At 41.8% G+C, this 270,865-nt stretch overlaps 3 protein-coding genes, 1 non-coding gene and 1 pseudogene across 11 annotated transcripts; 4 read left to right on the top strand and 1 right to left on the bottom strand.

Moving 5' to 3' along the window:
* Positions 1-10,615: 10,615 nt before the first annotated feature.
* Positions 10,616-10,729, bottom strand: LOC124995153 (uncharacterized; annotated as a pseudogene).
* Positions 10,730-65,867: 55,138 nt separating this feature from the next.
* Positions 65,868-65,941, top strand: Trnaa-ugc (transfer RNA alanine (anticodon UGC)). Its single transcript has one exon. It is a non-coding gene; the product is annotated as a tRNA-Ala (tRNA).
* Positions 65,942-69,214: 3,273 nt separating this feature from the next.
* Pi4k2b (phosphatidylinositol 4-kinase type 2 beta) lies at positions 69,215-98,147 on the top strand. Of its 2 annotated transcripts, XM_047567289.1 has the most exons (10): positions 69,215-69,631; positions 76,017-76,171; positions 77,921-78,121; positions 78,756-78,887; positions 80,883-81,036; positions 82,135-82,202; positions 84,716-84,815; positions 88,982-89,115; positions 90,363-90,422; positions 95,834-98,147. In XM_047567289.1, exons 1-10 carry the CDS (start codon positions 69,343-69,345, stop codon positions 96,005-96,007), a joined length of 1,467 nt encoding a protein of 488 aa, XP_047423245.1. In that variant the 5' UTR covers positions 69,215-69,342; the 3' UTR covers positions 96,008-98,147. The 2 variants fall into 2 exon arrangements, with proteins under 2 accessions (XP_047423245.1, XP_047423246.1); XM_047567290.1 differs by lacking the exon at positions 90,363-90,422.
* Positions 98,148-114,896: 16,749 nt separating this feature from the next.
* Positions 114,897-173,881, top strand: Zcchc4 (zinc finger CCHC-type containing 4). 6 transcript variants are annotated; one of them, XR_007110451.1, is made up of 15 exons: positions 114,897-115,037; positions 115,772-115,890; positions 117,228-117,310; positions 133,736-134,011; positions 134,464-134,544; positions 144,306-144,378; positions 148,248-148,398; positions 149,427-149,527; positions 153,922-153,981; positions 156,179-156,300; positions 156,544-156,619; positions 158,145-158,196; positions 158,815-158,959; positions 162,871-163,104; positions 173,776-173,881. XR_007110451.1 is itself a non-coding variant. In XM_047565803.1 (14 exons), the coding sequence occupies exons 1-14, from the start codon at positions 114,911-114,913 to the stop codon at positions 163,004-163,006; spliced, it is 1,602 nt and encodes a 533-aa protein (XP_047421759.1). In that variant the 5' UTR covers positions 114,897-114,910; the 3' UTR covers positions 163,007-163,948. The 6 variants fall into 6 exon arrangements, 4 of the variants coding, with proteins under 4 accessions (XP_047421759.1, XP_047421760.1, XP_047421762.1 ...); XR_007110452.1 differs by lacking the exon at positions 173,776-173,881 and adding an exon at positions 163,955-167,172; XM_047565803.1 differs by lacking the exon at positions 173,776-173,881 and having other exon boundaries at positions 162,871-163,948.
* On the top strand, positions 170,747-201,048 carry Anapc4 (anaphase promoting complex subunit 4). Of its 2 annotated transcripts, XM_047565801.1 has the most exons (28): positions 170,747-171,049; positions 173,776-173,881; positions 175,939-176,071; positions 177,813-177,887; positions 178,025-178,051; positions 178,145-178,189; positions 178,680-178,764; positions 179,646-179,750; positions 181,184-181,267; positions 182,734-182,820; positions 183,569-183,633; positions 184,333-184,375; positions 184,486-184,562; positions 185,922-186,022; positions 186,105-186,156; positions 188,811-188,866; positions 190,863-190,909; positions 192,607-192,663; positions 192,965-193,021; positions 194,199-194,292; positions 196,196-196,293; positions 197,113-197,174; positions 197,256-197,294; positions 197,395-197,496; positions 198,290-198,364; positions 199,352-199,525; positions 200,212-200,335; positions 200,724-201,048. In XM_047565801.1, exons 1-28 carry the CDS (start codon positions 170,921-170,923, stop codon positions 200,949-200,951), a joined length of 2,427 nt encoding a protein of 808 aa, XP_047421757.1. In that variant the 5' UTR covers positions 170,747-170,920; the 3' UTR covers positions 200,952-201,048. The 2 variants fall into 2 exon arrangements, with proteins under 2 accessions (XP_047421757.1, XP_047421758.1); XM_047565802.1 differs by lacking the exon at positions 198,290-198,364.
* The last annotated feature ends 69,817 nt before the right edge of the window (positions 201,049-270,865 follow it).

Here is a 270,865-nt window from a genome sequence, read left to right as displayed (position 1 = left end):
GGAATTCTGACCAGCCGTTCTCTCATCAGAGTATCACCGTGCTGATAAAACAACGTAAATGTCCAAAAGATGTCCCCAAAAAATGGATGATGGAGACAACTGAACAGTCCCCAAGTGTTGAGGATCTGGATCCCTAACCTTCTCTAAATTGGTCAACCTCTTGCAAGTAAGAAAGTGACCAAAAAAATGAACTGAGAGACTGAATATACAAGACCAGAAATTAGGGAAATAGAAAATGACTTAGTCCCAGGGCTGGGGATACAACTCAATTGGTAGAGTGCTTGCCTAGCAAGAACAAGGCCCTGGGTTCAATCCTCAGCACTGCAAAAAAGAAAAGAAAATGACTTAGCCCCTTATGAGTTGCTATAACAATATATCACAAAATGGCTTAAAACAAGAGCAATTTACTGCTCACAGTTCTGGATGCTGAGAAGTTCAAGATCAAGGTCCTGGCACATCCAGGTTTGCTGAGGATCTGCTCTGTGGTTCATAGATGGGTGACCTCCTCTTGCTGTGTCTTCATGTGGTGGAAGGGGTGATGGAGCTCTCTGGAGGCCTCCTCTCCAGGGCACCAAGCCCTTGTGAAAGCTCTGCTCTCAGGACCTCCCCAAGGCCTCACCCCCAATACCCGCACCCTAAGGGGCAAGATTTCAACTGATTTCCAGGGGCAGAGGGACACAAACATTCAGTTTACAGAAGAAAACAGAGAATGAGCCAAACCAAAAGTGAATTCTGAAAAGATTAAGGTAGCAAAGAGAGCCCAGACCCAGAGGCCAGGGAAACTGCAAGAGGAAAATGTAGTGCTGGGTCGGTACAAGAGCAGGTGTACAAAGAGGAAAGGGGCCAGATTTTCAATATGGACTTTGAGGTGGGACACTGAGCACTCCAGAGGAACCCTCATCCTCCATCAACCCCTGAAACACTTGGAAAAGAATCCTTGTGGGGTTGGATCTACTTGAAGATTGCCTCGAGACACTGCTGTAAGGATGGGTGTAGATTGAAAATCAGGCAGCTCAGAGGTACCTGGTCCCCACCGATTCACACTGCTAGAGACTAGCACTGAGCCAGGCACATTCTAAGGACTTTACCTGCAGTAGCTCATCCCCACCTCCGAGTAACTCAGTGGAACAGGTGCTATATCTTCACCCCATTTTACAGTTGAAGAAGCCAAGCCTGGAGAAGCTAGATGGACTTGCACCATTCGACAAGAGAAAAGAGTCAGGGCTCAAACCAGGCTGTCTGGCTCTGGAAACGGTGTCCTTAACCATCACAGGACTGGCAGGTAACTCTGCAGCCTTAGGGTTCTATCCACTGGAATGTGGTTGGAATAACAAGAATAGAACCAGAAGGGGAGAAAAGAGGGGTTGTCAAGAGTCGTAAAGCCCATTAGCCCCCCATGGGTGGAAAAGCGCCCTCTGCCATATTGGTGCCAGGATTCCGTGATGCTGAGTCCCAACATCCCAGGAAAAAAACAGGAAGCATCGGTGAACCTCTGCTTCCCCACCACTCACATGCCTCCCCATGCTTCTCCCCACCTCTTCCGTCACCTAGTCCAGGCTGGGCAGCTAGTGGCCACTCTCCTCCAATTTTCTCCTCTCCCCTTTGTCCCAGTCCAGTCCCCACGCAGTCATGACCGTTCCTCCCCTTGAACCGATTCCCATCACACTGAGCACACCATCTCAACCCCTTATCTTGCCCTGCCAGGTCCTGCAAGGTCTGGTCCCATGGACCCTGAGTGCACTCCTCCCTCTGGCCAGTGGGCCTCCTTGTCGATCCTGACACGCAGCTTGTTTTCCTTTTCTCACTCGGCACCTTCCACGCCCTGAACCTGCGGCCCCTCTGTTCTTCCCTTCCTCGGTTGACACAGCTGCCTCCTACTTTCCATTCGGCATAAATGTCACCTCCTCTGGAAAGTCTTCCCTATTTAAGTAGCAACCTGTGTGTTGAGGAATTGATTGCTTGTGTAATGTCTGGATTGGAAGCTTCTGGGAGATTAAAAAAAATAAAACCTGTTTATTCACCTACTCTTCTGAGCACTTAGCACAGTGCCTGGTAAGGATTCACAAATATTTTGGAAGGAATAAGCAAGAATGGGTCCCAATGATGGCTTATCATTTGGTGGTTGCTGAATGAACAGCGGTTTAGAGAGAGAGGAGCAAGCAGGGACCAGGCACGAATGAATGACAACTCATGTTACGTGGACATTTTTAAACTGAGGGATGTTTTCCAATGGCAGAGGCAGATAGACTAGTGAAGGCCACACTGCTTTACCATTCCATTCACGAGTGTTTTAAAATGTTTGGGGTAAGCTGGGCACAGTGGCGCACGCCTATAATCCCAGCAGCTGGGGAGGCTGAGGCAGGAGGATCCCCAATTCAAAGTCAGCCTCAGCAAATGAGAGGTGCTAAGCAACTCAGTGAGCCACTGTCTCCAAATAAAATACAAAATAAGTCTGGGGATGTGGCTTAGTGGTCAAGTGCCCTGGAGTTCAATCCCATCACCGAAAAAAAAAAAATTGTTTGGAGTCAGGACTGTGGCCATTCTCTTAAGAGGCCTGACAGGATCTGACTGTTGCAAACCTCATTAATGAGGCCTCTTAAACAATTTGAAGCAAAACAACCTCCACACCAAGGCCATGCTCCAAGGAACTCTTGGAAAAGGGCAGGGAGGGAATACAAGAATCCGCAGCTGGCTGCCGGGAGAAGCCTCCTGTGATTTGAGAAAGAGAAAAGAGTGGAGTGATTACATTTTGCTGAGACTAAGAAAATTCATAGAGCAGGGTTTTGCCTTCATCTTCCCTATTTCTGTTGTAGAGGGACAGAAACAAAGCAGAAGAGGATGCAGCAGAGGCCATTTCAGACCTTCCCTGGGATGAGTAAAGCAGTTCTCTCTCCAGAGGGAAGAGGGTAGCAGAGACAGCTTCCTCTGAGCACTCACGCTGCGGAGATGGTTCCTGTTCCCTATAAAAGCAGGAGCAAGAGAAAAGCCGCAGGAGAGCTGAACAGGCCTGGAGCCTGGGGCTCCCTGACACTTGAAACAGTGAGGTAGAGTGTCGGAGCCTGCGACCTCAGCATGGTGGCAGGTGGTGAGGCAGGGATGAAGAGCAGCGTGCAGTGGCCAAGGACATCTGGGGAGTGTGTCTCTGGAATCAGGCAGATGGCGTACAGAGCCTGCACCCCTCTCACAAAAATGTGTGCAAATCACCCAAGGCCTTTGGCTCGCTCTTCTGTGGAAGCGGGTGAAGGTAACGAGGGAAGAGGATGACCAAGGCCACAGTGTGCAGCTGGCTGTTGCCAGGACAGGGACTATGCTGCCTGATAATAGGTGTGTGGAGAGAGCAGACCCCTCCCTCGACCTTCCCTCCAGGGCCTGGAAACCAACAAACTCTGTCCTCTAGACTCACACCTAACCAGCATTCCAGAAGCAAATTAAGTTTGGCCAATTAGATTGCACAGTTTCCATACCTGCAAAGATGAACCAAAACCATTCAGAATAGAAATTGTGTCTATGTGAACATGTACAGGCTTTTTCTTGTCATTTTCCCCTACAGAGGACAATATAGCAGCTATTTACGTAGAATTGATGTTGTATTAAGTGTCAAAGCTACCTGGAGATGATTTAAAGTGTAAGAAGAGTGTGTGTGGGGTTTATGCAAATATGCCATTTTATATAAAGGAGTGGACACCAAGGAGTTTGGTGTCCACAAGAGCTCTGGATCCAATGCCCTTGGGGACAACTCTTTTCACCTGAGATTGGGAGGCAGCTCCAGGGGAGGCCAACTTCCCAAGTCCATTCAACCTTTTCTTGTCATTGGCAAACAAGGTAGTAGAAACAGGAGGCTTTGGGCCTTTTGGCTTCTGTTCTACAGCCTTCTGAGTGTCCAGAGGCAGTGTGAGCTGGCAGTGTGGCTTCCTGACAACACAGTCTCAGCAGAGGGCTCCTGAAACCAGCAGCCGTGGTGGTGACCTCCAGGTAAAACTCCCCAGGGAATTGTTTCTGTAGTGTCCTAGGTGTAATGGTTGATTTGATTGGTCAACTTGATTGGATTAAGAGATGCCCATGATTAATAGGCCTCTGGGTATGTCAGTGAGGGCGTGTCTAGGAATGACTGGCATGTGGGATATCCAACTGAAGTGGAGACCCTCCCTAAGCATGGGCAGCACTGCCCAATAGGATGGTGGCTTGGATGGAATAAAAGCTGGAAGAACAAGGAAGCAGATGCAGATGTGAACTCGACTCTTCTTGAATGGGTTCTTGATCGCTGCTTCCATCGTCTGAGGATATCTGACTCTCTCTTCTTCACTCTTCCAAAGCTGACTCTGCCAGTGATTCTCCAGGTAGTTTCCAGAAGCCTTGGTCTTGGACTAGGGTAGCACTGTTGGACCCTCTTGCTCTGGGGCTTCTGCCTCTTGGTTTGCAAAGCCACTGGTTCTTCTAGCTCTCCTGTCTGCAGATAGCCATTGTGGACAGTCCAGCTTCTGGTCCAGTTAGCCAATCTAATAAATCCCCTTTTTATAATCATACTCCCTATTGATTCTGTTCCTCTAGAGAACCTTGACTAATATACTAGGAGTCTTTTTAGACACTCATCTTAGAACCCACAACACAAGATCCTCCAGTGACTACTTTAAAGTCTCCATCCCTTGCATTGGAGTTCAAAGTTCAAGTATCTAGAGTACTTCTGTTTTCTGCACTCAATCCTGACTCTTCCACTAGGTGTTTGTACTGCTTCTCCTCACAGTCAGCTGTGGACCATATTTTTCGTAAGTGAAATATTTTCTTAAGGAAAAGAATTGGGGCTGGGGAGATAGCTCAGTTGGTAGAGTGCCTGCTTTGTAAGCACAAGGCCCTGGGTTCAATCCCCAGTACCCCCCCCCCAAAAAAAAGAAAAAGAATCATTCACTACACCTGCTTGTGTTATTATTTTTCCTATGTTAGTGACATCAAGAGAAAGACTGACCAACCACCCCATGTGTAGGTAACTAAGCCTAAGGCATTGCCCTCCCCTGGGACCAAGCTGCCCACGCTGCAACAGCAATGCTAGGAAGGGAAGAATCAGAGGCAACTGAGCAGATGCCACAATCCCAAACCAATAACGTGAAGCCCAGTCCTGGTGTTTTCATGGAATATGGAAAAAGGAAAGTTGAGGGAAAAGAACTTCTCCAGCAGCATCCAAGAGAGACGGAGCACTAATGACTCATCACGAGTCTCCTGCTGGCTTGGCAGAGTGAGCCTTTCATCCAGAGTGACTCATAGGGCTCACTGAGGACTGTGTTCCTTAAAAATAGCAACTCCCTGTGCCACAGGCTCAAATCCCTTTTGGAAGGGGCAGGAAGTAATCTCACCTTGAGATCTTCTCATCTTCACTCAGTTTCCCTATTGAAAGATGATCGTGACCATCTGACCACTCGTGCTGGTGTGGCTGTCCCTTCGCTATCTCCACAGACCTTAAATTGAGCATCCTAATGTCCCGTGACACTGGTTATAATGGTTCAATTCAACAAAGACTGTTGATCTCTAAGAGAACTGAGAACAACTTGTGACTCCATAGATCTAAGTCCAAAATCTGAGGCTGAGAAGAGAAACTCATTAACCTGGACATCTTCTACCCCCAGAGCCTGACACGTACAGTTCCAACCAGTGGGCGATCACACATGTCCTGGTCACTTCTTGACTATCTGCATGTGACTTTTTCCGAGAGCACTACTTTCCATTTGTTTAGGAGACAAATTGAAGAGGTCAGGATCCAAAGCTTAAGAGACAGGAGTTTAAATCCTGGCCCTGAGGCTTCCTAGCTCTATGATCTTGGGCAAGTAACTTTAGTTCTCTTGTGTTGTAGTTTCCTATTTTGTAAGAAGGAATCACTGAGCCCGCCTATGTTTGTGGAATTTAAAATATATTAAGTAACATGAAAGAATATAAATAAGTAAGAGCAATTGATATTTGCTGCGTGTTACAGGGATACAAAAATGAACAAAGCCCTTTAGAAATATTTGATAGAGCAGAGCATGCAAGCTGCACACAAGTAACTATAATTGTTTGAATGAAATGCGTTGCGTAACTAACAACCTCATCCAATTTAGAGACCAAGCTTAAGAAGGAGCCAATAATTCAAAGTGGACTGGAGCTGTATCCAAAGATAAGTAGAAAGAAGGTTCCAGTAAGAAAGAAGTGAAAGAGCAGTTCTGTGGGACAAAGACAAACCTTCTGGGATTGACCTTAAAGGTCAACTTGAACTTGAATAGTTCAACTTCAAAAGCAATCACAAATACTTCCCCTCTGTGTCCATACCCTCAGGCAATTCTGTTCCACCCTGGAGTTGATGCTGCCAGTTGCTTTGATCAAGGAGATAGGAGGTAGCAAATGTGATTTAGATGTGTGCAGCTTGCCTCCTTCAGTACTACATCAGTAACCAGCACAACCAAATGTGTAGGAAGGGGTTTGCACTTTGGGGCTCATCCTAAGGTATTTCTGCCACTGTAAGAACAAACCCGCTCTAGGCAGTTGGAGGATGAAAAACGTGTGACTCAGTCCTCTGCAATGTTTGAGTCAATGCCAGCACCACCTGAGGAACAGCAATCCAGTCCCTCGGAGCTGACCAGGTGCACATAAGCCCAGTCAAGATTGGTAATGTTGCCCAGCGGAACCCAGTCCAGGACTGTGACCAAAATAAGTGGTGGTTGTGTTAAGCCACTGTGTTTTAGAGTGGCTTGTGAAAGACTCAAAAGCTTGTTGATAATGGGGAGTCGTTGGAAGGTGGGGGCATGTGAGTCACATGAGCAACCTATCCAGATGGGTGTGTACTTAGGGAATTGTACACACATCAGAAATATTAGATTAATCAAAATGATTATAGCATACATTTGCTTCAGAATAAATAAGTTGATGAGCGATTATTGAGAGCAACAGAAAGTAATTCCCGAGCTCATACAGGCTTGCCACTCAAGATGTCTGTGGGCCAGAGTCCTCGGCCTCACTTGGAGCTTATCAAAAATATGGAAGTTGGGTCCTACTCCATTCAGATCTGAGGCTCCTGATAAGAATTCCAACATCAGGCGTTTCTTCCACTCTACTGTAGCTTAAGCAGCAATATCCCATCCCCCAAATACAAACACCATCCACGTGACCCCCTCACCTGACCTCATCCTCACATTTTGATCAGATTTCCTTACTTCTTTAGATGTTTCAATACCCCTTCCCTTCCACCTGTTCCCTACCAGAGCTTTAGTAAACAAACAAAAAGCCATCTTTATCCGGGGCAGTCAAGAGACAGAGCGATGTGGACTTCTCTGGTCATGGTGCTGCTGACAGTTTGCTCCAAAAGTCCAGGGGTTTAAGTAGTGATTTTCAGCCCAGTCATGCTCTGGTCTTCATTGATAAAGCCAGAATACGACTATTCTAGGAGCCACCACTCAAATCATAGATAAAGCTTCACATCGGCATTGTCCAGGAGTGTCTTCCTGCCACACTGCAAGTTTGTCATCAGGCGCCTTTATTTTAGTTTTACAAGTCCAGGCAAATAAGTACAGCTTATTATTACCACATAATACACAACTATAGCAATTCCTATCATTTCCTTGTCTCATTACAGAGGGAGGAAGGAAGACCTGGCCATGGGGAGGGATAGGAGCAGGTGGGAGCAGGGGAGCTGGTAGGAACCAGGAGAATTGCCGCCACACAAGAGGACCAGGATGGAGAAGGCTGTGGGTGATGGTGATGGGAGATCACAAAACATGGCCATCATAATTGTTCAGAAGTGTCTACAGAGCCAAATTCTTTAGAAATGTTCTGTAGTAATGTCTGATGAATGGTATGATCTTTGGTTAAAATGAAAAAATGCATATTGTAATTTATGACTTTTTAAAAATGGGATTAGAGTTGAGATTCATAATTAATGATAATTGCTATGGCTTGAAAGTTCCCATAAAAATTTATTGAAATTGAATCCTCACTGTGAGCTATTAAGAGGTGGAACCAAGTGGGACCTTCAAGAAGTGATTACGTGAATTCTGAGGTCATGAATGGATTAGGTCAAGAAAGGATTAATCCATTCAGGGATTAATGGGTTATCTCGAGAGTGGGTCTCTTATGAAACTAGTTTGTCTACCTCCTCCAGACTGTGCAGTGAATCTCCACCAGCAAAAAGATATTTGGCCCCAAGACTTTGAACCTCCAGCCTCCAGAACCATGATCCAAAACAGACCTTTCTCATTCAAAAAGTACCCAGTCTTGGGTATCCTGTTATACTAACAACAACAAAGAACATGTTCAAAAGTTTATGAACGAAAACAGTGAGCCACTCCCCACCCCGTCCCAAAACGCTTGCCAGACAGAAAATCTTTCTTGGACTCTTCTGTGAGTTAAAAAAATAAACTTCTATTCTATTTCAGCCATTACACAAATATTTCTCCTACGATACAGAACAGATATTGCTGAAAACCACACACTCAGCAAAATTATACATTAAAAAGAATGCATCTAGGAATGTTAGGATTATAGTCAAACCACTAAAAATTTATGCAACTTTGTAACTCGAGTGCTAACAAAAACAGTAATTGGCATCTTGAGAGACAACTTGGACAGTCCAGGCAGGAAGCTCAGCATGATTGGAGGCTGCCTCAAGGCTATTAAAAAACTATTAAAAATGATTTTGTGAAATTGAAGAGACAGAGTAGATTAGTCACTGCCTAGAGCCAGGAATGGGGATGGCGGGGGCTGGGTACAACTATGAAGGGTCCCTGTAGTAATGACCAGAGCTGCAGCTTAGTTATGTGGTTACACTAATGTGCACATGTAATAAAATTGCATGGAACTACATGCACACACACACAGTGCCTGCAAAATAGGCAAAATCTGAATTAGCCCTGTGGATTCCAATGACAAATGTCAATTTCCTGGTTTTGATTTTGTACTATAGTTGTGCCAGATGTTACCATTGAGGAAACTGGATTGCAGGGTATATGGGACCTCTCTATACATAATGTTTGTGTTGTTTTTTTCTTTTGCAATTTCCTGCACATCTATAATTATTTCAGAATCACAAGTTAAAAAAAGAATTGAATAGAAATTCTGTCTGTGGATGTAGAAATAATACAGATGTACATGGAGCTCTGGCCAGTGGGAGTGCATCTCAGCAGCCAGAGAAAGAAGTTACCCTGAGCATCCCTGGGAGTCCACCTGTCAAGGAAGGTGGCTCCAGGCAGTGCCCTCCCTTCTATATTCTTAATTGAAAGCAGAGAACGTCCTTGCTTATCAGCCAAGCTGAGGGCTTTTTCCCTTTTTGTTGAAGGTTATACAGAATTCTTCTCCCACTCTTTGAACTCCTCTTCTTTCAATGTATGTTAACATTTTGAATTTGATTTGTTTTCTTTATTCAGGATCTACCTCGTAATTTAGGAAAGTATCACTCAATTGCCAAGTGGGACATTTACCAAATATGATCTGTAATATATTTAAGGGCAAAGGAAGATTTGAATCACAGGACTGTGCCTCCCCTTTGTGGAGATGTTCAGGTATGTTGCTGGGAATGAGCTTCTGCAGATGGTTGATGACCCCTTGTGGAAATGAAGACACAAAATTCAACAAAGGCATAGATGGTGACTGCAGAAGCCCTCAATTCAGAGATCTTAACACCAGTGCACAGGAATCCTAAGGCACATTTGTTTGAAATGCAGATTACAGACTGGGGAAGTGGCTTCATGGTAGAGCATTTGCCAGCATGTGTGAAAACCTGGACTCAATCCCTGGCGCGCGGGACACACACACACACACACACACACACACACACACACACACACGCGCAAGCACATGCAGATTACCTAATCTATTCCCAGGTGCAGGGGGTGCAGATGCTGTCTCTCTGAGGACTGCTCCGTCAAAAGCACACACTCAAGTCCCAAACCAGGAGGAGCCTGGCCCACTTGCTTTTCGGTATTAGATGCCTTCCTGCTGAAACACTGCAATTTGCCCGAACAGCGAGCTGTGCAGGAGATGAGCTGAGCGATGCCTCAAAGACATGCTGAGCAAACTGAAAAGCAAGTTAAAGCACCGTGACATCGCTTCCAAAAGCTGGGGATTGACAGCCGCTGACGGTCGTGCTGGTCCTGTGTCACCTTTGAATACCAAGAACGTGGGTTATTTTGACTTATTTCAGCAGGGATAAAATGTGAGGGAGGAAAAATTCCCTTGACTAACTTCCTCCTCTGAAGCATCGATGTAGAATAAGAATGCCTTAGACTCATGTATCAGCTTCCCAATCACCAACTTATCACAAGAGAGAGTGTTTAGATCATCTGCCCTTAGGCAAATGCCACCCTGCTTGAAATTCTATGAATGTTGAAAAACGTACATTTGAAAACTGCATTTCAAGTTCTTTAGAGCTTAGAAACATTTCCTCCCTAGGATGTTAGGAGACGTCCAGTTGAACAAGTTAACACAGACAAAGGGAAAAATCTGGTTGGCAGAGGATAAAGACATCAAGGGAAGTCCTGTACCCCTGTTTCACAGTGTGGCCTTCGAATTTTTATTTTTATTTTTCTAATTGACACATCAAAATCATGCTTATGCAAAAGTTATTATATATTTAGATGCATGAAAACAGTGTTTAGTGTTCAAAGCAGAGTCAGCATTTCTGTCTTCTCAAATATATGATCCTTGGATAGAGGACATATTAGACATTAAACTTAAAGATATACTATACTTGATCTTAGCCGAAAGACTGAGAAGCTATTGAATTTGAATTTATAAAAAATCATGAGACCTGGGGTTTGACAGACACTGTTCTAAACACTCATTGGAGGAGGACATCTTCTTATACTCTTGGAAACACCAACGTCTGCCTGGTCCAGTTTTAGAATTTGAATTTGGAATTTTCTTGGCTTCTTAGGATCATAGTTCAGTGTTTTTGTATATTTGACATTGAGTATATTATTGAACATGGGAAAGATATTCCATAATGTCAAAAGAAGGAAGGATCTCTTCTAGAATATTCGAACCAAGGGAACCTGAAATGAAGGGGAAAGAGGGAAAGAAAGCGTGTCTCCAGGCTCCCTCCTTCTTAGTTTGAAATTCCAAGTACTTCATAATTTGTTCAGATCCAAAGAGCTAGCCAAATCAGAACAGGTGGTATGGAGCTTCTGTAGGCAGAGAAAACCTGGCAGAGAGTAAGAACCAACAGGTATTCCCAAAAAGTCTGGTGATTGTCAACAAATAAGGCTAAGGGCCAAGCAAGCAACTCTAAGTAAGCATTTGGATCAAACAGAATTTAGCCAGGTACAGTGGCGCGCGCTTGTAATCCCACCTGCTCCGGAGGCTGAGGCAGGAGGATCGCAAGTTCAAAGCCAACCTCTGCAACTTAGTGTAGACACTAAACAACTTAATGAGACCATGTCTCTAAATAAAATACAGAAAGGGGCTGGGGATGTGGCTCAGTGATTAAGTACCCCTGGGTTCAATCCCTGGTACCAAAAAAAAAAAAAAACAAAAAAAAAAAAAAAACAGAATTTAACTACTGTGCCACACTCTTTATTTACTCCATTTAAACTATACAGCAATCCTATGTGTGGAACTATTGTCTGTAAGGGACTGCATTCACGTCATTCATCACTGCATCCCTAGCTACCACCACCTAGTGATTGTCCTAATAACAGTATTTCAATAAATCAGGAATGAGCAAGTGAATCCTCACCTTCACAGGTAAAGAAACTGAGGCTCAGAATGGGAAAGGAGCTGTATCTGAAAAGCCATTTTCAGGTGTGTCAACAGGTACCACACGCTCTGGGTCTGTGTGGCTGCAGGTTTCTGCATTCAGTGTTCTCTCCCGGCTCTGCCAGCTGTGAATCTGAGTAACCAGTAGGTGGCATCCCCATTTAATATTAATATTAGTGCTCACAGCGCTGCAGCCCCTTCCAAACCGAGCAGGTAAGACTGTTCTCAAGCATTTTTAAATAGTAATTTATAATTAAGGTAAAATAATCATGTAACCTGGAATTCCACCCCAGTGGCTTTTTACAAATGTATTTAAAATGACTATTAACTGCAGGTAGAGGGGTGAATTGTGCCCTTCCGCCTTCCAAGCTGTCCACATACTAAGGCCCAGAACCTGCGAATGTGGTCTTATTTGGAAAAAACAGTCTTTGCAGGTATAATTAAGCTAAGCATCCAAAGATGAAGTCATTTGGGGTTAGCCAGGTAATTACCTAAATCCAAGTGTTTTTGAAAGAGCAGAAGAGAAGATCCTGTAATGACAGAGCCAGAGACTGGAATGATGTAGTCAAAGATGCCTGGAGCCCCAGAAGCTGGAAGAGGCAAGGAGGGTTATCCCCTAGAGCATCCGGGGGGAGTGCAGTTGCCAGTACTTGGATTGTGGGCTTCTGCTTCCAGAACTGTGAAAGAACAAAGTTTGTTTTTTTAGGGCTACCGAGGGTCACTTGTTACAGTAGCCCTGCTGTAACTTGTGGACTGTGGATAAACAGTCCACAAGTCCAAATAAGTAAAACTGAATTAAAAGCAAGCAAGATTGTTCAATAAAACCATGAAGTTTCAAACTCAAGTATTTAATCAAAATGTTCAATTTACTAAAACATAGCTCTTCCAGGCATAGATCATTTGAACATAAATGCTCATATCGTTTGAGAGAAGTATATTGGAGATGTCTATTTTGATTTCCCCAAAGATAATAAACCTTGTCTCTTTCCTAAGATCCTACCACTCCCATACATCATTCAGGAACAATGAGGTATTCAATTGTCCATGAAAATTTTTCCAAGTGCAGCATTATTAGAAGCAAAGCAGAGATTACATGGAGATAAATGCACGTTACAGTTGTCCCTGAATGAGCCTTCTTGTCTTGCTCATTATGACCTTGCACAGGCATTCATTCAAATACAGGCGGCAAATCCTGCATCTAGTGGGTGCCAGGCGCCCTAGTAGATGCTGAGCAAAGACAAATCAGATATAGTTCTTGCAGTTTGGTTGAGACTATCAAAGTCCATGAAGAGAGACATAGGAATCAGGTATGGTGCATGTGATAGGTGAACAAGTCCAGGGGTGGCGGAAGCCCAAATAAGAGGTGCCCCTCACTCCAGGTGAGGAGGAGGAGGAAATGAGGGGACCAATCTTGAAAGCATGATTAGCAGGTTAGGGACTTGGACACACTGTACAGAGGAACACAGAGGTCTGGGAACCAACCAAAGTGTTAGGAGTCCAGATTAGAGGATTTTATTGTGTAAAGACCGGAGAAGTAACTGGGGCCATGATGGTGGAGGACCTTGGTAAGGAAGGGGTCTGAATTTATCCTTAAAAAAAAAGCAGGGAGCTATTAAAGGAGTTCACATCAATTACTGAATGACAGGACATGTGGCTTTGGGGGAAGGTGAATCTATTGGTGTGTTATGCCAGATCAGAATGGGCAGGAAGGCTGGGCGTGGAGCTCAGTGGTAGAGTACTTAGGTAGCATGCTCAAGGCCCTGGGTTCAATCAGCGGGGCAGAATTAGTGAGCAAACCCAGGTAGGAGGCTGTTGCAGCCATCCACGCAGATAATTAGGGAAGGAGACCTCGGTAGCAAACATGAAGGACTGGAGAGATTCCAGAGAGGGGATGGGGGGCGAGTTCCTAGCACTGGGCGTGGGAGCAGGAGAAGGAATAGCAGTCACAAGAATCATTCTCACTAGTTTGTGAACTCCTGAAAGATTAAGTGTGGCCTTTTCATTCATCTCTGTGCCAGCCCAGCCACTTGAACAACATAAGTCCTCAATTTATTAGCAGTTCAATTGAATTTCCCAGGTTTCTATTAGAAACCGAGGCTCCAGGTACTTTCCATGGTGTTCACGGGATACCCTTCACTTTCAAGTACATAAAGCTGCTATGAGACATAATTTAGGGCTCTCAGAAGGGCCTCCTGTTTTTGTTCGTCTGTCCATTTAGCAGTTTCTTACTGGATTAATGGCCTGGTGCATGAATCACGATGACTATTCGCACAGGATTGAGTGCTGATGGGAGAGTTCAGCTCTCTCCCAGCTCCGAGGCTGCCTTGTGCCCCAGGCAAAGGTCAGCTATGGTTGAGGCCCCCTATCCCACCCACCTAGCCCCCAGGTCTCTCACAGGACTCTGTAGCATACATATTTATACTCATTCTTCACAAAGGCCACTGTTCATGTCTCTCTTGCTACAACCCCTAAAGAAATTCTTATGGTTCTATTGACTGAAACCTTTTTAAATCATTTTTTGACTGAGCGGCTTAGCACAGGAAGTACTGTGCTCATGGATACGACCAAAGAGCAGACTCACCTCCTGAAGCCAAAGCACCTTCAGTATGTTTTGACAGACAGACTCATACACCAAGGAGAGAAGAGAAGCAGGGAACCCAGGAGGACCATCTATCGAGAAGCAGCGGAGGAGGTAATAACACGGAGTCAGTCAACAGGGAGAGATGTCTGGGGCCTGGTGGGTAGAGAAAGGCTCACAGAGGAGATGGCTTGAATTAGGCCTAACAACAGTTTGCATGTAGTCGACATGTTGGAGGGAGTACTACTGGCCTTGTGGGTGGAATGATTCATTCTTTGTTTCATTCATGGCATGATGTTTAGCATCCTGGAAGCCTGCACACCAAGTGCCACGAGAGTCAAAGTGCCATTCCCAGCCCAGTCAACACACACACACACACACACACACACACACACACACATCGAATGCTCCCTGGATGACTGTACTTCCCTGGGTGAGAATCGCTGATGGACAGTAGAAGGAAAGTGAGAGGCGAGGCAGAAGGAGCAGCCTGAGTGTCAAGGGAAGCCCCTGAGCCTCATCCGGAGACTGCTGATGGACCATCGCCATGGAGACAGATGCACCAGGAAACAACACCCCCAACAGCTGAAACTGGGGTCTGACTCCAAGTGCTCCTCACAGCACACTCAGAGCACTCCAGAAGACCTTGATACCATTAAAGACAGGTGCCACTAAGAAGCTGAAAGCATCTAGTGGATGGGACACAGGCTTGGGTCTTGGGCCACAGCTGGAATACCAGAGTCACCATTTCCCTGGGCAAGTTACTCCTGTCTCTCAACCAACTCTGGCTTCAGAATGAAGACTATACTTCCTCCCAGAGATGGTAGAATGTATAGGAATGCCAGGTTCATGGTGCTACTCAAATGGTTGCTAAGAGCATCTGTATTAATGTTAATTGAGGGTCTTAGGCAGCAATGAAGTATAAGAAAAATGAACAGAGGACTATCTGTAGAGGGACCTACATAAATTTAGGATGATCTTGACTGAGCGCCATCGTTCAACACCTACTATGTGCTAAATGCTGCTGAATTACTTATCTCAACAGCTCTGAGACAGACTTCAATCACTTTGCAGATGGCCAATGAGACTCAGAGCACTTAAAAATTAGTAGATAAAAATGAACCACTCCAAACCCTACCTCACCTTACTCAGACACCAAAATATGATATGAATCATATACTCAAACATAAAAACTAGAACTATATTGCTTCTAGAAAATAAGAGCAATTACTTCAAAATCTTGGGTTAGGCAAAGATTTCTTCGAACAAACACAGAAGCACAAACTTGCAAAGAAAAAGTTGATGCACGAGGCTCCATCAAAATTTAAAACTTCTATTCATTGAATAATACTTTTAAGAAACTGATCCTTTTTAGACAGAATACAAAAAAATTAACTATAAAAGAAAAACCCTGATACATTAGATTTTATCAATATTCTGTACTTCTATGCTTTAAAAGACATAATTAAGAAAATTAAAAAGCAAACCACAATCTGGAGAAAAATTCCTAAGACATATATTTAATGCAGAACTTATATCCAGAATGTACTGACCTCCTGTATGTCAATAATAAAATCACCAAAATCTCAGCCAAAAAGGTGAGCAAAAAACTTGAGCAGACACTTCACCTACAGAGTTATTCTTTGTAAGGTGTTAAAAAAATGGAAACTAAAACCACAATAAGTATCATTTCACACCCATTAAAACGGCTAAAATTAAAAAGTTTGTTAACTCAGACATTGGTGAGAATGTAGAATAAACAGCATTTTCATATGTTGCTGGGTACATGTATAAGCCCAAGTATAAAATGCTAGTCTTGCTTTAGAAGACAGTTGTTAAGTTATACTTAAGTTCTGATCCAGAACTTAGCTCTGTAACTATGTACCCACCCAAGAGAAAAGAAAGTATGCATCTACAACAGCTCTGTACAGAAACATCAATTGCAGCTTCATTTATAACAGCAAAAAATCCCCCACAAAAATCTATATGTCTGTCAGTAGGAAGATGGATAAATAAACTGTGGAAAATCCATGGAATAGAAGACTACTCAGCAATTTTTAAAATGGCAAAAGAATGAATTAGCGATACAGGTATCAAAGCAGATGAATCTCATTTTACAATGTTGAGGTAAAGAAGCTAAAGTCCAAAGACTTCATGCTGAGTGATTCCATTTATAGAAGCTTAAAATTGAATCCATGGAAATGGAAATTAGAACACAGGTCTCCTGTGGGGCTAGGAATTAGCCCGGAAGGGAAGTTGGGGAGCTTCCTGGAGTGATGGGAACATTCTCTACTGTATTTGGGCGGGGGTAACATTTGTTAAAACCCTATGAGGAACACATGTAGAATCTTTGCATTTTGCTATATGCAAACTTTACTTCACTAAGGGTTATAAATTGGGATGAGTTTGGAAGACCTCCATGTTGTACTAATTTCTTCCATGGTCTTATCTACTAGCCATGAGGTGAATATACAGCAAAGAATGTTCTAAAAATGACTGGCTAATAATCCATTTGTCTTTTCCTGACCCTTTCAAGAATTGTGAAGCGTGTGTGTAAGTGAAAAATTAACTTCTAAATAATGTTTCCCAAGAAAGTAAATGATAAGATATATTCACGTTATATTTGTTAACTTTACCACAATTGTCAGGGCCTTAATGGTTTCCCTGATAATAGAAGTAAGTACAAATTTTTGGAGAAAGATCATTATCTATGTAAGAAAAATGTGGCTCAGTTTGGGTTCCAAGGCAGCTCAGACCCTTGAATCCAAGGGAGCAAGCACTCTGGGGTGCCCAATCTGAGTTGTGGCCCCAGTGAATGTGCCCCCCAGAAAACCACTCCGGATGTGGGAACTCACACCAGATTTTATTAGGCAGATGACCAGGGTGTCTGCTCTCAGGGCTGGGAGAGAGAGAGAGGAAAAATGGCGAGGGAGCTTCTCTTAAGTAGTGGAATTTCTCAGGCTGACAACAATGGGGCCAATTGCTGACAAGGAAGTTCAAGGGTCAACGATGGGACCAATGACTGCTGAGAATGTTCTCAGACTGACGAGTGGACCAATGGCTGGCTAGGATGTTCGCAGACTGATGATCTGGGTTGTAAAATGGTGTGTGTGGGGTGGGGGGCAGAATAATGATGGCAACAAAATAGTAGATCTGATGCCAATAATCTACTCATAAAGTTAGGGATTATTTTAAGAAGCCTGTGCCTAGAGTTAGCCATTCAACCTGTGTAGTTGCAGAAAGTGATTTATTTCTCACTCTATGACCTGTGACTTTTCCCTTAGATCAAAACAACATTCATGTCTTTGCTCCCCCACCCCATTTTTTTCCCTGTGTATATAGAAAAAGCCATAGGATAAACGTGAAGAAGAAAAATCTCCCAGGTGAGTGACATCATGATGTTTCGCTGTCTTCAGCTGCTTGAAATGGAAAAGCAATTCAGCCCAACAAACATTTTTTCCTTCTGGTCCATAGAATCAAAGCAAAGCTTTTTTAAATTTATTTATCTATTTTTTATTGTAAACAAATGGGGTACAACTTGTTTCTCTCTTTGTACATGAAGTTGAGGCGTATGTACCATTTGTTGTAATCATACATTTACAAAAGCAAAGCTTTTTGAAGTGAATCCTCTTGAAGGTCAGACATATGGAATGATTATGATTGTTATTCTACAATCAATTAAAAATTCAGCACTGGAGAAAATGACTCATTTTGTGGTGATAATATGGACACAAATTTTGATAAGATTGGTGTTCTTATCAAAATGAGATCTACTTGCAATTGAATATGGTGCACACGTAATTTTAATTACATTCAAACTGTCAAATAATGATTATTTTAGTGCTGGGTTGTAGCTGGTTAGTAGAGCACTTGCCTAGCAATGTGTAAGGAGCTAACTTCAATCTCTGGTGCTGAAAAATATTTTTTCAGTTACCAAAAACAATCTGTAATTGCCTAGACTTACAAATATGTTTACATGTGCACAGAACAAACGAATTGCAAAATCTTGTCACAAGGCTGACATTGAATGTACAACCGTATTTCCACACAGTGTTTTATTTTGTGCTGCCTGTCATCAATCTGATGTTTAAAAATGTTCAAGCTTCTGAATGTCTTTTCTGCAAACCAATATGAGTATTCCACACTGTGTTGAACTCTTGCAAATAAGTTCTCTAAATTTTGGTTGTAGGTTGTTTAAAATTAATTGGAAATGATGTCCTTTTTGCTGTTGTTCATTGTAATATTTATACTACTTTGAAGTGTCCAGGTAAATTTCAGTGATTGTATACAATCATTTAACCACCAACACAATCAAGAAAGCACAATTCCTCAAGCCAAAAAGTTTCCTCATCTCTGTATGTCTGCAATATTTTGAATTGGAATGTCCCCCCAAAACCCATGGGTTTAATGACTGGTCCCCCTACCACCACCCTATTGGAGGGTGGGGAACCTTTAAAAGATGATGTCTACCAAGATGCTCTATGTCACTGGAGGCATACCCTCAAAGGGCATGGTGGGACACCTGTCTTCCTCTTCTCTTTTTCTTTCCACCACATACTCCTTGCCATGATGGGTTGCCTTGCCAGAGGCCCAATACAAAAGGACCCGTCAATCACAGACTGAAACCTCATGAGCCAAAATACATGTTTCCTCTTTTTGAGTTGATTTATCTCATGTATTTGTTACAGGGATGGAAAGCTGATTAATATGATGTTCAATTGAATGTCCTTACCATCTACATATTACAGAATTTCATGTAAGTGGACTTACATAGTATGAAGTCTCTTGTGATTGATTTCTCTAAGCAAAATACTTTTGAGATGTAACCATGTCATTATCTTTATCAATGTTTCCTTTCTTTTTATTGCTGAGTGATTTTCCACAGTATGGATATACTGTAATCTCTTTATTCATTCAATAGTGATGACATTTGGGTTGTTTTCAGTTGGGGCTATTATAAATAGTGCGCCGTGAATATTCATGTACATGCTTTTGTTTGAACATATTTCCCTCAGGTAATCCGTGGAAGTATCTAACTCTATAAGGTAATGCCATACTATTTACCAGTTTCTGTACATTGTACATCCCCATCAGCAATAAATGAGAGCTCCAGTTGCACCAAATCCTTGCCAACACTTAGGATTGTCATTCTTCATGACTTTAGCCATTCTAGTGTGCAGTGATCTCTCACTGTAACTTTTAATTGATATTTTTCTGATGAATAACAAAGTTTTTCATGTGATCATGAAATTTTTCAATCAAGCATTTATCAAATTAAGTGCCACAATGCAGTTATTAAAAACATGATTTGCAAGCAGGGAAATTTGAAATTTATCCTTTCATAGGCACCAGAAGTAGTGAGGAAGTTAAACAATGATCCCTCAAATGATATACAATATTAATGTTGCAATTCTATAATTGCATTTTAGAATATCTCAACTTGCAGGATGACTCATTTGCTGAAGCACCTATTTTTAATTGGATAAATTTATGTTCTGTACTGGAATGAAATGAAATTGAGGAGGCCTATAATTATGTGGAATCATAAATAGAGACAACTTAGTTGATGAAGTTTTGCTTATGAAATACTTGCTGAAGAGAGGTATTCTGAATGAAGGCAAAAAAGACAGCATCTGGGAAAATATTTTGACGGAAATATTTGCCCATTTCAACATGCAAAGCTTAAAGTTGTGACTATCCTTGAGGTAGTTCCCTGGAGCTATCATCACAAAATGTCCTACTGAGTGACTTAAGCAGCAGAGATTTATTTCTCACAGTTCCAGAGGTTGGAAGTACAAGGTCAGGGTGTCGATAGGTTTGGTTTCCTCTGAGGCCTCTCTCCCTGGCTTGCAGATGGCCACTTTGTCCTGTGTCCTCACGAGGCCTTTCCTTATGTATCCAAACATCCCCCTAAGAGGCCACCAGTCAGTCTGGTTAGGGGGCATGAAAATGGCCTCATTTTAACACCTCTTTAAAGACCCTATCTCAAAGAACTGGGGGTAAGGGCTTCAAAATATGAATCAGGGGCTATAATTCAGTCCATCACAAGCCTCCACTGAACCCAGTGGACTCTGGCAGCCCTCTAGCTCCCACGTAACACAGGAGGAAACAAAGTCACCAACACCTAGCGTGATAAGGTGGGGTAGGCAGTGAGCACGCTTTGCCCTGCAGTCTGGAATCACCTTTGTGCTTTTCCATGCACCTACCAGGCCCAAAGTCCACCCCCTGACACGCTAACACCCACCTGATCCTCTCACACTGGCATGTTTGGAAAATAGGTTTTGTTTTCTGTTCATTAAAGTGATACATGGGCATTGTAGTTAAAACATCTAACACTAGTGAAATATATAAAAGAAAATAAGTATCATTTCCAAAAACACAACACTCAGTGATAGCTACTGTTACCATGCTGGATATACAGTCATCAAAATGTTTTTTCTATGCAAACTTTTAATATAAACAATAGAATCACAATATATACTATTTTCAGCCTTTTAAGTTGTGTAAGTTTAAGGTATACACATGATGTTTTGATATAAATATACATAGTGATATTATTGCTACATCAAGCAAATTAATATATCCATCTCCTAATATATTTGGCATTTCTCCTACTTAATATATTATGAGCATCTTTCAATAAATAAATCATCTTAATCTGTTTTGTGTTGCTATAATAAACTAGCCAAGGCTGGGTAATTTGTAAAGAAAAGAGGTTTATTTATCTCATAATCATGGAGGCCCAAGAGCTTAGCTGATATTTGCTTGGCTCTCATGAGGGCCTCATGGCAGAAGGCATCACATAACAGGGACACAGGTAGGAAGAGGAATTCAGGGGAGATGCCAGATTCACCTGTAACAACCCACTCTCCAGAACTAATCCAGACCTAAGAGACCTGAAAATATTCCCTTGAAATAGCACTATTCCATTCATGAAGTTGGAAACCCTATGACATATTTACCTTCCACAAGGACCCAACTCATATAGATTCCACCACCTCAACATTGACTCCTGGAGACTAAACTTCCAACACATGGACCCTCAGGGGACAAACCATATTCAAACCACAACATACACACGTCAGGGCATATTAAGATTCAGACTCGCACCTCCACACCAAGGATCAGGCCAGGATTTACTTAGATTCACTGCAGGGTGGTAGAAATTCACCTGAAATATATTCAGGACCAAAGTTACAAGGAGCACTCAATTCTGAAGAGTCCAGCCATTAGCCGTATTGTTTCCAACATTCTGCCTAAATGTGGGGAACTTAGATTGCCAAGTGGGGCTGAGCCCCAAGTCAGGGAAGGTCTCTCAGCGAGACGAGAGGGCACGGAGGGACTTCCGGGCCCCTGTGGTGTTTCTGCAGGCCCAGGGTAAGGCTGGGGCACCTCTTACTGACTTTTCTCCAAGGTGAAGTTGTGGGCCTTGGACACTCCCCATCACCAGTTCTCTCCTCGGGGACACTGGGGTGGGGGGGCATCTTTCCTTCCCCAGTTCTCTAACAGAGACACAGAAGCAGCTCAGCGGAGCCTCCAAGCCGGGACTGTCAAGAAAGAATTTGCAAAGGTTACACATCCTGCTGTGCTCTTTCAAATTCACGGTTCATCTTCTGGGAATTGTGCCCAGAAGTGAGTAGGAAAAAGAGATGTTTGTCCTAGACTGTTCATTCCATCCCCAAAGAAAGGACAAAATCAGAGGACAGAAGGGTCATGTGCCTATCACCATGGTACATCCTATTCCTTTAAAAAGAAAAACAGAAACAAAAACGAGAGCTAGGTATTCCTAATGGAAACTGTATCATAACATAGTCCTACTGATAGATATTTTAGGTCTTTTTAAATTTACAACACTTCAGAGAACATTCTTTCTATATATTTTTACACTTGCCTTAATATATTTCATTATAATATATTCCCAGGGGTGGAATTTATGGGTGAAAGGATATGTGCACTTAAAGCAATGGTAACTACTTCTAATCTGCTCTCCAGAAATGTCCCATCAATTCGTATCATTTCAATTATCCTTGGGTATACGCTGTTCCCAGGAGTAAAGTTAACAGGGCATCTGGTAAGCATATATTTAACTTCTAGATAAATTCCAGACCATTTTCCAGAGCGCCTGCGTCATTTGATATCCCATCCACAATGTATGAGGGTTCTAATTTCTTCACATGCAGATCAACACTTGTTATTATCTGTCTTTTGAGATATAACTGTGCAGGAGTGTGGTGTCTTATCTCACTGTGATTTATTTATTGGTGCTTTTTAGTATATCTGACAGTAGAATCCACTTGGATATCATTATTCAAGTTTGGAATATAGCTTATTCTAATGAGGACTCCATTCTTGGGAATGTACATGATGGCGAGATTCACTGTGGTTTACTCACATGTGTACATGGGAAAATTATGTCAGATTCATTCCACTCACTTTCCTTTTCCTATCCCCCTCCCTTCCCTTTGTCTAATCTACTGAACTTCTATTTCACCACTCCCCTCCCTTATTGTGGGTTAGCTTCCACATATCAGAGAAAACATTCAACCTTTGTTTTCTGGGGGGATTGGCTTATTTCATTTAGCGTGATAGTCTCCAGATCCATCCATTTAATGGTAAATATCATAAATTCATTCTCCTTGATGGCTGAATAATACTCCATTGTGTATATATACGAAACTTTATCCGTTCATCTGTTAAAGATCACCTAGGATGGCTTCATAATTAGCTATTATGAATTGTGCTGCTGTAAATGTTGACATGGCTGCGTCACTATAGTATGCTGATTTTGAGTCCTTTGGGTATAAACCGAGAAGGGGATTACCGGGTCAAATGATGGTCCCAGGGCCTGGGGAGATAGCTTAGTCGGTAGAGTGCTTGCCTTGTAAGCACAAGGCCCTGGGTTCGATCCCCAGCACCCAAAAAAAAAATGATGGTCCCATTCCAAGTTTCTGAGGAATCTCCATATTGCTTTTCAGAGTGGTTGCACCAATTTGCAGTCCCACCAGCAATGTATGAATGGAACTTTTCCCCACATCCTTGCCAACCTTTATTGTTACTTGTATTCTTGATAATTGCCAGGAGTGAGATGGAATCTCAGTGTAGGTTTAATTTGTATTTCTCGAATTGCTAGAGATGTTGAAGATTTTTTCATATATTTATTGACCGTTCATATTTCTTCTTTTAAGAAATGTCTGTTCAGTTCCTTTGCCCATTTATTGAATTGGTTATTCGTTTTTTGGTAAGTTTTTTGAGTTCTTTGTACATCCAGGAGATTAATGCCCTGAGGTGCAGGTGGCAAAGATTTTCTCCTGTTCTGTAGGCTGTCTTCATGCTCTTGATTGTTTCCTTTGCTGTGAAGAACTTTCTAGTTTGATGCTATACCATTTATTGGTTTTTTTTTTTTTTTTTTTTTTTTTTACTACCTGCACTTTAGGAGTCTTATTAAGAAAGTGAGTTTCTGAGCCAATATGTTAAAGTATTGGCCTACGTTTTCTTCAAGTAGGGGCAGGGTTTCTGATCTAATTTTCAGGTTTTGATTCACTTTGAGTTTTGTGCAGGGTGAGAGATAGGGGTTAAATTTCATTCTACTACATATGGATTTCCAGTTTTCCAAGCACCATTTTTGAAGAGGCTATCTTTTCTCCAATGTAAGCTTTTGATGCATTTCTCTAGTATGACACAACTATATTTATGTGGGTTTGTCTGTTTTCTATTCTGTTTCATTGGCCTTCATGCCTTTTTGGTGCCAATACCTTCTGTTTTTGTTACTACAGCTCTGTAGTATAATTTAAGTTCTGGTATTGTGGTATCCTGCATCACTTTGCTCACTAAGGATTGCTTTGGCTATTCTGGGTCTCTTATTTTTCCAAATGAATTTCATGACTGCTTCTTCTATTTCTATAAAGAACATCATTGGAATTTAATGGCAATTGCATTGAATCTGTATAGCAATTTTGGTACTATGGTCATTTTGACAATATTAATTTTGCCTTTTCTAGATCATGGAAGGTCTTTTCATCTTCTAAGGTTTTCCTCAGTTTTGTTCTTTAGTGTTCTATAGTTTTCATTGTAGAGATCCTTCACCTCTTTTGTTAGATTGATTCCCAAGTTTTTTTTTCCTTTTTTTTTTTAGGCTATTGTGAATGAGATGGTTTTCCTAATTTCTCTTTCATCTGATTCATCATTGGTATATAGAAACATAATTGATTTACAGGTGTTGGTTTTATATCCTGCTTTTATGCTGAATTCATTTATGAGTTCTAGAAGTTTTCTGGTGGAGTTCTTTGGGTCTTCTAAATATAGGATCATGTCATCCACAAACAGAGATAGTTTGGACTCTCTTTTCCTATTTGTATCCTTTTAATTTCTTTCTTTTTCCTAATTGCTCTGGCTAGAGTTTCAAGGACTGTGTGGAATAGACGTGGTGAAAGAGGACATCCCTGTCTTGTTCCTGTTTCAGAGGGAATGCTTTCAATTTTTCTCCATTTAGAATGAAGTTGGCCTTGGGTTTAGCATGTATGACTTTTACAATGTTGAGGTATGTTCTTTCTATACCTATTTTTCTAGTGCTTTGAACATGAATGGACATTGTATTTTATCAAATGCTTGTTCTACGTCTAATGAGATAAACGTGATTCCTGTCTTTAAGTCTACTGATGTGGTGAATTACATTTATTGATTTCCATGTGTTGGATCAAACATGCATCCCTGGAATGAACCCTACTTAATCATGGTGCACTGTCTTTTAAATATGTTTTCGTATGTGATTTCCCAGGATTTTATTAAGAATTTTCGCATCTATGTTCACCAAGGATATTGGTCTGAAGTTTTCGTTCCTTTATTTGTCTTTCTCTGGTTTTGGTATCAGGATGATACTAGCCTCGTAGAATGAGTTTGGATGGGTTCCCTCCTTTTCTATTTCATGAAATAATTTGAGAATTGGTATTAGTTCTCCTTTAAATGTCTGGTAGAATCTGTCTTGTCTTGGGCTTTTCTTTGTTCATAGGTTTTTGATGGTTTCTTCACCTACATTACTTGAAATTGATCTATTTAATTTGTTTTATATCCTCCTGATTCAATTCAGGTAGATCATATATCTCTAGAAATTTGTTGATGTCTTCAAGACTTTCTAGCTTATTGGAGTATAAATTTTCAAACTAGTTTCTGATTATTCTCTGTATTTTAGTAGTGCCTGTGGTGATATTTTCTTTTTCATCACAGATTTTTAATAGTTTGAGGTTTTTTTTTTTTCTCTTTCTTTTGGTTAGCATGGCTAAGGGTTTGTCAGTTTTGATTATTCTTTCAAAAAAACCAACTTTATGTTTTGTTGATTTTTTGAATTTTTTTTTGTTTCAGTGTCAGTTCTGATTTTAATTATTTCTCCCAGCCTCCTGGACTTCTATTACCCCAGGTAAAATACTCTTTGTTAGTTAGATGTTAGGGGCAGTTTTGGTTCGTCGATAACTCCCAGAAAAAAAACGCTCCACAGATACAGGTCCCACCCGAGGAACTCTTTATTTTATGTGGACAAATTGTGCCCGCTCGGGGGAAAGAGGAAAGGGAAAGAAGAAGATGGCGCAGGGTTTCTTATAGGAATTTCACGGGCTGGGAGGAACCAATCGCGGAGGAGAATTATTACAGACTGACTGATGGACCAGTGACATATTGGAACGTAATGTGGGAGGCAGGAAGGTTACGGCGACGTAAGCCGGAAATTTCTGTAATGGGAGAGGCAGGCTTAACGGCAGATTGACAGGTGGGTTGGGAGGCTGGGTTCCTGTCAGTTTGTGCAATAGCTATCTTGAATTTTGGCTGAGTTCCATTTTTGCTACTGCATATTACACTCTTTCTTAAATGTCATTTTACATATACCCTATTTTTTTTTTTTTTTTTTTTTTTTTTGGGTGCTGGGGATTGAACCCAGGGCCTTGTGCTTACAAGGCAAGCACTCTACCAACTGAGCTATCTCCCCAGCCCCCACATATACCCTATTGATGACAGGTCCTATAATAGAATAATAAATGATAGGGTTACCATTACAGACAAGTTTAATTTGGAGAACAGCAGCTTGATAAATTTTCTGCTTTAAAGGCTTATATACCTGGAAAATATGAACACATTTAATATACAAAAATAATGTTTTTAAGTATGTTACTCCATGGAATAACCTTATAAGTTAATCAGATGTCTCTAACAAACACATTTGAGTAATCCCATACATGTTGACTCCAATTCTCTCATCTTATTGTAGAAAACCAAGATATTAGACAAGTGGACCAATACTATTTGCTGTCTCTTTTCTGTTGAAGAAAATTCCTAGAAAAATTGATGTTAGACATTTTATAAACATTAATATTTTATTAGTTTGACCACTTGGAGACTTGTGAGTTAATTTTAATGACATTTTACTTTTATTAGTATACCCAATTTAAATTAAACCTCATTAAATCACGTGAATTAAAAAATATTTGGATCCATTTTTTAAAAATTTAATTTTTATGCGCGCTTATATTTAACACAAAAGCAAAGGCCTTGTAATATTTATCTCCATTGCAATGTAATGGATGTTCAAAAATAACTCGAGTTGGATAAAAAGAACTGATCAAAAATCATTAACCTAGGTCTGTAGGATCAAAATTGTGAGCTCAAAAGTACAGCATTTAAGAAAAATAAAGTCCTAGAAGAAAAATGATAATGGTTATTAATTAAAGCATGAGAAAATGAGAAGGAGAGAAAAGTTGAAAGGGAGAAAAGTATTCTGAGTTGTAGCCCAGGAGAAATTTAAAATGGACACTTTTTTTTCTTGGGTTTGAACCTGGTCTCCTACTGAGCTTTTCTTCATTTACACTTCAATGTAACCCTTAACTGAGATCTGAATCTGAAAGGGGCTAATATGTTCTAGCAGAGACTTGATGCTTAGGTCCTTTTAATTTCTTGAGTCTGCAGGGAGAGCTAAGATAAGAAAGAAAAGATTTGAAAATAAGGAATTAGCCAAGAGAACTGTTCAGGTTTTACTCCCTCCATGTCAGCCACCTCCAGTAAAGGAGCTAGAATGTGTGTACAAGACCGCATGGTTGGGGGACTTGGTGGGCTGAATGGAGGAGCGGAAGGAGAAACAGAATGAGGTGAACTTGGAAGGGAAAGAAGGGTTAAAAGGTGGGGGAGAAGCCAAGAGAGGTTTAGCAAGAAAGAAAGGAAAAACAAGAAGGGGAAAAGTTCCTTTCCATTCACCAGGTTGCCCATATATGTACTTAATTATAACTAGTATAATTAGGCATATAATTTTACCTAGTATAAAGCTAGAATTTAGGGTGTCATAAATAGACCATTCTGACTTACTATCTAAAGGACAATTTAGCTCTGATTCAGGGAATAGGTGAAGGGGTTTGAGATGATTTAATAAGCATCTCAGGAGCGAGTTTGCTGGGTTGGATGTTTTGAATTCCATGGTAATCTGAGACCCACCTGGGTAGTGGAATTGGCATCCCAGAATCCACAGTGCCAGGCAACGAGAGGTTAAAACAATGATTTGGTTGTCACCTGAAATCAATGTTTAACCGGGCAAAAAAAGCTGAGAGAGGGTTTGAAGACCTGGCCAGGATTTCGGGGGGGGGGGGGGTGGCCACAGGGCGGCGAGAGGGACGAGCAGCAGCAGAAGAGAGAGAGCTTCAAACCCTGAGAAAGAATCTCAGCACCATAAAATTCAGACATCCACCCAACAACTAAGACCAATTATGAGGACCAAGGAGGTATCCCCACACCTCGGCAGTTGAGCGGCAGGAGCCACGAGGGGTGAAGCCGCAGGGTGGCAAGGGGTGAAGCCGCAGGGCGAGCAGCAAAAGGCCGCGAGCCGGCAGAGGGAACTGTGGGGGCAGCCGCTTCATAAATAAGGAGGGGACTGAGGGGACTGCAGCAGGAGCTGCGGGTGACCGAGATGTGTTTAAATGGTCAGGGGCCTGCCTAAGGGGAACTCACCAATTTTGGAGTCCGGTGTTGTATGCAGAAAACTGGGCATCCAGGTAAATGGAAGGTGAGCCTGAATCTGCGGGCACAGGAGCAATCTGATGGGGTTCCGCTTGCTTAGTCAGCGGAAAAAAAAACCCATCCCGGGTCTCGGCACCAGATATTAGTTAGATGTTAGGGGCAGTTTTGGTTCGTCGATAACTCCCAGAAAAAAAACGCTCCGCAGATACAGGTCCCACACGAGGAACTCTTTATTTTATGCGGACAAATTGTGCCTGCTCGGGGGAAAGGGGAAAGGGAAAGAAGAAGATGGCGCAGGGTTTCTTGTCAGATATTGGAATTTCGCGGGCTGGGAGGAACCAATCGCGGAGGAGAATTATTACAGACTGACTAATGGACCAATGACATATTAGAACGTAATGTGGGAGGCAGGAAGATTACAGCAACGTAAGCCAGAAATTCCTGTAACGGGAGAGGCGGGCGTAACGGCAGATTGACAGGTGGTTTGGGAGACCTGATTTTCTCTGGATTTGCTAGGCACAGTCTAGGTCATGAGGCTGGTGTCTGTCAGGACTGTGTATTGAACCCAGCCCTGATCTCGGGGATCCCAGTTCTGGCTCCTGTTGGTGCTGCCTCAGTGCAGTCGCCTCAAGATGGCTCCTGCCTTAGCTCTCCATGGACAATTGGGTCACATAGGTCACCTTTTGTGCACCAGTTTATTGTGCCCACACCTCTGGATTGGCCCAGGGCAAGCTTCCACTTTGATTTCAGGATTTTCCACGCTGAGATTGTCTGCAGTATTTCTCAACTTTCTCTGTCCTTGTGTGCTAATGCTGCAGCTCCCACAAGCAACTTAGCTCTAATTTTGTCCCTTTCCCTTGTTTAATGTACTCAAAATTTCTAAGTCTCTAAGGCACTCTGACAGTCCAGTATTGAGTTTTAGTGAAATACCTTTCACCCACCTTTCATAGAAGCAGGGTTCCTGCTGCTAAAATCCCGAATCACCAACCAACAAGAAACACAGCTTCCCTCCATTTCACCATCTTCTCCTCCTCTCATTGTGACATAGATTCACCTTTCTCTGATGGCTAATGAGGTTGACTATCTTTTCACTTAATGGCCATTTATGTATCTTCTTTTAGGAGATTTCTATTCAAATGCTTTACCGACTTTTTAAATGAGTTGACTATTTTTTATTGTTGAGTTATAAAAGTTCTTTATATATTTTGGATACTAGTCCCTTACCAAATATATAACTTGAGAATATGTTCTTCCACTGGGCATGGTGGTGCACACTTGTAATCCCAGTGACTCAGGAGGTGGAGGCAGGATCAAGTTGAGGACAACCTCATCAACTTGGAGGTCCTGTCTCAAAAAAGAAAGGAAGAAAGAAAGAAAATATTTCCCCACATTTCATGGTTGTTTTTTGTTTTTGTTTTTGTTTTTACTTTTTCGATTGTCTCCTATAAAGTTTTAAAGTTTTAATTTTGATGAAGACCAATTAATCCATTGTTTCTTTAGTTGCTAAACTTTAGTATCGTATCTAAGAAATTATTGTCTGGTTCAAAGTCACAAAGATTTACCCTCACGTCTTCCACCATCTGTTTCCTTCTAAGCTTCTTATAGTTTTAGCCCTTCTACGTTGGTTCTTGGTCCATTTTGAGTTACTTTTCTGTGTGGTGTGAGGTAGGGCTCTGCTGCCTTTGTTTACACATGGGTATCTAGTGATTCCAGCACTATTTATCAAAAGACGAATCTTTCCCCCACTAAGTAGTTTTTGGCACCACTGTCAAAAAGTAATCAAGTCGTAAACTGGTTTATTTCTGAATTATCTTTTCTATTCTATTGATCTATATTCTATCATACCAATACCCCTCACCCTAATTACTGTAGTTTTAGGTTATTTTTTTAATTTAGAAAGGGTATATCTTCTAATTTTGTTATTTTGGGCATGCCTGGTCATATGAGACAGTTCTAAACATTAATTGTATTTTGTGTGTGTGCATGGTATTTAAGAGAACTTTGCTATTTGTGAAGTATTCTTTGGAGATATTTTTGAACTCCTAAGATTTAATGAACTATGAATAAGAATTTTTGCAATTAATAGATTATCTACATACACCTACCCTATATACATGTATGAAAAAATGTTTTTAAATACTATTAGAAAAAGAAAGATCTGGACATTAGTGAGGCCTTTGATGTAGATTGCCAAATTGCTTTCCAAGTCCTTTAGCAAGTCATTTCCAAGAGAATTTAGAAGTACTTATTCCTCATGTGAACACAAGTCTTTGGCATTACCAGATTTTTTTAAACTTCAAATCTGTAAGGCTACAAATGACCTCTTCTTTTGATTTCTATTTCTTTTATTATAGTAATATGGAAAAGTCCCAGGTTTATTGTGTGTCCTTTGACCATTTATTGGGTTCTAAGTCTGTTTGTTATGAATTTTATGTGTTGTTTATATAACGAAAGTATTAACCTATCATCTGCTTAACATTTTCCAGTCTGAATTTGCCTTTCACTGTTGGCTATGATTTTGACTTTAGAGGAGAAGGGGTTAGCTTTTTTTCCCCCCAAATACAGAAGACTTTTTTTTTTTAATATAAAGTCTTGCTATGTCGCCCAGATTGGTCTTAAACTCCAGGGTTCAAGCCATCCTCCTGTCTTAGTCTCTGGAGCGCTGGGACTACAAACAATTGAATTGTTAAGTTTTTTTCTTTTCTTCTTCTCTTTTGGTACTGGGAATTGAACCCAGGGGTGTTTTACTACCAAGATACATCCTCAGCCCTTTTTATTTTGAGAGAGGGTCTCTATAAGTTGCCCAGGCTGGCCTTGAACTTGTGATCCTCCTGCCTCATCCTGCCAAGGTACTGGAATTGTAGGTGTGCACCAAGACACCAGGCTGAATGTTTTGAATGTTTTATAAATAAAGCTCTCCATCTATTTCTTCTGATTGCTTTCATTTGCTCTAATCTTAGAAAACAATTCACTCAGCCAATGACTTATTTTCCGTCAGATTCAAGAATTAATAGAGATGTCTGACCTATTTTATCAACTTTTTAAAATACATTTAATTTTTTTTTTTAGTTGTTGATGGACATTTACTTTATTTATTTATATGCCGTGTTGAGAATTGAACCTAGTGCCTCACACATGCCAGGCAAGCGCTCTACCACTGAGCCAACAACCCCAGCCCCTCATCTTTTTTAAAATAAAGAAAAGATTATCCCTTTTTTCTGCATATATTTGACTGCTCTTTTCTTTTTAGGGCAGGGGATACCACGGATTGAACCCAGAAATTTTTAACCACTGAGCCACATACCCAGGCATTTTTATTTTTTATTTTGAGACAGGGTCTTGCTAAATTGCTGAGACTGACCTTTAACTTGTGTCCCCAAGCTGCTGGGATTACAGATATTTGCCACTGCACTGGGCTTAAAAAAAAAAAAAAAGAATCTATACATAATATGGCATTAATTTATAGTAGTTAATGTTTATTGGATGCCACTCTGTGCCAGGCCCCTGTGGTGCTGCATCAACTAGGATGGGATAGGCTGGCTGGTTAGACCCCATGTCTCAGTGGTTTCGATAAGGGAGGGTAGATTTCTCACCCAGGCTGTGCAGCTGGACTGGAAATCTGCTGCAGCAGCATCGCCATATTCTTCCCAAGATCCAGAATGTCAGCTGCCAACGTCTGGAGTGCAGTCCTCCAAGTGAGGGTCCAGGGGTGGCACTCAAGGACCAGAGCCCAACTGGGTAGCCAAGCTACAAAGTTTGAGGGCACAGTCTCCAAGACAGCCTCACTTCTGACACTAGTCAGTGGCCACAAGCTCAGCCTTCCCCCAACAGCCCTCAGTTCCCACAAGTCGTTTGAAAAACTCATGAAGCTCACTGAAAGCTGCTACACTCGCAATTCCAGCTCATGACAGCCAAAGAACACAGCTAAAGGAAGACAGGTGGAGAGCAGGATCCGAAAGGTTCCAAACACGAAGTCACACTGTGCTCAGAACCGCTTCTCCTGGCACCGACATGTGGCAAGGTCCACAGGGTACTGGTCACCCAGGTGTTGCAGCTGGGCTTCCCTGTCCAGATCGTTGCTGGAGCTTCATTACAGAGGCATGATTGATTAGGCTACCAGCCACACCTCGAACTCAGTATCCCGGTTGGCTGACATCACGCCACCCAAAGCCCCACCCTAAACCACATGATTTACTGGGTGTGGCTAGTCCCTGCCCTAACCAAGGATGTTCCTATCAGGTGTGATACAGAAGCTTCGGGCAAAGGCTAGTCATTTTTGGGAGCAAGGCAAACTTCTCTACTACACAGCATATGTCAGAACACACACAGGCTTCTAAAGTTTCTACTCAGAAGTGATAGATGTGGCTTTCTCTCACATTTCATTGACTGAAGCAAGTCACGAGGCCAAGTTTACCTTTAAAGGCGATGGGGAGGTACCTATCTGTTTAGATAGAAATGATTAGAAATCCAGTCTATGCATAAATATTTTATATGTATTAATTCATTTAATTCTCTAAAAAATCTTGTTGTTATCTCCATTTTTCCATAAGGACACTGAGTTACAGAGAGGATAGGTGAGACAGCCAAATACACACAGCTTGTAAGGGCAGAGCTGAGATGCCTGATCTTAAGCCCAGGAACCGGAGTTCTACAGTTCGTGCTTTGAAGACAACTAATGAACCTGGTGTAGTGGTGCACACCTGTAATCCCAGCAGCTCAGGAGGCTGAGATGGGAGGATCACAGGTTGAAGGCCAGTCTCAGCAACTTAGTGAGACCCTGTCTCAAAATAAAACAAAAAGGGTTGGGGATATGGCTCAGTGGTTAAGCACCACTGGGTTCAATCCCTGGTAGCAAAAAAAGTAAATAAAAAAATAAAGACAACTATGGGGGGGGCGGATCCTATGAATTCTTCAAATTTCTTCTTCCTAACAATATTTGTTACATGCTTCTGAGGGTCTAGGGACTGGGCCACAGCAAATGCAGTGGCAAATGAGAAGCAGGTACTTGCCTAGTGAAGCCAAGGTTTTTCCTCCTTTCTTCCTGGACTTGGGGATTCATGGGGGAAATAGGGCTGAATTAAGCAGAGCCAATCCCCCAACACAGCCAACACCAATACCACTCCACCACCCTCGACACCCCAACTGGAGCAGATCTCACCCACCACTTTGTTTTCCTATTTATTTATTTATTGACTATTTTCCCCATAGCTTTATTGAGGTCAAATTGAAGTACAATAAAATGTACATATTTGAAATATGCAATGTGATCGGCTTTAACACACATGAAACCAATAGAATCAATGTAAAAAGCATTTCCGTTACTTTTTTAAAAAATTTGAAATTGTGGAGATTGTGTTTCCTACATGATTTATTACATTAGAAATCAACCACCTTAAGATATATAGAACCCCACCCAAACATGTCAACTATTTCAAAATTAGATGGCACGTTTTTAAATATCAGAGGTCAAGGAAGAAAGAACAAGAAAAGTAAACAAAAAATATTTTGAACTAAGCGATAATAAAAGCTTAAAATATCAGCATCTCTGAGATGAAATAGTACTCAGATGAACATTTATAACTTAAAATATTCATACCAGAAAGAAGCTGGAGTAACAAATTTCCAATCACGTTGCAGGAAGGAAATAAGAAGAGTAGGAGCAGAAATATATGAAATAGAGAAGTAATACAGCTAAAATTTGATGAAAATAAAACAAGACTAATCAAGAAAAAAGCAAGAATACAAAAATTAAATCAATGGAAAGTAAGCTACCAAAATAACCCTACAGATGTTAAAAATATACTAAGGTAATATTACAATTGTATACCAACCATGTGATAGTTTACATAATGTGGTCTATAGTAGAGAAGGATCCATGTGCTGCTGAGAAGAAAGTGTATCCAGTCATTGATGGATGGAATATTCTATATGTCTGTTAAGTCTAAATTATCAGTTGTAGTTTTTACTTCTAAAGCTTCTTTATTTTGTTTTCGTTTGAAGTAATCTATCCAGTGGTAACAGAAGCATGTTAACATTACCCAGTATTATTGTGTTGTGGTATATTTGATTCTTGAAATTGATCAGGGTTTATTGATGTACATAGATGCTCCTTTGTTGGAACATAAATATTTACTATTATTATATTTTGTTGATGTATAATTCCCTAAAGCAGCATGAAATGGCCTTCTTCTGGTTGACATTGGTTTAAAGTCCACTTTATCTGGTATGAGGATAGAATTCCCTGCTAGTTTATTTGATCCATGTGAGTAATATGTGTTTTCCCATCCTTTCACCTTCCATCTGTGGACATTTTTGCCTATGAGATGAGTTTCTTGGGGACAGCATATTATTGGATCTTGATTTTTAATCCAATCTGCTAGTCTATGTCTTTTGACTGATGAGTTTAGACTGTTAACATTCAAGGTTATTATTGAGATATGATTTATATTCCCAGTTACTTGGTTTATTTCTGATTTTTAATTTGAATTATTTTCTCCTTTGATTTTTTCCTTTAGTGTAGTTCCTCTCTTTGCTAATTTTCACTTTTTTTTCCATGTCATCTTCTTGGAATATTTTGTTGAGAATGTTCCATAGTGCAGGCTTTCTAGTTGCAAATTCTTTTAACTTTTGTTTATCATGGAAGGTTTTTATTTCATATTCAATTTTGAAGCTTAATTTTGCTGGATATAGGATTCTTGTTTGGCATCCATTTTCTTTCAGAGCTTGGTATATGTTATTTCAGGACTTCCTAGTTTTGAGGGTCTGGGTTGAGAAATCAGCTGAGTTTCCCCCTATATGTAATCTAATATTTTTCTCTCACAGCCTTGAAAATCCTATCCTTATTCTGTATAATAGGCATTTTCATTATAGTGTGATTTGGTGTGGGTCTGTTGTAATTTTGTACATTTAGGGTCCTGTAAGCCTCTTGTATTTGATTTTCCATTTCATTCTTTAGGTTTTGGAAATTTTCTGATATTATTTCATTGAAAAGATTGGTATTCCTTTTATTTGTATCTCCACACCTTCATCTATTGCAGGGATCTTTCAGTCTCATCCCATGTGAATGAGAAAAGGGTTAACTGCTGGAGGATGATGTTGACGGTTTATCAATCAATTACCCATAAACTTATCTACTCAATACACACACAAGAGTCAATACTCTTTTTAAATGAGAGGAGGCGTGACGGGTCTGGCCATACCAGCTCTGGACTCTAACAACATGGAGTTGCCCAACTCTTTTATTTTTAGACAAACAGTTAAAGGGCCTGGAATGGGAGGAGCTTCTTCTGTGATGGACAGGATAGGCTAGAGTTAGGGAAGCCATTCTCTTAGGAGGAATATTCCAGAAGAAGACAGGGAACCACTCCCACACAGCGCCACATGTTTCCCGGCAGTTCCTAGAAGCCAGACATCTGTGTCCCATGGTTCAACCTAGTCTGGTTCTGCTAAATAAGGATGGCTTCCCACAATCTATCCTGATAAATCATAAATTTGGACTTTTCATGTCATCCCAAAGTTCTTGGAAGTTCTGTTCATGGTTTCTTAACATCTTCTCTCTGGTCAACTATATTTTGAAGATTATTTCTTGCCCGAGGATCTGTCTTCCAAGTGATCTAGTCTCTTGGTGATGCTTTCTATTGACTTTTTAATTTGGTTTTTTGATTCCTTCACTTTGAGCATTTCTGCATTTTTTTTCAGAAGCTGGGCCTCTTCATTAAAGTGATCTTTCACTTCCTGTGTTTTCTCTCTGATTTCATTCTTTATACCATCCTTTACTTCACAGATCAATTTAACTATAAACATTCTAAGCTCCTTCTTTGACATTTCTTCCACTGTGGTGTTGATGGATTCTGTTATAGGAGTATCTTGGTTTGTATTGGATGATTTGTTCCCTTGCTTTTTCATGTTGTTTGTGTGTCTACCCATGGATAGTATAGATCTGAGGCAGCAGAGTTTCTACCAGGGGACTTACAGTGTCCTTGAAGGTTTCCAGTACCTCATCGTTTAGGGGGAGACAAATAATAACAACAACCAATGCAAACAGTTTACAGCATTAAACCAAATAGTTCTTACTATGATGTCTACAGTGTTAATTATCACAATAAACAGAAATGATATGATCTGTTATTGCCTGCAATGAAAACAGCAAGTTTGCAAAAAGCATTTATCATTTTAAATAGTGGACAGGGAGAGAGCAGAAGTGAGTGATAAAGGATGTGAGGATTATGAGGGAGGAGGAGAGAAGAAGAAGTAAAAAATTAAAGAGTGAAAGAGAGGACAATAGAGATTGGCTGTTAGCAGAAGAAAGGAGACAAGGGAAATAGGAGGAAAAAATATATATATAAAGTTTTTAAAAATTTAATAAAAATGAAAAAATACAAAAAAAGCTAAAATATACTAATGAAACATCCTAGTTTACAAAAAACTCATCCATGAAAAATAACTGACTTCAAAAATGCTAGAAATGAGAAAAAACAAATATGAATATTTATGAATGTCATGTACCATTAAAATTACAATTAAACTGAGAAAAAGAATTTACAAAAAAAGATCTCGATGGAAAGTTTAAAATTTCTTTCCACTGGAGTCCAACAGATTCTCCCTTTCTCCTCTCAGCAGTTTAAGGTGTGGTCTTCCCGAGTGTGATGCCCCCATGAGAGAGGTAACCCTGAAGGTGGCATTCCTGGAGACGGGATTTGGGCTGAGGCGGGCTCCAGGCTCTTTGCTGAGTGCCAGTTGGTCTGGAGATTTTAAATCAGCCACCTCCGGTGCCCAGTATTTGTTGGTCCAAGCCTGAAGACTGTACCCCAGGAATTCATCCTGGGTTCTACTTGTGTGGTGAGGGACCCAATTCTTAGTCCCCTGTGTCACCTGCAGACCCCACGTGTCCTGATCTCGGGTTCAGTCTCCAACCACTCTCACCCCAGGCCTTCCGAGTTCCCAGCCAGATGCAGTTGGATTGAAGGAGGAGGGGTAGAGCCGGGTGGGTTTCCATGACCAGTTGTCCCCTGCGTAAACCTCTCTCCACGTTTGATTTTCTCCTGGTCACTTAAGCACAATCTATGTCGTGCAGCATGTGTTTACTGGGCCTGTATTTCGGGTCAAACTCGGATTTGCCAGGAATCGGCCCCCTCAGCTGCTGGCCCCTGCAAAGCAGTTGCAAAATGATTCCTTCCTTTGTCCTGTGCACGCTGCCTGGAGAGATGGTGACTTCCTTCCCTGGACACGGATATCGTGCAGTGTGTCCTTCAGGTTTACCCAGCAAGATCCTTGATCTCTAAATGCTCCATACCCAGATATGCCTCAGACCTCCCAAAAATGTGGGATCCTTTAATTCCCTTATTGTTGAGTGCAGTGACAGAGGATGGGAGAGCAGATACTGAGATCCAGGGTCTCTGATGCCCTCATGGCTGTGGCATGCCCGGTTCCTGGGAATGTTTCTGTGCAAGGGCACAGGATGCCTAGCTACTGTAGCAATGCCCTGCATGAGGAGGCTCTGTGCAAGAGCCCTGTGGTCTCTGACCTTGATCTCAGGCACACAGCTCCCGGAAAGAAGGGAATTCTAGACAACAACAATGTTTCACCAGCTCCGCTTCTTGGTTCCCACCTGCCTTACAGCAACTTTTAACAATGGACTTTCTTGAGAGCTACACAAAGCTCCTAACATTGCACTTTGCAACTGTGGATTGTAACTATGGAAAAGCTACATAGGATGTCCTAGTTTCTGTAACTTCCCTGAATACAAAGAATAATGGTTGCATAGTCTTTAACTGAAAATGAGACATATAAAAATAAAGATGGCTGGTGTAACTCTTCAGACCTGCATCTCCATCAGAGAGCAGGCTCCACCTGATCCCAGCCTAATCTTTGAGATCTGTGTCTGTCAATCTTTATTTTCCAATCCCCTCCGCCCCTCGCCGGACCCCAGAGTTTGCCTGCTGTTCGCGACATCTTATCCCTCCACTTTGTTCATGGAGGGACTACTCTGGCTGGAACTTTCAGCCCGGCCTCAGCTGTGGCTGTGCTGCTGGGGATTTCTTCCTTATTTTATTATCTCCAACCTCCTGTGTCCCCAGTCTGCTTTGAATGTCCAGTTATAAATTCCAGTAAAGTCCCCCTGCTTTTTTTTGTTCACCCACCTTGGTGAGAAGCTGCCTGTCTGCCTTCTTGGTTTCACTCCATGGAGCAGCCAGGAAAGCGACCTCCTCTATTCCGCCATCTTGAAATTCTCCTCACTCAACACTTCTTGAGGCACCAGAGGGGAAAAGAAAGAGGTGAGTGGGAAATGAAGATGGAGAGGAACGAAAAAAATGAAAGCTACACAAACAGCCATTAGGATAATTATTTGCCACTTCTCTTTCCTTCAAAATCATATGAAAAGGGTACAGTATAGGCTTTGCCTAATCTGATGCCTGTTTTAAATCATTATTCCACCTGTACTGCTGCTCTCTGGCTCAGCATCAACTCTGTCCTTACCATTCACCCTTCAGAGTGGACACTTTTTTCTGACACTATTGCAAAAGGAGTGTGTGTGGGCTTTTATTGTTGTTGCTTTATTTTGCTTTGTTTCATTTTGTTTGTTTGTCTGCTGGATTTGCTAGTAAGACAAAATTCTGGCAGGTACTATCACCACTAGGGATTGGCCTGTCTGCAAATGAAGCCCCAACAGAGGAAATCAGGCAGGATAAAGACATGCCTACCAAAAATGTAATATTTTGAACTCCTGGATCCAGCCATACCTGAAGTCAGTGTGTTCTAAACTTTTCAATTGTGTGAGTCAATTAATTCTCTTTTTATGGTTAAGAAGATGAGCTTCTGATATTGAATCAGAGGAGTCTTACACACCCACATATTCTTGCCCTTTGTAAATTTTCAATGCCAATGAATCCATCAAATACCCTACACAGGAAAGGAAAAAGATGTTTGTTTAAGAAATGAGACTCAATCTGAGGAAGGCAATTGAAGCTCAGGAGAGATGACACCAGTCTCCAGGCATCAACTCTTGAAATTGTCGCTTCTTTTGTTCACACTCAGAGCCTGCAATTTTTAGAAAAGCATGAACAGCCACGGAAAGAGAAATTGGCCACCAACAAGCATGGTGAGAAACCAGCATACTAAGTCTCTTCTCTCCCCACTGGAAAGATTTAGTACTAGAAAGCCGCCATGAAGTCTCATATTCCTGAAATTCATTACAGCCATAAAACGCACCACCATATTTTCACGAGCTATTAAAAACAAACAGTTAAAAATAAAGCCCACTCGGTACCCAATATCCTTCACATGTCCATATTTTTTTCATGTATTTGGGAAGCCACACAATCTGGCTGACTGCAGTACATCTCCCGGCAACTGATTTCCACATTCTCTTCTGCGTCTTGAAATAATAAATGATTTCTCTACCCACGCCCCTTGCAAAGTCTGTGGCCGTCTATCACCACACGGGATGCACCCTCTGTTTTGATTCTTTGCTTTGCTCACCTGGGCTCTCATGGAAACACTTCTTGAAATCTCCACCCATGCCGAGCGTCATGGGAGTAAAATAGCAGCAAGAAAGGGATCTAGCATTTACTCACACCTACTATGCATCCATTACATCACGTTGTTTTATTTCATTTAATTCTGACCTTAGTCTTCAAAGCAAGTGTTACTTCTTTAAATTGTCGTTTTTCCTTTAGCCTCAATGAGAGTACACTGTTTACCCAAGTTTAAACTGGTCTAAAAGAGCAATGGCAACTGCTGTTGGTTGCTTGTCTATAACCACGTCCTCCTTCTTTATTGGCTGAATACGCTTCTCATTAAGGAAGTTTGAAATGCTGGCTATTCTTTATCTCAGACCTCTTTACTGCTAAGGTCCGAGCATGTCACCCGACCTAGGCAACAGGACCAGAGAGAAAGCCTGCAGGAAGTTTTGTGAATTTTCTCCCAAATTAAAAAACAAAACAGAACATAGACACACACAAGAAGAACCCTTCCCCACTGCCCCTTCTTTTTGATTTTGGACGATGTCTTGTAGCGGTATAATACTTGGGGCTGCAGCAGCCATCTTGAGACCATGAGGGTGCAGATGCGAAGACAAAGGTCAGTGCTCCGAGGTACACTAAAGATGGTGAAGAGGAAGAGTGATCCTTAATGAAATCTTTGATTCATTCAATTAACTGACTCTGGAATCCTTCCAACTCAGGACTTAGAACAATGCCTGGAGCACTTCCCATTTATTGAATTAATAAATAAATGACAGTATAAATCTATTTTCTGTTGCTACATCAAAATATCTGAGGCTGGGTAACTTATAAAGGAAAGAGGTCTAGTTAACTCAAAGATTAGGAGACTGACAGGTCAACACTGGGCAGCAGATTTGGAGGCTTTAAGGCCAACAGTGGACAGCACAACTATTCACCCTTTGGCAAGGTCCCCCTTGGCTGCGACACAACAGGGCAGGAGCGCCTGCAAGAGGAAGAGATCACATGGGGATCCAGGGCCAGCTTGCTCTCTTTAGAACAATCCTGAGAGAGAAGAGCTTTAACCTCTCCAGAGATTAATCTCCCGCCAGGCCCCGCCTCCAGGGCACCCCCCCCCCCCCCCCCCCCCCCCCGCGGCTGGCACTTGGGGACCAGGCTTCCAAACCACGGTGGGGACTTGAGCTTTCCAAAACCTGACTTCCTCAAAGAGGAGGGAAATCCCTCCGAAGCCAACCAAGCCCCTGCCGGACCCAGCATGTCCCTCCTGGTCTACGCAGAGAAGTCAGTCTCGGTGTCCACTGGAGACGGGGAAGGGGCGCACAGCGACCGCGAGCTAGAGCGACTCATCAGCAGGAGGGGAGATGAATGGAATGGGACTCGATATAAACGGACCAACTATTAATACGACATCGTGTAAATAGCACAGACACAGTTGTTGAGCAAGGACCCCATAAATACAAGAATACACACTGTTTGATTTCTTTAAATAAAATTTAAAACAGGAAAAACAAAAACCAATCCATGTTTTTTTTTTAGCAGTACTGGGGATGGAACTCAGGGCCTTGTGATTGCGAGACAAGCACTCTACCAGCTGGGCTATCTCCCCAGCCCCTAGTCCATGTTGATAGAAGTCAGCAATTACCTCTGAGGAGGGACTGGCTACTGACCGGGAAGGAACACAGGGAATCTTCTGGGGTGATGGGGATGTTGTATGTCTCGATCGGAATTGCTTATATACATTGAAAAAAATTGAGCCAGACACATAAATTGTGTGCACTTTGCTGCACGTAAGACACACCACAAGTGTTTAAAAGGCCAAAAGAAGTTGCTGTTTCACAGGTACGGGGACACATCTTTGACCCAATGCTTTATTCAAGGACAGTATTACCTGAGTGCCTTACAAAATGATGCTGGTGAATAATGCTTTTAAGTAGGCATTGTTGGTTCTCTACAACAAATGGAAAGTATGACAGAGAGGGCAAGTGACCTTTCAAAGTCACATAGCCAATTAGCAACGCTGGAATCTGAACACAAGTTTATCTGACCCCCAAAACCCATGCTCCTTTCTCCATCACCATAAAATAGGTGGGCACCTGCATAGCCAAAGAATTATTGATGTGGCCCAGGAATGCTCTCCTGGAGTATGGATGTATTGACAGAAATTGCCTCAGTAGATCAGAAAGAGCTGTGTGTATAGAGTCATTGCAGAATTTATAATAGTAAAACAATTATTCAACATCATATAATTAAGCAAATTATAATAAGCAAAATTATAAATGTGATAGAATATTGTGCAGTCATTCAAAACTGTACTCAAGAAACATGATACAATGTGGGGAGGTTGTAAGCTAAATAGAAATTGCACATACTTCGAGAATACAACATGAAAATCAATACTTTTTAACTTGTGCACATAGAAAATAAAAATCTGAAAGGGTTTGAATGCAAAGACCATTAACAATGTCTGTTTCTGAATAATGAAATTTGGCAAAAGAGAGGAAAGGTAAGCGCAGGGGAGGAGAGAGGAAGAGAAGAGGGTCCTTCATTTTTTGCTTTATAAACTCTATTTGATTTGCTATGAATATATAATTTTATGACAAAAATTTTAATTAATTCATTAGGAATAATTGGAAGGAAATTTATAAAATATTAACAATGATTGCCTTTGGACAATAGGATCTGGGAGTCTTGTCTGGTTTTTTTGTTTGTTTGTTTTTTTAAGAGATGGGTCTTGCTATGTCACCCAGACTGGTCTCAAACTGCTAGACTCAGCTGGGCACGGTGGCACACGCCTGTAATCCCAGTGGCTTGAGAGGTTGAGGCAGGAGGATCACGAGTTCAAAGCCAGCCTCAGCAACTTAGCAAGGCCCTAAGCAACTTAGCAAAACTCTATCTCTAAATAAAATATAAAAAGGGCTGGGGATGTGGCTCAGTGGTTAAGCACCTCTAGGTTCAATACCCACTACCCCCGCAAAAAAAAAAAAAAATTCAAACTTCTGGTCTCAACCAGTCCTCCCATTTTAGCCTTCAGGGTGGCTAGTACAGGTGCCACAACTGGCCTGAGAGATTTTTAAGTCTTCTTCCAGCTTCTCTACACTTTCTAAGATTCCTATCATGAGCATATGTTTCTTTGTATCTGAATTTAAAAACTAAACTTATTTCAAGGAGATGATGCTTTTGAAAGCACTCTGTGACCTGTGAAGCACTCAATTATAAAAAGCAATTTTATGAGGACTATAAAACACACCAAATGCTGCGATGCCATTTTGAAGTGGCAGAGGGCAGATTCTGTGTCCACCTACCCAAGTGCTCAGTCTTACCTTCCAGAAAGTGGGAGGGAGGCCCGATGAACGCTGAAGGTTTCCTGGAAGGACTTCAGGAGTTGAGGCTGCTCCTCAGCCCCAACTGCACTTCAGAATCCCCGGGAGTTGTTTTATTGCTCCCCCACCAGAGGCTATGCGCCTAACTGCTTCACAGGAGGGGGTTGGGTGGGTGTTTTTAAGTGTTTTTAAATGCTAACGCTGGGTGGAGGGTGAGGCTGTGGGTTAGGTAATGCTGTGGATGGACTGTCTGCCAGCTGCAGGGAAGAGTTCTGAAACTTCTCTGGAAAAATTTAACTCTAACCAAGAAGCATATTGCACATTGCTTTCCTCAAACCAACCTAAGTTAAGAAATAAAAAAGTAAGAATTCTAATTGCAGTTTACAAAGTGTGCTCATGAGATGCTGGCTTTTGACGAGCGTCCTTATGTGTGCACAGGTGCATGGGTTACTGCAAATTGAACCCAGGGGTGCTCTACCACCAGCCGCTTATAAAATTTGATTTTGAGAGAGGGTCTTGCTAAGTTGCTGAGGCTGGCCTCGAGCTTGCCATCCTCCTGCCTCAGACTCCTGAGTCACTGGGATTACAGGCGTGCACCAGGCTTAATGATCTCATTTAATGCACATAAGCCATGAACAGGTGTAACAGCCTAGACCATTCTGGAAGCAAAAACCACGGCAGTCACACCTGCACAGCAGTGTTTGGGTGAACGAGGCCATGTGTCTGGTGGTGGTCACACGGGTCGTAATAGAGCTGAGAAACCCCTGTCACAGAGTGACAGCATGGTCAGCACATTGTGCATGACACACAGCTCGCTGGCATATGGCAGAACTATGGGCTGCCAGTCCCATAAGAGTATGGCACACTCGATTACATACGGTACTTGATACTTGTTAGTGATCATTAACATTAATGGCATGGTTGTTAACAATAATTAACAGTTATGTGCCTGGTTTAAGTATTCACTATCCTATACTTTTTATCATTATTTTAGAGTGTTGTACTCATTAACAAAGAAGTAAATCAGCAAGTCATGTCACTCGCAGTGGCCTCGTTCGCCTCGTGTCTCTTGTGTCTCACGACAGCGTTTTCTCCTGTGGTGGAATTCCCCTGGTGTGTGTTTGGTCCTCGTGGCCTATGAGCAACAGTCTGTGCCATACGTACACCTGGTGTCCTAGGTGTGCTGCAGGCTGCGCCATCCAGGTTAGTATAGAACGCTCAATGACATTTGAACAATGACAGAATCACCCAGTGAGGCATTTCTCAGAGCATGTCCCCAATCTTAAGTGACATTTTCTTCCAGAAGGAATTGAGAAGGAAGAATTCAGAGTTTCCCCAAATCGAATTACCGCAGACTTGAACCCAAATTCTCCTACCTCCAACCACAGCATGCCAGTGTCAGGCAGTGGGTCGCTAATCCCCTGGAGTGGCCAGTGAGGTCCGGACAACACTAGAGTCCAGAAGCGCTGCCTGCCTCTTTGCCCACTGAGACCCCAGAGACTCGGAGCAACGGGAACCTTCTCGGTGGAGGTGTGCACCCAACAGCTCTGCCAAGAAGAGGGCGTGGGCGCTCAAGTCAGAGTGAGCTCAATGGAACAACAAGTGTTTTCTACAAGTTGACACTATCCCTATTTTCCAGAGAACTCGGACTCGAACAGGAAAGTGAACACAGCTGAGATCACAGAACTTGTAAGAGACAGCTGGAAACAAAGGGAACTCAGAGCGGCCAACTCTATTCCTCTCCTCCAGACTTGACTACCAAGTGTAGCTTTTTAAAGACCAAGCCAGGCCTGGGGATATAGCTCAGTTGGTAAAGTGCTTGTCTCCTTATGCATATAAGCCCTGGGTTCAATCCCCAGCACTACCAAAAAAAAAAAAAACAAGTCTTAAGTTCAACACCCCGGAGATAATTTATGTGGTGACACTTCTCAAGATCCAACACATGGGCGTTATCATAGGAGGAGTATCGGACATGAGTTGGCAACAATGATTTGGTATTATTATAGTATTTTATCAAAAACAATTTATTTTGCCCAGATTTTCTTCCAAAATCCTTACTCTGATAGTGACAACCTTCTAAACTGATTTAAAGAAAAAAAGAAACGCAACTTTGCCTCCTAAAAATTTACATAATATAGTATGTGACAGATTACCATAGTCATATACTTAGATTCACAATTACTAGACACAAATAAAACATAGCTAGGGAAAAGATATGTGTGCTATAATCAGGAAAAAAAAAAAAGACTTCTATAATCAATGCCTTGCAAAATCATTAACCAAAGTCCTAAACTGGAAGCTCAAATAATTGAAAAATGGAAATCATCCATCTACGGATGACAGGGAGATTGTAGTTTTACAAAGAAGTTGAATGCACAGGCGGATGAAAGGATCGACACAACCATTTGGTAATTGGATAAATAACAGGGATAGACAAATAGAAGAAATAACAAAATTGGAAGCAGAAGATAGAGTTGTCTGCCTTATTGTCAGGAGGCACAACATGTTTATTCAGAACTGTGATGCTTAAATCATTACTTATGTAGACTAGAATGGACAGTGGTTAAAGGCATTACAAGTCATCTGTCCATTCATCCAACCATCCATCTGCCCATCTATCCATCCACTAGGAATTGCCCATTACATGATCACTTTTTTATGACTTACAAAAAAGGTAACTTGGTGTAAGTCAATATAAAATATTCAATTAATAAAGATGGAACAGGCTACCATGCTCAATGCACCATGTGAGGCTTGGAAAGTAAGGGTTAATAAAAAATATTCCCTGTTTCTGCAAACCCTCAATGGGGAAAACACACCAGCAACTATTTATAAGGAATTACGAATGTACACATGTTATGGGATTGTATTGACATAGATGCGTGGACGATGTAGAGCAATTGGTTAGCAGGGACATGGTTGGCTGGAATTGATGGAATTATTTTTCCTTTTGCTTGTGTCCATTTTAAAACTCTTAAATTTAATGAATTTCATTATTTTTATATTAAAGGTTTCTCGAAAATGTGCCATAATGGTTGCAGAAATATGTATAAGATAGAGAATTCACCCCCTAGTACTGGAGATAGAACACAGAGCCACTCTGCTTCTGAGGTACAACCTCAGCTCTTTTTGGATTTTTTCTTTGAGACAGGGTCTCATTAATTTGCCCAGGCTGGCCTCGCACTTGAGATCTTTCTGCCTCAGACTTCCAAATCTCTAGGATTATAGGTGTGGATAACTGCATTCAGCAACATGGAGAATTTAAAAGTTAGAATTGATGAAGCAATATAGGTCAAATAAGAAGCAAGAGACTAAATATGCCAGACTTCATAAAAAATAAACCCACAATCTCTAGCAACCAACCCATTAGCTGGAGCAAGCAGCCTAGGAAGACAAATAATAACCCTGATAGCAAAACATTCAAGTCTTGATTACTGATGGACCACTTCCCTAACCTTTGTCCCTACTTCCAACTCAGGACCAACTAGAAAGTCAATTATGTTCCCTCAGTCAATCACCCTGCTTCTGCAGGGTGGGCACCCTGCTTCTGCTTACCACCTGAGGCTTCTCCCGCCAGCAGCCTCCTGCTGGGGCTCAGCTGGAACTCCCCTTCCCCGCTGGGAGGCACCAACTCCTCCGCCTGCCTCAGTCTCCGACAGACACACATGATGGTGACGGCCCCCTCGCTGGGCAGCTCTGAGCAGATGGCTCTGCCTGTTCTCATTTGGCTGGTCTTTCTTTCTGTCCACAGAAGGGAAAGAGAAATGGAGTCAGGAATGAGCCTAACATAGAGCATGCCGATGACAGAGTCACACACGTTTTTGAGAACTGGGGATCACAGCAACTCTCAGTACCCCACTGTCCACAGGGACTAGCCAGGTTCTGACTGAGCCCCAGGAAGATCAAGTTCTTTTTACCTCTTCCCGTTTCTGTCTTCATAGCCTCTTCCAGAACACTTTGCTCTCAATCCCTTAACCCAAGATGCAAAATCTAGAACCACCATATATCTCTGATTTTGTTTGAACCATGAAGGCTCAGTCAGAATCGGGAAGGTGTGGGGGCCAGATTTCATTGCTAGAATCTGAACTCCATGAGGGAGGAGGGCGTGTTTGTTTGGTCCCTCTCCATGGTTCAGTGAATGATTGAAATAAACACACGGATGCTTCTAGCTGGTCCGCATCCCACGGTACCTGCAAGAAGATAACTCAGGTCATATTCAAAACCTGTCTTGCTCCCATGAAGTTTCTAAACTAAGACACAGAAAAAACCTGTGGTCCAGTACATCAAGTATGGTCCCACAGACTAGCCACCATGGAGGAGTCTCAGATCAGGTCATAAACTGTCCTGTGGTGCTCAGCACTTAGTGGGATACAGCTGCATTTCTAAACTCCCATCTTTCTCCCGTGCTCACTGGATAGTAAACATGAATTGCTATTAATAATAATTTTCCACTGCACATCCAGAACAATCCATCCAGAGAAAATTGGAACTTCTTCTTTACTGAGGTCCAGTCCCATCAATTTGATGCTCATTTTATAGAAAGGCCATTGAGCAAAATTAATGTACCCAAACAAATAGAGTTTGTCCTTGTAACTGATTCAGAGTATGACAGGAAACAAAAGGGTTGCCTTAATGGCCTCCTCTGGGAAATTTATTTTCAGAACATTGAGTTATTTTCTTCTACTCGACCAGATTAGATTAAAATCTTCTTTTTAAAAAGAAAGTAGAATAAAACTTCGTTGTCTGTTTTCATAGAAATCGCTTTTTAGCACTAGCTTCATTTAAATGTGCTTGTCATTGTTCAAGTCAAATCGTGCTGTGATCTCAGGTTATTTTACTTCTCACCATTTTCCACGTTTCCTGTTGTCTTAGCTCTCCCAGTGGGACTTACCCCCCAGAACTTTAAGGTGCAAAGGGAAATCGAGAGCCACCATATGCTAGAAAGGAGGGAGGCTGAGTCTTTTAAAAAATACTGCTCTATCTCGGTACATGATAATACTCTGGACTATGCTGTGTTCAAATATGTCCTTCAAAAGTTCATGTGTTGGAAACTTAATCCCTAAATTCACATCGGAATGTTATTTGGAGGTGGGGTCTTTGGAAAGTGATAAGGATTAAATGAAGTCAGGTGAATGGAGCCCCATGATGGTATTAGTGACTTTAAAGAAAAGAGAGAGAGAGACCTGAGCTGGCAGTCTTGCTCTGTCTGGCCACGTGACACCCTCCACCATGTTATAATGCAGCAAGAAGGCCCTCGCCAGATGCCAGCACCATGCTCTTAGACTTTCCAGTCTCCAGAACCATGAGCTAAATAAACCCCTATTCTTTATAAACTATCCAGTCTGTGACATTCTGTTACAGCAGCAGAAAACAGACTAAGACTACTATTCAAAAACTGGTCATTTTTTTTTTTTCTCCTGTACTGGACAGGTCAATGACATTACCTGCCTCACTCTCAGTAATTAAATAAATAAATAAAAATCCTCCCTCACAGTCTCTGGAGAAAACATGCCTTCCAGGTGCTCTCCCTGCCTCCCGCCCTCCCCCCATCATAGCCACTTGGCTATAAAAACAACCAGTTTCTGGCTGACCTGTGAAATACCAGGTGCGAAAAGCTCAACCCAAACAGGAAAGGCAGTGACGAAAGAAGCCAACGAGAGTACTGGGCAGCAGAGTCGCGGAAAATTGCAGCGAAGACCTGAGTGAGCCTCTTCTGCCGTTAAGCAGCAGGCGCAGGCTCAGGAAGGCAGGCCTGGAGGGCAGGGCATGCCAGGGCTCCAGCAGGAAGGACGAAGAGGTAGCAGAGAGCCGGGTGACACGATGACAGGGGACTGGCAACTTGGCACTGCTCACAGCTCAGTCCTGGGCAGGTTCCCCTCGACCCAGCTAGATGGCAGCTCCTGCCACCTGAGCTTCTTAGCATCCTTATCGTCCTGGGCCCACGTAAGAAAGAATGATGATAAGACCCTGTCACTGAAGGAAGCTGAGCGTCCGTCTTTTTTAACACAGAAGAGCTACCCATGCACACTCACTCTCACACACACACACACACACACACACACACACTTACACTTACACACACACACACACAAACACACACACACAAACACACACACATACACACACTCACACACACACACAAACACTTACACACACACATATACACACACACACACACTTAACACACACGCACACTTACACACACACACTTAACACACACACATATGCACACTTACACACACACATACACACGCACACACACACACATACGCACACTTACACACACACACTTACACACACATACATACACACATACATACACACACACACACACACACACCTTCACACACACTTAACACACACACACACACACACACACCTCTAAAAGCTGAACCTCGCCACATCTGGAGGCTTTTAGCCTTCCAGCACAAACAGGCACAGCCAAGTGGAGAGAAGCCCAAATTTACAGGAAGGAGATGGGAGCTGTGGTCCAGCTCCACTCTTGTTTGTGGTGACGTCGTGGATAAAGGGTTTGTCCTCTCTCAACTCACTACTTCAACCATAAGAATGGAGTTGGACCAGAGGCGTTCATTTGGTGTTTGCTGAGGCTCTGGTATGTGGCAAGTTCTGTCTGAGCACCACAGTGAACCGAGCACAGGTTTTTGGTTCACAGGTTCCTGTTGGCAACACAGACAGATAAATAGGTCATTACAAAACTGTGCGTTATGGTTAGATATTAGGTGACCCCCCAGAGCTCATGTGTGGGATGAGGCAAGAAAGTTTAGGGGTGAAATGACTGGGTTATGAGAGCCTTCACCCAATCCGTGCATTAATCCCCTGAGGGGATTAGCTGGGTGGTGACCCTAGGCAGGTAGGGTGTGGCTGGAGGAGGGGGGTCGCTGTGGGTGTGCCTTCGGGATATATATTTTGTCCCTGGAGAGTGGCATGGTCACTCTACTTCCTGACCGTTAAGTCCTGAGGTGCTTTCTTCCATCATGACCTTCTGCCTTGACCTTCTGCCTCACCTCAGGCCCAGAGCGATGGAGTAGGCTGTCTATGGACTGAGACTTCTGAAACTGAGGGTCCTAAATAAACTTTTCCTCCTTTAAAAGCATTTTCATCAGGTCCTTTGCTCACAGTGACAAAAAAGCTGAATAAAACACTGTATAATGTTGATCTATGTTAGAGGTAGAGATGCTTCTAGAACCTACGAGGGACATCTACTCTGGTAGGGAACGAGGCCCTCACAGAAGCCTTCCTGAGGACACTGAGGCCTGGCAAAGGAGGGCTGGTCACCACAGTGAGGGGATATGGTTCTGGCCAGATGAGAAATAAAGGGCGTTCCATGTGATGGTTTGCCACGTCTATTTCCTACCACTCCGACACCCGACACAGTTCTGTTGGAGTAGAGGATCCAACACTTGACATGGTTCTGTTGGAGTAGAGGACTCGACACTTCACACGGTCTGTTGGAGTAGAGGACCCGACACTTGACACGGCTCTGTTGGAGTAGAGGACCCAACACTTGACACGGCTCTGTTGGAGTAGAGGACCCAACACTTGACATGGTTCTGTTGGAGTAGAGGATCTGACACTTGACACAGTTCTGTTGGAGTAGAGGACTCAACACTTCACATGGTCTATTGGAGTAGAGGACTCAACACTTGACACGGCTCTGCTGGAGTAGAGGATCTGACACTTGACACGGCTCTGTTGGCGTAGAGGACCCAACACTTGACATGGTTCTGTTGGAGTAGAGGACCCGACACTTGACACAGCTCTGCTGGAGTAGAGGATCTGACACTTGACACAGTTCTGTTGGAGTAGAGAATCTGACACTTGACACGGTTCTGTTGGAGTAGAGGACTCAACACTTCACACGGTCTGTTGGAGTAGAGGACCCGACACTTGACACGGCTCTGTTGGAGTAGAGGACCCAACACTTGACATGGTTCTGTTGGAGTAGAGGATCTGACACTTGACACAGTTCTGTTGGAGTAGAGGACTCAACACTTCACATGGTCTATTGGAGTAGAGGACTCAACACTTGACACGGCTCTGTTGGCGTAGAGGACCCAACACTTGACATGGTTCTGTTGGAGTAGAGGACCTGACACTTGACACGGTTCTGTTGGAGTAGAGGACTCAACACTTGACACAGCTCTGCTGGAGTAGAGGACCCGACACTTGACACGGTTCTGTTGATCATCCTCCCATTTGGGGGCCAGAGGCGTGACTTGTCTCCATGTGTAGTTGCTTTTTAATATTAATAGTCAATATATCATTAGAAACTTATTGGAAAAACATTGTGAAGGTTTTACTGTATTGGTACACAAAATAGTACACGATAAAAATTTAGTAGTAATACATAGATAAAATATATGAAAATAAACAATTGTAGTTATGCTCGAGTTAAAAGGAGCCTGTGATTACTTTAGTAGAATAATTTCTAAATATAGATGAATAAAGAGGCATTCCTCTGAGCATGGATGCGGTGTTTAGCCTTTGTTGCTTTCCTGGTTTTAATAATTGATTGTAGAGATACTTTACATAATAAAAATATTTAGGTTAGTCATAAATACAATTTGTGTTTTTCCTATGTTTAGTCTAATTCTTTGACACTCAAAATAAGATTGTAGTCTGCCATTAAATGAAATAGAATAGACTAAATATTAACTATAAGTTGATTTCTTTGCCCTTTGTTAATAATAGTAAAAGTTTTCGCTGTTAAACACTGGAGTTCATGGTGGGGGTGATTTCTCAGAGAGTCTGGTGACGTGTTTGTTCTGGAGATTGAAGGTTGGGCAGGTGGTGGTGCACCCAATTTGTCTGGGGGACAGGGTTGTTTTGGTCTAGCTGGGAAATGGGGTTGTTTTGGTCTGGGTTATCGTGCAAGAAGGAGTGTGTACTTTGAGAAGAAGCATAGATTGTGCTTTTGAAGGTTTTTTGTTTTTTATTTTGAACTAACCATAAAATGATATAATCATTACTAAAGAAAAAACGTATAAAAAGGCTGGCAGAAAAATAAAGATAGAGATTCAGTCTCAGAACACTCGGTGTCTCTGTCTGCTGTTTCTCCACCACATCAACGCCTCCCATCCACCTAGGACCCCCGACTGCTGCTAGGAGTGGACACCAGCAATGGTTAATTTTCTTTATCGACTTGGTTAGGCTGCAGTGCTCCATTATCTAATTACATACTAAACCAGGTGTTGCTGTGGAGATATTTTGCAGATGTGGTTGCCATCTATAATCAGTTAACTATAAGTAAAGGCAATACCCTCAACAATGTGGGTGGGCCTCATCTAATCAGTTGAAAGCCTAAAAAAACAACAACTCTGGTTTTGGGGGAAGAAATCCTCCTTGCAACCACAGCATCAATGCCTACAAATTTTGAACTTGCCAGGCCCCACAATCATGTGAGTCAATTCCTTAAAATAAACTTTGTATATCTCATTGCTTCTACTTCTTTGTAGAACCTTAACTGATATGGTCTGGGTGCAGGCATAGAGTCAAGCCCTAGAATAAAGAGCAAGCCAGGACTGGCTTACAACTGGTCAGGAGGGCAGGGTCAGAGCCCACAGGGCCTCGTAAGCCCAGGTGAGTACAAGGAAGTTCAAACTTTGCCTCTGAAGGTTTAGAAGGTGAGTCTGCTGAAACAAATCAACAATGGCCAGGTTAACAAGAAAAAAGGCATGCAAATTTTTTAATGTGTCCTTGTGCTCAGAGAACCATGCAAGAAATGAAACGCAAATAAAAGAACCAGACGTTTAAGGTTTCAAAGCCCTCTTCATGGGGGGCGGGGCTGGCTTTTACAGGGAGAGTAAGTGATATTTGGGGAAAGTGATGGATTGGGCTATGGTGGTAGTGGTAGAAAGAAGGAAGGTGGGTGATTGAGCAGACATTTCAGTAGAGAATGAACAGGGAAGGGCGGAGGAATAGGCGGAGGCACAGATTAAATCACTAGGAAAGTTCTGTACACGTTGACAATGGCTTAATGTTTTCTTATCACTCAGGAATGATTGTGACTGTATTTTCCTGTTCTTTTGCATCTAATGCATCGCCCAACAATAACGACTCTGAGAGTGGAAGTTAAAAACAGTACTGGCATCTGAGGTTTTTACCTTTTATTATTACATGCAGAGTCCAAAAGTCAAATTCAATGAACTGAAACTACCGGGCAGCTACTCTTGAGTGCTTCCTCAGAGGCAAGAGTGACAATTTCCAATTGCCAGAGCTTCCTGGGATAAGTGAAAGTTTCCTTTATCTTGAAGCCAGCTGGATGAGAAAGCCCAGAAAAGCAGCCTCCGGAAGGGAGTGGCGCAAGATCGCCTTAGGATAGACGGGTCTGGACACGTGTCTAAGCTGGCACAGGATCGCTTTAGTGAGGACAGGTGGTTCCTCCTGTCCTCTCCCGAGCCTCCTTCCAGTGGGGCCCGTCGTACCCAGTGAGGAAGGGGACTCTACTGTTGAAGCTCGGGGCACACTCAGGACATCCTGAGTAGTGAATCGGACACATTCCGCATGTGGTGTTCCGTGGGCAGATTGTTTTGGCAGGTTTTCAACACAGACCTCTGTTGTCAGAAACTTGGAATCACGGACTTTTCACCCATGGAACAGCATGAGTCTGGCCACACACAGGAAGGGGCTGCACTTGTGTCTCCCTCTTCACTGCGACCATGTTTAGGTTTCTCAGTGGTTCCTTTTTTGTGATTAGTTGCAGGAAAGCTATACTATTAGACCCACTGAGGCTGTGAGCGGGGAACTGTCCAACTAAATTACTGTGATGGGTCTTATAATCGGTTGTATAACGTCACCCCCCCCAAAAAAAAATCATGTCCAAACTTCAGCCTGTGACCTTGGAAATAGGGTCTCTACAAATAGCATTAGTTAAGGTGAGCTCATACTGGATTAGGGAGGGCCCTAACTTCAGTGAAACTTGTCCTTATGAGAAGAGGAGATACAGAGAAGGCCACGTGACACTGGAGCTGAGACTGGAATGATGTGTGGAGCAGCCAAGAAACACCAAGGAGCCCCCAGAGGTGAGAGGAGGCAAGGAGGAATTCTCCTCAGAGCTTTCAGAGGGAGCCTGGTCCTGCCAACACCTCGCTTCTGAGCGAGTTCTAGACTCCAGGACTGTGAGAGAGTACGCCTCTGTTGTTTGAAGCCACCCAGTGTGTGGTCATTTGTTATGGCAGCCTCAGGAAACAAGTCCAGGACTGAGCCTCAGCCTCTTCAGGGCCTGACCTGCTGGCCCTGGTTCTCTCTCTGCCTGGGGCCTAGGGATTTGGCCTACTTTCCATTGCTTTCAGCACCTGCCAACACTTACCTCCTCTTCTCCAACACCAGCAGCCGTGGCACAAGGCTTGTCCAGCTCCCGGTGTTCCTGCTGACAAGCTCATGGCCTTTTCTTGGTTTAATTGCTTTTTTTTTTTTTTTTTTAAACTAATTATTACAGACGGCAACCATGGAAAGAAGAATCCTGGGGAAATTTCAAAGTGTATAAAACTTTTTAAACCTCAGTTTCTGCACTCTAGTTGCTGGGTTTATCTAGCGACTGGAATTGTATTGGCACTTTGATGTTTTAGTTTTCTTTCATTAAAATAGAAAACAATCTGGACACATTAGCCCACGCCTGTATCCCCAGCACTCAGGGGGCTAAGGCAGGAGAAACCCCTGAGCCCAGGAGTTCCAGACCAGCCTTGGCAACATAATAAGAACCTGCCTTAAAAAGGGAAGAGATGACACATAGCAATTGATCCAAGATGGTGGACTAAAGGGAGGCTGTGTTCCTTGTTGCTCCGTAACTTGGGTTTCAAGCAGAGGATATCTGTTTCTCGGTGAGGCAGTCTTTGCTGCTTAGCGATCCCCTGCTGTTTACCCCATTTGTCCACTGCGATCACCTGCAGTCTGTCAGCATATCGACTACTTTTTCAGTGCAGGTTGCTCACTGACTGGCGCCTATCATCTGCCACTTGCCTGCCTCTTGCCTGCCCATCTCCTGCCTTTCACCTACCATCATCTACCGCCCAGGTCCACCTGCCGATTATCCGCCGGTAGTCAGTGGACCAACCGCAGACCACCAGTGGATGGTCAGCCGCCTGCTGTTTCCTGGAAGTCCACTGTCATAGAACTTGCAGGTTTGGTTACACGTGGCTGCCGCCATTTTGAGACAACAACCAGGACCTGTAGGACCCCCAGCCAGACTGACGGAGCCCCATCTCCAGGACTCCTCAGCCCAACCGACCACACCCTGCCTCCAGGACTCCCAACCAACCACGCCCACGCCCCGAGTTGCAGCTCCCCATTTGCCAACACATTTGGAAGCCAGAGCAGTCATCTTGGATTATCCTGAAAGTGGAAGCTGCCATCTTTAGGTGGGGCAAATCCCATCCTGAGATGCCTGCTGGAGACTGGAAGCTCATTGTCAGGTACCTGTCATGCATCAGGCTACTGAAGACTGGGAGGTTCCATTACTATATGACTGTTACAGTGTAGATTTTTTTTCTCTTTTAGAAAAATTTTAATTTTTTATTTCTTTACTTTTCTTGCTCTATTTTCCTTTTGTTTATTTGAGTAGCCGGAACTATAAGTGTCACAGGAGGATCCCTTCCTATAATGGAGTCCACTTCAAGGTTTGGATATATCCCTTGCTGCTTGACCACTGGAAGCTTATTTTAAAACTGACTTTTTCTCCCCTTGACATTTTCTCTCTCTTCTCTTCCCTGCCAACAGCTGTTTTCAGCTGAATGGTCTGTCCTTGCACTCACTGCCCATAGAATAAGGGAACTCCAGACCTGGGAGCAGGAGAGACATCTCTCTCAAGGAGATGACTGGAGCATTAATTACATGAACTGATACACTTGGAAAACAGCCCTGGATCCCCCTTTTGAAAGTCGTGTCTTTCCTCTGGCAGTTAGAACAGCAACCTCTGTGATGTGAGTCCATCTCTCATTTGCCAGCAAATCAATAAACTTTCTTGTTCCTGTCTTTTTGAAACCTTGGATCAGTACCAGGACAAAGACCCAGCTTTTGCTGTCACCAGAAGGTACCACCAAGACTGGTCTAAATACATATATATTTTTAAATTATTGCCCCATCCTTGACTTGAACCCATTCCCATGCAAGACCAGGGTCCTCCCCGGAAAAGACCCTGAAGCATAGTAGATGAGCAAAACACATTAGCTAACTGTTACAAAAGTCCTCCTTTTCAGCATCTTGGTAGCCTTTCATATGGTGCAATAGGTTAGTTTAATAGAGGGCAGGTAGATTTTTTGTGCAGAGAGCAATCTGAAGGTGGAGAAAAGTCACAGATTTTTAAATATTGCCCAAAAGGGTCCCCATGGAAATTAAAATTATTAAAGGTATTTGAGGTGATGAGTTGTGTGTAACCTGTAACTTGGGTTCCGAGGACAAGAAACCTGTGTTCAAGTCACAATTCTACTGACTAGTTATGGGCACATTGACTAGTGATATTAGCTTCTCTGAATCTCAGGTTGCTCATCTGTGAAACAAAAACTATGAAACCTTTCAGGGTAGATGTAAAGATGGAGGTTATGGGTAGAGCATATGTCTGTTATATAGCAGATGCTCTGTAAATGCTTGGTGTGTGTTATTGCCCATCGTGTCTTCCCTTACCTCAAATCACCTTTCACATCAGAACACAATTGCTTTGTGTTTGAGGTCAGTCTTAAATCATGATGATGGATCAGAGGTCAAATCTATGGGGAAAATAAATCAAAGCAATTTCCCCCTGATCTGGGAGTACAGTGAATTATTGGTAGTCATTTTCCTTAGAAACTTCAGGTATGAATGAACTTACACTTTCACTTTCAAAATACTAGTTAAAATATTCCTCATTTTAAAAAAAATCATATTTACTGAGAGGAAAACAGCTATCCACCCACATCTGTTGGTGCTGACTTTAGTATCTGATGTCTTCATTAGAATAACTACTAATCTAGCCCACTCCTATCCTTACAAATAACTTGGTGTTCATTACAAGAACTGCCTGAGAGTTTCATCAAGCATCAGAAGACAGTTTGGATCTCAAAATTCTTTGAATCTATTTCTCAAAAATCTTTGCCCTGTTTTTTCCACAAATCCTAATTCAATCCTAATTAGGGACCCCTCACTGGGCCCTGCAATTCTGGTGAGTTACCCAGTCTGTTGATCAGGGAGATCAAGAGGACCCTAGAGAACAGAAAGCCAACCAGTGCACATTCTGCAAAGAGGAGGGTCATTAGAGACAGAAATGTCCTGATGCTTCCAAAAGAAACCACATATAGTCAACAAGACCCTGACCCATCCCGGCAGATGGCAACACTGGTAAAGGAAAGCTAAAGCTGGGGAGATAGCTCAGTTGGTAGAATGCCTGCCTTGTAAGCACGAGGCCCTGGGTTTGATCCCCAGCACTTCAAAAAAAAAAAAAAAAAAAAAAAAAAAACATTGGAAAGCTAAAGGAGCCAAGAGGCTTCACACATGTCCCCAAGAGTGATCTCTGCGAAATTTCAGCTGACTCTTAATAGTAGATAAGAACAAGATCAGTTTTCACTAACTTGATCTTAAACACCTGGCAGAAGATTATAACCTAAGCCCAGTCCTTCTTGGACATTTAAAAGAAAAAACAATTTTTTTAAAAAAATGAAACTTAAGATGTACACTTGTGTCAGTCCTACCAAAAGTAAGTAAAACTGGAGGATATAAAGGAAGGGTTCTTGTGTGGGAGTGCTTAATAACTAATGATTGCAAAGGACTCAAGAGTTGCAGGTTTGTCCTGAGTTAATTTGAGCCTTATCTCATAGACCTAAAAATCTTCCTAACCGCCTATATTGGTAAACTCAATCTATTTTTCACTGATATGATTATGAGTTACTGTCTTTATGGTTTTCAGAGACTGGCTGAAATACTAATTACTTTTGTGTAATTGTTTACAAAAAAGTAATGCTTTGCTCTCTTGTTTATTGTTGTCTTAGCATGATCCCTGCCTTGTGTAGGCCTTGTTCAGTGACCGACCATCTGCCACTGTGGGCCTCTAGACTGCTCTGATGCTGAATGCCCTCAACAGTCCATGCCCCACTTGTTAGAGAACAGGACTTTGGGATACTTCCCATAACTTCACCCTCTTTCAGCAGGAAGCACCTTAAAGATGTTGTTGCCCATTTTTCCATAGAAATGGAATATAGAAATTGACAGTGGAGAAATGTAACAGTGGTGAACTTTATGCTTTGAATACAGCCCTCATTGCTCTGCTACTGCAACTTAATTTTTAAAATGAACATGTTTCTTTCTCTTCCCCTCTCCTTGCTCCTCCCTAATCTGTCTTCCTCCCTAATTTCAGGGAAACAGGATTACCTTTCTTCCCCATTTTAGGCAGATTAATCTGTCCCTGAGTACACACCAACCACAGGAATGAACTAATCCAGACTCTGGGGATGGGACCAAATTATTTCAGAAATGATTATCTCCCAAATTAAGAAGTGCATTACAACTCCAACAGAGAACATGTGGAATGTAGCTTTTGAGTCACCTCTTTAAAAGCCCCCTGTTCCTGCTGATGGACAGAATCACAGCTTCTGGGTCAAGAGTCCCCTGTATTTCTCTTGTTCACAAAGCAATAAAAAAAAATAAGGTAACTTAAGGTGAAAGAATTAAGGTATAATTATTAATTTAATAAGCTCTATTTTTTTATTGTAAACAAATGGGATACATGTTGTTTCTCTGTACATGGAGTAAAGGCATACCATTTGTGTAATCATAAATTTACATAGGGTAATGTTGGTTGATTCATTCTGTTATTTTTTCTCTTCCCCCCCACCCCTCCCACCCCTCTTTTCCCTCTATACAGTCCTTCCTTCCTCCATTCTTGCCCCCCTCCCTAACCCTAACCCTAACCTTAACACTAACCCCTCCCACCCCCCATTATGTGTCCTCATCCGCTTATCAGCAAGATCATTCATCCTTTGGTTTTTTGAGATTGGCTTATCTCACTTAGCATGATATTCTCCAGTTTCATCCATTTGCCTGCAAATGCCATCATTTTATCATTCTTTATGGCTGAGTAATATTCCATTGTATATATATACCACAGTTTCTTTATCCATTTATCAATTGAAGGACATCTAGGTTGGTTCCACAGTCTGGCTATTGTGAATTGAGCAGCTATGAACATTGATGTGGCCGTATCTCTGTAGCATGATGATTTTAAGTCCTTTGGGTATAGGCCAAGGAGTGGGATAGCTGGGTCAAATGGTTCCATTCCAAGCTTTCTGAGGAATCTCCATTACTGCTTTCCAGAGTGGCTGCACTAATTTGCAGCCCCACCAGCAATGTATGAGTGTACCTTTTTCCCCACATCCTTGCCAACACCTATTGTTGCTTGTGTTCTTGGTAATCACTATTCTAATTGGGTGAGATGGAATCTTAGTTTTGATTTGCATTTCTCTTATTATAATAAGCTCTATTATTATTTTTGATGTCATATAAAAGTAATTTTGGTATATATTCCAGAAGTTTAGAAATTAACTCAAAACAAAGAAATAACTAAATGATATGTCTCATGATAGATCATAAAAATTAATTTTTAATTGTAAAGTATTATGCAAGCAATTTTTAGCATATATCTTGGAAGGAAATAAACCATTTGAGTGATTTTTTTGCCATTGCAAAATGGTTCCCATAGTCATCTATTTATTTGGACAAATTTTTTCAGTTTTTAAGTCTATAAAAACTAAAACTATAAATGGAATTGATGCTAAATACTCTCTCATCTAGATAAAGCAGTATTTCTCCATCAACTCATGAACTGAGAACATATAGCACAACTTATGTTACTAAAAGATACATTTGCAATAAAATATGTTATGAGAGATTTTTTCAGACTAACCCTCTAGATAAAAATTATAGCCTTTGGGGGGAAAATGTAAGAAAATGATTTGAAGACACTGGAAAGTAACCAAAAGCAGGCAGGCTGAAATTGAAAAGATGACTGTCTTCAAAGGATGAACATACAATGAGTGAGATTTATGTTCATACATTTTGCCTTGGGGCAGCTCCTAGTAGGCACTGTGTAAGGCAGCTGAAACTCAGTAAAAACATTACACCTCCATAGTTTAAGGAGTTAGAGGAGGAAATCTGGGACTCAATCTGCATATACATCCTGTTGAGATCCTTGCCTAACATCTGAACTATGTTGCATGGGGGAGACTTCAAGGAGCCCGGAAGAAAGCAATAGCTGGATTGTTGAAAATATCAGGTGGAATTTGACTCCTGTTAATACACCTGTCAATACATAATAAAATATGTGGTCATAACAAATTAACAGAAAATCTAGAACTGAGAAGGACAGAGGTTGGAATTTTAAAGCTCTTCACCATGTGGATTTACCACAGTCAAAGGATCAGTGAAACAGACCCTTAAAACAGATTAAGATAAAATATCAAATCTGAAGAAAAGGGATAAAAACTATTGAAAAATAAATAGATAGGTGGAGCCATACTGATCTTTGGGACAATATATAAGAGGATAACATACATGTAACAGGAATCTCAGAAGGAAAAGAAAGAGAAAATGGAACAGAAAAAAAATTCAAAGAAATAACCAAAATTCTCCCTCATTTTATAGAAAATATATATCTACAGATTAAATAAACTCAACAAAACCCAAGTAGGGCCCTCCCCAATTCTGAACCCAGAGACCACGCCCACCCCACCCCCCACCACTTTCGGACTTTGTCGCCTGCCCACACCCTACATGGACTCTGTGCCCACACTGTGGCTCTCCAGCGTGTTTGGAGACTGGTGCAGATATTTTGAACTATCCCTGAGGGAGGGCTGTCACCTTGGGTGGGGTGGCTCCCATCCTGGGACACATACAGGAGACGGGAGGCCCTTTGACAGATACCGTGCTTGCATCGAGATACTGAGGACTGGGAGGTTTGAGTGGTGGATGACTGTGAAACACAGATTTTTTTAAAAATTTTTATTTCTTTTTTTTCCTCACTCTATTTTCCTTTTATTTACCTATTTCCTCAGACTCTCTTTCTCCCTTTTCTCATGCAAAAGACCAACTTCCTTTGATCCCCCACTCACTCTTCCCTTGATCAGTTACCTCTATTTACTCACTTCTTATTCCATTAACAGTTACAGCCTACACCACTCCCCATCTTCCTCATTCAGACCTAGAAGTTGTAGAGCTCATTACAAGTCTATTGGCTATACTGTAGATAACAATCGAATTCTTCCTGTTTATCACAATACTGTTAACATCTTTATAGGGGCTATCTGGTATAGGGCTGCGTACTGTTTGTATTGGGTGCTGTTAAAATTGATCTTCCCCTCAAAGGAGAGGTACTGGAAACCTGCAGAGTCACAATAAGCCTACAGGGGGGAAGCTGCAATACCTCAGATCTTCACTGCTAGAGGGGAATATACAGAAACAATATGAAAAAACAGGGGAAGAAAGTGTCCCTAATGAACCAAGATGCTATTTTAATAGAATCCAATGACAGCATGGCAGTAGAAATGACAGAAAAGGAATTTAGGATCTACATAATTAAAATGATCTGTGAAGCAAAAGATGAGATAACAGAGCAAATGCAGGCAATTCATGATCACTGCAGTAAACAGTTAAAAGGGCAAATGCAGGAAGCAAAAGAGCACTTCAATAAAGAGATAGAAATTCTGAAAAAAAAAATACTTGGAATGAAACAATAAACCAAATTAAAAACTCAATAGAAAGCATCACCAACAGAATAGATCACATGGATGACTAAATCTGAGACAATGAAGACAAAACATTTAATTTTGAAAATAAAGTTGCCCAAACTGAGAAGATAGTAAGAAGTCATGAATGGAACCCCAAGAATTATGGGATATCATGAAAAGACCAAATTTAAGAATTATTAGGTTTGAGGAAGGCACAGAGATACAAACCAAAGGAATGAAAACCTATTCAATGAAATACTATCAGAAAATTTCCCAAACCTGAAGAATGAAATGGAAAATCAAGTACAAGAGGCTTACAGAACACCAAACACACAAAATTACAACAGATCCACACCAAGTCACATTATAATGAAAATACCTCAAATACAAAATAAAGATAGAATTTTGAAGGCTGCAAGAGAAAAGCATCAGATTACATATAAGGGGAAACCAATTCAGATATCAGCAGGTTTCTCAGCCCAGACCCTAAAAGCTAGATGGGCCTGGAACAATATATTTCAAACTCTGAAAGAACATGGATGCCAGCCAAGAATCTTATAACCAGCAAAACTAACCTTTAGATTTGATGATGAAATAAAATCTTTCCATGATAAACAAAAGTTAAAAGAATTTACAAATAGAAAGCTTGCACTACAGAACATTCTCAGCAAAATATTTCATGAGGAGGAAGTGAAAACCAACAACAATACAAGTCAGCAAAGGGAGGAACTACCCTAAAGAAAAAGTCAATCAAAGGAGAAACCAAGTCAAGTTTGAAACCAAAAATAAACCAAAATAACCAGGTATACAAATCATATCACAATACTAACCTTGAATGTTAATGGCCTAACCTCATTAACCAAAAGACACAGATTGACAGATTGGATTAAAAAGAAAGACCCAATAATATGCTACCTTCAAAGACTCATCTTATAGAAAAAGACATCCACAGACTAAAAGTGAAAGGATGGGGGAAAACAGCCCACACATGGACTCAGTCAAAAAGCAGGGGTCTCCATCTTCACATTAGATAAAGTGGACTTCAAACCTAAGTTAGTGAAAAAGGAATAAAGAAGGACATTTCATACTGCTTCAGGGAACCATAAACCAGCAAGACAAAATGATTTTAAATATTTATGCCCCAAACAATGGAGCATCTATGTACATCAAACAAACCCTTCTCAATTTTAAGAATAAAATAGACCAAAACACAATAATAGTGAGTGACTTTAACACACCGCTCTCACCACTGGATCTGCTCTCACCACCTCCAAACAAAAACTGAACAAAGAAACTATAGAATTAAATGATACAATCAATGATATAGACTTAACAGACATGTATAGACTATTTCATCCATCATCGAGCAAATAAACTTTCTTCTCAGCAGCTCATGGATCCTTCTCTAAAATACACCATATGCTAAGCCACAAAGAAGCCATTAGTAAATACAAAAAAAAAAAAATAGAGATACTATCTTGTATTCTATCAGACTATAATGGTATGCAATTAGAAATCAATGATAAAATATAAAACAAAAACTACTCCTACACCTGGAGACTAAATAATATGCTATTGAATGATGCAGTGGTAACAGAAGACATCAGGGAGGAAACAAAAAAAATTCTTAGAGGTAAATGAGAACAACAACACAACATATCAAAATCTCTGGGACACTCTGAAAGCAGTACTAAGAAGAAAATTCATTGCATTGCGCTCAGACATTAAAAAAAAAGTCAACAACCTTACATCTTAAAGCCCTAGAAAAAGAAGAACAGATCAACACCAAAAGTAGTAGAAGACAGGAAATAATTAAAATCAGAGCTGAAATCAATGAAATTGAAACAAGAGAAACAATTCAAAAAATTGACAAGACAGTTGGTTCTTTGAAAAAGTAAACAAAATTGATAAATCCTTAGCCACACTAATGAAGAGAGAGAAAACTCAAATTACTAGAATTCATGATGAAAAAGGAAAGATCACAACAGACACCAATGAAATACATAGCATAAGAAGAAGCTACTTTAAAAATCTATACTCCAACAAAATAGAAAATATCAAAGACCTCGACAAATTTCTAGAGACATGTGATCCTCCCAAACTGAACCAGGAGGACATACACAATTTAAAAGGTTCAATTTCAAGCAACGAAATAGAAGAAGCCATCAAAAGTCTATCAACCAAGAAAAGCCCAGGACCAGATGAATTCTCAGCTGAGTTCTACAAGACCTTCAAAAAAGAACTCATTCCAATACTTCTCAAATTATTCCATGAAATAGAAAAGAAGGGAAACCCTTCCAAACTCATTCTATGAAGCTAGTATCACTATGATACCAAAACCAGACAAAGATGCATCAAGGAAAGAAAACTTTAGACCAATATCCCTGATGAACATAGATGCAAAAGTCCTTAATAAATTCTGGCAAATCACATACAAAAACATATTAAAAGGATAGTGCACCATGATCAAGTGCAGTTTATCCCAGGATGCAAGGTTGGCTCAACATCTGGAAATCAGTAAATGTAATTTATTACATCAATAGATTTAAAGTTAAGAATCATTTGTTTATTTCTCAGTAGAAAACATTTGATAAAAGAAAGCACCCCTTCATGCTTAAAACACTAGAAAAAATAGGGATAGTAGGATCATACCTCAATATTGTAAAGGCTATCTATGATAAGCTTAGGGCCAACATAATTTTAAATGGAGAAAAACTGAAAGCATTCCCTCTAAAAACTAGAACAAGACAGGGATGCCCTCTTTCACCACTTCTATTCAACACTGCCCTTGAAACACTAGCCAGAGCAACTAGACAGACCAAAGAAATTAAAGGGATATGAATGGGAAAAGAAGAACTCAAGCTATCACTATTTGCTGATGACATGATTCTATATTTAGAGGATTCAAAAAACTCCACCAGAAAACTTCTAGACCTCATTAATGAGTTTAGCAAAGTAGCAGGATATAAAATCAATATGCATAAATCTAGTGCATTTCTATTCATAAGTAATGAATCCTCTGAAAGTAATTAGGAAAACCACTGCATTCACAATAGCCTAAAAAAAAAAAAAAAAAAAAAAAACCTGGGAATCAATCTAACAAAAGAGGTGAAAGACCTCTACAATGAAAACTACAGAACACTAAAGAAGGAAACTGAAGAAAACAATAAAACAATAGAAGATGAAAAGATCTCCCCTGTTCTTGGATAGGCAGAATTAATATTGTCAAAATGGTCATTCTACCAAAGGTGCTATACAGATTCAATGCAATTTCAATTAAAATCCCAATGACATTCCTCATAGAAATAGAGAAAGCATCTGGAAGACTAACAGGCCTCAAATAGCCACAGCAATCCTGAGCAGGAAAAGTGAAGCAGGAGGTATCACAATACCAGACCTTAAACTATACTACAAAGCAATAGTAACAAAAACAGCAAAATGTATTGGCACCAAAATAGACAGGCAAACCAACTGTACAGAATAGAAGACACAGAGACAAACCCACATAAATACAGTTACCTCATACTAGACAAAGTAGCCAAAAACATACAATGGAGAAAAGATAGCCTGTTTAACAAACGGTACTGGGAAAACTGGAAATCCATTATGCAGTAAAATGAAATTAAACCTCTAACTCTCACTTTGCACAAAACTCAACTCAAAAATGGATCAAGGACTTAGGAATTACACCAGAGACCCTGCACCAAATAGAAGACAATGCAGACCCGAATCTTCATCCTGATGGTTTATGATCAGACTTCCTTAACAGGACTCCCAAAGCACAAGTAATCAAAACAAGAATCAATAAATGGGAAGGATCCAAACTAAAAAGCTTTTGCTCAGAAAAGGATACATTTAAGAATGTGAAGAGAGAGCCTACAGCGGGAGAAAATCTTTTCCACATGCACTTCAGATAGATCAATAATCTCCAAAATTTATAGAGAACTTACAAAACTTTACACCAAAAATACAAAGAACCTAATCGATAAATGGGACAAGGAACTGGACAGACATGTTACAGAATAAGGTATACAGGAAATTAATAAATATATGAAAAAGTGTTCAACATCTCTAGTAATTAGAGAAATGCAAATTAAAACAACTCTAGGATGGGGCTGGGGAGATAGCTCAGTTGGTAGAGTGCTTGCCTTGCAAGCACAAGGCCCTGGGTTCGATCCCCAGCACCCCCCAAAAAACAAAACAGCAACAACAACAACAAAAAACAACTCTAGGATTTCATCTTACTCCAATTAGAATAGCTATTATCAAGAACACAAATAATAATAGATGTTGGCGTGAATGTGGGGAAAAAGGCACACTTTCACGTTGCTTGTGGAGTTGCAAATTGGTGCAGCCACTCTTGAAAGCAGTGTGGAGATTCCTCAGAAAACTTGGAACGGACCCACCTTTTGACCCAGTTCTCTCACTCCTTGGTTTATATCCAAAGAACTTAAAATTACCATACTACAGTAACACAGCCTCATCAATGTTCATAGCAGCTCAGTTCACAATAGTTAGATTGTGGAACCAACCTAGATGCCCTTCAACAGATGAATGAAGAAAGAAACTGTGGTATATATACACAATGGAATATTATCCCGTCGTAAAGAAGAATACTATTATGGCATTTGCAGATAAATGAATGGAATTGGAGAATATCAGGCTCAGTGAAATAAGCCAATCCCCAAAACCAAAGGCTGAATATTTTTCCTTGTAAGTGGATGATGATAATGGGGGTTGGGGGTGAGAGAAAAATGGAGAATCTTTAGATTACTTAGAGGGAAATGAGAGGGAGGAGGGGGGTGGGGGTATGAAAGGTGGTGGAATGAGACAGACACCATTACTCTATGTACATGTATGATTACACGAATGGTATGAACTACATTGTGCACAACCATAGAAACAAAAAGTTGTACCCCATTTGAATCAAATGCAGCCTGTAAAAATAAAAAAATTTTTAAAAAAACCAAATAGGATAGATGTAAAGAAAATAATACCCAAAACATTGTGGTCACACTATTGAAAAACAAAGATAATGAGAAAATCTTAAAGGCAGCTAGAGAAAAGGACTGATATAAACTAGGCAATTAGGTAGATGAATATGATTCAGAAACCAAGAGGGTCGCAGAACAATGAAATGACATTTTGGAATTCAGTAAGGGGAGTAAAATTGATGTATTATTTTAAGTCTGAAGAAAATATTTTTTAAAATAATGGTATAATAATAATAATTTTGAATAAATAAGAATTTAGAACTTATCAGCAGCAGATCTGCATTATAAGGAATTTTTAAAAATTCTTCATAAGGAAAAGGGATGATACTAGATACAAACGCAGATATACAGGAAGGGGGAAAGAATACCATAAATGCTAAAAATGTGGGTGAATATAAAATACTATAAATTTTTTTCTTAATTTCTTTAAAAGACATGATTGTTTAAGGTAAAACTTATTAACAGTATTTAAACAGGTAGGTTTAGTATACATGGCAACAGTAACAAAGGGTGGAGGATGAATGGAACTACATTTTTGCAAGATTTGCATTTTATGTCAAATAGTATAATATAAGCTCTCAATACATTGAAATAATTTAAAGATGCATACTGTAAGTCCTAGCATTACCACTAAAAATTAGAGTTGTATAGCAGAAAACCAATGAAATTAATATGAACTAACAGGAAATACTGGAATCCTAAAGAAAGTAGAAAAGGAGTAATGGGGGTAAAAGGATGAAACAAATAGTACACAAATTGCAAAGTGAGAGATCAAAATTCAACCACATCATTATTACAATAAGTGTGAAGGAACTAAAAATTCCAATTAAAGGACAGAGATTATCAGATTTTTTTTTAAAATTCAAGAACCAACTATAAACTATCTACAGGAGATACACTCACTTTAAGTATGAAAACCTAAGTAGATTAAAAAGGATAGAAAAAGATTTACCTAAGGTAAACAGTAAGCCTAAGAAGGCTAGAGTGGTTATAGTAATATGTCTCAAAATGAACTCAAGCCAAGAGCATTAGTAGAGATAAGAAAGAACAGTCCATAATAATAATTTTTTAAGTTTAATTTTAAAACTTTTTAAAAAGTCATTATTAGAAAGTCATAAGACTCCTGTGCATGTACCTAATAATGCAACTAAAATACAGGATGCAAAACTCATGAAACTAAAAGAACAAATAGAGAAAGCCACAATAATAAGTAGAGATTGTAATAATCTCAGTAAGAAATGGAACTAGACAAAAAATATCTTAGGATATAAGTGACTTAACTAAATTTATATTTATAGACTCAATTAGTAGTTATAAAAGTACTCAAATGCGGAATTCATCTTCTTTTTAAAAATGCACATGGGGAGTGGGAAAGATGGTAGAATGAGATTGACATCATTACCCTAGGTACTTGTAAGATTGCATGAATGGTATGACTCTACATCAAGTACACCAGAGAAATGAATAGTTGTGCTCCATTCCTGTACAGAGAATTGAACTGCATTCTTCTGTCATGTATAACTAATTAGAACAAATAAAAATTAAAATTAAAAAAATGCACATGGAATGTTCACCTAGGTATGTACCCAGCTGGGTTATAAATAAAGTCTTAATATATTTCACAAGAATGAAAGGCCAGAGAATCTTTGTCTACAACAAATTCAAATTAGAAATAGCATTATTTAGAAAAGTCTTTAAATATTTGGAAATTAAAGAACATACTCAAAAGAAATGGGTCAAAGAAGTAATCATAAGGGGAAATTAAAAATTTCAGCAGAATGAAAATAAAAACACAACACATGAAAAGTAGCAGAATGCAACTAAAGCAATACTTAGAGGACAACTCATAGCTTTAAAATGCATATATTAAAAGGCAGAAATGTCTTTAACCAATAATATAATCTTCTCTAAGCAACTAGGAAATGAAAATAAAATCCCGACTGTTAAAGAGCATAAGTCAATGAACTCAAAACCAGAAAATTAATGGAATTGAAAGATGACTTTTTAAAAAGATTTTAAACATTGATAAACCTCTAGCTAAATTACTCAGAAAACAGGAAAATACAAACTCCACTATCAAGATTGTATGAGTACAGATGAATTCCCCAGCCCGTATGGGCTTCTAATAGAGGAAACAAATATTAGTCATTCAGATTAATTCATATAAAGTATAAGCTGTGGTCAACTTCAGGAGAAATTCCGTATTAGAGGGAGAGGGCGATTCAGGTTGAAGTTGAGGGACCTCCGCGGAAATAACCGATCTCTGCCCTGGGTAGACGCGGCAGTAATCGCGCCCAGCGCTTTCCTAGACCCGGGCTGGCAGGTGGCTGCCCCGCCCGGCCCCGCCCGGCCCCGCCCCTCGCCACGCCCCGATCCTTCTGCGCAGGCGCGAGGCCGGCGCCCCGCGGAGCCGAGAGGTGGGGCGCGGCCGGCGGCAGGGCGGGGCGGCAGCCGCGGGGCGGGCCCCGATCTGGCCCTTGAGCTGGTGAGGTGGCGTCGGTGTGACCCAGCCACTCTAGTTCCCCGCGATGCGGAGGTCAGGCCCCGGCACCCGGCCGTTCTGATCAGGTCTCGGCACGGAAAGCGGAGGGGGAGCCCATGGCGGAGCCCTGTGATCCCGGCTGCCGGGGGTCGGCGGGCGGCGGGAACCCGGAGGAAGAGGAGGACGAGGAGCGGGAGCCGCTGCTGCCGCGTATCGCCTGGGCCCAGCCGCGGAGAGGCGCGCCGGGGGGCGCCGTGAGGCTGCAGGAGGCAGCTGGCAACGAGGGCGCGGCCGCCCCCCGCCAGGCCCGCGACCAGAAATCGCCGCACCCGCCCAAGGACCGGTCCTCGGGGGCCTCCCGCGGCTCGCCCACCGACCAGAGCGGGAACCGCTCCTCCGGTTCAGGTGCGACCGGCTCTCTTCCCGCGCGTGCGTGCCCCGCGCCTGCTGCCCCAGCCGCGCGACCCGCTTCCCTCCCCGCCCGGGTCTGCTCCCCGCGCTCCTGGCTCGGCTGCGCCCCTCGCTTGCGCTCGCCTGGCTGGAGGGGCTTCCCCTGTCGCGGGGCGAGCAGCCGCCCCGGCCCAGGCGCGGACACCTGCCCCACGCCGCCTCCCGCCTTGTCCACTTGCTGTAGGCTGTAGACCAGCGGTTGTCATTAAACTCTGATTCTTTAGGCTTCCCCCCAAAGTGAGTACAAACTGCAATCAAACTCTTTACCCAGCAAAGTGACGTAAGTTGTTTGCTCAAGTTTGGACGTGAGTTCTGAATTAGGAACTCGAAGCTATCCAGAAGTTCCCAGAGTTGTGACTTTGCAAGGTGGATGACAGCAGAGAGATGTACAGCAAGAATATCCAGGGCACGTTTAAAAACGTTTTCCTACTAAATGTTATTGTGACGCTAGTCAGAGGGTGCCGAGAGGAATATCCTGCGCTTTCTTGCAAAGTTTTTATTTCTTAAGTCATATCTAAAATTGTGCGTTAAAACACACATCTTTTCTCTAGTAAATGAAGAGATCGCCTTTGAAAGGGAGGGTAGTTGAAACGTGGTTCAAAGTTAGTAAATTTAGGCATGCTGTTGCAGCATAGGTATTTGTTGAAGTGAGTTTGGGGCCTATGGAGAGAAGTGAGACTAATTTCATGTAAATCGAAGAGACTTGATAAAGTTCTAGCTAGAAAAGAGACCAACTTGCAAAATGGTGATGTTTACACCTACTTGTCGGTGGTAGGATGAATTCTAAGAGATGGTGTGCACACTACGTCTGGAGTAGTTTCTATTAATATTGTTTGGTTTTTCCCGAGTTTTAGACTTTTAGATTTTTACCTGCCCTGCTACTAGTACACTAATTAATGTACCTAAAGAATTTGGGATAGAATAAGTTACTCAGGTTCTAATTGAACTTCTAGTCAAACATAAATACTACAAAATAAATTGAAGTAGTCTGACCCACTTTTAAGCTTTAGCAAACATTTCTTTTTAAAAAAAAATGAGTTTTTTTTTTTTTTTTATAGGTGGACACAGTACCTTTATTTTATTTATTTATTTTCATGTGGTGCTGAGGATCAAACCCAGTTCCTCACAAGCTGTAGGTAGGTGCTCAACTGCTGAGCCACAACCCCAGGCCTTTTTTTAAAAATATTTTTTTAGTAAACTTTAGCAAACATTTCTGACGTACATCTCTGCTATCATTATAATGTTAGGCTAATGGGTGCATTTTCAGTACAGCACTTGACCTGGCAAACAGATGTGGAATTGGAACCAGATCATAAGTGGACCACATCCAGCTAGCAGTTTGGACCTCTATTACCTAGACTCCAGTCTGTGAAGTAACCAAGATCCATATAGCTAGTTTGCTTTTCTACCTCAAAGTTACCTTGTAGCTAGATTGTAATAGGGCCCCAAAAGTCCTGAAAGTGCATTCGTTGTGTGAAAGTAAGGCATTTTTTGGTAAATAAATAATATTAAGGCTAGAAAAAGTCAAAGTGAAGCTAGAGTATGGTAGTTAGAATACAAATGGCTTATTGTAAAGAAGTCCTACTTTTTTAATGGTGATATTTGAATCACAGTTTATAGTTAGTTTTCATTGACCATCCTTTTTGGATAAAATTAATAAAACTGCAGTGGCTGGTAGTTCATAGAACTTCAGAGGTATGTGGTCTCTTCCCAGAGTCAAATATTTGGGAAGTGGTAAAGCCAGGACTCTAGGTAAAGCCTAGTTCTTTTATCATGTCCTGTACTTTTTCCATTTTGCTTTAGATCCCTAAGTGTTATAAAACAATTATTACTTTTGGTTATTATGGAGGTTTTATTTTTAATGGGATTTTAAAATAGTTTTGAATGATAAACAGTGTTTAAAGATGTTTAAAACAGACTTCTAAAAATTCTTATGATTAATTTCAGATTTAAAATTTAGTTTTTTTTAATGAGTTCATTACTACCTTTGTCCTTTACCATCCAGTTTTCATCAAACCACTTTTAGTTCTAAGACATTCTTGCTTTTAGATTAACATTATTTATGTTGCTTAGCTGTTTTGTTTATAAAAACAGGAACTTTATGTACTTTAATCACATGTTTGTTATCTTTAACAAGGCATATGACAAAGTCTAGAAATAGCAAAAACCATAGTGTTGTTTGTTAGGTCATTGTCAGAGTAGGAGTAGTGGTATTCCTTATCATGTTAGTCAGTGAATTGCATAGTAATAAAGGTGATAAGAGCTAATACCTACGTAGCCATTGGTATGTGCTGGGCATAGTTCTATGTACTTCACATTTGTTAATTCATAACTAACCCTGTGAAGTGAGTACTGTTTTTTATTCTCATTTTATAAAGCACAGAGGGGTAAAGTTACTTCTTCAAGGTCCCAGTTAGTACAAACCTTGAGCACATACTTGTCTGTTGTTAGAGAACCTAACAGAACAATTAGAACTCACAAAGTAAAAAGAAATTTTATTTATGTCATTTAATTATTCACAATAGCTTATAAATGGTTGAACAAAATTATAAGATCATTTAAATGTGAAGAAAGATGAGAGATAAGGGTAGTAAACTAAATAAGATGGAGACCAGAATAAGAGTACCAAGATAGGATTACTGAACAGCTAACATGAAAAAAACCAATCAGAGTCATGACATTAAACTGATTGTCTGAACCAAAACAAAACTGACAATAACCTGTTACGTGTTCTTTTGGAGAAGACACTATATACTGAATAACATCTTTGAAATAAAAGTGATTGAATTCATAGGACTAGTTCTTATAACTTTCCTGAAGTCCATTTCAGTAAAAGTAATTCTAACAACTGGTGTTAACAGTGTGACTTGGTCCAGGTTCAGAACACTGATAACCTGGATTAATTTAGAGAAACATTTAGAAGAGTAGAAGTTGCAGGTATCTTGACAGTCACAAAACTGAGCTTTTGAAAGTTAGCAGGGACATGTTGGAGATTATTCTCAGCTATTGCTTAGGTTACAGCACATACAGTTCTTTGTTTTCCATTTACTAGAGATACATCATTCATCAAATATGAGTGCCTACAGGGTACCAGTGGAAATCAAGGTCTTGAAACAATAATGACCTATCAAATACATGCCTATCCCTACACAGCTGTGTAGCCTAGAGGAGGACATAGTTAGAATAAATAGTTCTAAGAGACTGTCTGTACTCTGGTAAAGCTGAGGTTACACATGGTTCTGTGCCCTAAACACGTAGGGGACAGGAAAGATTCAGCCAAATAAGCAACATCCAGCATTGGAACCCTGAAGGCAGCATTCAGTTCACCAGACTCATCAGCACTTTTTTCTAGAAATATTCTAATTAGTGGGTAAGATAAGGAAAGATGGGAAAGGCCCTCAGAGGGGTAATTCTTATTCTTAAGGAAGGATGAGTTTGTTTTAATTACTTATTTAAAATGAAAATTGGTAAGTTACCTTGTGTACTATGTTCAGCTAACATAAAGGCTGTGGATCATAAGGTTCTCTTAATCCATTTCATTTTCTACTTTCTAAAGGACTGGTAATTACCCCTAAGTGTGACTGATGGGATAGTTTGTTAATTTTTTGAACACAATTTATTGAGGAGCTGCCCTGTGCCAGGACCTCTTTTCTAGGCACATAGGATACATTAGAGAACAACACAAAGATCTCTTGCTTTCCTGGAACTGAGATCATTTTGTTACAGTGTTGTAAGTGAGAAGGATGAATAAGAATTAGCCCTGGGAAGGAAGCTTGGCATAGTCATGGAAACAGCAAAGCTTCCAAGGGTGGCTGGACATCTTGTGAAAAATGAGGAGCCTGAATGAGACGGAAACTTTTCTAGAAGACCACTATCTCTTCCTAACATTGACTTAAAGGGAGGACGTAGAAAATAATTTTGAATATATTCTGACACAAACACAAAATGCCATACTTTATTGCTTAACATAGTGGCTATAATTTTAATTGAAAAAATATCAAAGACAGTCTGGTGTGGTGGCACATGCTGTAATCCTAGTTATTTGGGAGGCTGAGGAAGGAAGATTGCAAGTTTGAGACCAGCCTGGACAACTTAGAAAGTTCCTAGCAACTTAGTGAGACTCTGTCTCAAAATAAAAATAAAAGCTGAGCATGGTGGTGCACACTCATAATTCTAGCAACTCAGGTGGCTGAGGCAGGGGCATTAAAAGTTCAAACTTGCACCCAGCAACTTAGTGACACCCTGTCTCAAAATTTAAAATAAATAAATAAAAGGACTAGGGATGTAGCTCAGTGGTAGGTTGTCCCTGGGCTCAATTCCTGATACCGCGCACGCACACACACACACACACACACACACACACACACACACAACACACACACACACAGAACAAACAGAAACTCAAAGAAGGCTGCAGTGTAGCTCTGAAACTAGAGCACTCACCTAGCATACAGAAGGCTCTGGGTTCTGTTCTCAGCACTGAGTTATTAAAAATCAAGCTGATAATAAACCTTCAAACCAGAATAGCCGTATCATATGTTACATGAAGCAGTATAATATCTGGGGGTGCCTTTCACATTAAACTCATTACCAGAGTACATTTAAGTAATGAGCATGCAGAGAATTATAGAACGTAATTGTCAGTAATGAATCAGTTAAGGAAAAATTATCTACTAAAAACCAGTTGGCTTTCATTTTAGAAGAGTTGATATGTAGCCTTTTTTCTGACAGTAATTAGATAGTAGGACCAATTTTTTTAAGTGCCTTTCTTGATTGTGACAGTAAATGCAAGCCATCTTCAAGGAAAAAAATGCACAGCTTCCTGTAGGGATGATATTATCTCAGTAATGGGGCAAGAACAGAAATGTTGCTAATTGATCTGATTTTGGTTGAAACTGAATTGTTAAGTATTTGACAAATGACTGTGGACTTCATGACAGGAACAAAAGGAGGTTCTATGACACACATAAGCCAACTTGGTAACACTTAATAGTAATACTGTGAAGGCTTGCACATAGTCCAGAACTGTTTGGGCATAGAATGTGAGAGAACAAGAGTAGTCCAAGAGTTTAGCCTTTCAGTGTAACTTGGATTGTTTGGTACAGAGGGGTGGTGCGGTCTGTCCTGCTTGAGAGGGTCACTATGAGCGCTCTGTTGAGCGTAGAGAGGCAGGAGTGAAAGAGGAAGACCAGTCAGGAGCCTGCTGCGATGATTTAGGCTAGAGCTGATGATGACCCAGATAATGTGGAAGAAAGGGAGATGGTAAGAGCTTGGGTCCTGGACGCTTTTGGTAGTAGAGCCTATGTGACTTTCTGATTGGATATAGAGGGCAAGAGTGTAAGACTGAGATGCTTCTAAGGTTCTTGTTTTATGAAGCTGGAAGATTTTGAGTTGCCAGCAGCAGGAACAAGGAGGAATGGAGATGAAGTCTTCAGGAGGGGTGTTCAAGATGAAGTATTGAGTTTTGGTTAGTAAACTTTGAGCTGTTAACATCCAAGTAGAGAGGTTGAACATAGTAGTCGAGAGTTCTGGCTGCAAGTCCAGGCCTAAGAGATAGATTTGGGAATCATCAGTGTTGACCCACAGTTAAGCTGTGGGTCAGTAGATGTGGTGCTGGGGGCTGGTGATATATATTTTTTCTGATTTTTTTCACTTAATGAAGTAGGCAGCTAGATCATCTGCTAAGAGAGAGGGTGGGAGAGGAGGTGTTGAGAATTTGAGGAAAGAGACGAGTCAGTGTGTGTTTCTGTGGTCAAGTTCAGCTATCCTGGCACAGGCATAGAGTCAACAAGACAGGTTTCACCAGGACTGGGATTTTTCCAGGTGACCATGAAGGGAAGGAGGAAGAGTGATTCTGTAATGATTTGCCATTTTAAGGTGGTGGAGCGGCATGAAGGGAGTAAATACCAAGGACAACATGGGAGATCAGTGCTTTGTAGGTTCCTGTGGGATGGGTGAATTTGATGCCCGAGGGACTGAACTGGGAAGCTAGGTGCTTGAAAAATTGTGGAGAAGTTGTAGTTACTTGTAGTGACAGGATTTGAGGCAAGACTGTGGAGTCAGAGCTAGAGAAGGATGGACAGAATCATGGCAGAGAAGTTCAAGAAATGAGAAGTATTTGTGTGTTTTTTTTTCAATAAATAGTAAACTTTTTTTTTTTTTCCATGTGGCATTATTTAGAACCTAGAAGTGGGATTGGGGTCAGGAAGAAGGATCAAAACTATCCATATAGTACTTAATTCCATTTTTCAGTGCCTTTTTCCTAATGCCAGTAACGTAATCCCTATATTCAAATCCATATTGTGAGCATTCTCACGTCTGGTCTTTCTTCTTAATGCAGTGATTACTGGAGCTTCGGAGATGAATGCATTCTTGGATGATCCAGAATTTGCTGATATTATATTGAGAGCAGAACAAGCAATAGAATTGAGAGTTTTTCCACAAAGAATCTCTCAAGGGTCAAGTGGAAGTTACTTTGTAAAGGATCCTAAGAGGGTGAGAATTTCACAGACCTACTATATACTAGGAAATTTTGGGAAACACTCACTTAAATGTGAACTCATTGTGAGTTTCCGAAGATATTAATTCTCATTGCATCCCCTTATCTGAAATAAAGCACAGTTTTTTTGGTTTTTTTTTTTTTACTAAAACACCCTCTCATATAGAAATAGCTAATTGTTGTAAGTTGTAGTGTGCTGTTCTGACAGCTTCTATTTGATTTCAAGCAATTATTGAATACCCATATTCACTTGAAGATTTGTTGAGCAAATATCCATATGTCCTTACCATAAAGTAGTCTGTTACCATATTTACCAAGCACAGTGGAAGTTGAAACTTTCAAAACCTGTCTGATGTCATTTCTAAATGCTTTTCTTTTTTTTCAAGGCTGTATTTTCCTCTAGATATTTTTTTCTGACATTGTGCCAAGGGAAGGAGGTTGGGCAACCTGAAGTTTGAAGTCATTGGACTGTACAAAAGTAGAATGAATAAAAATATGATTCTAGAGCAGAAAATATAAGTTTCGATGGTACTTTCTTCCACTTAGTCTAGAATTTTTCAAAAATGGATGCATCCTTCTGATGCATAACCAGCAATTCTTCTTTTGAAGGGGAAGGAAGTTTATAATTTCAACCAATTTTTTTGCAAAATTAAAGTTATATTTTAAAAGTAATTTTAAAGCATAGTCCTCCTTTGAGATTTTAAGATATTTGTAGGTTCCTGAGCACAAGGGCCTCTGCCTGTAGTCCCAGCTGCTGAGAAGCCTGAGGCAGGAGGATCACTGGCGCTAGGAGTTTGGGGGCACCAGCCTTTGCAACACAGCAACATCCTATCTCTTAATAGATAAGATAAAATATATATATATATATATATATATATATGGATTTATTTTATATGTATATTTTGTATTAGATTAGTACTAAAGGTTATAGATACTTTTAGACATTCACAAACCAATCTTTTGAATAGAGGAGTTTATTTAAAATTGGTTCATGGAAAACACAACTTGGAAAATCTTAGGCTAAAAGCAACTGACAGCATAGTTATTCAATGTATCTTGTTCCTTTTGTGTTTAGAGAACTATTTTTTGGCATAGATTTATTAGTTTGTTTAGCAAATACTTGGAAACTTACTGCCTCTCAGATACGGCTCTGAGTATACTAGAGATACAGCCCTAACAAAGCCACAGCCTTTTAAAAATGTACACCACAGTGGGGAAAGTAGATGTTAAACAAACATATGGGTTGGATGTTTAATAGACTCTGAGTAGTAATACTGTTTGACCTAGATTGGAGGCTTTCAAATATTTAAGATTGGTGAGATACTTTTCAAAACTTGAAGTCCAGTAATATAAAACAAGTGAAATTAGAGTTAATCTGGTTAAATGGCATGGGTCACAAGTTAAATGACATGAAGCCTTGCCCTCACCTTCTAAGGTTTTTGAGAGCACAATTTGAAAACTTCTGGATTTCAAACAAAGGATTATTGAATTTAGATTCCCCAATGGAAATATATGTAAAAATGTAATTGGAAGCAAACCTCTTATTACTTGAGGGTTATGCCTAAGTCTGGGGCAGGGAGTAGGAGGAAACAAATGATAAGAATGCATTTTATGGATTATCATCTCTATCTATATATGTAAAATATAGATATCAATGTGTTTGTGTGTGCGTGTGTGTATGTGTGTACCCACACCCACATATTTAAAAGTAAGTCTAATAAGATTCTTACTTTTTATCCCTTTAGAAAATTATTGGTGTGTTTAAACCAAAATCAGAAGAGCCTTATGGTCAACTGAATCCAAAATGGACCAAGTATGTCCACAAGGTCTGCTGCCCTTGCTGCTTTGGCAGAGGCTGCCTGATTCCCAACCAGGGCTACCTTTCTGAGGCTGGGGCCTACCTAGTGGATGAGAAACTTCATCTGGGCATTGTACCTAAAACAAAGGTAAAGCAGAGTTGGTGTCCAGTCAGGTACTTCTAATTTTTAGCCCACTTGCCTGTAAGTACTTTAGTATGAACTTAATGATTGAGGCTAAAGTTGAGTCCCTTCTTAGTGATTCAAGAGTATGAGCAACTACTAATTTACTCTCATGTAGACCTCCAAAGTATCCAAGGGAACAACTCTTGTTCCCATGAGGTCACAGGATGCTTACATGCTAACAAAAAGGAGGAAGAACTTGCATTTAGAAAGTAGACAAAAATGAGGTACCTTGAGATCCCATTGAAGGTAGAGGTAGCTATTGTGTTTACAAGGCTGCTATTGTTTTCTTGTTGCCCTTTATATGTTTTAATTGATGCCATCCTCAAAATGTTAATTTCTAATTCTGCAATTTAAAACTCTGGCTTAGTTTTTTCCACTGGAAGTTTTTAGGGCAATATTATTCCTTTTTGCAAAAGAAATATGTGCCACTTAACAGGGCTTCACAAAATTCCCTGGACTTTCTATCTTAGCTTCTCAGGGGTATTTGTATAGCATTGAATTTTGCTCATTTATAGGATTAGAGTGAATTTGATTATTTATGTAGATAGAAATATCATAATGCAAATTCTAACCATTTTTCTAATCTCTGTGTTTCTAGGTGGTGTGGCTTGTCAGTGAGACATTTAACTACAGTGCAATTGACCGTGCAAAGTCAAGAGGCAAAAAGTATGCCTTACAGAAAGTGCCAAAAGTAGGTAGAAAGTTTCATCGGATAGGACTTCCTCCTAAGGTGAGTGACTAATAAACTTTACTTAGGATGTAGTGGGCAGGTTTAGCCTGAGCTCTTTGAGCTAGACACTGGGCTCTGGACCGTGGATATAGTAGTAAACTTTTTCCTCTTTGAGGAGCTCACAGTAAGCAAGCAATTTCAGTGCAGTTCGATAAAGTGCTCGCTCGGTAGGTGGTAAGTTCAGGGAGCTCTGAGAGGTTAGAAGAGGGATGCCTAGAACTGGGGTGATGGCCCGGTGGTAGAGCTTTTGCTTGGCAGGCCAAGTCCCTGGGTTGGATCCCCAACACCACACACACAAAGAAAAGATGCAGAAGAGGGATGCCTGAGTCTGGAGGAGCAGGGAATGTTTCCAAGATGACGCTACATCAAAGGCTTTATAAAGTAATGGCAAAAGTTCAGCTTTAGAGTCAGAGCTGGATTCCAACCTGTCTCTCTACTAATTAGCATGAGACCTTGGGCAAGGTCCTTATTCCATCAGTCCTAGTTTCTATAAAGTTGGGAATGAACTACCTCTTAGGATATTATGAGGATAAACTAGAGAAATTCATGTCAAATACTTGGTACATAGTTAAATCAGTAAATGGTAGCAACTGTGTTTGCTCACTGCATATTAGATTTTGTTTTTTCTAATCACTTTAAAATAAACCTGAGAGATGGTTAGCAGCTCACTAAGCAAAGGTGGAGAGGGCTAATGGGAGACACATTCTAGGAAAGCTCTGGGATTTATTTTTTAAAAATAGACTTGACTGCCAGGTGAGGTGGTACACATCTGTAATCCCAGTGGCTCAGGAGGATGATGCAGGAGGATCGCAAATTCAAAACCAGCCTCAGCAAAAGTGAGGTGCTAAGCAACTCAGTGAGACCTTGTCTCTAAATAAAATACAAAATAGGACTGGGGTTGTAGTTCAGTGGTCGAGGGCCTCCTAGTTCAATCTCCAGTATCCACCCACATAGACTTGACCTATGATCTTGCTGTACATGTATCTAGACAAAAGAATTTGAGTAGAAATTCATGGTTGGCCTAATTTTTAAAATTGTATTCCAAGTAAGCTTGGAATTCTAAAAATTTTCCTAAGGCCTTTTCCTCCTTGGATGTTCTGAAATAAGCATGACTCTAGGAAGCTGTAGTTTCATATTAATGACTACTATGACTTAATTATAAGTGCTTTAAAGAAAACCTTGGAATTGTTAAAAAAAAATTTCATGCCAACAAGAATATAAAATGTTGGGATAAGAATTAGATTTTTGTGTGTGGTGATTTGTTTGCATTTGTGAGGCAGAATAGATCACTCATTACCCAGGCATCATCTGCTGTTGAAAACTTGTATTTCCATCTTTAATACATGGTTTAATGTTAACTAGTAAATTTTAGTAACAAAAATGCCTTTTAAAATGGACATATCTTCGAGGAAAGAACTTTGTAAAAAAACCACTGTAGAGGTTATGATTAATTGATTCTTTAAAATTTATGAAAGGATCTTTAATCTGAATAGTCAAAGAATTTATTCTATTTTTAAAATAAAATTATTTTCTGTATTTTATGTTGTAAAAAGAATCCTGAAATGCTTCTTTAACAAGTTAAAATTGCATTTTTATGAAATAACCAGGATAGATGTACAATTTGGCCTCCATAATTAAATTCACTTTAATGAATATTTTTAGAAAGCAGCATTCTTAAGAATGTCACCTTGAGGGCATATGTTTATTTTCCTTTTTGATTATCCTAAAATAGCTGCTTAAAAGTCCAGGCTAAAAATGGTTCTTTATAGTCTAGGGTTGAACATTTTTTATTTGCTGTGTATTCGTCATGTGATTATTTAAAATTACTGTATAAAAATAGGTTTCTTGATAAATATGCTTCTCTACATTAGTGTTATCTCTTCTATTTTTCTTATTATGTTTAGATAACATTTTGTGACAGTACTGCTAACAAATTAAAAATTAATCCCTTTGTTCTTGTACTTTCTTTTCTAACTGTAGTTCTTAAAATTATAGATTGGTTCCTTTCAGTTATTTGTTGAAGGTTACAAGGAAGCTGAATATTGGCTTAGAAAATTTGAAGCTGATCCTTTGCCTGAGAATATTAGAAAACAATTTCAGTCACAGTTTGAAAGATTAGTTGTTTTGGATTACATCATCAGAAATACAGGTATTGAAGTTCTCTCATTTGTTCACCCCAATCTTGTTAGCTTTCCAAGTATACTTTTGTTATCTAAGTCAGAACCATAAAATTTTGATGCAAAAATTGTAAAGCCACTGCTTCTAATTGTTTTGGAAAACAGATGTAGTACTGACTCTCCTGGGCATAATTAATCCTATATTGGGGGTTTCTGACTCATAGCAACCTCCTGCCTAGGTGATGAATCCATTCCTGACCCCTAAAGAGGGATTTCCTAGGAGCAGGACAAGGCCAGATATTAGAAACATTATCTGCATAATATGAAAAATTAAAACTTGATTGTATAAATTAATTTAGGTGCTTATTTTGCATTGTGTAAGGATTAGTATAGTTATAAATATGTTAAACTTTTATTTTGTTCTGCTTTGTAAGGGGACAGTCTAAATCCAAATTTGGATGTGGACAGTGCAAAATAGTTCCCAATTGTAGCTCTGTGGATTCTCAGGGTCATTTTACAGGGGAACTTGCTAAATGTGCATCTTCTCATACACTGCCCTAACGTACTGAGGCAGAAATTGCAGTGGGGCCAGGACTGTGTTTTCATGTATTTTCCAGGTAATTCTGATGTACTCTAAAGTTTGAGAACCACTGGTTTGAAATGTTTTCTCATTTATATTAGCTTCTGAAAAAGCATCATGTAATTTTCTACATTGACCTTCTTAATTAACATGGTCTTAAGTTAATACTAAAATTAGTGTGTAGTCCAGGGTACTCCAACCTAGCAGGAAGAATAGATGCTTTTTCTTTCTCAGGTGAAAAGAAGTTACCCTTGATTTTAATAACCTTAATCTGATAATTAACTACCTCCCAGGGTAGTTTCAAGGACTAAAATTAACACATGTGAAGTACTGAGAACAGTATCTGGCACTGAGAAAATGTTCAATAAATGGTTACTAATATTTATGGGTTTGTTTTAGTTTTAAATTGGAACTTTGATATGGTAGACATATGCTATAGAAAACCAATGAAAATCTCAAAAATCATCAGGTGACTAGATTTCTCCCCTTTAATATTCATCTATAATGCCTATAAAAATCAATTAACAAAATTTTTTGTTTCTTTTAAAAGACAGGGGAAATGATAATTGGTTAATCAGATATGAAAAGAAGAAATGTAAAAAGGAAACTGACCATGAGGTAAGCAAATTTTAAGCCATGTAAGAGATTTCTTGAAGTTAAGTTATTCTCCATTGTCTTTCCTTGTTTAAATCCCTGATTTTAAATTTCTTTTCTCTGTTCTTCTCATCCTTTTTCTTTCTGTCACTTGTTTACATTGCATTTCTGGATTCTATTTTTTATTATCTCAGGACAACTTTATTTTTTGTTTTGCATTAAAATAGATTAATGATACCAGGTGTATACTTTTTTAGAACTTGGGAAATTTGCAGAATGACATTTATTTTGCTTTTATGTAATTAAGGCTTCTAGTATTTAATTCATTTCCTACTGAGTTTTTTGGTACTAGGAATTGAACTCAGGGTGCTATATCACTGAGCTGCAGCCCAGCCCTTTTTATTTTTGAGACAGGGTCTGGCTAGGTTGCTGAGACTGGCCTCAAACCTTGTGATCCTCCTGCCTTAGCCTGCCAAGTTGTTGGGATTGTAGGCATGTATGTACCACTGCATACTGATCCTTCTGAGTTGTGGTTTTTTGTTTTTTTTTTTGGTGGTGCTGGGGATTGAACCCAGGACTTTGTGCATGCAAGGCAAGCACTCTACCAATTGAGCTGTAGCCCCAGCCCTCCTTCTGAGTTTTTGATTCAGTATTAGGTAATCTAGTATTACCTAATGCAATGGAACATGTATGTTTCACTTATGAATTATATCCACTGAACTTAAAGAAAAGTCCTTTTATTACTTAGATGCTGGTTTTTAACTTACATAATAGACTGAGACTCTAAACACTATAAAAATTTTAGATTCATTGCTCTCAACTTTGAGTACCCAAGTTCAAATATGAGTTACATAAGACATTTTTAGAAGTTTTTAAAATTTAGAACAGTCTATACTTTTGAGAAAATTTTAAGTGATTAAGAAAAGTACTTATAATCTCTGTGTTCTTAAATTGTCACTTAAAACATTTGCATTACTTTGAAGCATTTGTGCTTTTGTTTATCCAGTAAATTTAAAAATCCATATGTATAGTATTTAGCAATAAAAAAAGAACAAACAATACCCATGAAAAATGGATGAATCTTTTTAAAACTACATTGAATGAACGAAGCTATAAAAGGTCACTTACTGTATGATTCTGTTTACATAAAAGTATAGAAAATGCAGATCAGTCCTTACTGACAGAAGGCAGACCAGTGGTTGATGGGGATGAGGTGGAGGGAGGGATGAACTTCAGTGGGATCTAGGGAACTTTTGTGTGAAGATTTCACATCTTTCAGGTTTATCAAATAGTACCCTTTGATATGTAAGATATATTGTGTACAAATTACACCTCAACAAAGTTGAAGATAGAAGAATGATAGAAATAAAAATAAGTGGCAGTTTTAGCAGAAAGGGATTTAAAATACATACAGAATATATATGTTTGTAATACCTCCTGAATTTGTTTTATCAGTATAGCTTGGGTAATTAAATTTGTCGAAAGCTTTCTTTTGCCCCATGTCTTTTGTGCATTTTCATTGAGGTGAGATTTGATTAAACTAAAAGAAACAAAGAAACTTGGCACATATCACCAGAGTCTTTACAGTAGAACTTTTAATTTAAAAATAGCAAAAAAAAAAAAAAAAAAAAAAAAAAAAAAAAAAATAGCCTTTTTCACTTCTTGCTCTTTTATCTAGGACACTTAGTAATGCCAACCATCTGTCTTTAAATTATGGGAAATACTCTTTGTCTTGCTCCTGAGGTCTTCATTTCTGCTACAGAAGAATGTAGAAGTCAGGAATGGCCTACATTCTGTAGTCAAGAATATCTTGAGGTTCCTTCTGCTTGACCTTATTATATTTAGTTATAGTCTTTGGGAGTGTTCTTTAGAAACACTTTATATTTGACCTAATTATTTCTATGGGACAATAAGAAAGACTAAATTTTAATAAGGTAATTTTGTTAAGTTGTTATCTTAAAGAAATCAGTAATATTTTGCAAATATCAAACATTTAAGCAGTGTGTATAGAATATCACTTGTTTTGGTGAGGGAAGAATACAGGAGATTTAACCCAGAGCTGCTTTACCACTGAGCCACATCCCCGGTTGCTTTTTTTTTTTTTTGGAGACGGGCTTGCTAAGTTGCTGAGGCTGGCTTTGAACTCTCAATTCTCCTGCCTCAGCCTCTCTGCACTGCTGGGATTATAGGAGTGTGCCACTGCTCCTGGCTTAGAATATTACTTTTGCCTTAATATTTTCAAACTCTCTCCAAAAGGGGGGGTAAAAACATGAAACCATTGCTATAAACATGTTGTGTCAAATTTTAAAAATAGCAATTGTGAAATTCTTATTGGTTTTTAAAATAATCTCCTCTGGGTCAATTTGTTTTTGGTTTTGGTTTTCTTTTTCTTTTTTTTTTTTTTGGCAACAATTTTAATTTTTATGGGCTCTTGAGAGAGAATATGTCTTTAAACATCAGTAAGTTTTGTAAATAATTTATCCTTTGGAAATATTTATATAGGTTCTTTTGTCAACAGATCATTCTTTCTTCTTTAGGACTCAAACTGGATCAATGATAAAGAATTGCTTATTAAAATAGCTGCAATTGATAATGGTCTAGCATTTCCTTTTAAACATCCTGATGAATGGAGAACATGTGAGTATTTAGAACCATCTGTGGATTCTATAATTGCCTCTTTTCCAAAGCAGGAAGGGAACAAAATTTATAGACTTTAAAATAGCAGAACTGGATGAAGTATAAACCTTCATTAGGGCTCAGTTCTAGGCACTGGGAATACAAAGACGTGTACCTCCTGGGTCTTTCTGTCTCTTGTTTGCTTATTTGGGAGCAATTGTGTTTGGTTTTGACTTTTAGGCTGTTAGCTGTGGAAAATGGGTTCAGTAACTTTTTTGCAGGGGATGAACCCAAGTCCTTATGTATGCTAGGCAAGGCCTCAAATGTTGAGATATCTCCAGCCCTAATTTTCTAATTTCTGAAGTAAGTATAACATGGGAACATCTATTTTAATATTTAATAGAACTGTATTTTAATATTTTGAGTTGCATTCATTTATAAAACAATTTAGGTCTGCCCCCGCCAAGTCAATAGTGATTTAATTGCTTTCTGAGTCTCTTCTGTGGTTGAATATCAAGTTTTCTTTATCTTATGTCAGTTACAGACATTTTTAAGTTTGCTCAAAATTATCCATGATATCTTGAGTTTCAGATTTGTGAGCATAACATTTTATGTAGAATTCTATTCTCTTACAATTTAAAAAAAAACATTGGGCATGGTGGTGCATGCCTATAATCCCGTCAACTCGGGAGGCTGAAGCAAGAGGATCACAAGTTCAAAGCCAGCCTCAGCAATTTAGTGAGGCCCTAAGCAACTTAATGAGACCTTGTCTCAAAATAAAAAGGGCTGGTGATGAGGCTCAGTGGTTAAGTGACCCTTCATTCAGTCCCTGGTACAACCCCCCCCACCCCCCCATAATTTTTTTTAATCCCCTTTATGTATTTTAAGTACTTAGAAGATAAAATGAATTAATATGTAGAATTTGCCTTAGAATACTTATGGAGGTAGAGACCAGGTAGAATAGGTGAAGCAAATTTCACAAAAGTTTATTAATAATTAAATTAGTTTACTTGAAACGTGGGCATTTGCTACATTGTTTTTTGGTTTTTGCATAGTATAAGGTATATGTAGTAAAATATATGTAGTAATTAAAATTTTAAAATAATCTGTAACTATGATTATATCTCTTTTAAATTCCTGCTATAAATGTGCTTTTTTTTTTGTTTAAGCACATCAAAGATTTGCTGCTTGATAAGCATTGACCTGTTTACTTACTTATCTTGTTTTTTTTCAGATTATTTTATTGATCAGCTTTTAAGTTTGTTTGCCTGATTTTTTTTCATTGACTTGTGTCCTATCGTTATTTTTTTATTATGTTTATCCTCTTGCTTTCCATCACTGTGACAAAATAACTGAGAAACTTGATGAAAGAAAAGGGTTTTTTGGCTCATGGTTTCAGAGGTTTCAATCCGTGGTCTCTTGGCTCTGTTGCTTTGGGCATGTAGTGGCATAGTACATCATGGTGGGAGCTTATGATAGAGACTGCTTGCCTCATGGCTACTAATGAGAGAGACAGGAAGAAGCCGGGGTCCACACCCCCAGTGACCTAACTTCCCCTCACAAGGTTCTGCCACCTCCCAGTAGCACCGTAGGCTGACAAGCAAGCAGTTAGCACATGGGCCTTTGGATGACATTCAAAATCCAAATCCAAACTATGGCATTATAAATGCTATTATTGGGCCACATGTTTTCATCTGGGTATCATTTCAGCTAACCTACTGATTGGATGAATTCTGCTACCTTATTCTGCTTTGCTTATTCATACTTTTATGACTTCTTTGATACAAGTAACTTAGAAGTATTTTATTTGATTTTGATAGTTTGTTTTGATTGTTGACATTTTTATAAGTGCCCATTGTTGCTGTTTTCCAATATTATTACATTGTGAGCCATGAAAATGGCGTATGAATTTTATTCTCTTTCCACATTTTTTATTGGTGCATTGTAATTATACATAACAATAGGACTTGTTATATATTTGTACATGCACACAGGTGAATTATGTTTTTGCAGTTCATTAGTATGTACTTTATGATTTTATATATGGCTGATTCAGAGGACTATATTTGAAAAAATATGTTTGGCACAAAGTTCTGTATCTGTATAACTAAAGTTTGTTAGTTGTTAGTCCTATCATATCCTTGACTTATTTCTTGACCACTTAATTAAACCACTTAATTTTTGAGAGGCAATTAAGATCACCATGACTGTGATTTCATCAATTTCTTCTTGTATTTTTTACTTTGTATTTCATTCACAAAAATGTCCAGCAGTGGTTTGTTTTTTGTTTTTGGTGTTGTTGTTGTTTGTTTGTGTTTTGAATCTGTGTGAATTGTATTGTCCTTTATCTCTCTCCATGTCTTTTGCTTTTCTAATTTTTTCTGTTACAACATTGGTATCCCTCCTTTGTTTTTGTTGGTACTTACCTGGTATTCGAGTATACCTTTATTTGTAACCTCCATCATTTTGTTTTAGGTGCATGACTTACAAACAATGCTGGGTATATTTTTCTTAACCCAATCTGAGTCTTTTAATGGTTGTACTTAATGCTATAAAGTCTTAATAAACTGTTTGAACTTTTTCTGCCATCTTTCCTGTTTTTCTCCTTACCATGAATTCCCATTTGTTCCCTTTTGCTTTTCCTGAATTGTCTTGTTTTTTTCCATTTTATTTTTCCTAATCTTTTGGAAACTGTTCAAATTGCATTTTTAAAGTGTTAAGTTTTTTATAAGACATCTGGTAAATTTTACCAAATATGTAGTTGGGTAATAAAGGTCTGAAGTTTAAAGAGGAATTGGCATTAGGATGTAGTTTTTAAACTTGTTGTCATCAAGGAAGCTGGGGTGGTATTTGCTATCACCGAGGGAAATCACAGAGAACATCATTGCCTAATCCAGTGCTAGGAACATAGAGCTTGATGAGTGTTTCATGAATGCTTAATCAGTGAAGAAGAGAAGGAACTGAGTGTAGAATCCGGAGGAACACTGCTATTGAGAGAAGGGAAGAAACACCAACAGCGGAGAGAGGGAGTGACTTATAAGACTGAAAGTAAATTTTGAGAGAATGGGATCTCCAGAAACATGGAGGGGGGAATTTCCTGAAGGTGATGATAAAAACAGTGCTCCTTGCTATTGCTACAAAGATGAAGTGGCATGGGGACAGCACATGGGTCAGTGGAAAGCCCTGGTGAGGTGACTGGGAGGCCCAGGGAAAGGAGTTTGGATGAAGTTGAGGGATAGGGATGAGAAGTGAATGCAGGCAAAGAATAAGGGCTTTCCTTTTATGAAACTCTTCAGGGGAAGGCAAGAAGGAAACTGGACATACCTTCCAGGAGATGTGGGTCAAAGGAAAGGCTTTCTTTCTAATGCAATTCATACCTCCCGCAGTGTGCAAAGAGGTGGATAGAAGGATATGAGAATCAATGGCTCCATGGGAAGATTTCTTCCTAAGCTCTCTGAGTGGTTGGATCCACCAAGTGGGAATATGCCTACGTACCCTCTCTAGAAGATTCCACTATTACCCAGATCTTTCAAGTCCTAGTACTATGTGAATTTAATGGTCTCCTTGGAGGGCAGCTAGTTAGCCCAGAAATATGCATTCTTTTCTTTTTTCCTTTTCTTACTCTTTTTAGCGGTGCTGGAGATCTAACCCAGGACTTCACTTGATAGGCAAGTGCTTGGCTAAGCTACAACACCACCCAAGTCCTGGATATTTTATCCCTTAAAGCTACCTATTTAATTCCTGATATTATAAAAATTGAGCCTGTCTTCTATAAACAGTGCTTCAGTTCCTGTTGATTTGTAGCTGTGGAGGACAGGGAACCCTCACCCATGGTGTTCAGTCTGGGGCAGTGAATAATTAGTACCCACCAGTTTCTGAACTTGGGAACCAGATAGATTCAGATACATTTTTTGGATAGACCTGTTTGAAATAGATTCATCAAATTCTGATTCTTTACTGTCTCAAACTCAGAAATATAACTAGTTCAGGTTAGACCTAAATGTGCTTTAACATCTGAACTGGCTATCTGAACTTGGAATCTGATTAATTTGGATTGCAAAAAATAGTTGTACTCTGCTAACTTCTCTCTCTTGTTTTCTCTGTGAGAATCTAGAAGTTGTAGGAAGGAACCAGGATAAATGTGAGTCTAAATAAACCATTTCCTGCCACTAATTATTTCCTATTAGATCCATTTCACTGGGCGTGGCTTCCGCAAGCAAAAGTTCCTTTTTCTGAAGAAATAAGAAATTTGGTTCTGCCATATATTTCTGACATGAACTTTGTGCAAGATTTATGTGAAGATCTTTATGAACTTTTTAAGGTAAACAAATATTTGTGTGGGCGGGTAATGTTTGCACATTGATTTTATTTTTTTTTTAAACTGGGGTTTGAATCAAGGGTCTCATGTAAGCTGGGCACTCACAACTACTACTGAGCTACATCTCTAACCCTTTATTTTTTATTTTGAGACAGGGTCTCACCAAGTTGCCCAGGCCAGCCTTGAACTTGGGATCCTCCTACTTGAGCCACTCTAGTAGCTAGGGTCCTGGGCATGTGAAACTCAGCCCGGCAACACCATCCTGTTTTATTTATGTTTCACTTAAAGTTTACTACAACTCTATAGCACCCTTGATGAAGCTAGTGCTGAGAAAAGTCAAGTTCATTGCCCAAATTTAGAATGCAGATACTTGTCTGTCTTGTACCAATTTTATTTGTATTTACTTCTAATACTTGGCTCTCATCTATAATCTAGTTGCTTATATCTCACTTTTGGAAAGGAAAAATAAAATAAGCAGTCAGCATAGTGTTTTTTAAAATGTTTAGTTTTGATTATTATAAAAAATAAAATCTTAATCCTTTTTTTTCAGTACTGGGGATTGAACCTTGGGGTGCTATACCAGGGAGCTATGTTACGAGCCTTTTGTTTTGTTTTTACTTATTATTTTGAGCAGAGTCTTGCTAAGTTGCTAAGGCTGGCTCTAAGCTTGCAATCCTTCTGCCTCGGTTGCCCAAGTCACTGGGATCACAGGCATGCACCATCACACGCACACAAATTTTCCAGAGAGCTAATTCACAGTTTACTACTTCTTGTATTTCAGCTTGCAGTAGAATCTGGCGTGACAGAGAGGATTTAGCAATTTTATTTTCCAGAAGCATAAATTTGTAAAGTTACACTTACTATGAATATCCTTTCAAGTGAGATCACATCAAAATTGAGAAGTTGCTTTACATAAAAGTTGAATTTTTACAAAATCACTGTATGAATTGTATGTGTTTGGTAACTGCTAGTATTTACTTCTTGAAAGACCTGAAGTCTGACTAGAAAATCATCTTAAATCCTTTCTGAAACAAGTTGGAGTGTAAACAAATCAAACTCTTCTTGTCATTCTAGGGGTATACAAAAGATACATTAAATGAAGATGCTCTTGTTATTTTATCAATTAGGAAAACTTTGTAATGTCCTTATTTGCTGTATGGAAGTTTTTTGTTTTTTGTTTTTTTTTCAAATTCTGTATTTGTTTCCAGAGTTTTAGAATCATAATCATTTTTTTTTCCTTTCTGTAATAGACTGACAAAAGTTTTGACAAAGCTACTTTTGAAAGTCAGATGTCTGTGATGAGGGGTCAGGTAGGTCACTTTTTGATAATTAAGAAAAAAACTTCCTGAGCCATTATCAACTTTTTCTTCACTACTGTGTCCTGTGATTTGAAATGAAATTGATTTAAATAGTATCTTTCCTCTGTTGTAATGTAAATGAGGCATGTTGGACCTAGTCATATGAGATGTATTTAACCAGTTTTCTGTGCCTGCCCCCAGTCATTGATGCCATTTGCACTTTTCCTGAGCCTTACTACCTTTTAATCCCTCAATCCATTTGTGTGGATTTTCAATACCAAGCTCTAGTCCATTAGATTATTTTCCTTGCAGAACATGTTTGGCTTTGCTAGAGCCATCAGTAAATAACCATGCCATCAGAGTTGAGTACTGATTAAGATTCAGGGCACTACATAATTTTAAGTCATTCCTCTTACCCTCCTCCTCCTCAACGCCTCTAAACACAAACACAAAGTATTAGATCTATTGGTGTGGACCTGCAGGTGGGGTGGCTCGCATGCATCTGCTTCTTTGTTCCAAAAGGAAACCTTGCAGTGAAAATACACCATACTGTAAACATTGACTTCTAGTGAATTCCAAATTAGCATTCTCTTCCTGAAACATATATTGAATTTAAGGAAGCTGTTTGAAGATGAACCGAGCTTTTGCACTGATTACATTCTGTAACTGTAAGAAGTAAATATAATTAAATCAGATATTCTATTACTCCACCAAGTACAGCAGAATTAGTAGGATATAGCTGGTTTATAGAGGACCTTGAGAACCAGAGTATGGATTCCACATGGAAGGGATTAGAGTAACTAGAAATTTAGCATTAAAGGAGAGTGTGATGAAGCAGAGATTTTTGGAGAGACCTCCTGGGTTTTTCTCTGTACTCCCTGCAATTATGTGTAAAATTTTGTATGCATTTTGGTATAGGATTTATATCTCAGCAAAGGGATTCCTAATCTAGAAGAGGTTAAGAACCACTGCCTAAAGTGATACTGGACAGGGGGTGCAGATTGCTTAGCAGTGGGGAAGCTAGAGCCAGGGAGCCTAACTAGGAGAGTATTTTGGCATTTCAGGCATGGATAAAGGGATTAGATGACCAGTGATTATAATTATATTGCAGAATTTTTTAACCATTCCAAAATGTATTTAAGCAACATTTTCCAGAGTGAAGAATTATGCCCTTCTTTGACCTTTTTGCTTGAAACAAATTTGTTTCAACTTGCCATATCAATATGCTTCATCTTTGGGGGTTTTTTCTCCCTAAAAGCATCTTGTTGTCTCCCCTTTTCTGGGGATATGTTCCAAGACCTCAAGTGAATGCCTGAGACTGAATAGTACCGAACCCTATATATACTGTTTTTTCTTATACATGCATATATATATACCTGTGATAAAGTTTGATCACCAATAACAGTAATAAAATAAAACAATTATAGCAATATACTGAAATAAGTTATTTAAAACATATGCATTGTTTACTTCTGGAAATTTCCATTTAATATTCTCAGAATAAGGTAAACTGCAGGTAACTGAAATCATAGTTAAGGGGGGGACTCCTGTGTCTTTATGTTAGGAATGTTATTTTAAATAAACAAGTAAATGCTGTAAATAATTTTGTCAACTTTATTTGTGGATTAAAGTTAGCACATAAGGAGTTTAAATTTAAATTTAAAAATGCTTCTCTGAGGGAACATTTATTTCTGAAGTCAGCAACAAAAGCATGCCCCTGGGTATCTGCTGGTTTTGTTTAGTTTATTCCTATCCTGTCTCATTCACATATGAACTAAGGTATTATACAAATTCTTGTAATAATATATAAAAAATGATAGGACCAAGATCTGGGGGGGGCAGAAAGAAAGAAAATGATGATATCTTGGTTATATGTTTTAATTTGTTTCATTTTATTTTGTTATTAAATTTTAATTTGATTTTGAGCTTTCTGATATCCAAAAAGAATAATGTACCCTGACCATGTGTGTGGTTGTGTAGCTCCCTGGTTTTAGCTGAGTTTTAGTTTGTTGAAAGCTGGCCTAAAAATCAAATGTTGCTCTTTATCCTAAAATAAATCAATACTTATAAAGCAAAGACTTAATAGACCAAAAAAAAGTATATTTTATATTCTGAACAACAGAATCATTATTTTAGCCATCCCTTAATTCAGTCAAAATGCTTGTTTATCATTTATAAATATCTCTTAAATTCTTCTCCCCTCCAGTTTTATTCACATCTTAGTGATTTATGTGGTATGCAACCAAGCCTTTTGCCCTAGTTTATAGTAAGTTCAGTTTTGTACACTTAACCAGTGACATGCTCTAATCCTTCACATGAGGATGTGGCCTGAAATGAGTATGAAAGCCTTTCTTAGAATTCAGAACTGGCAGTGTTCATAGGAGCTAAACCATGTTTTGAATTTTATATTAGTAACAATAGGTCATAATTGGCTTCAACAAAACTCATGCTCTACCTATGCATGGAACACTGAATCTCAGAGTACATTTAGTTATGAGAGATATGAAGTGTATCTTATATGTGATCTGAAAAATTGGCAAAAATAACAAAACTATTTTAAGAAAACACAGTTAACTTGTATTCAGTGATTGACAAGCCAGAAACTCAAGTGCAAATTAAGTAATTGATATTGAAGAATATGAAGCTAACATTTTGGCACCTCCTAAGCACTTGACCCTTTACTGGGTGCTTTATGTTTGTTATCATTTATCCTCACAATAACTACTATTATCTTCATTTTATGTGGAAGAAACTTGGCTCAGGGGGTGTAAGATACATGCTGCAGCATTTAGGCATTGCTCTACCTGGGGTCCTGTTATCTCATTTCTGGATTCACTGACATCTCCAAAGTCGCATCCTTATCTCTTCTTCTGTCTCTGTCACTTTAAAATGAGAACAGGGCTGGGGGTAGTGGTAGAGAGAGGACTTACCTAACAGGCATGAGGACCTGGGTTCAATTCCCTGTACTGCATCCAGAGGGAGAAAGAGAGCACAGTCTCTTAAAAACAACTGTTGTCCTGTCTTTTGTCACGTAAAACTCCCTTGACTTGTCCTTGTGCAGGGCTCCCACCAGCCCTCCAGCACAGCCAGCAGGGCCCTTTGCTGTGGGCTTCCAGCCCTTGCACCTCCCCTTACTCTGGCTGTTGTGCGACTTCCTGAGCTTCTCCGCATCTCTGAGCTGCTCTTTCTTCCCATTTCTCGGTGGAGCTCTTGTATACTGCCCTCCTCTGCAGAAGACTTTCCCTTCAAGCTCCAGCTCCATCTTCTTAGGTTCCTCTGCCACCCAGGGAGGCGGTTTCTGCAACACTCCCTGGGAATATACTGTTTGCACTCAGAAAAGTTGGTTGTACTCAGAAACCTGGTTTTAAAATCAGCCTCCTGAGTACAGGACTGTTGAAAGTAACATAAAACGGCTCCTAGGTTAGAATATCTGTGGTTTTATGTGGATAGCACAGTAATTCTTCTGCCAACTGAAACTTGAGGGCCAGTGCACTAATCTAAAGGAGAGCAGTCTGTATGAGGTATGTGAGTCGGTGCCACCCGCCTTTGCCATATCCCCGACGTCCCCATCCAGCTCTCAGGTGTGACGTTGGCGGAGAGCTTCAGTGTTTCCTCTCGCCTGCAGTGTTTGCTCTATTCTTTTTTTAAAAACAACCCTCTCTAGTTAAACATACGATAATAGGTTTGTGTATTCGAGAAGTGGGGGAAAAAAGAAACAGGGCAGGGGGAAGGGATCAGATTTTAAAGTCAGGGCACAGTTTCCTGCAGTTCAAGTGTTTCTCACGCTGCATTGCGGTTCTTTGCTCCTGTGGCCCTTTGTTTCAGGAGTGTGAGTTCTTTCAAGGCTCATGTTGTTTTTCCTTTCTGTTTTGTCCCCTTTCCTATCCAGGGAGCTCTTAGTAAATGTGTCTTCAGTAAGTAGATGCAAGATTATCAGGTCTCCTCTGAATCCCAGAGAAATATTAAGTCAGGATTGTTTTAAGAATGAGTAATTTGTGCTGTTGTATAAATTTGAAACTCTATAATCTGGTGGAGTGACTTTCCATTTTCTTGTACCTCTCATTTTCCAGATTCTCTGTAACAATCATGCATTATTTATTAGCATCAGGAAAATCTTAGGTGTTACTTAAAATGCTGTATTTAGACTTACTATTTGTGGAATAGAATTTTTAAAAATCAAAGAGGAAACTAACCAGAACATTTCATTCCTTATTCATGCTGGTCTACATTTTATTTTCAGGGTACAAACATTGATTATAAACTAAATTTCATAAGTTCTTTTTTTCTTGTTATCCAAATATAACTAAACTAGAAAATTATAAGAGGGGAATTTAAAAGGCACCCTAAAACATAATCTATAACTACTGTTGCTAGTAAATATTTATTTCTCTGATATGTTAAATACTTTGGGAGCTCAACCATCTCTTTTATACTATTCAAAATGTTATGAATTTTGTTGGTTAGTATGGCTGTATGTTCACATTTTCATGTTTATCATTATTAGCTAATCTTTATTAAAGAACCAGTGAAATGCATAGCATATGTATACTAGATATTTTCAAGTATCTGAAGGAGATATCTGTATATTTAAAGTACATAAAGAATTTTTCCTACTCTTCAGGAAAAAAGAAAAATGAATTATTAAAATTTTATTTTATCTGAACAAAGAGTGGAATAGGCTGTAAGCTATGAATTGAGTTTCATAACCTTATTTGTTTGCTCAAAGGTAAAAATCCTAAGATTTTTGAACATGGAATATATTTTTTCCAAGTTTGATTTTTCCTGTTTAAGAGTAAACTCTGGGGCTGGGATTGTCGTTCAGTGGCACAGCGCTTGCATAGCATATGTGAGGCACTTGGTTGGATCTTTAGCACCACATAAAAATAAACAAATAAAATAAAGAATAAACTCTTACATGGAACTCTTATTTGAAATTGGCACCTCCCCCTGTTCTCTGTTAGAGAACTTCTTCGTACTCTCCCACCTTCTACTACATGAAACAATTTATTTACTTGTGCTTATTGGCCCCTCCCCTTGCTAAAATGAAGGCAGGACATTTGTTTATCATATCCCCAGCACACAGAATAGAGCCAAATTGCAGTTAACTTATTTATTGCAATGAACGAATAAGGCAAATATTTAAACCATTATTTGTTTAAGTTCTATGTCAATGAAGTGTGTAGAACCTTTCAGTTTTTCATTGCTCCTGGACATAGGTACATTCTAAAGTATTTTAAAGTTACCAAATTAGTAGGTTACTCTAATTTTGTACATTTAAGACACTTTATAGAAGTTACTTGTCACAATCTCTGTTGTGCATAAATGGGTGAAATAAAAATTATAGTGAATTAAATGATTGAAATAATGACAATGGAGGTGTTTTTGCTTCTTTGAATTGATGAAAATCTCTTTTCTTTCCATAGATCTTAAATCTTACACAGGCGTTGAGAGATGGGAAGAGTCCTGTTCAGCTGGTACAGATGCCTTGTGTGATTGTGGAACGCAGTAAAGGGGGAAGTCAGGGTCGGATTATCCACTCGGGCAGCTCCTTTACGCAGACCGTCCATTGCAGGAAGCCATTTTTTTCCTCCTGGTAGCAGGTGTAAGAGAAACAACTGTTGGGCATTATTGCATTGTTAAAACATTGCAGCATTGTAAATCTGCTGTTAAGAGCTCCAGATGCCAAAACTCTTCAAATAATTTAAGTCTTTAAAAAGGTTACATTTTGAATGTAATCAAAAGTTTACAGTTTTTGTCCAAATATTAAATTTCTATATCAGGGAAGAAGTGATAAGTCTTCTACATTGTATTTTTGTAGAAATTTGTATTTTGTGTTTTTGTTAGTTTAAAAGGTAAAATCGTGGTTTACAAAACTAGAATGACTATAATTACTGTATAATTCCAAGAAGAAAAATTAGATATCTATTGATTTTGAATACGATAACATTTTCTATATTTTTTAAACATTGAGAAGAATGTTCTTGTTAACTCTTCTTAACATTGGGTAACAAAAGGCCTTTGAGGGTGGGTAAGTCTGAAACCACTCTTGTGAACTTTTAAGAGTAGTCAGTAGAAAAATAGGTAAGAATAAAGCAATGCTGCCTTAATTTTAAAAGCTGCTATTTTAGAACTTGAGGAAGTGCCGCTAAAGTGGTCATTATTGGGGACCTAAAAATTAGATATTTTATTGAAGTGATAGATGGCCATTTTCTTTTTTGTACCTTAGAATTTGGGGATGGGGGAGTTTACCAGGAATTGAACCCATGGGCACTTAACCACTAAGTCACATTCCCAACCCTTTTTAATTTTGAGGGCAGGGCCTTACTAAGTTGTTTATGACCTCACAAAGCTGGCTTTGAACTTGTGATCCTCCTGTCTCAGCCTCCTGAGCCACTCTGATTCTAGGTGTGTGTTCCCATGCCTGGTACCTTAGAACATTTTTGATGAATTATTTTTAGTAAGGAAAAACATCTAAAGACATGCCCCCTTCAAAAAGCCAATGGATATACTCAAATGAGACTTGAGATGAATAATATAAATTTAAGGTAGAACTCTACTGTTTTGAAATTTCACAATAACCTTAAAAATTCCCTTTTGTTTCTTACATGGGATCAAGTGATTAATCAATCAGGACTTCAGAGTACTAGTCTTGTTCATTTTAATACTTCAATTGGTAGTAAAGTCACTGGAAAGTAAACCATACCCCAAAGTGTGTATTGGATTGCATTTGGAGTTCTCAATAAGTTCTTAAAAGTAATAGTGGTGCTTAAAATTATAGACGCTGTTATAATTAGAGTTGGTTTTAGATTATTAGCTCAAATTAGAGGCTAACATGAGAGAGAACCACAAATCATTTATATTTGATTTTGAAGTTTACTTTTATGTTTTATTTTGAATATCAGTGTGTCTCACATTTTTGGAATCTGTAATACTATTAAGTTACCAAGTGATTTAAATTGAAATGAGCCTGATATAAAGCTGTGATTCCAGAGGAGAAAAGTTTAATTTCTTCTTCAGTCTCAAAGCTAGTAACATCAGTACTTGGACTAAACTGGGCGATTGGTGGTCTTGGTCTTTTGTTTTTTAGGTTTACTGATTTTTTTTAAAAAATGAGTTATTTTTGTGTAAAAAGCGTATCCAGGTGGTTCTTTGAGAATGTAGGACGGATCTGCTGTCTCTGTTCCTGGAATCATTCTCTCGACGTCCATGGTGTGATGAAGGAGCATACTGCTGCCTCCCAGGAGCTCTTTGGAAGCCTGGGGCCTCCTGTCTTCTACAACCTTCCATTTGCTCAGTTTTGAGATAAAAAGGAAAGTGACTGGAAAATCAAAACTCAAAGTACTGTCTTTAGGTAAATACTAGTAATCAAAATGTGCCTTTTGAAGATGTGTCTTTTTTAAAAGAAAAGATATAAGTTGTGATGTGGGTCTGACTTTCCTAAAATAATTTTTTTCAGTATTTTGAGAATTACTATATTAATTTTTATAATGGATCACTTAGTAAATTGCTACTGTTGTATATCTTACAATTAAAATAGTGCGAATATATTTTTAAATGTCTGACCATGCACAAAAGTAGATATTTAAGATGAGATTACAAGTTAGGGTACATTGGCTATGTTTTGTAAACTTTCATGAACTTAATTCTTATTTAAATATTGTGTTTTCTTCAATGAGTATATTTATATTGTCAAACCTGGTAGATTAAAGGTAATAAAATCCATTGTCTTGAGGCTAGTTTTCTCCTGCACATCTGTATGTTGAATATACCTAGAGTGTTTGTGAACGTGCTTATGTTTATAAATGAAGGTAAACCACCATTCTTCTTACTTGGGATATTAGTGGTATAGTTTAACTCTGTAATTCAAAGAATATTATTTAACTGGAATCTTTATGGTCAGAAACATTTAAATTTTTTTTAATTGCATGCTGCCTTATCGACCCTGTTGGTCACCAGCAGATGACTGTGGAAACCTGGTTTTTTACAAACCTGAAAATAATTTGACTTACACACTTTCATTTTGTTTTTGGGGATTGAACTCAGAGCCTTGTGCTTACTAGGCAAAGACTCTTCCACTAAGCTACATCCCAGTCTGCAATTTTTTTTATATTCAAAGTACTATGCTAATGAAATTTAAACCTCATTAAATAACAGTGATTTCGTGCTCTTTGATCATGTTACATCTTAAACCTGGTACAGATGCAGGGGAGAGGTGGCTTTGTAGGTTGACAGTCAACCTGCTTTCCCTGAGTTGCTTGGGTAACTTTACAGACTTGTGGCAGAGAGTCTTAGTGCTTTTCTACCTTTCCAAGCCTCTTCTGCAGTTCGGGGCCTTGTGACTGATTTCAGGAGATGTAGAGACGTGATATGTGTGACTTCCAGGCTTGGCAGTAAAACTACTGCCATAACTGACCACTCTCATCCTGTTTGATTTTAAGCAGAGACTTTACCAGATGGGAAGTAGCCTGGGCATAGGAGTCAGTGCTGGAGAAGTCTTACCAGGATAGCCTCCTGACTGCATTGGACTGTGACATGAGCATGGGCGTAGGAGTCAGTGCTGGAGAAGTCTTACCAGGATAGCCTCCTGACTGCATTGGACTGTGACATGAGCAGGAACAATTCACTTTAAAATCAAAACCACATTGCTTTAAAGTAAAAAAAATCAAAAACCAATTTTACACAAAGTATAGTAGTACCAGTGGTCCCTAAATCTCCATAGAGCAATTAGGATAACAGAAAATACAGTGTGACACCATCCCACCAAAAGTAAGTGACCGTGATCTCTCTAAATCCTGGACTTTGGGTAGTTTGGGTTAAAACCATCAAGAGCCTCAAGATCACATGGGAACACTAATGGAGGAGCAAGCTGAGAGAAGAAAAGTAGAGCTCGTGATGGTGCTAAGAGCCCAGGGGCCCAGAATTTGCTACCATCTACTCAGCTTCAAGAGGAGGATACCTGATAGGGGCAGGAACCTCAACTGGTAGACACAAAACGACAATCAAAATGGGGAAAAGGCTTCCTGACATTCAATGGACAACTAATAAAAAGGAGCCTCAGAAAAGCATGAGGGGTGGTAGGGCGATCTGGTCCTGAGCATTCTCAGAAATCACCAGTGAGAGGACATAAGTCTGCGCTAAGAGACACTGCTGGAAACAACACACCAAGGGAACGGCCTTGCAATGAAGGAGGGGTGGTTCAGGTGCTGCCAAATGGAACAGAACCCTGTTAGGAGAGGGCGCCAAATGCAAGAGAATTCACAAAGTACAAAGAGGCAGGAGAACAAAACCTTTGTAATTACCGACAGCCCTAGAACCATGAAGCTAGGAAGCTGTCCAGGCCTACCCTTACCTCCTGCACAGGACACTTGGACAAATAATAGGAAAACCCATCTCAATTAAACACGACTACATCTTACAATATGCCCTGAAGAGAAAAGTAGGATAAGTATCTGTTTAACATACCCATAGAAAATGAAGACATCCCACAACCATATGAATGAAGCTGAGGAAAACAGTAATCAAATACTTCAGTTTATCCCCCAGTTGAGGTCTTTCTTTGTTGCTGAGGCTGGTCTCAAACTCAGGAGCTCAAAAGGTTTTCCTACCACAACCTCCCAAGTAGCTGGGAGAACAGGCACATGCCATCACCCCTGGTGATTTTAACATATGCTAAAGGAATTTTAAGAAATGATAGAAGCCAAAAAAGAGCAAAATAACATCAAAATCAGCTCTAAATGAGATGGGCAAGCAACAGAAGGAAATAATAATGAGAGTTAACAGAGCTCAGAGGAAATATCAAGTTTTGAAAACATGTTTTAGAAATCAAGTAGAAGGAACACAAGAGCAAACAGGCAACATCACCAGACATTGAAAACATCACACTGAGGGTTGAAAAATCTAAAACTTTTCTGTATTTTATATTACTGCTATAATAAATTATACACACTTGGTGGCTAAAAACAACACAAATTTATTATCTGGTAGTTCCACAACTTCAAAAGTCTTGACACATCTTTCAGTGGGCTAAAATCAAGGTGTCCACGGGACTTTTTCTTCTTCGAGGCAGTAGGGGAGAATCCATTGCTTTCCCTTTAGGCTCCCATTCCTAAGATCTGTTCCTCTCCTACCTTCCGTTCCCACATGCTTTGAAAGGACCCTGGTGTTTACACTGGACCCACCCAGATAATCTAGGATAATTACCCCACCTTTTTTTTAGTTGTGCTGAGAATTGAACCCAGGGCCTTGTGCATGCTAAGTACATGCTCTACCACTGAGCTATACCCATCAGCTCCTTCTCTTTTTAAAAATCTGTTGACATGCAACCTTAATTTTAACTGTAACTTTTTTCATATTTTTATTGGTACATTATAATCAGACATAATGGTGGGATTTATTGTTACACAATCATACATGCACATAATGTAACAATATAATTTGGCCAGTATCATTCCCCAGTATACCCCCTTCCCCTCCCCTCCTCTATTCCAGCTATAACCTTCATCCCTGGATGTGAACATCTTCAGAGGCCATTATCCTGCCTTCTCACTTTCCCCATAAGGTCAGTAATGTGAGGAAGATTATTGCTCTCACTTCTTACTCTGTGCTGAAGAGCCTAGCCAGTGTAGAAAGGTAAGAAAAAGAGGTACAAGGTATAAGGGTCAGAAAGGAAGAACTAACATTTATTATTTATGGGTGATATAATTATGCATGTAAAAAACTTAAGAATATCAAAGACAACTATTAGGATTAAAAAGTAATTTTGCAAGATTTATATACAAGCAATATTAGAATAAAAGAAAATATAAAAAGTATTTACATAAAGCAACAAGATCTTTCCTCCAAACTGTAGAAGCATTGGAAAAAAACAGATTTGAACAAATGGAGAGCTATGGTATACCATGCTTATGTATTGATAATATCAACATGTCAGTTCTCAAATTTATAGATTTACCATAAAAATCCTATCTCAAATTTTTGTCAAAAGCTCATTCGAACTTTTTCACTAAGATGGCACTGAAAGCTAAGAAGGAAGTTCCTGCCCCTCCCAAAACTGAAGCCAAAGCAAAATCTTTGGGGCTGGGGAGATAGCTCAGCTGGTAGAGTGCTTGCCTTGCAAGCACAAGGCCCTGAGTTCGATCCCCAGTACCGCAAAAAAAAAAAAAAAAAAAAAAAAAAAAAAAATCTATGAAGGATAAGAACGTGGTGTTGAAGCGTGTCCACAGCTATAAAAAGATCTGCACATCACCTGCCTTCCAGCAACCCAAATACCAACTACTGGAGGCAGCCCAAATACCTGGGAAGAGCACCCCCAGGAGAAACAAGCCTGACCACTATGCCATCATCCAGTTCCCTCTGAACACTGAGTCAGCCGTGAAGAAGACTGAAGACAGCAACACACTTGTGTTCATAGTGAAAGTCAAGGTCAACAAGCACCAGATGAAACAAGCTTAAAGAAGCTCTATGAGGGCTGGGGTTGTGGTTCAGTGGTAAGAGCACTTGCCTAGCATGTGTGAGGCACTAAGTTTGATTCTCAGCACCGCATATAAATAAAAAACAAAGATTCATCAACAATTTTAAGAAAAAATTTTTTAAAAAAAGAAACTCTATGACATTGATATTATCAAGGTTAACACCCTGATCAGGCCTGATGGAGAGAAAAAGGTATACATTTGACTGGCTCCTGATTATGATGCTTTAGACATTGCCAACAGAATCAGAATTACCTAAACAGAGTCCAACTGTTTAATTCTAAATATATCCTTTTTTTTTTTCCAACATTAAAAAAAAAAGCTAATTCTAAAGTGCATATGGAACTGCTTCCTGGCTACCATGAGGTAAGCAACTATCTTCCACCATGCCCTTCTACCATGTTCTGCCTCACCTCAGGCCCAAAGTAATAGGATTAACTGACCATGGATTGAGCCTCTGAAACTGCAGATCCCATCATTATGTATAATTATAATGCACAAATAAAAATAATGTTCTTTTTTCCTCCTCTAATTGGTTCATATGTCTTTGTCACAGCACCAAAAACCTAACTAACCCAGAAATTGATACTGAGAAGTGGGATCATTGCTATGACTAACCTGCCATGTGGCTCAAAGTTGTTGGAACTGGTTTGTAGGAAGAGTTTGGAAAAGTTGGGAGATGCAGGATTAGAATGTTATAATCAAAGCTTACTGGGAGATTCTGGTGGGAGCTCAGAAGACCAGAATGCAGATAGGAATGCAGACTGTAAAGACTGTGCTCAAGCAGTTTCAGAGGCACAGGAGGACATTTTTGGGAATTGCACTAAAGTTGTTATATTTGTTTTATATTCTGGCAAAGAACTTATCTACATTTTGTCCATGTCCTGAGACTTTGTGTGAGGCCAAATTTAAAATGATTGACTAATCTGTCAAGGGAAATTTCAAGGCAACACAGCATTCAGGTTTTGGCATGAGCGGCAGCTTTTAGCCTGGTATACGTTGTGACTAGGGAGCAAAAAGCAGAGAAGAAAGATTTGAAAAAATTAGTTTGACCATAGAAGAAGCATACCTAATATTAGGGCCAAGGAAGTCATGATTACTGAAGAGATTGCTGCCACTAAAAAGAAGTACTTTGTATAAAGACAGTAGGAAAGATGCCTTGAGGCCATCTCGGGAATCAGCAGGTTCAAGGATATAGAAGTGAAAACTAATGAGACCTTGGGGTACCCTGTTCACAGAAGGGTTCCTAGAAAGTTGTTTCCCCAGGATTTGTTTCATGATGCTCAGCCACCCAGGCATGCAGAGGCCACTGCAGCCATGGTGCAAGGGGGCCTGGCTACTGCTCAAGCAGATGGCAGACCTTGGTGTCATCCATATGGTGCTGGTTATTCAGGAATGCAGGACGCTGGAATTAAGGGGTCACGAAGACTTCCACAAAGGTTTTTTAAAGACCTTGGAGGCCAGGGAAATTATAACAGGGATGGAATCACTGCGATCATCCCTTTGAGAGGGTGATGTGTGAGGGTGTGAGAAGGATGCCAAAGCTACAGTGTAGACCTCTGAGATTAAGAGATACCAGTAACATGGAACCTCTGCCAAGGAAAGCTGCTGGCTACAGTTCAGCCTAAGAGAGGCCAGGTGGGCTGCAACCTGAAAGGTCACAGGGATAGGGGTGGTTCTGCCCTTTGGGGATCACATCCTGCTGCCATGTGCCTAAGATGCCATACATGAGGCTACAGGACTCATTTGCCCTGCTGAACTGGTCCCATCCCTTCTATCCATGCCCCTATTTTTTAAATAGGAATGTTTGCTCTGTGCCATTACATATTGGATGTACATAACTTGCTTTTGATCTTCATAGGGGCTCACTGCCTTGAGTCTCAAAGGAAATTGGACCTAGTCTTTTGGGTAATGTTGAAACTGTTAAAGAATATGGGGACATTTAGAAATGGGACAAATGCATTTTTCTTTGTGAGATGGATGTGAGCTTTTGCGGGCAAGGGGCGCAGTTGTTTTAGATATGAGTTATCCCCCAAAAGTTCCTGTGTTAATGCTGGAAGTGAGATATTATGAGAGCTGTAGCCTGGTAAGTGGATTAATCCATTTGATGGATTAGTAATTTGAATGAATTACGGGGTGGTAACTGTAGGCAGGTGGGGTGTGGCTGGAGGAAGTGGTTCACTGGAGTCATGCCTTGGGGATTATGTATTTTGTTTCCGACTCTTCCTGCTCTCTTTCTGCTTCCTGGCAGCCATGAAGTAAGTAGTCTTCCTCCATCATACCCTTCCACTACAATGTTCTGCCTCACTCAGGCCTAGAGCAGTGGAGTCAGCTAACCATGGACTGAACCTCTAAAACCATGAGTCCAAATGCATTTTGCTCCTCTAAAGAAAATTGCATACATAAATGTTGGGGCCAAAACAACTGGACAGGAACAAAGTTGGAGGACTTGTTCAGATACCCAATCTCAAGATATAAAGCTGCAGTCCCCAGACAGTGTCATACTGGTACAAAAATAAACGTACAAACTGGGTGTAGTGACACATGCTTGTAATCCCAGTGATTTGGGAGACTGAGGCAGGAGGGTCACAATTTCAAGATCGCCCTTAGCAATTTAGCAAGATTCTCTCTCAAAAAATGAAAAAAGGAATAAAAAAAAAAAAGATAAACATACAGATCAGTAGTCTTAATTCTCCACAGAGAGTGCAGGAATAAACCCTACATATATGGTAAACTGATTTTCAACAAATGATGCCAAAATAGCTAGAAAAAGTGTTCGCATTGCGTGCACACGCAGGTGAAACTTCACCTTCACCTCAGACGTAGAGTTTACAAGAGTTTGTAAGAGCTAAAAGTTCTAGAAGAACAAAAAATCTTGCTGGGGGCAAAGGCTCATACCTGTAATCCCAGCCATTTGGGAGGCTAAAACAGGAGGATCACAAGTTCCAGGCCAGCTCCAGCAATTCACGAAGACCCGGAACAATTTAATGAGACTGTCTCAAAATAAAAGGGTCGGGGATGTGACTCAGTGGTTAAGCAACCCAGGTTCAATCCCAGTGCCAAGAACCCCAATTGGTCCTGGGTCAAATTTGCCCGTCTCTCCAGAAACTCCTCCTACACTTCTCTGAGATCTCTTCCCTGTGACAACCTTACTCTCTGAGAAACTAAGAGAAGTTTCAAAATCTGTTCAGAATCCTGACACCTGGGTCTGCCCATGAAATGCTAACCTGGTGGTCAGTGCCCTTTGCTTCTGTGAGCTTGTGGGGTTTTCTTTTTTAATCTGAAAATTGAAAGCACACTTTCAAAAAGAAGCAACTAATCTCTGTAAGCAAAGATGATTTTTTCTTTGATTCCAGGAACCCTATCTGTTCCTGAAGCTCTGGTTACACAAGGCCCCTGGCAGTCAAGGCTTCTGAAACTATTGAGACCTGCAGAAGCACCAGGAAACCAGGCAGCCTCCCCTGCCCAAGGGTGAGAGCCGTGTAAACATCCAGGGCCATGAAGGCCTGAGAGAACTGGTCTAACCACATGCTTGTGCCTGTACCACCAGGGTGAACAACAATGCCTTTTATCTCACTGTGGTTTGGGGGAACATTCCAGAAAACTATTCTACCTTCAAATATTTGTTTTAAATTGCAGCAATTAAAGGTAATCAGGAACTGCATTTAAATCAAAGCACTGGTTTAAGCCAGCATGGCAACTATCCCAACTTAACTTCTAAGCAATTTAACATCCAGTTAAGGCTCAGCTCGTTCCCTACACCCTCTGAAAGGAGGTGGAAATGCATAATGCCCTATATTTCTAGCTAAAGCTCTGTTCCAGTGGGGCATGGTAGCATAGGCCTGTAATGCCAGCTACTTGGGAAAATGAGGTGAGAGGATTACAAGTTCAAGACCAGCACGGAAAACTTAGCACGACCCTGTCTCAAAATTAAAAGAATAATTTAAATAAAAGACTGGTAAAACAGACTGAATTTGGGCCCCTACTGCTTCCTTGAACTGGAAACACACTCCTCCTGTGGACGGAAGGAAGCTGGAGAATTGGAACCCCTGACCCTGACGCGCCAAGAAGATGGCAGCTGAGATAGCCCACCCCGCCTGTCCACAGCAGGCTGACTAAGTCTTCATGTGCATATTTCCTGTCTTTTGTCACTTCCCCGCCTCATTCTGTCCAACCCAGTGCTGCAAACACCCCAAGCATACTGTTTACCAATCCCAAAGAAAGAACTTGGAAGACATGATGGAGAGGTTTTGGACATTTTATAAAGCACTCCTTGATGGGCAGCGGGCCAGCATACAGCCCAGGACCACATGGTGCCTAGAAGCAGGGGGAGCCATGGGATGGGTCACGTGTCTACTGCACAAGTGGGTTTCTTCAGATGTTTTATGAGAACATACTTTACAACCAAGCTCACTCTGTTTAGATCCTCCCCTAAAGATTGGAGATAAGGGAAGTGACCCCCTCTTCATTTCCTTCCTTATCACGTTCTTTAGCCTTCTTATCTCACTGCAAGCTTTCCTAGGCACTGATTAGTGTTTAACTCAACATCTCCTCTAAAAGTGCTGCTAATTTTCAGGGATTTTGGAAATATGGGACCTTTGAAGCATTTAGTTTTTTCCATCTTCCTTCAAAGCTGGCTTTGAATAAAACCTATTGAAACCATATTTAGAGATGAAACCAAATTCTCCACCTCTGCTGCTACAATCACCGGGTTCTTGTCTCATGAACTCACAGAATGAAATCCACAGATAATGGAAAATGAGTGCAAAAGAGTAAGATTTATTCAGGTGAGAAGAAACAGCTTCACTACATGAGAGGGGTCCTGAAACTGGTCAGAAACATCAAATGTTACCCAGCTGGAGCCTTCTGGGAAACTGAGGCAGTGCAAAGAACCCCCTTCAAACCCTGATTCTTGTGGTCAAGTCAGAAATATTGCAGACATGTTGCTCAGAGTAACAGGCATGAGTTTATTGGAAGGGATGGGAAAGGGGAAAGGGGGACGCTCTCAAGTGAGAGAGTAGGTCCTCTTAGAGGGAAGAGGGTTGGGAGTCCCAGGGAAGATTCCAGAGTCTCACTCAAGTTCACCTTCTGATTTTGACCAACAGCTCCAGGAGCTGCATGGACCACCTCCAAGACAGGATGGTGTGGTGCTCATACAGTAGGAGTTTTTATGGACATTGAGTCACCCTGTTTTTGTCTCAATAACTGCCTCCTCAGTTTCTTACCCTTTGAATAGCTCCTATCAAGTTTCCTGAGGGTCTTGATGTTTTGGCCATCAGGGTTGTTATGGTTTAGATATGAGATGTCCCCCAAAAGTTCATGTGAGAGGCAATGCAAGGAAGTTTAGAGGTGAAATGATTAGGTTTTGAGAGCCTTAACCTAATCAGTGCATTAATCCACCTGAATGGATCAGCCGGGTGGTGACTGTAGGCAGGTAGCCCGTGGCTGGAGGAGGCGGGTCTCTGGGAACATGCCTTTGGGGTTGATATTTTTTCCTGGTGAGAGAGTCCTCTCTGCTTCCTGACTGTTCCCTCCAGCTGCTTTCCTCTGCCACAGCCTTCCACCATAACATCCTGCCTCATCTTGGGCCTGAGGAATGACGTCGGCCAGCTATGGACTGAGACCTCTAAAACTTAGTGCCAAATAAACTTTTCCTCCTCTAAAATTGTTCTTGTCAGGTTTTTTGTTTACAACCACCAAAAAAGCTGAATAAAACAAGGGTGACTGGGTGTTGTGATACAGTTTTGGTGAAAGGCGAGGGTCCTGGAGACTTGCTATGGGGATGATGACAACCTGGCCCAGGAATGGCCGTTTTTATTAATTAAGGCTGAGGGAAGTTTTCACAACTTCCAGGTGCTTATCTGTCATATAAGCATCTGTGGTTTCCAGTGGCCCTTCATTGTCCCTTCGTTGCTCACCCATCTGTGGCTCAGTAGCTACCTATTCCTATTTTCTTAATACTGGGGACTGATTTGGAGCAAATGCTTGTATGATTATGTCAAAATGAACCCAATAATATATAATTATAATGCACTAATAAAAAAAAAAAAACAACTATTGTCCTTCCAACTTAACACCAGATATTTCTGGAGTAACCAACCTTGGAGTTGGCTCTTCCTTCCTGTGAAGGATCTTGGGAGTGTGGCTCAGTGGCAGAGCACCCTTAGGTTCAACTCCCAGTACTGAAGGAAAATAATGCAGTTCTTGAATGGGATGACTTTCCCTTACTATTGATACCGCCGTTTACCGGTGACGAGTTCTGCTTCTTCTAATGTTGAAGATTAAGCACTAGAGAAGCACGCCAAGGCAAGCATATTAAGCAGGTTTATTTAAAGGGAATAATACAGACTTCTCCCGGCAGGGAGAAGGGGGCCATGGCTGATGTTCTAAAGTCCCAAGAAGTGAGCACACCCTGCATCTTTTATAGGTTAAAGTCTCTTTTGTTCTCCAGTTCTCTCCCCCCTTATCTCTCTCTCCTTCCTGCCTACATGACTAGGCCCGGTTTTGCATAAGTGAGAAGCCAAGGGCAGGGGGAGGGCCAAGGTGATTCAGGCGGGTAAGGGCCAGGGGGCATTAATTAGCAGCTCCTTGTTTGCAGTCCTTGATAAAGGCAGGTAAATTTGGTAATCAATGGGCTCCGGAGATCTTTGATATTCCATTCTTCCAGGGGCAGTCTCCAACTTCCAAAGGGAGATGGCTTCATGGCTTCATTTCCTCGAATTGACCCGATTTCCTATTTCTACACTAACTACCTGTCCTTAATTCTGGCTTCACTATGTCTTAAAGGCAAATATTAATATCCTTATTTTAAATTTCAAAATTCTACAGCTCAGGATGAGTTGTCATTGTCAAGGCAGAAATTTGGTACTATTACCCAACTGCTCTGATACCTCTGATACGCTGGGTCTAATACCTCCCCTCCCCTGGTGAAGAGACAGGCCCATATTGCTTGCAATTCCAGAAATATTCAGAGCCAAACTGGTAGGAAAACAGGTTTTATTCAAAGCCAGCTTTGAAGGAAGAGAGAAGAAACTTAATTGTTTTAAAAGTTTCACCTTCAAAATCCCTGCCCCTGAGAACTTTTACAGAAGAGGCAGGGATGCACATGCGCAGATCTAGTTAGCCTCTGGAGAGGCCCAGAGCCTCTCCCAGCTCTTTAGGGCCTGCCAGGGTTGGGGGTTGTAACCCCACGATCTCCATCCTCAGCAGGCGGAATGTTCCCCCTTCAGAAGGAGTGGGCCAACTTCAGTGCTTCCTAATCTCCAGAGGAATGCTCTTGAACTTGGAAGGAAGAGCAAACAGACCGCAGTGGAGGTGCTCCCTCCCTAGAGCGGGCAGGTTATCGCAGCTCACTGTGTACTGCGGGTCTAGTGCTGCGCATGTACCTGTGCGTGTGCCTTTGCTGCCCTACTGAACAGGGCTGCCATGGGTCTGTTCCTTCCTCTGCCACGTGCTGTTAAACTGTTTTCCAGGCCGCACTGGACAGGGTCTGTTTTCTCTGCCGAATCTGCTCTGCACCCTCCCCTCTGCTTTGTGGGAGAGGCTGACCTTGATGGACAAGAGCAGCCTAGCTTCTCACTTCTGGTTGCTTCCTGCCAACAGGAGGCCCTAACAGAGAAAGCTCTGAGGGCCTGAGTGAGGTTGGAGTGTTTATCCCGCACCCCCAATTTCTGCAGCTGACTTGGGGAGTGAGGACATTTTCATGGTACTACCCTTTTCAGTTCTGAGCATGGGATGTCTTTCCATTCCTTTTTTTTTCCCTCTATAATTTCTCTTGTCCCTCCTGGCTTCTGCCCCCTGGGCTTGTCATGGTTGACTGAGGTCCTCTACTGAAGGCCACTGTTCCTACAGGCAGGTCTTGTACAGCTGCCCTTTCCATGTAATTATTCTCTTTGGTTTCCAGAAACTTCTGTTCCCTTGGCCCTGAGGACCTGGGGTGGAGGTGGCACCTGCTGTTAATGGCCCATCATCGTGCAGGGTCCTTGGGTGGCTCACCTGAACGTAACCCACAAGCTGGGCAAATGGTCCCTCTGTAAGGGGACAAACAGATGAGGACGCTGGGAGCAGAGGGTAAGAGGATAATTGTATAAAATGAGCCCACTGTGCTGACTCCCCACATGCTTTCTTTGCAAACAGCAATCTGCCTTCAGCCCCAGCTGGCCTGAGGGGACAGGAAATGTCACAATCCTCAACAAACTGAGACAGGGGGTGCAGGTCTGCAGTCAGTGTAGATAATGACCGATGCGTGTGGAGAGGATGAGAGCTGGTGATCTCTGGGTTGCTCATGGCTGGCACACTTCCCAGCCCAAGCAATCACCTGCTGTGCTGCTCCTTCCTGCCCTTGGGCTCCTGGGGACTCTGGGGTCTATAAAAGGGAAAGACACACCCACTCCCAGTTCTCTGGAGAAGTCTACCTCTACCTCTGTCCCTCTCTTAAATGAAACTTGCTTTGGGTGCTTGACTTGGTGTTCCTCAGATTCTAATCTTCAACACTGACAGAACTAGGACCTGTTCCTGATCTCCAAGACTGGCACCACCTCAGTACCTGCCTCGAGTGTGTCATCTGTCTCCTGCCAGGATCCTGAAGGTCACACTTTATCTCATTTAATGCTTACGCAGCCTGGAAGAGATATGTATCATTACCTCTGTAGTAAACCCGAGAAGGACTCAGAGGTGTTATGCCACCAGCCTGGAGTTACATAATTTCTATACAAGACAGCAGGATTCAATGGGAGGTGTCATTATTGAAGTCCTAGGCCTGGGGCCTGATGCTGGGGTATCAGATCCTGTCATCCGCTACCCCCAGAAGTGGTTCATTTAACAGAGAGGAGCAGTGGTGACACAGGAAAGGAGTCTCTTTTTGGTTTGGCCAAACAGGGAGACAACCAGTACGGAAGACTGGCTTCCTGGCTGGGACCACAGCTCCAGGCTATCTAGGGGAGGACAAAAGCAGGCACCCAGAGGAGCGCGTGTGGGTAGCAAAGTGGCCCCTTCAGCCTGGCCCCGCAGGGACACACGGAGCAGACCTGAGTGCATCTAAGCAGAAGCCCCGCCTGGCTGACCAGGCCTGAAGCAGCTCTGCCTGCTGCCAACCTGGTCAACGTGCAGCCACATGGGAGGATGCTCCTTGCTTTGATTTGGAATGACTTAATGACTTGCTCAGTAGAAACCACTGCTGGACACAGTCATGGGGTGGGGGGAGCTACGGGTGCAGGTGATACAGGAGGGTGGTCCTGGGGATTCAGATACCAACACCAACCTTGGTTGTTTTTTTTTTTTTTTTTGTCATGTGGCTTTCCCACCATGGTAAGCAAAAAAAAAAAAAAAATTTTTTTTTCTGGACAAAACACTGTGTATTTCCCCCTTGATGTATTTAATGGTTGTATCCATGGAGTATTCAGATGCATTAAAACTGTACATAAATACCTTGTGTAAATTAAAGTTAGATTTGAGTCTCAAGTAATTATAAACAGGTTACTCATCCAGACTCTAAAAATGTGTGTGACACATTGTGTGGAACTGTCCTAACCATTATTGGTCATTCAGCACCCAGCCCCCCTCCAGACACAGGAAGGGTCCCTCAATCATTGCGATAGCTTGAAATGCCTCCTTGCATTTCCAAAATGCCCCCTAGGAGGTGGCATGCCCTTCGTAGAATCATTAGATGAGATGGCTCAGGGGTCCTTTTCAGCTCATATATTCTCAGATTTTAAAAAATTTGATTATAGTTGTTATTTAACCAGTAATATCTATTATGTGCCAGTAGTGCTGATATAAGAAAAATACACAGCTATGGTTTTCAAAGGGCTCAGAGTATAGGGGGTGCACAAGTCAGCAATTAGGCGATTCTGATGTATAGTGGCAACAGCACTGTGGGCGTAGTCAGGTGTCATGGCAGCAAGGAGGAGGGGGAGCAAGAGGAGGAGGAGGAATGGGAGGAGGAAGAGAAGGAGAAGGAGGAGGAGGAGAGCTGGAGAAAAGGAGGACAAGAACAACTCAGAGGAGGGAAAGTTTCTCACTGGCTTCTGTTGCAGAGGTTTAGCTCACAGCAGGCTGAGTTCATTGCTCTAGGCCTGAGATGAGGCAGAGCGTCATGGCGGAAGGGTGAGGTAGAGAGCGCATTCCACTGAAGGCAGCCAGGAAGCAGAGAGAGAGAAGCGGGAGGGACTGCAGGGAAGACTAACCTTTCCAGGGCACACCCCCAGTGACCCACCTCCTCCAGCTGCACCCCAGTGACCCACCTCCTCCAGCTGCACCCCACCGGCCTACAGATCCCAACCAGTTCATCCATACAAACTAGGATGAACTGATGAGGCCACAGATCTCACACTCCGATCCTTTCACCTCTGAACAATCTTGCATGGACACAGGAGCATTGGGGGACACCTCGTATACCAGCCATAACACACAAGATGTAGTTGGGCAGCGCTGCAGAGCTGAAGCCCTCCGACGAATTATGGATGCCACTGAACCGAGAAAACCTCTAGGTATTACGGGTCTCTCTCTCTCTCTCTCTCTCTCAACTGTCTCAGGGACTTGTCCAAACCCAAGCCAGTCCCTATTGGAACCTCTCATACTGCATGGGATAAAATTCCTTTGGTTGGCTTCCCAAAGGAAAACTGTGGTTCTGGGTCATGGTATGAGAAGACGGAGAAGATGGTCAAACACCAACTACAAAATGCTCCTCTGGCTTCAATCGTTTTCTCTGAGGAAGATTTGAAAGTTAGCAGTTTTCAAAACACACCTATCTATTCTCTTCATAAAGTCAAGGGGTGAGACTTGCTGACGTCCATAGGAAGTTCCCCAATGGTCCTGAGCCTCTGCTGGAGGAGTGGCTGGATCAAGTGCTGTGTGACCAGACATGTGGTCAGTGTTCACCTGGAGCTCAGACATCACGGGCTGATTTTCAGTTGTGCCTCTAGTTTCCTACTGGAACCCTGCTGAGTCTCTAGTGTGTCTCTGCTCCGGAATTTTCCAGTATGAACTAAAACCACTTTTAGGCAGTGAAAGGGAACACATAACTAACTGCTCATCTTCATGGCCCAATTAACCAGTAGTCAACCTTGACTATTTACCACAGATAGTCATGCACTCCAAAGGACCTCTGCATGGCAGGAGTCCCCAAAACCTCTGTCCCCTAGTAATGTCATAGCTTTCTCAGTTTGTGTAAATACACTCTGTGATGTTTGCATAATAAAGTTACTGAGAGACACTTTTTTTAAAACACAGCCTCAGCATTAAACAACATGACTCTGTATCTAAATATTATGTGAGGGTTTTTTTCTCCTCAAAGTTTTCCCTCAGAAAAGAGATAATTGTCTTATTTTTGAAACCTTCACTATCTCATTAGGAAATACTCTGTCATTTACCTTATCTGGATCAAACTATTTTTAAGTGTGTGTGTGTGTTTGTGCATGTGCCATGCTGGGGAGGGAACCCAAGTCCTCTCCCGTGCTAGGCAAGCGCTCTAACACTCCTAGCCCCAGGCCTGTTGTGCTTTTTGTTTGGTAAGATTACCACACTGGTTTCAACTGCCTACAGAGGCCTTGTCACAGAATCAGCATTATTTAAACAAGAAAATGACAATTAGAACTTCAGTAACTATTTTGCATGGTAGGATTTCATGAATTCAATGGAAAATTTGGTAAACAAGACTTTTGCAGATCACAAGTCTGTATACATAAGAAAATTTCAAATAAATGTTAATGTGAGTGGATAGTTAAGTCTTGAGATAAAATTTCCCAGAGTAGAATCATGCATGGTACCAGAAAGTCTCCTATCTCTCAGACATAGAAGTGCTGGAAATTTGTGCTGATAACTCAGAAAGAGCTTACATCACAGACAGATCCTACTGGTGCAGGTGCAGAGTGTGAGTGACAAAGAGAAATAGTTCTAAGTTAATATGTCATAGTAATGGGTCATGCTAAATTTGTACATGTATCATCAATTCTTTAAATAATGCAGAGACGTTTGACTATTTCATCTATAGCCACATGTGCACAAATGTGGGTATGTCTTGATTACTGCAGCTGTAAGTCTTGAAATTGGGTAGATCGATTCCTCCCACTTTATTCTTTTGCAAATTTATTGTAGCTATTCTCTTGTCTTGCCACATAAATTTCAGCATAAAATTGCTTGTATTTGGCTAGAATTTTGAGACACATCACACCAAACCTGCATGCACTAAGCCTGGGAAGAATGAGATACTTATTGAGTTTTCCAAATAAAGAGCACATATCTATGTCTCTACATTTATTTAGATCATCCTTGATTTCTTCACCAGCATTTTCTGCTCATGAATTCTGTATTTGTTATGTTAAATTTATACAAACTTCCTTTGTTTGAGCAATCGTAAATGATATTCTAGTTTTAGTGTCCATGGGATCACTGCTAGTGTATAGAACTACAATTGATGTTTGTATGTTTATCTCATATCCTGCAACCTTGCCAAACTCACTCTGGAAGCTGTAAAAATTGTACATTCGTTGGCATTTTCTGTGTAGACCATGGCATGTATCATTGGCACATACGGATAATTTCTTTCTGATGTGCCAATGTCAGTGTGTATGCAGTTATAATGGACATCTATAAACATTGTCCAAGACTGAGGAGATGACACCGTCACTCGTACAAACGGAAGCCTCCATCAAGGGCAGCTGCTGCAGCTGTTTCAGCTTTTAGTTACTTCCGCTATTTGTCAGCTGCCGTCGGTGGGGATGCTGCCTTTTTGGTCTACAATCTGAGCAAATCTTAAGATTCATCTCCCCTCCTGGCTATATTCTTATGAAAGAAGGTGCTGAAGATCAGTCAGATGGAGGTGAGCTCTTGTCACAGGTCCACAAAGACCCTGTGACTGGGGACCGCTTAGGGGCAGCCCAGGGAGGGCGGGACAGAATGTGGGGGCGTGGCCTCCGCGCGCCGGCCCGACTCCTCCCAGACGCGCGGGGGCGCTGTGCGTGGCTGCGGGTTGCGGCGGCGCTCCTTCTCCGCCTCCTTGGTTCGGACCGAGGCTTTCGGGACGGCGGCGGGAAGATGGCGGCCCCCAGGAGCCGGCCCGCCGCCGTGGAGGCAGAGGCGGACGCCGGGCGCCAGGGGGGCTCCGGAGTGGAGTTGGCGCTCCCCTCCGACACTGCCGCTGCTGCCCCGCTCTGCCCTCACGGTGGGTCGGCGTCCGGGCTCAGCCCCGCTGCCGGGCGCCGGGGTCGTGGGTCGGCTTGGAAGCGCTGTGGGCTTTTAGGACTGCTCTCTGCCTTGTGTGAAGCCCAGAAAACGCCCCTTCTTCAGGACCTTGTGTTTGTCAACTTACTTGAGAAGCTCTCCGAAGTCCCCGCTGCTGTGGTTTCGGCTCCGGGGCTCTTACGTCTTTGTTGGCGGCGAAGGGGCAGAGGGTGGGCACGAGGGATGCGCGGTGTTGAATAGTCCCGTGGACAAGTACTTGGTGATTTCATTGGCGATTTACTGTCTTGAGAAGAAAGTAGGGAAAAGGATAGAATGAATTCTTGCGTGGAAAACAGTTTTCCTCTCACAGAGAGGGTGTGTCCAACCATAAAAGCTCAGGTTCTCACTAAAGATAACCGCTCTGGAGATGGCAAGTTCTCAGTCCTTTGGGATCTAGTTATTTTATTCTTAGGACCCAAGTTTGTAACATTCACAACATAGGCCGCAACTATACAGACAATAGCATTTTCTTTCTTGGAGAGACCACTTTTAAAAAAGTTATTTCTACTAAGTCGGTGCCTGAATGTTGTGACTGAAGAAGTTTATTAAAGAGAACAGTGGATTTAGTTATGATAAATTGTGCGTGAAACCTAAACAAGTTTTTATTTAAGGCAATAAAAACTAAGAACTTTGTAGCGACTATCCTTTGACTTGCTTTTTCGTATTCTGAATTAGGACCCACTCTTCTGTTTGTAAAGGTGAACCGAGGGAAGGAAGAAACACGAAGGTTTTATGCCTGCTCAGCCTGTAGAGATAGAAAAGACTGTAATTTTTTTCAGTGGGAAGATGAAAAGGTATGACAACTTTGAATATATACTTTTTATTTTTAGTGAATGTCAGTTTTATTGAGAATGTCTAAACCAATGAAAACACATTGTGAACTTTTTATGAGTTGAAACCCCCTCCCCCCACTGGGGTATTGAACCAGGGCCTCGTGTGCTAGCAAGCATTGGACCACTAAGCTGTAGCCACCGATCATTTTATTTATTTTGAGGATTGGTCTCACTAAGTTGCCTAGACTGACCCCAAACTTGTGATCCTTCTGCCTCATCCCCTCTAGAACCCTCCTAGATGCATCACTGCATCTCAAGATTCTCGAGGTGTTAGTATTGGGTTACCAATCTCTAAGTCTTAGTTTGGGCTTCTGTAACAAGAATACTATAGACTGTGTGCTTAAACAACATATTTACTTCTCAGGAAGTCCAAGATGAAGGCCTTGGTAGATCCAGTGTCTGGGGAGGGTGCACTTCCTGGTTTGCAGATTACTGTCTTCTCATTGTGCCCCCATAGCACAGAGAGAGAGAGAGAGAGAGACAGAGAGAGAGAGAGAGAGAGAGAGAGAGAGAATATATGAATGAATATCACAGCATGAGAGAGAGAGAGAGAGAATATATGAAGGAATATCACAGCATGTGCATGCTAGAGTGAGCATCCTGTCTTTAAAAGGGTACTGCTTCCATCCATGAAGGTTCAGCTCTCATGACCAAATTACTTCCCCAAACCCCTGCTCTAGATGTATGTTGAATATCCAAGTTAGGGAGTCTCAATCAGTACCTGGCTGAGGGCAAGGCTTCAAAATACGAATTTTTTTGAGGGGGACACAAACATTCAAGTCCCAGCATTCCATTTGCAAATACTGTATAGATTTCTCCCAAAAGTCATTATCATTCCTGGAAGTAGGAAAACTTTTTTTTTTTTTTTTTTAATTTTGACCTTTGCATTGAACATCTTTTGTATAGCTACCAAATGACTGAAGAAAGCACTTAGAGAAGAAGTTAAGAGCTTGGTGTCCTTTTGGACGAAGTTCCTATTAAAGTTTCTGAAAGATCTGACTAGAGAATTTTCAACCATTTTAGATTTATTGGAAGATGCTCTCTTTACCACTTTTCTGTAGACCTGTTAAGATCCCCATGTGAGAGTTAATCTCTCAGTGCTTTAATATGTTGAGTGTTGCTTCAGACTGCCATAGAACCTTCCCAGTTTTCTGTGATTTGTTTTCCCTCAAATGAATGCTGTTTATAACATTCAGCTGCCAAAATTTCTTGCTCCTTGATTAAGAATGTGACATCAGTTTTTCTACATTGGTAGCAAGTTTGATAATTTGTTCAGTGGGTTTTATACTCTCTTTTAGTTGTCAGAAGCTAGACTTGCTGCGCGAGAAGCCTATAACCAAAGATGTCGGCCTCCTCTATCCCGAACACAGTGTGTGGAAAGGTACTGACTGATACAACGGCGTTGTTTTTCTTTATTATTTTAGCTGTTAATGTTTGTCTTTTTTTTCTTCTTTCTTTAAATTTACTTTTCTTGCTTTTACTGTGGTAAAATGTATATATAACACAAATCTTGCCATTTCAATCATTTTAAGTGTACAGTTTAGTGACTTTAATCATATTCTCAGTGTTGTGCAACCATTACCACTATATATTTCCCATCCGTTTTCATCATTTCAAACAGAAACTTTTTCACATTAAGCAGAATCCGTTCTACCTCCCTTCAAACCGGTCTGCTTCTTGTTGCTATGAATTTGGCTGTTCTAGGTACCTCATGTAAGTGAATCATACCATGTTTGGCCTCTTGGCTTACTTCACGTAGCATAATGTTTTCAAGGCACATCCATGTTGTAGCATATGATAGACCTTCTTTTTATGGCTGAACACTATATGTATATACCACATTTTTTAATCCATTCATCTGTGGACAGACACTGGGGTTGTTTCTACCTTTTGATTACTGTGAATAAGCTACAGTGATAATTGGCGTACAAATGTCTGTTTGCAACTCTTTTCGATTATTTTGATAGATAGCTAGGGCATTGCTTGGTTGTATGGTAAGTCTGTGTAGTTTTATGAAAATCTGGCAAACATTTCCATAGTAGCTACAACATTTTCATGTTCCAATAGCAATAGACGGGTGTTTCTTCACATCCTTGCCATTTCCATAGTAGCTACAACATTTTCATGTTCCAATAGCAATAGACGGGTGTTTCTTCACATCCTTGCCAATGCTTAAAGTTTTTTTTGATGATAGCCATCCTACCATCCTAGTAGTTGTAAGGTTGTATGTTATGGTTTTAAGTTTTTTCTTTTTTTTTTTTGGTGGTACTGCAGGTTGACCTGGGGACACTGTACTACTGAGCTATACTCCCAGCCCCTTTTGATTTTTATTTTGAGACAAAGCATTGCTTAGTTGCCTGCACTGGCCTCGAAATTGCAATTGTTTTGCTTCAGTCTCTCAAAAGCTGGGATTATGGAAGTCTTTGATTTTTATTTCCCTAATTACTAATGCTCCTGATCATCTTTTTGTATGTGCACTGGTTATTTTTATATCTTTTGTAGAAACATCTGTTCAAGTCCTCTGTCCATTTAAAAAAAAGTTTTTTTTAAGATGTTGATAGACCTTTATTTTATTCATTTATTTATAAGTGCTGCTGAGAATTGAACCCAGTGCCTCACACATGCTAGGCAAGTGCTCTACAACTGAATTGTCTAACTTTTTATTGTTGAGTCACAGAAATTCTTTATGTTTTAGATGTTATAACCTTTTCAGATATGTGATTTGCAAATATTTCTGCCCATTTTGAAGGTTGTCTTTTGATACATAAGAAATTTTAATAATTTTGACAAAGTTCAATTTATTAATTTTTTCTTTTGTTGCTTACACTTTTGATATACTATGAATCTATCATTAAGGACTAGGGATGTAGCTCAGTGGTACAGTGCTCACTCAACAAGGGCCAGGCCCTGCGTTCAGTCCCCAGTACTGCAAAACAAACAAAAAACCAACAAGTACCCACCTCCTGCCACCAATAAAAAAGCCATTGCCAAATCCAATGCCATGAAGATTTACTGTAATGTTCCTTTCTTAAAATATTAAACCAAAATAATTTTTTAAAGTTAAAAACATGTTTTTAAGAATATGCATTGTTAAAATGTTTCATTGGGTGGATTAGAGTTGAGTCATGGATTTAGTTCCTTAGCATATCTGTGAGAACAATTCACTGCTCTCCTGCGTCATAGGCATGGTACTCTGTGCTGAAATAAGCTCCTTAAGAAACCCTTGGTCTGAGCCAGGTGTGGTGACATATATCTGTAATCCAAGTGACTTGGAGGCTGAGACAGGAGGATCACAAATTTGAGGCCAGCCTGGGCAGCTTAGCAAGACCCTGTCTCAAAATAAAATAAAAAGGACCTAGAGATATAGGCCAGAGGTAGAGTACTCCTGGGTTCAGTCCCCAGTACTGCAAAATAATAATAATTTTTAATAATAATAGGATCTGGGTCACTAATGACAAAAAGTTTTTCACTTTTATGACAATTCTTCCTGCTATCTAGTCTGGTTGTGTTCAGGATTGTGAAGCCTCATTCTGGCTAAGTACAAAGGAGTACTGAGTCTACTTGAAATATCTTTCCTGAGCTTCTTGTTTTTTTTTTTTTTTGTTGTTGTTGTTGTTGTTTAGTGGTGTTGTATTTGATTTTGGTACTGAAGATTGAACCCAGGGGCATTTTACCTCTGAGCTACATCCCCATTTCATTTTTAAAAAATTTTTAAAATTTTGAGACAGGGTCTCACTAAGTTGCTTAGGGCCTTGGTCAGTTGCCGAGACTGGACTCGAACTTGTGATCCTACTGCTTCAGCCTCCAGACTCCCTGGCACTACAGGCATGTGTCACCATGCCAGGCTTGAGAGTCTTAGATTTTAAAGCCCTCTTCAGGATGAAGCTTTTCTTAAGATAATGTGGTTGCTTCTTAACTCTTGTACTTAATCAGAGATGTCTACGTACTGACTATATGGGAATTCAGTCAACAACAAAAATGTTGAAAAGCAAATCAATGTAAATTGAGCACTACTGTGAGGTTGGCACTGTGCTAGATGTTTCACATGAGTTGATATTTAATTCTGCCGAGACAGTTTACTTAGATGAGAAAATTGAGGCATGCAGAAATTAAATAACTTGAAGTTCATACTGCAAGAATGACTGAGCTGTGACTCTCTGACTCTAAAGCACCGTTTTTAAACATAAAAGTAGATAGTGATAAGTACATGTTGTGTAATGATTTCATGTCAGGAGATCCAGAGAGATAAGAGGTAAGGAGTGGTGTAGTATAATACCATGATGAGGTTTTCATGGGAGAAAGGAGAATATTGAAGATGTAGCAGTAGGAAGAACATTGTGTGTGCCCTTTGAACTCATCACTTTGACTGTTTTGTAGTAATTCCTGCTGGTGTTTTTTTCCTGTGCCAAGTTACTTTTTTTTACAAGGTTGTAGTCATAATGTAAATGTGGGCTTGTACTCTGCCCTTATCACCTCCTTTTATCTGATAAGCATGTTTTTCATGTTATTACATAAGGATATTGGTGATTCTATCAAATTCTCTAAGAAAATCTAGGTGTTCTTATTTCCCTGTATAATAAAATTTTAGTCTAGAGCTAAACTGCTGTTTTTATCTTTGTCCTGTCTTTTGATAATAAAGAATATATATATTTATTTATTTATTTTTTTCAGAGCTGGGAATCAAACTCAGGGTCTCTACATGGTAGGCAAGTGGTCTACCACTGAGCCATGTCCCCAGCCATAATAATAAAGAACTTTTGAAATGCATATATCATATTAATTAAAACATAAATCACTGGCAAAATTATGAAGTTTTAAAGGACTTCCAAAAGATTATTTCTCGGGGACCATAATTCAATCTATCTAGTGCTGATCCTTGAGAGACTTGTCTTAGTAAAATTGTTTTCAACATCTTAAACCATTTGTGACTGGATTTTGTTGTGAGAAGCCTCCATCTATCCATTCATCCAATCATCTGTTCATTCATCCGGTATTGTTGAAGTCTCAATAAAGAATTTAAATTGCTAGTAATGGGTTGAGATATATACAAAGATTATACAGAATGAAGAAGACTGTTAAGCTTCAGTAGTATTCATAGAAAAGACTACATGCTCTGGAAAGCGAGATGCATTAGTATTAACTTGTGCATGAGTTGATCAATACAGTTTAAGGACATGGTACTCAAACAGGTTTTGGAAAATGAGTAGAAGTTGAAGGTTTTTGAAATGTGCTGTCATTGATTTCCCTGCCTCACTTTCTAAGTGATGATCCTGTGCTTTCTTACATGCTTTATGTGGGTACAAGTTTGAAATCAATCATTCTGAAATTTTTGGTGCTTTAAGATAAATTCTACTGAAATTGTGACTTTTTAAAGTCAAAGCTTTAATAAATTACCAATTCTATTAAGAGTGTCTTCAGTTTGAGACTGGCAGTTCCTTTTTGTATCGATGGACTTGAGAATAATGTATTCCTACTTGAGATTGTAATTGTTTTCTAATGTGGATAATTTAATTTCATACCACTCATTTTTAAATTTAGCTTATTCAAGAGCTACTGTATTTGAAAGTGCTAAACTGCATTTAAACTTTAAATGTATTACATAACACAAACTTCATCTTTTATTGGGCAGTAACAGGAGCTTTTCATTGACTATTTTTGAAATTTTTAGAAAGTCGTGATGGTAACTGGCAAGGTAAGTTGACTTTCGTTACCCAGTTTTTCATCATGGAATTCGTAGTGCTGCACAGGTTTCTAGTTTGCAGAATAGGAGTTGATATTTATTTTTTTCATCTCAACTCCTTGAACCCTGTTTTTTTTTTTTTTTTTTTTTTTTTTTTTGGCAGCACTGGGAATGGAACCCATGGCCTGGCACATGCTGGGCAAGTACTCTGCCACTGAGCTATTTATATCCCCAACCCTTTTTAAATATTTCGAGACAGGGTCTTGCTCAGTTGCTGAGGCTGGCCTACAACTTGAAATCCTGCCTCAGCCTCTGGAATCACTGGGATTACAGGTGTGTCCACCACACCCAACTCCGTACTTTATGTTCGATAGGAGTTCAATTGACAGACGTAAATTTTGTGCCCGAGATTTGCTTTTCCTTTTCTTTTTTTTTTTTTTTTTTTTTTTTTAGCTGCCCGTTATGCTCTGCAGTGTGTTCATATTCTGTTATGTAGTACGTTTGCACCCTTATTGTGACCTATGAAGTCTTAGGGGAGATAAATTTGAATGCTAAAATCTGTGTTAATTTATGTGCATCCAGATAATTTTGTTTAGTTGATATTTCATTTGGTTATTTTTTTTTCAGAGCTCATTTAACTTAGATTTTCAAGGTTTGCTATTAGAGAAATGCCATAAACTTAATTTGTGTACTCCAGGAAAGGCAAATGGAACATCAAATGGAGATCAATAAAAATGACATTTCAAAATGCTAGCCTGCAATTTGTGAATCACGCTGAGCCATTCGCAGAATGAATTTCCTCTCCCCCCAGGGCATGTGCTGTAAATACGAATAAGATGGGGAGCGAGCACTGAGTAATCCTTGGTGCTTAACAGTCTCATGTTTTTTCTCCCAAACTTAAAAAGCCTGTGTCTGAATGTTAAATTTCAAGTAGTATAGTTGAATGATGATGCTGTGAATTTGAAGGGAGATATATGCACCAGATCCCAGTTTATCTTTTGTCAAGAAAAGTTTAATAAACTAGCAGGAAAACTTTCCTAAGGGCAATTTGGAAATACTTGAAGGAGGAATCAGCAAGGTCCAGAGACGCATCGTGTACGTGGAGGTTCATTTAGTAGTGCTGCACTTTTCCTCCTTTTAAAGACAATTAAACTTTAGATCCCTATGTGGGTGAATCATTCCACCCATGCATCCTGGCCTTGAACTTTCTTTCCTTTTCTCCTGGTGGTTTTGGGGCTTCTGCCTTCATCTGGTGTTACAGGTGTGCTGCGTAGTCCTTTTGACCAGGTTTGAGTATCAGAATCTGATATAACTTCATCTATGCCACCTGTTGGAGGGACCTTCCTCCTTTTCTCAGGTCCTGCAAAGCCCGATAGCTGTGCTCACTGCTTCCACAATGAGCAGATCCTTCTCCAGTACCAAATGTAGGACCTGCTGCTGTGTGTGGTTGCTCACTGCATGCACAATAACGTGTTTTATACTGATACGGGGGCGTGGCAGAGAACTCTCCCTATGATTCTGAGGGTGCAGAGCTGCCTGGAGACAGCACAGTGTCTGGAGCCAGGACCAAGTTTGCATGTGGGCAGACAGTTGAACTGCGCCACGCCCTCTGCCTGGCTGATGGCAGTTATCAATCATACCTGATATCATGCACACGAAAAAGTGAAAAAGTACGCATCTTGGAAGTGATGAAATTGGGTGGTTGGATCTTGCTTTGTGATCCAGTCTGACAGGCTTTGGCAGACCTACCAGATGTGGGTGGTCTTCGTTTTGCTACATGATCTTATGCTTTCTTTTTGCTTCTTATTCTCTTTCACTGTGTGATCTGTTTTCTTTTTTTCATGAGGTTTCTTGGATGTTTTGTTCTAGTGTTGCCTTTGTAACTTTCTATACCATGTTTAATCCTTTTCTCTTTTGTCTCCATTCCTCTAAAAAAAATGAGAAAGGACGGACATGGTATATCTCTTCTTCCTATCTTTCCTCCTCTATAACTACTGCTGTTTTTAATTATTTATTTGCAGAGTTAACTTTTATGCCTTTTAATATTGCTTTTAACTCTTTTTTAAAAATTATTTTTTAGTTGTAGGTGGACACAATACCTTTATTTATTTATTTTTTTAATTTATTTTTATGTGGTGCTGAGGATCGAACCCAGTGCCTCACATGTACTAGGCAGGTGCTTTATCACTGAACCACAACCCCAGCCTTTAACTCTTTTTTAAGTTGATTTTCAGTTTTCCATTTTATCTTTTGGCCCATGACTCATTTTAGAACATGAGAAAGTCACCATGCTTACACCAGCTCACACCTTCCCCTCTCCTTTCATTTGGATTTGTCTCACATTTTGTCCCTTAGCTGTAACCCCTCATTTGTCTGTTCTGATTCTGGCTAAGTGGATTCAGGGCCCACTGGTCGCCTCTTGACTGCAGTTTTTTCATTCATCTTCTATTTGGCTGAAATTCAAAGCAGTATTTACTTTCTAAACAAGTCTTTTATTAATCAAAAAGTTCTAGAGAAAAATCTATATGTGGCTACTGTGATTCCATTTATGCGAAACATCCAGAATATGAAAATGTGTGGAGACAGAAAGTGAATTGGTGTCACTAAGGGTGTGTGTGGGGGAGGTGGGACACAGGAACAGTTACTGACAGGAGGAGGTTTCTTTTTGAGGTAATGAAAACGTTCTGGAATTAGATTGTGGCAACCTGGCACGACCTTGTGAATATACTAAACATCACTGAATCATACACTGTACAAAGGTGAATTGTGTAGTATGTGAATTATGTCTGAATAAAAATCAATCTGTTTCAGTAGAAACCAAGCATTCTGTGAGGCTGGGTAAAGTAACCAAGACCCGCCTCCAGGCCTGCCTTCTCCCTAAAGAGGCAGCTGTGGTCAGCTCTTCTGGCTCATGCTCTTAGAATTCACCATCCAATCTTTACTTCTTTTCATATAACATGAAAAGGCAGAAAATCTCTAGTTGTTTGCTTTTGTGATTTTTTTTTCTTTCTTTTTTTCATATTGGGGACTGAACCTAAGGGCACTTTATCACAGTGCTACATCCCCAGCTCTTTTACAAATTTTTTACGATAGGTTCTTGCTAAGTTAGAGCCTCACTAAGTTGCTGAGGCTGCCCTTGAACTTGGAATCCTCCTGCCTCAGCCTCCTGAGTTGCTGGGATTACAGATGTGTGCCACCACACCTAGCTACTCTTTGTGTTACTAAGATTGATCATGCGTTCAGGTATCAGCCCACCCACCCCAGCCATTATAATTATAAAGCTCACCATCATCCTTTCTCCTGGTGATTTTTGAGGTAATCGTGATCAGTGCCTAGAGACTAAATGGTCACAAAATCTGATCATCACTTAATGTGTTGATGAGCTATAGTTCTTTTATAAAGAAACTTTGTTTCATGAACTCTTAGCCTTCCCTGTTACAGGTCATATGGGAAGAGACAAGATAAATGTTTAATTCTTTCCTTCCTGTTCTTTTGTTTTGTTTTGTTTTTTTGCAGTGCTGGGGATACTTCTCCGGGCTTGTGTGTGCTAAGCATATACTTAATCACTGAACTATAATCAGTTTTTAGAATAATCGTTTGGTATTCCAGCCACTTCCGATGTTAACTAATCAGGTTCATCGTTCTGTTGTTTTTATCACTGTGGGAACATATATTTTAAAAATTTGGTATTTTTTAAGTTCATTGAAATCATTCTTCTTTTTGATGTAGCACTTTTTAAATTGGATTCAACTTTTCCAAGATGATGGCATCATATGTAGGGTGACTGTATAATCTTAATTCTAATCTGGACTCTGAGAGTGAAAGGGGCACTAACCAGGTAGAACTCCAGGATGGCAGAGGTAAGCTGGAACTGACCTGGAAAAGCAGAGATTTCTGGTCATTAGTGATTTGTGGGTTGTTAGGGGGCACTTAACTTTTTATTTTCATCTTTACTGAGGTACAGTAATTTGTAAAATAAAACTCATATATTTAAAATGTACAGTTCAATGAATTTTGACAAGGATTTACTTGTGAAGCTGTCACCAAGGGCCAGGATAGTGAAGTTAACCGTACACTCCCAGTTTCTTCCTGCTCCATTGTCCCATGTCCCTTCACCTTCAGGGACCCCATCAACCACTGATTTGCTTGTTGTCACTAGAGATTACTTTACATTTTCTTGAAATTGATATAAATGAGATCATAACAGTTTGTACCATTTTTTTTTTTTTTTCACGAGACTTGTGTTCCTTGACTTAGAATCATTTTTTTGTTTGGTTTTAAAATTTGTCTATGTTGATGGATTTGTCAGTTGTTCCTTTTATGCCCCAGTTAGATTCCATTGTATGGACCTATCTGTTCACCTGTTTGTAGACATTTAGGTTTCCTCCAGTGATGTATTCCTACAAATAAAGCTTCTGTGAACTTTCGTTTGTAAGTATTCGTATGGATTCACACTTTTCTTTCTTTTGAGTAAATAGCTAGGAGTTGAATAAGTGGATCATGTGACATTCAGCTTTTTACAAATGGCCAAACTTTTTCCACGTGGCTGCCATTTTACATTCCCAACAGCAGTGTATGAAGATTCCAGTTTCTAACATCTACAACATGTATTATTATCTATTTTTAAAATTCTAGTCATTGAAATGATATGACATTGTGGTTTTGCTTTGTTTTTATGGTGTTGAGCATCTTTTCATGGTGCTTATTAGCTGTTTGTGTATTGTCTTTGGAGAAATATCTATTTAGTTCCTTGCTGTTTAAGTTTTTTTAAAAAATGTATTCTTTAGTTGTAGATGGACATAATACATTTTATTTATTTATTTTTATGTGGTGCTGAGGATCAAACCCAGTGCCTCACACGTGCTAGGCAAGTGCTTTACCACTGAGCTACAACCCCAGCCCTCCTTCCTGTTTTTAATTGGACTAATTGTCTTAACATAATATTCTCTAGTTCCATCCATTTACCAGCAAATGCCATAATTTCATTCTTCTTTTTTTGCGGTGCTGGGGATTGAACCCAGGGCCTTGTGCTTGCGAGGCAGGCACTCTACCAACTGAGCTATATCCCCAGCCCATTTCATTCTTTAAGACTGAGTAATATACCATTGTGTATATATACCACATTTTCTTTATCCATTCATCTGTTGAAGGGCACCTAGGTTGGTTCCATAGCTTAGCTATTGTGAATTGAGCTGCTGTAAGTATCCATGTAGCTGTGTCACTGTAGTATGCTGATTTTAAGTCCTTTGGGTATAAACTGAGGAGTGGGATGATTGGGTCAAATGGTGGTTCCAACCAAGTTTTCTGAGGAATGTCCATTCTGCTTTTCAGAGTGGTTCCACCAATTTGCAGTCTCACCAGCAATGTGTGAATGTGCCTTTTCCCCCACATCTTCACCAATATTTATTGTTGCTTGTATTCTTGATGATTGCCATTCTGACTGGAGTGAGATGAAATCTCAGTATAGTTTTGATTTGCATTTTTCTAATTGTTAGAGATATTGAACATTTTTTTCATATGTTTGTTGATTGATTGTATTTCTTCTTCTGTGAAGTGTCTGTTCAGTTCCTTTGCCCATTTGTTGATTGGGTTATTTGGTTTCTTTGGTGTTAAGTTTTTTGAGTTCTTTATATATCCTGGAGATAATTGCTCTATCCGAGGTGCATGTGATATTTTTTCCCATTCTCTTTTTTCGTGTTAGTGATTGTTTCCTTTGCTGCTAAAGAAGCTTTTTAGTTTGAATTCATCCCATTTATTGTTTCTTGATTTTGTTTTTTGTGCTTTAGGAGTCTCGTTAAGGAAGTCAGTTCCTAAGCCAACATGGTGGAAATTTGGGCCTACTTATGTTTCATCTGTTAGCCACAGGCTCTTTGTTCTAGTGCCTAAACTTTGAGTTGATTTTTGTGCAGGGTGAGAGATAAGGGTTTAATTTCATTTTGCTACATATGGATTTCCAGTTTTCTCCGCACCATTTGTTGAATAGGCTATCTTTTCTCCAATGTATGTTTTTGGTGCCTTTGTTTAGTATGATATAACTGTATTGATGTGGGTTTGTCTCTGTGTCTTCTATTCTGTACCATTGGTCTATGCATCTGTTTTGGTGCCAATACCATGCTGTTACTATGTTACTATGACTGTAGTATAGTTTAAAATTTGGTATTATGATGGTATTGTGATGCTTCCTGTTTCATTTTTTCTTGCTAAGGATTGCTTTGGCTATTCTAGGTCTCTTATTTTTCCAAATGAATTTCATGATTGCTTTTTTCTAGTTCTATGAAGAATGTCATTGAGATTTTAGTAGGAATTGCAATAAATCTCTGTAACACTTTTGGTAGTATGGCCATTTTGACATTGTTAATTCTGCCTGTGTCTGTTTAGTTCCTTGCTGTTTTTAATTGGACTAATTGTCTTTTTATTACCAAGTTTTATTCTTTGTATGTTGTAATATAATTCTTTTATCCAATGTATTATCTGCAAATATCTTCCCCCCACCTTTTTTTTTTGTACTGAGGATTGAACTCAGGGGTGCTCAGCCACTGAGCCACATCCCCAGCCCTGTTGTATTTTATTTAGAAACAGGGTCTCACTGAGTTGCTTAGCACCTCGCTGTTGCTGAGGCTGGATTTGAACTTGAGATCCTCCTACCTCAGCCTCCTGAGCTTCTGGGATTATAGGTGTCCGCCACCATGCCCAGCTATCTCTCCTGTTTTTGAGTTGCCTTTTCACTTTCTTGATAGTGTTCTTTGCTGCTGAAAAGTTTTAAATTTTGATTAATTTTTCCTTTGTTGCTTATGGTGTGTGTGTGTGTGTGTGTGTGTGTGTGTGTGTGTGTTCGTTCGTTTATTTATTGTGCCTGGAATTGAACCCAGTGCTTCCTGTGTGTTAAGTATATACTGAGCTTCACCCAAAGCCCCTTATAATATCTTTTGAAGAAGTTCAGTTCATTGATTTTTTTTTTTTTTCTTTTATATTTTGTGCTTGAGTCCTATTGAAGAAATCTTTTGGTGCACACCTATATAATCCGAGCAACTCGGGAAGCTAAGGGAGGAGGATTGCAAATTCAAGGCCAGTCTTGGCAACTTAGTGAGACCCTGTCTCAAAATAAAAAATAAAAAGGGCTGGGGATTTAGCTCAATTGTAGAGTGCCTGAGTTTAATTCCCAGTACCACAAAAACAAAAACAAAACCAACCAAACAAACAAAAAAACCCTGCCAAATCTAGTCATTATTATTTTCTCCTGTTTTCTTCTAGAAAGATTATCTCTTTAGGTTTTAGTCTTAGGTCTGTTACTTCATCACATCTGCAATCTCTTTTGTCACATAATGTGTTCACAAGTTCTCTGTGAGGTTGTAGACATCTTTGATGGGCCGTGAGGGATGGGGATGATTCAGCTGGTTACAGTACCTTGGTAAAATCCAGCTGATAACATGTGCGTGGCTGCCTCTGGACTTTGTTCTGTTCCTTTGACTTCTGTGTATATTTTCACATTAATACCATATCGTTTTGTTTTGTTCTTCATAAGCCTTGAAATCAGGTAGCTTAAGTCTTCTAACTTTGTCCTTATGTTTACAGAGTAGTTTGGGTTATTAAATTCCTTTTCATTTTCGTATTAATTTTAGACTGAGTTTTTCAGTTTCTACAAAAAGCCTTGTTGAGATATGATTGAGATTGTGTTGATTTTATAGATAAATTTGGGGAGAATTGACATCAAAATAATACTGAGTTTTCTCCATGGTTTATCTTTCTTGTTACTATTTATCTTTAATTTTCCTCTGTGGTGTTTTTAATTTTCAGTGTACTGGAGTTGTACATCTTTTGTCAGCTTTGTTCTTAGTAAAAGGGCTACATTCCCAGCCCTTTTTATTTTGAGATGGGGTCTCTTTGAGTTGCCCAGGCTGGCCTCAAATTTGCCATCCCTCTGCCTTGCCTCCTGAGGGAGGGATTTTAGGTGTGTGCCACCACCGTAGCCTTCATATATTTTAATGCTGTTTTAAATAGTATTCTTTTCAAATTTCAGTTTCTGATTGTCTGTTGCTAGTCTGTAGCAGTACACTTGAATTTGCATATTGATCATTTATACTGCAACCTTGTTTATTTAGTAGTTTTAGCATCTGTTTTGAAGATTTCCTTAGGACTTTCTACATACACAATCATGTTGTCTGTGAATAAAGATGTTTTAGTATTTCCTTTCCAGTCTCTGCCTTTTATTTCTTTATCTTGTTTTGTTAGATGGTGAGAAACCCTAGTCATGTTGAATAGGAGGTGAGAGCAGACATCTTTGCTTTGGTCCCATCTTTCATTGGTATGATGCTAGTGGTGGGTTTTTCTTGGATGACATTTATTAGACTGTAGATGTTCTCTTCTGTTCCTTTTTTTTTTTTTCAAGAATGTTTACTATCATTGAATGCTTTATTTTTCAAGGGCTCTTTTCTGTGTCTGGTGTGTTGATTTTTCTTTTTTTAGAGTATTAATGGGGTGACTCCATTGATTGAATTCATTCATTAAAGCAACCTTGCATGCCAGCCTGCATTCCTACCTTACATTCCTAGATAAACTATATATATATATATATATATTTTTTTTTTTTTTTTTTTTTGCAGTACTGGGGATTGAACCCAGGGGATAAACTATATTTAGTCATGATTTATTACTTATAAGTACATTGCTGGTTTTGATTTGGTAATATTTTAATTGTTTTGAGTTTGTGTTCATGAGGCATATTGATCTGTAGTTACAGTAGTTTTCTAATTTTGGTATTGGAGTAATGCTGGCCTCATGGAATGCATTGGGAAGTGTCTCCTCTTTTAGGTTTCTGGAAGCCTTTGTGTGGACTTGGTATTTCTCCACTTTCCCTTGCTTGCATTGTTTTCAGTGGGAAACTTGATGTCATTCTTATCTTTGTTCCTCTGTACATAAGGTGTCTTTTTTCCCTATAGTTTCTTTAAGGTTTTCTGTTTATCACTGAATTTGAATAATTATTTTATATATCTTGTGGTTTCTTTTCATTTCTTGTGTTCATGGTTGTCTGAGCTTGTTGGATCTTTTGATGAAATTTTAAAAATTTTCATTCATAATATTTTCCAGAACTTCTGTTCTCCCCCATCTGGGAACTCCATTTGTACTTTTTGAGGCCCTTTGATGTTGTGTTTTGGATAGCTTCTGACACCATTCCTTCATTTCAGGTCTTTTCTTCTGTAGGCCCTAAATTGCTGTTTATTTTTATTTTATATAGGGCTTTTTTTTCATCTGACAATTAAAAAAATTTTTAAGTTTGATATGAGCCTTTGTTATATTTCCATGCAGAGATTTTATTTATGTATGTATTTATTTATTATTATTATTATTATGTTTTGGTGTTGGGGATGGCGCCTGGGACTTGGTGGGTGCTGAGCACTTGCTACGCCCCTAACCTGCAGCTGTCATGTCTTTCCTCTGCTTTCTTGAACACATGGAATGTAGTTACAGTAAGTGTCTCTGTTTCTGATTATGTTAGCCGTTATCTGTAGGTTGATTTGGACTGATTTATTTTTCCCTATAATCATAGTCATGTTTTCCTGTTTGCCTACCTGGGAATATTAGTTTTGTGTGTGTGTGTGTGTGTGCGCGCACGTGAGTGTTTTGGTGTAGACAGAGGTTTATTTAGAAATGTAGATACATACTCAAGGGAGAGTGCGGGTGCGGGCTGTCTCAAGAGTGAGAAGCAGCCTTACCTGATAATATCTGATTGAATGCTGGCAAGGTGAATTTTACCTTGTTGCATATTTGACATATTTTTTTCCCTTTACATATTTTGACCTTTGGGGACACTATTACAATATTTTGTGGTAGTTTGATATTCTTCAATAGGATCTCCCATACTTCATGCAGGGTTCAGAACAGTTTGTCCACAGACAAGCCAGATCTGTAGGCCAACTCCAGCCATTTGCATTTAGTTTGTGGTTGCTTTGTGCTAAAACAACAAAATAGTTTTTACAGAGAGAATATATGGCCTGTCAAGCTCAAAATATTTCCTTTACAGAAAAAGTGTGCTTGGCCTGCTTTTGAAAACTTGTTTTTTTAGGCAGGACAGAGCAGTTCCAGGGCTATTTTTCTTTCTTTCTTTTTTTTTTCCCTTCCTCTCCTCTCCTCCTGCCCTCTCTCACTCCCTTCCTTCCAGTACTAGGATTAAATCTAGTAGTGCTCTGAGTTCTGTCTCAAGCCCTTTTAGTTATTAATTTATTATTAATTTTGAGACAGGATCTCACTGAGTTGCCTGGGCTGGTCTTGAACTTGTGACCTTCCTGCCTCAGCCTCCCAAATCACTGGGATCACGAGCGTGCACCAGGGTGCCTGCCTGGGATGTCTTTCTGCACCCCTGAGGCAGGACCCTTCTGAGAACTTCACCCAATGCTTATACATTTTGAGGTTTTCCCACTCTGGCTTGTCAGTAGACAAACGCACCCGGACCCTGTATGAATATTCTGGCCCTTTTTCCTCTAGCTCCTTTCCAGTGGTTCTTTCCCTAGCCTTTGGTGTTTCTTCCCGTGCATGTGCGGCTCAGGACCAGCTGGAGACCCGGGCCATCGTCAGCGCGCCTTGGAGTGTGCTCCAGCCCCTGCGCCCCATCCTGATGCCCCCTGGTGTGCAGCTTTCTGCGCTCTGCGTGCTCTGTGGGGACTCTAGTGCTCTGTCCTGGCCTCCCCAGATTCTCCACTCAGGCACATCAGCTCTTTGAGCTTTGCTTTGGGCTACCGATTTTGTCCAGTATCTTAAAACTGTTGTTTTGTATATTTTGTCTGCTTAAGAATTTTTTGAAAATTAAAAATAATTTTTCTTTTTTTGAGGGCTAGGATGATGAATCTAGCTACTCTGTCAGGCTGAATGTGGAAATCTTCAACACATAACACCTAGTGTCGAGGGGAGTGGCAGTAAAGGCAGTGTTTGTTGATGAGGAGGGGCTTCTGATTCTTCCCATTTGCATTTTATGTCTTGGTGCCCCTTTTTTCTACTGACATTCTTACTTTGAATTACTAAGAAGTTTCTTTTAATATCCCTCTCTTTTTCTTTGTAGTCATGGATAAATCTGTCAAAAGAACACTTATCATAGAAATAGAAACATTTAAATTGCTGGCACGGTAGCTGATTTCTTGGTGTAGCCATTTGGAATATCTATTTGTCACTGCCGTAGGTGCTTTGAAATGAAAATGCTTGGATGGAGTAAGTTTTAATACTCACCCAGTTCCTTGTTAAGTTTACAGGTTCTACGTTAGAGTTTCCAAATTTAGTTCCATTCCAACTACTGGACTCTTGTGCAACTGTAAGAGTCCTTTAGTGCACTGCTTAACATGCTTGAATTTAGATATCTCTCGTCCTCTATGTCCCCAATAACCTTACTTTCCTTTTGTGTTCTTGTTCTGTTTTCATAGCTGGTATCACAGATACAAAATCAGCAATTTTAAAAACATACTGACATTGATTATTTTTTCTCTTCCATGATCTCTAATAAAATGAAGGAGAAAAAAAGAAATGGTGACTTTGAAATCAAGTGCCAGGGTGACTTGCAAGAAAACATGTGGGACGTCCAGTAAGGTCCTTTCTGAGGCTTCACCTATTGCCTTCTTTTAGGGTTTGAGCTTACTTCAGCCTTCATCAGTTCTGCTAAAAGCAGAAGAGAACATCTTTTCTTTAGGAGGTAATTTTTCTTGCTAAGTATGCCATAAGAACTTGAAGAATGATCTTAATTTCTCATTTTAAAATGACTGTCAACTTGAGCCAGACTGTTTAACACTTCAAAGTTAGAATACACGGGTTTGTCAATAAATTTAAACATGATAGTAGTTGCCATTACTACTAAGTTGTTTGAGTAATATATTATATTCACATTTTAAGTGGATATTGATCTTCATTCAGTGACTAAATTGGAGCATCTCAATTCTTATGAAATTGCTGATTCTTTTCCACTTTGTAGGTATATAGCCAGACATAAATTCTAGCCAACATTCCACAGATTTTTCTTACCTTTGCTTCTTTATGCAGTACTCTTTAGGAAATAAGAATATTTTTGGGGTACTAAAAATAGCAAAAATACATTATCTTTATCACAACAAATTTAAAATATATTACTCTGTGTTTTATTGTGTCTTGAAGGTACTTGAGGTTTATTGAGTTGCCCTTGAGTCAGAGAAAGTTCTGTCAAAGCTGTCAGCAGTTGCTGTTACCAGATGACTGGGGAGATCATCGTGAGCATCAGGTGGTAGGTGATGTCTCTGTCACCCAGTTAAGAAGGCCCAGTCAGCTCCTTTATCCATTGGAAAACAAGAAGACAAATGCCCAATACCTGTTTGCTGATCGGACCTGTCAGTTCCTGGCAGACCTCCTTTCTACCCTGGGATTCAGAAGAGTACTGTGTGTTGGAACACCGAGGTATGTTCTGTGATTGTTAAAAACTTTTTTATAGCACCACTGTTTAAACTGTGGGAACATGCATCGAGTCGTTACTTGCCATGTGTAGGGTAGGACCTTAATCTTCGAGTGTTGAAAGGAGGTGGAAAGCAGGGTCCCTCTCTTGAGTTTGCAACCTGTATTCCATTTGAGAGAAATCTCTGTCTGTTTCTTTTTGATATATGTGATAGGAAACACTTTCTGATTTGAGGTCTAAATTGTTTATAATATGAAATGTCTCTGTTTCAGATGAGTTCTACCCTTTTAAAAATATTTGCAAAACTGAAACTTTGGTTATGCCTGCCAGATTCTGCTTGGTGTTTCATTGAAATATCAGCGATATGGGAGAAAGTTAATGGGTTTTGTTGTTTGTTTGCCTATTAACTATGACATTTGTAATTTCTTACTGAATTTGCTTTTGCTAATTGCTTTAGGTTGCATGAACTGATCAGGTTGACAGAACCAGGTGATAAGAAGTCTAATATTAAAAGCCTTTTATTGGACATTGATTTTCGGTAGGTTTACAAAATATAATATTTATTTTCCTTCATTGTCTCCTGGTTTTTTTGTGTTTTTCTCTTCTTAATTGTTTATTATCTGACACAAGTCTTTTTTTGTTTTTATTTTCAGCACTGGAATTGAACCCAGGTGTACTCTACCACTAAGCTATATCCCTAGCCCTTTTTAATTTTTACTTTTGAAACAAGGATCTTGCTGTGTTGCCAAGACTGGCCTCAAACTTGAGATCCTTCTACTTCATCCTCCCAAGCTGCTGGGATTACCAGTGTGTGCCACCACACCTGACCTGACACAACTTTAATTAACAATTAGAGTACAGAGAAACAAGATGTATCCCATTTATTTACAATAAAAATGAATTAAAAAAAATTAGAAGTAGGTTTTAGTTATGAAGCACCTTTTTAATCATGTAAACTCAACATGTGATCTTCCATATTTCAGTAGGGAGTCGATTGATTTTTCAAGCTAGTGTGCTTCCTAGATATTTCTCTATGAATGTGTTTAGTTGTCTGTGACATAGAGATGGATTCCTATTGAAGCAAGTTTCTTTGCATATACTTAAGGTCAAAGATAAACTGAATTTCCTCGTGCTTAATCAAATTTCTAGGATTTTGCTGGGTGTCACATGTAATCCCAGTGATTTGGGAGACTGAGGCAGGAGGATTACAAATTCAAGGCCATTCTCAGTAACTTAAAGAGAGACCCTAGGTAACTTAGCAAGACCCTGTTTCAAAATAAAGGTAAAATGGACTGGGGATGCAACTGAGCACCCCTGGATTCAATCCCCAGTAAATACATACATACATACATACATACATAATAAATAAAGATTTCTAGTATGTTGCTTCATCAGCAGATCCTTGAAGTGTGATCAGACATTTTAAAATACATTTTACCAGATGATGTCATATTGACTCACTGGATACATCCTTATGTGAAGGGAATGGACAGGTCCTGTGGCAGAGGACTGGCCAGCATCTGAGCCCTGTGGAAGAATGTGAGAATGAAGGGCCTCTGATGAGTTGGGACATACACCGTGAGGCAGAGCGGGGAACACGCGGGTCTCCCCCTCTGGTGGGCGTGTCCAAGATGCCTGCCTTTGGTTGATAACACATGCGCCTGTGTGCACCTGTTCTTTATGTAATTCTGTAGAACTGAAAATACTCCTCCTGGTTTCTGTAATTGTTTGAATTCCAGGAATTGTGGTGACTTTCTAAGACACTGTGCTCTTAGTGTCTTGTAATCTTTCAAAGATTCGAGAACAAGAACATGTTCTTGAATGTATTAAAGTAATCAGCCATGGTGTATCTTTTTATTTAGATCCAATTGGAGCTTATTTGGTCAATATTCCAGTATTTGTTTGTGAGAATCTATGAAATCAGATATGCTTTCTTTCCTTAAAAACAAGGCAGACAGATTTTTAAAGTGTAAAATGGATTAAACAGTATAGCTTTTGTAATCTATTTTTCTTTAGACTTCTAAGTCATCTTTTTTTTCTACTTTTCTTTCTTTCTGTTTATTTCCTGTGCTGAGAATCAAACTCAGGGGTCCACACATACTAGACAAGTGCTCTTTGAACTATATCCCCAGTCCCTAAATCAGTTTTATATTGTCTGAAATAAGCAATTGCATTTTTTAGACCTTACCTATACTTTCTCATTCCTTATTAACAGGATTTGCCTGTGATCCACTCATTCCTTGTTAATAGGACCAGCACAGTTGGCTAAAATCTGCTTGACATGAGTGATCCTTCGCAAAATGATAACACAGATTTCTTCTGAAGAACTTAATTTTTTAGAGTTGAAGTAGAATTCAGGTCATATTCTGCATTTTGAAATGTATATTAGAGTGGGTTTTGTGTGTATTCACTATGTTGCGGAACCATTATTACTACCTACTTCTAGAATATTTCCAACACACTGAATATAAACCCTGTGTTCACTTACATGGCAACCACTTTTGCCTCCGTGGATTTTTCTGTTGTGGACGTTTGGTATGGAATCACTCATCAGTGACCTTTGTGTCTGACTTTTTTCAGTACTCATATGTTTCATAGTGTATAACAACTTCATTTCTTTTATAGCTGGGTAATATTCCATTGTACAGGTATAACAGTTTTTTAAAAAAATTCTATATTCCTTTCCTAAAGTTAATATAAATGCATTATTTTAAAGGTAGGAGTTTAACCTTTGGATTCTTATCATGTCAGTAGTAACAGTAGCTGGTATTTTTTACATTGCTTGTCACATGTCAGGCCTATTCTGACTCATTCTTCATAATATATAGGATCTTTGCTTTCCAGATGAGTAAACTGAGATACACAAAGTGAAATAAAGTCACAGTTTATAAATGGCTAAGCAGGGATTCAAACCCAAGCAGTCTGACTTTAAAATTAAGTTATCCTCTGGGAATGACTTTGCTTTTGAACTTGTGTATAAGCCTCTCTTATATAGTCTCTCCCTCTCTCGTCCTTCCTCTGTCTCTCCTTTTCTCCCTCTGTCCTCTCTTGTCCCACAGAGGTTTTCAGATGAATCAGTAACTGTTCCCAGGTTATTTGTATATTTAGAATAAGGTGCTCATACTAGTGGGGAATCTTTTAATGTAGTTCCAGTAATCTGTTCACACAAAAGGGTCATTGGCCTGCACTCCTGGGGTCCAGTCCAGGTGAGAGCCGGAGCCTCCCCTCATGTCGTTATTCCCCATCTTTCTCTCCCGTTCTTCTTCTGCACGCTGGTTTTGCTCTGCAGACAGTTTTGCTTTGTACTTCTGGGAACCTTGCTGATGTCACTGTTAAGTGGGTGCAGTCTCAGCGTACCAGTTTGATGAGAAGAAGCCGTCCTTCTTAGGGGCTCTGGCAGCAGAACTCAGGGAGTGCTGGAAACTGGGCTGGGGTCACAGCCATCACTGTGCCCTGGCCAGCCCTGGACCCACCATGTGGAGTGGGTCCTCCATAGGAAAGAGGTGTTTTGACTGAAAGAGGGGAGTGTCAGTTGTTAGAAGAAAAAACAAAACAAAACCCAGATGTCCACAATTAAATAATTCAAGACCATATATACAGTTATCAAGAACACTCAAATTCCTACCTTTAGCACATTTACTTCATCGAAAAGGGTACAGTGATATCTTTCTAATACTCTGTAGTTCTTTGAGTTTACATTCAAAGTTGTATGATGAGTTTAATTTCTTTTAAGGCAAGCTTTCTTTAAGAGAGTTGTGACGGAGATGGACATGATGGTATAGTCCTGTAATCCCAGCTACTCTGGAAACTGAGGCAGGAGGATTGCAAGTTTAAGGCCAACCTGGGCAACTCAGAAAGACAAAATTTTAAAAATAAGGAAAAAAAGGGCTGGAGATGTAGCTTGGTGGTAGAGCACCCCTGGGTCTAATTCATGGTGTCCCCTACCTCTCATGAGATAGTTGTGGTGGAATGATCTATGCAGAAACCACTAAGAAAATGCCTAGCATGTGTCAAACCCTGGGTTCAATCACCAATAGCACCTCTCCCCAAAAAAGTATATATATGTATGTGTGTGTGTGTTTACATGTGTAAATATATCATGTCTATGTAAATGTATTCTGTATATTTATATGTGTGTGTATATATACTATATGTTATTATATATATATTGTGTGTATGTATATCTATATGTTATATAACATAGATATACATACACACTATATATATACATATATATAATATACATACCCACAATATATATATTGTGGGTATGTATATCTATATGTTATTATATAGATATACATACACACTATATAGGTGTGTGTGTTTGTGTGTATGTATAGTCACATCAAAGAAATAGTTCAAATTGTGGGATTATCTGGTTTATATTACCTTATTGTTTAAAGGAGAGCGATCTTTTATTCACCCACAACATTCTGGATTTTGTCTTTTAAATAATTTTAAGCATATAGACATTTTTAAAAAGTATTTTTTCCACTTGCTGTATTTTAGGTATATTCAATTTAAAAATGCAGATATATGTCAACACTGACAAAACAGTATTTTTCAGTATATTGGTTGTAGAACCATCATTACTAATTCTAGAACTTTTTTATCACCTTTGAAAGAAATGCTCTTCCAGTGAGCAGCCTCTTCCCATTTACTAAACCCCCAGCCTTTGGCAACCAGTCATCTACTGTCTGTTTTTACAGGTTTGCCTCTTCTGGGTATTTCATATAAGAGGGATCATACAGTGGGTGACCTTTTGAGTCTGGCAGCTTTCACTTAGCATAATGTTTTCAAGGTTTATCCATGTATCAGTACTACATTTCTCTTTTATGGGAAAATACCGTTCCACTGTCTGGATATAGGGAGTTTTGTTTATCCATTGCTCTGGTTAGGGTGTTAAATATATCCAGAGGTTCATTTGTTAAAGGCTTCGTCTCCAGGGTGGTGCTACTGGGAACCTTTGTAGGAGTGGCCTAGTGGGAGTCCTTGGTGAGGGCTTGCCCTTGGAAGGCAGTTTCTGTGGGACCTCTTGGTATTTCTTACAGAGGGATTGTTATAAAATCTGTTTTGATACGTAAGTCAATTGGTACATTGCCATCTCTTCCAGGAGATGATGTAGCTAAGAGGTGGTCACCAACTTGCTTTCAGCCTGCAAAACTGTGAGCTAAATAAACCTTTTTTTATTATAAAATGAGCTACCTCAGGTATTTCATTATAGTCACACAAAGCTGACTAATCATTCATTCATCAGTTGATAGATATTTTGGTTGCTTCTACTTTTGACTATTATGAGTAATACTACCATGAATATTTATGTAAGTTTTATAATATTTTTGAAAAATAGACATGTTGTCAGATGTCTTGTGAATTGTTTTAATTTGCTAGGTCTGCCAAAATAAAATACCACAGTCTGGGTGGCTTTACAACAGACATTTGTCCTCTCACAGTTTTGGATACTGGGAGTCCATGATGAAGGTGTCAGCACATTTGGTTTCTCCTTGGTCCTCTCTGCTTGGCTTGCCTTGTCACTGCCTCCTCACATGGTCCTTAGCGCACACTCATCTTTGGTGTCCTTGTATGTCCAGATAATTTTCCTGTAAGGACAGTTAGATTGGGTTAGGGCCCACCTTTCTAAAGTCCTCATTTTAGCTTAAATACCTTTCTAAGGTTCTGTCACCAATAGTCACATTTCAAAGTACTGGTCATTAGAACTTCATCATAAGAATTTTGAGAGGACACAAATCAACCCATAACAGGCACACTGAGAAGTTAAATTGCTGGGTCATATGGTAACTTAACTCTGTTTAACTTTTTTTTTTTTTTTTTTTTGTGATACTGGTGATTGAACCCAGAGATGAAACTTGACCACTGAGCTATGCCCATAGCTCTTTAATTTTGTTTTAAGACAGGGTCTTGTTAAGTTGCCCAGTCTGGCCTTGAACTTGGAATCTTCATGCCTCAGCTTTCAGAATAGCTGGGATTGTAAGTGGGTGCCAGTGTGCCAGGCTAGGTTTAACTTCTTGAGGATCTGCCAAAATGTTTTCCAAGGTGACTATGTCACATTACATTCCCACCAGGAATGTACAGGATTCTAACTTCTCCACATTCTTGCCAACACTTACTATTGTCCATCTTTTTTGCAGCTCTTTGTGGTTTTGATTAGCATTTCCCTGATGACTGATGATGAGCATCTTCTCATGTGCCATTTGTTTACCTGTTGGAGAAATACTTATTCAATTGTTTGTCCATTTTTAAGAGTTTATATTTTTATTGTTGAATTCAGAGAGTTCATAATATATTCTGGGTATTAGACTTTTATCAGACTTAGGATTTGCAGATATTCTCTTCCTTTCTGTGGGTCGTGTTTCCACATTTGGTGAAGTCCAGCTTTCCTCCTTTCTCTTTGGTCGCTTGTGGTTTGGATGTCTTATCTAAGACATGATTGCCAAATTCAAGGTCATAAATATTTACATCTATGTTTAATCCTAAAGGTTTTACAAGTTTTGCTCTTACATTTAGGTCTTACATCTGTTTTTAGCTAATTTTTCTATGTGCTCTGAGGTAGGGTTTAGCTTCCTGCTTTTGCATATGACTGTCCATTGCCCTGACATTATTAATCAAGGAGGCTGTTCTTTTTCCCATTGGATTGTGGTGGCACCTTACTAAAAATTAAAAATTAAGTGACTGGACTGAGGAGTAGCTCAGTGGTAGAGCACTTGCCTAGCATGAGCAAGGCCGTGGGTTCAGTCCCAGCACCACAAAGAGAAAATAAATAAATAAATAGAATGGACTACATGTGTTAAACAAAACAAAACCAAGTGACCATGAGTGCATGGATTTACTTTTGGACTCTCAGTTCTATCCCACTGATCTATGTCTATTTTTATGCCAGTTGCATGCAGTTTTGATTATTTTTTGCTTTATAGTAAATTTTGAAATTGGGAAGTGTAAGTCTTCCAACTTTGTTCTTTTTCAAGATTGTTTTAATTCTTCTGATTTTTTTGGGGGGGAGGGTTTTTGCATTTCTACGTGGATTTTAGGATCAGCTTGTCAATGTCCAATTTTTTTTTTCTTGTAGTACTGGGAGTTGAACCCAGGGACACTTAATTCATTGAGCTACAGCCCCATCCCTTTTTAGTTTTTATTTTGAAACACGGTCTTGCTAAGTTTTGCAGAGTCTGTCCTCAGACTTGTGATTCTTCTATCTCAGCCTTCCAAGTCACTAGGATTATAAGCAAGCGCCACTGTGCCCACACTATTGAGATTTTTTGCATTCTGTCTTGAGATTAATTTGAAGGTTATTGCCATTTTAATATGCCTTCAGGGAGGTGTGGTGGCACATACCCTTAATCCTAGCAACTCAGGAATCTGAGGCAGGAGAATTGGAGATTGGTGGCCGGGCTGGGCAACTTCGTGTTTCCAAATTTAAAAAAGGCGTGGGTGTTGGGGGGTGTACCTCTGTGGTTGAGTATCATTGGGTTCAATTCCCAGGACTGCACCCCTCAAAACAAAAACAACAACAAAAAAGAAATATGATCTTTTAGTCCTTGAACATGAGATGCTTTCCCACTTAGTAGGTCTTTTTTAATTTCTGGGGGTCTTGGAATGTATCACGTGTGTGGTCTGTGTTTACAGCATGATGGAGCGTGTGTTTGGTTCAGCTTTCTCACAAAGACCACACTCAGTTAAATCAGGAAAAGAATCTGGTGGGTATTGCGTGGCAGTGAATAATTGCTTTTGGAACTTTGGTTCTGGTGTCCTGTTGCCTGGTGGAAGGTATGTCCCAGGCTGCAGGGCTGCCTCAACTCCAGTCTCCACGTGGACTATAAATACCCTTTTCAGGGGTTGTTAGATATGGAGTTAACAGTTGCTAAGATGGATTTCTATGTGCTCTAATTTTAGCCTGAAAGATGTGAGACTCTATTTGGCAAACTATTATCCAAATAAAGTTATATCAAAAAATGAATTTCTTAGGTTCATTTTATGAACTAATTTTAGTCAGCTCTTGATTACATTTCCTGTGGGTAGAGCATGTTTCACACTTGGTAACTCACTCTCATTTAAAGAGAATGAATGGCCAAATTAAATGAATGTCCTTTTGAGCTGTTTCAAGTGCATGCTTTTCTGATTGGTTTTGTTTGCTTTATTCAGTGGAGAGAGTAATTCTTTGTGACCAATTTCATTTTAAGAGGGCAATGTTGAGTGATTTTTTTATATAATTTAAAATATGAATAATTATGCTCCCTCATTTGTACTTGATGGAAACTAACAACTGAAGTCTCTTGGCTTTTTCTCTCTCTGGCTCGGCACACTGCTGCCCAGAATGTTTTGGACAGGTGTGCTGTGCTGAATTTCATGCAAATCAAATTTTCTCTTTTAATTTTCAAAATTGACTCTTGTATCTTTGTGAAGAAATGAAAAAATGGAGATTAAATTAGAAGGGGATTGTATTTTCCTTTGCTCTTTCTCACAAGGCAGTATAAGAGGCAAGAACATCCTCGAATGATAGGTGACCCACAGATGTGCTAGTATTGATGCACTTTAAAAAAAATCAGTATTTAAAATTTAGTTAAATAGGAAGATATATTTGTTTACTGGTGACTATTGACATTGCTTCACAGATTCTTGAATGTTCCTTAGGTTACAATATGTGGTTTAAATAGTTTTCAGTTATCCAAGCCTTTTGTTTATTTCTTCAGTGCAAATTTTAATGTTTAATGGAATCAGCAGTTGTGCTAACAGTATCATAAATGACATTAAAGTATATTTTACAGAGAATGGTGACCAATTGTTTATTCCATCTCCACAAAACAGGAAGAAAAAAAGTTTGAGTTATATTTTGTTGAACATAAACATAATTCTCTAACATGAGGTACATTAAGACACAAATCTTTATGGCTGATAGTTACTAAAAAAAAATACTGTTTAGCATTTTAGTATATGCTGTGTAGCTGGCATGGTGTAAAACACTTTACATACATTATCTCTCTTATTCTGAGAAGTCCTGTGAGGTAGGAACTTATTTTCCCCATTTTTTAGATGATGAAACTGGAGCTCACAGAGGCTCCCTAACTTCCTCTGGTCGTCCAGTGTGTAAGTGAATGGCTTGGAGTTTGGAACCAGGGGGTTTTACGGTAGAGCTGGGCTCTTGGCCTCTGTGTAACAGGAAGAGGATGAGCCTGGGCTGTTCATGGACAGGACTGGTAACTGAGAGTAGTCATATGAGCAGAGAAATGCCACTCTCATGGTTTGGTTCAAAAGTCATATGAATAAGGACGTGTCCCTGATTTTTTTCATTCTTTCCAATGGTTTATGAATTCTCAAGGAAGATGGTGTAGTTCATCTGTGAATTACTTAAAACAGACAATGCGCAAAATTCTTTTGTGATAACAAAGGTTTCTATATTGTATGAAAAACCCAGAAATCAGCAAGAAAGACTGTAAAGCCTATCTGCATAAATGGGGAAAACAGTACAGATATAAGTAAAGGATATAAAAAAACTCAACTTTGTAAGTGATCAAATAAATGCAAGTTTAAACCATAATTTGTAAAAACAACAAAACGAAACAAAACAAAACAAACAAACAAACAACAGAAAAAAAAAAAAACCCCACCCCAGTAAATGAGCAAAAATTTGTAAAATGTTGATACCCAAAGCTGGTACTATCATTCATTGCTGATGGCATCTTAAAGTAGTACATTAGAAAAATAAAATAGTTCATTCAGTAAATGAATATTCCCCTTTTCGGGCACTAATTCAGTATACATGAAATGCCCATACTTCTTTTTCTCTTATATTGAGAAGCATATTTTATTAAACTAATCTGCATTAGACAAGAAAAACTGCATTACTTCTTTTTTTATTAACCACAGAAGAAAATAATTAACAGCTGGAGCACAGAAATGTTGATTTAGTGTTTTCCTTAAAATTATTAACCATAAGAAATATATTTTAATTTGCCAATCCACTGAAAGCTTAAATTCATAACCTGTCAGTAATCCAGTTGCTAATGAATAGTCTCCTGGTTCTTAGGAACATGTGTGTTTCATGTATGAGTAGTCTATAGTTTTGCCACTGGTTTATTAAACTTAGGAAAATAATTCAGTTCGTTATCCACTATTAAGATTCCTGAAACTTTTAAGAAGTGTTATTTACTTCAAAAAAAACCAAAGAATCATGAAACTTATTTTATGAAAGTGACTTTGTAGTTTAAAAATGTAGTTTAGTGTGTATTACTTACTATATGGCTGTGCTTGGGCAACTAACTCCAGTAATGAATTATTTTACAGGTATTCACAGTTTTATGTGGAAGATAGCTTTTGCCATTATAACATGTTTAACCACCATTTCTTTGATGGAAAGGTAAGGGTTATGACCCTATCTTTTGCTTCTCTTATTTTAGAAAAACAAATTCAAGAATATCTCATTTGTTATCTTTCTGTCATTTATTGATTTTTATTTATTATTCAAGTGTTTATTGAGCATTTAGAAGCAAGTCTGTTATTCCCTTTTCATTGCTTTTTGGGTAAAGATCTTCATTCTTTGCAAGGTCCTCGCCTACTGTGTGGTGTGACCTGTGACCCTTCCTGCTTCTTCTCTCTGTTCCCCATTTTGCTGTTTGTGCTCAGGTACATGACTTGTTTCTCCAACTAGTTCAGTTCCTTTCTGCCACAGGGCCTTTACCCCTACTGTTCCCCTTGGCTTCTTTGCCTTGATAACTTCTTATCTTACAGAATTCTTTCCAGTCTCCTCTGACCCCCAATAAGGTCAATACTCCTTTGTAGAATTACTATACAGTGATTAAATGCAGGTATAGGGACAGAGAGTGTATGGAAAATCTGTATTTTTCCTCTAACTTTGGCTGTGAACCTGAAACTGCCCTTAAAAAGGGAAGGACAGGGACTTGGAAAAACACTCCTTTCAATGTGATGTTAATAATGTCCCTGAAAATACACAGCTTAGTAAAATTGATGCTTCTGTTCCTAGGTTGAGTGGAGCTTTTTGGTAGTGCTGTTACAAAATAAAATAAGCAAGTAATCACACCTAACAGGAGATTGGTTTTTATGTTTGGAAATTATCAAGAAGATAGCTTGCAGCTTACCCTTAGACATATACATATAAATCAGTTTTAAAAAAATATAAACAATGCTTGACTGTGTTGTGCTTGAAGTATTAACTAATAATAGAATGAAAACTAAGTGAGACCTAAAAGGTAAGCATTAGGACTGGGGATTTAGTTCAGTGGCAGAGTGTCCACCTAGTATGCTCAAGGCCCTGGGTTCAGTGAAAACAAAAATTAAATTATTGGTTGGGATTGAAAAATAAGTCTCCTGATTTAATAAACGTAGCACTCTTCATTTGAATCAATTGAGCATAGGGACATATATTTTTCAACCACAGTAACCATTAAAACCAAGTATTGAAATAAATATGTTTCATTGTTTCCCAGAGTTTATGTGGTTGGTGATAACTAGGATTTGAGAACTGATCAGAGGAGCGTGAAGTGGAGTGGGGAGTTTAAAGTCGCTTGACATTGGACATTAAGGGACTCCTCAGCAAGGGCCGTGGTGGCGGGAAAAGGGGGACAAGAAGGAGACTGTGCAGGCATCAGCCCAGTGGAAGCAGGACTTTGGGCAAGGGCAGAGAGGGAGGAGCCTTGCCGCCTTCTGACTGGCTTGGGTTTCTATTTTATCCTTCAGAACAGAGAGCAGGGAGGTCTGGAGGTAAAGTCTGGAAGCGTGGATGTCGTGGAGCTGGTGGATATTGCTGTGGGGAAGTCCTGCATGGCCCTGTTGAAACTGCAGCCAGGACAGGGCCATGGCAGTGATGAGGAAGTGGGCAGAGTGGGTCAGGGACCTTTGTCCTTTGTTTTTAATACCAACCCACGATTTTCCTTTTTTATTTTGAACAGTAAATACAAAATAAGGTAAAATTACATTTAAATATCTGTTGGCTAGCAGTTTCACATATTTTCAAGAAGTATTGTTATCAGCCCTTTTCAAAGAAACTCTTTCTGCAACTTACTATTGAAAGTTTAGAGAATTACCTTATAATAAGTTTCAAAAACAGCGAGTGGAATAAACTGCCGTGGATGAGCCCCACTTCATCTTTGCTCCGAGAACACAGTGGCCCGGCTCAGCTTTTCTTACTCTGTATTTTGGCAGCGACCTCTCTGTATTTTAGCCCTGCGACTGTGGAGATTGATCTACAGAAGCCATCGTAGTGATTTTACTATCCATCAGCGCTTTTCCTACCTAGGCCCAGAGTCAAGTTTCTCCGTGGATATTTGCATCCCTTGACAAATCTTCAAACATCTGCCTGCCCACCAGTGTCTCTGAGGCTCTCAGGGGACTCTGGAGAATGTAAGACTCTGACCCTGCACCTCAGTACTTTCCACCTCAGTTGCCTAAAATGCGGGAGTTCCCCTCACAGCGATTTGTCCTAGCAACTCAGTGTTTAAGATAATAAAAGATGTTGTATGCCTTAATGGTAAAGGGGGTTTAAGGATGCCAAACTAATTAAGATGCCAGGCACTCCCTGTGATAACTGAGGTGAAGGAAAGAGCCCAGTTGCTGTGGACGTTGGTAGCATAAGAAACTTCTGTCTCCTAGAGGTGGCCAACACTAGAACCCTCAGCAACTGATGATGGCCATGACTCCCTCAATTCTTACCTGCAAAAAATACTCTTTAATGTTTTCTAAATTAAGCTAGGAGTTTCGGCATTGTTAGTTTGTGTTTTAGCCAGCTGTTTTGCTCCTGTGACCAAAAGACCTGATAAGAACAATTAGAGGAGGAAAAGTTTATTTGAAGCTCATGGTTTCAGAGGTCTCAGTTCATAGACGGTCAACTCTGTTGCTCTGGATCTAAGGTGAGGCAGAATCATGGCAGAAAGGTGTGGAGGAGGAAGGCAGCTCATGACCTGGTCACCAGGAAGCAGAGGGAGACTCTCACTCACATGGACAATATATAAACCCCAAGGACACACCCCTAGCTACCTACCTCCTCCAACCACACTCCACCTACCTTCAGTCCCCCCTCAGTTAATCCCATCAGGGGAGTAATGCACTGATTTGGTTAAGGCTCTTACAACCTAATCATTTCACCCCTAAACCTTTTTGCATTGTCTCACACCTGAGCTTTGGTGGATACCTCACATCTAAGCCATAACAACTTGTTTATTTTCTCTCTTTCTATTTTGAATGCAAAGGAATTCGGAGGGTTTCAATTTCATCTGTGTCTTAAGTCCCTGCTCTTGTTACTGAAGGAAGGAAGTGCTGGGCAGTGGCTGAGGCTATCCTTTGATGTGCATCCAGTACTTTAGGAGTTCCCCGGGGAGTCCTGCACCTTGGAGGTCATCCTGGCCCCTCTCATCATTTGGGTATTCTAAGTTGATTTAGTAGTAGAACAATATATATTTTATTAGAAAGTACATATGGTCATTGAAGTTCAAAATGCTATTAAACTTTAAAGTCCTGTGCCAGTTTACTTCTGTAAATGAGTGTTTGAAAAGGACTTCCAAGTGGACCAGAGGTGCAGTGATAGGAGTAGCTCTTATTCATCTAAAGCAAAAGATGATGAAAATCCCACTAACGTTAGCTTTGCATTTACTGAACACTTACCATCAGCCTGTTGGGAAGATGCATTTCCAGCCTGGCTTTGTGGAGTAGATGAGCTTTGTGTTGAGAACTTGTTTGTTTATTTGCTGTGCATGTTCAAATATGCCTGTCATTTACCTGATTCTCAAAAACATGCACATGTGTGACTGGTAATTTGTGGCAGTTATTGAACTGAATTCGTGGTAGTGGACAAGCCAGATAGGAGAAAAACTTGTCTTATACCTCTTTGTGTCCCCAGGGTTTAGCACTGTCCCTGCTCCTGTTTGTTGAATTGAATTGAACATTTTAGATAGTTTTCATGGGTAATGAGTTTCTCTCTTTTAGGTTACTAAATTTAGTTTTTTAATTTAACCATTTGAAATGTGTAGTTGTCTGATAGTGATGGTATTTGAATTTGCAATTTAAAAACCTGCTTATCAGGGAACCCAAAGATAAAATCTGACGGTGGCAGGCTAAGAGAGGCTTTGGATGTCACTGAGGGACTTTGCAGTGGCAGGGTGACTCCCTTAAGTTTCCAGGACTAAGTGTGAGACTGAGTCTAATGCATTCTCCTCCAAAGAGGATGAAGTGTTTCTCTCCAGTCCTAATTTAGAAATGAATTTTTATTTGTTCCAGGCTGCCCTTGAAGTATGCAGAGCATTTTTACAGGAAGATAAAGGTGAAGGAGTCATTCTGGTGACAGACCCTCCTTTTGGTGGCTTGGTTGAACCTCTGGCTATTACATTCAAGAAGTTAATTGCTATGTGGAAAGAAGGTCAAAGCCAAGGTGTGTAATTTTTTACTGACTGCAAAATAAACAAGTATCTACTTTCTGTCAGATTTTAGCCAAGCTCAGTTGAATCAGAGCACTGATAGAAAATGCATGTCTCAGGCTATTCTCTTTTTAAAAACATACTTACTTGATGATGGGCAAACTTCGTTATCTTAGTATGCTTTGTATTATCCTAATCATATGTTTTCAAAAAGACTTTTAGGTAAAATACCTTTGGTAGAACATCAGTGGCTTGTCATTTGTTCAAGGAATATTTACTGAGTGGCTAACTATGTGCCAAATACTGTTTAGGTATTAGCAATACTTTAGTGAATAAAAAACACATATCTCTGCCTCACAGGCCTTATATTCCCTCTTCCTAAAGTCTTTCCAGAACTCTTAAGAGGCCACCCAGTCTCAGGCCCAGAGCTCTGAACTCTGCCAAGAGATGTGTGGAGGTAGCACATTCAGTAGGCTAGTGGTAGTGGTTATTGAGGATACATAGATTCCCTGCCCTAGAGGTGGGTTAAGGGCTGGGGACAATTACTCAGCTTAGAGTGGCTTAGGACTTCAAAGTGTTTTATATAATTATCTAATTAGTGGGTACATTCATATTTTTAAGATACAGCTTCTAATTTGTGAGCTGATAAATTTAAGAGAGTCAGTTGTGTGATCAAGCTTCCCCATTAATCGTTCTACACGACTGTTATGCTTTGGGGACACAATATAAACAAAATCTAAAACATTACTTATATTGTTAAGTATTTCAATATTTGCTCTTCTTAAGACTATTAATCAGAGTGCATAAAATCAATGTTTTGTTTTAGATATAAAAGATTTCCACTAACCTTTAAGAAAGGTCAAGTTGTAAATGGCACTGTGGTAAACATACTCTTTGTATGAGAGAGAAACATGTTACATGATTGAATTTCTACCAATACCAAAAGTTTTTCAATTAAAGTTATTGGTTTTGTTTTTTCTTTAATATTGCTATCTTATTTTCTTTTCCTTTTTTTTTTTTTTTTCTTTTTGTGATCCATTAGATGAGAGTCAAAAAGAGCTGCCCATTTTCTGGATTTTCCCTTACTTTTTTGAGTCCCGAATTCATCAGTTTTTCCCCAACTTTTGCATGCTGGATTACCAGGTATAGTAAATATTTTGACTTCTGGAGTGGTTGGGGAATGGATGTTTTGCTTAAATAGATATTCTGACAAGACTATTCATTGATTTTAGTAATTTAAAATATTTTGAGCTATGTCATGCACTAAAATTATTGTCATAGATAACTTAGTCCTATGGTTCCTAATGTCTATAATCTGTAAATGCTTATTAAAAATACAGATTTTTGAGCACTGAAAGAAGCATACTAAATCAAAATCAGAGGATAAAGTTCCAAGAAAAAAATTTTCTCGAGTCCCAGTTAATTCTAACCAACTGATCATCAGATTTCATAGCTCACCAGGAACATCTGCATGAATGCTGGTTATAGGAGAGCAAAATGCCTTTTCTGGCAGGTGGGATGCCATGTATCGTTCACTGTAGCATCCAGAAGGTGCCAGAAACTCTAAAGGAGAGGAACAGGCCCAGGTCAGGTCAGAGGAGGCAGAACTGGCTCCGGAGAGTAGTCCTCCTGCCTCAGGGGACACCTGTGGTGTTCTCCATCCTCTTTAGGTGAGAGTAGAGGACAAGGTCCACTGAGCTCTACCCTGTTCGTCAGGTTATTTGCTTCCTGGGTTCTGAGGTTAATCTGTTGTCACCGTCACTCTGTGTGGTCACCAAGTAGGCACTACTTCCTCTTGTAATGGCATTTTTTTCTGTGTGTTTTCTGAAGGAGCAACAAGTCCCTGATGTAGGCTTTTCAGTCCTGAAATTTTAAATATCTTCACTAATTGTTGCAAACTACCACTTGGTTCTAATCTTTCTAATGGTAAAGATATGTGTCATTATGAAAATGATTCTGCAGTTCTGAAAGAAACAGTGTTAGCACAGATGAGAGGAGACCCTAGCTGTGATTCCACTCCAAACAACAAGTATTATAATTTCCAAGTATTTATTTCTATTTATTTTTAAAAGGAGTTTTCACACAGTTGTAATCATAGAAGATAATTTCGAATTCTTTCTTCTCTGTGCCTTATGTAAGCATACAGTTTTAAAGTTAGCTACACAGTGTTTATGCTTTTAAAAACTTCAAATTATTTCATTAACAGGCTGTGTTATCATTCCCTTCTTTTTGAACTAAAGGTTGCTTCTACCTTTAAGGTACTGTAAATAACATTGCCATAAACAACTTTAATGCATATAATTTTTTCTAGTTTTTATTTAATTTATTTATTTGAAATAGATTTCTAAAACTAAATTTGCTTTCTCAAATTTAACAGGCATTTTTTATGGCTATCGAGCCATTCATATTAACAGGTTGCTTTCCAAAAGTGTATAGCATAAGCCATTTTAACCTTGACTTTTTGAGCTCTGCTTCAGGCAAAAACTACATCATAATTCCTCTCAAATCTGTTTACTTTCCTTTTAGGGCATCCAGTTTTCTGTTTCATGTCTTAGTTTCTGTTTCTAGAGTTGACATTTGCGATACAGAGATAGCTGACATATCCTGAAGATGTTAACTAGGTAACTGGTTCCAGCTTCCAGCAGCACCTGCTGCCTCTGGGAGTAAGTCACCCTCTAGTGCAATGCTTGGCACACAGATGCCCTGTGTATGTGAGATGGAAAATTGAATGGAAAAAGCATGAACTGTGGATTTGAAGGGATCTGGGTGTTAATCCTGGATCAACTACTTACTTAACTTCTCTCAAGCTCACCCTACCTTCTCTCAAGCTCCTCCCTGTTAAATGAGTGAACTAATAATGAAATATCTGTCTCATGAGAGGATGCATAAAAAGACTGAGCCCAGTCCTCAGCACTTGCAAGTGTGGAGTAGAGGCTGTTGCTGTCTGCATTGGTGTCATTCGGTTAGTCCCAAGGTAGGGACAAAACTCTTCCTTTGGCCCTGTTTTTGCATGACATCTGAGACATTAGAATCAGCTAAGACAAGGTCCCTCAGACAGTGGTTGCATCTATATTTAGAGAAGTGTTTTCAAGATGGACAAGAGTTTGAAATTGTGAGGGAGGCAAAAAATGACCATCTTTAGTGCAGCGGCTGAGAGAGGTTCATGCAGCATAACTGTGTGTGCTGTTCGCTGTGTTACCAGGGAAGAACTTGAAATATTGAGGGATAGTTTTGACAAATAATTGCAAGGGCCAAGCTTATTAGAAATATTTGAACAATTTGGTGTATTGATGAAAAGTGGTTCTGGTGAGCCAGGCCCAGTGACCCATGCCTATAATCCCAGTGACTCAGGAGGCTGAGGCAGGAGGGTCACAAGTTCCAGGCTTCTCTGGGCAGCTTAGCAAGACCCTGTCTTAAAAAATAAGAATGTCTGGGTATGAAGCTCAGTGGTAGAGTGCCCCTGGGTTCAAGCCCAGCGTGCACACACACACACACACACACACACACACACACACACACACAGGTTCTTGTTAGGTCGCATGTGTCTCACAGGGTGAAAAGTTCTTTTTTTCTGTTTGTTTGGAAAGAGAAAGCCAACCTTTGGAAAGAAAAATGAGAATAAGATCTATAAAACCTAAATTTTTCATGAGTCCTAGTAAGAGTAGGAATTGTTCTGCCCATTATGTGCTCATATTAGAGAAACTGATTTCCCTACATCTCCTGCTATCAATACATTTATTGATCTTATTTGCTGTATCTCCCCTTTGATGATTTTTGTATTTTTTTTTTTTAGTTTTGAAAATGTCTCTGGACCTGTTGTTATTATTTCATTTATGAGCCTTTTGCTTTTTTTTGTTACTTTAACTTCATTTTCTGGTACTTTTTTTCTTTAATATTAGCCTTCATCAAATGAAAAATTTGAAAGTCTCTTCTCCTCCTTCACAAATCTTTTCCCATAGATCTTGATTAGGCATTTTTTCTGACATTGCTGAAGATTATAAGCCCTCAAACCACAGTGCAATAAAAAAACCAAAATTGCTAAATCTCTTTTTTAAGAATACTTTTCAGGTAGGTGGAAGGCAGAAATGCTACAAATCTTCATAAAAACATAAATTATGTAGACTTATGATAAAGCACTTGGTAAATGCAGGATAAAATAGTTATCAAAGGCCTGGAAAACCAGGAGTTATTATGAAGGACAGTTTAGAAAGGAAGGCTGTAATAATGAAAAGAAATTTTGATTTAAGTTCAAAAGATGTTTGAGTCTTACCAGTGCCATTTAGAGGCAATGTAATCTTGGGGGAAGTCACTTGATCTTTCTAGGTTTCTGTTTCCTTACCTGTAAAATAAAATGATTGAGCCAGGGACAGTGGCACTAATCTTGGCTACTCCAGAGGCTGAGGCAGGAGGATCACAAGTTTGAGGTCAGCCTCAGCAACTTAGCAAGACTCTGTCTCAAAATAAAAATAAAAATAAGAGGGACTGGGATGTAGCTTAGTGTTATAATACCCCTGGGTTAATCTGCAGTAGTCTGGTGGAGGGGTAGGGAGTTGTGACTGTGAAAAAGAAAGATTGAACCAGAAAAGGGATGGTAAGTTTGTTTCACTTTTAGTGCTAAACCTGATAAATAGTAGTGACTTTCTGGAGAATTTGTTGAGGCTTTCAGGCTCAAGCAATAGAGTAACATGATTGATTCGTGATGCCTGCCATCGGCTCAGAGTCGGGGAGTAGTAGTGTTCCTGTCCTGTAGTTAACCACATCTGAATTCAGTGATCTGACATTTCTTTCTCATTGAACATTCTCTTCTCTCTTGTTTTCTTTTAACATGGGACATTTCTCTGGAGTGTTAAAGGTAGAGCTTTTGGCTTTTGTCAAAGCTACTCTTTTATAAAATCAACCTGTGTAGAAAACTTTTCAATATTCATTTCATGGTCAGAAAAGAAACTCTTTTTACAGGAATTTCTGGGAAATTATTGCGCATTGAAAGATAGCAACCAAAACTCTTGAAACTCAATGTGTAATAAACACTTGTGAAAGAGGGGGTAAGAGATACATAGGAATTTTAACCAAGAGGTTGCCTAAGATAATGTGACTGAAAGACTTAAGCTGATTGATGAGTGGACTGCATTTGGGATCTGTGGTGTCTCCTGAAGTTAAAAGAACAGTAGCTTAGGGTGTCATGGGAGTGTGTGTACTCTATCTTTAATCTTTGCGCCTGGGATAATGCCTGGAACATAGTAGGTACAAAACAAGTGTTTGTTGACCTGAATGTCTTGGTTCTCCATGTAACCAGTTTCAGCCTCGGAAGATATTTGTGCATAGATCAAATTAAAAGTTAGGAATTGCAGAGATTTTGTGCTTTCCCTCATTTCTATACAGTACTTCATCACATTAATCAGTTCCGTGGGAGAAATTTTCTATTTGAAAATGCCTCTCATCATCATTGTGAGTGAAATGTCAGGGATAATGATGGGAAAATGGTGTATCAGCTCTACCACTAGTGATGTGCAATTTGCAAAATTGTGTTTGCTTTACAGCACTTCCACAGGAGGTTTATTTGTGTGGATGAAGCTATGAAATATGGATGTATGTTAGAGGTACATTAATTTGCCCTAGCAGCATGCATTTTACATACCATATGTTTATAGTTAATTAGCACAACAAACCCACATTTAAAAATAATAATAATCTCAATTAGGTTATGCAAAATCAAGCAATCAGCCACCTTCCTGACACATACATTCTCTAACTCCTTGGGTACCCATAAAGAAATTGTTTTTTTTTTCTCTGTCTTCCATCTGCTATCTATTACATTGCATTGGATGGCCTTGTACTAGAAACCTTTCCACAATATTACTTCCAACATTTGAAAGTGTTCATAAGATTCTTTTAGAATTTTTTTCTTATGACATTCATAAATTTATGTTCAAAATACCTTTATTGAACCATATATTCAAATACACAGTGGAGTACATTAGGAAAAAATTGTGAATTTTAATCTTTTAAAAAGATTGAAAAGTACTTACAGTATTCTTTAAAGGTGATTTTGAAGTAGAATCTATTTTTGTATTTTAGCCTGTATTAGGTAACATGTGTTCACAGAATTTTGAAAGTTGGGAAGAAACATAGAGGTAACCTGGGCCGACTTCCCAATGTAATGATCCTCTCTGCTGAATTCCTGACAAGCAGTCATCTAGCTTCACTTGAGTGCTTTCAGTGAGCAGAGTCCTATAGTCTTACGAGGAAACTCAATTTATTTAATAGCCCTAATCGTTAGAAAATTTTCTCATATTGAGATAAAATATGCTCCCCATTAACTTCTAACCATTGGTCCTTCTATTTTCCAAGGCAATAAAGGATAAGTATAATTTCTATACTTATATACTTATACATATGATGCCCCTTCAGTTATAAAATAGCTGTCAGTCCCTCCTAGTTTTCTCTTTTCTGAATAAACATCCCCAATTTGTTAAACTATAAATCCAGTTCATCCCATTATTTTCAATAGAAATGAGTGAGTTTTATCAATGTGTCTCTTAAAATGTAGTGACTGCAAATACAGTCTCACCTGTTACTTCCCTTTTTAGGACACTACACTTCATAGAAGCCACTTCTGAGCCCTCTGGCCTTCTATAGTTTGGCTGGACTTAAGGTTTACAATGCTGGCAGTCATCCAGAAATCCCTGGGGCTTTTCACATCATCCCTTGGGATTCCTCATCCAACACCTAGCTTCCTCTACTACTGAAGCTTATTAATGGGCCTTCCTAAATATGCTCATCTAAGTTTGGTAGGCATTGGCATTAAACTTGCAAGGCCCTAGACAGAGCCAAGGAATCTGCCATCAAAGGCCTCCTTCTCCATTGTCAGTTCCTTACATTTTTGTGATTTATTAAATAGCCGATAAAGATGGATTGAGTACCAACTGGATTCATAAACCAGATTGAGAATCGTGTGGATAATAGACTGGAGGATGGAATCAAGAAGCTGATAGAAATCATGCTTGTTAGCTTCAGTTAACTTTTAAGATAATCTGAAACTGCCAGTTGAATTAGAGATCTTGCGGAGAGAGGCACATGTTTGAAATAGTCTTTGTGGGGAGAACACCTGTAATTGTGGACCCCTCTCTTCCTGTCTACCTTTCTACCTCATGTCAGCCACTAGATTAAGTGTTTGCATGCATAATCTCATTTAACCTTCACAGTAACCTTAAGGCAGGAACCAAAAACATCCTTGTACAGGTAGAAAATATGCAAATATTCCTAAGGACACATAACAAAGTAAGTGGAAGAGCCACTGTCTGACTCCTGAATCTGTGCTCTGCCTGAATGCAGGAGGACATGTTGTGAGTGAAGGTCAGAGAGGCCACCCTGAGATCTGGTGGACTGATAGCTGACATCTAGCCAACTTCACATGCAGGAACACAGTCCCAACGAAGCTAGCACACATCTTTGAAGGCGTAGTTTTTTAAAGAACAAAAGCCTTAATTGTGTAATAGACTTTCTTATAAAGTCTTTTGTGTTAGATGAAAGATTAGAATTGTTCTTTTAATATTAGACAACATGAATTTATCATAACAGATTTTACCTTTTTTATGATGAAATTGTACTGCCATAGAGGACTCCGTAGGTTATTAATTAATAAGTAAATTCTTGCTTTTAAGAATTTTTTATTAAATACTTTGTTTTAACCTGTATCTTGGCATTAGCTTGTTTATTTATTGGTTTGAAAAGCTTAGTAAATGTTGGCTCATTTGAGCAAATTTTCTTTTCACACTAGTTTTTTCAACTTTCTAGGTAGACTATGACAATCATGCACTTTATAAACATGGAAAGACAGGTCGAAAACAGTCTCCTGTGCGTATTTTTACCAACATTCCACCCAACAAAATAATCCTTCCTACTGAAGAAGGGTACAGGTAAGATCACAGTAGGACTTTGAAATTCACAAGTCACTGAAAATAAGGTTGTGTGTGAATAAAACAATGAAGTGCTTTCAATATTGAGTCATTTCTTTATCTTCTGTTGCTTTTAAATTTGGTCCATAATTTCATATTGAATTGAATTCTGATTACCTCCAACTTTTGGAACAAGTGCTTTGTAAACTTTTATCTACTCTGTGAATATCAATTAATGTATGCATATGTTTCATTTCTCTTTAGATTTTGCCCTCTGTGTCAACGGTATGTCTCTCTTGAGAATCGACACTGTGAGCACTGTGGTTCTTGCACATCCAAGGTATAGTTGTTATATAGTGCATTTTTTTCTTGATGCTTATTTAATCTAGTACTCCTTTAAAAAATTTTTTTTTGTTTTTTAATTGGTACATTATAATTATGAATGATAAATTCATGTTATATTTGTCGATGCACGTAATTTGCTTATTCTCCTTCCCCAGTACCTTCCTTTTCCCTCCTGTCCCCCCTCCCCATCCACTTGCCCTATTGATCTCTCTTCTGTTATTATTGTTTTATTTAGTATATTATCATTATATATATAATTGGAATTCCTTGTGGTATATTTGTACATGGATATAACATATTTTGGTAGATTTCATTCCTCAGTACTTCTGTTCTCTCCATTGGATTCCCTTCCTCTTTTCTATGGGTCTCCCTTCTATTTTTGTAAGATCCCCCCAACCCACCTTTTTCTTTCTCTTCCCCATATGAGAGAAAACCTTTGATCCTTGAATTTCTGAATCTGACTTGATTTACTTGGTATAACGTTCTCCAGTTTCATCCATTTACCACCAAATGACATGATGTCATTCTTCTTTGTGATTGAGTAAAACTCCATTTGGCATAAAGACCACGTTTTCTTCATCCATTTGTCTGTTGATGTGCACCTAGGCTGATTCCATAACTTGGCTGTTGTGACTTGTGCTGCTGTGAACATTGGTATACGTGTATTACACCAATGTGTGATAGAAAAGTCATTACCAACCATACTTATTTTCCCCATGTTTCTTTGTTGATACGTTCTAGTTGTACTCTACTTGTTTTTATCTATGGTAATACTTTTGATTACGTATTTTCAATTAGTTTAGAAATGATCCATATTTACACCCAGATTGTACAGAGTTTTAAATGGAAGAATACAAAACCTTATTATTAAGAGATGCACACCTAAGTGACAAAAGTAAAAAGAGCAGAAAAATGACCATATCAAAGGCTGGGACAGTGTGTGTTGTTCCTGGGGAAGGGGCACTGGTGCAGGTCTGGGTGCTGGTGGTATCTGCTTCTTGACCTGGTGGGTTTTCTCAATGTTGCTTTAAAATATGCCTTAAATTAGACATATGTGTTTTATGTACTCGTCTAGATATATTTTACTTCACGGTTTCACTATTACTCCAATAGTAACCTGTAATTTATCTTTGTAAGTTACTTAAAGCTCTCAAGTATGAATTTCATTAAGGATTATATAGTATAGACACATAAAATTATGAATCATTAATTTTCTTGAAATTTTCATTATGAATCCTTCTTTGTACAGATTAGGTTGCTTGAACTGGAGTGGATTTTCAAGATCATTTAGATAAATCTCCTAATTTCACAGTTAAGGAAATTGAGGCCCATCAAGGAGGCATTTGAATTGAGTAGAGAAATGCATAAATTAAAATCAGAGTATTTAATTGTGAAGCCCAGGAAGGGGAGAAATAAGGAATGAATAATTTACATAGATTTTAATAAGACATTTTAATTTTTAATTGTGGAACTTGATTTTTAATAACAAATTAAATATAATTTAAAAATTGTTTTTGTAGGATGGCAGGAAATGGAACCATTGCTTTCTCTGCAGAAAGTGTGTAAAGCCTTGTAAGTATTGAGACTTGGTGTTTGAGATCCTCTGAAAACATTCTTCAATTTTTTCTTTATCTAAATAGTAGTTTTACTTCATTGCATTTAAAAAGAAAAGGTAATTAACATAGAGACCTGATGAAACTTATTTGCTTTTTAATCTTTATAATTACCAACCTGTATGTTTTGTGTTCTACATTGAGAGAGGACTGCTAACCTGTTTCAGTGTGGCATTTGGCTTGAGTGATTTTAATAGGGCACTGTGTTGCTCAGCCAGCTACCATTGTGACTGGCTGTCAGTTTATGACTTTTGAAGAAGGCCTGAATTTGTTGCCTTATAAAAGAAAGAAGTTAACTGGTGGGCTGGGGAGATAGCTCAGTCGGTAGAGTGCCTGCCTCTCAAGCACAAGGCCCTGAGTTCAATCCCCAGCACCGCAAAAAAAAAAAAAGAAGTTAGCTGGTTTATGTGGGATTCCAACCTCTTCTTGGTTTTTTCAGCCACATTAAACTAGCTGTGCAAACCAGATACAGCATTTGAAATAAATGCTATTACTAGTAGCATTCTTACCTAAAAGTCAATAAAATGAAAAGTTACTGTGAATGAACTTCTTCTAAAATTCAGTTTTTATTTTACAGCCTGGATCCACTGTAGCATTTGCAATCACTGTGCTGTTCCAGATCATTCTTGTGAGGGCACGAAAGATGGCTGCTTTATTTGTGGTGAATTAGACCACAAACGCAGTACTTGTCCTAACATTGGCACCTGTAAGAAAGCTAACAAGTTAGTTGAATTTTTTTATTACTAGAAAAAGTTTCTTTGTGTGCTTTGGAACAATCTACAAAAGTGCGGGCATCCAGAGAATTCAAAGTGCTAAATTGTTATTGTTGCCACATTGTTCACAAATATGTGGGAGGGAGGATGCCTCGAGGTCTGAGAGGTTGCTTTCAGGGAGCTCACGACTTTACAGGTTAAACACAAAATGAATCCAAACACGAGGTGGAGGTGATTTCACAGCTGTGGTTCATGTGGAATCACAATTTTGAAATGAGAGTTCAGGCTTTACGGAAGGACATGCTGTGTAGATCAGGCTTGGAGGGACAGGTCCCATATAGACACACGATGGCAGAAAGAGAGGAGAAGGCATTTCAGGAGGCATTTCATTTGATTCCATGCAGTGGGAAATGAAGTTATTTCTTTAAATTACACCCAATTTCAAGGAATATATTGAGACATGCTTAATACCTAAATATTTAAATTTTTTATTACTATGTTTTCCTGTGATTATTTTCACTGTTCCCACCATTATTTCTTATTGATTATAACTCAGAGCAAAAGTTATACCAGTGCAGTACCTATTTAGAAAAACTACTATTATTTCAATGGGGAATGATTATACTTTTTGTTTTAAACTAAAAGAGATGATAGGGATTAAGTTGTCTTGTTTTATTAATTTTTTAAAAGCAACAACAACAAAAACTCAACATCACTGTTTTTAGTTGTAGGTTACCAGATAGCCAGGTTTAACATTATGTCAAAATCAAAATTAAGATAAAAATTTTGAACTATTTCATATGATTTGTGGTGAAAAGCCTTTAGATTAGTATTACCAATATCTGATGCTGTAGTAATTATTTATGATAATTTTTTTCTACTTGTTTTTTAAATTTATTTTCTTCCAATGGAAATTAGTGGTTTTTGTGGTACTGAAAACCATAGGCTCTACCATTGAACTTACATCCCCAGTTCTCCTTAGGTTTTTATTATGAGACAGAATCTTGCTAAGTTGCTGAGGCTGACCTTGAACTTTCAATCCTCTTAATTTAGCTTCCCCAGTAGTTGCAATTACAGATTTATGCCACCACACCTGGCTGGAAAAGATCCAGCCGCTTGAATTGTGCCTACTATTTAAACCGCCTCTTTATAAGTTTAATTCTTTTCACTAAGTAGACCAAAGTAGAAGTAGAATCAAAAAAAAAAAAAAAAAAAAAAAATTAAATGAATCTTCTGTTTTTCCCTAGAAAACCTTGACTTTTAGTCTGGGATTATTGTATCATTTGTAGTGTAATTTTGGGTAGAAATAGGAGCGACAGGTTCATCCTTTAATTCTGAGAATTTAAGATACATGGAAACTAAGTTGACATTTTGGTAACTGTAGGCTCTTTGTTGCTTCTTAAATAGCTAGTGTATTTGATAGTAACGTTGTTTTCATTGGGAGGCATCATCTAGTATATTTCAGTATTAGGTTTTATCAATTCTAATTCCAAGAGCAAGTCCCTTGATGTGGTTTCCCTGATAATTCTTAAGTAGTATTACTTTCTTCTCTCCTAAGCGTGTTATTGCTTTCAAAAAATGTTAATGAAATTGGCGAGGCAGAATTATGTTTTCATCATAATAGTAAAAAATAATTTTAATAGCCTTTTTATCACGTGTGTCATAAAAGGTCTTTCAAACTTGTGCTCTTTACAACTCCTAAGTTTTGTTTCTCCTTAGTGGTAATTTTCCTTTAGTTGTGAACTGGAATGGTGTTGGCTCCCTCTTGTGGTTAAAACTCGTTTTATCAGTTACATAAATTCTTGCATTTAGAGGACAGATACTAGGTCAATTTAATTTTAAGGTAAAATAAAACAGTTAAGTGATTATTCTCAAATCAGTTCATCACAGTTTTAAGACTTTATCTCTGGAAAGTTTCATTTATTTACATACAAATGAATATTTGTAAATATTTTCCTTTTGGTTTTGTTTACTGTATCCCCAAGTGAGATCTGGTTCATTTTTCATCTTACTTATGGGTAGATGAGCTGAAGAGAAATTTAAATTTTGCATATTGGAACACATGGCTTCATTGACTTTGCTATTAGATATAACACTTTACTTCATTAAATTTGCTAAATCATTACTTGTCAGGAAATTATCCTACTTAAAAAAGATGGCTGGGGAAGAGATTTATAAGGGTTTTTTATTTTGAACTGATGAGGTATCCCAGTCCATAGTGTAGAATCTAAATGTGGAAAAACATAAAGTTGTCAAACAAAATCCCACATAATGGAATAATGAAATAATAGCCAGTATTTATTGAGTGACTACTATATGGTTAACATTTTATTTCAGTAACTTAGAGTATATAGTATGAAGGTGATTAAGAGCACAGGTTCTGGAATTATTTGGCCCTGCCGTTTCCTCTTTGGATGATATAGGACTTCAGAGCCTCAATTTCTTCACCTAAAAGTACTTTGGGAAGGATGACATATGCCTCGCTCAGTTTCCTTCCTAGCTCCTTGAAGTCAAAGTTTACATCCATTCAGTTTCATATTCCCAACAGCGTGCTGATTGAACAAAAAGCGAGGCCTGAGTTTGACCCATTAGAGGATTGATGAAGTTCTTCTCCCAGGTTTTGTCCTGGGAAGACCAAGAGGGGTGGAGTTTGTTGTGGCATATGAGAGGTAGACTCTAACGGTTGACATTCCTGGGTAGCTGGGGGAGTTCCTGTGTGTGCCCGTGCTGTTAGTATTAGCCCATTCCTTGGTTCTTGATGTGATAAACAGCATGATTTTGCTAGCCTGGAGACATTGAGTGAATGCACCAATAATCTTTCCCAGCCACAGATGGTGTGTAACTTAGTTTAGAGAACACCAGGATCTTTTTTTTTTTTTTTTTTTTTTTTTTGATATCAGGCATTGAACATAGTGGCGCTTAATCATTGAACCACATCCCCAATCTTTTTTATATTTTCTGTTTAGAGTCAGGGTCTCACTAAGTTGCTTAGGGGCTCGCTAAATTACTGAGACTGGCTTTGAACTTGTGATCCTCCTGCCTCAGCCTCCCACACCCCTGTACCCCTGTCTGATGTGGTATAGTGTTTGTTGTTGTTGTTTTGAGGGTACTGGAGATTGAACTCAGGGACACTCAACCACTGAGCCACACCCCCAGCCCTATTTTGCTTTTTTATTTAGAGACAGGGTCTCACTGAGTTACTTAGCGCCTTGCTTTTGCTGAGACTGGCTTTGAACTTGAGATCCTTCTGCCTCAGCCTCCCAAGCCACTGGGATTACAGGTGTGCACCACTGTGCCTGGATGTGGTGTAGTGTTTCGAGAGGGTGAAGTAAGTTCTAGCCTGTTCATTTTGAAGCTTGTCTTGGAGAAGATAAGGGAGCACAGAAGGTGGACCTCCGCAGGCACTTGTCGGGACTTCTATACCTACAGAGGGAAGGAACATTAGCTGCAGGGCTTGTAAAAATAGGCCCTTTCAAATGTCCAGTTTTCCATGGTGCTCTTTCATTTTTCTACCTCTGCTAATGCCACATGTATTAATCCCTGCCCTAAAGAGTATAATTCAGGGATTTGGAGATTGAAGTGCTGAGTTGAGAAGTATAGATACACCAAGAAAAACAAAAGCCAAAAACAAACTCACTCATTGGTGTGGTTATTTACCTCTGTGGTGTGTTTGTCCCAAATAGCTTGTTCTAAATCTGTAGTCGTCATCTTTTAAAGAAATTTCTTTTCTCAGGCATTTTGCATGGTCAGGTCTCTATTTCTTTGTTGTTATGGTTAGGATATTGAGGATTTATGCTTACGATACAGCAAATCCTTTCCCTTCTATTTTCCTATTTGGTTAGCTAGTTAATTAAACTTCAACATAATTACATAATTCACTGTGCTCATTCTATAAAATAATTTAGCACCTTGTTTTTCAGAGCTGTCAGAAAGCAGAAGCAAAGAAGAAGTAATAAGATGAAAATGGAGAGCAGGAAAGGACAGTCCATGAATCATGCATCTGTTACAAGGAAAAAGAAGAGGCGGGAAGGAGCCCATCAATATCTTTGCTCTTAAATGTCCAGTGACTTGAGAATAAGAAAGATTTATAGTCCAACCTTTGATGCCATTTTCTGCAAGTGCCACACTGGACTTAAATTCAGTTGCTTTCAAAGGTATGCACCTTTCTAAGCTCAATAATAGGCAGGTGGCATTTGCTGGCTTCTCCTTCCCTCCTCTGCCTCTCTGGAGACCTGGGGAGTTGTTCCATCCTGAGCTGGTTTACTGGCTCTCTCTGCATGCCATTTTCCCTTTTAAATCTCTCCCAATCTTATTATTTTAGCCTCCTTTGCCTGAAAAATGGGCATTCAGCATTCTTTTGCAGATGATCTCAGAAAAAAGTAAAAGTAAAAAACTATAAAGTTTTCTTTACATTGAACATAAAAGTGTGTTCATTTAGACATGAAAAATTTTGTATTTTAACCAGTGGTTTAACCCCTCTTGCAAAGAAAAGTACAATTTACAATTATTTTTCAGTTGAATCTGATGATGGAAAGAATTTTTGCAAGGGCAGTCTACAGCTATAAAGATCATAATGATATTATTATTAAATATTTATTTTTCCAGTACTTTTTGTAGTTGTCCTTGATGGCATAGACTCACTTAAATGTTGGATGAATGAGATTTTTAGAACCATGACTTGCTGTCACTTCAATATTTTTTAACCTATGCTGTAATTTTTTCTCTTTGTAAAAATGGTTGGTAGCAGAAGGCAGCATTGTGATTAAAATGCTCACTCTTGTCTTCTTGATGAACACTTCTGGCTGCATGGCTGTGACCAAGTCACTCACCCTCAAAAAAACTCCAGTTTTTTAGTTATTCTAGTGTGGAGCATAATAGCTGTAACTCAGTATAACTCAGGTTTGGGATCCCCCACCCGCTGCCGCTGCCAGTGTACTGAAGATTGAACCCAGGGCACTCTACCACTGAGCTACAGCCCTGGTCCTTTTTATCTTTTATTTTCAGACAGGGTCTCTCTAAGTTGCTAAGGCTGGCCCTGAACTTGCAATCCTCCTGCCTCTGTCTTCCGAGTTGCTGGGATTACAAGTGTGTGTCACTGTACCTTATTCAGGTTTGTTTTATGATTAAGTTAAATAAGACATATGTGCCTGGCTCTCAGTTTTTCCTCAGTCATTGACTGATCAACAGATGAAGTTCTGTCAACAGATGAAGATTGCTCCTGGGATTTAGTGGCATCTGCTGGTCGAGTGGCATAGCTCTAAAGGGAGCCATTGGAACTCAAGAACAAACAGTTCACCTCCTCATTTCTCTGCAATTATTTGCTATTATCTCCTTAAGATGGAATAATTTTGAATGACTTATATTTACTTAATGACTTATTCCTAAACAACTGCTTTAGATCTGATTTGAAGGCATCTTTACTTTGAGTTAGCTCAAGCCCTCTGAGTACTGCACCCCGTCTGGTATTTTAGTTTTAGATAAGTAGTGCTGTTTAATGCATGATGTGAAATACTCAGGCATGGCCCAGAGCAGTAGGGTAGTGGTATATATCAGGCAACCTCAAAATAGGAGTTAAACTCTGTGACTTAATAAGCATCAGAGAATTCTTCTTTGCACTCCTAACCCTTTGCAGTGCTGGGGATGAGCCCAGGCTCCTATGTATGCTAGACAAGCCTTCTACCACTGAGCTACACCCCTAACCCCATCTTGTTCCCTTTGGTGTGTGATTGCTGTGTTCATAGGAAAGGCAGGTCTGGAGATTATTGGATGAGACATAAACTTTGTAAAATCATTGTGAGTTCCCTTTTCTGATTCAAGCCTGGATAGGGATATCGCCTGACTTTTATGGTGTTCGCTATATGTTGGTAAAATAGTTGAATTCTCCTCTGAAACTCATATATACCTGAGCACTGAACAATTGGGTTCTTATGATCAATAGTTATTTTCATCTCCATAGTCTTTAATTTTAAGATAATATCAATGGTAAAACATCATTGAAACCTAGTGCAATAGCAAGTGCATGTGATTCTACCTAGTTACTTGGGAGGCGGAGGAAGGAGGACTACTTGAATTCAGGAGCTGGAGGCCAGCCTGGGCAATGTTTCATGACCCGCATCTCCAAAATAGGAAAAAAAAAAAAAAATTATCATGGCTTTCCTGGGGGAAAAAAGACACATATTCTACTAATCATACGTATTAATGTTTTAGATTTTCTGATTTTAGGAATATTGAAATGCAGGAAAAAGTACAACTTTAGAATTGAGAAAATAAAGTCTTGGTTCTAATCAGAAATAATGTTCCTTAAAATTTGTTATCTTAGAAAACTAGAATTAGGGTGTTTGGTGATTCTGTTCTTACACTCAATACCAATTTTAAGGACTTAATCTCTGAACATTGAGACACGTACTCAAAACAGCAATGGAAAAAAATCTCTGAAATTTGACAGATAAAAACTTTGTAAGCTTTTTTAAAGGACATGTTAAATAAATAAATACAGGTAAATTTCACTTTACTTTTTAAATTACAAAATTTAGTGAATTACCATGTCATCTTTTTTAGGCTCTCAATGATGAGATTTCACAATTTTTTCTTCATTAGTCCAATACTTAGACTAACTTAGTTCTGTGAAATGCTGCCTTCTTTTCATCCTGTACCACTCTTCCAGCTTGGAATGTGGCCAACCGTTGAAATCTTATGGAGTCTGCAGGCCCTGACTTCTGGATCCATGAATCTGGATACTATCCAGTATCTTCTTCTCTGAACCCCTAAGTTTTCAGTACTGCCTATTTTATTTTCCCCAAAGATTTAAGCTTTTCAATGTTAGTATGTACTTTATCAATGCTAAATAAGTGCCCAGTAGGTGTGCAATAAAAATCTGAGGAAAGAATAGAATTGTCTTTGAGATGGTAGGCATGCCTAAGATGTGGGAGGACTTGCTCTTGTCTGTTTTTTCTAAAGACTGAAAAGAGGAAAATCCTAATCCCTCCTAAATAATATTGGGAGGGATTAAGAGCTGATATGATATGTTTTCCTGGTAGTAGGAGGTGTTTATAAATACCGAGTGGAAATGCCCTTTATAGACTACTTTATGCCTCAACACCCCAGCTGTGCTACTTAAGAAGCTAGTACACAGTGAGGTTCTAAATGTGGGCATGTGCAGGAAGGAAGATTGGTAGCCTCATCTGGAAGCCTTTGAACTTAGACAGTAATTCAGCTTTTGGAGTAACTTGAAGAAAAACCCTAGAGTTGATGTCTTCAAAGCAATCTAAAAAATACTCAGCATCTGAGAGAGATTTGGCTAATCTGAAATATAAAACCGTAGTTTAAAGAGGGTCCCACATGCTGCTGCCTCTTTTCCAATGTCCTTATTGGTCTTTCCAGGGGAGCAGTACACCTCTGGCCCATGAAATTAAAATGTATGTGTTTGTATGTTTTCATTTTATAATTCTTTTAAGGTAATTAAGTTCTGCCCTATATTAGAATGACTTTATGGACTTGTTTACCCTACTCACGTTAGAAGCTTGTTGATGGCAGGGACCTGCGGGTGTCATTGGTTTGCTTACTGGGGCTCCTAGAACTCTGCCTTGCACATGGTGGTATCAGAGAGTCCCAACTGCACTGCATGTGACCTCAGTTAATGGGAAGCAGGCATCCAGGTTAACGTTTTCCTGGTAGTAGTAGGTGTTCATAAATACCTTACCTTGTCTGGGTTAAGGAAAGCTTCTATAATATACAAAGGAAAAATCTGGTTTTACTTATTTGATATGATTTTAATTGGAACATTAGGATATAGGTTTAATTACTTTGAGGGTCAGCTAAGAAAGTCATTGCATAAAGTGAAGATAAAATCTCTACTGTTTGATTTCAGGGGTTGTATAAATGTTAACTCAGCAAGATTGAGGAAATAGCTCCAAAAGTTAGCAAGAATGTCTCAGAACTCAGAGAGATGAGTTTAGCCCATTAGCCAGATGGTCCCAAGAGTCTCAAACTGTTGAGTTGCCTGGTATACTGCAGACGAGCAGAGGTATAATAGCAGGTGATCTCTGAGAAACCAAGCCTGAGTAGACAGGCTGGTTTCTTCATCTGCAAATGGAGATGCCAGGAATGGGAGAAAATGAGAGAAAACTCAGCCCAAATACTTTGCATGCTTTAATGAGGATTCATTTTTAATTACTTTTAATTACTTTTTTTTTTTTTTTTTTTTTTTACTAATTTTCCAGTTAATATGTGAGCCAGGTAAATCAGAGGAAACGGAAAGATCTCTAATCCTACAACCAAGGGATAATCACCATTAGCATTTCCCTTTTCTTCCAAAGATAGGTTCTTGCATGTAGGTATACAGACTCAGCTGTATACCCCCAAAATATTGAATTGGAAATACATACTGTTTTGTAACCCAGGCTTTTTCACAGACATGTTGTGAATATCAATTTATGTGTATAAAAACAGTAGTATTCTTCAGGGTGGTTTTACTATATCTAGGAAAGTAAATCAAATCTCCTGTGGTTGGACATTTAGGTTTATATTTTTTACTACTGTAAACACCCCTATGATGAACATGTTTATAACCAAACTTGTCTAATTTCCTTAGGATAAATATACATTTGCTGTATGTTAATCTTCAACATGTAATTTATTTATTTTGATGTAATATGCTATTGATGTGTCATACAGTTACCTGTTAACACATGTGTTTCCTGTACACATGAATACTGGTTCTGTGTTCTTCTGAGAGTGTCTGCTTCAAACTCAACTTCATATGAGTTGGTCCTGAATTTCTTTCCCAGAACATAGTTGTAGTGGTTGTGGGAGAAAGATGACAAAAATATGAATCCATACAGTGTCTTCACTCTGTCAAGACAGATCACCTCCCATCTTATAGAATGGACTTCATACTTAAAACTACCCCTCTGAGTAGCTGCATTTATTATATCAAGTATTGTAACTGCTTTGGTGGCAACAGTCCAACCTTCCCCATTGTGACTTGGGGGAGGGATGAGCTTTTGGGGAGGAGTTTCCTGTTAGCCTAAACCAGTCAGCATAATTCTGTCACCCTTGCAGTGATTAGTTCTGGTTAGGCTTGTCATGTGGGTGATCTAATCACACTGGAGCTCAGGACTTTTGTTTCCTGGTTCAAGAAGAGTTTATTCTCTCTCCAGTGGGGAAGCATGTAGCTCCAGTTGCTGTTTGCAGCCTTCCTGTGGCCAGGCAGGGAGCCAACCTTGGGCTGCTGCATGCAGCCTGACTTCCAGTCTGTGCTGCTGCCAGATTTTTAATTTACACGTTGGCAACACATTCTAATTCCTACTTGTGCTGGATTTTTTTTTTTTTTGGTGGGGCGTGGTGGTGGGTACTAGAACTCAGGGCTTCACACACACTAGGCAAGAGATCTACTACTGAGCTACACCCCCAGCCCCACTTTTGTCATTTTGAATCAGGTATTCCCCCTACCCATGAGAGTATCTGTGGTAGAGCAGAGAGCTTCCATCATCAACTATTCCATTTATTTCTCTTTCCAGCAAATTCACGATTTGTTTATTTTGTATGTTTCACCCATTTTATGACTGTAGAATAATAGCCTTTCACATGGCTGTGTTAGTCACCTCCCATACCATCCATATTCCATCCCCGGATGTGGGGATCCCAGATTGTTACTCAGACCCCAACTTCCCCGCATCATCTGCCTCTCTGGCTCCATGCCACATCTCCTCTGCCTTAACACAGGCCACCCTGAACTTTTCTCTAGTCTACTCTTTCTCCCTCCCATGCCCCACTACCCCTGCTCCCCCAGTTAACAACAACCTCTGCTTCCCGAGTCTGTGCACCCAGATACTCCAGCCTAAGTGTGTTCCCTTCCTTTTCATTCCCCCAGTCTGATCAGTCATCAGTTCTGCTTCAGGAATGTTTCTGGAATCTTCCTCACCATCCCTTTAACTATTCTGTTGTCTTTATACTTCTAGTCCTTTCCATTTGAACTCTCTGCTCTTGTCCTAAGAATTAAGGCCTTAAATAATCAGGTTCTGTCACACTCTCCCCTCCCTCACAGTTTCTTTTGGCAGCTACCTAGCCCTTCAAAATTCATTCTTGTACTATCATGGTATAAAAAGATGCCACTGTCATGAGCTAGCCCAAGAAAAATCCTAGTTTTTTCTAGAAGGGTTCTTGCACCTCCACCTCAACACTAGAGCAGAATATATGGAGTATGGAATTACAGAGTCCATTTTCCCTTCTACTCTGCTCCCCCATCTCCAAATACTTCTATTCTCCTGCTCTAGTTTCCTTAAAAAGTGCTGCTTCTGTCTTGGACTTCCTTTCTTTTTGATTCTGTGCCACAGAGGTATAAATGAGCAAGTTTGACAAAGCACTATTTTCCTCCTGAGGGAAAGAGAAAGAAACAGTAAAACCAAGATATCTCTCTCTCTCTCTCTCTCTCTCTTTGGAACCAGGGATTGAACCCAGGGGCTCTTAACCATTGAGTCACATCCCCAACCCTTTTTTATACTTTATTAGAGACAGGGTCTGAGTTGCTGAGGCTGGGTTTCAACTCTTGATCCTCCTGCCTTAGTCTCCCAAGCCGCTGGGATTACAGGTGTGTGCTACTGTGCCCGACAAACCAAAATCTCTTTAATGGGGCAAGGAGAAAAAAGAAAAGGCTGGAAACACTGTATTGACAGCCCTTGTCCTATCGCTACACTGGAGCATTTCCAGTAATGGTCCCTATCCTCCTTCCCCACCACACAGAGATTGTCCTATGAGGCTGTTCCCCACCACACAGAGGGGCTGTCCTATAAGGCTGTTCACCCTTTCCTGTGTTGTAATGCCTTCTTGCAAACCCATACTCTTCCTTGAAGGTTGGTGTGCAGGTAGTTATACTCTCTTCTGTTCTTTGTAGCACTGTGTTGATACCTCTTTGAACAGTCACTTTTCATGTGTTCTATGGGGTTCATGTTCAGGTTAAGTCCAGAAAAATGGCCATTAGTTTCTATAAGAAAGTTAAGTGGAGGGTATTGGACCCCCACTGTAATAGTATGATTATATGAATAATATAATTATCCACTATTGCTGCCTCAAATCATTAAACAACACCTGAAAATGCTTTCATGAATAACAAAGGCAAGTCCATTTTCACTTTGGATAGGTTGAAACTGGAAGAATTTGGGGAACATATTAAGTGTTTGCAGCAAAAGCAAGAGTAGCAAAGCCCATATCTGAGAGGGAGCATGGAAGGCATTGAGTCCAGAGATAAGAACAGTGCCTGGCACATAACAGCTACTTGAATATTTGTTTTTGAAAGAATATTTCCTCACCTGCTCCTCAAGGGCCAGATTCAGAAAAGGCAGGAAGATTGGACTTACTGAAAGGTGAAGTGAAAGGTAGTTGGCTTTCTACCATAGATGTCAAGTTCAGGAATCAGGAATGGTATTCTCTTAGGCAGGATCATCAGGGATCATCACTGTGGGAACTGTTGAACATGTTGACACTTAAATTTGTATTTTTTATAAAGGAGCACCTGCCACGCTAGGAGCTTTGTGGGTAGAATTCACGTGTCCACGTAGTTTTACACAGTAAAACCTTAACTGGAGGATAATCTGTGGGATCCCACAGCCCTCATTTATTTTGGTGGGCTGCTACACCAGTAACGTGTAAGCCCTGCTCGGCCACGCTAGCCGCCGCCAGCTCCTCCCCCAGGCACGCCCATCAGCACGCGGCCCAGCCCCACGCCCGCCCCGCCTGCGCGCCACCTCTCTCCTCTCGCGAGGACGCCCCGGCGCCGGAAGTTTCCGAAGCGAGCGGCGGGGCGGAGCTGAGGGTGCAGCGCGCGGCCGGCAGGGGGAGAGGGACGGGGTGCTGGGCCGTGTTGGCCGAGCAGGGCTGCTCTGGTAGGGATCGTCGGGGTCACGACTTTTCGCCCAAGGCCGGTGCCGAGGGCTCCGCCGGCCTCCGAGTGGGTTGTGGTTGCAGGCCGCCCCAATGTTGCGTTTCCCGACCTGTTTCCCATCCTTCCGGGTGGTGGGAGAGAAGCAGCTGCCCCAGGAGATCATTTTCCTGGTGTGGTCGCCCAAGCGGGATCTTATTGCTTTAGCCAACACAGCGGGCGAGGTAAGTGAACCGGCAGGAGCCCGCCTGGGCTGGGCCCACCCCCGCCCGCTCCCGTGGGCCAGACTGCTCGAGTGTCAGTTTCCCCTCCTGCGGGCATGGCGGCCCACCTGCCTGCCCCGCCCCTGCTTCCCAAGACCGCGGTAAACTTTTAAGTAGTGAAAGTGTAAAGGACCGTATCTGCCAAAAACGATTTATATGCCAGTTTCCTGTATGTTCGGGTCATAAGAAGTTTTCGCAGAGCCTTTTGCAGCTACACAGCCCTGCTTGCTCAGGTCGCCCCCATTCATTGATTTCTTTCTTGAAAAGCCCATGCATGATGTGCCACTCAGGAGCGAGGAGGTGGGTAGATTCTTGAACCCTGCCCTGACTCTTTTTCAGTTTAATGGCAAAATAAAGATGAAATTTTGTCAAGTCTTACTGCAGATATGCATGGTGTAGCTACCAGTAGGGAAGATTTTAAGGATTTATGTCCTGTTGTCCAGCTGTTTTTGCCTGGGTTGGATAGCCACTTTCCACTTGATGGTACCTTTAAATTGGAAAAAAGTGGTGCATCACTGGATTCCTGACAGTGTGTGAACGTGTCAGCATTTCTAGTTATTTATATTGCGCTTTATTTTGTGTAACCTGATTGTAGCCAATATGCTACTGAAAGGTAGTATTATTTGGCAGCCATTTTGTAAGGAAACCTTCACTTGTGCATCTTTCCTCCTTTGGCCTTTTGACAGTTTTCTTAATACTGACCAGATAGAGTTGTGTCATGTGTAGCCAAATTGAAAACTAGTTGGTAAGGAAATCCTAGCAACTGGGTAAACAGCAGCCTGCAAAACTGCATTACCACGCTATCTTCCCTGACTCAGTATATCAGTATGATGTCTAGTTTCTTGGGGCTCTCCATGAGTCTTTAGTCTCTCTTCTGCCAGGGTGCTTTGGCTCTAGAGAGCTTTACATGTAATACAGCCATGGCAGTAGGAGGGAAGGTAGATATTGGGACATCAGAGCAATCAGATTGGGTATGTGATAGTGGGCACGGTTGCTTCCATTTTCTCTGTAGCAGTAAAGCACATCGTCTGAGTGAGTATTGAAAAGTAAATTGGGAGGAGAGAGAGAGAAGAGGTAAAGCTGACAAGACAGGTGGACCTGGGAAACCTAATAGGATTGCTCATCAATATTAAGAACCGTATGAGGTTAGTGGCCTAGTAATTTGAGGAACCAGTGAGTGTAGTTGTATGTGTTTCTTCATTCTGTTTGGCTCTGTGGATGCAGGCATAGTTGGGCTTAAGTGAGATTATTATTTTGCAAGTGTGACAAAGAGATGCAAAGGAGTAGACGTTCCGTGCAACACCAGCGACTGTAGTGATGAACCTCGGATTCCAACCTGATTGGGGAGGCAAGTGAGGGTATGTTGGGGATCATTGAGTAGGTGGTAGAATCAAAGGATTTTATGCCCTGAGGAGGCTGAGGAATTAGAGTTGGATCTTAGTGAGATCAGCTGGAAAGATAGAGGCAGTAAATGGAAAGTGGGAATGGAAGTTTGAAACGGATTTTGGCAGCATTGTGAACTGTTGGTAGTTACCAGGCCCAAGGCATGACCCTAGGAATAGCTGTGGGAGAGAGGTAGTTGATTACTGTCACCAAAAGTAATAATGAGTAATTTTGGAAAGCGTGAGTCAGGAGACAAATCTTTAAGGAATGAGGGGAATGGGTTAGGGGTCTGGCATATGTGTGGGGATTTTAGAGAAATCATCCAGAAATGTATTGAGAATTGAGGAGGACACCTACTTCATCTCCTTGCCCAGTAGTAAAAGTACAGAAGACTTGGGATACAAAATAGCCACCAGCCGCAGTGTTATTGGGAAGCAGTGGCCTCAGGTGAGAGGCACATTTCAGAGAAAAGAATGAAGATAGAGGGTGTCCGAAGATGACCAATTGACCATGAATTTCAGAGGGCATGGAGGGAGAGTTTCAGACATAAGGACTAGCGGAGATGACTTCCGAAAAGGATCAAGTCCAGGGGGTGAGCAATTCCTTGGGAGTCCTAGGTTCTCAGTGGTGACTGATATTATCAGGAATAAAGGGCATTCTGACCTGTGAGGGAAGGCAGGAGACTAGTGAGGCTGCATGTGTGGGGACTAAGGAGGTGGGGAGGGTTCTTTTCAGGAGCACATGCAGTCCTGAGACTTTCCTTCTTAATTTTCAATGGTTACATAGAGGCTCGAGTAAGGACAGGTTTAGTTTTGAGGCACAAGGGACCCTGGGTCATGATATTGACCTTACTGGTGTGGAAATGGAAAAGTAGAGTGGGTAAGAGACTTATCCAAGATCCCTGGCTAGGAAGTGATACAACTGAAATTAGATGCCAGGTTATCTGATCCCAGGCTTAATTATTTTACTGTTTCACAGCTACTTTTTAAGTGCTACTTATGTTCTTTGTTTCTTTTTTGTTGTTGTTATCTTCTTCTTGGATGGTCTTTTTATTCCTTTCTAAAAGGTAAATCTGTTGATAGAAAAGATAAAAATATGGGTAAGTACAGAGTTAAATTGAAATTCTTATCTCACCCTTTTCTTTCAAAATGCCTTATGTTCATTCGGGCACTTGTCTTCTGTTCCTCTGATAGTTAAATATTTTACTCAAGAGATGATAAGTTTTTTAAGTCTTGTGGGCGGGGTCAAGCTTTTGTTTTTAGAAATAGATTTTTAATTCTGACATTTTGTCTGTTTTATCTTAGGTTTTACTTCATCGACTTGCAAGTTTTCATCGTGTTTGGAGTTTTCCACCAAATGAAAATACAGGAAAGGAAGTAACCTGTCTGGCTTGGAGACCAGATGGCAAACGTAATGATGATATTATAAAGAATAATTTTTTATTTTCATAAAAAGAAAGCTTATTCTGTTAAAAAATGCTTATTTCAGAAAGAATTAATTGTTCTTAGTGTACATTAGAATTATAAATTTGGAGATTTTTTTTTTTTTTTTTTTTTTTTAAGAATGCCTTAACAATTTTTTGTAGAACTCAGATGGATTTTACCATCTTCTTTTTGGCAGAGATAGCTCTGGCAAAGATGCTTTGAAGTGAGATCTAATGGAATATACAAAATACTTTGGTTTTGTTCTTTCCTTTTTGTTCTTCTGCTACACCATTTGACCAAAGCAACACCTGTCACCAGTCAGTTCAGTGCCATCTTGGCCTTTTTCTCCCAAAAATATATTTTAGCACTAAATGTATGGTTCATAAATATTCTCTGTGTATCTGTTCATTGCATCTAAAAGACCGTTATTTCTGACTCCATTTGTTCCGGTTCTGTATGGTCTTTTTTCTCTTGGTGCCTTTTTTTTGTAGTTTGGGTATGGCTCTGATTCCTGAACTCTTCTTCCACGTGTTATTTTATAGCAGCAGTCCTTATACAAGCTGTTGTACACATGTATTCTGTACAGTAAAATGCTATAAATCCTAAAGCTTACTGTATTATTGGTGTTTTAGGAAGAAAGTATATAATTTTTATGAAATAAATGATATGTGCTCTTCATTGTTTTCTTTTTCCCTAAATAAATATAAGTACTAAAAATTCCCTGAAAGCCTACCACTTAGCAATTGGTGAACACTTTTCTGACATTTTCTGATAGAATACATACATACAGAAATCTGTATGTGGGGTTTTAGCAAAAGAAGTTATCCGATGCATGCCGTTTTGCTATGTGATTTTTTTTCTTTCATTTTTGACTCTGTGAATAAATTTACCACATTGATGTTAAATGACTATGTACTAATTCATTATATAATTTACTAAATATATCCCTTTTGATGGACATTTAGATCATTTCCAGTTTTTGACTTTTATAAGCAATGCTATATAACATTCTGAACACTGGGAAGAACTTTCAAATACTTTCAAAATACTATATTCATTCATATACCCATTTTGCTCAGAATATATATAGAACATGTGTAAAATTAGGGGGCTCCTGTTGTGGTAGTTTTGTTTTGCTCGTTTTGCTTTTTGGCCATGTCGAGGATCAAACTCAGGGCCTTGCACCTGCTAGACAAGCACTGTACCTCTGAGCTTACACCCAGAGTCCTAAAATTTGAGGACCTTGAGGTCTTCAAGATGCTACTGTTTATCCAAAAACAGGATCTCAAAGGTAAATAAGGAAAGCCAGCATGTAGAAATGTGTTTAAGTAGATGAGTTTATCATCTACAAAGTACATTTCATGTTTTTGGACAATAAAATATGTTTTTTGTTATATTAAGATCATTTCAAGATAGTTTTACTTTTTTCTTTTTTTTTTTTTTTTTGCTCCACATCCAGCAGAGTTGTGTGTGGTGGTGTGCAGTGAAATTTCATTGCTCCCTGTTTAGAAATTCTTAAATTGGATGTTAGGAAAATAGTAATGATGACTTACGTAGAGAAACTGTACTAAGAAATTATTCAGCCACAGTCAAAGAAGGAAGACTCATCAGTATTCAGTGGCTTTATTTCCTGTTCTGGGTTTGACACGTAAAGAAAAAGACTTTTCAAAAACATATCAGATGGAGTCACTTCCTATCATTTGGACATGTTTATAGGACCATATATCTTGGTGATAAGTTAATTCCTCTATTAAGACCTGTTTTGTATTTTCCGCTTGGCAGTAAGGTTTCAGTCCATAGTTTTTGATGTTTAAGATGTTAAGTACAATATGTGAGAAACTAGTAGATTGCTTGTGAAATTTGAGTTGAAAATAAACTTGGATGATAATGTATGTGAAAAGATCTCTTTAGTGTTTAAAATAATTTCTAAGTTTAGGATGTGTTTAAAATAGTAAAACTGGGCATTAAGCAAAGTAACCCATTTATGTTTTGCAAATGTTACATAATTTATTTAGATTTTTTTTTTTTTTTTTCTTCTTTCAGTTTTGGCCTTTGCTCTTGCTGACACCAAGAAAATAATTTTGTGTGATGTAGAAAAACCTGAAAGCTTGCATTCTTTTTCTGTGGAGGCTCCAGTTTCTTGTATGCATTGGATGGAAGTGACTGTAGAAAGCAGGTACAGTACTCAGAAAAGTACATTACCATTAGTCACAAGAGTAGACCCAGGAAACTTTCATGTTTTGAAATGGAAACGATTATCTGAGTGTTCACTGTACATTGCATTTAAATTTTGGTTTTATGCCAAGTGTGGTGGTGCACGCCTGTAATCCCAGCCACTTAGGAGTTGAGGTAGGAGGATCATGAGATTGAGGCTGGCCCTGTCTTAAAAAGGGGTGGGTTAATCCCCAGTACCTAAATAAATAAATAAATAAATACATGCATACATACATAAAATTAAATATGCAAATAAAATAACAAATAAATTGGTTTTGAGTTTATCAAGATAAAATGCTTTAATACTGATATTTTTTCTTCTAAAATAATCTTTTCTTATTAGAGCAACAGTACTTGGATGGTCAAGATTTAGCTCTTCAGTCATTTTTAGTAGTTTATATCAATGATTTATATTTTCATGTAACATTAATTAAAATTACTAAATAGGAAATTGAGATTCTGTTTTCTGTTTTACTTTTTTTTTGTCTAAAACTTTGTCTTTTGTGTCTTAGTAAACATTCTTGGGGCATGAAAAGTGCTACGTTGGGCTGGGGAGATAGCTCAGCTGGTAGAGTGCTTGCCTTGCAAGCACAAGGCCCTGAGTTCGATTCCCGGTACCGCAAAAAAAAAAAAAAAAAAAAAAAAAAAAAAAAAAGTGCTACGTTGAGCCTTCTGTTGTGAGACTGAGCAGGTTCTTTCTGTGCCCATGGTCTTCATATTTGTTTTGTGAAGGTAGTTTACCTTAGTGTGTTCAGTGAAGCAATGTACCCGGCTTGCAGTGAAGGTGGACTTAAGGTTCAGTGATTTTGACTAATGTTAAAAAAAAGAAAGGAAATTGTTTTTCTTTTGAGGGAAATATGGTACTTTTCTTTCCATTAGCTTTTCCTTTTGAATTAAGTTTCACTAAGCTAATATCAAATGAGTTGTAAATCCTGACTATTGAGAATTGCAAATGGTTCTGTGACTTTCTACAAAGTGAGAGGAGCAGAGCATGCCATGCAGTTCACGTCCCAGCCCAGTTACCTGCCGAGTGTATTCCTAACACGGTATTTATGAACAGTTTAGAAATGTTATGTGGAAATTCGGGGATCTCTCAGGACAGCTACTTTGTGTCAAAGTGGGAAAAAATACTTTGCAGGTCACCATAAGTCACCTGTTTCACTTGTTCACTCATTTATTTCCAACTTTATTTTGAGGTAGATTTGAGAAAGAAGAGGGGATAAATAAGATTATTTCAAAATTCATAGTATTGTCTCATGCTTGCTGAGTTATAACCCCCAGTGTATGTAAGCCATAAACCAGTAATCAAATGATAGAATGATTGAAATGTTCTTTAAAATTACCCTAATACTTGTATGTGTAGTATGGTTTCTTATGTGAGAGTTAAGAAATCATAAATTCTTGGTGTCTGATTATTGAAAGTACTTGGAAGGATATCACACATGCGGAGAAATTGCTTAGTATTATTCATTCCTATAAATGTGAAATATGTAGTCTGATTTATTTTGCAAAAATAACAAATTCCTACTTTTGTGTTTCTCATTTGTGATTATTAGAATGACTATTTACAATGAAAAGGTATTTGTGGTATCTTCACTTGATAATTTTTATAAAACTGGTAGTCTTTAAAAAAAATGTACATTTTTAGTGGAAAGAGAAGTAAACTGATGTTTTTGTAATGCTTGTTTTTTCCTCCTTTTTAGTGTGTTAACTTCATTTTATAATGCTGAGGATGAATCAAATCTTCTCTTACCTAAGCTGCCCACATTGCCAAAAAAGTAAGTATCATAGTTTTATTTCTTTGGAATTAATCTTGAACATTTCTCTGTCTTCTACTTTTAACACTGTGACAATTTTCTTATGCATTAAAAAAAGTATATTTCTATTAAGAATTTTTTTAATTTGTTTCCCCCAGTTATAGCAATACCTCAAAAATATTTAGGTAAGATAAACCATTTTCATTTTCAAGTAAGGTAATATTTTATTGTTTGAAAAATATAGTTGAAAGATGACCAAATTTATTTTTGTATTTTAGTGAAGAAAATTCTGATGAAATTATAAAGCTCTTGGGAGATGTCAGGTAAGTATTGCAGATATCTTATTAAGTCTGATTGTTGATATTTCATATTTGAGTCAGTTTTCAGAAATTTCAAGCAAGTCCTTTGTCATGTTATTTCATTGTTGATATTAATACCACCGAACAATATGTAGATGTTAATAGCTGTTATTTTTGGTGTAGGGTCTATCAATAATAAAACTGATGATATGCTATATTAGCTGAAAAAGGATTGTTTTGTTATTGATTGCATATAAATGCAATTGTTAATATTTATTTTACTATAAACTGGTTTTTCTTTAGCCTACACTGGAAATTTATATCATTCTTTTGAAAAAAAAAAAATAAATAAATAAGGAATAGCCCTGACGTGATTGAATCTTGAGTGGTAGTGGATTTGTCTGTTGTTTTTGTTCTCTGTGCAGGAGAGTGTTAGCATATGGATTATATGAGAACAGTAGCCATGTTTTCTGGTTTAAAAACTGAATTACCTCTTTGCATTATTTTTAATTAGGCTGAATATTCTTGTCCTTGGAGGAAGCTCTGGATTTATTGAGCTCTATGCTTATGGAATGTTCAAAATTGCTCGAGTGACAGGAGTAAGTTTTTTTTTTTAATTCCTATATTGTTTAACATAGAATATAGTAGCAGTTTAGTTATGGAATAAGAATAAAACTTAAGTTTTTTGTTGTTGTTGTTCTTAAATATTCAGAGGGTACAACTGATAGTTGGATAGTTTCTTCTTTCTTTTTTTTTTTTGGTGGTCCTGGGGATTGAACCCAGGAGTGCTTTACCATTGAGCTACATGCCCAACCCTTTATATTTTTAAATTTGAGACAGGGTGGTTTTTGAAGCTGGCCTCACACTTGGACTCCTGCTCCCTCAGCCTCCCAGGTTACAGGTATTGTAGGCATTCACCACCATTCTCAGAAAATTGAGAGAAGAATTTTCTTACTAAGATTAAGTAGTAGCCGTATGATTTAAATAGAGATCAGGAGCTTTTGGTGAAACTAGTGAAGTTTTTTTCCTTAACCAAAAGGTTAGTATGATCTACTTGATTATGATTTAACATTTTTTTCTAGCTTGCGGTAGATAGGAGTTATAATTCGTGATCGGAAAATAGTGAAAGTCATCAGAAATAATCTTAAACCCAATACCAAATCTACCACTATTGCTAAATCTTGGTCTTCTCCATCTTTTTTTTATTTTACTCTTAACATTCCCTGAAGGGGTAGAAACTACAGATTCTTTGGAATATTTTGGTTCTTTAACATTCAGAATGGAATCAGGGTATTTGTGTGTTCTTTGAACTAGGAAGGTCATGCAGGCAGACCTTCACCTGCTACCTATGTCCTACTTATGGCAGCAACCAAGAGTGTGTGTTTATAACTGTTTAAATTTTTGCTTTCAGTATTATAAGCAGATGAAATCTGGTGGTAATACCCAGTGTACTGGGGGTGACTGGTAACTATTTTTACAGATTGCCGGTACTTGTCTTGCATTATGTTTATCAAGTGATTTGAAGTCACTATCGGTGGTCACAGAGGTTTCTACCAGCGGTGCTTCAGAAGTTTCATACTTTCAGGTGAGTACTGGAGTTTGATACAGTAGAGTAATTATATATTTTTTAGGTTTTACAGTTTTTTTGTTGTTTGGGGGAATTTTTCTGTTTTCTTTTTCTTTTTTTTTTTTCTTCTTTTTAAATGTTTTGAGCATTGAACCCAGGACTTTATACATGCTAAACACGCTCTCTACCCCTGAGATACACCCCCCAGCCTTCCGGCCTTTATAGGTTTTTATTACCCAGATCTCACTATATTCTAATGGTCACCAAAGCAAAATTTAAAAAGTACTTCAGGTTTCTAAATCTTATATATTGAATGATATTATATTGAATACTATATTTTCCCTCTGTACTTGAATATCATTTTCATAAAAACATTATTTCAGTGATCTGTTGATAACCATTAATTGGTTTCTATATCAGTGTCACTTTAGACCAAGTGCTTTCTTGAGACTTTGTCCTTAATAGTTCTAAAGGCTAATAATCTTTATTGGTCATTTAACATGTGCTATGACTGAGTGCTTCAAACACAGCAATCTCATGGGTTAGTACTGATTTCCCTGTTTTATAGATAAGTATATTGGCACACAGAGAAACCAGAACTTACTCCGTGTCACAGAATTAGAAGGTGATGCTAGGCAGTCTGGTTCTAGCATCTATGCTCTTAATCAGCACATTGCCTGTTAGGTAAAGTGAGCACTTAATGTTGGGGAAAACCCTTCTTTTATTGTTTGATGTTCATGTTGTACATGAGGAAATTTTGATGGAGCTCCTATAGGATATATGGATTATAGCTTTACCTTGCCAAGAAATCTTCCCCATATTTTCATCTTAAACATCCCTGCCATTTAACCTAAGATGTGATGTATGTGGTGCCTTCCAACAGTCTCTGTTGCCTCCAGAATGTCAGAGATCCTACAACTTGTAATTTACTATAATGGCTGTTTGTGTTGCTCCTCATCTTGAGCCTGAGGAGCTATGATCACCATGATTTCACTTGGACTATGATAAAAATTATCACTTTCTATGAGTTTTGTAATAGATATCTTTTAATGACAACTTCATTGAGAGATAGCTCACATACCATTGATATTTTCTTTATTTTTATCAATAGCCTTTAATTCTTTTTACTTCCACTTAATCTTGATGTGCATTTGTGATCATTTTTAATTTCCTCATAATACTGTTACAAAATAGGTTATTATATTTATAGCTACATAAAAGGGATTGATGACCCAGAGAGTGATCTGTGCACAGTCACACATAGGAATCCTGAGGTTGTACTCTGTTAGTCTCTAAACCGTGTTATGCTTGAAGTGGGCAGAATTCTGATATTGTCTTTCTAATAGTTAGACTTAGACTATCTTATACAGAATGTCTTTTAGCTGGGCAGGAAGAATTTGTCTTTATAAGAAGCAAATGCCTCTGATTGTGACATTCTTTCTGTCTTACAGCTTGAAACTAATCTTTTGTACTCCTTCTTACCTGAAGTAACTCGAATGGCCAGAAAGTTTACTCACATATCAGCTCTTTTACAGGTATTTATAGTTGCTTTATGTATTTACTATAAACTTTTAAAGTTTCATAGAGAGGAAAGTTAAAATTTTTATTTTGTAAAGCTATCTACAATAGGGAGTGTCTACTAATTTTCTCATAATATTCATGAATGCAAGAAAAGGAAATTTAATTGAGAATTTATTTCCACCCAACCCTATTTACCACCTCCAAAAGAAAAGGAAAAAGGATGGTTTGAATCTTTTAAAATATTCCCATAAGTAAAATTTCATTTGCACTTTATTACAAATAAAGTATTGAGGCTTATAATAATGAGTTCATCCCAGACTAGTTCGCAGTCTGCAGGTTAGCAGTTTGGATGGGCTCAGCCAGCAGATTCTGGTTACTTGGGCCTGGGGTAGCTTCTCTCATTTAGGTTGATCATGTAAGCTAATACATGGTCCTAGGCTAGTATGGCTTTGTTCTGTTTCATGTCTATCATCCTCCAACAAGCCAGCCTAGGCTTGTTCATCTGGTGATAGTGGCAGGAGTATCAAGAGTGCAAGCAGGAGGGTGCTGTGGCACATGCCTGTAATCCCACCTACTCAGGAAGTTGAGGCAGGAGGATCTTGAGTTTAAAGCCAGCCTGGGCAACTTAGCAAAGCCCTGTCTCAAAGATGACATGGCGCACCATGGGCTGAGAATGTAGCTCAGAGGTAGAATGCCGCCGGGTTCAATTCCCACTACTGAAAGAAAAAGAGTGCAAGTGGAAGTGTGCAAAGGCCGGAGGCCTTGTACCCACCAGTGTTTTCTCTGCAGTGTTCTGGTAGAGTGAAAATGTAGGTCAGCCCAGATTTAAGGCCTGGAGAAATAGATTATGGTTGGACAAAGAACTGTGGACATTGTTTTTGTTCTACCATGGTCCTTAATTTACTTGATATCAGAGGTTTCTAGAGATCAATAACTTTGTAAGCGTCCTGTTTGACATTTGAATAGCAGAACAAATCAGCATTTTGACAGTTAGTGTACATAAAACATATAAAATAAAACTGGATATTTATTTTACCAGATACACACTTATGAATGAGCCTGGCTTGGTGGTGCATGCCATAATCCCAGTGGCTTGGGTGACTGAGTCAGGAGGAACGCAAGTTCAAAGCCAGCCTCAGCAACTTAGGGAGGCCCTAATCAACTCAGTGAGACCCTGTCTCTAGATAAAATATGAAAAAGGCCTGGGGATGTGGCACAGTGGTTAAGTGCCCCCAGGTTCAATAAGTACCAAATATACAGAACAAAACCCTTAAGAATATTTTATTATAAAGTTGAAAGAAACGTTGAATGTTTTCTAGTTAAGTGATTACCAAAGGTTCTCTCTGATTTCCTCTTTTTCTTGGTCTTATCTGTGTTAAAAGTCGATTGAAAGTAAATACTAGATTTCTTTGAACTCTACATAAGAAGCACATATTTAAATTGTTTTGCTGTTTTAATATTTTTTTCTTTTTGCTGATAGTATATAAATTTGTCACTAACATGTATGTGTGAAGCATGGGAAGAAATACTGATGCAGATGGATTCTCGTCTCACTAAGTTTGTGCAGGTACTGTAATCAGTTTCTCATGGAGATAGAATGCCTAATATCTGCATTTACTCTATGAGGTACATAAGAAAAGTCTGTCAGATTTATAAAAGGCTAAAATCATTTGTTTCAAGTGACTTGATCTAATCTCACATTTTCTCTGATTTGCAAAAAGGACTATGTATTAGTCAGTTTTCTGTTGCTACAACAAAGTATCTAAGGTTGTATAATATATAAAGTAGGTTTATTTAGCTCCCAGTTTTGGAGGCTGAAAGTCCAAGATTGTGTGTCCCCAACATGTTCTTCCTCCTGTGAGAAAGTCTCATGGCATCATGGTAGCAGTATGTGTCACATGGCAAGACAGGAAGCCAGAGCATGGGTAGGGATCTGTCTTGTCCTTTATAATAACTTACTCTTGCAGAAACTAGCCAGGGTTCCATGAGAACTACCTTAATTTCTTTCTAGGGCAGCGTCTGTAATGACCTAACCACCTCCCACTACACCCCATCTCTTAAGGGTTCCACCACTTCAGCATCACCCTCTGAGGACAGGGCCTCCAATACATGAACCCTCTGAGAACAAATCGCATCCAAACCCTAACGAACTCTCTTCCCATTGATACTACTTAAGTGGGGATGGGATCGCGAAGTGGATCAGGTGGGGCTTGGGGAACAGCAGGTGTTGAAATAGGGGTAGTGTTCCTACAGTTTTGAATAAACATGCTTATAATTTATAAAGTATGTATCATAATTGTTTTCCCTCTGTCTAGGAAAAGAACACTACCACATCCGTGCAGGATGAGTTCATGCACTTGCTGTTGTGGGGGAAAGCAAGGTAAGAAAAGAGGATAGGTGCTCCTGCCTTACCCCGCTTTGTTTTTCTTTTCTTTTTTGTTAACAGTAATTATTTCAAAAATAATCTTATTCATTATAAAAATAAAAAGTAGAAAATTCAGTTCATAAGATTCCCTCGTGTACATCTTTTAAGGCTTTTCCATGTACTTTTTATGTAAATGGGATCATTTTGTGTATATGTATATATATTTGTTAAATGTATAAAAGTTTTGAAATTTTTATGTAGCCAAACTAATCTTTCTGGTATCTTAAAAAGATTAATTCTAAAACATTCAAATATTGATCTATATGTTTATCTAAAGACATTTGTATGGCTTATGGGTTTTTCCTTTACGTGTTTTAATGTGATTCGCTGATTATATGTCGTGAATGGTTAGCTTCTTTTTTTTCAATAAGTGATTAGGTAATTGTCCATGTGATTATTGAGTATCTCGCCTTCCCCTTACTGATTGGAAGGGCTGGTTTGGCATACAGTGTATTCTTTTATATTTTAAGTTAGCTTCTAGGCTTTATGTTTTTGTCCCTTTGTGAATACAGCAAAGTCTTCGTTTTTGTTGGACTAGTTCCTTTTGTTTACTTTGTTTCAAAATCTTGTTTTTACTTTAAAATTTAAGTTTTAAGCAATGGATTCTAGTTTTGAATGAAAAAAATGACTAAAAACACTTTCTTTTTATTGTAGTGCTGAACTTCAGACCCTCTTGATGAACCAGTTAACAGTAAAGGTGCTGTTGAAGTATTTTTGTATTATGAATACCTTCTTAATTTTTTTCTTTTTTGGAATGGCTCATAGTATCCTAGTTGTATCCTAAATACATTTTCTTCTCTTAATTAGGGGTTAAAAAAGCTTGGCCAGTCTATAGAGTCATCATATTCCAGTATACAAAAATTGGTTATAAGTCACTTACAGAGGTATGAAGGTGATGTAGAACTTTTTGGTATTTCTTCCACATGTACATATATCATTGGTCTCTTTCTGCAACCTTCTTCAATTTGTCATTTTTGTTTTTGAGCCTTTCTAGTTAAAATTGTTGCATTGGTATTTGAGGGAAATATTGGCATACTCCAAGATTTAAAGAGTCAATAATTGTAGTTCTGCTGTATCAAATAATTTTCTAATATGTTTTCACCATGCTAGACCTGGTCTGGGCCTTTTTCCACTTAGGCATGAGATATTTTAAAATAGGTCATATACCCTTTTTTGAACAATGAAATTAAGTAAATGTGTACAGTGTATTTTTTCTTTCAACACCGTGGCAGTTTGTTGTGATTATCCTCATTTTACACAGGAAGAGACTGAAGTTCAGAATTGGTATTACATCTGGCCCATAATTAATGTCATAGCTAAGACTTGCTCCTAGATCTTCCAGGCCTCATGCTATTTCTGTCCACAGCTACTTTAGTGAAGCAGTCTGCAAGTGAATGCTGAGTATGCAAGTTACATTTGATTAATTATGCTGAGTACCTAGTTCTAGCCCTTTGCAGCCCTGTGACACCTTTGCACTGCTCTCTTCCAGCCCATGTTTTGTCCTTTGAATGTAGTTTCAATGGATCTAATGACGTTACTCTTTGAGAACTCTTTTGAGAACTTCCCTTTGCTCTTAGAGCCAAGACCTTTGCGTGACCTTTAGCATTCCTACTTCTCTGCTTTGCCCACACTAGTGGCCTTTTAGTTTCTCAAATTTGACATTTTGTTTCTCACCCAGGGCCCGCTTAATGCCCTTCTCATTTTTCAGAACACTCCCCCCTGCTCTTGGCTTGTGCTCGCCAGTTCTCAGTTCAGTTCACTCCTTCAGAGAAGCCTTTCCTGGACCTCCAGATTAGATCAGATTCTTTTGCTATGCCTTCACCCACTGCCTTTCCTTCAAGGCAATTGTACTAGTTGGGACAGTATACTGTATGATGGTGCGGTTGTGACCTATCAGTGCCAAGAGGACACCATCATTCATTTTGTCTTCAGCCTCTAGCACAGTGCCTGACATCAAGTCAGAGCTTAATTTTTGGTATTGGAGATTGAACTCAGGGGCACTTTACCACTGTGCTACATCCACGGTATTTTTATTTTTTATTTTGAGATGGACTCACTAAATTGTTGGGGCTGCCCTGTGATGAGAATTATTTTTTTGTAGAAAGAAAATTAAAGTTACCTTTCATTTTGTTTTGTTTTTTATTTATTTTCTATTTCTAAAAACTTAGAATGGTACTCAGATGAAGTAGTTACTCCCACCACTTTGATGATAGTGATGATATTTGTTTCTGCTGTTTTACTAGTGGCTCAGAGTCCTTATTATACCATTTGAGTGAATTGAAAGGAATGGCTTCGTGGAAGCAGAAGTACGAGCCTCTTGGACTAGATGCTGCAGGAATTGAAGGTGGTGACTTGATTTCTCAGTAGAATGCATTAAACATAGTTGACTTACTCAATAAATGATATTTATTAACTTTTCTCTTTAGATGCTATTACTGCTGTGGGTTCTTTCATACTCAAGGCAAATGAACTTCTTCAGTAAGTAATGGAGTTATCTTATAAATTAAAACTGTTTTCCTGTCTTACCCAGCCTAACCCTGGAGGGAATCAATCCATGAAGTCTTTAATATCTGACCAAATAGATTTGTAGAACAAAAATCTAGTTTAAAAGACAGGGAAGAGAGTAAATTATCAAAATAATAATGCAATAGAATTCAATTTAAAATAATTCTTATTTTCAATAGAATGAATGAAAAGACCCACATCTTACAAATGTTGTAAAATTCCAAGATACCAAGATAAAGACTAAAGCTCTTAAGAGTGTGCTTTTTGAGATAAGAAACAAAAAACAGCCCTCCTAAGAAGTGAGAAATGAGGAAGCATGATATCCTCCATTACCAACAGGAAGTCTAAGATTGTAATGAAACAGTGCTTCCAAAGTTACATGAGAACTAATTTCCCCTTCAGAATTTTAAATCCTGCTAAGATCATCAATTAAGAATGAGGGTTGGAGAAATAACACAAAAATTTGTTTTCCACATCTGCTTTCTGAGTGAAGTTATTGAAGAATGCTTTTCAGAGAAATGATTAAGGAAAGAAACAAAGCGGATCCTGAAAACCCTGAGCTAACCCATGCAAGCAATAAAGTAGGTAGAGTGCGGCAGCTCCACAGGCAATGGGGGGCACGGTGTGCAGACAAGAGGGAGGGGTGCTGGCTACGGGAGCATCTGGGACAGAGGGGTTGCCAGGGGTAGTATCACCCTTCAGACAGGGAGGATAAAGGAAGAATGTGGCAAAGATAGCTGGTAGAAGAAAATAAGAAGGGCTTACATGTTGTGAAAAGTGCGACCAAACTCTCGGGTCCCGCGAGAGGCAAAGGATGATTGGAAAAGATTCACAGACACATATCTTGAAGATTAAGCGGGGATCAGGTGGAGCTCTGCTCTCTGATGGAGATGCAGATCTAAAGAGTTAACGCCAGCAATCTTTATTATATATGTCTCATTATCAGGTTAAAGACTGTGCAACCATTATTCTTTGCACTCAGGAAAGTTACAGAAACTTGGACATCCTATGTAGCTTTTCCATAGTTACAATCCACAGTTGCAAAGTGCAATGTTAGGAGCTTTATGTAGCTCTCAAGAAAGTCCATTGTTTAAAGTTACTGTAAAACTAGCAGGAACCAGAGAAGCAGAACTGGTGAAACATTGTGGTTGTCTAGCATAAGAATTCCTTCCTTCCCGGAGCTGTTGCCTTAGATCAAGGTTAGAACTGATAGGGCTCTTGCACAGAGCCTCCTCTTGCAGGGCATTGCTACAGCAGCTAGGCATCCTGTGCCCTTGCACAAAAGCATTCCCAGGAACCGGGCATGCCACAGCCATGAGGGCATCAGAGACCCCTGCTCTCAGCAACTGCTCTCCCATCCTCTGTCACTGCTCTCAGCACTTACAGAGTCCAAGAAAATCAAAACAGATAAAAATAGGTACATGCAGTATAGCCATGGTTCAGAAATATAGAAATAACCTATAAAAGAACTAAAAATAAGATTCACAAGAGTTAAAATGATATTGCTTTTCCCTGTATTTTAAAGTATTATTTGATTTACCACATTTGCTGAGAGCAAATTTAAAATGTTATGGTTTTTTGTGATCACCTTTCAATACAAATGAAAGGTACTTTAATTTTTTGTTCTTTTGAGGTATGTAGGATATAGCATTATTATTACAGGTTATAAGTAGAGAAATAGGCAGTGGTAATTTTGATGTTAGCTTGGTTGCATGGGAATTGAGTGTGAGTGTGAGGGTATTGATTGGGAAAGACACAAAGCAAATTTCTTTTTTCTTTTTTCATTCTTACTGTAAGAGAGGTATGGTTCTGTTGTCTTATAACAGGAGATGTTGCTGTGTTGTTTTATTTCAAGTAATTTAGTTTATAAAGAAGAGTGAATGATACTGACCCCACCTCTCTAGTGGTATTATGAAACTTCATACTTGAAAAGGGTCTTGAGACAGGAATGAAAAGTGGAAGTATTATTTGTTTAGAGTCATTATCTTATAGATATGAGCTTGAAGATACTTTAAAAAATAATGCCAGTCTTTGCATTCAGTAATAGTTGCATTAAAATGCAAATTACTTTCATTTATAACATTTAATTTTGGGGGTGCATTTGTGTAAAGCCCATGAACATTCATTTTTAAGATATTGTCAGATGGGAAAATCAACTTAAGAAAATAATGTCTGTTGATATCAGAAGTAGTGACATACTACAAATTTATAATATTGATTTTCTTGTTGGAATTGATGTTTTTCTTACTGACCAATGGGTATTTTTTAAACTGAGAATGATACTAAAAACTCTTTTTTCCTGATTTCTTTTATTTGCAAAGTTAGAAAAGGATTTCATACTTTACCAATGCCTGGAAAGACAATTACACAGTTGTAGCAAGGAAGTTACAACCAGTTAGAATGTGAGTTATTGGCTTTGCTTTTGAAAAGAATCAGGATTTGCTTTTTTTGACATTTTATTTTTAGGGATGTGTTTGATTTGTAAAATCTGCTGATTCAAAGACTTAAATGTCATCCAGATAGAATAAAATAGAACTGTAAGGATTTTTATATTCCATGACAAATTGAGCAATGATACATGAAACCCACATAATAGTCTTATTTCTGATTTATTTTTATCTTCTTAGAGTTATAGATAGTAGTATGAAAAACTTCAAAGCATTTTTTCGGTGGCTGTATGTAGGTAAGTTATATTCTTGTTATTTTAACATTTTAAAAAATTGTGGGAGTAGCATCTTAGACTATTTCAGTTACTCCAGTAAAGTTTCAAATACCTATGAAAGTAGAGAGAATAGGATCACGAACCCCACTGTCCCCTTCTCCCGGCTTCCATGGTTATTAACATACGACCAGCCCTACCTCCCCACAGGAGGAGGAAAGCTAACTTGCAACATCTTTTGTCCTGTCACTCACAGATGACCCATCCTTTTTTTACCTTCTAATGCTTCGTGGGTTCAGATAATATTTTCAAACCCTGGCCACTGTTAGGTACTTGGTGTTTTTAAAGCTCTTCTGTCTCTAGATTACCGCCCATGATGGTAGCCACCAGCCACATGTGGCTTTTAAAAATTGATAGAAATTGTCTAAAATTCCTTATTGAGTTTCATAGTCAGTCTGACTGCACTTAGTTCTCAGAAGTCATGGTCACTGGCAACACAGGACTCCAAAATTTCCATGAGCACTGCCATTGGGCAGTGAGGACCCAGCTTGATACCTTGTTGACCGGGGTGGTTTTTGCATCTCCATCCTGTCTTTGTATTTATGTTACCAGTTTAGTTAACAAATACTTACTGATTTGATACTAAATGGTTAGATATTTACTCTGCAGTATATGTGCATTTTATTTAGGTTCATTTATACTGCTATTTTTGTGAACTCTTACTATTCTTAAAATAACACTATACATATCTCAGCATATGCAAGATTTATCTATAAATGGAACTTATCCCATATTTGTTCAAATTCTAAAGAGTGAAATAGCTGGTAAATTACTTGTAATGTGCTAGTATCCTTTAAATAGATGTCCTTATCTTCAGTTCTGATATTAAAACAGACTCCATGTTTGTCATCCTAATAAAATTGCTTTCGTTTAAAGATTGAATGTGATCTGCAGATGTGATACTTGAAATTCTTAGATTTTCCTAAAAATTATACAAGCACTAGTCAGAATGGGGAATCAGAGTGTGTCAGACCAGCCTATTTAGGACCTGGTTTGTCAGAATAAATTACAGTGTTAAAACTGAGATGTTGGGAATCCTTTTCTTTAACAAAAGTAATAGTTCAGTTTGAAAAGTTATAGTTATTGGAGGTAATTTATGTAGTTTCTTTTATTGCATGTCCTGATGGTAATAGGTATCAGGATTAGAAAAGAAATGGATTACTGCTCAGTCCTTGTCATGAGAGTGTGACACTGGGAACAGTACACTGGACACCTAACTGTAATCTTACCTCCGCCACCAGCAGTGGCTGTTTAACCTTGGTGGTCTGTTTTGTAAACTAGTCTCCATGAAGGCAGGGACTAAAATCTGTATTTGCGGAAGTACCTCTGACATCCTTGTTACTGACCAAGCACAGTTAAGAGGTAGATTCAGACATGCAGAACCATATGCAATGCCCCTGCTTAGGCTTCATGCAGGTGGACATAGCAAGCACACTGCTGATGGGGACAGCTCGATGAACGCAGAGTCAACTGCAGATACTAATTAAAGAGAAGTGTATAAATATGCATATATATATGTGTGTGTATGCATTGTAAATCTTAGTGCAAATGTCTTCATGTAACAAAAAAAAGCCAAGGGAAATAAGCCCATTTCTTTGGTATCATCAGGCTTTGGAGGAAAGAATTCCTTGAGATCTTAAGACAGAAAACATCACCAGGCAGCAAGAGGAATCCTTGCACACAGTGTTAGCACAAGATAGCAGGAATGGCAATAGGTTGAGTTGAAGGAGAAAAAGAAAAATAATAGTTTAGAATGGTTAGATGAGTTTTGACCCTGGAAATATGAATCAGATTTAAGTTCTTCCTGGTTTAGCAGAAAAAGGATGTTTTTCTTAGTGAAAGAAACTGTTCAAAATAGAAGATTTAGTCCAGGGAAACATTTCTGTCTTTGAAATGTATGATTAATTGAAATTGTGTTTGTAGTTTTCCTTTAAAGATCCTTTTTAACTTTCGTTTCTAGCCATGTTGAGAATGACAGAAGACCATGTGCTTCCTGAGCTGAATAAGGTAATGGACAGGCTTGCAGTCACCCTGCATATCCTCCAGTTGGTGGATTCAACCAATTGCAGGATGAAAGTATTCTGAAAAAATGTTACATCTGGCCGAACATTTGCGTACTATTTTTCTTGTCATTTCCCCCTATAAAATACGTGCCAGCTATTCATATAGGCTGTACATTGTATTGGGTGTTGTAAGTAGTCTAGATATGATTTAAAATATACAGGAGGATGTTTGTGGGTTATTCTATTTATACCATTTTATGTAATTTTTGAGCATCTCTAGAATTTGGTATTCAAGGGGGCCTGAGGTAGTCCTTGGGGAAACAAAGAGACAACTGTATTTTTCTAATGTATTGATACTGTCACATTGAGCTCGGTTTTGCTGGTCATCTGGGTACTCTTAAACAGTTATTGGTTAGCAAGATGTCAGTCTCTAGACATCAGAGAGATCCATTAAGACTTTTTAAAAAGAAATATACATATTTTGTATATATTTCATCTTACAGAATATCTTCAATTATGCCTAAATTTATAATTTTCAGTTTGTATAAGGTTTTATAATGTACATAGTATAGTATATTTGTATTCTTTATTTTGTATTCTTTAACTTCCTCAAAACGTGTGTGTGTGTGTGTGTGTGTGTGTGTGTGTGTGTGTAACAGGATTGAATCCAGTGGAATCCAGTGGTATTCTACCAGAACTATGTCCCCAACCCTTTTTATTTTGTGATGGGGAGTGGGCAGATCTTAGCAAGCCCAAGCTGGCCTCAGTCTTCTGAGAAACTAGGATTATAGGGTGGTGCACCACTGCACCTGACTGGTTCCTCGTACTTATTGTTCTTTGAAGTTTTTACTGTTCAGGCAAAATCTAAATATACTTTGTTTTATTTATATTGCTGTTAACTTTATTTGGGGAGATAAAATATGTAATTGTTTGGAGGGACCTCAATGTGCAAATTTTGGGGTGCTTGAAGAACTAGGGTGGGGTAAAGACCTGATCATTACCAGCAGCCAGGGCCCTCAGTGACACAAGCATGACTGTGGACTTGCAGCCCTTCACCAAGGTTTAGGGGCTTGCAGTCCCCTTTCCCAAAATGAGGGCCCCCTACACAGTTTTTGCACAAGGCCTAAAATGATCTACAGCTTTAGGCCATGAAGAGTTCTGTAGTTGTTGGATTAGCTGATTGGAAAATGGAATTAAAATGTTCAATTACATTCTCAGAATTTTAGGAGTTCATATTTTCATAGCTACATAATCTATGTTTCTTTGAAGGAACTTTGTTTTCTCATGGCTTTTAGTAGATAGTAAAAAAGTCATATTTATTATTACATAATATTCCTTTTATTGGGAAGTTTTCTTTACAGAGACAGTAACTATTTTAAGATTTATTTTTGGCTGATGCATAAAGGCATAAAAGTTATACATACTGAGTACCAAGTAATGTTTGATACATGCATACATTGCATAATATTTAAATCAAGTAAAACATACTTAGCGCCTTAAACATTTATTTCTTTATGGAGAAAACGTTCAGAATCCCTCTAGCTTTTCAGACTCTGCAGTACATTATTGGTACCTATAGTCACCCTATTGTCCTGTCCAGTAGCACACCAGAGCTGCTTACTCCTAACTGTAACTTAGTATGGGAAGCTTCCTTTTATCTTAATTTGTTTTTTTTTTTTTGTTGTTGTTCTTTGTTGATAGATGACTCAAAAAGATATCACATTTGTTGCTGAATTTCTTACTGAACATTTTAATGAGGTAGGAATTTGGTGTTCCTGTAATGCTGCTTTTTTGAAAAATTGCAATAAACCTGGCAATGGTAAGAAGTAATCAAATTTAATTCAATTTAAGTCCCTAACAATTGGATTTTTTTAACTATTGAACTAATTAATGGTAGTATTTATTTATTAAATGCAAAGTCTATAATATGAACTTCTGTTTGTGTGTATATCTTATAATCAATGAAAGAAAATAGTAACTACTACTAGCAGTTCCTTCTAAAGTATTTGTCTTTTAGTTATTTTTTTTCTTTTGAATTAAACTGTTGTGTTCTTTCTAGGCTCCAGATCTTTATAATCGAAAAGGAAAATATTTTAATGTTGAAAAAGTTGGTCAGGTATGGACTTTGGATTAACTTGAGTTTGATTTTTAAGAACTGACTTTTAATCTTTATTCATGTTAATCTGTATTATCCAAAGTTTATATCAAGTTATATAGTAGTTCTGCCCTGATAGTAAAATAAGCAAATAGTAGCAGTTATTAAGCTATTTGGTCTCAGAACCCTCTTACATTCTTAATAATTATTGAGGACCCCAAAGAGCTTTTGTTTATATGGGTTACATGGGTTGTTGTCTGTGTATGGTAGCTATTATTAGGAAATAAAAATAAACAGAACATGAAATTATTAAATTATTAATTCATTAAAAATAATAGCTCCATTTACCATTACATGTTAATATAAATATTTTTAATGAAATAACTACAAAAATGTCAGTCAAGAATGGTGTTTTATATTTTTGCAAGTCTCTGAAGTCCAGCTTAATAGAAGACAGCTGGAACTCCATTTTTTAAAAATGTGCCTGGCTTAGTAACTAAAACAGTGTGATTAAGTGCTCTTCCTCAAGATAATATTCTGGCTTTGGTATGCAACAAAAGTACCTTGTGTATCCCTCCTAATTCTGTCCCATACAATATTAAAGGTTTGTAGTTAAGTGTTGAGATTTTGTAAAATTAACAATTTATAGCTCCATAAAAGATAAATGAAACTCTGTGTATGTGGCAAAACAGGATATATTGGCTGCCGATATCATTTGGGACCACTGCCTGAACTCAGCAAAGGCACCGGCAGTTTTTTCCTTAGGTGCAAATGCCAACACAATGAAAAGGATGAGTGACTTCTTGACATTATTTTAACACTGGATCCCTCGAAGCATTGGGGGTCTGTGTCTACACCTTGAAATCAGCTGCCAAAGAGCATATTCACAGTTGGTACTTATAAAACTAATTTATAACTTATACATGTAAAATTAAAATATGCTCATGAAAATGAAACACATTTTAAGCTCAGTGTATGCATTGTATACCTGTTATATTCTAATCTTTTAGTGTTGTACAGTATTTAAATGTTTGACATGTAGCAAATTTTGGTCACCTCCCTATTATTCTAAGGGAATAGTAGTAAACTTTCAGAGTACTTGGCAGTAAAGCAGGTTAACTGATTAAATAGAAAAATGTCAGTTATTTTGGAAGTTCTTATGCTTTGCTTTATGAAGTTTAAATTTTTATCTCTCTAGTACTTGAAAGATGAAGACGATGATCTTGTGTCACCCCCTAACACGGAAGGAAATCAGTGGTATGACTTTCTCCAGAATAGCAGCCATCTTAAAGGTACTTCATGAACGAGGTAGCCTTTGACCACGTTTATGTTTAAGACTAGCTAATGGTTTGTCTGAACACTTGCTGAATACTTAAGTTATTCAGACTTATTCTTTGTGTCCATTTTATTTAATTAGAGAAACAGAAAATAATAAATAGGGTATAACCTTACTGTGATAGGTACAAAACACTCTAAAATTTACTGCTGACACTGAAATGATATTTTTTTCCCCTCCTGATAACAACTGAGTGTCCTGCAGTTCACTTCAGGTCTTACACTGACTACCTGGAGTTCACCCAGAATCCACAGGTTTGAGGGTTCAGTCCCACCAGACTGCTTGCCCTCACTTCAGATGTCAATCACAAGTGCCAGGTCCCTTGGTTATTCACACTTCTATCTGACTTGGCTCCAGCGGGTTCTCATATTCCCCTTCCCTTTCAGGTTAGATAATCTGCTAGGATGACTCAAAAAACTCAGAAAACTGAGTTTTCCACTGTGTTTATTATGAAGAATACAACTCAGGAAGGGCCAGCTAGAAGGAGATGCACAGGGTAGGTATGGAGGGAGAAGCTTCCATGCCCATCCCAGCATTCGGTGTGTCCACCTGCCAGGACATCCTCTGACCCTCATTGTTTTGGGGTTTTATGGAGGCCTCATTACATGGACACCATTGATTAAATCATTGGCCATTAGTAGTTGAACTTGACTTCCAGCCCTTTACTTCTCCTCAGAGCTTGCAGGATAGAGCTCAAAGTTCCAAGCTTCTGGCCAAGGCTTGGTCTTCCTAGCAACCAGCCCCCAGCTGAAGTCTTTCTAAGAGTCGCTAGACTTACCTCATTGAAACAGAAGACCTCCCCTCACACCAGCAAGTTCCAAGGGTTTTAGAAACTCTGTTCCAGGAACTGAGGACAAAGACCACCTGTCTTTCTGTGTCCACAGCATTGTTATTGGCTGGGAACTTCAAAAGCTAACATGATGAAAATGCCTCTTGGCCAGCTCAAGTGGGACATGGGATGCTGTGTCAAGGGTGACTCCAGGGCACCGAGGACGGCAGTGGGCTTCCGAGTCAGAATGGGTTTGATTCGTAGATCTGGACACTCATTTTCTGACCAGGCAGTTGCCTCAACCTACGAAGCCCCTTTGTTTTTTTCATCTGTAAATTGGAGATGATGATGCTTACTTCATACGGCTGTTCTAAGCACAGAAATAACACACGAGAAGAATCTAGTAATCAGGGATTAGTAAATACTAAACTGTAACTTTCTACTGATAAGTCTTTTTAAAAAGTGAGGGGATTATTTACACAGAGCTGGTTTCTTGTCTCGTTTTGTTGTAGGACCTTACTTTTCCAAAACAGCACTGCCCTGCCACTATCATTCTGTTGTGGCTGAGGTAGAGAAGAATGGACTTACGGTTGCCAAATCATTCCTTTCTTCTTATAGCCAACAGAAACATACTCTTGGATTTTGGTGGGGCCAAGCTCACACTAGTGTGCTTACTTTTAGTGCCTAGGCTGGGGGAGAGGGGCAGTGGGAGGCAGAAGACCGTGGTCATTTTGGGGGGTAAAGTGGGGTACCAGGGATTGAACTCACTGGTACTCAACCACTGAGTCACATCCCCAGTTCTATTTTGTATTTTTTATTTAGAGACAGGGTCTCACTGGGTTGCTTGGCACTTGTTTTTGCTGAGGCTGGCATTGAACTCATGATCTTCCTGCCTCAGCCCCCCGAGCCATTGGGTTTACAGGTGTGCCCCACTGCGCGGCTGCCATGGTCGTTTTAATGAGGTGTGTGAAAGTTAGTGAGAATCCCACCACAAGGTAGTCAGGCTGGCTCTAGCGGTAGATCACTTTCTCCTGGTTGTTGGTTTGCTGTACCTTTCTTTGGTTTTGTTTCTATTTTTGTTTGAAACCAGAAAGTCCTTTGCTGTTTCCTTATTATCCTCGAAAGTCGTTGCATTTTGTGAAAAGGAGGATGGAGAACATCATTGATCAGTGTTTGCAGAAGCCAGCAGTAAGTTTGAAAGAAATGCATGTCTTTGTATAGGAGCAAGAATATCTACACTACCTGACTCACTTATGTAAATGACCACAGTCACGAGAATGAACTATACGAAAACGCTGACATTTGCCTGTTTTGGCTATCAAAAATGGCAGTTTCATGTGGTTCAATCTTATCTATCTTGTTTTCTTAGTAAATTTTTAAAAAACATATTAAAGTGTTGGCATGTATAATATTTTATTTGCTCCCAGAACAAACTCATTATGAAGTATTTTTAATGTATACTTTAGTTATAAATGGACACAATACCTTTATTTTATTTATTTATTTTTATGTGGTACTGAGGATTGAACACACTACCTCACATGTGCTAGGCAAGCGCTCTACCACTGAGCTACAACACCAGCCTCATTATAAGGTCTTAGTTACAGAGCTGATGTGACTCATATTTACTACCAAAGGTGTAAACAAACTATTGATACTGTTGAGACTAAAGTAAGGTGGTCCTTCACCTGCCATGTGCTTAGCTCTGAGGTTCTTTTTAGCCCAGAACTATCTTTCTCTTTTTCTTCCTGTTGTAATTGTCGTTAAGATTTCTCCTGTGCAAGGTTTGGTATGTGGATGATTGTTTTTTACTACCTGTGAACAGTGCTGGTCAGTCACGCTTTTCTGTAGAGTATCTCTGTGCATGTAAGTGCTCTAAGTATGTTTTTATTTCATTGCAGTGCTGGGGACCAAACTCAGGGCCTCACATGCTTAGGCAAGTGCTCTCTACCAGTGAGCTACATTCTCACCCCCTTTAATTATGTTTTTAAATCTTATTTTTTATAGGATGTAATTGGAAAATCAATGAATCAAGCAATCTGCATTCCCTTATATAGAGATGCAAGAAGGTAATTCTCTTTGCCTGTTGAACAGTATAATTTAGCAGCCCATTTGAATTTTTTCTTACTTTTATTCCCTCTTTGTTTTAGTGAGGATTCTACACGTAGATTGTTGAAATTTCCTTTTCTGTAAGTTTTTGTTTCTCCCCATCTTGTGTGAACAGTACAATTTTGTTCTAAGCTTAGATAACTAAATACCACATTATAATGTTCACTTTTTTTTTCTTAGGTGGAATAATAAAACTTCAAATCTACATTATCTTCTTTTTACTATTTTAGAAGATTCACTTTATAAAATGTGCATCTTAAGGAGACATACTGATATTTCCCAGTAAGTATTAATTTGAAATGTGTGTCAGAGAGATGAGATTTTTATTGTTTTTAATAATAAAAATATATATAGCTTCCCTTCCAGCTTTTCTGTAGTTAACCTAGCTCATATCTTTAGGTTTGTCATTAACTTTTCTAAGTCATATTTTTTACAGCAACATTAAGATCATAACACTGAGATAGGAAGCTATATGATTCCTTTTTTGTTCTAGGTTACTTAATTTTATATTGGCATCTCACCATTGTATGTGGTATTTCCCCCCCTGGGTTAGGAAAAATATGGCAGCAGAATCAGGAGGTTATCCAGATATCTCTTGCATTTCTAGAAGTTCAAAACTATTAATGAAAGAATTTTTATGTAAGGTTAAGTGTGCCTTTCGTTTAGATAGAGGCTTTGCCCACAGAGACTTTTTTGAAACCTAAATGAAAATTCTGAAGGTAAATCATGTTCAGAATGCCACTAGTATCTTAAATAGTTTTAAATTGAGATTTAAAGGAAACTTTTTGAGACCAAGGTATAGCTAAAGGAAAACAATTTGGCCATTCCAGATGTCTTTAGTTAAGGAACCTAACTAGCTACTTTGGGAACCATAGGATTTTAAACAAGTTGGTTTGACTATCTGGCTGTTTAAATTAGTTACCGTATTCTAGAGTGAGAACAGTGTTATTTTGCTGTGGGACGTAGTTTTCAGGTGAGTATACTAACATTGCCAATCATGTTCTTTCAAGCATTTAGATTATTGGCTTTATCCAGATTGTTCCACAAAGTCTCTTTTCCCCTTTCTTTCTTCAAGATCTGTAAGTATTGGACTAATTGGTATTAAATTCGGGAGCTTCACATATGCCACAACTGAAAAAGTTAGGAGGAGGTAAGGCTTGACTTTGTGTGGATGACGTGTACATGTATTTGTGAAGTGTGTTTGTGTGTGTGTGTTTAATTTAATATAGTCACAGAGAAGTACAGAGATGATATGGGCAGAAGAGCTCTTACTTTCTGTAGAGAGAGGGGCCAGGTTCTTTACAGGTTTTATACATAGAAAATAATTTGAAAGGCTGGGGAGATAGCTCAGTCGGTAGAGTGCTTGCCTTGTAAGCACAAGGCCCTGGGTTCAATCCCCAGCACCCAAAAAAAAAAAGAAAAAAAAAAAGAAAATAATTTGACTTCTGATTGAATAGACTTCTGCTGCCCTGCAGGAATTTGTATGATGTGTTTTCATAGAAGAATTAATTCTTAATGTCCTGTCTCCTAAGAAAGTAATGTGGTTCCAGGGGCCAGATGGCCTACAGGGCTCAAATTCACGTTACCATCAAAAAAAGTAAAAGTGTTATTCTCACTGATCTGGGATTTTCTTAGGATACAAAAGGGTAACAGTACCAAAGCTATCCCTGAGGCGTTGCAGGAGAAAGAGCTGACATAATCAGAAGCTGGTCTTTTTCTCACTCTTTTTTCCTTACACAAGTTTGGTTTTTTTTTTTTTTTTTTTTTTTTTTTATAATAAGGTCTTTGGAATTGCTCTACCTTTATGTGTGAAATCCCATTTTTTACTTCGGTCTGGTTCATTCTGTTTACTCAAGCTATATAGATGGTGTCACTGAGCGGATTTTCACAAGCTTAAGGCCTAGCCATTGATTTTGGGGAGTTCTCTAGTACTCTGCCAGCTGCACAGATTTTTTTTTTCATTACCTACTTTTAAGAGCTATTATATTTATGAAAAATTAGTGCAAAAGTTTTATTACAGACTGATGTTGTTTCAATTGTCCTTTTCCTGCTTGGTACAGGTGTAACTTTATGCATACAGTATCTTCTTACAGTAGTCCTGATCATTTTTGATATAACAAACTGATTTCACTTCTAGCACGTACAGTTGTTTAGACGCACAATTCTATGATGATGACACTGTAACGGTGGTTCTTAAAGACACCATAGGACGCGAAGGAAGAGACAGGCTCTTGGTCCAGTTGCCGTTGTCTTTAGTATACAACAGTGAAGATTCTGCAGAGTATCAGTTCACCGGGACCTACTCTACAAGGTAACCAACTCACTAATAAGACTGTCTAACTGATGCAACAACTGACTATTTCTTAACATATACCTAAGATTGCAGGGGTTTTTTTCTTAGCTATGGTAGGTAATGGTTTTCTAGTTCCTAGGGGTAATTTACCTTGGAGGCAGCTGAGGGGACTCCTCCTACTTTTTGTTCAAAAATGCTGAGTTTAATTTAGCTCTCCTTGTCCCTTTGCTTTAATAGTAAATCCAGAAGTATTTGCTGAGACAGTATGGGAAATTCTTTTGAGTAGAGAATGGACTTCTCTTTAGTTTTATTTTCAAGGGTAGCATTAACCCTAGTTTGTGGAATTAATTATTTTAGATTTGCTTTTAGTACTTTGTAGAATTAGGAACCTCATGCAGAGACTACACGGCCAATTCTGAGATGTTTTTAGTTGACTGACATCTTTAAGTAACTAGAGCTCTTCTCTAATTAAAAAATGTTTCCATTCGTTTTCCTTGAAAAGGAATCTTACTAAGACAATACTCTGCCTATTTGTTATTATAGTATTTTTATATAATCATATTCCAGCCTTTTTTTTTTTTTTTTTTCTTAATACATTGCAGATGAGAGTATGGGTAGAATTAGAACCCACAGTTCCCTGGAGCCACCCTGGTAATCAGGGAGAGAAGATTCCCCTCTGATTCCTGGGTTGGTTTCCCCTCTAGGCTAGATGAACAATGTGGTGTCATTCCCACAAGAACCATGCATTTCGAGAAGCACTGGAGGTTGCTGGAAAGTATGAAAGCACAGTATGTTGCTGGGAATGGTTTTCGAAAAGTGTCCTGTGTGGTAAGTATTTGCAACTTGTTGACTAAGCAGGAAGGGGCGTTGCTTCTGTGGATGCTTCTTCAGATACAGATATACGATATAATAAAAGCCCTTCTGTGCTTTCGACTTTGAGGATGAGCTTGTAGTGGCCTTAGCTATTTAGTTCTCTTGTTCTGAGAAAGCTTAAAAAGTAGTTAAGAATATTCTGGACTTTAACAGTCTCATGCAGTTGTCCCCATTGTACGTTTTATATAAAATGAGGACTGCATTTAGTAGTTTTGTAGTAAACCAGTAGGAATATAACTTCCTATAAAATCATTCTTCGAGCTTCTGATTTCTCATTCCTTTTTTATATGTTTTTGTTAAGTCATTAATTTAGAAATTCTTTGTATGACCTTTTCTTCTTTAGTTAAGTTCAAACCTCCGCCACGTGAGAGTGTTTGAAATGGACATTGATGACGAATGGGAGCTTGATGAGTCTTCCGATGAAGAGGAGGAGGCCAGCAATAAACCCGTGAGGATCAAGGAGGAGGTGCTGTCCGAGTCGGAGGTGGAGACCCAGCACGCTGCTGCTTCTGCTCTGGCCCCAGAGATAGTCATTAAAGTGGAAAAACTCGACCCGGAGCTAGACTCGTGACCTAGCCTGCTGGTGCTTGTCTAGAGATGGACTAAGATGGCTTGGACCATTTTTCTTTGTGTAACAAAGAAATAAACAGTACATTTAATTTTTTTCATATTCTGTTTCATCTTCTCTTAGTGGTATGGTCACTATCATAGACCATGGTCATTTTGCTAAGATTTCTTTATAATATTGTGTGTAGGGCTAGAGTTTAAAGAAAACACAAATTGAACGTAAAGCAAAAGTCTGTCAGAAGGATGTCCAGAATTATTCTTACGTGAGGAAGAAGTGAAATAGTCATTCATCACTGAAAATTTTAATGAATTCAATATTTTATAAAGGCTTAGACATTTATTTTTATTTTTCTATCTTACCCTTATAGTTCATTTTAGGTTTCTAGAATACATTCAAATTTGTTTTAAAATAACATATTGATTTACTCTAAACCCATGATGAATCCTACCTTTTATGATTTAAATAGCAGAAACACTGCTTTATACCTACAGGGTTATCTTTTCTCATGTGTTCCTTTGTGCTCTGAATCAGCAGTTTTTAGATGTGTGTGTTTCCTTTGTAGACTTGGTAGCTCTGTTTGGTGATCACCTGGGAACATGAGAAATATGGTTCCGTAATCCAGCATCAATGCAAATGAACTGGTGTTGACTTCCTAATGCTGGTTTCCTACAGTAGGATAGTATTCTTTTCTCTTTTTTTGTACCAGGGATTTAACCCAGGGCCACTAACCATTGAGCCACATCTCCAGTGCTTTTTTATTTTTTATTTTGATAAAAGGTCTCACTAAGTTGCTGAGGCTGGCTTTGAACTTGAGATCCTCCTGCTTCAGCCTCCCAGGTTGCTGGGTCTACAGGTGTGTCACTGCACGTGGCTCAGAAGGACAGTATTCTTACGTGACCTTCAGAGGGTATCCATTTTATCTATGAATTATTTTTAAAATAGGCAAAGTACAGATTAATTGAAGATGAAAGCAGCACTCTATAAGGTAGAGCAGGAGAGAGACTCAAGGCCTATATATGAATCTTTATACCAGCTCACTGATAAATGAAGAATCACTTGTTAAAGCTTTAAATATCTTTAGCTGCTCTCCGGATTATATACTATGTTGCTATGTATTTTGTCATTTGAATAGGTGGGCAACTTAAACTTGAGTTTTAGGAATTGTTAAAAATTCTAAGAGGCCCTTGTTTTGGACCCAACTGACCACCTATGCTGAAGTTCCATGTCATCAAACTGAAAATTTGTTATCTGACCTTTGGAGAAATCAGTAGAACTTGAGGTAACAGCCAAAATTCCTAAACAGGCCAGTTTCAATTGGCATGGCATCTGGGATTCCCTCTGCCTCCATCCTCACCAAAAAATAACCTGGTATTAACCAGTCAGTTATTTTTCTGTCTCCCTGTAACTTTGAAATGATGAATTCTTTGTTCCTTGCTTCTATTTTTTCTCAGTCCTTCTTGGGCTGTATAACCAACCTCTTCTGCTCAGAACACTTTTCCTATTTTATGGAATGAAATGGTACCAGTTCTAGAATTATAAAATAATACCAATTAAGATCTTAAACTAAATTTGTAGTTTTGTCCTTTGACAGGACTGCAGGGCACCTCCGTTGGTCTGATCTTTGTGAGGTTTGAAGGGAATCCTGAACGAAAGCCACTGTGGTGTGCAGGTGCAGGGCAGACGTCTTTAGAAGACCAAATGTTGAACTGCAGCCTTACACTTAATAGGCCTTAAACTTGATCGGCATTTAATGTACTTAAATGTCAGATTCGTGTTTGGTGTTCATGGTATAGTACAGAATGTCTGAAATGAGCTTTCGTAAGCAAGAAAGATAACAGACTACACTGAGAAACAAGAGATTGGAGAGTATTTTAGAATGAATGCATTGCACAAATTTACCACGTAACTGATGAGTATTGGGAACAAAAAATTATAGCTTGTTCTTAGAATGAATTATAATTTCACAGTAAGAAGCAAGTTACTGGTATTTTTCCCATATGACTTCAACATTAGGTAGATTTTTTTGGATATATGCACATTTGCTTCCTATTGTTTTGGCATTGGCATAAGTTGAAACTGAAACTCTCAGACTTCTCTGTTGAGCCTGGGCTGGGAACTACCTCTGTTGAAGTCAACTCCTAACGTTGAATTGAAGTAACACTGTGTATCATTCCTGTTGTGAGACAGTGGGTTTTCATTACTGCTTTTAATGTACGTAACAAATATTTAGGAACTGGACTTGTATTATATCCAAGTAAAGTTTAAACTGATAACCAAAGGTTTTTTAGGTTTTAATAAAATGTATAGAGTTAGTTTTCTGTTTATCATTGTATGTTTAGATGTATACTATTATTTTTGTTTTTATACCACTAGGCCCTTGGCTTTAACATTTATAATCAGTTTGATTATCATAGATATCACTTTAGTGTGTGTAACCATAAGTATTGAATTTGAGTTTGGAATTTAGTGAGCAGCAAGTGAAGTGTGGGGACATGGAGGAACCTGGGAAGTGGAACTTCGCTCTGTGGGTCTCTTGGCACTTGGCCTTGTGCAGTGGGCCATCGAACATCTCTTAGATATGGGACCAAGCAAGAGGCACTTGGATGTAGAGCATGGTGGTTGACGGCATGTGGTCCCTGATCAAGATCGGCACTTCTTACAGTGTTCTCTGCTGTTCTTTTCCAGATTAAATTGTGTTGATTTAAATAGAATCATTATTTTGGCCAGACTTAACTGTGATAAGTCTTTCCAATTCTATGACTTTGTAGCTTTTTGGTTTTCTTACCTTTTTTTCCTATCGTGTTCTCGATTTTTCTCCAAAATAAAAACTTTACATTTTGCAAAATGCTAAAACATTCTCTCTTCTTAATTCAGAACATTTTAATATAAATATGAAGAAAACTACCATGGTATAGTCTTGACAACATAAATAGGGAGTTTATATATATATATATATATGAATTAATCCAAAGTTTTTCATACTTTTTAGGGAAGTCTAGCAAGCAGACATGGAAATACTCATTTCTAAAGGATGCTGTGAGCCAGACGTACGCCCGTAATACCAACAACTTGGGAGGCTGAGGCAGGAGGGAATCACAGGTTCAAGGCCAACTTCAGCAATTTAGCAAGACCCTGTCTCAAAAAATAAAAAAGGAGGGTAACCCCTACTGGGTCCCCTCTTGACTTGAAGGAGTTCTGTTCCTATTTCCATTTGAATAAATCCTACTTTGACTCTTAAAAAAAAGAAAAAAGACAAAAAAGGACTGGAGATGTAACTCAGTGGTAAAGCACCCTGGAGTTCAATCCCTAGCACCAAAAAACCAAGGAAGTAAATAAAGGGCACTGTAACTAAAATCGCATGACATGATCGCCCTGGGAGTTAACCAGTTTCTTGGATAGCTTTTGAAGTTGTGACAATTATCCATGTAGACTTCACAGTCACAGCATCTGCTTTTGACTCTCGGTCTTATTCTTTCTTCCCATGGAGCACGAGGAGCTAGTACTTAGGGTCACATTGTCAAGACAATGAAGATAACGTGAAAGTAAGGAACACATTGGAGCAGAAATGGTCTGTAGGAATAGTTTGTTCTCTGGCCAGTGTTCCAGCTCAGTGGGAGACCACCTGCCCAGCAGATGTGAGTCCATGGGTTTCATTACAGGCACCGGAAAAAAACAGTTCGCAAGTTTATCTGTTAAATTGTTAGTTCTAAGAAGTAAGTTGTTAATATGGTAGGTAATCAGTGTTAACATCCTACTTTTTTTTTCTTCTTTCAGAGCAAACCAGAACTTCTAGAAACAAAACACTTCTATATAAAAATTGCCCAGATGAATGCAAATGCAAATTCATGGATTCCACTTCAAGCTCATTCAGAGCATGAGGGTCAGACCCAGGGCTGCATTTTTTTTTTTAAATAATAGAATTCAGTTTATTGAAGGAATATTGTTTATATGCATATGGGACATTTTATGTAAATCGACACTATACCAATCCTAAATTTTATTTAATTTCTGCATGTATAAAAGGTTTGGCAATAGATGAATGCATTATCAGTTTTAATAGGTACGGCTATAGGTAGCATCTTATGTAAAAACTGCACAGCATCACATGGACTATGCACATGTTCAGTTCATTCACACAGACCATTTCTCTTAAATTGCCTCTGAAATGTAAATCATTGCTCAATTCTAAACATTCAACAAAAGATGAGTTTCTCAGGAAACAAAAATGATAAAATTTGTTTTTCTAGGACTAACTTTCCAATTGTTAATGTGTTTTGATATATTTCCCACCCAAATTAAGTCCTTTGCTAAAGGAACCACCTACTTTTAAGTCTAAAAATAAGGTACTAGAGTATTTTTCAAGTGTTTTAAAGATTTGTCATTCATGGTTAAAAAAAAAACCATATAAATAGGAACATCGTGTAAATGTAGACAGGCACTGCATCACACATTCCTCTCAGGATAATTTCTAGATTGTATAATCCTGGCATTAAATGTTGATGGAAATAATTTGTCTTTATGTACAGATTTAAAAAGGAAAGGTGCTAAGCTAGATGCCAGTTTTCGATAAGGATGAATTTGTGCCACACTGCTTTCTACTTTGCAATTACTAAGCCTGGCATTAGCTGACTGCACACTGCAGCATTGTATAGTATTTTTAAAATGAAGAAAAAACCTGGCTCATTCCATTAGATCAAATAATCTGGGCTGGGGTTGTGGCTCAGTGGTAGAGCGCTTGCCTAGCATGTGTGAGGCCCTGGGTTCGATTCTCAGCACCACATATAAATAAATGAATAAAATAAAGGTCTATCAATATCTAAAAAAAAAAAAAAAATAGCCTGCTGATACTTAATCATGGTGACATTTTTGCAAAACCTGTACCCAGAAATCCACTCAATGTCCAGGACTGCATTTTAAACTAACTGATCTGATCATTCTCATGCCCATTAAGGCTAGAATTTTTTTTTTTAACGTAAACTTTTTTAGAAATTAGATGTTTGTGATTATTTAGTTGTAAGATCATAAATTGCTAAGTTGCATTGAAAATTGGTATATTTTTTCTTTAGAAATGAACCTGACTGGTGGCTAATTACACATGCAAGATGCCCACACTTCTACAAATCTGGGTAGATGAGGGAGGGCGTCATTGTGCCCCAGCTCTGTATGCACTGCAGCACATGGAAACGAATCCTCAGGGCCACATTCCAGCCCTAACAAGATTATGTTCAGCTGAGTTGGTATGTAGGGGCCATTCTGGTAATAAGTCATTACCGTCAATAAATGTCACCTTTCCTCGGGTGTACGCAGGCTGAACTCCATGCTCCAAGACAAGAAGTATAATGTGTAGTTATCACTGTACAGATGATAAATCTGTCTCATGACAGGTCTACTGTGAATGAAACTTGTGCTCATTGACTTGTTATGTTTTAAACATTAAAATAAGGACACAGGTTCATTATAATCCTGTCCCTTGCCATGGAGTTTACAATGCTCTCACATTCTCCAAGGAGACCTAAGACTTCTGTTGTTCTGTGCATTCCTGATTCCTCTTACAGAGTAGACATTATTATTATTTTAAATTGTTTTTCTTACAGTTTGGGTAATAAACTGGGTGTCCAGGAGCCCCAATCACATGAGCAGCCAGCTGCTGAACCACACTCCTGACTGCTGACATTTTAGTGATTCTGCAGAACGTCTAACGACATTGGAACCATGGCCCTGCCCTTCCTCCTTCACGCTGCTCGTCTGCCCAGTTGTTGCAGGAAGACGTCTAAAGGTTAAGTATAGATAAGAAATGGTCTTTTCTCTTGAGATGTGAATTCAGATCTGTCCATGTGGGTGTTGAAGGTGCTGAAGCCATTGTTCTGTGGCCCTACAAGTGTAGGCCCTGTTTTCTGCTCTGCCAGAGTAGGAGCTATCAGGGTGGCCTGGGTGGCAGGAGGAGGCCCAGGTGACTGGTCGGTGGAAGCCCCTCGGGCTGGGTCAGTCAGGCTTGTCAAATGCTGCCAGGAAGTGTAGAAAGGGGTGACAGGATTGGCTTTGACCTCTGAAAAGTAGTAAGTGAATGGTGACCCAGCAGACACTTCCTCAGGAGCGTGGAGGACAGGCGCCATCTTGGAATGGTGTGGACTGGATGTGAGTGAGGGAATGGAGATTAAATATGGGCAGCTTGTCAAGGATTTTGCTGTGAGGGACAGAGAAATGGAGTGGCCGGAGATGGATGTTGTGTTAGAGAACTTTTTTTTAAAAGATGGATGACATTAATGCATATTTAGACATCACCTGGAGGGATTCACTAAAGGGCGGAGAAATTGACCATTCTAAAGAAAAGGGGGGAACATGTGAGATAAAATCTTTGTACCAAGGCAAAAAGGGCTAAGACCCTGTGACAATGGAGGTGCCGGCCTTATGATAGAGCAGGTGGTGGCAATGCTGGCATTTCTAGACCTGGCAAGAGGTGCAGTTTTCTTATGAAATCCCTGTTGGGGTCTCAGTGGGGGGTTCTGAGAGGAGAGATGTGCTGTCATGGTCTTGAAACGGTAGTGAATTCTCTGAGGAAGTGTCACATTGATCCATCGAAGGTTTGGGGTATAAATTTAGAGTGAACCCAGTGAACGGTGTCCTTTTCTCCAGCTGCTCAGGTGGGAGGCTGGACTAGGTGGCATGTGTTAGGGTTTGGATATGAGGTGTCTGTCCACCACGAGCTCCTGTGTTAATGCAGGAGAATTCAGGGGTGAGATGATTAGACTCCGAGAGCTGCGACCTAATCAGTAGACTCGTCCACTTGATGGGTCATAACTTGAAAGGACTGAGAGGGCGACTGTAGGCAGGTGGGGCATGGCCGGGGGAAGAAGGCCGCTGGACCCCCACCATTGTGGTTTGTGTTTAGACCTTGGCATCTTGCTCGCTCTCTCTGCTTCCCAGCTGCCGTGAGCCGAGCCGCTTTCCTCCGTCACACCTTCGGCCATGATGTTCTGTTTCACCTCAGGCCCAGAGTGGTGGAGTCAGATTTAATTGGGGGTGGGTTTTCCCCCTTCAAATTACCACACAAAGACTGTCAAGAGGGATTTGCAAAGGAGTAGGGTAGGGTAGGAGAGTGATAGTGCCTGTGGACTAGGAAGCAGGAGAATTGTGCAGATCCAGAATCAGAGTGATGGAAAGACAGAAATTATGTCGAGAGAGCAAGACACTGGCAGGGAAGAGGTTAGAGGTGATAAATTTGGTGATGACGAGTATAACCATGGCAGTAAGTAGGTAGCTGCCTGTGTGGGGTGACGGACAAAACACTGGAGCTAAGTGGGTTGCTATAGTTTGGATCTGGAGTGTTCCCCAAGTCCCATTGTTAAAGACTTGGGGTGCTGCTGGGAGGTGGGGGAGCCTTTAGGAGGTGGGCCCTCATGGAAGGAGTTAGGTCATCGAGGATAAGCCCTTGAGGGTGATATGGAGACCCTCTCTCTGCCTGGCTGTCTGCTTCCTGGCCTGCATGAGGTAAACGGGTCTCCTCTACCCCTTGCTCCCGCCAGGTGTACTGCACTGCCCCAGGCCCAGAGCAACAGAGTCCAGCAGTCACGGACTGAGACCTTTGAAACTGTGAACCAAAATAAAATTTTCCTCCTTTTAATTTGATTATCTCAGGTATTCTGTCAGAAACAGAGAGCTGACAAGCACACAGGTCTAGAACTGAGTCACCAGGGTTTTGGATGGCTCAGGCATGTGCTGTTTAAGTCAGCAAAAAAGAACAGCAGCAGGGGTGGAGCGGATGACAGTGAGAAGTGGCCAGGACAAGCTCATGTGCCCCGAGGTCCCAGGGCTTGGAGAGGTTGAGAGCAGGGCCAGCCACTTACCTGAGGTCACTTAGTACGTGGTGTTGCTGGGATCCTGGTGGGCCGGGGCAGTTCTGCTCCTCAGCCCCACGCCGACTGCCCTGGAGGAGCAGGACACAGACCATGGTTATCAAGGACACAGCACAAAAGCAAAAGGCCAGCCCACCTGCTAGCAGGGCAATGCCTTTTCGTCCCTATCGGCCACCGCTCAGTGCTTCTGACACCTGAAGGAAAGGTGAAGGATGGGCGGAGGCGCAGGCGAGCTCGGCTTGGTTTTCCACCTGGAGGCAGCGCGTCCCGAGCGCCCGGGAAGTCTGTGTCCACGCCTGCACTGGTCACAACCAGTTCCACGAGGCCCAGGGGAGGCAGCCGGTGACTGCTCAGGAGAGTGGCCTGGGCCAGCCGCTGCTTAGGCCCCGGTCAGGACAACCAGGACGCGTGGACATCCTGCTGGGTGAAGGTACCTTTCAGGGCCCTCGGCTCTGGGTCAGCGTGGTCCAAATTGCCGACCCTCTGCTGGGTTGTTTGAAGGGCTCAAAAGAACCCCTAGTCCAGGCAGCTCTGGCCACTGTGAAATGAGGCAGGACAGGCCTCTGCTTGACCCTCATTCCCAAGAGGTGGCTCTGGGCTTCAGTTCACTGCTTGGCAGACCCAAGAGGGCCTAGACCCAGCTGGATCCGGGAACCTCTCGATCTGCCAAACCGTGCCCCCAAATCCTGCGTTGCGAGGGGCCAACCCAGCCCTCAGGCTTCAGTGGGCACAGGGCCCGCACCTGCCCGGCTCCCCGCTCCAGGCTTTCTCCCCGTGCACATCTGGCTGTCCAAGGTTCTAGGCAGAAGTCTGTCACGGAGAGTGCTTAATATGCGTTCCCACTTAAGTCTCTGCACATGTCTGCAGTGAAGGAATTACTGACCTTACAGGAGAGGGAGAGGGAGAAAGCCAAGCTCAGAGAGGTTGGCTCGACTCATCCCCAGTCACACAGCTAGCAGGGGGCAGTGCCAGGACACACGGCTTGTCTGACTGCGGATGGTGCTGGTTGCTAGCCGTGCCTGGGTTCGGGCAGAGCCAGGCCCCGTTCCAAGCGTGTCCCACCAGTACTTTTTTAAACCTCACCACAGTCCTACAAGGTGAGTGCTGTTAGCCTCATTTCACGGGAACCTGAGTGCGGTTGGTGCGCTTGAACCAACAGGAACCCCATGGCCCGGGCGGACGGCAGTGGGGCCCCGAGCCCCATTGCAGGGCCCGAGCATGGAGCTACCCTCCGTCCTGCGGCGCCTCCCCTCCACTGCTCCCCAGGCGGCTGCCTTGCCCTTGGCCACCCTCCCAACGTGGGCCCCTGCAGCGACACCACCACCCATTGTCTGTGGCACAGGCCAGTGACAGTGATGGCAGATTGTTTACGATGGGCCTTCACCCTTCTCGGAGCTCCCGCCTCAGCAGCAGGGAAGGTGGCCCCAAGAGGGATTAGGACTTTTGTCCCCTGAAGCTCCGGGAATGGTGGTGTGGGCCGGGGAGGGACCCATGCCCCACCCCAATGCTGAGCATGGCTTCCTCAGCAAGGCAGCACCCAGCATGTCCCCTTGGTCGCCTCCTCCCAGGCGCCTTCTCCAGAGCTTGCTCCATCTGCAGAGAGGCAGCCAGCTTGTCAGGCGGGGACGAGGGCGATGGCCCTGAGTGTTCTCCAGCCCATCTCCCCCTTTGTCAAGATCCTTTTGCATTTTGCAGGGAACAGACTTCCAGTGAGAAATGCCCTTGGGGAAGGCAGTGAGTCTGGGGAGAGGAAGAGAAGTGATTTTGAGAAAGAATACATGGGCGAAGCGGAAGGCAGATTTGCAGTTTGCAGTAGGGAAACGCTCGGGAATCCCGGAAGGCGGTCCCCAGCACTGCGAGGAAGACGAGTCTGAAGTACGCACCAGAAAGGCGGCACCAGAAAGGCGCGCTGGCCCCTCCACTGGGCCTGGGGCGAGGATAATGCACTAACAGAAAATAATCAGCAGCTTTACCTCATGTGTTTGAACACCAAATAAAGCTTCGCATGCCAGTTATCCTGTTTATCCATCCAAACATAAAAGGGAGTGGGGGGGATGAGACCATCTTGGGATGGGCAGGAAATGGAACCGTTTGCATCTGAGAAACGGAAATCCAAGGGGCAGATTTGCAGATTGACTCAGCAATTCAGGAAAACAAAAGCCTTCCATCTTTCCAACTTCTAGTCCAATTTTCCCTTCTTAGACAGGACCAACATGAGTGCAATGGCCCTCACTAATTAAAGGTCCTCTGTGCTTAATTAAATGTCCTGCGAAGTTACGGCTGGTCTTGCTCTGCCTGGAAACAGGGAGGCGACGCATCCTACCTGGTCCAGCCCATTTGCAGAGGCCACAGGGGTGGATGGTGTTCGCTGCCAGGAGGCCACTGGATAGATGGCATGATGTAAATCACTAGAAAAGGAAGATGGCCACGTGTTCAGGATGAAGCCCAGCTCAAAGGAGAGGCAGCCCTCAGGGACAAGTGTGCCAAATGCTCCGCTTGAAGGAGAAGAATAAATATTTGTTGTCCCTGGCTCTCACTCTTTCTGTCCCCAAGGGAGAAATGCAAATGCCTTTCCGAAGCCTCTCTTCACTCCTCCAAGTGCCCGGGTCCCAGCAGCCCTGGCTGGTTGGCATCTGCCCCTCAGCAGGGTTCTCGTGGAACTCATGTATTCGTGGCGCACGGGCCAGGATGAGGCCCTAAGTTAAATACACTTGTTCAGCATTCCCTCACACCACTACCCATGAGGAAGGAAGCTTTATCTTTTGTGCAGTGGAGGACAGAGAGGCACAGAGAAGTTAGGGAACTTGCCCAGGGCCACACAGCTAGTGAGGGGTAAGAAAATTCCCTATCACTTCCTGTACATCTCTGACAACTGCCACCTGTTCCCTTTACTTGTGACTAGTGCACATTTCTTCCCTGCCATGTGAACTTCCTAAGTTGAGGACAGATGCTACCAGGTGGCTGGCTGGTTGTTGATCCTCACTACTATCCTCATCCTGAAATTGATGGGGCCTGTGCATGCGTCCTATTTGGAAGTGGCAACATCCCTAGGTGCCCAAGAGGCCTACCTTTGGCTCCCAGCAGGCCAAAGCTGCAAGTTTCCCAGCCCTCAGGGCCAGGTCCAAGGAAAAAAACCACCCAAGGTCGGGGGAGCCGCTCTCTGCAGCCACGTGGCCACATGGCCACATGGGGCTCTGTGGGAGAGCTGGTGGCAGGCTTAGCTGCAGGGAGGTGGAGAAGCCTCCATCCGGGAAGCCCAGCACAACACAGGCTTTGTGGCTGCTCCTGGCCCACAGTCCAGACCTGAGCATGGAGCCAGGAAGAGCATGGGCCAAAGGGGGGCGCTGCCTGTGAGCCCCACCTGGAGACTGCGGAGGAGGCGGTGGCTGAAGGCCCTCGGACGTTCGCGAAGGGCCGGCTTCCTAGGCATGGGACTGCGGCCACACAGGGCCCGGCTCCTGGGGCCCATGCTTGGTTTAAACTTGAGACCAGCCAAATGAGAACAGGCAGAGCCATCTGCTCAGAGCTGCCCAGCGAGGGGGCCGTCACCATCACGTGTGTCTGTTGGAGACTGAGGCAGGCGGAGGAGCTGGTGCCTCCCAGCGGGGAAGGGGAGCTCCAGCTGAGCCCCAGCAGGAGGCTGCTGGCGGGAGAAGCCGCAGCGGGAGCAGAAGCAGGGTGCCCTGTGTGACTGGCCGAGGGAACATAACTGGCTTTCTAGTTGGTCCTGAGTTGGAAGCAGGGACAAGGGTTAGGGAAGCCGTCAGTCAGTAATCAAGTCTGTGGCATTTGGGGCGATTGCTTCAGAAGTTATCATTTAGCCCCTGGGCTGTGACTAGAGCTCATTCAAGTCCCTGCTGGGGCGACTCACAGCAGCTGGCCTCCTGGGCTGCTCACCGAAGATAAGGGCTGGGTTTCCTGGGCAGGTCGTGGGTCAGAGTGTGATTTTCCTCTGGGTCCAACCACTGCCCACGTGGCTGTTCATCTCTCACTCTGCGGCTGCCTCTTGAAGTCCTGAACAGGAAGCCCTGCTTTTCCCTTGACGCTGGGCCCTGCCCAGGTCCTGGCTGCTCTGGGTTCCCCTTGGGGATGTTGACCAAGGCACTGTGGCTTTAGGAGGCAGCCTGACGCAGCAGTCGTTTCTCCTGAAGAAACAGGGCCTCCTGGTCACATCCCAGGGACCTTCCCCGCGGGTCTCACTGACATGCCTCTCCTTCCCGGGCTGGCAGCTGCTACCGGCAGCACGGCTGCTTTCTCTATGTCAGTGTGGCCAGGCGTGGGGTGGCCGTGAGCGCAGGGTGACATGCACGCCCAGCTTGAGTCACATCTCACAGATTCTGATCCTGTTCATTGTTAATAGGGATGTTTTGATCCATTGTTGAAATTTTTAAAAATCTAAAAAGAGGGGTGGGAGGGGTGGGGGGAAGGGAAAAAAATAACAGAATGAATCAAACATTACCCTATGTAAATTTATGATTACACAAATGGTATGCCTTTACGCCATGTACAAACAGAGAAACAACATGTATCCCATTTGTGTACAATAATAATAAATAAATAAATAAAATTTAAAAAAAAAAATCTAAAAAGATTTGCTAAGCAAATGCCCCGTGCCAAAGGTTTGCAGGAACAGGGACCATGCTGAATCTGCTGAGAGCACTTTTCAAGGACCCAAAGAGCATTGTGATCACCCCAAGGACCTTCTATATAAAATTCGATCTCAGTGCATTCTTCACCGCCATGAAAGTGACTCTTCAAGCCCTCTACTTGGAGACTTACCAAGACCCCCTGAAAGGTGGTGGATGTGTCCTCACACTCCCAGGAAATACCCAGAATCTCAGACAGTACGGGACTCCAGGTTGACTGTTTTTCCTGGACATATAACGCCTACGGTGAAGTTCAATTTACAAATTAGACACAGGAAGAGATCAACAACAACACAATAGAACAATTATACCAAAATACTATAATTAAAGTTATCGAGTGACTTCTCTTTCTAGAACTTTCCATGACATTTTTGAACTGAAACCTTGGAAAGTGAAACCTCAGATGAGAGGGACTGTTGTATTCAAAAGCAAGAAACCAAATCTCTGGGTGATTTGCTCACGGGGGTTCATGGCACAGAGCAGTCCCTGGACCCTGGGTGCTGTCACTCTTGCTCGCTGGCTTCCTGAGCGACTTCTGCCCATGCAGACTCGGGTCCCCCGCAGCATGAGCACCTTCCCTCCTTCCTCCAGACCAGTCCTCTGCCCACGATGCATGTCACCCTCCTGCTCAGAGGCTGCCTCCCAGGAGCCGTCCCTCAGCCCAACCCCCAGTTGCTTCAAACCCCCTGGGAGCCGACAGGACAGGCTTGGCCTTGAGGCCACGCTGCCAGAGAGCCCTGAGAGCTCTGCCAGGCTGCTCAGCCTCCTGGAGCCTCACCTTGCCCACCTTCAAGGTGGGGCTGGTGACCCACCTCAGGCAGCGTTCCCTTCCTGTGAGGCATGGACACGCCCTGGCCCCATCCGCCTCGCTGTGGAGGTGAGCTACTGTCGCCTCTCCTCGTTGCTCGGGTTAAATTCCTCTTTCTGATCTGTAAATTTCCCTGTTTAAGTGGCAGCCCAGACATCAACACTGGCTTCAAATCCAAACTCTCAAGGGGAACGTTTCTCCAGGAGTGGTCGCCAAGGGAAATGCTGTGGGGCCCTTGGCAGCTGCAAGGAGTCATTTCTAGACTAGAGGAAAAACAGTCCTGGCCCAGGTCCATGCACGTCCTCTGGAGGCGACTGTTTGCCAGGGCAGGCTCAGTGCAGGTGCAGGTCTGAAGGCTGGTTTTGGAAGAAGTCCCTCTGCTCTCTGGTCACATTTGTAAAGCAGAGTTGGGGAAATGACCAAGGACACAATGAATGATCCTGAGTAGGAGCCGACCATTGTGGGCACTGCCACTTCCCTGCACCCTGGGTCCTCCCTGCTCTGCCCCAGGACCCTGTCTGTTTGAAGACGATTGTACCTGGCTGATACCATGGGGTGACTTATGGGGACAATGCAGTCAAGCACTGTTGCCAACACACCTGCTCTTCCCTCGGTTCAGGTCCCTCCTCCTGTTGATGTGGCGGATCATGTTTGTTGAACCGTGTGTTGAACCATCTTTGCATTCCTGCTATGAGTCCCACTTGTTCATGGTTGTTATGGTTTGATATCAGGTGTCCCCCAAAAGCTCATGTGTGAGAAAATGCAAGGAATTTCAGAGGTGAACTGATTGGGTTGTGCGAGCCTTAACCTCATCAGCGTGCCGATCCAAGTGAATGGATGGGTGGGTGGTAACTGTGGGCAGGTAGGCTGTAGCTGGAGAAGGTGGTGCCCTTGGGCTTGTACTTTGTCCTTGTTGAGTGGAGTGTGCACTCTCTCTGCTTCCTGGTGGCCTTCCTCCTTCCTCTGCTACACTCTTGCCATGTTCTGCTTCACCTTGTGACCTGAGGAATGGAGTCAGTCGGCTATCTGTAGATTGAGACCTCTGAACCCATGAGCTCCAAGATAAACTTTTTTGCCTCCAATCGTTCTTGTCAGGTCTTTTGGTCACAGTGGCAAAAAAGCTGACTGAAATAGTGGTGTATTATCTGTATAGTGTACCGCTGGATTTGATTTGTTGGGATTGTATGGCCCATTTGTACATCTATGTTGTCAAGAATATTAGCCTGTAGTTTTGTTTTTTGTTAGGTCTTCTGGCTTTAGTATTGGGGGAATACTTGCTTTGAGCATGAGTTTGGAAGAATTCACTCCTCTCTATTAACTTAATAGGAATTGGGCCTAATGTGGTGCTGCATATCTGCAATCCCAGTGGCTAGGGAGGCTGAGGCCGGAGGATTGCGAGTTCAAAGCCAGCTTCAGCAACTTAGCGAGGCCTTACGTAACTCAGACCCTGTCTCTAAATAAAATACCTGCCCCCCCAGAAAAAGAAGTCTGGGATGTGGCTTAGTGGTTAAGCACTCCCAGATTCACTCCAAAGTAACAACAACAAAAAAAAGGAATTGGTATTATTCCTTCATTGAATGCTTGGTGGAAGTCAGCAGTGAGATCATTGGTCCTGGGCATTTCTTTGATTGAAGAATTTTTACTGATCAATCTCATTACACATTACTAGTCTATTCAGCCTTCCTATTTCCTCATGATTCAGCCTTGGTAGGGTGTAGGTGTCCAGGAATTTGCCTGTGGAATCTGTTGGCATGTACTTGTTCACAATAACCACCGAAGATCCTTGGCATTCCTGTGCTGTCCATTGTAAAGCCTCATTTTTCAACTCTGATTTTATTTGAGTGTTCTTTTATTCTTGATTAGTGTAGCTAAGGATTTGTCTTTATCTTTTTGAAGAACCACCTTTTCATTTTGTTGGAATTTTACATTGTTATTTTTTAGTGCCAATGCCATGTATTTATACTCTGATTCTTATTGTTTTTTTTCCCTTCTACTAATTTTGGTTTGGTTTGTTCTTGTTCTGGTTCCATGAAGTGCAGCAATGAGCTGTTACTTGGGATCTTTCTGCTTTTTTGATGAAAGCTTCTCTGAATTTCATATTAACAGTTAACTCCCCCTTTAGTATTACTCCCCCTTTAGTTTATAGTGTATTACTATAAACTTCCTCTTAGTATTGCTTTTGCTATATTGGAATTTTTTAAAAAATTCTAATTTTTTTATTCTCTTCATTTGTCTGTTTCCTTTTTCTGAAATTCATATAAGCGGATCCTCTTCCTTCTTTGTCTTATTTCTCTTGCTTTCATATCTTTGCCTTTCTCTCTGCTTTGCCTTCCAGACTGCTGTTGATGGGCGTTGGGTTGCTTCCAGCTTGGGGCATTAAGAACAGCTATGCCACTCTTGCAGATGCATTTTGGTTAATATACTTAAGCATTTATGTTGGGCATATACCCAGGCGAGGGTGGCAATGTATACGTTTCAAAATGGCTACACCAGTTTACACGCCTCCAGAGGTGTCTACCCGAGCAAGCAGGCAAGCTGCGGGGCCACCCTGGCATCGAGAACCTCTGGTACTCGAGGAGTGACTTCAGGTCCCCGGGATGCTATATCCTCAGATGTCCATAGCTGGGAAATTCCTTGTTGGGATGCACTGCCTGCCCGGGGGCTGCTGTCTATCTGTCCGGGTGCTGGAAGTCATAAAGAATACACTAGGGAGTGTGTCCCAGACACGTGCACGGAAAGACTCTTGTTTGTTCTAGGCCATTCAGAGTCCTAGCTCCAACCACCAGTTAGGGCAGAACTGGACTTTACAATGCCCTATAAGTCATGGGATTTAGCACTAGCAGACTTTTGGGAATCAGGCCCTTTGAGCCCAAGTCACAGATCTGATGAGAAATCGTGTATTCCTCTCTGATTATACTGTCTCATTTAAATACTCTATCCCCCCATGTGATGTTGATAGAAGCAACGAAACTTAACACCTCTCTTCTGCTTCTCTGAATTTCATATTAACAGTTAACTCCCCCTTTCAAAGTCGGCTGCAGTGGAAATGGAAACCTCATCACTTGGGGTCAGACTATCCTAATTTAATTCCTGGTGCTGGGGTTGACGAACTCTGTGATTTTGAGTAAGTCTCTATACCATTCTGATATCCAAGCTGCTTGATTATGAAATGAGTTTATCTACCTTACAAGGGTAGGTTCAGACAACTGACGCAAAAGCAAACTGTAAACTTTAGGTTGCTAGACAAATATAATTTATTATGTATATTAAAGTTTGAACTTGATCTATTTGGTTATTAAAAACCTATGCGAGGGGATGTTGATAAAATGGGGTGGTGGGGTTTAGAGAACAGGGAAAATAGGGCAGGAGTGACCATGAGGAAAAAAAGTAGGCTCCAGAAAGCCAGTGGCACTAAGTTCCTGTGCTGCCTGGCAGATGAAGCTGGGGTCTGAACACCCGTTAGTGAAGCGGCCAGTGCAGAAGTGCATCCGGCCACTAGAGGGGGCCCTAGATCCGGTTGGGTATCCCAGGGCCCTTGTACTTAGCCAAACTCCTTACAAGGTTTGCAGATTTAACATTTATAAGCCTGAAAAAGGCACCAAGCCAGACATGCCCTTTCTTGCTTCTTAAAAATCATCTTCCTTTTCAACATCACCATCATCATCATGTTAATCCTGATCTTCGCTCATCTATTCATTAGTCTTGTTATCCCACTGGCTTCTTTTCAGAGTGAAAATATTGCCTTTAAAAAAAAACATAATATTCCATGGAAAAGATGATTTGCTAACAATTCAGAGCCAATCAGGGCATCTTTTCTCTCTACTGGAATTACATGAAAGGTCAACATTTTTCTTTTTGAGGTGCCGGGGCTGGAACTCAGCACGCTAGGCAAGCTGTCTGCCACTGAGTCCCCATCTGAAATGCCACCTTTTAAACCAGAAGTTGGCTGGGTCAGGACCTGGCTCGGGGGGACCCACATTGGGGGTGAGCGTGGGAGCCAGGCTTGTGGAGGAGCCCGTAATTACATTTGATTTTCACAGAAGCAGAACACCGAGGCTCTGGGGGTGTCCAGACTGAGAAAGAATCTGTTTATTTTCGGAGTTTCTGATAAAGCCTGGAAAACCACAAAGGTCGAACACTCAACACATTCCTTTGACTGTGTTACCGACTCCTGGGGAAATCCGTGTTTGGCAACCCTGCAGGGATGGGCAGCAGCCTCCCCAGTTTCTCTCCTTCTGGGAAGAGGGGAAAGCAGAGGGGTTATGACTTCCTTCTAGATGTGGGCAGTCAGCCCTGTGGTGACCAGAGCCAGCCTCCAGCCTCCCTCCTCTGCCTGGCATCCAGGTGGGGCCCTACCAGGAAGCTGGCGGGTCCTGGTGCCTGAGCCACTCCCCAAACCCCTGGCCCAATGCCTGGGCATCCCCACACTGCCTGGGAGGAAGTAACGGGGTCAGGAGCAGCTGGGGAGAATCCCGGGACCTTTCGGAAGGCTCACCTTACACCCTCAGGTGCCAGCATTGACCATAACAAGCGCGGGTTACTGTTGTCACTTTAAGGGTGATAGCAGTACGGGAAGCAGGACTCCGCCGTCTTTCCTCCCTTCAGCCAACTCCATGCTTCACTGGAGTCCAGGCTGACTTGCGCCAGGATGGAGGAGGCCTGGGCCTTGACCTTGAGCAGCTCCTGGAGGGCACAGGTGGACAGTATCTAAATGACAAGAGAGAAGCAGGGGCCAGGAGAGGGGTCCTACCAGACAAGGGAGCCAGAAGGCGGCTCTGCCCTCAGGATGTGGGTAAGTGGGCCTAAGGACGGGGCAAGGAAGAACGTTCCAGATCAACAGCGCAACACGTGCGGAGGCTCAGAAGTGTCAGAGTTCGTGTCACTTCCTCTGATGGCGAGTCCCTGGAGCGGTCTCAGGGCGAGGGCTGGGCAAGCGTCGGACCAGGAAGAGACCCGAGCCATGAAGAAGGCGGGAGTCTCCTGTGCACCCAGCACAGGTCCCGCGCTCCCATCTCCGGGGCACTGACCAGCACCCGCTCTTGCCCTGTTGGTCAAGGATGCTGATCAATAACCAGTAACATAATCCAGTCATCAGATGAGCAAGCTAGCTTAGGCAATGGCACCCTGGGGACAGGAGGGCCAAGCAGGCTGGGGACGGAGGAGGGAGGCGGGGAGGGGGGGCACCATTAGGTGGCATTTGTCGTGCAGGGCGCCAGGTGAGGTCAGGATCAACTTCGTGACAAGGGAACAGCAGGGAAGGGCCTGGGTGTGCAGAAGAGGGAGGCGGGACCCTGGAGCACCCGGCGGGCGCAGGTCTGCCCCGGGAGGGCCGCAGGGGTCCATCGGAGGATCCTCTGCGTAGGAGCCCCTCTCCCTGCTGGGTGGAGAAGAGCCAAGGGAGAAAGCGCAGAGGCAGGGCAGCGGGGGACGGCGAGGCCCTGAGGGCAGGCGGGCGGGCGGGGCAGAGCGCGGGGCTGTCGGCCCTGCTCTCCCGCCAGGTCCCTGGACCCGCCTCGCCGATTCTCGGGCTCCCCACGCTTGCCGAGCCCTGGAGCGGGGCCCAGGGTGCCTTGAAGGCGGTGTGACAGGGACGCAGGAGGAGGCCGCGGACAGCGGCTAACACGTGGGGTTCCAGGTGCATCTTGGCTCTGGGTCCTCTCACCTGGGCTGTCCTATTCGATCGTGCGGTGGGACCGTCACCCCCGCGGCACCAAGGAGGGAGCCGGGCATATTGGAATTAAGAAAGAAATACAACACGTGAATGCCATGGACACCAGGAATTCAGCACCGAAAAACGGCCAGAATGGAAACTTCATGCTGTGCATGTGACTGCATTTTAAACGTTTTTAACAAGAAAACAAATGCAGCAAAGAAAAGCCACAGTTTTGTCAAGTGAGAGAGGCAGCAGGAACTGAGCCCGGCAGGGGTCTGCGGCAGTGTGAGAGGAGAGGGTGACCCCTGGCATGGGTGGGAGGAGGGTCACCTGGGAGTCACGTGCCAGTCTATTAACGTTCTAGTATATTAGTAAACTCTGCCGTCCAGACGTGATGCCCAGATCAGAAAACTGAGGACTCGCCTTGCGCCGTCCCTCTGTGCGGGTCTACTGTATCCCGTCTGTAGTGCGCTTTCAAAGTATCCCTGAACTTTCATGCCCCTGTCCCTGTCCACGGTGGCACCACCTGACTGCCGAAGGCCAGAACGACCAACGGTCCCCTCCAGAGTTCCTGGAGTCTCAGTCTGTCTCCAGGTTCATGCTCGCCATCCTGCAATCCTGGGGTCAGAGTGGACCTCCTCCCTGAGAAGCCTAGAGCTCGACCTGGTTCCCCAAGTCTGATGACCCCGGACACTGAAGATGCCAGCCACCAGCCCAGACTTCCTGCTGCATCCCAAACGCTGAGATGACCTAGGCTTAAAACTCTCGACTGATTCCTTTCCTCATTCAGAGCGGAAGGCAGAGTCCCCACAAACGCCTGCAGTCCCTAAGTGCGGTGCTGCCTGTCCTTTACTCTTCCTTCTTTCTTCACTTCAGCCTCACTAGCCTCTTGCAGCCCTGGAACTTGCTAGGCACACTTTTTGTCCTGGGTCTGCCCTCTTTCTGGAACATTCTCTCCCAGACCACTGGAAGGGCCCCCTCGTTCTTGCTCCAGCTCATGGCTTGGTTTGGCCCCTCTTCAAAATCGCAGTTCCTTCCTTGCCCTGCGCTGCGGTCTCCTGGAGACGCAGCACTTTGCGTGGAATGTTGTGAATTCACGTTTGGGTCTCCAGGTGGGCGCGGATGTGTTTGTTGCTTCGTTCGTGGACGGATGGATCCCACAGGCATCGGTAGAATGGACGGCCGGCCGTTCCCTCAACTTCCCAAGGAAATCCAGAGTGACATCATTTCCCTCTGGCCTCTGCTGCCGAGGTCCCCATGAGTCTTAGTGCTGACTGGGCGGCTGTGCGTTTCAGCCTGGGCTTGGCGAAGATAGTGCGTTTTCCCAGGTGGGCGGACTGTCCAAGCCTGGCTCCTCTGCTGCCCTGCAGCAGGTTCTGGCCCCTCCAAGGAGCTGAGTGCGGGAGGGTGGCCAGCACAGGGAGGGAGGTGGAGCCACGGAAGGGACTCTCTGAATTGGCCTGCATTTCTCAGGCGGGATGAGCAGGAGGACCAAGCCTCAGTCGGGAGGTGGTTGTGTAGAAATTTAAGTTAAAATGCTTTTCTGTGCCCATCACCTGTTACTCCTCTGCTCCCGGTGAGGTTTTCAAAACCAGCCCAGGTCGAGCAGGGGCACAGAGAGCTAAACAGGAAACTCTTTGGGTGGCCTCTTCTGTGGGCCGGGCTCCCCCAGGCCTTTGTAAGCATGGCCCGTAGACCTGGACATCAAACCACAGAATTTCCATGCGGGCAGCCAGCAGCTCCAGGGCTGCCCCGTCTCCCCTGCCAAGCAGGAAGCGTCGCCCGCGTTCCCGCCCCTGGCTGCCCTTCCTGCAGGCTGGGCCGGCCAGGATGCCAGGGCAGGTGGCCTAGTTTCCAGGGGGCTTCGCCACCTCTGGCTTCATGGAGCCGTTGTTTCCAGAACTAACAGTGCTGGGCCGTTAGTGGAAATGCGCTGAAATCTGAAAGTCAGTCGGCATCAAATGTGACCTGAATTTGGCGGCTCAGCCTCACTGAACTCAGGCTATTAATAGTGCTGTATTTAGCCTACTTAGCTTGAAGATGAGTAGGTTTCACGGCAGAAATCTTCATAAGTTTAACTGCGGCGTGCTATGCCACGTCCCGGGGCCGTCCAGCCATGTCGGACCCACATTGCCTGAGCTTTCTAAGATGTGAGTGTTCAAGACCTGTGTGTGTCCCCGTGCTGGAGACATTGGGGTAATGCATGGCACAGCGCTCGGAGTCAGACCATGTGGCTTCAGCTACACATGCTGGTCTTGGTGAGCCCCACAACCTTCTAGACCCTCTGTTTCTTCTTCTGTAAAATGGCAGCCATGACATTGCTTTCCCAGGACTGTGACAAGGTCTGTCCCTGGCTATCTGATCCCCTGCACCTCTGTCACCTCCTCAGGTCCTTCTTAAACTGCTTCTCCCCAGATGTCTCCATGCCTGGCGCCCGCCTGTGTTCCGAGGTCCCCCTGCTCAGGGCTTTTTCCCCAGGGAAGCCCCTGATGCTCCGGGTGAGGTGCCGGACTTCGCTGCTGTCCTCCCGCCTTGCTTTCCTGCCCGTGTCCCCTGCGGAATGTGATGTGATCTTATGTCCCCTTGCTCACATCTGCCCCTCTGAGGGTCAGGTCCCCGAGGCTGGGGGACCTTGCCTGGCCAGTTGCTGACGGGCCAGCCCTGGAGCAGCTCCTGCTGGTGCACAGGGTGGCTGCACGGGAGTGTGGACACCCGCAGTGCCCATGGATGGAGAAGGGGTCCAGCGCCAGGTGGGGTGGCAAGATGGGGCAGACCGCCCTGCCCACGCTCCAGCCCCCGACCTTCCTCCCCGTGGAAGGTTCCGCCGGGTTCTCAGTGTGCTTTTAGGGGGGCTGGAGGAGGCCGAGGTGCACTGGGCGGGTGGGGGACATGGGTGTGGGGAGGGTTCTGGCAGAGAAACGAAGCTGGTTTTGTTTTTCACGTGAGGACAAAGCCGCGCAGATGAGGTCTTTCCTTAAAGGCCGGATTTCGGGAAGTCGCTTGGAGGGGCATCGCTGCCGCCCCCACCGTGCCGCCCTGGGGCCCTGGGGCCGGGCTGTGCTGGGGGCAGACCCTCCTGGGGTGTGGACAGGGCAGGGCTCAGGCAGGAAAGTCCCATGGACAGTGTACCCAGCCGCTGGGTGCTGGTTCCTGGGACAGTGTTGATTCTGGCAGTGTCCTCAGGCTTCCCGGTACCTGACCACGGAGTCCCCTGCTAAGGGACGGGAGCTTCCTGGGTCCTTCTGTGGCCCCCGGGCTCCCCAGCGCTTCAGCAGCTGTGCCAAGGGCTCTCAGCAGCTGCGGCTCGACGCTTCTCAGCCTGTGAAGTGACTGTCCTGCTGAACCCGAGGGGACGGGCTGCCCAGAGGCCAAGGTGGCCAGGGCGGACAGCAAAGGGGCCACTGAGGGGTCGGGCACCGAGTCCCCGGGCCAGAACGGACACCATGAGAGGACGCCAGTGGTGCGGGAAGGGCGACTGCGACCTGCCACCAGGAGTTGCGGAATTTTAACGTTTTGTCGTGTTTTCTTTAGATTTTTAAATAAGAAACAAAACGTCAGAGACATTCGTGGAGAGTTCCCACCAGCCGCTACCCGCTCCCCACTGCCCACCTCTGATGTGACAGGCTGGTCACCTCGGAGGACCCGACCCCATCGAGCACCCGGTACAGCGTGCTTGGCTGCAGCCCGTGTTTCATCCCGGGTTCTAGGTCTTCCCTGGATGTCCTCTTGCGCCCTGGGTCCCATGGCGGAGTCACAGGACATCCAGTCCTCGCGTCTCCGGGGCCGCTCTCGGCTGGGACAGCTTCTCCGATCTCCTTCCTTTTGTTTTCCTTGACAGCGTTGAGGAGCACTGAGCAGGTGTTCCGAACCGCGGCCTGTGGTTCTGGCTTGTCTGCCGTCTTTCCTGAGGTGAGACTGGCTTCTGGGCTTTCGACAGAGACCGCGGGGCTGAGGTGTGGGTCTCATTTCCCTGAACCAAGGGCCAGTACCGTCGGTATTATTTTTCATTGTTATTATTATTATTATTTGGTACTGGGGATTGAACTGCAGGGCACTGGACCACTGAGCCTCATCCCCAGCCCTATTTTGTATTTTATTTAGAGACAGGGTCTCACTGAGTAGCTTAGGGCCTCGCCTTTGCTGAGGCTGGCTTTGAACTCATGATCCTACTGCCTCAGCCTCCCGAGCCTCTGGGATTCCAGGCGCGCACCTGGCTTTTCCTTGTCGATGTGGGCCACCTAGCTGAGGTGGTGTTGGTGAGTTTCTCCACCATAAAGCAACCCCTGCTCCCCATTTCCATCCTGTACTCGTGGGAGGCAGTCACTGGTAGTCAGTTTTCTGTTGAGAGACAAAATACCTGAGGTGATCGTCTTATGAAGACAAAAGGTTTCTTTTGGCTCATGGTTGTTGAGGTTTCAGTCCATGGTCACTTGGCCCCATGGCTTTAGGGGCTGTGGTGAGGCAGCTCGTCACAGTGGGAGCAGGTGGCTGGGCAAAACGCCTCACCTCAAGGCTGAAAAGCAAAAGGGAGGAAGAGAAGGGGACTTGGGTCCCACTAGGCCTTTGAAGGACCCCAGGACCTCCCACCAGGCCCCGCCTCTTAAAGGTACCACCACCTGCTGATGGTGCCCAGGGCTGGGGACGGAGCCCGTAGCACACGGGTCTTTGGGGATGTTTAGGGCCCAGCGCTAGCGGTCTCTGTGCACAGCCCACACTTAAGAGCAGGGAGCTGTGCCCCTTCCACGAGGGAGAAGTGGCACATGAATGTCTGCAGATCTTCGAATGTCCAGTATCTGCTCTCTCCGATATGTTGATTTACTCAATCATGTCTGTCAGAAGGACTCAGGGACCTTTATATGACACTTGGGGTCAAGCATGACGTCATTTGTGGTGTGGCGTAAGTTGCTGCTGCTCCGGCCATTGCAGCTCTCTCACCTGGCTTCTGTCTTCGCCCATGTCTGAGCACCAGTGTGCCCATTGCTCCTCAGGTGGCATCTCAGGGCTATCTAGAACGACGTCACCAACAAGTCTGCTCTGCGTACGTCTCGCTTTGATGGAAGATAAAAAGTTGCTCCAGCAATATTAACAAAAAACGAGTGAAAAGGAAGCAGAGGGGAGGGAAAGAGACCCCGAGGGATGAGGTGACCAGAGGACGCTGTGCGCACGCACGGACAGGACGCGGGAATCCACTGTTGTGGATGATTATAATGCAACAACAAAAAAGAAACAAGTAGCCCCTTCCCCTACTTGGGCACAACCATCATTTCTGTGTTCACTCCAAGGTGCACAAAGAGGGACGCTGTGCAAGTGCCATTGAGGTGGGTGGTGGACATCTTGGAGGAGGAGGCCCTGGCCCCTCTCCAGGCCTGGAGGCCGGAGAAGCAGCAGCCATTCTGCTCCAGGAGGACCAGGGCGATGGCGAGGCAGCCTCCTGCAGCCCGGGGTCCCGGCTCTCTTGGACACACTTGACTCCTCAGGTCCCTCCTGCTCAGGCCGAGCCTGCCCAGGGCTCTGCCTAGGCCGCGGTCGGGAGCTGTTCAGCCATTTCCCAGGGCCTGGCTGGAGAACACACGGACAGAGGCTGCTTTAGTGTGGACCCCAAAGTCTCCCAAAGGCCTTGCGCGGAGGCTCGGTCCCCAGTGCTACTGGGGGAACCTGGGGAAGGAAGTAAGTCATGGCACTGGGATGAGCCGTAGCGGGGACCGGCTGCCACGAGAGGAGCGGCCTGCTCCACCAGACCACCTGCCGTGCCCTGCTGCTTGCCCAGCCCCCAAATCAGGCCACTGGTCATGGACTGCAGCTCCCAAACCTGGAGCCCAAATCAACCTGTCCTTCCCTTTTTCTCTTCTTTCTTTTTCAGTGCTGGTTCCGCATGCCAGGCGAGTGCAGTGCCACTGTACCCCCTTTCTTATTTTATTTTGAGACAGTCTCTCACCGAGTTGCCCAGGCTGGCCTAGAGCCCGGATTCTCCTGCCTCAGCTCCTGAGTAGCTGCATGACAGCCACGCACCATGCACAGCAGTCCTTTCCTCTTTTTAAGTTGATCACCTCTGGCATCGTGTCGTAGCAACGGAAAGATGACTAACACAGAAGCTTTTCTGGGCTTTGGACAAATTTCCCACGAACCTGGGTCTGCGTCTCCTCTGGCTCTGCCCAGCCCGTGTCTCTAGCCCGACCTGCGGAGGGTGGTGGGGTTTCTCAGCCCTTCTCAGGCCGAGCACTGAGCTCGCTCAGCACTTCTCAGTCTTTCACTTAACCCAAACCCCCTGTAGGGTGACCATTTCTCAGTGGGGACATTGAGACGTGGCCCCGTCCTGGTCTCTCCATTAAGCCTCAGCCTCCTCGTATCCCACCCCTCTGGCCCGCACCCTGGGTGTGCGAGGGAAGCAAGGTGCCCGGTGGAGACGGTCTCAGCACAGGGCCCGCTGCCCAGAGAGCTCTGCCCCGTCCAGAGGCGAGGCTGCCTTGCGGCTGCACTCTGTGTGCAGTCCTCCCTGAGGCTGTGGTAGGAGGAGGCCACTGGGCTCATGTCCTCCTAAAGAGGTCCCGGAGACTGTCCCTTGACGCTTCCACCAAGTGAGGAGGACACAGCAAGGTCACCCATGAGAAAGGGGCCCTCCCCAGATCTGCTGGCCTTGAGCTTGCACTTCCCAGCCTCCGGCAGGGTTTGCGGCCGCCCAGTCTGTGGTGCCCTGTCGCCACGGCCTAACCAGCTGGAGAGGGCTCTGGGCGCCGCCGCGTTTGTGAGTCGGTCCTTCCTCTAGATGGCGCTCCAGTTAGGCTCTCTGCCCTGCCCCTCCCCACCCGCCCCTCCCCTCCCTCTTCCTCACCCTCTTTTTTTGGGGGAGAGGGTACTGGGGTTGAACTCAGGGCGCTCAATCACTAGGCCACATCCCCCGCCCCAGTTTGGACTTTATTTAGAGACAGGGTCTGACTGAGTTGCTTAGGGCCTCGCTTTTGTTGAGGCTGGCTTTGAACTCGCCATCCTCCCGCCTCAGCCTCCCCAGCCGCTGGGACTACGGGCCCTCCGTTCCCAACCCCGCCTTCCGCCCCTCCATCCCCTTTCTCTTCCGTGCCCTGAGCCCGCTGACCCGCCGTGGGCGCTGGGGATGCGCTTGAAGCGCTGCTGTCCCGCTAGGTAGGACCCAGCGGGGCTGTTCAGGGTCCCAGGGGGAGACGGCCGCACTGGGTCAGCCCGAGCCCGGGAAGCGGCCTCTCAGGACAGCCAGGGCTCCGGGACCTGCGCCCTGCGGCAGGGAAGCAAGCATGGACCCCAGCAGAGCCTCCGGCCTCCGAGCCGGCCAGCCTCTGCCCTAGAGGTTTGGTGGAGGAGGAAGAGCCGGCGAGGGGAGGCGCCCGCGCCGCCAGCAGGTCTCCTCTGGGGCGGGCGTGGGGCCGAGCTTCCCAGGGGTGCAGGGAGGAGCCCGGGGCTCCGCAGGCTCGCAGGGACGCCTCGCTGGCTGGCAGTCGGCTTGGCTCAGTGGATGGCTGGGCAAGGCGAAGGTCCCAGCCGTGTCCACTTGGGCACAAATGGAAGACGGGCTGCTCTCTCGGTTGGGACAGATGGGAGCCCTGCCAGCGCGCTCAGAGCGAGGAGGTCCCCAGGGCCTCGCGGGCGCAGGGCCTCCCTCTAGCGGCCAGTGCCGGCATCTGCTCCGTCCCGGGGAGACAGGGCCGAAGAGCTGCGCGCACACGTAGCTTCTCCTTGGGGGCCGTGTCCACCTCCCACGGCTTCCTTGATAAATAGGCCCCTTTGTTCCCTACCGTGTGTTGACGTTAGCCACCCATAAAGATATGAGCCCACGGTCAACCTTCATCCATTGAATTCACACAACCACCCTTGGCAGAAGAAACTAAGGCACAGAGAAGTTAAGAAACTTGCCTAAGAACACACAGGGAGCAGGGAGAGAAGCCCCACACAAGTGAGAAGCGAGGTGCCATGACTGCAGGCTGGGCTCCTGAGCACACGCTGGTGGCCTGCCCTCTGTTCCCCCGGCCTCCTTTGTACTGGGGCCTTGATGCCAACACTCACAACATCCGCCATCTCCCTTGTCTGCCGGGAATCCCAGCGACCAAAGCCCTTTACTCTTATGTCCTTCCTCTGGTGGGTGCTCTGCACAGTGGGGAGCACAAGGACTGTCACCAGCTCCTCTGCACAGAGGAACACGCAGGCTCAGAGAGGGCCAGCGACCTGCCCAGTGTGGCACAGCTGGTCGAAGGCCTGGGACTGAAGGCAGGTCTCCCTCGCTGCACTCGGGCACTCCCCTGCCCCCTCTAACCCGTCCCTCTCAGAGCCAGCTTCCTCTGCCCTGTGCCCTGGTCTTCATGCTGCCCTTGTCCTGAGGCCCCTTTCTGTCCTCTGCGATGGTCTCCATTTCACTCATTGCCCTGACCCTTCTCTCCCCGCACACCCGCCCTGTCTGTCCTGGGCCATTCTCTCCCTCCTACTGCTCCAAGGCCGTGTCGCCTCTCCCGTCTCCCAGCCCAGCCCAGAGCGGAGTCCTCAGGACCACAGCACGTTCTGGGGCTGAAGATGGCACTTAGCGGATGCAGCTCAGCCCGTCCCTTCGCACGCTCTTCCGTTCCAGAGAGGCCACCATGTCTGTTAGGCGGACACTCAGATTCCCAGGCTCCTGCCCTTGAGTGGCTTGGCCTGGACCTGCCCTGAGGAATGGGCATCTGGCACAACTCTCTAAAGTGATTCTGGTTCAGGGGCGCCCCAGGTTGAGAAAGTGCTCCCACCCGGGCGGACCTGGGCGGACTTGGACATAGTGCTGGCCCTCAGCGGGTGGGGTGTTGCGGCGGCCTGAGCCAGAGACCTGCAGTTTCAGCGGAACTCGGAGCTATGGTGGGAGAGGGCCTGGGAGCTTCCTGGAAGTCCTGTGCCCATCAGCCGTGACCCACGAGGCGGTATGGACCAGCGTGACCGAGGGAGAGCGTGCCCACCGCAGGGTTGCTAACCCTGGGCCGAGTTCCCCGTGTTAACCCAAAACGTTTCAGCCTAAGAGTTCATGGTTCCTGCATCTGCCAGGCAGAGCCGGGAGACCTGAATTCCCAGCTGATGTCATTGACAAATATTAATAAGTTAAGAATCAAAAATGTGACCTAAGGTAAGTCTGATTCACGAGGAAGCTGCGAGGACAGGGCCGGGCCGGGCGGTCTTGTCGCTTCTCGCTTTTGTCGAGGTTCCTCAGGATGGTTGGTTGGGCACAGATCGTCTCAGTGGATTGCCGCTGCTCCTCAGGAGCCCAGCCAGGGAAAGCCAGGCCAGGGATTAAAACATGGAGAGATTTGGAGTCTTCCGGATACAGCTCGGGCAGTCGAGATGGTATGAACCTTCAGTTATCTGTGCACGAGGCCCCTGGATAAGATGGAATCATCTGCCCGCCTCCTTTGGCAGGGGATTTTGTTGCCATGGTAATGGAAAACGGGACCAGGCTGAGAATATATCATAACACGAAGACTTTAAAACCTTGGTGGAGGTGGGACTTGTCTCTGAGTCCCCTTTGGTGGGGATATGCCTGACTCTGGCGGCAGGTGGACAGCATATGGGCAGTAATGGCCTGTCTGAGCGTGGCCAAGTGGACTGTGGCTCCTTTGAATTGCACCTTGGTAACCCAAACACAGGAGGGGTCCTGCCATCGGCCGGGGTCTCTTCCTGTCTGGATGCTTTAGTCTCTGCTCCTCCCAGTTCTTCCTGAAGGTGGTTGCGCCCTCCTTGAACTCTCTGGAAAGTAGAGATTTTCTGCTTTGCCCAGGAAGGTTCCTGGGAGTCTCTTTCTCCCCCAGGCTGTGTCTGTCGGCTCAGACCCCCATTCCCCACCTCAAGCCCCATGGTGGCATTGGATAGTTATTTCCTCCCAGAGCTGGAGACCAAGTGGAGAGACTCCACAGGCAGCATGACCAGCTGCTGGGCAGTGACCCCAGCACGGGGCTGGAGACCCGGGGACGTGCCTGCTGGTGTCCAGCTGGAGGGGCATCGAGGGCCTGAGAGTCTGCCTGGCCTGGGGCCAACCCCAGTGGTGGAGCTGCCTTTGACGTCCATGGTGGTTTAGCCTCATAATTTATTGGGAGAGGACATGCTGGCTGAAGAGTCTTGTGGGCTGGGCTGGTTTGGCTCTGGGGGTTATACAAGTCCCTCTTGTCCTCTTACGGGGACGTGTCCAGCGGGCGGCTCTGGCCAACCATCAGGGCCACCATCAGCAAGCACCTTTACTGAGCACCTGCCATGCACTGGCACTGTCCTAGCTATGGTGGGGGCTGCAGCCCTGACCCCTGCTCTCAGGAAGAAAGTAATCTCATAGGAAAAGTCATGCTCAAAAACAGCTGCTTATATGGTCGCTTGGGGTACATTACAGGCAAGGTACAATTCCAGGACCCCAGGGAGAGGTCTGGGGAGGGAGAGGCCTCTGTTCTGGGAACAGTGGGTCACTTGGTGGGGTCTGGAGCCAACTGTGGGAAGGACAGAGTCACAGAAGGTGGTCATGATCCAGGAAATTTCAGCAAACAGTTATTGAGCATTTACTACAGACTAGGTGTTAATTCACCAAAATTCTCAGCACAAGACCATTAAGCTGGCTACTATGAGAGAGAGAGAGAGAGAGAAGAGAGAGAGAGAGAGGAGAAAGAAAGGAAGGAGAAAGAAAGGAAGGAAGGAGGGAGGAAGAAAAGAAGGAAGGAGAGAAACCCTCCTCAGAGAGTTTTCAGCTGAAAAATAAATAACAAAATTCCTCATTATTTTGGACCCAGCCTGGACACTTACTCCTCCCTCCCTATGTCTCTGCCCACAAAGTCAATCAAACAGGATCAAGAACCCAGGGTCCCAGGCCCTGAAGGGACAGACTGGTGCTTAGTGCCAGGTACCAGCAAGTGTCCCCCCACCCTGAAACAGGACCCACCCCCTGAGAGGTCTGGAGAGCTGTGTCCATCATCCTCTCCTTTCCTGTTGACCGTGTACCAAGGGAGGCTTCAGTCCACATTAAGCCTGTTTCCAGCTTAGTTGTGCTTGGTACTCCACAGCGATGCTTAGAATCACCATGAATATCCTGGGGAAGAGATGGAGGTCGACCTTTGCTGAGCACCTTGGCCTTGGTATCTAAAGCTTGGTTTGTATTAGCAATGGAATCCCTACAGGCACCCTGAGTGGTAGGTAGGTAAGTACTGATAATACGCTCACTTAGAGGCTAAATCCCTGGTGCTTAGTTGGGTTCAGTCACTGCTTAAGATCATACATGATGGTAGAGTCAGGTTTTTTTTTGTTGTTGTTCTTTGGTACTGGGGATTGAACCCGGGCACTTACCCACTGAGCCACATCCCCAGCCCTTGTTTGTGTTTTATTTAGAGACAGGCTCCTGCTGAGTTGCTTAGGCCTTGCTAAGTTGCTGAGGCTGGCTTTGAACTCATGATCCTCCTGTCCCAGCCTCCTGAGCCACTGGCACTACAGGCGTGCGCCACCTCACCTAAGTCAGTTTTTTAAGTTCACCAATTCTTCAGCCTTGGTGTTCTACCAGGGAGGAGGATAGGACTCCCCATTCTGGCTCTTCCTGATTTTTCTGAGCACTTACGTTACTTCATTCTCTTTGCCCTGCAGAACGTTCTGAACAGCAACAGCAGAACCTCATTAGGTGACTATGGTACTGGTTTTTGGTTTTTGTTTTTTTTCCCTAAAGCCTCTCAGCAGATTATAAATCATGGCTAGTCCTTGTCTTTGTTTCATCGGTTGAAATAGGGCTAAGAGGACACTGGGTTTTGCTGATACAACCAGTAACTGGGACCTATCCTGCGGAGGGGAGGAATGACTTTTCTCTTGGGGTGTTGGTGTGTTTCTTTTTTGTGGGACTTAGCCAGAGAAAGACTGCAGCATTCCTGTGGCCCACCCAGCAGAGCTGGGAGGGAATGAGTGGGCCCAGGTATCTGTGATTTGGAGTAAGAGGTGGTGGGTGCAAATCGTATTTAGACATAGTGAAAATTCCCAGATACAAGATGGAGCAAAAGAGCAATTAAAATCCAGAAAGAGGTAGAAAAACGAACCCCGTCTTGATGTCTGATAGAACGGTGTAAGTGGACACCCTCCCTGTGTTGGTCACTTCAGTTCTGTGGCTTTCTTGACATACGTTTGCCAGGAAGGAGGGGGAGGTGCTGTCATGTTCTGTATCTGGATGCTATTTCAGGGAGAAGGAAGGTGGGGGTCAGCACATCAATGGCACCCTCGCTTCCAGGAATGAGCCACATCCTGGTGGTTCTGGGAAAGGGCAGAGTAGCACTTTGTGGTTTATTGGGGACAAGATCTTAGTGGTGATCAGTTTGGGGAGGGAAAAGGACTCCAGACGTTCCAGGACGGTCCAGGGCCAGCCTGTCTTTGGTAATCGCCTCACTAGTTCATTCTTATTATTGGCCACCTGTCCGTGGGCTTTGGCTGCACAGCTGGAAAGGACAGCTGCTTCTTTGTGACCAGGAAAGGAGCTCCCAAAGGTTCCTTCTGCCGACTGCACTGGGTCCCCTGTGGTTGGCCCACTCCCCTTCCTTCTCCACCTTCTCCCTCTTGGGGAACCCAACTGGGGCTTTCCCCAGGGGTCTCTTGAGAGGAGGGGCTTCTTCCTCTGCCTCACAGGTTTAGAGTGGATGGCCTTCTCCCGGCCTCCACTGAGGCTCTTCCCATCTCCTCAGTATCCCGCCTTGCCCTTTAGTGACCCCCGGTCACCCTGCCTGCATCCATGGGCACTTTAGGGTCCCTGCTTGCCATTGTCTTCTGCGGTCCAATTGCATCACCCCCAGGCCCAGCTGCCCCCCGTTCTCCCTCCTGCGGGCTCCTCCTTGTCCCTAGGCCTCCAGTGCCACCTCCCCAGCTGGTGCTCAGCTGTGACGGGCTTTGTTTCATTAGGAAAGTCGGCCTCGCCCCTGCCTGTGCCCGCCCTCCCTGCCTCCTCCCAGAGCTGGTCATGGCCTTTCGTGGGTCCGTCCTGCTGGCCTCTCCCTGCAGGGGCCTCCTCCTCCTCCCTCCTTCTCCAGCTTTCCTCCCTTTGCTGGCTCATTCCCCTCGGCACACAAGAGTGTGATGACATCGCACATCGTTAAATTCAAGACCCTCGAGGGCCGCGGCCGCCCCAGCCAGTGCTCTCCGCTCCCTCCTGACGCCGCTCCTGGGAGCAGCTTCTCTGCCTCCGACCCTCCGAGTCTCTGCAGCTCACCCCAAACTACTCTTTATTCCTACCGCTACCTGGAAACTTCTCCTGTCAGGCATCCCGGTGACCCCCCAGGATAACCCAGGGGCCCGTCTCAGTCCTGCCTCTTCCTGCCCCACATGCAAAGAGCCGCCCACCTGGTCAACTGGGCCCTTTAGTCTCTTCCCTCTGTCCCCTCCTCTCCCTTTCTGTGACCCAACACTGGTTCCGACCCTGCTCCCTTTCGCCTCCCTGTTGTAACCTTGTCCTCTTGACCTCCCCGCTGCTGTAGCTGCCCCTCTCCCCAGCCTCCACCCACATGCTGGAATGACCCAAATCATTCCCTGCTCTCCCAACTGGATGATCAGGAGTTTCTTTTTTGGTACACAGGATTGAACCCAGGGGTGCTCAACCATTGAGTCACACCCCCAACCATTTTTATTTTTTACTTAGAGACAGGGTCTTGCTAAGTTGCCTAGGGCCTCGCTCGCTAAGTTGCTGAGGCTGGGTTTGAATTCTCCATCCTCCTGCCTTGGCCTCCTGAGTGAGTGCTGGAATTTCAGGCGTGTGCCACCTCGCCTAGCTAATCAGGAGTTTTTTTTTTTTTTTTTTTTAAATATATTTTTGTTCCAAATTTTAGATTTTCTTAATACTTTTCTCTAGTTGTAGGTGGACACAATACCCCCGTTTTATTTATTCATTTATATGTGGTGCTGAGAATCAAACCCAGTGCCTCACACATGCTAGGCAAGCACTCTACCACTGAGCCACAACCCCAGCCTCTAATCAGGAGTTTTTAAGCTCATTCTCTTTTGCTTTGATTTTGGACCACTCTACTGATCACTCCTTCTTGAAACTGCCCTACTTCCTTCTGTCTCTCCCTCCTGCAATTCTTCGGTGGCGCCAGGCTCCGTCTGTCTGCATGATATACCAGGTTCCCTGTGGGCCGGCTCCTGCTCAGCCTTGCCACCCCCGCACCCTGCCGGCCCCTGGTCCTCCCGCCTGGCCACACCCCGCGCACGGTGCGCTCTGCCTGGGGTGCTCTCCTTCCCGCATTCTCTTCCTCTTCTCCTTCTGAGACTCTCCTGACTGCCCTTCGCCGCGGTGTCTGCAGTCCCGTCTGTGCCAAGCTCTGCGAAGGCCCGGGCGAGCCGCCTTTATTGTGATCGATGTGCTCTCCGGCCCGTCTGCTTCTCAGGGATTCATAACTGGCTCTTGTATTTCTTTCTGTCCACTAACCGCAGCTTTTCATCTCTGTGCCTCCAGAGCCGAGCCTGTGCTTGGCCCGCGGAAGGTGATGAATCAATATTTGTTGAAAGGATAAATGATTGAATGGCCTACAATTGAGGCCCTGCAGGAATTAGGACCCTGGTAGCTGAGCCATGGCCTCTGTTTTTCCACACGGCACGTGGCGGGAATATGCTATCGCCAGGAGCTTCCTGGAGGATTTTGATCAGGTTTCCAGAAATCAGCAAGGATGCTCCCAAGGCTGTTTTTTTTTTTTTTTTTTTTTTTTAATCTTTTATATGAATACCATTTCTCTGTTCTTATCCTGTCGTCTCCTTTGAGAGTCAGAGCCCAGGTTCCAGTAGGGTGAGGACAGGAAGTGAGCTTGAATTTTGGGTTCCATTTAATTAGTTTTATGCGTGAAGATGGGGAAGGCTTGCCCAGGGTCTCAGTCAATTGGTGGCACCTAGTGGGTCCCGCAGTAAAGGTTTGTTGAATGACTGATGAAGCACTTGTTACCTGTTCTGGGTAACTTAATAGACAGTAGGAGAGATTTAAAAAAACAAAAAAAACAAAAAAAACAAAAAAACAAGAAAAAAAAAACGACTCGGAAAGAGTTCTCTCAAAGATCCTACAATCTGTGGGGAAAATAAATGTGTTGGTCAGAACTAAACAAAACAAAAACAATTGAAGAAAGTTTTCTTGAGTTCGATTTACCAGCCAACCACGAGCCGAGGGAAACTCATCTTTCGAAGTCATTTTAGGAGCATAGCAAAACTGCAGAGCGTACTGGGCCCATAAAGGTGGCTTTGCTGCATCTTCCGCAACAATGAAAACAAGGAGAGAGAATCTGAAGTGATCACTCAGGTGGCCCTGAACTCTTAGCTCCTGCTGAAGTTTGGGGAACTATCTGGGACATTCCAGGCACAATAGGGTGGACAGAGGAAAGTGAGAAACATGGGCCTTCATTTTTTCCTTCTTACGCAAGAAATAACTTTTCATGGTTGAAATTTGGAAAACAGAGATGAACAAAAGGCAGGGGGAAATGCACCCAGATCCTACTGTTCTACTCTTTCTATTCTGGGGTGGTTTCGTCCTCCCCGTCTCTTCAAAACAACACCAATGATTATTGCTTTGCTTCGTACACAGGTATTTCTGTGGTGATTCAAAAGCAAAGTGTAGCCACTGGAGAAGGAGAAGACAGCGTAAAGGAGAAAAATGGCCCTCAGGCTCAAGAAGTGAGCAGCTGCAAGTGTCAAGAGGGGAGTATCTGTCTCACTACCTCCCTCCTCCCCTTCATTTCATGCATAAGACAAGCAAACAAAACTCCACAGCTTTTTCATGCTTTGTGCCAAATTATGAATCACCAATATGCAAATAAAATGAAAGAGAAGGGCGTGGAGTGTAGCTCAGTGGTACAGCCTGGGCTTAGCATGCACGAGGGCCTGGGCTGAATCCTGGTTTTAAAAATAAGAAAGGAAAGAGGAATGGTCCGCAGCCGGCCAGGGCCCACACCGCACGCCTGCCCCTCTCTGCTCCCCCTCTTGCTTTCCTTCCTTTCTTAACAGGAATCGGAACCGCCGGGTCAGGCTGAGGCGACAGGGCAGCACACGGAAACCCTCTGCTTGCTCGCCATCCACAGCCTGGCTAGGGCCAGGGGGCTGAGATGGTCGCTCACTGCAGGAACAGGGATAGGTCTTGAAAAGGCTGTTTCCCTCACCCTTGCAAAAAAACCCTCAAGAGGGAATAGACTCAAATTTGTCCTCATCAAGGAAGGATGAATTTCATTTGCCTTTGTGGTTTTCTTTCGGGTAAAGTGAAGAAGAGGAAGCTCCTTAGGCTGTCTCAGACCCCGATGCAGCACCTGCAGTCGCTTCAACAGCCTTGACTCCCCATGCGGGAAGGCTGGGGCCCCGGAAACGGGAGGAAGGGTAGCGGTGGAAGGCACCCAGTTGTTTACGGAGCCCTGGGCTGACTGAATGAAAAGGCTCCTGATCATTTCCAGTGGCCTGTGGCCTGGAGGGCCCCAAGAGGGGCATGTTGGTGCTGGCTTGCGTCACCAAGCCCTGGACCTCTGGACCACTGACATGGCCTTGTCTCACCCGTCCTGTGTTCACTAGGACCCACCATACAAGACGGGGACCTTGCACTGGGACAGGGAAAAGGGAAACATGGTGGCCTCTGGCCTCCAGGACTGGGAATGTGACTTCTTGACTGTCCTCCTCGCTGGGCCTCCCACTTGTATTGTTTTGGGCCAACAACTTTCACTTTAATTTATCATACGAACAATCAGTCCTTCTAGAAGTTTAAAAATAGTTTAATTGAAAAAACATTTTTCATAGTAATATGAAGTACACAGCTTATGAGGCCAAGGAGGGCTGCATTCTTAATGGAGAGAAATTAATAAGGGGAATGAATAGGCACATAAATGATAGTAAAGCTGAGAAGCCAAATGAGCTTAGCAGGAGCAGGATGCTACTGTTTTCCCCAGAAGAGACATATGGGGAGACAGGCTTACTGGAGCCCAGGGACTGGGTAGTGCTGAGGGACGATGCCAGCTGCTGAATTCAAAGCAGAGAGAGAGAGAGAGAGAGAGAGAGAGAGAGAGAGGCCCCCCTAATCCACTGGGCCACCTTCTGAAATGTTCAATGTATATCTGGAACTACAGAAAACACCAACTCCTAGGCTGTCTATGTTTGCTCCTATATATACACAGCCCTATGATAAAATTTATAGATTAAGCACAGTAAAAGATTAACAATAGTAGCTAATACTAAAATAGAACAATTATTAAAATACACTGTAATAACAGGTATATGAATGTGAGCACTCTCTCTCTCTCTCTCTCTCAATGTTGTCGTACTTTTCATTTAAAGGAATCACTTTACATCTTCTTTGCATAATCCAACTGCTAGCACACTACTCTTGTGCTTTGGGGCCATTAAGTCAAACAAAGGTGACTTGAACCTGAGAGACACAACAATCCACTTGATAAGTGAGATGGCTGCTCAGTGACTAATGGGCAGGCAGCACATACAGTGTGGATACACTAAACAAGGGGATCATCTCCATCCTGGGCAGTACAGAGAGAGACAGCAAGAGATGTCATCGTGCTACTCAGAATGGAGCTCAATTTAAAATGTATACATTGTTTATTTCTGGAATTTCTCATATTTTAGGAATGCAGTCAGCTGGTGAAACTGAAGTTATGGATACAGGATTACTACTTTGAATTACTGCCAGAGATGTTGCCCAAGGCAGAAAGTTCGGGAGAAAGGGCTTCCTTTTCCAATGACCTCTTCCTAGTCTGCCAGTGACTTCCACCGACTTAATCAATATTCTCAACCATTTTTCATTATTGCCCCACTGAGGAGTCTTTTATGACTTTTCCCCCTCAATGATTCTCTCCCATATAGTTTTCATACCACAGATATATACTGAATATCTGTTTGCATAGTTTTGTATGTAGTTGTGCTTTATACACAAAACATAAAATTTTTTTTTCAGCTTGCCCAAACTGACTTTCTCCTGTTTGGCAGTAACATGGACTCCATGAAGAATGTGTGGAAGGAAGCAAACTGCAAGTCAGTAGGAACGGGACAGCCTGTAGGGTTCTGCTCTCTGTGGTCTGTCAGGGGCAGGACAAGGAATGAATCAGCATCTTGCGTGTCTAAAATGGTGTTTTGTCCATCCTCACACATTTTTGATTATGGGACTGTTTGTAGGTTTCTAGGTTAATAGTAACTTGCCATCAGAGACTTGCATTCACCCGTTATCTTCTAGCTGCTACTTTGTTGTTAAAAAGTTCCACGAGGTTCTGGTTCTCAATTTTGATCCTTCACGATTTTCTTTTTAATCCATGTGTTCTGAAATTTCATGACAATGGCCATTTGCGTGGTACTTTTCTTTCTTTTTACTAGCCTTTAAAAATCTGAAAATGTTGTTCTTTGGGAACTGCTTTCTTCTTATTACTTCTTTAATAATTTTTCCTCTTTTTAAATTTTTTTAGTTCAGTTGCTCTATTTGTTTCTGTATTCTGAGTGTTCCTTTTTCAAGCATCCTGTTCTTTTTTCATGGGTACAATCTAGTCTCTGTTATCCCTAAGATATTGTTTGTGGACTTTCAAGTTTATTTCTGCTCTCTGAAGTGTCTCTTCCTGTGAGTTTCTTTGTGCGATTTGTTTAGGTCTCTTTTTGGCGGAAGGTCTTTCTTAAACATCTGGTGTTCCTTGGCTGCCTGTCCATCCTTAAAAACATAGCACTGAAAAGCTGGTGGGTGGAGCTTATTGCCCAGTGGGCATCACTATAGGACAATTGGACGGTGGCCAGGTTTCCTCACTGTAAAACTCCAAATATAGTGTCTGTGATCTTTTCTCCTGGTCTGGTTTCTCAGACTGTTTTCTCCAGCAAAGGCTCCTCAAGGTTTCATCTTGGGAAGCCTCAGCATGCCTGCCAAGGTTCGAGAAACCGAGGGCACGTGGGTTTGTGGAACCATTCCATGAGTCGATTTCCACTTAACACCTCTGTACCCAGTTGTGCCTGACTTCTCAACCCTGCCTGCTGCGCCCAAGCCAAGACATCTTCCTGACTCGACTCTGTTTCTGAATTTCTCTCATTTATGGCAGGTGATTAAAATGGAGTTCCTACCCACTCCAGCTCACAGACTGCTGCCGGAAATGGCGCATCAAGGAACCATTATGATGCTGTGATAAGAGCGCAGAGACAAGAACAGGCTGAGCTGACCAGGCTTGTACGCCCAGGTCGGGGAGGGCTTCCTGGGAGAGGTGACATCACAGCCTTGCAGAAAGGTCTCTGGTGAGGTAATCCCGATTTCCCAGAGAAGTCTGGCTGAAGGACGGTGGACGATGGGAAGGTCTGCTTGGTCTCTAAGCCCACTAGGAGTCTTTGAAATACCTCTGTTCCTTCCCGCGGTTCCTCCTGTTGAGGCACAGGGAGCTTCAGAGCTCGTCCAAGGGCCGAGGCCAATGTGGGTCAATGGCTCCTCCAGTGGACCCAGGATGCCTTTGCTGGAGCCACCAGAGAAACGCACCCCACGTGTCTCACCATTCCCCTGTGCCCCAACTTTGTGGGTGGAGGGAGTGTTCAGAGAGGGGTGAAACCGGGCTCCCAGGGCCGAATGACCCAGAAAACTTGGTCTCCGGGGTGAGGTATGGGATTGCTATTTCCCTCAGCTAATCACAGGGAGGAGCCGGCTTGCTGGGGCACCCCAGTGCACGTTGCTTCCGGCACACTGACAGCCGGTGTTTCATCGAGCTACGTGCGCCATGCTGGCTGGCCGGTCACTGCCACACAGCTCTGCACAGTGACCCAGCCTGGGGCTCTTTGAGGGCTGTCCAATGGCGGAGCACTGGCACCCCAGTGACTTTTATGCCTTGCTTTAAGAGTCATGGTGGGGTCATCTCCAGCCATGTGTCTTGCAGTGTGTGGGCGGGAAACGAGTGTCAGGACAACTTGCAGGGAAGAGGACAGGGGACAGCTTCAAGGACACACTTGCAGAGTTGGAGGCTTAGTGCCTGCTGTGGACCCATCTCAGAACTGAATTCAGCGGGCACTCAGGTCTGGAAGGGAGGTACGAGGGGGACTCCAGGCTTGCGCTGTGTCCCTGGAGGAGCACCTGTCACTCACTCAGCAACTTGCAAAGACTTTCAGAGGTGGACAGGAGCTCCACTCTTGCTTTACAGATGGCCGTGCTGCAGGAGTCGACAGGGCTGACCAAGGCCACAGTGCTAGCTTGAAAGTCACTCCTGAAAGTCACATCCAGGTCTCTTGACCTCCAGTCCCCTCTTCTAGCCAAGCTTAAGTATTTTCTATCACCGTCGCCATCGAATGTCAAAGGGTACCAGCACCGACACCATGAGCAATGATACCGATCCTGCCTCCTGCTGTGCGGAGTGTTTTATATCCGTGGCCTTCACGACAATTTTGGCTGGATATTTTCAGAACATAGAGCAGGGACTCCTATCTATATATTAGAAACCAAGTTTTCAGACTCAGCACTTTTGAATCTGGAGTTGGGCAACTGGGTTTTAAACAACCATTCCACACACATTTATGAAGCTTTCACGCTGTTTTGCAGCCCTGGGTTCACACTGTGTGTGTGTGTGTGTGTGTGTGTGTGTGTGTGTGTGTACAGATGTGGGGGTGGTTGTGAAAGACCATTACTTACCCTCACGAAGGTCGCTCTAGTGAGGCAGGAAGACCAGGAGGCACGTGGCTGCCACACAGGAAGCCAACCTCAGGACAGGGCGTGTCACATGGTGGGGCCGTGTAGGAACACGGCAGGGCATCCAGATCGGGAGAGGTCACCTGATCTGTGTCTGAATTTCACCTTGAGGGGTGAAACTAGGAGTGTGAAGCGGGGCTGGCGAAGAAATGGGGAGGGAAACAAAGCCCTGGAGGACATTCCGAAACCCACGGTGGCCCTGGCTCAGCACCACCCTGCACACAGAGGCCTGGGTGAATATTTGAGCAGACGCATGCTCAAGTCTAAATTTGATTTGATTTGGAGACTGACCCCTGGGAAGGCCTTCGCTGGCCCCGAGGACTTGGGGTTGGCCGTGCCAGTTGGATCTGGGGCACAAAGGGCGTGGCCCTGCTTCTTCATCTGAATATTAATAGGAATTGGCATCTGAGTGTTGGAGGCAGATTCCTGCAAAACCAGTCCCAGGTGTTTCCTGGGTGCTGGGGAGGGGTGGGTGAGTCGGGTGGGGTGTTTCCCAGCTGCTCTTTGACAGGTGTCAGGCTCACGAGTGTAGGTCACAGCCGTCACGGCCAGCTTGACCCTGAGGAGCCTCAGAACCAGCCTGCCTTCCCTGGCCTTGGGACCGGTGTGCCTATTTCCCTAGAGCCTTCCCTGTCCCCTTGCGTCCCTCCCTGTAGTCATCTCATTTCGTCATCACAGCAACGCCATGAAGGAGAGCAACGGATGGGGAAACCCGGTCCTGGAGGGTGATGTGACTGCTTGAGGCCACTCGGGTGGCAGGTGGCAGAGCTGGGTACAAGCCTTGGCTTTTTTCTTTCCAGAGTCTCTCAGCCACTGTGTTCATCTGAGCTACTAGAGCAAAATGCATAGCTTGCCCGACTTGGAAACGACGGATTTATTTCTTAGAGTTCTGGAGGCTGAACCCTCCGTCGGGGCCTCGGTACAGTGTCTGATGAGGGTCGGCTCCTGGTTCGCAGAGGGCTACTTTTTGCTGTGTCCTCACATGGCAGAAGGGACAAGGGAGCTCTCTGGGGCCTCTTTTGTAGGGGCAATAATCCCACCACCGGCTGGGGCTGCGGCTGGGTGGTAGAGTCCTTGCCCAGCACGTGCGAGGCCCCTCCCATCCCGGCACGGCAGGGCCATTATCACTCCAAGACGAAGCTCCCACCCTCATCTGCTCCTCACCTCCCAAGCACCCCCTCCAAATGCTGTCACCTGAGGGCTCAGGCTGAACCTGGGATTTGGGGGGCACACAGTTATCCTATAGCCGCGCGTCCCCTTGCCCCTCCCTTTCAGATTCTGGCTGAGCCTCTTCTGCAGCGGCTGGTGGTCATCATGGCGTGATCATTTCATTTCTGTCTCCTTCTCACTGCCTTCCGTCCCTGGAGAACACCGTGCTCCCGAGAGCTGGACCCCCTGCCCTGCCAACTGTCCTGTGCCCAGGGCCCGACAGAACACCGTTAGCAAACCTCGGCTAAATCTTGCCTCTGTTAGTGGCTTGACATCTCCCCGGCGCCTGGAGAGGTGTCCGGCACACATGGCTGTTGACTGAACTGATGAGTTGAAGGAACACAGTTCAGGCCGTGTTCGAAGGCATGATACGCAGGTGGACAGCACTGTGCTTACCCTGAGAACCTCACTGTGGAGTGGAGAAGACAGGAGACAGAGGCCGACGCTGCAGCGGAGGAAGGATGCCCGACCGGCCAGAGACACCTGTTGACTGACCGTGGCCCCCACCAGCTCTAAGATGTCCATAGGTGATTTTCTGGGGGCTCGGATGTAGCTGGGAAGAGGGCAGATGGGGCCCCATCTTGCGGAGGTCATGTTCCTCTGGAATGGTGTGTTTTTTGAGTTTTGCTGCCAACTGGGGCCAGTTCATTGATGAGTTTGGTGTGGACAAGAAAGAACCCCTTCCCTCATGATAGCCAGATTGCAGGTCACCTCTGAGGCCAGGTACCCAGTCCACACAGAAGAAAGCAAGGGCACGTGCTCAGCCTGGTCAAGTCGGGGAGACAGGAGACCCCAGTCACTGCCCAAGGAGCAGAAGAGATGAGGACTGCCCAGAGGCAGGGCGAGCTGGTCAAGGGCAGCAGAACACTGAAGCTGCTCACGGGTGGGTCAGACCCAGGAGGCAAGGCCCCTTGCAAGCTGGGCGGCCTAGGTACTTGATCCACCTCTCTGAGCCTCAGCTTCTTCATCCAATAAAATGGAGTCCATGATAGCTCTTGGATTGAAGGCCGGGTTGAATGCAGCCTGGACTCCACGCACTTACTGCAGTGCAGCATGGGAGATGCTCGGGAAGCAGTGGCCAGTCATGATGGACTGTGCTGGCCGGGACCGTGTTCACATCTGGGCTATAACACCTGGCTGCCGACGACAGCGTCTGGAGGAGGAAGAGACATCATGGCGAATGGTCTGGGTAGAACGGGGGCGGGGCGTGTTGCCACCGTGTGGGTGTCGGGGTGCGTCGGGTGGGGGATGTAGATCTTAGGGCTGTGCCATGCAAATCCCAACCCCAGAGGCTGTGCCCTGTTGTCTGAACCACTTGCCCTTATGTGACCCCATGACCCTGCTTGGAGGTCACCATAAGTGACTGTGTGAGTTTGCTAGGGCTGGCAGAGCGGGTGGCTGAAACACCGGACGCTCCCACAGCTCTGAGGTCAGGTGTGGGCGGGCGTGGGCGGGTGGGCTCCTTCCCAGGCTGTGACGGGGTGGAGTCCAGGCCCCTGTCCTTGCCTGGCTGACAGCGGCTGTGCACGGTGTCTTCACGCCATCTTCCCTTCGTTCCCGTGGCGCCTCAATTCCCCTTCTCACGAGGACGCCGGTCCCGTAGGATCAGGGCCCATCCTAATGACATCCTTCTAGCTTAATCCCCTCTTCAATAACCCTCTCCCAACACAGTTGCATTCTGTGCTACTCAGGGATGGGATTCTGGCCTCTGATTCTGGCATCCCATAACAGGGAGCCACAGGCCCTGAGGGGTTGGTGCTGGTTCGTCATGGCTCACCGACAGCACCAAGGGGCGGGGTCCCTCCCTCATCCTGAGGCTCCCCTCCGCAGGCCTCCTTCCAGTAACTGGCCCATGTTTCTGCCTCTTTCCCTGCCGGGTGTGGAAAGCCTTCCATGGAACCAGCCTGATCAGATGCCAGCAGCCCATAGTTCCTCTGTCTGCCTCCGTCCTCGTCCATTAGCTGGGAAGCCCCAGCCGTGGAGGGCTTCTCAGTGTGGATGTGGCTTTGGCCTCAAGCTGTTTCATCAGGTATAAAGACAGATCGCTGGAGACACTGGGCTCTGGGGACCATGGGAAACCAGGGGTGCTCTGTGGTCTTTCCGTATTCTCACCATCTTGGGACCAGTCTTGTTTCCGTTTTCTTTTTTTGTTGATTTTGACTGAATGAGCAAATGTTCCATTGTGATAAGAAAAAGCGTGTAAAATACTTCACGTGGCGTCCGATGGGTGACAGAACCGTAGCACGCTGCACTGTTAGGTTGACAGTCTGGCTTTCCTTAAGAAAGGGGTGAGGAGAAGCTGATAGCATGGAGTTCCAGGGCACCGATGACTACAGTAGTCCCGTCATCTGAGTCACTATATGTAGTATTTCCGTCACCCCATGTTGCTGTATGAGGTGGATGTTCTCATTCTCATCTGAAATACGAAAAATCTGAGGTTCCACTTGGTCAGGGCCACATGGTCAGAAGGTGCGGAGGAAGAACTTGGAGGGGCCCTGAAGTGAGGACCCACATCTTCACTCCTCAGTTCTCTTCCTTGTCTGGTCCAGGAAACTCATATCTTGGGTTCCCCTCACGCAGAGCCAGCCCAGGCATGGTGCTGCAAAGGGGAAAGGCCACCTGATGGTTGAAGAAGGACAACTCGGAAGACTTCCAGTGTGCTGTGGCTGTGTAAGCCTTTCTCTTCCTAGAGATCACACAAAAGCAACAAGGCCAGTAAATGCTTCTCTTCGCATCTCTAATTCTTCCCACAGTTTACATTTCCAGATAAACTAATAGGTGGAGATAATCCATAAACTCTAAAATCTCTGTAAGGGCAGCCCAGATACCTAAGGTGAGAAGTTACATGGAAGGAGCACAGAGCAGACCTGGAGTTGTGGGATGGCTCAGTGGAGGTGCATCACAAAGAGTATCAGCAAAAAAAGATGCTTCTGAAGGAAGGGCTCGCTGTAGGAAGCTCTGGGTCAGGCTCATGGCTACCTGAGAGGAGCTGGGACATGCAGACTGGAGCAGAGGCTCTCCTAGGCCCAGTTGTATTCAGAGAAGCAGCAGAGACAGCGTGGTAGAAGGACACAGGGGAGCCATTTTGTGCAGGAAGCTGTCTGCCTGTGTGGTGGCAGAGGAGATATTTGGGGTTTTGAAGCCTGGAAAGATATTATGTCCCCTTCCCTCCCCTCCCCAATGGATGGTCCAGGAAAATTCAACCCAATAAATGATTACTATTTTTAAAAAAAGGAATTAGCACAGCATTTATCTAAAGCTCATACTAGAGAAAATATAGAAGAGGAGCAAAATTTACTAATTATCAAAGAACATTTATGAGAAAATCATACCAGGAAAAATTTCGAAGACCTAAAAATTTTATTGTGTAAAATAAAACCATAAAAATAAAGAAGAAAATAGGGAATAATTTATCTCTACCTTTAAATGCTATTAACATCATTCAGAAAGATGAAGAGTCAACTTGGTGAAATTTTAACATAGTTGAATGATAATCTCTCTAAGGGACATAACACTTCTAGAGATTAATAGGAATAAGAAAGAAAATTATTAGGAAAAAAGACAAACAGTAGTTTAAAGCAAAGAAAGAACGAATGTTCTTCAATCCATGAAAAGATGCTCAACCTTACAAAAAATAAGAAAAATAAATGTCTTTTTCACCTCAAATTGGCAAGATGTCACAAGTTCAGGGACATGTCCTGTTGGCGAGGCGGGGGAAGAAGACACTCTTTCACAATGCGGTTGGGAGGACTTCAGCCTCCCAGGGAGACGAGAGGGAGCTTGGCACTGACACCCGGCCCAGCACTGGACTTCTGGGAATTGATCTGCAGAATTGATGCGTGTGTGTGTGGCATGGTGTCCTCCCAAGGTCACTCACTGGGGCACGGTCATTCGTGTGTGCCTGTGTGCCTTTCTGGAGGATCACACAAGAAACTGCTAACACTGGCTTCCCAGTGGGGACGGGGCAGAGGGTTGAGGACTAGGTGGATGGAACTCTGCAGACCGTTCACTGTACACCTTAGCATTCAATTTCACCACTGCCTGCGTCACTTACATCAGGGCTGCTGTAACCAACTACTACACACTCAGTGCCTTCAAGCAACCAAGGTGGACTCTCTCACAGTTCTGGAGGACGGGTGCTGACAGGCCGTGTTTCTTCAGGAAGCCTGGGGGGAGAGTCCTTCCAGCTTCTGGAGACACCCGGGTCCCTTGGCTTACAGATGCGTCACTCCAACCTGACTCCTCCTTCACGTTGTCTTCTCCTCTGTGCCCCTGTGTCCTCTCCTTGTATAAGGACCTCAGACATGGGGTTAGGGCCCGCCCTGAATTCAGGATGATTCATTTCCAGATGCTTAACCAGTTACAGCTGCCAAGATCCTGTTCCCAAATAAGTTCCCATTCTGAGATTCCAAGTGGACATGAATTTTGGGTGGACACACTATGCTATGCAAAAGTAAACACTTTTTAAGAAAGGAAAAATAAAGCCATTGCAAAATAAAGCAAAGTTGACAATGTCAAACAAAATTCTTTTAAAGTTAGCCTTTCTGGCTTTTTGTAAATGCTAAAGCTGGAATCCAAGGTAATGCTTCCCATAAATTAGGGATGGTTTAACTGCAGTCATTGTGCATCTTAGTGCTGGTTACCTGTCTAAGAGGAAGGAGAGAACTGGGAGTAAATGCAAATTTATTCAGTACCACTGAGTGCGAAGGGACCGTATTCTGTTAACCAGGGGACCAGCTGACCAGATTTGTGCTGGGTTTGCATTGTGCGAAATGGTGGGATTCTGTGCACTGTTTCTAAGCTTGTCTCAAAAGGTCTTCTCTGAAAATGTGGTAGGCCCACATTTGGGGGAGGTGTGAAGAGTTGGGGTGTTGTGAGATTGCTCGAAATGCACACTGAACATCCCTTATCCAAAATGCTGGGGAAAAGAGGTGTTGCAGGTTTTTTCAGATTTTGGAATATTTGCATATGTACAATGAGCTATCTTGGGGATGCAACACAAATTTAAACATGAATCCATTTATGTTTCATAAGCATCTTATGCACGTAGCCTGCAGCTAACTACACAATATCTTTAATGAAACAACATTTCATGGTGTGGAACCTCCCACGTGTGGAGTTGTGTTGGCTTTCAAAAAAAGTTTTAGATTTTGGAGCATTTCAGATTTTAGAATCTTGGATTAGGGATGCTCAACCCATGTTGAAGACTGGCTAGTCGAAATAATGGAAACTTTTCTCTCACGGTTCTGGATGCCGGGAAGCCAAAGATCAGGGTGCTGGTCAATCCATATCCTGGTAAGGGCTCTTTTCCTGACCTGAAGATGGTGAGCTTCCTGCTGCGTCCTCATAGGAGAAAGAGAAAGAGAGAGAGAGAAACAGAGAGAGAAGAGAGAGAGAGAAAGAGAGAGAGAGAGGAGAGAGAGAGAGAGAGCATCTCTGATAAGGACACTAATCCTCTAGCATCGTGGTTCCACCCTTGTGATTTCATTTAACTTTAATTATTCTTTATTCCAAATGTAGCTCCACTGAGGTTTAAGGCTTTGGTGTATGAATATTTCAAGGGACACAATTCAACCCACAGTAGGTATTTTAAATCTACTTGAGCATTTCTAACATGGGCAAAGTTGAGAGGTGTGGTATAAGATTTGGGCATGGATCATGAATCAGGCAGAATTTGAGAGATTTGAGACTCAACCATGGGAAGTCATCGTTTATCATTTACCAAACTATGCCCAGCCTGGTAGCTGGGGAAAGATGACAAGATATTCACTCATGTGACTATGAAGCACTTCTTTTTAAAGTCTTTGGGTTGAAAACAAAGGGCTTTCCTTCAAGGGTACTCACTACTTAAGGGGCTGCAAATCAGGCCTGGCTTCCTGTCCCACGCGTTGTCAAGTGCTGGAGGGTTTGCACTAACACTTGACCACCGTGGAGATTCTAGCACGTTGCCTCACCTCTCTGAGTCTCTGTTTTCTCATCTGTAAGAAGGGAATGTAAAGCCCTCCTTGGTTTGTTATATAGACCTGCGGAGCACTCAGCACAGGGCACATAGTAAGTGTTCATTAAAGCCGGCCATTATCATCATCAATAACGAAGAACACATGCCTGGAGAAAGCGTTTCCAAATGCCCAGAAATACTCCAGAAAGGATTGTTGGGCTTGCAGTTTGTAGCATTTAAAAGGTAAAATGATGACCTGAAGGCAGAACTGTTGATTTAGGAACAAGGAGAGGCTTCAGCTAAGCTTGAAGACCACAATTCCACACTCAACATTTGAAAGTTTATATTCTAGGAAGAGTAGAATTTAGAGGAATGTGAGTCCATTGACTTTGGACTCTGGGTGGTGATGAGACAATGTAAGTTCATCAGTTCTACCAAATGTACCATGCTGACAGGGAAGTCGGCCATGGGGATGTTTGGAAAAATCACTGAACTTTCTGGTCAGCTTTTGTTGTGAGCCTAAAACTACTCTAAAACAAACAAACAAACAAAAAACAATAAACTCTATTAAAAATCAGAAAAAATAAAATGAATTTTTTTTCATCACAATGAAGAGGAAACAACCTTGGCTGAGAGTCTGGAGCCTGGTCCTTAGTGCTTGCTCACCTGTCCCTCACCTGAACCCCCTCCACCCTACCACCCGGCAGTGGGCTCAGAAGTGTCTGGTTAACTGTGCAGTGCAGGAAGTTTTCCTGCTGCCGGCCTCTTCAGAAGAGCTTTCTGGCACATCTTCTTGTAATAAAAATGTGAGGGCTGTCTCACTTAATGGACTTGTTAAGAAATTCAGAAAAAATAAGGGGAATGAGAAACTGTCTTTCTAAGTCTCCTTAGGGAGTCAGAGACAATAACCTTTAAGACCTATTTCCTCACCGGGGCGTAGTGGTGCACACCATAATCCCAGTGGCTCAGGAGGCTGAGGCAGGAGTCTTGCAAATCTGAGGCCCTGTCTCAAAATTAAAAAAAAAATTAAATGCTTTTATTAGTACATTACAATTATACATACTATTGGGTTCACCTTGACATAGTCATGCATGCATAGGGTATAGTTTGCTCCATTTTACTTCTCAGGACTTCCACTTTCCCTCTTCTTCTCCCTCCCTCCCCTTTCTCCACCCTCCGGTTTGTCTTCTATTTATTTATTGTTTCCTAAATTGATGCTTAAAATTTGCAAAAGGGTGGCAGGCAGCTGGAGGTGTAGCTCAGCGGTAAGCAGCTCCTGGGTTCCTTCCCTGGTACTGAGAAAAGAAAAGGAGGAGAAGGATCATCACCATCATCACCTTCACCACCATCACCATCACCATCATCACCATCACCATCATCACCATCACCATCACCATCACCATCATCACCATCACCATCACCATCACCACCACCATCACCATCATCACCATCACCATCACCATCACCACCACCATCACCATCATCACCATCACCATCACCATCATCACCATCACCATCACCATCATCACCATCACCATCACCATCATCACCATCACCATCACCATCACCATCACCACCAGCACCATCACCATCATCACCATCACCATCATCACCATCACCATCACCATCACCATCATCACCATCACCAGCACCAGCACCATCACCATCACCATCACCATCACCAGCACCAGCACCATCGGGGATTAAGGGCATTTGCCTGGGGCTACGTGGGAGATGATGTCAGGGAACCAGCTGTGGAAGGACCTTCAATGCCAGAGTGAAGGTTTTTCCACAACACCTTATACCCGGGACAGCGTGGATCTTTCTGAGCAGGAGGCGGCATACGCTGTAGTGAGACTCCTTTGCAGAATGAGAACAGCACACCTGTCGTGCGGGGGTCGAGGGGAGTGGTCCTCGGGGACCTTAACCCACAGACTGTGCACTCTCGCCCACTGGGGGTCCCCTTTGGAAAGGTGAACCATGCACGGGCCTATGGCTGAGTGGGAGCAGGGGCGCGGCAGAGCAGCGTGGGAGGACGGTCAAGGCCATGACCGAGAGGAGGGTGGACGGGAATGAGGTTGCAGGGCAGGGAGAGTCCAAGTGATGGAGCATGACAGGGAACAGAGCAGAGACGGCACAGCCACTCCAGGCTCGGAGGAGGGGAGGGGGCCACGGACGACCAAGCCAGACACCTGCACAGACGACAGCAGGTTTGGGGTGGAAGGGGGGTGTCCACCGGGGGCTGCGTTGGGTCAAAGGTGCCTTGAGATGTCAGTCAGGAAGATGGACAAAGGGAGGGGGGGAGTAACTAGTGCCGAGGGAAGGGGTGTTGGTGGTGGCTGGAGCTGAGAGATGTGAGGAGCCCTGAGGGGACCAGGGCAGTGCTGGGGACATGGGCTCTGCATCAGACCGCCTGGCCTTGACTTCATTTACCGTGCATGACCTTGGGAATAGGGTCTTCATAATTTCTCTCTGCCTCAGTTTTCCCTTCTGCAAAAATGGGGATCAGAAAACCAGAACCTACTTCATTGGGTCATTTTGCAGACTAAATGAAGCAACAACCATACATTCCTAGAATCGTGCCTGGCACGCAGTGAGCACTCAATGAATAGCTCACAGTAGAATTGGAAGATGAATCAAGGATTGGCCTGTTTGGGGGTTCCTCATGTGCATGCTTCCTTGCTTCCTTGCATGTTTGCTTGCTTGCTTTATTTATTTATTTATAACGAACACCAAAAGGGCTTATTTAATATGAAGGAAGGTGAATTAGTATTCAAATGCACGAAGTCTCCTTTATGTTCATTTAATGAATGCCATTCGTTGACTTCAGATCTCTGGCATTAATTACAGGTTTCCGTGCATATAAGTGCTGCCCGAATCAGAATCCCAGCTTGGATATGCAAGATTTGTGAAACCAAGGCATGCCAATGGAAACGCATGGGCCGCAAATGTTTTCACATACCTGTGACTCACGACTTTAATCAAGACTGATGGCCTCACTTGTAAAAATGCACAAATAATTGGTTTTGTCTGTGGTCAGATAAACCAGTCACCACTAATGAATCTGGTCACAGCTCTTCCTTTTTGTGGGTGCCTCAGACAAAAATTCCGATCTTTATCTAAAGGAAATTGGGATGCGTATGCTTATTAAAATATCACCATTCATTGGACACCAGCAAAATGTCTGAGCCACGGGCAGCCTGCCATCTTTGCTTATTATTTTAATGACCATGTAGTGCAAAGGTGTTTTCATACCTACTAAATATTTATAAGTTAATACAGCTAATTGTTTAACAAAATATTCCAGAGACAGGTATCCAAATGAGTGACCCATTCAGAAGTGCCCCTTTGACATTCTCAGGAATGCTCTTGACACTTGGGAAAATCTTTGTGGAATTGACTCCCTAGTCTTGGCACACTCTTTAAGATCCATATTGGCAAAAAAAATCTTTTTCTTTTGAAGGGCATATGAGTTTTTGAAAAGACATGAATTCATTCATATTTCATTGATGTAATGCCATTTTTGTTAAAACACACACACACACACACACACACACACACACACACAAAGTATTACTAAAATAACAAGGCTCTTTTTTCTTGCCTGGATCATGAACTAGCCTGGAGGGCAGCTTGAGAAATTCTAAAGCACACTTCCCAAGGTGAACATTAATCCTTGCCCAGAAACAGCAGACAGTCTTCTGTGTAGGTGGCCAGCTGCTTCCAGTTTGCTGGGGACTTAGATTCTGTTTGACCACTAGAAGTCCTATATCCGGGAACCTCTGCAGTCCTGAGCAAAAGGGACAGCTGGTCGTGCTGTTGCAAAGCAGGCCTGATCCTCCCGTTGACTGGAGGATGACCCTGCTCCGTGACACAATCACCCCAGGGTTTCTCTTCCTGGCTGCTTCCTCCCTGCTGAAAGACAACTCAGATCTGTGAGGCCTGTCTCGTTGAACTATCACCTTTAAGCCTTTATTTTTTCATTGTAATTTGCAGCAATCTTTGAGATTGCTTTGTACTTTGTGGTTCCTGCCTGTTTGCACTGCTTTTGCTCAAACTGAGCCAACACGTGCGATCCACGTGGACTGGGACCTCTTAGTCTGAGCTCTGCCATTTTCTTAGTTGTGAATCCTATCGCCTGTCTGATTCTCAGCTTCCTAACCTGACAACTGGGAAAAATAAGTACTTTAGTGATTCATAGGGTTAATGTGAGAATGAGAAGAGGTCATGTTAATGAGCTGCAGTTATTATTAATTTTAACAATGAGTTAATGTGGTCACTAAGTGATTGACGACCTGTTACATCCAAGACTTCCAGAAATTCATCACACTGGGGAAACAGACACACCTGTGGATACACAGTTAACCCTGGATGATGTTTCCAGTGCTGCAGGATTTATCTGAACAAGGTAGTAGGACTTCAAGGGCAAGGCCAGAGAATGCCCCAGGAGGCACCTTGGAAGGCTTCCTGGGGGAGGTGATGTTTGAATTGGATCCTGCAGGATGACAAAGGAAATGGTGTCAATGGAGACCTGGAGATGGGAAGTCTAGGGTGGTCTGAAGGTGAATAAATATGCTGGTGTGAGCGGGATGGAGCCAGACCTTGTAAGCGCTGGTCTACAAACTGCACTTGATAGGGGCTGGATGTAATCAGATGCCCTGTGGGGCAGAGGATGGCATTGACTTTGAGAAGCAAGACATGGGGAGAGAAGTACCTGTGGCTTTTTGTGCTAACCCAGGGAGCCCCAGGGTATTATAAATGAGGATAGAGGCGGTTGGAAGGAAGAGGGGAAGAAAGATCAGAATGTTCCGTCAGCAATGTCGCCAACTTGCGGGAGAGCCTGGTGTGACTTCCCCATGTGAAGGTTCTTGTTCCCACGCCACTTGCCTTCCTGAGCTGGCTGTATTTTTCTCCTTAGCATTATCACCATCCGCCACACTGTATGTTTTCTTCTCGTGTGTTTATTATCTATTCCCTCACCAGCACAGATATCAGAATGGATGTTGCATGAGAGCAGGTCTTTGGTTTGACTCTGCTGTATCCCTGGTGCCAGGACAGTGCCTGATACGTAGTAAGGGCTCAATAAGTATTTCCTAATTTTAAAAAAATAAAATCAGTTTGAGGTCCTTCCCACTGACTCTGTGAATTGACTGGTCAATATGGTTATCAGCTGCTGTTTTCATTTATGGATAAAATTTACTTCACTCTGAAAAGCATTTGATATGGTTCCAGAAATATATGCACTACAGAATAATCTTGTGTATCTGTTTTTTTACTTTGTTGCTGGGATTGAACTCAGCTCACATGTGTTAAACATGTGATCCACCACTGAGCTACACTCCAGCTACAAGAATGATTTTTAAAGAACACAAATAAAGCTGGACATGATGGTGCACGCCTGTAATCCCAGCAACTTAGGAGGCTCAAGCAGGAGGATTGCAAGTTTGAGGCCAGGCTGGACAATTTAGGGAGACCCTGTCTCAAAATACAAAATAAAAAAGGCTGGGGATGTAACTCAGTGACCAAAAGGCCCCAGATTCAATCCCTAGTACAAAAACCCCACAAAAAAACAAAAAAAAAATCAAAACCCCACCAATCAGGCCTAACTGGAAAAGAGGATTGAATAGGATGCTAAAGCACAGAGTCAGTGTGCAGATGTAAGGGCACCAAGGTAGCACTGAGATGATCAAGGTGGGAAGCAATTCACGTCTGAGCTTCCTGGTGGCCAAGGTAGAGAGGGCAACATGGCCAGCTATGACCTTCAGTCTTTGTTAGTCACAACGTGCCACGTTTTCAGAAGAGCCCTACTCTTTTGTGGATAAAGACGACACTGAGGCCATCTGCCTTAGTATTCATGCTGTTTGGCAGAGTGACCAATTGGTGACCCCTTAGCTATTTTGGAGAGAGCTCAGCCTTAGGTTCAGCCTCACTCACCTACTGTAAGAGGTGACCAGAAATTTACCTGCACCAGAAGCATCCAGAGAGTGTGAAAATCTACAGATGAAGTGACACTCACCCAAAGGTAGGATCAGGTGGGGAGAGGATGTAAATAGTCCGTTCCTGTCCTTTTGTCCCCTCTAGACTCTTTATCAATCTTGAAGGGACTTATCTCTGCTGATAAGGAGGAAAGTTACACAGAAACCTGGCAAAGGTCACTGAAATCTGGGTGCACTCTGTCTCTCTGCCTTTGATTTATTCAAGTTCCTTTGAAGTCCAATCTAAGTAAGAGGTTGGTTTTGGCTGATGGTGGATTTTTAAGAGTAAAACAAGGTTAGAAGTGGAGCGGAAACTGATTTGTCAAATGATTAAATGGTAGTTCTGACTCTAATAAAGAATTTTTTTTCTTTAAAAGATATTTAAAAGGATTTTTGAAAAAGTAATTCATCCATATGAGAAAACAAAATTCAAAGAGAGCAATAAGATTCAGCCAAAATTGTCACCTTTTTGTTTATTCTTGCAGAGATATTTATGTGTATGCCAACACACAAACATTTTTGTTATACAAATGAGAATTTATGATACAAATACTTCTCTCACTTTTTTTTCACTTAATAATAAATTGTGGAGGACATTCCCTGTGAATTCTTATTAAACTACTTTATTCCTTTTTAATGGTGGAATGGTACTCTTTTATATGAGTCTACCTAATTTACATATCCACTTTCCTGATTGGTAGATATTGGGCTGCTTCCAGCCTTATATTTTGCTATTATAAACAACCCTTCAATAAAATCTCTGCATTTGGATCTGCACCAGTCAGAGTTCTGGAAGGAAACAGCACAGAGAAACTCAAAAAATTCAAATCCAGAGATTCCTGTGGGCAAGGCCAAGGGAACTGTCAACAGATGCTGGGCACCCAGGGTGACCACTGCAGGGAAAGGGTTCCACTGGAGCCCAGGGAGAGCACCTGGCAGGAGCGGGTCCTTCCAGAAACACAGCTTCAAACGATGGAGGGAGCAGAGAGGAGACACCTTGACCTCTTCCTGCACTGCAGTCTTCGGCCAAGAGATTAACCATTAGCCAGAAGTGACCACAAGGGCCAGTTGGCAGGAGAACTCAGGTGACCTAGCACAGAATGGTCACCTCCTGGGATAGAAAAATGAAAAATGGGTCTGGGAGGGAGGTGTAGAATGCGTGCATTTTATCTGTGGAAATTCCTAGAGGTGGAAGTTCTGGTTCAAAGGCATATGCATTGTTTTTATCATTTCCGAAGTCAATACTCACTTGCATTTACCCTTTCTGTGGGGTTCTCTTCCTTTTTGTATGTCTGTGTTTCTTTTGGGGACATTTTCTTGCTGTCTGAAGAACTCTTTCATATTTATTTCAGTGCAGTTCTAATGACTAAAAATGACGCGTCTTGCTGGTGGCGGGACGTTCAGTTTTGAAGGATAGTTTCATTAGTAGTCTGCTCCATTATATCCATACAACCCTAGAAAAGTTCTTTTCTTTTGGCATTTTTTCTTCTGGATTGCATTCTTTTTGTTAAAAGCCACCTTTCCATTTTAATGCTTTTCCATTAAAGGTTCTCTCTGCTTTTAAGCTTTTCTTTTCGTCTTCAGTTTCCATCAGCTTGAGTATAAGTTGCCTCCATGTGGTTTTCTTCCTGCTTGAAAAGTCTCAAGCAGAATTTTAAGAGTTTTTCTTTGGCTTTCTAACATTCTCTATGGGAATATTGGTTTATTAGTCTATGCCATTACATCCAGAAATGGAAGTTAGACCTTGTATTCCATGTTTACGCCTCTGGATCCTTTATTCTTCTTAGTTCCCCCCCTAATTTAGGATTTTTTTTTGCATTTTGAATTTAATCTTATTGCCTTTTTTTTTTTTTTTTGCAATAGAAACAGAAACCACTTAATAGAGGAGATCATGACAGGCTAACATTTCTGTTGCAATTTGAAAAACTTAATTGCAACAATTGTATTTTTAAAGACATTGGAGAGTTTTTTTTAAGATACTTAATATGAACTATATTTAAGAAAATTGTCAATAAGTTCCTTTAACAATTCCTTTAACAATTATGTGGTCCTTGATTTCTGTATAGCATGAATTGCTTTCTTATGGCATAGTATGCTTTCATAAAATTATTTTTTCTTTCTTTTTTTTAATATTGCCTTTTTATTCCACATGAATGTACACTAGGTGACAAACTTCCATGCCTTAACTCTCCCTCTGGAGAGTCAGTATAAATGGTGACAATGTTCTTTCCCTCTCAGGGTTTCTGTTAGCCAGCTTTTTGTCACCGTGACAAACACATGAGAAAAACAACTTAGATGGGGGAAGATTTATTTTGGTTCATGATTTCAGAAATTTCAGTGTATGGTTGACTGGTTCCATTGCTTGGGGCCTGAGGTGAGGTAGAACATCATGGTGGAAGGGCATGGAAGAGGAAAAGCTGGAAAGGAGAGAGAGAGAGAGAGAGAGAGAGAGAGAGTGAGAGAGAGAGAGAGAGAGAGAGAGAGAGAGAGGAGGTGAGAGGTGAGAGGCAGGGAGGGGAGGAGAGGAGGGAAGGGAAGGGGAGGGAGGGGAAGAGGAGAGGAAGGAGCCTGGGACAAGATATAAATCCCTAAGGGCACACCCCCGAGGACCCAATCCCCTCTCTAGGTCCCACTTCCTGTACTTCCCACCACCTCCCAGTAGTCCATTCGAATGATGGATCCCTGAAAGCGTGAATTCACCAATGACGTCAGAGCCCTCTTGATTCAATCATGTCCCCAAAGCCCACCTCTGAACACTACTGCCTTGGGGACCAAGCCTTCCACACATGAGCCTCTGGGGGCCATTCCAGGTCCAAACCACAACAGGGCTGTTATAAGCCTTGATGTGTATTAAGAGCTCAGCACAAAGTCTACGAACAGTGAAGTGCTCAGTGGAAGCAAGACTTCGTTAGGAGGAGGGAAGGAAAGAATGCTCTGGAACATTGGAATCCATGGTAATAGAGTTGTCTCCTGTTACCCACTTTTTAAATTCCTTCTTAGCCTATTAATCTTTTTGCATCTCTGACCTTCCTGTACATCTTCCCAATATATAATCAGATGTATAATTTAGAAATTCTTTTAGTGAAGGTCTCAGAGCAAACTGTAAGGAAGTTGTTTTTTCCCAACATTGGTATAGATACAATTCTAGGTTGGCAGTTGTTTTCTCTCAGCATTCTGAAAATATATTTCTTCTGGCCATATATAAAATTAATCTGGTTTTCCCCTCTGGCTGCTTTTATGATCTTCTATTTGTTTTTAGTGTTCTCTTATACTTTGCTACTGTACATTATTTCTTTTCATTTATCTGCTTGAGAACTTTTTTTTCCCCCAGAAAAATCCCAGCTACAAGCTCTTTGAATAATGTCTCTTGTTTCTTTTCTTTTTCTTGGGGCCCTCCAGTTTAGTACATCTTCGCCGGTCCCAGGAACCTTTTGATCTTTGGTATTTTCCGTCTTCATCTCTCTGTTCCATCCTCAGGTCATCTTCTCCCTCATCTTCTCTTTGCCTGTGTTGGCGCTACTCTTGGCACCTTCTGTGAAGGCGTGTGCGCGTGTGCATGTGTGTGAGTGTTTTGTGATTTTTGACAGTTGATGGAATTTGCCTGTTGGAATTCTTTGAAGTGTAGGTCCCTGCCAAGAGGTTTACCTTTCATTTTCAAAGTAAATTTTGTTTTTCAAACTATGGAAAAGGTACAGATTATTTTGTAAAACACAGTTAAAGGTTATGGTTGTTCATTTTCGGAGGATTCTTTCTCCTTCCATCGGTCAAGGTATGACAGACACGTATATTATCTGTCTCACTTTGCAGAGGGGAGGCTGTTCTAGATGCTTCTTCTGGTGGGAATGAAGGTGTTGGGACCAGACTCTGCAGTGCCGTCCAGTCTCGCCCTTCACCTTGCCTGACACCTCTCCGCTCTCTCCTGGAACCTGCAGGGACTCTTGCTCTAGGCCACAGGGCATAGATCCAGTTCTTGCAGACTTATTTGGATTCTGGTCCTCACTTTTTCTTTGGCTTCTGTGCCTCTCTCTAATTTTCTTTCCATCCTTGTCATGCATTTAAAACTATTCTAAAAGAAGGTAGATTCTTACCATTGTAATAAAACCAGAAAAACAAAGTTAACAGAGGAAGAGACAAAATGGTTATTGTTTTCAGATAATATGATTATTTGCTAAGACCTCAATTTTAAAAGGTGTATTAAAACTAATGAGCCAGGTAATCCCAGTGGCTGGGGTGGGGTGAGGCTGAGGCAGGAGGATCATGAGTTCAAAGCTAGCCTCAGCAATGGTGAGATACTAAGCCTCTCAGTGAGACCCTGTCTCTAAATAAAATGCAAAATAGGGTTGGGGATGTGGCTCAGAGGTCGATTGCCCCTGAGTTCAATCCCTAGTACTGCTCCCCACAAAAATAATGAAACTTTAGTAAGATTGTTGACTATAACATAGACGTTAAAATATTGAGAAAGTTTTCTATATAAAAGTAATAAATTATAAAATGCTATGAAAAACTCCATTCACAAAAGTACAACCAAAGCAAAACAATATAAATCAAGACAAAATAAAGCAAGAACCCAGGAACAAATCTAAAGAAATGTTCAAGTATGCAAAATGATATTTTAATAAATATAGAGACATCTTATACTCCAGGAGGAGAAGATTGAATATTTTAAATAAATCAGTGCTCCATAAATAACACAAACCCACTGTCATTTCAATGAGAAGACAGTGTAATTTTTTTTTTTGGTACTTAATATATGGATTCTAAAATTCATCTGGAGAGCACATGCAAATGAATCCTAATGAATTATTGAAAGAGGATATTGAGGAGTAGAGAATTTGTCCTAAAAATGTAAAAACCTTGTCCAAACTCGTTGCAATGATAACATGGTGGTATTGTTACAGAGAAGACGAAATTGATCAATTGGACCTGGTATGGAGCATTATATATCCACAAGAATAAGGAAAGGCAGTGGAAATGGCTAACCCATGCAAATAGCAATGTTGAAACAACTGGCTACTAAGAAAAATAAAATCAGATAATTATCTTTTAATGTACCCCAAAATAAAAGCATATGCACACACACATACACCATCATGCCTGGTAGGAAAAAGCATTTGAAGAATACTTTTCATAGGAGAATATTTCATAATATGGATTTGGGAAGCATATTTTAAAGGCAAGGCATAAATTGAGGGTGGGGCACACTTCTGTGATCCCAGCTGCTCGGGAGGCTGAGGCTGGAGGATTCCAAGTTCAAAACCAGCCTCAGCAACTTAGCAAGACCATGTCTCAAAATAAAACATACAAAGAGTTGGACATGTGACTGAGTGGTAAAGCACCCCTGGGTCCTATCTCTAGTACCAAAATAAAGAAATAAAATAAAATTAAAGAAGAGTAAAAAGCGAGACATAAAATTCCAAAACCTTAAAGGAAAAACTGTCAGGTGTGTGTGTGTGTGCAAAAAAAAAAAAAGTGTCAGACTTCTGGAAGACAAACAGACACAGTGTAAGGAAAAACGACAGGAGATGAGAAGGTATCTGTAGCGTACCAGGGACTCTGGATAGGCACACTGAAGACCTAGGGTCGCCACTGCGTGTGAGATTCTGGACTGTTGCTTCCCCTTCTCTCAGGTCATCATCAAATCCAGTCTCGGAGTGGACATCCTGCTGGGCAGATGAAGGAACTCGGCCCTGGAGAAGCCCGGCAGCTGGGCTGGGGTAGCTGGGATTCCAGCGGGAACCTGCTGACGCCCGCCTGGGACGCTGCTGTCCTCGTGTGCGTCCTCATCTCCTGGAGTCGCTGGCATGGTCTCTTCATGGCTTTGATGTGTTGCTCCTGGACTGGTGGAGGGTCTGAGCGGCGTCCGCGTGCCGGGGGTCCTGAGCTGAGGAGGGAGCCGTCATGGCTCTGTCGCGGCCTGGCTTTTGAGTGTCCCGGCAGAGGGGAACCGGGTGGCGGCCTCCCTCTGCATCCTGCCCTCGCCCTCTTCCCGGTCCCGCTCGGCCGTGGCACGGAGGGAACCGAGGCCACCGAGGCCTTCCCTGAGGGGGTGGGCGGCTGGCCAGGCGCGGTCCGACCGCCTCGCTGCTCATTTCCTTCTCCTTGCCTCCCCCTCTCGCTCCCTCCCTCCCTGGCTGAGGAGCTCTGGGTGCCCCTGGCACTGAGAGAAGGTCTGCCATTTGAGATGTTCTAGAAAGGCTGCTTGCCGCTGAGCCCCCTCTCACTCCCGGAGAGATCTGGACGGGGACTTAGACTGCTGAGTCTGCCTGATCCCTTTCTTCACTCTCAGATGCTCCTGTGCCTTCCTGTTCCTTGTCTGGAGACCCCAAGTCAAGTTCACTCTTCCTAAACCACAGATTTTGTCACATTTCTCTTTTGCTTAAGAACCTGCCGGAGTCCCACCTCCAGATTTTTGAAATGGGGTTCCCAGATGTCATATTGGGGTCCTGGAGAAAATAGCAGAGCTTCTATTTCTATTCATTCTTTCTGATTCCGGACATTAAAAAGAAGTCACGCTTTGGTGATACATACCCAGTAACTGATGTCACCAGGGCCCTCACGTGTTCCCTCTGTTGCTGGGTTTCCTGGATTATGCCGCATGTGGGGTGTACCTGGTGCGGGGGCGGGGGCGGGGGGAACGGGGAGGAGGGGTCACACATGTCCCCTCACTTTTAGCTAAGTGCTTTCTGTGAGCCTAGTTACAGGGCTCTCACCTCATCCCCTAAAGGATGTGGCTGAGAAGTGCTTCTTAGAAAGGGATCAGGCATAATTCTTTGGGAGGAATCAGAAGTCCCTTTTAAAGCCAGGTGTGGTGGTGCATGCCTGTAATCCCAGCGACTCAGGAGGCTGAGGCAGGAGGATTGCAAGTTTGAGGCCAGCCTCAGCAACTCAGACAGATCCTGTCTCAAAATAAAAACCAAAAGGACCAGGAATATAGCTCAGTGGTAGAGCATCCCCAGGTTCAATCCCCAGGACTGGACGGGGGGAGAACAATTTGTTCAGTTATATATTTATATGACAGAACGGTATAGTAGTTATAAATGTAATCTCTGTAACCAGATTATGGCATTTAAATCAGCTCTGCTGCTTGTCAGCTGTGTGCTCTTGGAGAGATCACTTGCCCTTTCTGTGTCTATTAAGTAGAAATACTAATACCTACCTAGTAGCATGGTTGTAGGGGCGAAATAAAGTGATATATATACAAGCTGTCAGAATATTGGAACGAGACCATTATCTATTGTTATGACTACTATCAATAAGTACCTTATGAAATAAAAGAAAATACAAGTTTAAAAATAAAGAAAAATAACTGGAAGGGCGGTCCTGGCATGTCCCTTCCCACTGACGGGCTCTCTTGTGAACTCTGGGGCACCCCCCCTCCCCCACTGAGGAGACCGTGGCTCAGGCCGTGGTGGGACCATCCCCCTCCCCAGGTATGATTCTTGAGATGCTGGAAAGTTCTCAGAGGACTGCGGGTCCCCCAGTCCAGGGGCTCTCTGATTCCTGCGCTCTCCGCTTCCTGCGCTCTCTGATTCCTGCACTCTCCGCTTCCTGCGCTCTGATTCTTGGCTTCTCTGTGTAAGCCGTGATCAGGTCGGGGGATCGTGGGCCCCCTGGCCAGTCCTGGGGTGCAGGCTGCCTGGGCTCTGCTCCCCGCTTTGCATACGCCTCCCTGGTCTTGAGCCACTTCTGCAGAGCTTAATGCCAGGGCCCGGAGGGACAGCTGCCTGTCACTCTGCTGTGAAACCAGCCATCGCTTCAACCAAAGGTGAAGGCAGAACTAACCAAAGTCAGGTTTGCGCCCCACTCACGCGGGGGAGGCGCCTGCTGCCAGCAGCGTCTCCTTGACCTGGCGCCAGCCCAGAGACCTCGTGGGGTCCCCTCACATGCTCCAGTAGCCAGGGAGCTGGTGGCTCTGTCGATACCCAGGGCTGCTGGCCTCGCTGGGCCTGGCCAAATGACTGGCATGTGGGGAACCACAGTTAGACCTTTGACCTCCCGGGAAGGGGTGGTGGGCCCTGCGTTAACATCCGTGTCCGAGGAAGCTGGCAGGAGCCAGGTCTCTTTCCCGAGCAGAGGCCTCAGTGCATCTGCAGGAATGGCCCCCAGCTGCAGCTACGTAGGTCAGATCATTCTAGGATTAAAGACCCTGGAGACCCTAAGTGGACCCCAAACCTGCTTGCTTGCAACCTCAGTGGGGAACCTTAAGCTATTTATTATCATTTAGTTTTGACACATAAACAGCGTAAGAGCGAACAGGACTGCATCCTGGTAGACTGCCCCCCTCCCGGTGTAGCCGGAGACGCTCAGAGCCTCTCTTGAACTGAACCGAAGGTAACTCTTTCTTGAATTTGATGATTAGCGTTTCAACTAGGAGAATTTTTAAATCTGCAGATTCTTGTCCTGTCTCTGAAGGTCTGGGCTCAAGGGTCTGGGATGGAACCCAGGAATCTGTGTTCTAAAAGGAGCCCTCTGCGTGCTCCCAGTGATGAGCTGGGACTGCTCAATGCCTGCTGTCACCAAGGCTTGCTGAGTGGACTGAGCCCTGGGGTCAAAGTCAAAAGACCAGGAATTCCATCCTGGTGGTGCCAACTCCCACCTGGTGGCCTCGGGCAATGGATATAACCCAGAGCCTCGGTTTCTTCATTTGTAGGGAGGGGATATGGGCAGTAAATGCCTCTGATAAGTCACATGTGCATATAAACCTATAAAACTAAACAGACATAGGACTTAGGGCTCATGTCAAGGGCTCATCCACTGTAGGGTTCAGTGATAGGGAGCTTGGTACTTCCAGAGTTAGTCTGTTTTATTTCAAAAGCTCTGGGGGAAAAGTGTCCTTCCTTCCTCTGATCAGCAACCTATTCCCTTCAATATCCTCCTTGGGTTCAATTCTACCCCTTAAAATAAACTTAATGTCTTATCTGCAGACCAGCTCTTTGAGTATTTAAAACAATCACATTCTTACAAGCACAGTCTTGTCTTTTTTTTTTTCTGCCTCCTAATATCAATTCTAGGCTTCTTAACCTACTGTCTGCTGAGAAGTTTACTTCATGAATAAGCAATATTTCCAGAAAATACTGTAGGCATGGCTCTGTTTCAGCAAAACCAGGGAGCCCATGTTCCTGGGTTAGTAATTCAGGAGGACCCATTTTGCTTTTAGTTAATTAAATCACCAAGTTAAATTGAATTACCTCGTTAAATCGATCGCCCATGCTGTGGGATCTAGTTACCAAAGCATTTACTTAACTAAACGCCTAGCGTTCTCCGAGACCCGTGTGCATACCAGGCACTGTGCTGTGTGGCCAGGCGTGCTTAGTTCTTATGAGGAGCCCTGAAAGGTAAGTGTTCTTATTCCTGTTCTACAGGGGAGGGAGCCGAGCCCCAGGGAGGGTCGGCAAGTGCTCAGGATCTTTTTGTTGTTGTGGATGTGGTTCCTTTTAGATATACATGACGGTAGGGTGCGTTTTGACATATCATACACACATGGAGCATCGCTTCCCATCCTTGTGGTTGTACATGGTTTCACTGGTCGTGTGTTCATATATGAACATGGGAAAGTGACGTCCCATTCATTCTACTGCCTTTCCTACTCCCATTTCCCCCGTCACTCCCCTTGTCTAATCCAATGAACTTCTATTCTCCCTCCCACCCCCTACTGCGAGTTAGCATCCTCATATCAGAGAGGACATTTGGCCTTTGATTTTGGGGGATTGGCTTATTTCACTTAGCATGAGAGTCTCCAGAGCCACTGGATCTTACAACTAATAAATGGCTTTGAGTTTGCTGATGCTAAAGCCCAAAGGTGGTGGCGATGGTCTCCTGGGGTGGGGTTTGGAAAGGAATAGGAGGCGGCTAGAGCCTGGGCTGGTTCCTCTTATTTGTTGCTCTTTGCCCTTGGAGTTTTCCCTATCTGACCAAGAGTGGAGTGCTCTGAAGACACGGGAGGTCCCCAAAGCTCACCTCAGCCTCATGAGATTCAGCAGAAGAGGCCCAACCTCCTTCCCAGGACGCGAGGCAGCTTCCCTGCCTGGCACTCTGCTCCTTCCCGGGGAAGATTAGATTTTGCAGCTCTTGAGTTACTTGTGGGTTTGGTGTGAGGCTGGTACAGGATCCCTTTCCTCGCTTCCGGTTTTCCCAGACAAACTGAGGTCACTACCCATTCCTGTCCCTGCCCAGAGGCCCTGGGGGGGTCTCACTGGGGAAGAGCCACCAGGTTTTGGAGCAGCAGAGTTTTGGCCACCAGGGCAAGAAGGCTTCTGGCCTGATACCTCAGACCCTGCCCCACGCCTGCCCTGCCTGACCGGAAAAAGGCTGCCCCCAAAGGCACAAAGTTGTCACCCCCAGGAGTCACGCAGCCCCGCAGCCTCCTCCAGTGTCCGAGATAGCTCATCTTTCAGGTGAAGAGAGCAGAAGCGGGAAGGACACAGTGTGGTCACTGACCTTTGGGCCCGTCTCCGGAGGGCCTCACATTCAGGAGCGCAGGCGGGAGGTGAGACCATTCCATCCCCTCTGGCGCGGCTCATGAGTTGGCTGAAGTGTGGTCTGCTGAACAGCTCCCGGGAGCAGGAGAGTAAAGCCGAGGCCACTCTGCGAACACGCAAAGCCTAACCAGCAAACCAGGAGGTGCCCGCCCCGCCACAGAGCCCCGCTAAGCAGTATGGTTTTTATAGAATGGCAGACACAGCCAAACCATATTTTTCTTATCAAAACACTCCAAAAAGAGCTAAAAAATGCCTCGGTATTATTCTAGCATGACTGAAGCATAGAACTCTGAAATCCTCCGAATTAGAGTTAATTCAAACTGTTACTTCATTCTGAATCAATTGGTCCTAGAAACTGGCCTTTCAACTCACAAGAATATGTTTTTCATTAAAGGAGATTTTCAGATAGGGGGGAAGTGCACAGATGTGAGTATATAATCTGATGAGTTTTGGCAAATACATAAAACCGTGGATCCTGAATTCCAGTGAAGACAGAGTAGCTTCACGGTTACACCGAGCTCCCCATCCAGAGGTGACAAGCTGGTCTTCTGATTTCTAACATCGCTGATTGACTTTTCTCTCTCCTCGGCATTCTGTATGAATAGAGTCCTCGCGGAGGGTCGAAGGGAGCACCTAACACCAAGGCCCACCTTCAACCCTGAATAGAGTCCTGTGGTATGTGCACTCTTTGGTGTTTGGCTTCATTAAAGTTTTTGTTAATGCATATAATTAAACTTCAAAGTGGGATTCCTTGTCACGTATTGGTACATGTGCACAATGTAACAGTGTCGTTGGATCAGTGTGTCCCCTCACCTCCCTTCTCCTCCCCTCCTCCCTCCCCTTGGTCCCTTCATCCAGTCTTCTAGTCTCCTTCTAGTTTCATGAGCTCCACCACGCCAATCCTTTTTCTCTTTATCTTCCACATATGAGAGAAAACATGTGACCCTTGACTCCTTTGGCTTATTTTGCTTTCAAGTTCCATCCATTTCCTGCAAATGACATTATTTCATTCTTCTTTATGGCTGAATCAAACTCCATCGTGTATCTATACCCCATTTTCTTTATCCATTCATCTGTGGATGGACACCGAGGCTGGTTCCATAGCGTGGCTATTGTGAATTGTGCTGCTATAAACATGGATGTGCATGTGTCGCTATCGCATGATGACTTTCACTCTTGCGGACAGATACCGAGCGGTGGTGTCGCTGGGTCCCGTTGTGGTTCCATGCCTAGTCTTTTGAGGAAACTCCACTGATTTCCACAGCAGTTGTACTAATTTACAATCCTACCAACAGTGTAAAAGTGTTTCTGTTCCCCACATCCTCTCCAGCATTGGTTGTGACTGTGTTCTTGACGGCTGCCATTCTGACTGCGTGAGGTGAAGGCTCTGTGTAATTTTGCTCTGTGTCTCCCTCATTGCTGAGGATGGTGGACATTTCTATCGCACATTTCTTGTGTGCCTGGCTTCTTTTGCTCAGCATATCTTTCCTCCCATGCTGGATGGAACCAGGGCCTGCACATGCTGGGCGAAGCACTCCACTGCTGGCCCAGATGCCCAGCCCCACGGTGAACATGTTTGTGTGAACATATTTGTTTTTCTCTGTGTATCAGCTCTTGGTTCTTCTTCATCGCTGAGTAGTATTCTGTGTACGAACCTAGCACATCCTCTTCATGAACAGGCCTTGAACTTCTACAGGTCGTGAAGAAGCCATCATAGGTAAATCCCTCACTGATTCATTGGGCAGATGTCTTTCCAGAGGTCTCTCCTTGCCAAGTACCGTCGGGGGTAATGTGAAGCTTTGGCGAATAAATGGAGCCCCTGCCCTCAGAGAGCTCTGATTCTAGTGGGAGAGAGGAAGTAAGCCCAGAGGTGAAGAGGCCGCGGTAGTGCTCCGGGGGTGCTCTGAGTCTGCGCGATGGCACAAGAGTGGGTCCCCTTCAGATTAGGTGGCCAGGGAAGGCCCCTCTGAGAAGGTGACTTGAGAGTGACACAAAGATGCCACCAACGAAGATCCGGAAGAGGAGTGTTCCCAGCAGAAGGCACAGTGGGGCGAAGGCCGTCAGGGGCTGAGAGAGACACTCCTCGTCAGGGAAGGAAGAGGAGCCGTCGGGGGGACTGGAATAAATGACAGAAGCTGGGGTTGGTGGAGGGGAGGCTGGAGACGAGCGGGTGGAAGCAGGTGCTGTGGGAAAGAGCTGGGTTTTATTTTAGGGGTGACAGAAGCCCCATGGAGGCTCAAGATAGGAAGCCCCATGGTCTGACTTGGTTTTTAATATAAGTGGGGGTTTATTTCTTATGGTGGTCAGTAGGCTGAGCAGCTGGGGAACAGGTGCTGCTCCACCCAGGAAGCCAGAAGCCTCGGAATAAGAGAGAGGCCAAGGATGCAGCCCCTGCGTGAGGCCAAAGGCCCGAGAGCCCCCGGAGAGCAGCTGGGGCGTCTGCATTCCAAGGCAGAAGACCCAGAGTCTGGTGCCCACAGGAGACAGCAGCAGGAAAACGCCCTGCTAGGGATGGGAGAGAGCCGGCGATGGCTAGCTCTGGGGCTGGACCCAGGACCTCCTGTGTGCCGGGAAGCACTCCTGGGCACGCACACTGAGCTCTGTTCCTAGCCCTTAATTCACATTTCTTAAAAAAGTCACTGGGAGAGATCCAAGATGGCGGACTAGAGGGAGGCTGCGTTCCTTGTCGCTCCGTAACTCCGGTTTCAAGCAGAGCATCACCTACCTTACACCTATCCATCACCCAACGCTCAAGGTTCACCTCCCGATCATCTGACAACAGTCAGCAAACTGATCGCCGACCTCCAGTGGAGCACCAGCTGCCTGCTGTTGCCTGGAAGTTCACTGTTACAGTACCTGCAGGTTTGATTACACGTGGCTGCCGCCATTTTGAGACAATACCCAGGCCCCATAGGACCCCAGGCCGGACTGACTGAGCCCCATCTCCAGGATCCCTCAGCCCGACCAATCACTCCCTGTTTCTGGGGCCCTCACGTCGACTGACTGCTCTCTGCCGCCAGGACCCCCAGACCAACTGACTGCACCCTATCACTGGGACCCCAGACTGACTGATTGCACCCGGCCTCCAGGATCCCACAACCACACCAAACATACCTGACCCCTGCCTGACCAACCACATCCCACCTCCAGGACCTCCAGCTGACCATGTCCACACCCTGAGCTGCAGCTCCCCATTTGCCAACACATTTAGAAGCCAGAGCAGCCATCTTGGATAATCCTGGAAGCCAGAGCTCCGATCTTTAGGTGGGGCAAATCCCATCCTGAGACGCCTGCTGGAGGCTTGAAGCTCATTGTCAGGTACCTCTCATGCATCAGGCTACTGAACTCTGGGAGGTTTCATTACTATATGACTGTTATACTGTAGATTTTCTTTTTTCTCCTTATTGAAAAAATTTAAGTTTTTATTTCTTTACTTTTCTTGCTCTCTTTTCCTTTTGTTTACCTGTTCCCTCAGAGTCTCTTTCTCCCTTTCTTGCATGCTAACATCCAATTTCTTTTGATTACACTCTCACCCTTTCTATTATCTAGAACTTCTGTATATTCTTTTCTAATCCCATTAACAGCCACATTCTATATCCCTCTGCATCCTCTTTGTCCTCCATTTGAAACTGCAGACCTTATTGCAAATCTGTTTGTTTTACTGAAGATAATATTTTAACTCATTCTGTTTATTATGACAATTTTGTTATTGTCCTTATAGGGGCTATTTGGTCTAGGATTACATAGTGTCTGAATTGGGCACTGCTAATATTGATCTCCCCGTAAAGAAAGGGTTTTGGAAACCTATAGGGCCACTATAAGCCTATAGGGGGAAATCTGCAATACTCCAGATCTGCACTGCTAGAGGGGAAGATACATGAACAACATGAAAAAACAAGGAAAGAAAATGATCCAAACAAATCTAGATTCTATATTAATAGAATCCAATGACAGTATGGTAGAAGACATGTCAGAAAAGGACTTCAGATTATACATGATTAAGATGATTTGCGAAGCAAGGGATGAGATAAGAGAGCAAATGCAGGCAATGAATGATAATACCAATAAGCTGAAAGAGCAACTGCAGGAAGCAAAAGATCATTTCAACAAAGAGATTTTTCTCAAAAAAAACCCAAAAAAACAAAAACAAAAAAACAAACAGAAATCCTTGAAATGAAGGAAACAATAAATGAAATAAAAAACTCAATGGAAAGCATCACCAAAAGACTAGACCACTTGGAAGACAGAACCTCAGACAAGAAGATAAAATATTTAATCTTGAAAATAAAGTTGCCCAAACAGAGAAGATGGTAAGAAATCATGAACAGAATCTCCAAGAACTATGGGACAACATGAAAAGACCAAATTTAAGAATTATTGGGATTGAGGAAGGCACAGAGATACAAACCAAAGGAATGAACAACCTATTCAATGAAATAATATCAGAAAATTTCCCAAACCTGAAGAATGAAATGGAAAATCAAGTACAAGAAGCTTACAGAATATCAAAGGCACAAAATCACAACAGATCCACACCAAGACACATGATAATGAAAATGCCTAACATTCAAAATAAAGATAGGATTTTGAAGGCCATGAGAGAAAAGCATCAGATTACATATAGGGGGAAACCAATACAGATAGCAGCCGACTTCTCAACCCAGACTCTAAAAGCTAGAAGGGCCTGGAAAACATATTTCAAGCTCTGAAAGAACATGGTTGCCAACCAAGAATCCTATACCCAGCAAAACTAACCTTCAGATTGGAAGATGAAATAAAACCCTTCCATGATAAACAAAAGTCAAAGGAATTTACAAATAGAAAGCCTGCACTACAGAATGTTCTCAACAAAATATTCCACGAGGAGGAAATGAAAAACAACAATGGAGGTCAGCAAAGGGAGGAACTACCTTAGAGAAAAACCACTCAAAGGAGAAACCAAGGTAACTTAAAAACCAAAAATAAGCCAAATGACTGGGAATACAAATCATATCTCAATAATAACCCTGAACATTAATGGCCTAAACTCATCAATCAAAAGACATAGACTGGCAGAATGGATTAAAAAGAAAGACCCAACAATATGCTGCCTGCAAGAAACTCATCTCGGAAAAAGACACCCACAGACTAAAAGTGAAAGGATGGGAAAAAACCTACCATGCACATGGACTCAGTAAAAAAGTGTGGGTTTCCATCCTTATATCAGATAAAGTGGACTTCAAGCCAAAGTTAGTCAGAAGGGATAAGGGACATTTCATACTGCTTAAGGGAAGCATAAATCAGGAACACATAATGATAGTAAATATTTATGCCCCAAACAATGGTGCATCCCTGTACATCAAACAAATCCTTCCCAATTACAGGAATCCCATAGACCACAACACAATTATTCTGGGTGACTTTAATGCACTGCTGTCACCACTAGATAGATCTTCCAAACAAAAACCAACCAAAGAAACCATAGAACTCAGTAACACAATCAAGAACTTAATAGACATATATAGAATATTCCATCCATCAATGAGTGGATTCACTTTCTTCTCAGCAGCACATGGAAACTTCTCAAAAATAGACCATATGTTATGCCACAAAGCAGCCCTTAGAAAATGCAAAAAAATAGAGATACTGCCTTGTGTTCTATCAGATCATAATGGACTGAGAATAGAAATCAATGACAAAATAAAAAACAGAAATTAGTCCAACACCTGGAGACTAAATAATATGCTATTGAATGAAACGTGGATAACAAAAAACATCAGGGAGGAGATAAAAAAATTCTTAGAAGTCAATGAGAATGATGATACAACATATCAAAATCTCTGGGACACTATGAAAGTGGTACTAAGAGGAAAATTCATTGCATGGAATGCATTCCAGAAAAGAATGAAAAGTCAACAACTAAATGACCTAACATTATAGCTTAAAGCCCTAGAAAAAGAAGAACAGAATAACAGCAAAAGTGGTAGAAGACAGGAAATAATTAAAATCAGAGCTGAAATCAATGAAATTGAAATGAAAGAAACAATTCAAAAAATTGACAAAACAAAAAGTTCGTTCTTTGAGAAAGTAAACAAAATAGACAAATCCTTAGCCACACTAACAAAGAGAAGGAGAGAGAAAACTCAAATTACTAAAATTCGTGATGAAAAAGGAAATATCACGACAGACACCACTGAGATACGTAACATAATGAGAAGTTACTTTGAAAATCTGTATTCCAACAAAATAGAAACTACCAAAGACATTGACAAAATTTCTAGAGACATATGCTCCTCCCAAACTGAACCAGGAGGATGTACACAATTTAAACAGATCAATATCAAGCAATGAAATAGAAGAAGCCATTAAAAATCTACCATCCAAGAAAAGCCCCGGACCAGATGGATTCTCAGCCGAGTTCTACAAGACCTTCAAAGGAGAACTCATTCCAATACTTCTCAAAATATTCCAGGAAATAGAAAAGGAGGGTACCCTACTGAACTCATTCTATGACGCTAATATCACCCTCATACCCAAACCAGGAAAAGACACATCAAGGAAAGAAAATTTTAGACCAATATCCTTGATGAATATAGATGCAAAGATCCTTAACAAAATATTGGCAAACCGTATCCAAAGGCATATTAAGAAAATCGTGCACCATGATCAAGTGGGGTTCATCCCTGGAATGCAAGGATGGTTTAACATCCGTAAATCAATAAGCATAATCCATCATGTCAATAGACTTA

The sequence above is a fragment of the Sciurus carolinensis genome, chromosome 10, assembly GCF_902686445.1.
Source record: "Sciurus carolinensis chromosome 10, mSciCar1.2, whole genome shotgun sequence".
Classification (NCBI taxonomy): domain Eukaryota; kingdom Metazoa; phylum Chordata; class Mammalia; order Rodentia; family Sciuridae; genus Sciurus; species Sciurus carolinensis.
Note: the sequence above shows the minus strand (reverse complement) of the source record. Positions and strands in the feature narration are given on the sequence as shown.

Coding starts and splice junctions, on each gene's coding strand:
- Pi4k2b (XM_047567289.1), top strand. CDS start 69,343: ATGGCGGAGCCCTGTGATCCCGGCTGCCGGGGGTCGGCGGGCGGCGGG. Junction 69,632..76,016: donor GAACCGCTCCTCCGGTTCAG/GTGCGACCGGCT, acceptor TTCTTAATGCAG/TGATTACTGGAGCTTCGGAG. Junction 81,037..82,134: donor TTACATCATCAGAAATACAG/GTATTGAAGTTC, acceptor TTCTTTTAAAAG/ACAGGGGAAATGATAATTGG.
- Zcchc4 (XM_047565803.1), top strand. CDS start 114,911: ATGGCGGCCCCCAGGAGCCGGCCCGCCGCCGTGGAGGCAGAGGCGGAC. Junction 134,545..144,305: donor TTATTGGACATTGATTTTCG/GTAGGTTTACAA, acceptor ATTATTTTACAG/GTATTCACAGTTTTATGTGG. Junction 156,301..156,543: donor CCTACTGAAGAAGGGTACAG/GTAAGATCACAG, acceptor ATTTCTCTTTAG/ATTTTGCCCTCTGTGTCAAC.
- Anapc4 (XM_047565801.1), top strand. CDS start 170,921: ATGTTGCGTTTCCCGACCTGTTTCCCATCCTTCCGGGTGGTGGGAGAG. Junction 177,888..178,024: donor CTGCCCACATTGCCAAAAAA/GTAAGTATCATA, acceptor TGTTTCCCCCAG/TTATAGCAATACCTCAAAAA. Junction 199,526..200,211: donor ACCGGGACCTACTCTACAAG/GTAACCAACTCA, acceptor TTTCCCCTCTAG/GCTAGATGAACAATGTGGTG.